Here is a 288358-nt window from a genome sequence, read left to right on the forward strand (position 1 = left end):
CGACGATCAACATGACCGGTGCTGGAGGGAGCAGCGCAGATTGACAGGGTCGGAGGATTGGGCATCGTGTAGGATGACCCCAAAAGAGTTCGCCCGTCAAGGACCCTGGGACAGGAGGATCGAGGAGCACCGGGACGGAGAGGGAGAAGAGGACTCCTGCCTCAGCGGCTGCAACATCCCGGGGATGACTTGCACCCCGGGTGGCGTCGAAGGTCCTGGAGCCAAGCCGAAGGTGGCGGAAGAGCCGCAACAACGGTGAGACACTTCTATCCCATTCCACTGCGGTACTCTTCCCCTGTAGTCACTTCCGCTACAAAACTCTGCATTGGGGCCTATTAAAAAGGGTGTTGGCTCTCCTATGTAACCTGTGCTCTGGTTCACTTTAGCTAATTTAAGGGTGTAGGTTCCCCTCACCGCTGTGCTTCCTGCATACAGTTAGTAAAGGGTGGGCTCCCCTCTGGTTATGCAAGCTCCGCCCTGTCATGTTTCCACTTAAAGTTCATGTACTTGTCTGCTATTTTACTACACATAGGGGGTAATTCCAAGTTGATCGCAGCAGGAATTTAGTTAGCAATTGGGCAAAACCATGTGCACTGCAGGGGAGGCAGATTTAACATGTGCAGAGAGAGTTAGATTTGGATGTGGTGTGTTCAATCTGCAATCTAATTTGCAGTGTAAAAATAAAGCAGCCAATATTTACCCTGCACAGAAATAAAATAACCCACCCAAATCTAACTCTCTCTGCACATGTTAAATCTGCCTCCCCTGCAGTGCACATGGTTTTGCCCAATTGCTAACTAAATTCCTGCTGCGATCAATTTGGAATTACCCCCATAGTGTATCAAAACACTACAGTGAGTGCTATCAGGGTGACCCAACTTGTCTCAAACTGGTGGGTTTGGAATTCATTCCTAAAACTCTCCGTGGGGGGGATAAGTTTCGAACGTTATGAAAGCAGGAAGTCCTCTGGATGTTTAGAATGAATAGTATCTTTCCCGAGGGACTGAATGAGTCAGTAGAACTAAATACAGTTATTTGTGATACCTTGCTACTCAATTTACTCCACTAAAGTTGAGAGATATAGAAGCATACAAGTTGTTGGGGGGTTTTCTTTATCTTCCCTCATCTTCCATAAATTGCAGATGAATTTCAAGTTTGAACTTAGGATGGATACACAACCTAATACATATGGGCTTGTTTGGCACAAAAGAGATACAATTTATCATTAGACATCTTGGGTGTTTGGTTATTGATAGAACTATAGATACTGTGTCTGTTATGGATGTTTTATAAGTATTTCCTATGATGTGCATATATTTAAGGATATTTAAATATGAATTCCATTGGTCTTTGTCTGTAATTTATTATATTTATTATTATTATATTTTTCTATGTGGCTTCGACAATAAAGATTCTATAATTACTAATTATGATTTTATATCAGAATAAGTTGAAATAACTGAAAAGAAGTAGTTTTATTACAAAACCTGTATTTATTATTATTTTTTCTGCTAAATATTGGGAGTAATCTGTGTTTTGTATAAAAACGTATGAAGCTTAATAATATGGCTGGAAGATATCTTTATGACGCTCTGTTGCTAGGCAACATTATGCTGATGAATTCCACTGATGAAGTTGATGCTAAATTTGACCATGTGACTATATGAAGAGGAAGTTCCGGGGAAAGGACCATGTTGCGCTCCAACGGGCTGAAATGAACTGAAGATGCGTGTCATGAAAACCACGTGACCGCGTGTCACGTGACCGCATCTCAGGGAACTGGGCCCTTACTAGTAATGTTACACGAGATGAGGGGAAGAAGCGTATCCGGAAGCGTGTCACGATGTGTCATGTGACCGCATCCGGTTACCTAGCAACGCCGATATGTGTCCTATTTAAATTTAGGACACAGATCATTTCTATATAATGGGAAGGGATCAGCAATGTTATTGAAAGAGAGAAATTATGATTTAGTATCACCTTCCAGTAAATATGTATATATAAAAAATCGGACACTGTGATTCCCCCTTCTGACCCGGAAGCAACTATTCAGTTGCTTAGAAACCCCATATAAACAATGTTCACATGGTCATATTATCCTGTATAACCCGGAAGTAATTTAGAATTGTCAAATAAAACAATTTGTTTTTGAACTTAAGGAAATATTAAAAGGTTGTTTTACCCTACTGAGTCTATAATATATTAAACTAAAGTGTTAAATATATAAAATAGTATGAGTTTTTATGCAAATTAAAGTTAATTGAGATGGATTGAAGGAACAGGTGTGGACTAATGAAGTGCCACTACAGGTATAAATACCCTGTTTGTACACAAGACAGATAACCTTTGAAAAATCTGCAGGACCTGCAGCGAAACGTGTCAGTTGTTACTGCCACCGCCGACCACCATATGAGTGCCCGGACCATACTGGACCACTACAATACCTTTTTGAATGGACTTCACATCAGGCTAATTTGAGCCTTATCCCGCAAAGAAATAGCTCCGCAATCTGGTGAGGACATATGAACATGGCTTCAACCCTTAACTAAAGGACTTTCCAAAGGGACTCTTTCCTCCAGCGGCGCAAGAGCGGTAAAGTAACCATTGGGACTGTGCTATCAGTTTTTCAAAAAAACTTCCATACCATTATTGGTCCAGTTATTATTAACAGGAAACGGACACTACAATTCAAAAACCTTGTCGGTGAAAATGACTTATTAGTTTTATTGGAGTATTTTAATAAATGTTGTCAATTTTTTTCATTCAATCCATCTATGTTTGCTAGTTTGTACATTTAAGCGCTGCTATCTTCTGTTGTTTTTATGTTTCTTGGTGTTTACAGGATTGACTAATCCTGTGGTTTTAGCAGCAGCATTAGAACAGTGACCCCTTTTGCGCCCGAGCACCTATCTTGGTAATATTTCTTATTTTACTAATGTTGGCATAATATTGGCTGGTTATACAAGCTCCGCCCAGCCGTGTTTCTGCACTTGTCTGCTATTCTACTAATGCTGGTACAACATTGACTGTTTACACAAGCTCTGCCCAGCAGCGTTTCTGTTTTAAGCTCATGCACTTGTCTACTACTCTGCTAACACTGGTACATTATTGACTGTTTATGCAAGCTCCGCCCAGCCGTGTACCTGCTTAAAGTAAACACATCTGTCTGTTATTCTGCTACTGCTGGTATATCATTGACTGTGTATACAAGCTCCGTCCAGCCATGTTTCTGCACTTGTCTGTTATTCTATTAATGCTGGTACAACATTGACTGTTTATGCAAGCTCCGCCCAGCCTTGTATCTGCTTAAAGTTCATTCACCTGTCTGCTATTCTGCTACTGCTGGTGCATCATTGACTGCGTTTTCAAGCTTCAAATCATCTGTGTACCTGTTTAAAGTTGAATACACTTGTCTGCTATTCTACCTAATTGAAGTTGCTGGTTGTTCAGGACTGTGTTAAACCAATCCAAAACCAGCCTGCTTACTTGATTCATAATTGAACAAAAGTTAAGGGAATAATTTGTTTGTGTGATTTCTCTGTTCCCATTACTACTGGAATGTCATTCTATTATAACACAATAAAATTATGTCTCTGTCTGCTTTAAAAAGGGGAACAAATTAATTTGCCTCTCTGTCACGGTGTGCTAGTAGCGATAGTATACATGAAGATAGTCAACTACAACTGGAAATACTGTATAAACACACCTATGGACCACACTAGCGTGGAGGCCTCTCAAACTGTACTGAAAAGCAAGTTCCATAGAGCCGGAACCACATGGCTAAAACCTCATCCCCCAGATGAATTACTGGAGATTCTAGGAACTGCTAATAGTCTCTCATCCACAGATTGCAGTAAGCGAGTGGAGCAGTATGGGATCAGAAGCTGCTTCAGGTACCTTGAGCCCTGGTCATGTAGTGCTTTGAAAGTCAGTAAGCCAATCTTGAAGACAATTTGCCATCTTACCGGTAGCCGGTGGAGGGAGTAGAGCATGGGTGATATGTGGCTGGAATGGTTGGTTAACAGTCTGGCAGCTGCATTTTGTACTAGCTGTAAGCGATGCAATTCTACTGTCAATACTGTATTGCCACCATCCAGACAATGCCAAGATATCAGCTGTGTACACCATGGACGGACTGGGGCTGTAATTCATCTCTCGTGCACATGTGTGACCATGCATCAAGAGGGCGTGACCTCGCGGCATGCCATTGTCTCTCTGCATGCTGGCCAAACAGAGCACCGGGAGGTGGAGCTGCTCAGCCAGGCTTTTCAGATCCGGACCATCAGGCCATTGGCATTTCTGGAATTTGCCAGAAGTGTCAGATGACATGTCCATCACTGGTGTACAAGGACACTAACACAGTGGGTGGGATGGGCTTAGCTTATTCAGTCGCACAGACTTCTGGCATGCAATGAGGATTGTTATTATGACCAGGGCCATAGGCAATGCAAGGCAGTTGTCTAGAGTGGCAGTATTTTCAAAGACATCTAAAATGCTGAGTGACTATGCTACTCATTTAGTATTTTTATTTTTACTGGCACCCACACACTGAGAGTTACAGTAGGTAGGCTGGGGATCTAACTTAATCATTATTATTATTCTAATTTCACACCAGGCAAGAGCAGGTAGACCACTGCTTCCCCTGACAGCCATTACACTACGCCTCATATCAGCTAAAATAACATCAAATCATGGAAACAGGTTTGGGTTTGTGGACTGTCTGTGGTGGACGTGCATGTCTGGCCAGATTTATGTTCCTCTTGATGGTCTGTCCTGCAGTTGTCAAAGGGAACAGTATGACTGGTATGAGCAGGGGCGTTGGAACGCGATGGGGGGGGGGCAGCTTGTCCCCCCCAAATAGGACAGAGGCGCAGGGGAGCGCTTACCTCCGGATCCCTACAGGCAGAGCCGGTGCTGCTCGCTCAGCAAGGGTATGCAAAGCAATGAGGCGCTCTCCCTGCTTTTCTACCCTGCTGCTGCCACTACGCCTGTCAAACTGGATGACAGGTAGCGGCGGCACTGGCGGCACTGGCATCGTGTAGCTCCTTTCCCTCCCCCCCTCCTCCAGTGTGCAGGCTCAGCCCACACACTGCTACGCTACTGCCGCCGACTTCCCCTGCTGCCGAGATGTTTGGGGGGGTGGCCTAATCGTGGGAGGCGTGGTCTCGTCCCCTTATGGAAAAAGGGTTTTTTTAGGTGGGGGGGAATATGTGCAGTGTCTGGCCCCTGACTGAGTCCCCAACCCTGGCTCGGCACCTCAGCCAGGGTCAATTCGAGTGGGGGAATGTGATCAGTGTGATCACCCCCCCCCCCCCACACACACACACACACAAACACCTGTACAGGAACAGGCAGAGGCTGAGCAGTAACAGCAGCCTCACTGCAGCACAGCACACTGCACCAGGGCCCCCTCCATCAGTCCCAGTCCCAGGGAAATTAGTACCTGCCCCCCCCCCCCCCCTCTCGGCGTCACTGACATCCTGCGGAGCCGCTGCTGCTGGAGTAGCGGAGCCTGCGAGAAACCGGAGGCAGAGAAGGGAGAGGAGCAGCAATGCCCGAGCCGGAAGCTCCTGCAGGTACCGGGGTCACACTGCGGAGGGAATGAGGGCTATACCTGGCATAGGGGGTTATTCTGAGATGAAAGCAAATTGCTGCATATGCAGCCAGATCTGCGTTCATCCCTGCACATGCTGAGGGCCAAAGGCACAGGGCAAGGTGGCTCAGCATGTGTAAGGCTGCCTCCCGATGCATCCGCAATTAGATTGCGGACACATCTGATCTCAGGTTGTGTTGGCTGGCTGCGCTGTCAGGCGGTCAGCAGACTTTTTTTTCGGAGCGTCTGTGTGTGACGTCAAACAACAAATTAATGAAGCGCTGTATTACCAGAACTGATTAAATATTTTTTATTTATTTATTAATATTCTATCCCACAATTTAAAATGAATAAACAAACAAACAAACAAACAAAATATATATATATATATACACACACGGCCGGTGTTCAATTAAAAATATTATCAATTTAAAAACACCATATAGCAATTCTCAACCAAAAATGCTTATGAATAACATCAAGTGCAGAAACACGGCTGGATGGAGCTTGCATACACAGTCAATGGGCCTAATTCTGAGTTAATCGCAGCAGCAAATATGTTAGCAGTTGGGCAAAACCATGTGCACTGCAGGAGGGGCATATTCAAACTGAAATCTAAATTGCAGTGTAAAAATAAAGCAGTCAGTATTTACCCTGCACAGAAACAAAATAACCCACCCAAATCTAACTCTCTCTGCACATGTTATATCTGCCTCCCCTGCACTGCACATGGGCCCTCATTCCGAGTTGATCGGTCGCAAGGCGAATTTAGCAGAGTTACACACGCTAAGCCGCCGCCTACTGGGAGTGAATCTTAGCTTCTTAAAATTGCGACCGATGTATTCGCAATATTGCGATTACTAACTACTTAGCAGTTTCAGAGTAGCTCCAGACTTACTCTGCCTGTGCGATCAGTTCAGTGCTTGTCGTTCCTGGTTGACGTCACAAACACACCCAGCGTTCACCCAGGCACTCCCACCGTTTCCCCGGCCACTCCTGCGTTTTTTCCGGAAACGGTAGCGTTTTCAGCCACACGCCCCTGAAACGCCGTGTTTCCGCCCAGTAACACCCATTTCCTGTCAATCACATTACGATCGCCGGAGCGAAGAAAAAGCCGTGAGTAAAAATACTTTCTTCATAGTAAAGTTACTTGGCGCAGTCGCAGTGCGAACATTGCGCATGCGTACTAAGCGGATTTTCACTGCGATGCGATGAAAAATACCGAGCGAACAACTCGGAATGAGGGCCATGGTTTTGTCCAATTGCTTACAAACTTGCTGCTGCGATCAACTCAGAATTACCCCCAATGATGTACCAGCAGGCAGTAGCAGAATAGCAGACAGGTGAATGCATAACATCAAACAAGCATTTTCATGACAATAAGTACTGGAGCAGGTGTTAGTTGATTAACATATGGTCAATTCAGATGGTCAATGGGTAATTGGTATAGAATCTCTTAGTAACCCCTTCTTGTTTTATAGACCTCTAATCATCACCTCTCCAAAGAACACAGTCATACCATGCATAGTCCAGCATAAGTTGGTCATTTTATGCACAGTCAATTGCAGTAGCTTTCTATCTTTATTAGGAGCTGTTAGTATAAGCGTGATCCCATGTATCAAACAAGGTAACTTTTTTACCCTTGTTAAATGCTATTGGCATAAGCGTGTTCATATATAGCAAATGAAGTAGATTTTTATCCTTTGTTAGAAGCTGTTGGCATAAGCATGATCACATGTAATAAACAAAGTCACTTTTTCTCCTTGTTATAGGTTGTTAGTATAAACGTGTTCCTATAGGTATACAAGGTAAAAAGTTATACATACACTGATGTCATCAACATGGATCAGCTGTATTCCATGAAAATGCAAACACAGTCTTAAATGAACCCCTCTGATTCAGGGTAGACATAAACAAGCTCTGTCTTGGACACTGGTACTTGCTGGTCGGCTTATTATACTGAAATCTCTAGGCATCACAGCATGGAAATTTCATCCTTAGAGTCCCCCTCGCCACACCACAGGTTAGTTTTTGCAGGTGTCCCCCAGAGCACTTTGAGTCAGGTCTCGGATCCGTGTGCGCTAGCTCAATGCATTTCCCCGCCTTTCGAATCAGCAGCTTCCTCAGGAGTACTTTTGTGACGTCGTGCCCTCGTTTTTCCGGCACCACCCTGCCTTAACACCAGTACACTGTCACTTGTCAATCACATTGTGGTCACATCCATCGGAGAAGCGACCACAATGTGTATGGCCTCACGCCCACTGCACATGCACAGTTTGCTGCCACCGGCAAACTGCGCTGTGGGCCGCTATTGCGGCAGGGTCTGAATGACACCTATAATGTGTATAATGGGCTGTACCTGACATAATGTATATAATGGACTCTACCTGGCAAATGTGTATAATGGGCTCTAGCTGGATAACGTGTATAAGGGACTCTACCTGGCATAATGTGTATATGCTGCTCTTCCTGGCATAAGTGTATAAGCAGCTCTACCTGGCATAACATGTATAAGGTGCTCTACTGTGGCATAACGTGTATAAGAGGCTTTTGCTCTGGCATAACTTGTATAAGCGGCTCTCCTGTGTGGTGTAACGTGTATAAGGGTACTACTGTGCAGTGTAATGTGAATAACGGAAACTACTGTGCGGTGTAATGTGACTAACTGACACTACTGTAAAGGGTAATGTGAATTGGTACTATTCTTTGGCCCTATATTTTTTTTGCACGCCTTCGGCGCACACTGTTCCTGTTTTCAGCATGGTGGGTACCAAAGGAAACTTTCGCCCTGAGCTCCTTAAGGTCTAGAACTAGCCCTGTCATTGATTTTTTCAAACTATCTTTTTCTTTTCAAATGCAAGATGCCCCCAATTCAATACAGAGGAGGTGGCGCTGAAACATACCTTTGCTCAGGGCACCATGGCACCCAGCTACACCTCTGATAAGGGGCACTACTGTGGGAATTGTGTATAAGGGATAGTACTGTGTGGCGTAACGTGTATAAGGGGCACTACTGTGTGGCATAATATGAATAAGGGGCACTATTTTGTGGTGTAATATAAATCAGGGGCACTACATTTGGGGTAATGTGAATAAGATTGTAATACTGTATGGCATAATTTGAATTGTGGTTACCATTGTGGTCATGCCCCTTCCTTGTGTGAGCACACCCCTTTTTGCAATGCGCTCTGTCCCTTTTTTACGGATGGGAGGGCGCAAATGACCATTTGCAGGGGGGTGCCAAACACCCTAGCACTGGCCCTGTCTGCGGGCGGCATCTCCTTTAAAAACAGCCAGGTACCGCAGTGTGCTGTGTCCTCCTATCTTCGTTCGTTGTGCCCTAGCTGCCACCGGCTATCTCTCCTTCACAGTTGCATTACTTGGAGGAGGCGTGGCTATGGCCTTGGGCTGTCCCAGCCTGGCCACGCCTCCTCCCAGTAATGCATCTGTGAAGGAGAGACAGCCTGCGGTGGCTAGGACACAACGAAGATAGGAGGACACAGCAGCCTGCGGTAGCAGGCTGTTATTAAAGGAGATGCCGCCCGCGTGGATCTGCAGGTAAGCGCTCATCCACACAGTGGTGGGGGGCTAAAAAGGTAGAAGACGCCGGCACTATGGGGGCGGCAAAATATTTTTTTTTCTGTGTTACCTGTGTAAGAGATCTTGTTACCTTACTTATTGAACCACACTCACTGAATCATCATTTGGATTCAGAATAAAAAATCTGCCTAACTGATGCAGTGCTAAATAGTACAAACAGCCTGGTCTCCCATAATCTCAAATTCATGAAATGAAAAGGATTAAAAAGAATGGTATACTATTTACCCTTGATAAAGAATCATTCATACATAACACCTATTGGGTACATATGTCTTCCTCAGAATGCCCTATAGCAGTGGTTCCCAAATGTTCTTAAATCACTGCACCCTGCAATATCAGCATTTTTTCCATGGCACCCCTAGGCCAAATATTTCTTAATGAAAAATTCAGCAATCATTATTAAATAAAAAGTAAACTGCTTACCTGTCATTCTTAGGTTTATATGTGGTGATGGACTGGGTTGCGCTTCTGTTTGATCACATATTTTATGATTGGCAGCTATCAGCTTTGGGGTTGCCTATCACATGGACCATAAAATTTTTGATTTGGTCCTTGACCCACCAACCCGTGGCACTCCTGCAAGTGCTACACAGCAAACCCTAAGGTATCTTGTTACCCAGTTTGACAACCACTGCCCTATGGTAAAGGTCCTCCCAGTGAATTATTTTAATGGTTCATAGAAGATCTGTTTGAGGTATTCACTGTACAATAATCACGGTTTCTGACTTAGGGCCGCACCATGGAGCAACACGATATGTACCTCAATAAAGTCCTGTAAAGAATCTGTGAGATCAGTATGAAGCTAAAACCTGACTGTGCTGCTTCAGATTATCAGAGTATCACATCCTGATCTCCCAGAATATCAAGCCAGTCCCAACCAAAACCCTGGCTACCCAACAAACACCTACTCCCACAGACAATCTTAGCCTATGCACTTCCTTGGTGTAACTAGTTACTTCCCAAAATTTCTGCCACACTACTGCGAGACCACTTTTTAACTCCTACAGGTCCTGCATAATTACCCTGAGTGGCACTGGATGGATTGCCACAATGCAGCCTTTTTCCATTTCAAATCCATGTTGACCAGTAACCCTGTACTCCAGTACTTTGATGTTCACCCTCTAGTTCTCATGTCTTTCTCAACATGGCATAGTGCTGTCTGTATGCAGCCAAACAACCCCATAGTTTTTGCATTCAAGTCCCTCCCTGAGACAAAGCCACAGTAAATTGAGTCAGCTAGATCCTGGGTAGAAAGTTTACAACCAGACCCAAGTCCGGTTTTATGAAGTCTGAACTGTACAGAGATCTTCGAACAGGCCCATAGGATTTGTTTGTTGTGGTGGCAAATGGTGCTTTGTATGAGCGTAACAGAAGTCACCTATGTTGTGTGTCTGAACCTTCAGATCCACTTGTCTCAGTGTCTACTATAAATGTCAGTGCACAAATTGTCTTAAACAAAGACTACCCTGAGGAAGCCCCTATTGAAGTCCTAGTTATTTCATTGCCCAATAGTGAGCCTCCTCAGGAAGATCCTTCCTCAGTATCACTAGGTATGTTAATGTTTTCAGTCCTAATCAGAAATTATAATACTTTGCCACCTATTACTTTGGTCTGTTTGCAAAACCACTGCATACTATTATTTTGTACACTGTCATCACATTCAAGGATGCAAGGATGTGGCAGCCACATTGTGTACATACTGTATGTAGATTTTCCCAATGCACTGGTGTGCAGATATCACCCATTCAGTACATCACCACTTGCAAGTTGCCCCTTGTACTGTACATAAATTAATGTCTGCGATCTGCGCTATGTGAAAGGATTGGCTCCATATTTATCTAATCCTTTTAGTTAGAATACCAGCCTTCCTCAGATACTGGGGGTCATTCCGAGTTGATTGCTCGCTAGAAGTTTGCCATGCAAACGCTATGCCGCCACCGACTGGAAGTGTATTTTAGCTTAGCAGAAGTGCAAATAGTTGTATCGCAGAGCGCCTGCAAAAATGTTTTGTGTAGTTTCAGACTATTCAGTTCCGGATTTGATGTCACACACCCGCCCAGTGTTCGCCCAGCCACACCTGCGTTTTCCCTGGCACGCCATGGCCATGTTAAAACAATAGTTATGTACACATACTGAATCCACATTACACTGATTTGCTGCTCATTTAATATTATTTCAATAGATAATCACTTTGATTAATCGATAAAAACAGTCTCTCCAGACTAGTATCTAAACATTAATTGAAAAATAGAATTTGGTATTTCAATATACCAGTTGTATATACTCCTTTCTATTGCCACTATAAGCAGTGTGAGTTTTTTTTATATATATAACTGTTCCAGACTTTCCAACTTTGTGGAATAATAGTATTTACCCTTTATCTTCCTTGCTGCCAGGTACTATCCACGCTGCCGTCCAAACATGGAGGTATGTATTTTGAATGTCCTCCTTGCTGTCAGATTCATTCCTCTGCAGAATAATTTCCAAGCGGAGGTTTTACATTAATGGTGGTTTCATTGGGTCCGCAGTTAATCTCACCATGTAATTTTTCATGCAAAGCAAATTGGTGCTGGTATAATCTCTGTAACGCGTTTCCCCGCCTCTCCAAATGGACACTCGGTGGCTTCCTCACACGATACTAATTGTTATGCTGTTGTTAGTTGTACCTGTCCTTTGAACCAAGTGAGAGAGAAGCCAGGAATGCTTGACAAACTGACGCAGGCAGACTATCAAATTGCAATCCTGCAAATAAAATAAATAAATAATAACTATATATATATATATATATATATATATATATATATATATGCATACTGTGTGTTTAAAATCCAAAAGATGCCTGAGAGCAACGTTCATCTTTTTGAAAGTCCGTGTAGGGACTGACCAAATGGGAATGGATGTTAAGTGGCTGGTCAGCTTAACAAACTATTGCAATATTTTCGAACTAACAGTCCCTGAATTCAGATGAATTACAGCTTGAAGTGTTAATATTAGGTGAGTGCTGAATTTGTTTTTCTATCTATCTATCTATCTATCTATCTATCTATCTATCTATCTATCTATCTATCTATCTACATATATATCTATACAAATAGGTAGGGTCCGGCCCTCACATAACCTGAGGTAACTTGATCCGGTGCCAATATATATATAACAGGGAGTGCTGCTTTTTCTTTCAGACTGTTATATTCATTATTACAGAAGGCGCCCAATTTAATTTATATTGTATCAAGTGAGTGCCAGTCCACACCATATATATATGCAAAAGTCCTCACTCACTCATCACTAATTCTCTTACTTCCCAATATGTTAGGAAGCTGAAATGTAACATAGGTATTCTTCCCTAAGGGGATGAAAAGGGGGTTGACATAATGATGTCATCAGCGATGCGTGGCTTGCGTTGCATGAACGATGACACCCAAATGGACAATCGGATCAAAATTTGGATTGCACCTCCAGTAGGTATAATGTAATAAACTAAAAAAAGGTCCTGTCACTTTTTACTGTATCTGCTATGGGTGCTCCTCGGGTAACTGCAAGAACCATAGATTAATATTTACAGAACTTACATTAAGACATCTCAAATTTACATCTCTATAGATTTACCAAATTCTTAACTCGCATTTACTCATTTATATTTAGAACTGTGAAAATCAGAAACTCCCGTGCGAAGAACGGGTAGAGCAGCTTTTATATATATATATATATATATATATATATATATATATAATGGGGGGATAAGGGTACCGGCGACTATTGTTGGTTAAAAGAACATATACTAAAACTTATAATTTATGAGCCAAAAAATATAAAATTAAACAGACAGTTTTTAATAATAATGCATAAAAAAATGGGATAAAACATAAAAGTTTGCCAAATATTGATAAAAACATAAAGGTCAGATAAGGAGTTATAACTTAACTTAAAATAGGCAAGGGGGTCACTGCAGGGAACCCAACGCGTTTCGTCAAACCAGACTTCTTCAAGGGGTCTATATATATATGTACAGACAAATATAAAACCACAGCACTCACCACCCCAGAAGCGGGGTGCAATGTCTGCACTCACCACTCATAGGGTGGGGTGCATGTAGCCCATGGCCACCTACTTAACTATATACAAACAGAAAATTCAGCACTCCCCAATGCATGGGTAGAAATTGCATGCAGGGGTAAAGGAATAAAGACGTTATTATTGGGGTTATGCTACAGGCCGCCTGGTATTGTCTGATGAGAAATTGTTACTTAATCAAATTGAAAGAGCAGCAGGAGTAGGAGACATAGTAGTGATGGGAGACTTTAACTATCCCGAGATAAACTGGAAAATCAATTCATGTGATACTGCTAGGGGCAATATGTTTTTAAACACGCTAAATGATAATTACTTAGTTCAGTCAATCGTGGAACCAACTAGGTACAATGCAATCTTAGACCTGGTATTAACTAACAATGGGGAATTGGTATCAAATATTGAAGTAGGGGAGCCCATAGGTAACAGCGACCACAATATGGTCACATTCAATATCAGTTTTCGTAAGTAGCCCTATACTGGCTCAACTAGGACTCTAAACCTTAGCAAAGCCAACTTTGACATTATGAAGGCAGCATTAAGAGACATTGAATGGGAAATTCTGTTTCAAGGAAAAAATACTACAGAGAAATGGGATGTATTAAAATCACTGCTAATTAATAATACTCGTAAATTTATTCCCACCAGCAGCAAAAAAAAGGAATAAAAATCCCAAACCAATGTGGTTTAACAAAAACATAAAGGAATTAATGGGGAAAAAAACGAGCATTTAAAAAATACAAATCTGAGAGGGATGCGGAGTCATTCCAGCACTATAAAGACTGTAACAAAATATGCAAAAAAGGAATAAGGGCGGCTAAAGTAGAAACTGAAAAACTAGTAGCAAAGGAAAGCAAAGCGAATCCCAAAATGTTTTTTTAAGTACATCAACAGCAAGAGACTAAAGAAGGAGGGTATAGGCCTGTTAAAGGACAAGAGGGGAGTCTTAATCAAAAATGATAATGACATAGCAAACAAACTAAACAAGTTTTTTTCAACAGTATTTACCAGAGAGGACCAAATGCTGGGTCTAACACAAAATCTCAACAAAGCTAATGTCCCACTGCTAAATGCTTATTTATGTGAGTAGTTAGTCTGTGACTGATTAAAAAAGTTAAAGATTAATAAGTCACCTGGTCCAGATGGAATTCACCCGAGAGTTCTTATGGAGCTGCACGCTGAACTAGCAAGGCCTCTATTTTTGATCTTCATGGATTCGATTAAATCAGATATGGTTCCCAAAGACTGGCATATAGCGGAGGTAGTGCCGATATTCAAAAAGGGGAGCAAAGCTGAACCAGGTAGTTATAGACCAGTTAGTCTTACATCTATAGTGGGGAAAGTATTGGAAGGTATTCTAAGGGACAGTATTCAAACGTTTCTTGAAGCAAATAAGGTCATTAAAAGGAACCAACATGGATTTGTGAAGGACAGATCATGTCAAACCAACTTACTTGGCTTTTATGAAACAGTAAGTGCGAACCTTGATCAGCGTAAGGAGGTGGATGTAATCTTTTTATACTTTGCCAAAGCTTTCGATACTGTACCACACATGCGTCTTATCTATAAGCTACAAGAAATAGGGCTAGGGAGCACAATATGCACTTGGGTTAGAAATTGGTTAGATAATAGGGAGCAGCGCGTTGAGGTCAATGGATCATTTTCAAATTAGACTAAAGTACTAAGTGGTGTGCCACAAGGGTCTGTACTTGGACCACTTTTGTTCAACATTTTCATCAACGACCTAACAGTAGGTCTAGAGTGCATGGTGTCAATTTTCGCAGACGACACCAAATTGTGTAAGGTTACAAAAATGGAGGGGGATGCTCAGAACGACTTTACCAAACTGGAAGCATGGGCGTCAACATGGAGAATGAAATTCAACACAGACAAGTGAAAGGTATTGCACTGTGGGGGCAAGACCAAAAATAACACCTACAAACTAAATGGGGTAATATTAGGGGATTCTGTACTGGAAAAAGACTTAAGGGTTCACATAGATAACAAATTAAGCAGCAGTACCCAAAGTAGGAGTGCAGCAAAGAAGGCAAATAAGATATTAGCATGCATAAAACGGGGAATTGATGCAAGGGACGAGAGTATTATACTCCCATTATATAAATCACTAGTGAGGCCACATCTTGAATACTGTGTGCAGTTTTGGGCACCATATTACAAAAAGGATATCCTGGAGCTAGAAAAGGTTCAGAAACGGGCGACCAAACTAATCAAGAACATGGAGACGCTGGAAAACAAGGAAAGGCTTGCAATGCTAGGCATGTTTACATTGGAAAAGAGGAGACTAAGAGGGGACATGATCAACCTCTACAAATATATAAGGGGTCAGTACACAGAGCTTGGGAGGGACCTGTTTTCTATAACATCAGCACAGAGGACACGTGGTCACTCGCTTAGGTTAGAGGAGAGGAGTTTCCGCACATTGAGGCAAAAAGGTTTTTTCACAGTAAGGACAATAAGTGTTTGGAATTCCCTGCCTGAGAGAGTAGTAACAGTGGACTCAGTCAACACCTTTATGAATGGGTTAGATAAATTCCTATTGGATAAAGATATTCAAGCTTATGGTGCATAGTCACGCATTATAGTTAATATAACTAGTCCTAAGATAAAAATAACTAGTCCTATAATAGGACTGCATACGAGACCACAAATAGTTTGAACTCGATGGACAATTGTCTTTTTTCAAACTTAGTTACTATGTTACTACAGTATTTTACTTATCTTCACAACATCAATAAATAAATGATGGGGGTTTAGTTAGTGAATTGGCCAATGCACGGAAGCCTGCAAACCGCTCGCCAAGCTACCCCACCTTCATGCAGGTCCTACACTATCACAGAGTCTTAAAAATTAAAACCTGGCAACTGTATCACACATAACATAACTGCAAATATGCCTACTTGGTTTAATGTGTACCTACCACACACCTTATGGCTTTTAAAGGTACACTAGTCACCTGACACTGGCTGATAAATTACTAAGGAACAGCTGACAGAGGTTTAGGATAATTGAGTTTACATAGGGGTGCATGAAAAAGCTTGTGGCCACAGTTAATAAGAGTTAACCAAAGATTAACCCTGCAATATACAAACAAATATAAAACCACATCACCTGCATGAAGGTGGGGTACCTTAGCGAGCGGTTTGCAGGCTTCCGTGCATTGGCCAATTAACTAACTAAACCCTCATCATTTATTTATTTATTGATGTTGTGAAGATAAGTGAGCTTGCTTTGGTGAGTGCTGAATTTTCTGTTTGTGTTTGTGTAAATATATATATATATATATTTATATATCTGAATCCTCTAGCAGGCAGGCACTTTCCTTTAATTATAAATTCAGGCAAGTATATTCATCACATATAGTATACTTACAAAATCATGTAGTCAGTGACATTTCGGTCCTATCTGGACCTTTTTCAAGCAGATTAACAGCAGCTTATATAAAAAGTGCAAATGCAGACCACATTTCAAATAAGCATTACCTGTTAGTTCCCACCCTGCAACATATATACCACCAGGTGAGGGCCTGCTTGAGGATTGACAAATATGAGGTTGAAAATTGACCGGTACAGAGCACCCCATGGTTGGATCCTTTGGTGAGAGTGCAGAACTTTGGAAATATATACAGCGTCGTAGTGGGGCGTTATGCGGTGGTATGTCATACCGCCACTTCTCCACAGACCCGGAAGTTTCTTTTTTTTAATTGCAGCAACATGCAGGGGACCTGCATCCCCTACAGACCTCTGCAGCAAACAGCGCTGGGGCAGTGTGTCTGTCCCCAACGCTGGTGGACCGGCAGGACATGGCGGCGGACAGCGCTGGGATCAAGTGTGCTTCCAGCGCTGATGAGGCTACAGCGGCAGAGGCATTTAAAGATTGGCGCCATCTGTGAGCCAATCACGGCTCACGGATCGACGGCCAATCACAGGCGGCCGCGGCGAGCCAATCAGCGCTTGCCGCGTCATAGGCCCCTTCCCCGGCATCTGACGTCAGATGCCGCTGGGACAAGGAGAAGAGAGGAGGCCGCGCGGAAGAGCGTCAAAGAGGTCCGGTGGCTGCGGAAGAGGCCAGAAGATGCGCTCTAGGAGGAAGGACAGGCCAGCGGCAGAAGACAGAAGCTGAGGACTGGAGAGGACACCAGGGATGGAAAGAAAAAGAGCTAACGAAGCTCCCCCCTGGTGCCTCTCCCACCAGGACAGGTAGGCCCTCGGTTAGGGCACCTGTCACCCCCCCCCCTCCCTAGATCATCAGGGTTCTGGCACTAGGCCTGTGGGCACAATCAGGCTATAGGCCTGTGGCGCAGTAGGCGGGCATAAGGCCCTAGTTCAGAGTGGCCCTTTAGGTAAATAAGGTGACCCTGGGCATTAGGCCCAGGTCACCCAACTGGCCCCATGTTAGGCGGGTGCTAGGCCCGTGGGTGAAGTCAGGCCTCTGGCCTGTGCTCAGTTTGGGGGCGCTAGACCAAGTTAATAAGTGCCCCCCCTCAGGTGATTAAGGGTGATCTGGGCGCAAGGCCCAGGTCACTCCAACCTGTCCCTAGGGCAATGTGTCTATAATCATAAGGGGATAGGTAGGGGTCTCACTCTCCCTGTCCCTGCTGTCACTCTCTCTGTCACTGTACTTGCTATCACTCTCCCTCTCCCATAATTGTGGGTCATACCGTGTGTCATAATGTGAATTGTGGATCATACCGTGTTTCATAATGTGAATTGTGGATCATACCATGTGCTATAATGTGAATTTCGGCTCATTCTGCATGCTATAATGTGAATTTTGGATCTTTCAGTGTGCTATAATGTGAATTTTGGCTTTTGGCTTATTTAGTGTGCTATAATGTGAATTTCGGCTCATTCAGTGTGCTATAATGTGAATTTTGGCTTATTCAGTGTGCTATAATGTGAATTTCGGCTCGTACCGTGTGCTATATTGTGAATTTTGGCTAGTACCGTGTGCTGTAATGTGAATTTCAGCTCGTACCATGTGCTATAATGTGAATCTCAGCTCGTACCGTGTGCTATATTGTGAATTTCGGCTTATACCGTGTGCTATAAGGTGAAAGGGGCACCAGTACTAGATAGTATAAGGGGTTCGACTACACTGGACACTTTTGAGTGGCCACGCCCCCTTTTCCGGGGTGCGCATAATTACATCCTTAACTTTTCCATACCCCCACTTCAAAATTTCCACTTCAACCACTGTATATATATATATATATATATATATATATATGCACATACATTATTATTATTACTACCCAAAATGTCTACACCAATCATCCATTATGCTTTCTGTGTGCTCATGTTTTTTCTTTTTAATGTCTGTGTGGTTTATATTTTCATGTATTGCTTAAATCTTCTGTGTTATATGCACTGTTTGAATTCAAGATGGCGCCGCGGATGGCTGCCTCGGTGCTGCTCTGCCAAGCAGCCCTCATTTTTAGTTTTACATGTATAATATGTCGAGTCTATTGTACAGTTGCAATGTGCAGTATCAACTCATACGTATAATGGGGGTAATTCAAAGTTGATCGCAGCAGGAATTTAGTTAGTAATTGGGCAAAACCATGTGCACTGCAGGGGGGCCAGATATAACATGTGCAGAGAGAGTTAGATTTGGGTGGGTTATTTTATTTCTGTGCAGGGTAAATACTGGCTGCTTTATTTTTACACTGCAAATTAGATTGCAGATTGAACACACCCCACCCAAATCTAACTCTCTCTGCACATGTTATATCTGCCCCCCCCTGCACTGCACATGGTTTTGCCCAATTGCTAACAAAGTTCCTGCTGCGATCAACTTGGAATTACCCCCAATGTTTGTAATGTATGCTACGTTTTCCCCCTTCTTATGCTATGTATACCCCATACATGTTGCTGCTTGGCAATGCATTGTACCATAAAAAATTCCTAATGTACGTGAGTACACCTGGCCAATAAAGCTGATTCTGATTCTGATTCTGATATATATATATATATATATATATATATATCTCGAATCCAAACGGCGGCACTCAAACAGGACTTACAACTCCAGCAAAAGAAGAAACCAATGCTCTAACATTAGAGCGTTGGTCTCTTCTTTTCTGGAGTTGTAAGTCCTGTTTGAGTGCCGCCAGTTGGATTCAATATCATTTGTACCTGTAGCTGGGAGGCACCAGGGCGTTATTGTCTGTGTGGAGTGCTGGTAACGTGGTCGATACATATATATATATATATATATATATATATATATATATACAAAAAAAATTTCTTACAGAGGGCGCAAGTAGAATATATGATTATATATTCTTATCGGAATCAAATTTTCAAAATGTCCATATATTGCACCGCAGACACTGAGGTGATAGGATCACTGAGGATATATCCAGCTTTTTGTGCCTCCTGATCTCTTGAGAAGTGTTTGATCAGTGTCTCTAGAAAAAAGCTACGTGTATTTCCACTGTAAAAAATAACTACAAATTTGGGAGTATTTAAATTTGTAAATCCAATTGGACCAGTAAAGGTGCTTTATATTCTGCACCAGTGAAGGTGTTACATCTTTCGCGTCACTACTGGCAACATTATTCTTCACCTCTTTGAAAATTTGGTTAGCAGGTGGCAATCACCATTATCCACCGTAATATATATATTTAGATTTATCTATACTCCTGAGGAAGTTCGAAAGGACGAAATGCGTAAGGTTTTAAACTAACAAGGTGATTAGGACACTGGGTATACATTGGCAAATCCCCACCACTGAGCTCACATCCTGGGGTGGTTGGTGGCACTCATGTTTACATCTACTCTATGTAACCTGGTTGTTCCTTTGAATACACCTTGTATGTAATGTTGAAAATATACATTATATATTTTATGTTGTATGTCGCCAATAAACATCAGAATTTTATTAATCTAAGGTTTTATTTTTGGGAGTCTACACTTTTCTGGTGAGAGATTATCTTCTAGGTGAAATATCTGATTGAGTACTATAGAACATTGGATTTTAAGGAGATCAGGAAACTCCTTCCTGGTCGGAATTCCCAATCAAGTCCAATAGAAATACGGTGAAAAAAAATGGACTTACCAACCTATATGGACTTTTTATATGGACAATTGGCTGTGATATTTTAGCGCCCTCTGGTTCATTCTTTTTTCTACATTGTTTTCGTTCCTGCCAACAGGGGTTCTACTGTGAGGTGCTGCTCTTGTGAAGCGCGTGAGAAGGGTAAAAAAATTTTTCCCTGTGTATATATATATATATATACCTATATATATATATATATATATACAATTTTTTTTACAGAGGGCACTAATAGAATATATGATTATATATTCTAATCGGAATCCAGTTTTCAAAATGTCCATATATAGAAGAATATCTATATATAGAAGAGGATGATTGCTTGAAGGTAATAAAAATTTCACTTATATAAATGACTCTTCAATATAATTGTGTCACGATCCGGGTAACTGGACGCCATTATTTACCTTTTAAGTGTCTCCTGAGGCTGGCTCAGCATTCCAGGGCCGGATCCCAGCTGCGTTGCTGATGTCCTCACTTCACATCTCCTACCTGTGATCCCGCAGTGCGGTCCCAGCAGAGTCATAACTTTAACTAGCTAATTCCAATAATGGCGTCTCCTGCCCTCTGCGGCCTCCGCCGCCATAACTGTGGTTCCTGTATGCATATCTGCAAGTATGGCATCTTCTGCCCTCCGCAGCCTCCGCCGCCATTACTGCCGTTTCTCCACATGGTTTCACAAACTGACTTTCCCTCCAAATGCTAACATGGGCGCAGCCATGTTTTTCCAGTCACATGCTAATGCTTCAACCTATCCGCTGCGCTGCTGGACTCTGCATAATTAGCCAGCCAATGTCTTCCTTCCAGCGGGTATAAATATCCTGTTCCTGGGCTGGAAAGATGTCAGTGCTTTGGTTGTCAAACCCAGTGATACTAGTCTCTCTTCCTTGTAGTTGTCAAACCCAGTGATACTAGTCTCTCCTCCTTGTGGTTGTTCTGCTGTCTCTCCAGGTATTAAAAACTCCTGTGTTCAGCTCCACTAGAGACCCACACCAATCACCACCTTGCGGTGCAGCCTGACTCTGCAGTGTTCTACCATTGCATCCTGCGACTGGCAGTTCTCTAACACCGGCTTCCAGCGACTAGCTTCCAGCGGTGCTCTGTCTCCAGTTACCATTGGTGCTCTGCCATCGATATCCAGTTACCATCGGTGCTCCGCCATCGATCTCCAGTTGCCATCGGTGCTCCGCCATCGATCTCCAGTTGCCATCAGTGCTCCGCCATCGATCTCCAGTTGCCATCGGTGCTCCGCTATCGATCTCCAGTAACCATCGATCTCCAGCATCACTAGTGTTGCTTCTTCTACTCTCCGGCTACATTGGTGTATCAGCATTCTCCCACGGTGCTCCTTTCATCAAATTATCACTCCATCTAGTGAGCTCCGTTACACCTCCATCATCTGCTCCGGTTCCACCCGGCATACCCGGCAGTTCACTTCTACTCATCCAGAACAAGTGCTTCAACAATACCTCCAGCTTCTAGTGTGACATCTGCTGGCCAGATCCTATTTTAATTCCATTACTCAGTGGAAGGGTGCTGGTTAAGGACTTACCACCTCCAGGTCTCTCAAGACTGTATTACCGCACCCAAAGGCATCCTAATCCACTGCTGCAATTTAGGAACTGTTTACTCTGCTTACTTGTTTTTATCATTTACCTGAGCACTGCTGCTTTTCTCAACTGCCGATGTACAACTTTAACTGTGCTTAAATAAAAACTCATTAACTTTTACTTTGTTGTCCTGGTCATGCCTTCGGGCATTGGTACTACAAGCTTCACCGCATGTCAAATAATCCCATAGTGCCTCCCAGGATCACGTACACCTCAGCCGCTACAACTGAGGCCTCTCCTGGTCAGCCCCAGCCCTCAGTTGTGACAAATTGTCAGTATTATCCAATACTTGAGGTAAAAATCCTGTGGAGATACCCTCTCACCAAAAAGAGTCACCCCAAAAAAAGGCTAAATGGACAATTAATAGAAGATACCAGATATTTATAAAAGTGACATTTTTGTTACCTTCAAACAATTATCTCTTCTATATATGGACATTTTGAAAATTGTATTCTGATAAGAAAATATAATCATATATTCTACTAGCGCCCTCTGGAATATTTTTTTGTATATGTATTGTCTTGGTTCCTGCTAACAGGGGTCCCTCTGTGAGGTGCTGGTTAACTTTCCAGCGCAAGATAAAAGTATTTTTTTAGTATTTATGTATATATATATATATATATATATATATATACAGTAATAGTGAAATTGGCGCCTTGGGGCTGTTATAACATGTCCAAATATAATCTTATTTAAAAAAGCAATCAGTAGGTTCCAATATACAAATTTATTAAAATTTATAAAAAAACATCTGAAACTGTAATGGTATAAATGTTCGTAAAATGTTTCATCCACCACTAACTTCCAGTGGTGGCCCACATAAGAGCAAGTGTACAGATATTTCTTTCACAAACTCCTCCTTCTAAGAGTGTAGACTGGAGGTCACATCACAACAAGACTGGTAACCCAATGCATTTCATCTCTCACAGAGGCTTCATCAGTGGTATATCTCATTTGAGTAGTTAACATCAAAAATCAGTAGATACTGATGACACTTACATCGGTTAAAAATGAATCACCCAAAATGAACTCATAGCTGAAAATGCCTGGCCAGTCCTGGAAGATAAGTGTGTGATATTTATGGAATCAGAATCGACAGATGATTCCTAGAATTTCCAACCTGATCAATTTCGAAAATTTGCATGTGATACTCATGGAGTCAGATTCAATAGAGGGACTCTATGGTATTATACCACAAATATTCTGTGCTGTGTGTCCTAGTATCACAAGTATATATATATATATATATATATATATATATAGTGGGGCAAAAAAGTATTTGGACAGCCACTGTTTGTGCAAGTTGACCCACTTAAAAAGATGAGAGACTGTCTCTCACTCTACCTGTGAGAGACAGATTCTGAAAAAAAAAACTAGGAAATTACATTGTATGATTTTTAAACAATTTACTTGTATATTCTTGCGGTAAATAAATATTTGGACAATTAAAAAGTTTAACTCAATAATTTTTAATATAACCTCGGTTGGCAATTATAGAGGTCAAATGTTTCCTGTAGTTCTTGACCAGGTTTGCACACACTGTAGCAGGTATTTTGGCCCATTCTTCCATGCAGATCTTCTCTAGATCTGTCATGTTTTGGGGCTGTCGCCGGGCAGCACGGACTTTCAACTCCCTCCACAGATTTTCTATTGGGTTGAGGTCTGGAGACTGGCTAGGCCACTCCAGGACCTTGAAATGCTTCTTACGGAGCCACTCCTTAGTTGCCCGGGCGGTGTGTTTGGGGTCATTGTCATGCTGGAAGACCCAGCCACGTTCCATCGTCAATGCTCTTACTGAGGGAAGGAGGTTTTTGCCCAAAATCTCACGATACATGGCCCCATTCATCCTCTCCTTACTACGGATCAGTCGTCCTGTCCCCTTTGCAGAAAAGCAGCCCCAAAGCATGATGTTTCCACCCCCATGCTTCACAGTGGGTATGGTGTTCTTGGGATGCCATTCATCTCCCTCCAAACACGGCGAGTGGAGTTTATACCAAAAAGTTTGATTTTGCTCTGATCTGACCACATTACATTCTCCCAATCCTCCTCTGGATCATCCAGATGGTCACTTGCAAACTTTAGATGGGCCTGGACATGTGATGGCTTAAGCAGGGGGACCTTTCGGGTGCTGCAGGTTTTCAATCCATGATGATGTAGTGTGTTACTAATGGTAACCTTTGTAACTGTGGTCCCAGCTCTCTTGAGGTCATTGACCAAGTCCCCCTGTGTAGTTCTGGGCTGATACCTCACCGTTCTCAAGATCATTGATACCCCCCAAGGTGAGATCTTGCATGGAGCCCCAGGTCAAGGGAGACTGTCAGTGATCTTGTATTTCTTCCATTTTTTAATAATTGCACCAACAGTTGATCTCTTTTAACCAAGCTGCTTGCCTATTGTTGAGTAGCTCATCCCAGCCTTGTGCAGCTCTACAATTTTGTCCCTGGTGTCCTTAGACAGCTCTCTGGTCTTGGCCATGGTGGAGAGGTAGCAGTATGACTGTTTGAGGATGTGAACAGTTGTCTTTTATACAGATAACCAGTTCAAACAGGTGCCATTAATATAGGTAATGAGTGGAGCATAGAAGAGCTTCTTACCAAATAAGTAACAGGTCTGTGAGAGCCAGAAATCTTGCTGCTTGGTAGGTGTTCAAATATTTATTTTCCACAAGAATATACAAGTAAATTGTTTAAAATCATACAATATGATTTCCTGTTTATTTTTTTCCTGATTCTGTCTCTCACAGTTGAAGTGTACCTATGATGGAAATTACAGACCTCTCTCATATTTTTAAGTGGGTCAACTTGCACAATTGGTGGCTGTCCAAATACTTTTTTGCCTCACTGTATATATATGTGTGAGTGTGTGTGTGTGTGTGTGTGTGTGTGTGTGTGTGTGTAAGAAAAAAAATATAAAAAATAATAAATGTTTTGCTTGTTCAAACTATTCTTTAAATTCTTTATTCTTCAAGGCTTGTGTGCTCAGGCAAGCCAGTTAGATAACTCTAAGAACCTTTACGCTTTACACCCAATTATTCACCACCCAAAAGACAAGCTTGCTGCATGGAATAGACAGATTACAATAATTTTTTTTATATGAACTTGAATTTCAAAGAACCTTGTGTAACACTGGAGAATCTTCATACTACTCATGAATGAATGGCAAACACATAAAAAAAAACCTTTTAATGATTTTTCACCCATGCGCTGCTGCTCCAGATGAAATAAGCCACAACTACCTTTGGTATGTATAGCTTGTAATGAATACATATAACTATTTTGCAACCCACTTCAAGGTCTTTATATATGAGCTACTTGCTTGTAATAACAGCGCACAAGTCATCTGGATAAGCAAAAAAAAAGAAATTCAAAGGGATTTATGTGGAAATTTATCCTCTGATATTTTTTAAAGCCTGTTTTTTTAATATGGTGTTTGCTACTGTGTGTTCCAGGACGTGAAAATGTTCCACCATGTTCTCCTTTCTCATTTGTATTACATACCATGTTTTTTTTCTAACATGTACAGCTCAAGTCAATAATGCCACACGTCTTCTGAAAATCAGCAAATCTGTAAAATGCTGTGCTGTCTTAGGTTTATTTTTGTGCTTGCTTCACGCCACACAGGAACATCTGCTTGCAGTTAATTGTAAAATGAAGAGCATTGCTAGGACATACAGACTTCTAAAAATGAAGGACAAAACTACATTATGCCAGAAAAAAACAACTGTTAAATATATATGTGAGTGAGTGGTAGCTGAATTCACTTTTTTTTGGGGGGGGGGGGGGGGGATTTCAATTTCAGTGTGCTGATGACAACCAGTGAAATCTTCTGGTTGGATTGTAAAAGACAAATGACTTACTGTTGACTGTAAATGGAATGCATTGTGTGCAGCATTTATGTCATTTAAATTGATAATAAAGGGAAGAAGTTAGCATCCCAGCAGTCATGATGCCGGTGCTTCTGTGACCGACGCATGAATTGCAACATCACTCGGAATCCTGGAGCCGAAACACTGACCGCTGACATTCCGAAGGTAAGTATAAGTTATCGTGGTGACTGTTAGGGTTAGGGCCCAGGGAAGGGATAGGCACTAGAGGGGGGGTTGGCCTTAGCTACGCCCCTGAGTCTTAGCACTAGCCGCCACCCCCAGAATCTTAGCCCTAGCCGTCACCCCAGATGGGTTAGGGGACAGAGGAGGGGTAATATAATTACCCCCTCCCCTGCCGGCATTCTCATTGTTGGGAAGCCGGTGTCGGTCATGTGACCACCGGCATCCCGACCACCAGTAAATTATATCACATCCAATAATAAAGTAGTCCAGAAATAGAGAGGTTTTTTATAGGAACAATATGAAAGTCAGAATGATAGAAGCAGTTCTTTTAAATGGCTGTTAGAATGTGGAATGTAGGATCATATTAATATTATTGTGTGTGTGTGTGTGTGTGTGTGTGTGTGTGTGTGTGTGCGTGCGTGTGTGTGCAGGAAGGTACAGTACAGTGAAGGGGTAGAACAAACATTGGTTTCAGTACAGGAATACAATAAGATAAATGGTAGAATGGACCGCTTTCAAGACCTTACTTTATCCCTGATTGCCTATTTCTTAAAATGTATTTTCTGTAGGCTTTGTGAATTATTAGTTCCTGAGTGGTGAACTGGTCATATGACATTACATTTCTGCATCTTCAGTGAGTTTAACATAATTTAAATCATGAAAAATAAAATAAACTTTTTTTTGATATGTTTAAGTTTTGATATGGGTTGTTTTCTGTAACCTCTCTCATGGCCATAGAAAATAATCGATTTGCTATAACAATAAAACATTTAGTTTTCATTCTTTATCTTCTGTTATTGCCATCTTATACCCAACAGTGCAGTGACGTGTGTATTAATTCTAATTCAAGCTATACTTCAGTAAATCTTGATACTTTATTTTCAGTTACATTGTTTACAAAGTTCTACCCTATACTTAAAAGCCTAAAATTAGATATTTTTTAACATGGTATTGTCTATTTAACTTGTGGATATTTTTGTCTGTCATTGTTGAACTTTCAGATTTAATAATGTTGTTTCAGTGAAATAATTTTAAGCTAATGGTATAAGCTTAGAGAAATTTTATATTTTAACATATAACTTTAAATTGATAGAACTGTGCTCTCCCTTTCTGTCTTCCATCTACTGTTTTTGCAAATTATGCATTGCTGATGATTGTCCTATGGCCTGTGTATTCTCACTATAATCTTATGTTATAATTTAGACTCAGTGATGAGCAACCTGATACACTTCAAGGGTCACACATTATCCTTAATCTCTGTAATAAGTTATAATAATACATTTAACAGCACACACATGCCTATACTTTCTTTCTCTGCCCCATTCTTTCTTTATCTCCCCACTGCACATCTGGCCAGCCCCCACAAAATAAAAATATTTTTGTATGATATGCTAAAAAATTATATATACCATATTATCTCAGACCGTCCATTGACACAGAAACCTCACATACCTTCAGAAGTCACATGTTGTCTAAAACACTTAAACACCCTACAGACTTATACAGACTTATGTCACTCAACTTCCCCAAATGACACATGGCAGAGAATAAAGAATACATGTAGCATATATGATGTGACAGTCCACATTAAAATATTTTCAATTCCCACATGAATACTAGTTGTCATTGGTATGGAAAGAGTGCCCTCACTGCACCAACCATGTAGCTCTCAGTGGTTCCAATTCCCACTGTCTTCCATATAAATAGATGGTTTTTAATTTAGCTCAATTCAAGTCAGTTTTTAACATTACAGCTGCCAACGGGACATTTTTGTCACAGCGTCGGTATTAGGGAGTTCACAAAGTCTGGCAGTTCTAGTGTTAAATGTTTTATAACACAAACTAAAAATAACATAAAAACAGCAGCTAAGTGATCATAATGCAACTGTTGGCTCTCTACCACCATAAACCACTATCTATGTTTCCTTCAAACAAGTCTAGACCTGATAATCATCATCATCATCATCATCATCATCATCATCATCATCATCATCATATATAATATGTGCATGTTTTAACTTAAAAAAATTTAATTTCTAATTATTTTCAGACCATTCTTCATTTGATTGGAAATCTCTTAATAATAATTATTGCAATATGGAACTGGAGAACAACTTAATGGGTGAACTTTAATCTGGGATGAAGAGGTCTATTTACTAAGCCTTGGATGGAGATATAGTACTAGCCAACCAGTTCCTAACTGCCATGTCACAGACTGGGTTTGAAAAATGACAGGAGCCAATTGGCTGGTACTTTATCTTCATCCACTTTATCTCCATCCAAGGCTTAGTAAATAGACCCGTTAGTCTGTAAAATCATTATCTGACTGAAAAACAAAATGTTCTTATCAGTAAAGACATCTTGCTGATCTAGCCCCCTATATAGATGAAATGAAAGCCTATTCAAATGTCAAAGTGGGAAGATATCCTGTATCCCCTATATTATCCTATAGATTGTATGTTACTGTAGGTATAAAATGCAATTTTCTTGAGTAATTTTAGTACATGAAGAGGCTGGCAAATGCAGCTCCTTGCCCAAGGCATGAAAACATTTTAACTAGATTAATGTATTACCAAATAAACATATACATTATCTATCTTGAACCTGTACATAAGATACTTTTGACCACTTAGGATAATAATAATAATAATAATAATAATAAAAATAATAATAATAATAATAATAATAAAAAAGGATAATGAAAGTTGTCCTGTGGATCATGCCTTATTGTATAAACCTAGTGTAAGGGAAAAGGTTAATTAGGGTTACTCTATAACATTGGAATTGGAATAGTGTACTATTAGCACTATATATTATTACTTGTAGATTTATTTAGTTAATTTGAGTTTTTCTTATTTCTTTTTTGGTGATAGTTTCTCATTTTAGTTTTCATTTTAGGACATTGCTATAAAATTAGTCATAACTTGTGAAATATGTCACACACCACATTTACTAATTTGTAAATCATTTGTAGTTTGGAGAGATAAATTGTGAGTTCAAAAAGGGAGAATCTTCACGATCTGAATTAATAACTCATAGCTGACAAATCCTACGCATTTTGTCATTACGACTTCATCAGGGGTAGTTCAACAAATGTCAGGACCAAAAAATACAATTGAAGTTTATGTACACCAATGGTCATACAGCTTCTTTAATGTGTTACTTTTAATAGAAAGCCAATCAGCAATTTCACTCACAGACCCTTGTAGGGAAATGCATCCATAGTGGTCATACAGATATCCTTAAAAACCTGCATAAGCTAGGGGACTTCTGTATCCAACTCACTTAGATGGAAAAAACTTCATATAAAAAGTTTTATCAAAATAGTACAACAGACGTTTGTTTAAAACTATGTTGACAACAGAAACCTCCACAATGGGATTCACAAATAGATCCAAGCTTTCTTGTGTGGCAAACAAGTGGAGATTCCTTAGTAAATACACGCCACATCTGGGTTCCCTGGGGTAACTTTAGCTGTGTACTCCACTTGCTGAGAAACAACCAGGCAGCACTCATCGGACTTTACAACTTTGTGCATATATTCCAACAATGTAAACAGCAAACACAATCAATTAAAGTGCATAGTGCAATTCACTGACGTTCATCACCACTTAGGCATTTTTTTCTAGGTGCTATGTCACCATAACAGGCAGTGCGATAACTCCCATTTAGTTAAGTATCTCACGGGCATTTCAACGTGCTTAATTTGATGTCTCGCAAAAAAAATATATTATAAATCGAAATTAGGTTTCAACAAATCCCACTCATTTGTATCAAACTGAAAAAAAACCTCATACATTTTTGATGTAGGTAAAATTACTAATATATATATATATATATATATATATATACACTGTATATATGTGTATATAATATTTATATATATATATATATATATATATGAATGCTATATATATATCACAAATATAGAACAGTATCCTTATCTTGCGCACAGACAAAAGCAGCACTAAAGGAGAGATCTCTGTTGTAAGACCTCAAATACACATAGTGAAAACAAAAGTTCCCAAGTGCGCTGAAATCAATGGATATTAAATCTTTAAATCTTCCAAAAAATGGACCCAATTGGTGCAGACTGTTGATTGAAGGATTCTTTAACTAGATTATTCACACAGGATCCTAAAACAGATACCTCTCACCAGAAAATCACCCAGACAAAAGGCCACAAGGGACAATTAGTACAAATTTTTAGTTTAATGACAGTTTGTAACATACATATTTAAAATGTTGTACAAAGATAAAATATATATATTAGTGAGAAATATCCAGAACGTGTTTGAATGCAAATTGGATCCTCCCTCACCATATCAAGGTATGAGCTCAAAAAGGGAGAATCTTCACGATCTGGATTAATAACCCATAGCTGACAAACCCTATGCGTTTCGTCATTACGACTTTATCAGGGGTATTTCAACAAATGTCAGGGCCAAAAAATACAATTGAAGTTTATGTACACCAATGGTCATACCTTAATGTGTTACTTTTAATAGAAAACCAATCAGCAGTTTCAATCACAGACCCTTGTAGTGAAATGCATCCATAGCAGTCATATAGACATCCTTAAAAACCTGCATAAGCTAGGGGACTTCTGTATCTAACTCACTTAGATGGGAAAAACTTCATATAAAAAGTTTTACCAAAATAGTATAGCAGACGTTTGTTTAAAAATATGTTGACAACAGAAACCTCCACAATGGGATTCACAAATAGATCCAAACGTGCTTGTGTGGCAAACTAGTGGAGATTTCAGAATTCCATATATATATATATATATATATATATATATATATATATATATATGTTTCATAACAGAGAGCCTGCACATCCAGAAGGTAATGGCAAAAAAGAATTTATGTAGAAAAAGCAGCATAGCATGATACACACGGTGCATAATCTAAAGCCAGGACAACAAAAAATCATATAAGCCTGCCAGGGTGGTTAGTAATAGGTATTGTCCAATTTGCTCCGGTAAACATCAGTATGGTGTCAGCCGCCATTTCGGTGCCCCATGAGCACCTTCCTTTTCCCTATATATATATATATATATATATATATATATATATAGTTTATGGCACTCACTGTTCCAATCAAAATAGCCGGGGTGCCTTCCTTAATAAATACATGCCATATCTGGGTTCCCAGTGTGTTGGGAGCTATCACACTGCCTTTTAGCATTTTGAAAAAAAACACCTAAGTGGTGTTGAAACGTCAGTGAATTGCACTATGCACTTTGATTGTGTTTGCTATTTACATTGTTGGAATGTATGCACCAAGATGTAAAGTCCAACCAGTGCTGCCTGGTTCTTTCTCATCAAGTGGAGTACACAGCTATAGGTAACCCAGGGAACCCAGATGTGGTATATATATATATATATATATATATATATATATTGCATTTATTACATTTCTGTTTTCTTTTTTAGAACTGTTAGATCATTTAATAGTACACCTTAAAGTGGCTCCTTAAATAAACTTCTGTCAATTTTTACTCCCAGACACTGTAACTCAGCCTTCAAATGGTTATTGGAAAGGACTTGTCAATAAGCCAAGGATTTTTGCCTGACAATCTGCCTTTCACACAGTGTGCATACAGATGACTTAACTCTTGTTTGCCATGACATGAGACTGAAATTGCTTTTAAATGAGGAAGAAAGCCATTATTTAATCAATAGAATTACGACAATTTAGGAAATTTGTCTCCAATATAAACAAATGGAATGTCTTTGCGCTGTGTGAAAACAAAATTAAATTACTTGCAGATCTACTTGATATATAAAACGCAAAGAAGGCGAAGGTTGACACGTTTAAGTCCAACATTAAAATTTTTGGTAATTATTGAGAATTAACAATAATTTTTACATGTGGGATATTAAATAAGGGAAAAAGTTCAAACTATTTTGAGGGAGGAAATTTTAAATATTTATTTTCTTAAAAACAGCATCTGACAAAATTTTAGTTATAAACCTTTTTTCTGTTCTTTAAATTGCAAAGTTTAAATGTATTTAATCTTATAAAATTGATCAAAAATGTCTTTTTACTTTTTATGACTTTATTAGCACAGATAAAACTTTATTTCTATCTAATGTGGTTGTTCACTTCTGTTACTTTAGCAAATAGGGCAGGATGGCTGAATTGGAGACCTGCGTCTTACTGCTACAGGATTAATTCTGTCCACAGCACTATAATAGAGCTCTATGTAAGCTTCCTCATAAAGCTCTATTGAATTGCTATGAACAGCTTGCAATACCCATGTTTCACTGAGTAGCTGCAGGGAAAATGAACTGGAATATTATAAGGCAGTCATCTTTTTATATGATATGTGGTGGCAAGATGGATTAATAAGTGGTGATGAAAAGTGAGCCATTTTACTAATGAATGATGGCAGTTTAATGATTTTTTTTCACTTTATTGAAGTATTATCTTGCAGTAAATTATTTATTTCTGAACTTTTATATAGCGAATATATATTAGGAAATACTGTACAGAAAATACAGTGTTAGTCAATAGTCATTTATATCAGTCTCTTCCCTGGCAGAGCTAACAAACTGTATTTCCTACCACATGGGCCCAAACCCTCACTATGCTTAATTGTGCCAAAATGTGATTAACCTAACATCAAATCTTTGGAATGTAGGAAAAAACCAACACAAATGTGGAGAGAACAAACTAATTGAGTCCATGTTTTTACAAAAGTTTTTTAATGAGCAAAACATTTTCATTTGTGTTTCCTGAAACATTAAAATATTTTATGAATTGGAGATTAGGACATGCATTGTAAAGACAACAGATGTTTGTGTTGAGAGCCCCGTTTCAAATATGTATATAATAGCTATATAATAATTGGGTGTGGATCATAGGGTTGACAGTAACTAGGTCGACCACTATTGGTTGACAGTGACTAGGTTGACATCTAAAATAGGTGGACACGGTCATTTGGTCGACATGGAAAAAGGTCGACATTAGTTTTTAATATATTTTATTGTGTCGTTTTCTTCGTAAAGTGACCAGGAACTCCAATTAGTGCACCAAACTTTTGAAAGTTCAAAATATGAAAAAAAAAAAAATGTGAAAAAACTCAATGCATTTCTGTTTCATATACACCTTATACACACAGCCTGAAGGTCATTTAATACAATATTTTTAATTACTTTGTGTATTACACAAAGTTTGTGTACATTAAGCCATCAGATAACAAAGGTATTACTATCTCACTCAAAAAATTCAGTATTTCAGAATATTCCTTATTCCGGAATTTTTAGATACGGGATACTCTATCTGTTTTATTATTATTACTGTAACATATTATGCAGTACTTTACAAAGAAAGTTTCTTTAATTATTCCTGTCAGTTCCTTGTGATATATACAGCGTGTGTATATATATATATATATATATATATATATATATATTTATTATGTGTGTGTATATATATATATATATCTATCTATCCATGTGTATATAATGGCACTCACTGTCCTTTTATCGACCACCGGGGTGCCCTCCTTCCATAGTATAGCAAGTGCTGGCTCTCTGGGATGCAGAGCACCTTGACAAAAACGCCCAGGAGGCATTGAAACGTTGGTGTCCACTATGCTTGTTATTGCTTGATTTATTTTGAATACATTTTTCATTTATTTAAATCCGTGGAGTGCCGCCTGGTTCTTTATGCATAGAGGAGAGGAGCAGTAATCCATCCCAGAGAGCCAGCACTTGCTATATATATATATATATATATATATATATATATATATACATATATATATATACACAAAGCAATTGGATCTCTTCATTCTCCTGATGAAGTCCTAATGATATTCTGTCATAACTAATGTACGAAATGCATTGAGGGGTCCCTCCAAGCTGTATCTCCTGATGGATTTTGGAATTTCCGCTGGTTTTGGACCTTCCTAAAGAAGCTTACCTTTTAAAACTTTACATGTATGTATGGATATGTCTTATATTAATAAATAATTGTTACACTTTTTAATCAAAATTATCATCATTTCACAATACACCGAGGTCACTACTGAAGGGAGTGTGATTAAGGAACTTCACCTAAGCGATTACAGGCAAAAATTGTTGTTTTTGCCTCCATATCTGGTACGTCAATTTATACCAAATACAGAGCACAAATCACTTTAAGAAACTTGCATATTGCACCAGGAGGCGCTATCTTTCTTTTTGTTTCTAAGATTTTCTACTGACGTGAACCATCATGGGAAGTGCACATCCTGCAAAAGGACGTAATTATATTCACTTTTGAATTATTAACTTTTCTAGCGCCTATATCACTATTGCTTAATATATATTAGTGATGACCGGGTTCGGATCCTCGGGATCCGAACCCGCCCGAACTTCACTTTTTTTTTCACGGGTCCGAGCAACTCGGATCCTCCCGCCTTGCTCGGTTAACCCGAGCGCGCCCGAACGTCATCATCCCGCGGTCGGATTCTCACGAGATTCATATTCTATATAAAGAGCCGCGCGTCGCCGCCATTTTTCACTCGTGCATTAGAGATGATCGTGAGAGGACGTTGCTGGCGTCCTCTCAGTTTCTATGTTCAGTGGGCTGCAAATTGTGCTGCAAATATCTGTGCTCAGTGTGCTGCAAATATCTGTGCTCAGTGTGCTGCAAGTGCAAATATCTACGTTCTCTGCCTGAAAAATGCTCCATATCTGACTGTGCTCAGTGTGCTGCAAATATCTGTGCTCAGTGTGCTAATTGCTTTATTGTGGGGACTGGGGACCAGCAGTATTATATAGTAGGAGGACAGTGCAGAGTTTTGCTGACCAGTGACCACCAGTATTATACGTTCTCTGCCTGAAAAACGCTCCATATCTGTGCTGCATTGTAGTATATAGCAGGAGGATAGTGCAGAATTTTGCTGACCACCAGTATATCTATATATATATCAGTACGGTACAGTAGTCCACTGCTCTACCTACCTCTGTGTCGTCAAGTATACTATCCATCCATACCTGTGGTGCATTACAGTTTTGCACAGTTTGCTGACCACCAGTATATACTATATAGCAGTATGGTACAGAAGGCCACTGCTCTACCTACCTCTGTGTCGTCAAGTATACTATCCATCCATACCTGTGGTGCATTTCAGTTTTGCACAGTTTGCTGTCCACCAGTATATACTATATAGCAGCATGGTACAGAAGGCCACTGCTCTACCTACCTCTGTGTCGTCAAGTATACTATCCATCCATACCTGTGGTGCATTTCAGTTTTGCACAGTTTGCTGACCACCAGTATATACTATATAGCAGTATGGTACAGAAGGCCACTGCTCTACCTACCTCTGTGTCTTCAAGTATACTATCCATCCATACCTGTGGCGCATTTCAGTTTTGCACAGTTTGCTGACCACCAGTATATACTATAAAGCAGTATGGTACAGAAGGCCACTGCTCTACCTACCTCTGTGTTGTCAAGTATACTATCCATCCATACTTGTGGTGCATTTCAGTTTTGCACAGTTTGCTGACCACCAGTATATAATATATAGCAGTACGGTACAGTAGGCCACTGCTCTACCTACCTCTGTGTCGTCAAGTATACTATCCATCCATACCTGTGGTGCATTTCAGTTTTGCACAGTTTGCTGTCCACCAGTATATACTATATAGCAGTACGGTACAGTAGGCCACTGCTCTACCTACCTCTGTGTCGTCAAGTATACTATCCATCCATACCTGTGGTGCATTTCAGTTTTGCACAGTTTGCTGACCACCAGTATATAATATATAGCAGTACGGTACAGTAGGCCACTGCTCTACCTACCTCTGTGTCGTCAAGTATACTATCCATCCATACCTGTGGTGCATTTCAGTTTTGCACAGTTTGCTGACTACCAGTATATAATATATAGCAGTACGGTACCGTAGGCCACTGCTCTACCTACCTCTGTGTCATCAAGTATACTATCGATCCATACCTGTGGTGCATTTCAGTTTTGCACAGTTTGCTGACCACCAGTATATACTATATAGCAGTACGGTACAGTAGTCCACTGCTCTACCTACCTCTGTGTCGTCAAGTATACTATCCATCCATACCTGTGGTGCATTTCAGTTTTGCACAGTTTGCTGACCACCAGTATATAATATATAGCAGTACGGTACAGTAGGCCACTGCTCTACCTACCTCTGTGTCGTCAAGTATACTATCCATCCATACCTGTGGTGCATTTCAGTTTTGCACAGTTTGCTGACCACCAGTATATACTATATAGCAGTACGGTACAGTAGGCCACTGCTCTACCTACCTCTGTGTCGTCAAGTATACTATCCATCCATACCTGTGGTGCATTTCAGTTGTGCGCAGTATATATAGTAGTAGGCCATTGCTTTTGATATATTACTGTCATATAATTCCACACATAAAAAAATGGAGAACAAAAATGTGGAGGATAAAATAGGGAAAGATCAAGATCCACTTCCACCTCTTGCTGAAGCTGCTGCCACTAGTCATGGCCGTGACGATGAAATGCCATCAACGTCGTCTGCCAAAGCCGATGCCCAATGTCATAGTAGAGAGCACGTAAAATCCAAAAAAATAAAGCTCAGTAAAATGACCCAAAAATCTAAATGAAAATCGTCTGAGGAGAAGCGTAAACTTGCCAATGTGCCATTTACGACACGGAGTGGCAAGGAACGGCTGAGGCCCTGGCCTATGTTCAAGGCTAGAGGTTCAGCTTCACCTGAGGATGGAAGCACTCATCCTCCTGCTAGAAAACTTAAAAGAGTTAAGATGGCAAAAGCACAGCAAAGAACTGTGCGTTCTTCTAAATCACAAATCCCCAAGGAGAGTCCAATTGTGTCGGTTGCGATGCCTGACCTTCCCAACACTGGACGGGAAGAGCTTGCGCCTTCCACCATTTGCACGCCCCCGGCAAGTGCTGGAAGGAGCACCCGCAGTCCAGTTCCTGATAGTCAAATTGAAGATGTCACTGTTGAAGTACACCAGGATGAGGATATGGGTGATGCTGGCGCTGGGGAGGAAATTGACAAGTAGGATTCTGATGGTGAGGTGGTTTGTTTAAGTCAGGCACCCGAGGAGACACCTGTTGTCCGTGGGACGAATATGGCCATTGACATGCCTGGTCAAAATACAAAAAAATCACCTCTTTGGTGTGGAATTATTTCAACAGAAATGCGGACAACTGGTGTCAAGCCGTGTGTTGCCTTTGTCAAGCTGTAATAAGTAGGGGTAAGGATGTTAACCACCTAGGAACATCCTCCCTTATATGTCACCTGGACCGCATTCATCAGAAGTCAGTGACAAGTTCAAAAACTTTGGATGACAGCGGAAGCGGTCCACTGACCACTAAATCCCTTCCTCTTGTAACCAAGCTCCTGCAAACCACACCACCAACTCCCTCAGTGTCAATTTCCTCCTTACACAGGAAAGCCAATAGTCCTGCAGGCCATGTCACTGTCAAGTCTGACGAGTCCTCTCCTGCCTGGGATTCCTTGAGTGTAACGCCTACTGCTGCTGGTGCTGCTGTTGTTGCTGCTGGGAGTCGATCGTCATCCCAGAGGGGAAATCGGAAGACCACTTGTACTACTTCCAGTAAGCAATTGACTGTCCAACAGTCCTTTGCGAGGAAGATGAAATATCACAGCAGTCATCCTGCTGCAAAGCGGATAACTCAGGCCTTGGCAGCCTGGATGGTGAGAAACGTATTTCCGGTATCCACCGTTAATTCACAGGGAACTAGAGACTTGATTGAGGTACTGTGTCCCCGGTACCAAATACCATCTAGGTTTCATTTCTCTAGGCAGGCGATACCGAAAATGTACACAGACGTCAGAAAAAGAGTCACCAGTGTCCTAAAAAATGCAGTTGTACCCAATGTTCACTTAACCACGGACATGTGGACAAGTGGAGCAGGGCAAACTCAGGACTATATGACTGTGACAGCCAACTGGGTAGATGTATTGCCTCCCGCAGCAAGAACAGCAGCGGCGGCACCAGTAGCAGCATCTCGCAAACGCCAACTCGTTCCTAGGCAGGCTACGCTTTGTATCACCACTTTCCATAAGAGGCACACAGCTGACAACCTCTTACGGCAACTGAGGAACATCATCACAGAATGGCTTACCCCAATTGGACTCTCCTGGGGATTTGTGACATCGGACAACGCCACCAATATTGTGCGTGCATTACATCTGGGCAAATTCCAGCATGTCCCATGTTTTGCACATACATTGAATTTGGTGGTGCAGAATTATTTAAAAAACGACAGGGGCGTGCAAGAGATGCTGTCGGTGGCCTGAAAAATTGCGGGCCACTTTCGGCATTCAGCCACCGCGTGCAGAAGACTGGAGCACCAGCAAACAGTCCTGAACCTGCCCTGCCATCATCTGAAGCAAGAGGTGGTAACGAGGTGGAATTCAACCCTCTATATGCTTCAGAGGATGGAGGAGCAGCAAAAGGCCATTCAAGCCTATACATCTGCCTAAGATATAGGCAAAGGAGGGGGAATGCACCTGACTCAAGCGCAGTGGAGAATGATTTCAACGTTGTGCAATGTTCTGCAACCCTTTGAACTTGCCACACGTGAAGTCAGTTCAGACACTGCCAGCCTGAGTCAGGTCATTCCCCTCATCAGGCTTTTGCAGAAGAAGCTGGACAGATTGAAGGAGGAGCTAAAACAGAGCGATTCCGCTAGGCATGTGGGACTTGTGGATGGAGCCCTTAATTCGCTTAACCAGGATTCATGGGTGGTCAATCTGTTGAAATCAGAGCACTACGTTTTGGCCACCGTGCTCGATCCTAGATTTAAAACCTACGTTGTATCTCTCTTTCCGGCAGACACAAGTCTGCAGAGGTTCAAAGACCTGCTGGTGAGAAAATTGTCAAGTCAAGCGGAACGTGACCCGTCAACAGCTCCTCCTTAACATTCTCCCGCAACTGGGGCTGTGAGGAAAAGGCTAAGAATTCTGAGCCCACCCGCTGGCGGTGATGCAGGGCAGTCTGGAGCGAGTGCTGACATCTGGTCCGGACTGAAGGACCTGCCAACGATTACTGACATGTCATCTACTGTCACTGCATATGATTCTGTCACCATTGAAAGAATGGTGGAGGATTATATGAGTGACCGCATCCAAGTAGGCACGTCAGACAGTCCGTACGTATACTGGCAGGAAAAAGAGGCAATTTGGAGGCCCTTGCACAAACTGGCTTTATTTTACCTAAGTTGCCCCCCCTCCAGTGTGTACTCCGAAAGAGTGTTTAGTGCAGCCACTCACTTTGTCAGCAATCGGCGTACGAGGTTACTTCCAGAAAATGTGGAGAAGATGATGTTCATCAAAATAAATTATAATCAATTCCTCCGTGGAGACATTCACCAGCAATTGCCTCCAGAAAGTACACAGGGACCTGAGATGGTGGATTCCAGTGGGGACAAATTAATAATCTGTGAGGAGGGGGATGTACACAGTGAAAGGGGTGAGGAATCGGACGATGAGGAGGAGGTGGACATCTTGCCTCTGTAGAGCCAGTTTGGGCAAGGAGAGATTGATTGCTTCTTTTTTGGTGGGGGCCCATACAAACCAGTCATTTCAGTCACAGTCGTGTGGCAGACCCTGTCGCTGAAATGATGGGTTTGTTAAAGTGTGCATGTCCTGTTTATACAACATAAGGGTGGGTGGGAGGGCCCAAGGACAATTCCATCTTGCACCTCATTTTTCTTTCATTTTTCTTTGCATCATGTGCTGTTTGGGGACTATTTTTTTGAAGTGCCATCCTGCCTGACACTGCAGTGCCACTCCTAGATTGGCCAGGTGTTTGTGTCGGCCACTTGTGTCGCTTAGCTTAGCCATCCAGCGACCTTGGTGCACCTCTTTTTTTCTTTGCATCATGTGCTGTTTGGGGACTATTTTTTTTAAATCTGCCATCCTGTCTGACACTGCAGTGCCACTCCTAGATGGGCCAGGTGTTTGTGTCGGCCACTTGGGTCGCTTAGCTTAGTCACACAGCGACCTCATTGCGCCTCTTTTTTTCTTTGCATCATGTGCTGTTTGGGGACTATTTTTTAAATCTGCCATCCTGTCTGACACTGCTGTGCCACTCCTAGATGGGCCAGGTGTTTGTGTCGGCCACTTGTGTCGCTTAGCTTAGTCACACAGCTACCTCATTGTGCCTCTTTTTTTCTTTGCATCATGTGCTGTTTGGGGACTATTTTTTTTGAAGTGCCATCCTGTCTGACACTGCAGTGCCACTCCTAGATGGGCCAGGTGTTTGTGTCGGCCACTTGGGTCGCTTAGCTTAGTCATCCAGCGACCTTGGTGCAAATTTTAGGACTAAAAATAATATTGTGAGGTGTTCAGAATAGACTGAAAATGAGTGGAAATTATGGTTAATGAGGTTAATAATACTATGGGATCAAAATGACCCCCAAATTCTATGATTTAAGCTGTTTTTGAGGGGTTTTTGTAAAAAAAAAAAACGAATCCAAAACACACCCGAATCCGACAAAAAAATTTCAGGGAGGTTTTGGCAAAACGCGTCCGAATCCAAAACACGGCCTCGGAACTGAATCCAAAACCAAAACAGAAAACCCAAAAAATTTCCGGTGCACATCACTAATATATATATATATATATATATATTTATATACAAAGCAATTGGATCGGCACTCACCAGTCCCATCTGTTAACTTGCTCAGGTGCCATCTGGAAAAAGTACTGATACTGCAAAATATTCCAACAAGCAGCAGCACTCAGAGATGGTATTATCAAAAAAAGCTGTAAAGTATGTTTAACACATAACACAAAGGCCTTCGTGTGATGTATTAGACACGCTTTACAGCAGGGCTGGCCAAACCGGTCCTCGAGATCTACCAACAGTTCATGTTTTCCAGGTCTCCTGGAGATCTGTAGAATTGTCAGTTAGGAATGAATGCAGCACATCTTAATTAGTAATGACTACACCTGTGCACCATCTAGGTGATCTGGAAAATGTGAACTGTTGGTAGATCTCGAGGACTGGTTTGGCCTGCCCTGCTTTACAGCATTTACTTATAATAATGTCTCTGAGTGCCGCTGCTTGTTGGAATGTATTGCAGTATATATATATATATATATATATATGAGATGGCACTCTGGAACTGTTAAACAAGATGCAGTGTTGTGTTGCAATAATCAATTATACAGTATATATATTGGTGTCAACACGCATATTCAGAACAGTACCAACAAATTATATTACATGGTGCAGCTGCTGCATACTTTGTGCATTTGGGCGGTATTTGCCAACCCATGACTGGACACATGGGCAAAGATATGGCTGTATATGTGAGTGCGTGTGTGTATATATATATATACATATATATATATATATATAAACATACCTTTCAGCATATTATATGGGTTCATAATGAATTTCCACTCTAAATATTATTCAAGTAAAGATATGTAATTTGAAGAGAGCGTACTGTTGATCTTAGTATGTCAGAAATCGTGTCGCCCAGACATCCGTACATTCCAAAACAGAGTCTACACAATGGGTTTTTGATCCATCAATGTGTTATTAAAGTATAAAATAACTATCTAGTCATATTTAAACTTGGAGAAAAGTTCAGAATCATGGACAAATTCATGCTTTGTGTGCGCTCACTTATGAAATCAATGTTTATAGAAGATATAGAAAAATGTTTATAGAAGTTCTGGCTGTAATTCCTTACATGAGGATTAATCCTTCAGTTTGGGATTTTCCAGGCAATGCTATTTTAGTAGCAGGGGCGTGTGAATTTTATTTCTGTTTTAAAAGGGCCTTTAATGCATTAGAAATTTAGTGATTTTTTTTTACTACTTTTTACTTTTCTATAATCTACATGGTCACTGTGTATTGATTCACGATATTTGGTGTGTCTTTGTCTATAAGAAATTATGTAAATAACATGTTTTTACAAGCAATGCTTTTCTTTTGTCAAGTGTGGGTCTTTTTGAGGTGATTACTGTATAATTTTTTTTTACCATTTTTAATCCACAAGACCTTTTGTATGTTTCAATTTGGCTAATTGGTTATGATGAGCTGTCTTCAAGGCTAATTGCAAATGTTACACAATATCATAGAATATTGCTTACATGATGTCCGGTGTCCACCCGATGCAACCTTATCTGACCGGTTACCTTATGTGTACCAACGGCTGTGATTGTATAGGACAGGTAATGCATTGATAATTGACAGGACTTAAGATAGCAATCAGTAGACAACAGCAAATGTTGTGTTCCATTCAATCAGGTAAAATTCCTGCTCTTATGTAATGAGTAATAATAATAATAATAATAATAATAATAATAATAATATTATTATTATTATTTAAGATTACAAGAAACAGGAATAGTGAAAGTTTTGTATGGAAAACTGATTAAAGCCCAATAATTTTTTTAAAGCCCTGAATGTCTTTAGTTATGCCCCACATTTTACTCAACATACCAAGTATTGTAACAGAACATTAGATGTTTGTGTAAATTCCATCTACAGCAGTATTCTTGGCTGTGACTCAGTTCACTTCTTCTAGGTCCTAGTAACATCTGATACTGTATGCTCAAATAAACAAATAGCCCATATCCTTTGTTTTTCTCCTCTCCTAATGTTAATTCTAGAACATTAAGGGTTGCCATGCTGTGAAGCAACACACAGGTCAAGGAAGATCCCCTACTGAGCTGTTGATATGCTTCCCATGGGTTGTGACATCAGGAGTATTTGCTAGTGTCACACCGCGGGGATCTTCATTGAAGCTCATGTTTTTGAGTTCTGTCTTGACCGCTGAACTTTTGCTCTTTAACATACATAGCCGTATTCTTTTCTTGTACATTGATTGACTTATGGACACTTTTCTGTTGACTATAATTTCTGTAGTCATTTGCATTATCCAGGCGACAGCTGTAATTTGCCCTACAAGAACTTTTATTGCATGTTTTAAATTCCATTTCTATGAATATTCTACAAGTATCATCTTAAAAATTAGTTTATGTAACACTGTTATGATGGGAGGGGTGAGAGGTCATACAAAATAAGAATGTTGACAGCATATAGTGGCATATGTATTATTCCAACCATTTATCATGGGCTGGGGGATTATATGTGTGGGCTTTACATGGAGGGAATACATTATTATTATTATTATTATTATTATTATTATTATTGTTTTTATTTAATTTTCTTAATTATTATTTTTTTCAATAAATTAGACCCCTAGATTTATAAATGTATTCAGCTAAAAAAATCATGTATTTCTCATCCTCCAGCTATATTTGTTATTATGTGCTCTGTAATCATTAGATTAGATTAGTGCATAGTCTGAACCCTTTTATATATATTATTTATTATTATTATTATTATTATTATTATTATTATTATTAGCCTTTATTTATATGGTGCCGCAAGGGATCTGCAGCACCCAATTACAGAATACATAAACAAGTAAGCAAAATAATAAAACAGTGACTTACAGTTGAAGGTAATATAGGACAAGTACAGAATATATAAACATTGCTGCGTCAGCAGATGACACTGAATATTATATAGTAAATGCTGCTAGTGCATGCATGATAATGTACCAGATCAATAACAGTAATGTAATGTGGATACACCAAAATATACCATAGTCCTGTTCAGTAAAATGTATAATTCAAGGGAACAGTTTGGAACCTGATCCCTAGAGGAGGAGGAAGGTCCCCAGGTAGTGGGGTCAACACGGGGTCTCCCCTGTTCCCCTGTGGGTCATTCCAACCCTGTACCCTGTGTTCATAGATCCCATTGAAGAATAAGCCCCTCTCCCACAGTGGCTGCAAACTCTGTCAGTCCATAGAATCATCCCCAATGGCAATACACAAATACATACAGTAAACGGGTGGAACCCAATAGTGCAGAATTTTGTGTAGCCAAGGAATCTTAAAATGGAAAAATAAATGTATGTGTCATAGAAAAAGAAACCTAATTAAATGCTTATCTGTTAAGTCATTGTGATAGGTCCAAGCAGGAAGAAATGACCTCCTCTAGTCTTAACACTAATATTTCTTATTAATATAATGTACAAATAAGACCACAATCATGCAATATATTTTTTAAAAGGCTAACACAATTGATTAACAAAAGATGTCTGCATAAATCATAACACAATCATTCAAGCTTATGTGGAGGTAGCTTCAGTGAAGCCAAGGAACCTTCCTTTGTTGTAAATGCCTTGAAAAGCCAGAAAGTACATCTATCTATCTATCTATCTATCTATCTATCTATCTATCTATCTATCTATCTATCTATCAGAAATTGAGAAATGTATTATAATTTTTTTAATTCATATGATATTGAAAACATATTTGGCGCAATGGATATACAATGACATATGTGCATGATAGTGGACATCTAAAGGAGAACAGAAATGGTGATAAACAAAATATTTGAATTTTAAGGATAAATTGTGTCCTAATGTTAGTGTAGTGAAAATTTGGTATTGTTGAATGAACCTGTTCGGAAAGAAGAATCCACATATCAGGTTTGTGAAAGCAGCTACTCAGTTTTAAGAGTGTTACAAGAATGAAAAATGTGTGAGAAAATACATGGATAAAAAACAAAGAAAATAATATAAAATGTGAATATAAGTGTTAAGTGGTGATTCCCTGAATTGGCCCAGCCAGAATAGCTCAGGGGGCCCCACACCCTAACGCTCACCAAAACGACTGACACTATATAAATGTATAGAGGACTTACTTTTGATTATGCCTAATTCAATGTGCAGTCAAATGCCAGTTCCCTGCTTAAAAACCAAATAGAAGAAGGTGGGGAGGGGTTCCAATCAAGACTGAAGTAATCTCAAACTTCAAGTGTACATATATACACATAATATGGAACTAATATAGGGGGAGGGGCTCTCAACTGCACACCCTAACTGCTTGTAATGAGAGGTGCTACCTTACTGAGAGGTATATTACTACACATATAAAAAAAAAGGATGTAGGTGCAATATGCAAACATTACTACTAAAAAATGAATTATATATTACAGTCAAATATCAAATCAGAGGTTGGCATAAATTTTGCCAAAGATATGGGCCTGCCCACCAACATCCTGATCACCTCTTTGTAGGGCAAGTCCCTAACATTGTAGAGGTTCACGTCTGTGGCAGAGAGAAGAATGACAAGAATGGTACTGTAGCGAAGGTGGATAAAATAAATGTACTGAGACCAATTCAATTATAACACTTTAAAAAAAAAATAGTATCTGATATGATAAAGTACAGTATATAATCACAATGCAGTGGGCATGACAATTACTGAAGTTAAGCTACATAGTAATAAAAAATGGATTAGAGTGAGGAAACAGAGTGGAAAACTAAGGAAGTGATAAAGTGAGAACAGATTCCAGTGAGAATGCCTCGTGGAGCTTCACAATTCATGTACAATTTCCCACACTTGCTCGTAAGAACAGGAAGGGGCAGGATGGTCCGGCATTGCAGGGTTCCTCTTACCTTCAGGCCTTGTAGCCACTGCTGCATAACTTGCAACAGTAAAGGCCAGTACTCACTGGCTGATGTGGGAGAGATGTGTGCTGAGCAAACCGCTAAGCACACATCTCTCCCGCCGCTCAGCACAGCGCAATGTGTGCTGAGCGTGCGTGGGGAAACGGGGGGGGGGGGGGGGCGCTCATTTCACCCAGCGGGTGAAATGAGCGACCTGCTAGATTGGCCTGCATGCAGGCCAATCTAGCACCAGCGATAGCGATGCGCGGGGCTGCGCATCGCTATCGCTGTGTGGGCTACACACGGAGTGATCGTGCTTAAAATCTAAGCAATCTTAACAGATTGCTTAGATTTTAAGCAGCGATCGCTCCGTGAGTACCCCCCTTAACTTCCACCATGGATTCAATTGCAAAAAAGTTGACACATTTAAAGGCTGAGAATTAGAAGGTTGCTCTCCTACTACCAATAACTGGTATTAGAAGTTATTTATACAAGAGTAAGGAGATGTACAAAGCAGTGAAAAGAGTTGAGAAGTTGCCCATGGCAACCAATCAGCTGCTTTGTATAATGTTATAGTATGCAAATTATAAATGTTACTTCAATGCTAATTAGTTGCCATGGGCAATTTTTCCACTGGCTCACTTCTCCACTCTTTTCACTGCTTTGTACATTTCCCCAAAATTTAAGGGGTCTATTTACTAAGCCTTGGATAGAGATAAAGTGGGCGGAGATAAAGTACCAGCCAACCAGCTCCTGTCATTTTTAAAACACAGCCTGTAACATGGCAGTTAGGAGCTGATTGGCTGGTACTTTATATCCGTCCGCTTTATCCGCAAACAAGGCTTAGTAAATGGATCCCTAAACACAGTAAATGCACTCTCTTTCTTGCTTTAAGAGGGTAAGAAAATACTGAGATATTGTACTATTATTTATCAGACTGCATTGAAATGTCTGTGATGAGTGTAAGCACACATCCATAGTTTTGTCCATACTTTGTGTATAGATATAACTGATCCTATGGAGCAGGGAACTAACTGGCCCACGGGCACTTTACTGAAGCAGCTGTAGGGGCAGGGGCAGGGTAAAGTACAACATGCAACTTTACAAAGTCTTCTCCAAACAGATGTATTGAATGTGCCAACCAGGGCTGCTCAGTAGACCCATGGCAAAGTGAACAAATGGGCTGCATGCCTCCCATAAAATTTAGATATAGGTGAACATTCTTCTTCTTTCATTTTTAATAAGTTAAGATACAGTATTGGTTGTCCTGTCCGATCAGGTGCTGCATTGCATGAACACCTTTCACCGTATTGTATGTGATATGTGAACCATATTGTACATGTATGGGACGATTCTCTTTTCAGCTGATCCGATCCGCTGCTCAGTGCGCAGTCATCGCATGATCTGCACTGGTGTCTGAAAATGGCCATCCCTTGTAACTCATCATCACAGGCTTCATGACATACTGTAAACAGTGCAATATATAATAAATAATTTCATGTTCCCAGCTGTTTATTCAGTGCTGAAATACGGTCATTTTTTTATACTTGACTTAAGTTATTGGGCCAAAACATATGGATGTAAAAGATATAATTAATGTCTTGTATTGCAGTAGCGCATATTTTTCCTCAGCACTCAGAAGACTGTGCCGCATTGTATGTCATCTTGTAGCCGGCAGATAATTTAGCAGTTGAAATTCACTTTTGATGCACATTAGCCAAATACGTTGTCACATAGTATAAACATTTGCCAATCAACCACATCAAATGTGAATGTGTCAGTAACCTGTTTTCCAGTGCTGGTTAAATGTGACTGTCAGATATACAAAATGGTGCTGTATGTACAATATTTGTGTATATGCTTATATAAATGAGCTACAGTACATAGGAATACTGCTGTATGCTGTATCTACTTTATATAATGTAATACTGAGCTGCACCTACATTGCTGCAATGTATATATATATATATATGTGTGTGTATATATATATATATATATATATATACAGGTTGAGTCTCCCTTATCCAAAATGCTTGGGACCAGAGGTAATTTGGATATGGGATCTTTCCGTATCTTGGAATAATTGCATACCATAATGAGATATCATGGTGATGGGACCTAAATCTGAGCACAGAATGCATATGTGTTACATATACACCTTATACACACAGCCTGAAGGTAATTTTAGCCAATATTTTTTATAACTTTGTGCATTAAACAAAGTGTGTCTACATTCACACAATTCATTTATGTTTCATATACACCTTATACACACAGCCTGAAGGTCATTTAATACAATATTTTTTAATAACTTTGTGTATTAAACAAAGTTTGTGTACACTGAGCCATCAGAAAACAAAGGTTTCACTATCTCAATCTCACTCAAAAAAGTCTGTATTTCGGAATATTCCGTATTTCGGAATATTTGGATATAGGATACTCAACCTGTATATATATAAGTCAAGATCAAAACTGACCAGGATGATCCATTGAGAGTATCATTAATATGTCTCAGTTAGTGATACCAGATATCAAAACTCTTGAAATAAGCACCTAGAATCGGGAGGATTCTAGCAGGATGAGGCCCCCTTGACTAGTGAGTTGTAGTGCGATCATATGATTATTCGGCTGCTTGGAGGTGTTCATGGTAAGTGAGCAGAGTGATTGAGCCTTATTGAGGTAGACCTCTCTCTGCATCCTATGGTTCTCTGGCTAGAATGGTGTTCTCATCCAAGGTTCACAATGAGCTGGGGGGAGCTACTACCTAAATTTACTTTCTCAGTTTTTTAGGAGAATTTACTGTAGAATTCTCAGAATGGTTAAAAAAAACCTAAAAAAACCAAAACCCCAATTGGCTCAATAGAAAAAATATTATTTAACAAATGGGAGATAAATTCATTCAGGTCTAATCTTAGATTTAATCTGTTCCTTTTAGAGGTTTACTAAATCACTGCTATTTAAATATCTTGACTATCTACTAATCTTTAGAGGATTTGAACATTCCGAAATTTAGCAATAAGGATTCTTGAAGAAATATTGCCACCTAAAAGTCATAGAAACATAGAATTTGACGGCAGATAAGAACCACTTGGCCCATCTAGTCTGCCCTTTTTTTTTTCTTTTACCATATTTTTAGCTCAATCCTTATTTGATCATTATTTCTTGTAAGGATATCCTTATGTCTATCCCATGCATGTTTAAATTGCTCTACTGTCTTAGCCTCTACCACTTCTGATGTGAGTCTATTCCACTTGTCCACTACCCTTTCTGTGAAGAAATTTTTCCACAAATTTCCCCTTAAACCCCCCCCCCCCCCCCCCCTCCCTCCAGTCCTTGTGTCCTATTGCTTCTCTTCATTTGGAGAATGTTTCCCTCCTGGACTTTGTTAAAACCCTTGATATATTTGATAGTTTCTATCATCTATTCCCTTCTCTGCCCCAAAGTAGGGAAAGGGGGGCATGATAGAAACTTTCAAATATATCAAGGGTCACAATGTTGCATTCTGCAATCACCGCCAGGAGAGCTTTCTCGGAATTCAGTAGTGCATTTGTATCTTTAATTTGCCACATTAAATATTATAGGTTCACCTCCTGTTTAAACAGCAGAATAAAAATTAGATTATGTTCCACCCATAGACAAGCACATTTTTAGGAGTTCTGGAGCCTTGCATTGGTTATAGCAAATTCAATCCTCTACCCAATTTTTAACACCTTTTGAAACATACTGACTTGATTATAATATAACTTAGAAAAATATACTGTGCAGTATGGAATGTGGAACACTGAATTTCCTAAGATCTCGGTATTAATGTTATTAGATACTGTTTTTTGTTCACAGTGTGATATTCTCCTCTGCAGATATGGATCAGCCACAAATTCCTACTATACAGCTTAACACAAAATATTTTTTTACATTTTTTTTCTCTATATATGTTTATATTCCCAGGAAGGAGTAAAGGATTGCCGTGGGTGAACTAAAGAATGTTATCGATAAACGTTATGGAGAAGAACTTCCCCTTTGTGTTGTTATATGGATACAGAAATTCTGCTGCAATTTAATCTCCTTATACTATATAATATGGTGTATTACCATATACAGTATATTTTTTACATTTATGTAACAATAATAAACTTTACTGACTATAATGTAATATTTTCACTTAATAGTTACTTAAAGGAGTTTTTTTAATACAATGTCTCTCCATATAGTATATTTTGGGATAGTGACCTTCTCCTCTGGAATGCATGCAGCAGCCAATGAACCTCACATCACAAGGAAACTCTGGGGGATGATTCAGACCTGATTGCTGCTGTTTTCGCACAATGGGCTATCAGGTCATAACTGCGCACTCACTACTGAGCTCCTGCTTCCGGCTCAGTGAGCGCTATGAGAGAGATGTCATGACGTCTCTCTCATAGTGCTGGGGAGCGGAGTGAAGCGGACGCCAGGAGGATCACAGCGGGAGCGGGATTGGTAAGTATGTGGGGTTTTTTTAACGTGTGACTACTACTGGGGGTATAACTACAGGGGAGCTAGACTACAGGGGCCAACTACAAGGGGGCAATCTACTGGGGGCATTACAACATGGGTCAAACTACTGGGGGCAAACTACATGGGGCAAATCTACAGGGGCACATTACTACTGAGGGCATAACTACAGGGGCACATTACTAGTGGGGGCATAACTACAGGGGTGCATTACTACTGGGGGTATAACTACAGGGGCATTACTACTGGGGCATTACTACTTGGGGCAAGCTACTGGGGGCATTACTACTGGGGGCAAACTACATTGGGCAAAACTACAGGGGCGCATTACTACTGAGGGCATAACTACAGGGGCACATTACTACTGGGTGTATAACTACAGGGGCATTACTACTGGGAGCTAAACTACTGGGGGCATTACTACTTGGCGCAAACTACTGGGAGCAAACTACATGGGGCTAAACTACAGGGAAGCATTACTATTGGGGGCATAACTACAGGGGTATTACTAGGGGCAAACTACATGGGGCTAAACTACAGGGGCGCATTACTACTGGGGGCATAACTACAGGGGTATTACTAGGGGCAAACTACATGGGGCTAAACTACAGGGGCGCATTACTACTGGGGACATAACTACAGGGGCGCATTACTACTGGGGGCAATACTACTTGGGGCAAACTACATGGGGCTAAACTACATGGGCTAAATGACTGGGGGCATTACTACAGGCGACATTACTACTGGGGGCAATACTACACAGGGACAATACCATTAAGGGCATTACTAATGGGGGCACTACTAATGAGAGCATTGTAAAGGGAGCACTTTATAAGGGGCATCACTCCTGGGGACATAAGGGGCACTACTACTGGGGGCATTGCATAAGGGGCACCACTACTATGGGCTCTATATAAGGGGCACTACCACTGTGGGCACTACCAGTACAGTGAACATTGCATAAGGAGCACTACTACTGTGGGCATTGTATAAGGAGCACTACTACTGTGGGCATTGTAAAAGGGGCGCCACTGCTGTGGACATTGTGTATTGCAGGGTGCTACTACTGTCGGCATTATGTGTATTGGGGGCACGTGCCTAAGGCGTGCGCATTACCTTTATTGCATGGGTGCCAGATGGGGGGGGGGGGTGAGTTCCACCACCTCTCTGCGACCACTTTAAGCACTGCTCGACATACACGTGAGACTGCACACTTGCACAGTGAATTTACACTCCCCCTGGGGGGCGGCAACTATCTGAACGCAGGACAGCAAAGTTAGCAGTCCAGCGATCAGGGGGTATATTTACTAAGATTCGTATTTGTGTCAATTTGGTGGGAGATTAAATACGAATGACATCGAATGTGTGAATTTGCAACTTTTTGAATTTTGTACACCTCATTTACTATGCTGCCGTATTCTGCATTTTCGTGTTTTCCGATGTCGATGTCATTCGTAATTTCAGCCAGTGTTTTACGGGAGTATATAGTAAAACACTGCCGAACTTAACACAATGAATCTCGGCCGGATCTGTGAGATCCGTGCAGGGCTTCATTGTGTACCTTAAAAAAAGTGTTTAAAGTGTTAAAAATCCTGAAAAAAAATTGCGTGGGTTCTCCCCTCCTAAGCATAACCAGCCTCGGGCTCTTTGAGCCGGTCCTGTTTGTAAAAATATGGGGAAAAAATTGACAGGGTTTCCCCCATATTTAAACAACCAGTACCGGGATCTGCGCCTGGTCCTGGTGCAAAAAATATGGGGGACAAAAAACTTAGGGGTCCCCCGTATTTTTAACACCAGCACCGGGCTCCACTAGTCAGAGAGATAATGCCACAGCCAGGGGACACTTTTATATTGGTTCCCGAGGCTCTGGCATTAAATCACCAACTAGTCACCCCTGGCCGGGGTACCCTGGAGGAGTGGGGACCCCTTAAATCAAGGAGTCCCCCCTCTAGCCACCCAAGGACCAGGGGTGATACCCGAGGCTGTCCCCCCCATCCAAGGGCGTAGCAGAACTACAAGTTCCAGCAAGCCTCCCCCGCAAGCTGGTACTTGGAGAACCACAAGTACCAGCATGTGGGGGAAAAACGGGCCCGCTGGTACACAGAACACGGTAAAAAAAAAGCAGGTCTATTTGAAAGCTTTTTTTTACGATTTGTATTTTCCCCCGGCAGTGTTTGGCTATTGCCGGCTGTGATTGTGAATTCGAATTTATAGTAAATTACCGAGTTGTATAAAATAACAGGAGTGTTTGACCGATGGTGTATTCATTCGTATTTTTTTTCTTTGACTTCAAAAAAAATATGAATGCCCTCATTACTGCCGAGATTTGAGTTTAGTAAATTCCCGAGATGACACTTTGATGAAAAAACACCAACTCGGTCAAAATCGGGAGCTTAGTAAATATACCCCTGGTCTGAATCACCCCCTCTGTCCAGTTCTATACAAAAAAACAACAAGAAGATGATTATAGGGAAACAAACCAAACCAAAATAAAAAAAATGCACAAAACAAAATGCATGAACTGCATACACAAAATAAAATGCTAAATAAAATGCAAGCGCAAAATAAAATGCATATGGCTGACAACCATCAGTAAATCTACTGAAAATAGTAGATATATTTTAGCAGTAAGAAACTGAAATGTTTTATTTTTCATTTAAAGCAAAGGAAATATTCAATCACCTTCCTTATAAGCAGCAACAACTGTTAAATTATGGAGTGCGTTACTGCTCTGTCTCCATGAATGCTCCTTTACTGAAACATTCTATTTTACCAAGGTGGCCACCGTTTGGTCTTCTGAGCCATATTGCCACAGCACCACAGTGGGACACCGGCATGTTCCAGTTAGCTCTAGAGACCTTGGTAAATTATCCTGCAAGTATCCTGCTCCATTTAAAGCAAAGGAAATATTCAATCACCTTCCTTATAAACAGCAACAACTGTTAAATTATGGAGTGCGTTACTGCTCTGTCTCCATGAATGCTCCTTTACTGAAACATTCTATTTTACCAAGGTGGCCACCGTTTGGTCTTCTGAGCCATATTGCCACAGCACCACAGTGGGACACCGGCATGTTCCAGTTAGCTCCAGAGACCTTGGTAAATTATCCTGCAAGTATCCTGCTCCATTTTGCAAATACTGCTAGAATGCTGCACCGCTACCCTCATACATCACTGGCTCATGCTCTGTATGATCTGCTCAAGCTCCGCTAAATCCAGAATTCTGATTGTATCACTTTGAGTACGGCTGTACAAACAACTTCTCCTACACTTCAATAAACCCTACTCTTGGTTAAGTACTTGGGCTGTTTAGTGTATCTGGACTCAGCTGCCATTTACTATTATAACCTGCTTTCTATCGCCAATATTACACACATACCAACTACAACCACATCTTATACTCTGTGGTCATAGATGACTTGCATAACAAGAAATATAAAGGGCTATATAGTAGATTGCATTCACGCAGGACCAGACTGGACATCTGACAAATGCCATAAGGGTCAATGGCCAGATGAGAAGGCCTGACCTAGAACCTCCACCTTCTGGCACTGTGGTCAGCCTGCGTGACTAGACTGGGGCATGCCATGAAGCCACATACACTGCTTTAGATGGGCCAAGTTTAGGTGACATCTAGCTGCAGGGTTGTTAGTCCATAACAGCTGGTAATGGGTAATGTTCCTGATAAAGGTGGACATAGACTACAATGCCTGTAGATGCTGTTATTCTGCCTGGTGCGTTTTTAGATGCCACCAACGGTCACAACATTAAAATTTGCACCAGCCCAGATTTTCCATCTGAGTATGGCCTCCAATGTGAGCGAATAAGTATCTGAGTGAGTGTGTATGCAAACACTGCAGCCACACACCCATAACTCTGATAAGGTGGACCATGTCCGTCTGTTTAGCCACCTCCCAATTACCGCCCAGCACTTTTCCAAGACATTGCAGTCACCGGTACACTCTCTAATGCATGCACTGTAGGAGTTATTAGGGACTGTTAGCAAAAATCTGTTACATTTAACATAGCATCTGACTCTAAATCAGTCCCAATATACTATAAAAAGGAATTCATGCACACCTTTAAAATCAATCAATGTAAGCAAGATGTGAACAAAAATATAATTATACTAACTAAAACACGAGTTAATAATGAACACATTTTAATCTCATATTATTTTGGATTTCGGAATGACAGAGTAAATATTTATTTTTCTGGCCATGGCACAGATGCTACTCTGTACAGACATCACAAGACAGCGCATTGAAGCTGAAAAGATAATCTTTTGGTATTCCAGCTGTCATAAGTATATTCTGTTTCAGTCTAGATCAACAGAAGTGTATACCTCTCCTGTCCATATCTAGACTTTGGACAGTTACTCGTGGGAATCAAACTATTATCTTAGGTGCAGCCTACATGTAATTTAGATTTGCAGGCGCTTCCTCCAGTTTCCTGTGACACTTTATCACACAGGACATTCAGTACTGATCTGTCTGTGCACAGTGGATTAGAGGCGATTTAAAAGACACCTGCGTGTCCCTTTGAATTAGATGTGACACCTGCACTGGACCTGACATTCATTAAACATTTTTCTGACCATTCTGCATTGCAGTTTACCCACAAAAAGTGAAAAAAATGTTCATTAGTGAAATTAAGGAAAAAATTAGAGTCTTGCTTATTTTATTTTTTAAAACAATTAGCACAAGTTGTATTCAAGCAAAAACTGGACTGATGTTATTATCACTACGTCCCAGGCAGGGGAGATGTACTAAGCCTTAGAGAGTGATAAAGTGGAAAGAGATAAAGTAACAGCCAATCATCTCCTTACTGCCATATTACATATTGTGTTTGAAAAATGACAGGAGCTGGTTGGTTGGTTGGTTGGTAGGTACTTTATCTTCGGCCACTTTATCTCTCTCCAAGGCTTAGTACATCTGTTGCAATGCAACTTTACAAAATGGGTTCAAGCTCTAGGGTAAATGTTTTAGCGGGAGGGTTGACTGAGAGGATGACCAGGCAGATGGGGGATGTGGACACATTTTTCCTGATGTACAATGCTGGATAAAAGAGATCGACTTACATTTTCTATTTGTGCTTATTGTCCTGCAAATTCAGCACACTCTCTTTCTTTATTATAAATTTCATGACCAGCCTCTGCAATGTAGCACATAGAAAACCTCATGTTTGGTTAGATTTGGTATTCATCAAAATTCTTTAAGAATTCTTGATGTTTTTCTCTTTAACTTTTACACTTTTATGTTGAATTGTTTATTATTTTATGAATGTGCTGTGATGTTTATCATATTATATATGTTTAATATAGTTGGCTAAATGATTCCCTTTCCTTTTTATGCCAAAATTATTTACACGCCCTCATAATGCATTGATGTGGACACATTTATAAAACATTCTGCTTTTCATTTACATGAAACTCTGTGATTTCAGGATTTTCTTCTTGTCCCTGCATCAAGTCTTTCAACCACAACCGAAGAATGTGTTACACACGTCCACACACACTGCTATACATTACCTAATGAACAGTGCATGGAATAGTGTCTACTATCACTATATAGTGCAGATGTCATTTTACTATTTGGAAGAAATAATAAAAACCGCAATGTTTGCTTCCATTTTCAGTATGACTATCATCCATTGGATCAACAAATTTCCTGTGCTCAAAGGACATGTGACTCAAAACACAGTATCATTTCCATTTATAGCATTGTTGTAAATGTTTTTTGTTCTGATTGCAGATTTGTATTTATTATACATAACTGATAAAATTTAGAGATGTGCGCAGACCACCATGTTTTGGTTCTAAATGATCATTTTTTAGTTTTGCAATACCACCCTCAAGCGTTTAGGTTTTGGTTTGGTTTTGGATCTGGGTTTCTTTAAAAATCGATATAAACAGCTGAAACCATGTAACTTTTTTGTTCATACAGTAATGTTAACAGCAAATACCTGTAACATAAATTTCCAGTAATTTTCACTCAGTTTTGCCCACCTCCCCATCAACTCTCCTGAGTGAAATATTACCTGAAATCAAGAGGGAGGACTTACAGTACATGTAATCCAAAACCCGAGATTCGGTTTATAAATCCGAGTTCCGAATTCGAGGGAAGACCCGACTCGGTACTCGGTCCATTTGGATCCCCAAAATTGATCAAAGCTGGTGAAGGGGGTTGGGGTTATTCTATGGCTTGCAAAAACAAAACTCCACATGTCCTATGTTGATGTTTTCTGTAAGGCAATGTGAATTAGTTCCTGATTAAAGGCAGGGGTTCTAAATAATCAACTCAGTTAGCACTAGTAACACTATAAATACTATAAACAGGAATAATACATTATACATATTGCACAGTAACAGAGCCATCTTAACACAATCAGAGTGACCAGTCACCATTCTCTACCTGCCTCACAATGTGCAGCCTGTGAATGGCTGTCAGCATGCTGATTTGTGGTTGGCTGGAGCTGTCCACCAATCAGAGAGAGTAACATAGTAACATAGTAATTGAGGTTGAAAAGAGGCAAAATTCCCATCGTGTTCAACCTGTATTCTGTATCAAGTTGAGTTGATTTTACTGTACCTGCTGAAGAATGTTTTATGACTAGTTAACAACTATCAGTCATAAGAAAAAAATTCTGTACGCAACGGAGGAAAGGGTTCTTTACTGTTAAGGCAATAAGGATTTGGAATTCCTTGCCAGGGAAAGTGGTAATGGTGGACTCTGTAAATGCATTTAAAAAAGGATTGGATGAATTTCTGATTGAAAAGGATATCCAAGGTTACAATTTTTAAAAATCCTGGACCATTTCATGCATGTTCTAAGTGTTTCTTGTACCTTACCTTCTGTTCTGCATGGGTTTCAGGATTTCTTTCAGTCTTGCAAGCTCCATGTAGACTTCTGTGTCTGTATTGCTCTCTCCTGATTAAGCCATCTGTGTAGAATTCCTCTGTGTGAGTAATCAGCAGGATCCTGTGTACAGCTTCTGTTCTCTCTGTTCAGTATGTCCACATGAAGTTCTCAGCAGCTGCCGCTGTCTTCCATTGTCCTCCATGATGTCTTTCTAGTGTTTGGGCCCAGCCCAGAGTTCCCTCCAATACCGGACCTGGGCGCTGCCATCTTGAATTGTCAGCTAACTGGACTGTCTTCCAATGGGATTCCTGGTGTGTCTCAGATGATTCTTTTCACCAATGACAAGCTACCTGAAGGTATGTAAACAGGATTCTGGAAACTGGAAGTGGCCTGAACAACTGTTTCTTCTAGTAAGTGCAAGCTCCTGTTTGCTGTTCTCAGGCTCTGTTCTGTGTCCTCACTAGGATCTCAAGTGCTTTACGTGTTCTCCAGTGCTGATTGTCATTGGATATCTCTATGTGTCCTCAAGTGCCGACTACCATTGGATATCTCTACGTGTACTCCAGTGCCGATTACCATCGGATATTTCTACATGTTTTCCAGTACCGAGTGCTATCGGATATCCATACGTGTCTCAAGTACCGAGTGCTATTGGTTAGCATCAATTGCTTCTTCAGATACCAAGTGCCAATATTTGCCAAAAATTGCTTTTTCAGATACCGAGTGCCATTGGTCACCATCGATTGCTTCTTCAAGTATCTTCTAGTTCTCCACTGTCTCAAGTAATGAGTGCCATCGGTCACCATCGATTGCTTCTTCAAGTATCCTCTAGTTCTCCAGTACCTCAAATACCTAGTGACATCGGTCACCATTGATTCTTTCTTTAAGTATTCTCTAGTTTTCCAGCGTCTCAAGTACAATGTGTCATTATTTACCAATGTTTGTTTCTTCAAGTAACTTCCAGTACTTCAGAGCTTCAAACATCATCAGTCATTCCGTGTATGGTCATTTTCTATTTCTTCTAAACTCTCTGGTCTTCCTAGCAATTAGTAGTCAGCGTCTAGTTCCTGACTTATTCATATATCACAGACTACCTCTAGTTATCTGTTCTCCTACTCCTCAGCTCTTACCGGGTACCTGTCCGGGGCGGCAGCAACCTGCTCGTCGGGAGCCGCAAAACACAAATCTCCATTGGAGGAGGTCACTGGTAAAAACTTTCCAGTGGGTTAGACTCCCTGCCTCTGGTCCGGTCTTGTCAAAATCCAGTATTAGCGGTACATGAGGAGATCTTACATTCGCCCTCTGTGTTTATTGTGACATTCCAACCCATCAACCCTCTCTCACAAACCATCAGCTGAGTACACAGGGACCCAAGACATGACAATGGTTACATGCTTTCTACTGGAGGAGTGACAGAATGCATGTAATATGCCTGGCAGTAATTTAAACACTTGCAAGATAGGGTTATGTTTTCTGTCAGTCCATAGTTTAGTTAGTCATTTGTTACAATTTTCATGGGTGGCATTAGGGGTGTGCTTTTGAGTTAGTTGGAGTTGGTTGGAACATTCTAGTTCCACTTTGTTTGTCTGACATCCCTATTGCCCTCCCAAGTTATCGGCTTTTGGGGTTTTGGGCGAAAGAACGTCTACAGTGATCGTTTCGTCATTAGTTCTTCACCTTCCAGCCCTTTCGCCTTCCAGCCCCTTCGCTCTTCACAAGATCTACGTCTCTTATCCACACTCATTACTTTCTCCCATGCATGATTACAGGACTTTATTCGGGCTGCACCCACTCTGTGAAATGCCCTACCACGTACATTAAGACTCTCCTCTAGTCTTCAAACCTTCAAGCGTTCCCTGAAAACTCACCTATTCAGACAAGCTTATCAAATTCCAGAACCCCTCACATAACTTTCATAGGTTTCCTATCCAATTATATCTCCACAGTACAGTCCACACATGTCTCCCACATATTTATTTCATCACTCTCCCTTCCTCCTGACCCTGGTTCCTCACTGCTGTGATGTGATATTATGCAGCCCACCAATAACCTTTCCAATCTGGTGAACAACTATGCAATAGATAGCACCTATCCATGTGTATCAATGCCTATTTCCCCATAGATTGTAAGCTTGCGAGCAGGGCCCTCCTACCTCTATGACTGTTTGTTTTTACCCAGTTTTGTCTTCTAATTGTGTCCAGTTGTAAAGCGCATATATGAAACTGTGAATAAATAAATAGTTCTTGTTGTGCTCTCCCCCACAGTAAATGGGATAGGCTGAATCTGCCCTCTTTGGGTCAGCCGTACCACCTGTCTAGGTGCGCTGTGTGATTTGTGTCATTAGGAGGGGAGGTGTATACCTCAAGTGGAGTTTGATGAGTGGGCAGAAGGCCCCATCCAGGCCTGGTGTGTTGTTGACAAGTTCTGGTTTATTGCTGATGATGGGTCTGGCTGTTCTTTCTTTCACCACTATTCTGTGCCATTTAATTAGCAGAAATAAGAAATAAGCTAACGCTTTTACCCGCCAATTGTTGTCTGTGTTACAGTATTTTAGATAAGATATGTTTTGGTTATATATCTGGGTAGTATGGCTGACATCCGCTGATAAGTATTTTGTGCATATCCTAGGGAGGACTGTGGATAAGTTAAACATTTATAAACTATATTACTAACCTAAAATGAATGCTTTAATAGGAGGATTACAATGTACCGTCTGGAATATGCTTATTTGTGTGGATATCATTTTTTAACGTACTAAACCTGTTTATTTTTATACAGATGTCAATTCATTTGTTAATCACAGAATCTGATATCTCAATGTTTCTTTTTCAATTACATATGTAGCCTACAATTATTTAATCTTTTTAGCTTTTCCTGTTTTTCCTTTTTTGTTCTTTTGTTAGACGCAAACATACAGTATATACTATAATATTATTATTGGTCACATTTAATGCTTCATTTATGTATTTTCCTCCTTGATTTTTTCATAGCCTGCAGGTATCACTCTGTGTAATTGCTCTACAGTATATGAAATGTTTTAGCCATTGGCTAAATGCTTCCTACAGATATTGGGGTTTGTTCAGTACGGATTGCAAATTCTGCTAAAAAGCAGAATTTGCAATACGTTCTTTCCAGTGGCGGAACTACCGCCAGTGCAAGCTGTGCCTTGCACTGGGGCCCGCCACTGCAAGGGGCCCAAAGCAGCGTGGCATGTAATGAGTCAAACTGACTCATTACATGCTGCTGTGTGCAGCGGGCCACCGCTGCCCACTGAGGAGAGGAGCGCAGCGGCCACGGGGGGAGGGGGGGGAGAAGAAGGAGGTGGAGGAGGGAGCCGCAGCAGTGCTATGTAATAGGTGGAGGCGCTGCTGCAGCTGTCCCTCTCCTTCACCATAGGCTGTTTTCCGCCGCTGTGAATGAAGGAGAGGGACTGCAGCAGCAGCACCTCCATCAATTACATAGCGCTGCTGCAGCTCCCGAGTCCCCCTTCCTCCTTCTTCTTCTCCCCTGCCCGGGATCTGCCAGAACCGAGGAGCCTGACTGCCAGCGGAGACAGTAAGCGTAATCTATTCTTTCTTTCTTTCTTTCTTTCTTTCTTTCTTTCTTTCTTTCTTTCTTTCTTTCTTTCTTTCTTTCTTTCTTTCTTTCTATCTATCTATCTATTCTGTCTGTCTGCCTTAATGTGTAAAAAGGGGACGCTGTCTGCCGTAATGTGTAAAAAGGTGGACGCTGTCTGCCGTAATGTGTAAAAAAGGGGACGCTGCCTGCCGTAATGTGTAAAAAGGGCACGCTGTCTGCTGTTATGTGTAAAAAGGGGACACTGTCTGCTGTAATGTGTAAAAAGGGGACGCTGTCTGCCGTAACGTGTAAAAAGGGATGCTGCCTGCCATAACGTGTAAAAAGGGGACGCTGTCTGCCGTTATGTGTAAAAAGGGGACGATGTCTGCCGTTATGTGTTATAAAGGGGATGCTGTCTGCCGTTATGTGTAAAAAAGGGACGCTGTCTGCTGTTATGTGTAAAAAGGGGACGCTGTCTGCCGTAATGTGTAAAAAAGGGGACGCTGTCTGCCGTAATGTGTAAACAGGGGATGATGTCTGCTGTAATGTGTAAAAATGGGACGCTGTCTGCCGTTATGTGTAAAAAAGGGGGCGCTGTCGGTCATTATGTGTAAAAAAGGGGACGCTGTCTGCCGTTATGTGTAAAAAGGGGACGCTGTCTGCCGTAATGTGTAAAAAAGGGGAGGCTGTCTGCCATAATGTGTAAACAGGGGACGCTGTCTGCCATAATGTGTAAACAGGGGACGCTGTCTGCCGTAATGTGTAAAAAAAAGGGACGCTGTCTGCTGTAATGTGTAAAAATGGGACGCTGTCTGCTGTAATGTGTAAAAAAGGGGACGCTGTCTGCCGTAATGTGTAAAAAGGGGACGCTGTCTGCTGTTATGTGTAAAAAAGGGGACACTGTCTGCTGTTATGTGTAAAAAAGGGGACACTGTCTGCCATAATGTATAAAAAAGGGGACGCTGTCTGCTGTAATGTGTAAAAAGGGGGATGCTGTCTGCTGTTATGTGTAAAAAGGGGGACGCTGTCTGCTATTATGTGTAAAAAAGGGGACACTGTCTGCCGTTATGTGTAAAAAAGGGGACGCTGTCTGCTGTTATGTGTAAAAAGGGGATGCTGTCTGCCATAATGTGTAAAAAGGGGGATGCTGTCTGCTGTTATGTGTTAAAAAAGGGGGACGCTGTCTGCCATAATGTGTAAAAAAGGGGACACTGTCTGTCGTAATGTGTAAAAAAGGGGAGGCTGTCTGCCATAATGTGTAAACAGGGGACGCTGTCTGCCATAATGTGTAAACAGGGGACGCTGTCTGCCGTAATGTGTAAAAAAAAGGGACGCTGTCTGCTGTAATGTGTAAAAATGGGACGCTGTCTGCTGTAATGTGTAAAAAAGGGGACGCTGTCTGCCGTAATGTGTAAAAAGGGGACGCTGTCTGCTGTTATGTGTAAAAAAGGGGACACTGTCTGCTGTTATGTGTAAAAAAGGGGACACTGTCTGCCATAATGTATAAAAAAGGGACGCTGTCTGCTGTAATGTGTAAAAAGGGGGATGCTGTCTGCTGTTATGTGTAAAAAGGGGGACGCTGTCTGCTATTATGTGTAAAAAAGGGGACACTGTCTGCCGTTATGTGTAAAAAAGGGGACGCTGTCTGCTGTTATGTGTAAAAAGGGGATGCTGTCTGCCATAATGTGTAAAAAGGGGGATGCTGTCTGCTGTTATGTGTTAAAAAAGGGGGACGCTGTCTGCCATAATGTGTAAAAAAGGGGACACTGTCTGTCGTAATGTGTAAAAAAGGGGGCGCTGTCTGCCGTTATGTGTAAAGAAGGGGGCGCTGTCTGCCTTTATGTGTAAAAAAGGGGACGCTGTCTGCCGTTATGTGTAAAAAAGGGGACGTTGTCTGCCGTTATGTGTAAAAAAGGGGACGCTGTCTGCCGTAATGTGTAAAAAAGGGGACGTTGTTTGCCGTTATGTGTAAACAGGGGACACTGTCTGCCGTAATGTGTAAAAAAAGGGGACGCTGTCTGCTGTTATGTGTAAAAATGGGATGCTGTCTGCCATAATGTGTAAAAAGGGGGATGCTGTCTGCCATAATGTGTAAAAAAGGGGACGCTGTCTGCCATAATGTGTAAAAAAGGGGACGCTGTCTGTTGTAATGTGTAAAAAGAGGGACGCTGTTTGCTGTTATGTGTAAAAAGGGGGACGCTGTCTGCTGTTATGTGTAAAAAAGGGGACGCTGTCTGCCGTTATGTGTAAAAAAGGGGACGCTGTCTGCCGTAATGTGTAAAAAAGGGGAACTCTGTCTGCCGTAATGTGTAAAAACGGGACACTGTCTGCCGTAATGTGTAAAGAAGGGACGCTGTCTGCCCTAATGTGTAAAAAAGGGACTCTGTCTGCCGTAATGTGTAAAAGGTGGACGCTGTCTGCTGTAATGTGTAAAAAAGGGAATCTGCCCGCTGTAAGGTGTAAAAGGGGTTCTACCTGGTGTAGTGGTGCTAATGTGCATTGTAATATGAAAAATGGAGACTACTGTGCATCGTTATATGAATTGGTATTATTTTGTGGCCACACCCCTTTCCCACGAAGCCACGCCCCTATATTTTTGTGCACTCCTAAGGCGTGCACTGCCCCTGTTTTACATGGGGGGACGACGACTCTGATGCCGTTTCTTGCACACAGCGCTAAAATGTATAGTTACAGCACTGTTGCTAGGTATCCATTTCCCTGGCCCTGAGCAGGTCCCCCTCACCAGATCCTCTCCAGGGGTGAGGGGGTGGACTTGGATGGGATGGGGGGGGCAAAGCATTTTGTCGCACCTGGGCCCACCGCTCGCTAGTTCCACCACTGGTTCTTTCGCATGCTGTGGGCCGCCCATCACAGGGCAAGGCCACCCAGTATGCTAAATGGTGGCCACCAACAATTAACATTGTGGTCGCAGCAATTGTGGACGAACCCCTGCAGCCGCAGCTAGGCTACGTATGCAGGCGGTCAGTTGCCATTTTAACCGTCGGAGCAGCTGTGTGTGACATCACTCAGCCACCCCAAAAAAGCTGCCAACCTGCCCCCATTTTCCCCGTGCCGTCCTCGCAATGCTCCATCTCCGCCTGCTCCACAAACACCTCTGTCAATCAGGCAGAGATGTTCGCACATGCTGCGACCCGAACGTATTTGGTCATGTAACCTGAATAACCCCTATTAATCAGAACAGCGACATCTGCAGGATATAGAAAGTCATTGCCCTTCCTTAAAAAATCAAGAAGCAAAACAGTGCAAATAATAAAATATTCATTTTTACACATCATTTATGATACATATATCAATACAAAATCAAAAAGACTTTCATGAAAGTAATTACTGTGTGTATGAAATAAGCGGGTGTGGTTCAATAGATCTACAGTAAAAAGATAGTCAATAGGTCGACTGCAAATGGTCGACATGCAAAAGGCGACAGGGTCAAAAGGTCGTCAGGGTCAAAAGGTTGACAGAGTCAAAAGGCACACAGTAGAAAAGGTCGACCAGTACAAAAAGTTGCCATGAAATTGGTGAACAAGTGTTTTTTCTTGTGTAGGTGTCATTTTGAGCCAACTTAGTTGAAACGTGTACACTCGCGGGCTTGCTTCATTCGCCATGCTTCAGGCAAAGTTTCTATTTCCAATCATAGTCCACGTCGATGGTAATTAAATGATGGAAAAGTTTACAATTATTTTTTTTAAAGTGTCTCCTATTGTCATGTTGACCTTTTGAACCTGTCGACCGTAAGCACTATCTACCTTTTACCTGTCAACCTTTGGCCTGTAGCCATTTTACAAGTCGACCATTTGGGGTCGACCTATTGACTGTCTTTCTTTTTAACTGTAGATTTATCAACCGTGTACCAAATAAGCAATATACTATAGTCAACATTAATGAGAAAGCCAGCATTTTTACATAATGTTGTACAATAAATAATTGATTGCATGGTACGTCTTTCAATATCTCCTCAGTAAAATAAAGGAAGAAATAACATTATACCTTTGTAACTGTGGAAGGTTATAGTAACTGGTTTAGGGGAAATTTACCAAGTCAGCATGAATTGTCTGTGGCAAGTAAATATTGTAGGGTATTGCCACCATGTTAGAGTTGTATAAAGCCTCCACCAATCAGCTCTCTAGTAGCTAGCATTTATCAAGTACTGCATAAGCTGATTGGTTGCTAGTAGCAGCTTTTCCATTTGTCCGCTACTCTTTAGAAGGCGTGAAACAGTACATTTCCCCCATATTCTCTGGCACATATCTAGCAAAGCCATGTGTAACATTAGTGTGGCTACTGGTTAGTGGATGGGACAGTTTTGGGATGGCAAAGTCTGTGTGCCAACAAGCCTCAGTGATTAATGTCTAGCTGTATTTTAGCTCTGTATTTTCTTGTCAGAAAAAAATCATGTACGTGTCAAATTATTTTCCCTTTTATTATGTTTTCGTTCTGTGTCATGGAGTCGTAGAAGTCTGAATGGAAGGTACAGTAGAAGAATACTGTAATAACATGTAATGTACTTGTGGTTTTAAAGGCTCACTCTAGAACCACACACATAGACAAAGCAAAATAATGATTTTTCTAGTACCATGTTCTAAGATAAATCATAATCACCATGTAAGACTTATTTTCAATCCTAACAAATTACCTTATATTTGAGAATCATTATTCAAAATGCACATTACTGTAACCATAACTGTTTCATTTCCTCAACGAGTTCTATGTAATTTTGGGATAAAAAAAGTTGACTTTGTTGCGTGTCATTAGTAAGTTCTCCCAACTTCATGAGGCCAAAGAAAACATAACATCTTCCAGAGATACACCCCCAGCAGATCAGATGAAAGCAATTTGTAATACCCACCAGCGAATGAGTCTGACAAGCATAACAACGTTTTATATGTACGTAAAGTGAAGATTTAAATAAAACTATGCCATTCAAACCCTTTTCTATAAACAACATTCTTCAGGAAAATAAGGAGCAGGTTCTCGCGTTTGGAAAGAGTGACAAGTCTCCATGTAGGCTAATCTTATACATACAGTTAATCTCTCTCTTTACCTGCCATTTATACAGTTATATAAATATACCCAAATGTTCTTTCTTGCAGTGCCAGGAAAAAGGATTTTAGCTAATTCGAGACTCAATTATGAGTCATCCAAAGCCGTTTTTACAAGAATGGCTAAAACAAACACAATCTTCTTTTTGGTTAATTGGAAGCGAAAATTATTAAACATGTGTAGCGCAAGGTTACAAAATTACCATATTTTAATAGCAAGCAAATGTACCAAGATAGAAACAGCTGGGAAAGAGGTAAGTTGGGGTCAGAAGAGTCCAATGTACCATTAAATAACATTTGCCATGCATTAAAAATGTAAAAGAAACTGATAAATAAACAAACAATGTTAATATGTGTAACCTCCCAAAAATGACTTTAGTACTCATGGCAGCTCTGACCCCTCTGCTATCCATCAGGTGGATCAGAGGTATTAAATCTCAGCTCCTGACATTCTCATTGGTTCATTCCAGTTTATCATTGACCATTCACCAATCAGAAATCTAGAGGGCTTTGGAGGTCTATGTTGTGCAGCCGCCACATTGTATGCGTATGAATTACAAAACTAAATTTTAAAGCAATTAGAGATTTATAATTTATAACATATGAATTATACATTTTGGGGGTCTGCATTGTAAAGCTACCCAATATCTGTTTTCTGCCTCATGGGCTGACTGATAACTTTTATCCCGATAGGAAAGCCCATAAATACATTAATAACTGAACTTACTTTTTTTTTTTAACAAACATTACTCAAAAATTGTTGATTTTTTTAAATTTCTGTAAAAAATTTTTTTGTTTTGTTTTAGAAAATTAATAAAAATTTTTTTAAATATGCCCTGCTGGTGTCTCCCCCTCATGTCCATAGGCCCCATTGGCAATAGACCCCCCCAGTGGCAATAGATCCCCCATAGTGGTAAAAGATACCCTGTTGTATAATTCCCCCAACCCCAGTCTAATAGGTCCCTGATTTCTGGACCCACCCACTTCCCCTGTGACTGTTGTAATATTATTTTACTCTTAATGAAAATTAACCTAAACATTTTTTTTCACTGTGCTCCCCTGCAGAATTGCGCCTTGGGCAGTTGCCCCTGCAAGATAGTCTTGAGAATTCACATACCCCAAAGATCAATTCACAAGCCTCAGTCTAGATAAATTCATTGCTGCTCCCTATCACTTTATGCCCTAAATTTATATTATGAATCCCCTCAGGTCAATTCATGCACCCACCTCCCCTGTTAATTAATGTATTCTTGTCAACTTTTTCCTCCCAGCAGCTAAATTAATTTCTCCCCAACTACCCTCCAACTGAATTAATTTGTTTGAGAATAACGGACTAATGCACAAAGAGAGGGGCATAGACATGGGCACAGAGAAAGGCACAGATAGTTCACACAGAGGAAGGGTGGCTGGACTGCACACCCTCATTTTAAACATAAGAGGTGCTAACATGCTGAAACCTGTAGTACCCTCCATGCAGAGAAAAGAGAACGTGCAGGTGCACTAAGTACTAAGAATATTGATAATCAAAACAATTATAATATACTCTACAATTTAACATGGAATAAAATTGAGGTTCTTAGCATGTTTGGTCAAAAATGCAGGAACACCTACCATGTCACGATGACCTCATCAGGTGGGTCCCTAACATCTTTAATCGTGACATATTATATAAATGTAATCAGGTATTCCCTATCATATTGCCCATTCTAATATGTAGACAGCAAATGCCAGGAACTATACTAATTAAAAACACCTGGGTGGGGTACTTGTCCAAGTAGAGGGGGTCTCGATGCACTAAACACTAAGAATATTGATAATCAAAACAATTATAATAAACCATACAATTTAACATGGAGTAAAATTGAGGTTCTTAGCGTATGTTTGACAATTGTTTATCAGACAATTTTAGTTAAAATCAGTCCACAAAATACATAGGGTCCACTGCATTGAGGGCAATTGGTTTACTTATATCTACATGTATTTCCAGGCCCGAAAACCTATACACTATACATTTCAGTCACTTAGTGGCCCATTCATCATTCCTTATGATGAGTAGGCAAAAAGATTAATGTTCATCTACTTTTGTATTTTAGTATTGGGTCTAGTCATTACATGGGTTGGGTATGATATTTTCAACAGTCATAGTGTCAACATTCATCATGTCAACATCAGAATGCCGACATAGTCATAAAGTTGATGTTGACATTCATCATCTATACAGTGATGAAATGTCAACATCAAAGAATGTCAGCATATAATCCCTGGTAGCCTATGATGATTTACCTTCTCCTGGCAGAAACAGCAGCATTTTGTTTTGGGCCCCGGCGGTCATATGGCCATCAGATCTGGTTCAGACCACCTATCCTCCTGCATTCCAATAAGTATCTCTCTGCTATCCCTAATCCCAATCCCTAATCCTAACCCTCCCTTTAGTGTTTAACCCTAAACTACCCCCACAGCCTAACCCTATTCTCCCCCTGCAGCCTAACAAGACCCCCCCCTCCTGCAGCCTAATCCTAGTCCTCTCCCCGCATCTTAACCCTAGCTTGCAGCCTATGGCCGGGTACACACAAGGTGATTACCTTAATTGTTGTTCCCTGTGTTGTCCCGTCAGGCATGCTGCACGCCCAATGTTATAACCCAGGGAATGATGGCATGCAGGGGCAGATAGGGAACATAAAGTGGCCCTGGAAATATATGAAAAGTGGCCTCATGTAGGTTGGAGTAAGTCAGATAAACACAAATTGGGCTTAAACACAAATTGGGCTTAAGCAAATTGTTAGAATTACCCACAGTGGTAGTAAGCAAGGCTAATGCAGCATGGTAGGCAGTCACAGCACCAGCAGTAGGATCATGTCACAGGAGATGGAGATCACACCGGTGGGTGAGGCATTACACTGGTAGGCAGTCACATCACCTGCGGGAGGATCTTGTCACAGCAGGTGGAGATCACACCAGTAGCTGAGGCATTGCACTGGTAGGCAGTCACAGCCCCAGCAGGAGGATCCTGTCGCAGGAGGTGGAGATCACACCAGTAGGTGAGGCATTACACTGATAGGCATTCACAGCACCAAAAGGAGGATTGTGTCAAATGAGGTGGAGATCACACCGGTAGGTGAGGCATTACACTGGTAGGCAGTCACATCACCAGCAGGAGGATCTTGTCACAGGAGGTGGAGATCACACCGGTGTGTGAGGCATTGCACTGGTAAGCAGTCACAGCACCAGCAGGAGGATCGTGTCACAGGAGGTGGAGATCACACCAGTAGGTGAGGCATTGTACTGGTAGGCAGTCACAGTACCTATGGTAGCTACACCCCTATATATAACACATGTAACTGTGACAGGGAAGGTGTCCTCTCTCAGCTCTGGGCCCCATAGTAGCACATAGCCACCATATTACATACATCGCCACCACATTATTACATGAATAGCACCACATTATACAAATAGCACAGCATTACACGTATAGCACTACATTACACGAATAGCACCGCATTACATGTATAGCACTAAACGTATAGCACTGCATTACACAAATAGCACCACATAACACGAATAGCACAACATTACAGGTATAGCAATGCACTACACGTATAGCACCGCAGTATATGACTAGCACCACATTACATACATAGCCACCGCATTACATACATAGCCACCGCATTACATACATAGACACCGCATTAATAGGCCTATCATCATGGACAGACATTGGGCTTCTATAGGGCTGAAAGACATAGCATTAGAGATTGTCCCAGGGCTGGCTGTGAGTGCTGCCTGGTCAGCTGGCATCCTGAGAACAAAGTACATCCTGCTCCTGTCCAGTCCCCAAACTATACACTGTGACCGGGGAAGCCCTAACCCATACACCATCATGATAATGCAAATAATGTAATTAAAAATAACCTCTCTGCCGTGTCCCCTTCAGTGCTCAGTCGCCGGTCTGGCCAGTTCAGTGAGAGTGTGGGAGCTGGGGTGGCAGCGGGTGTAGTGAACCCGGCTCCGACCATCGCTTTGCTGCTGCTCCTGGGCTGGGCGCGTTGAAGAGACCTTTTGCTGGGGCCAGGGATAGGATGCTGCTGGGCTAGTTAACTTTCTCAAGGTCCCCCATTGGAAGAACAGCATAACCACTTTTCACGTCTAGCGGCACCTGGAAGTGCCCGCTAGCCTAACTTCCGGATTACATTCCAATGAACCACAAGTACTGGAAGCAGTGTGAGCTAGCCCAGCCTGAGTGTGAATTGGCCTGGCTGAGGGGGATATGGGACCGGCCCATCAAAATCTGTCATGGTGTCCTGGTGGGCCAATCTGCCCCTGGTAGCTGCACTCCCTGCACCTATGGTAGCTACACCCTTGTATATAACACATGTAACTGTGGCAGGAAAGGTGTCCCCTCTCAGCTGTGGGTCCCAAAGCAGCTGCACTCCCTGCACCTATGTTAGCTACACCCTGCATATAACACATGTAATTGTGACAGGGAAGGTTGCCCCTCTCAGCTCTGCATAGCAGCTGCACTCCCTGCACCTATGGTAGCTACATCCTTGTATATAACAGATGTAACTGTGACAGGTATCAGGATGCTGACCGCTGGGATCCCAATCGCCGGTTACACGATCCCCACACATGATAGAGCATATGGTACTTGCCTATTCTCCCGTAATGTCTTGGAGACTCCAGGATAGCAGGCACCAAGGTGTAGGCATATCTTCAGTAACCAGATGATACCAAATTGTGTAAAGCTATAAATGCGGAGGGGGATGTTGAGTCGCTTCAGAACAACTTTGTTAAATTAGAAGCTTGGGCAGCGAAATGGAGAATGCGCTTCAATACAGACAAGTGTAAGGTAACAACACTGTGGTAACAAGAACAAAAATAACACCTACCTACTAAATGGGGTAAAATTAGGGGGTTCTGTACTGGAAAGGTCTTAGGTGTCCTCATAGATAGCAAACTAAGCAGTAGTACCCAAAGTAGGACTGCAGCAAAGAAGGCTAATAAGATATTAGCATGCATAAAACGGGGAATTGATGCTAGGGACGAGAGTATTATACTCCCGCTATATAAATCACTTGTGAGGCCACACCTTGAATACTGTGTACAATTCTGGGCACCTTACTACAAAAAGGATATCCTGGAGCTAGAAAAGGTTCAGAGGCGGGCGACCAAACTAATTAAGGGTATGGAGACGCTGGAATACGAGGAAAGGCTTGCAAGACTAGGCATGTTTACACTGGAAAAGAGGAGATTTAGAGGGGACATGATCAACATTTACAAATATATAAGGGGACAATATACAGATCTTGCGCAGGACCTGTTTTTGGTTAGATCAACACAGAGAACTCGTGGACACTCGCTCAGGTTAGAGGAGAGGAGATTCCGCACAATACGGCGTAAAGGCTTTTTTACGGTAAGGACGATACGTGTTTGGAATTCCCTGCCTGAGGGAGTTGTAATGGCCGACTCAGTCAACACCTTTAAGAATGGGTTAGATAAATTCCTAATGGATAATGATATCCAGGGTTACGGGGCATAGTCATGCACTATGGTTATTATAAAAAAGAGGGGTAAAATGTACATCAACTTCAGTCAAAATTTTATACAAAATAATCGTGCATAGGAGACCACAAATAGGTTGAACCCGATGGACAATTGTCTTTTTTCAACCTTAGATACTATGTTACTATGTTACCTCAGTTCCACACGCTGATGCCCACTTCCCGTGTGAAATGACCAGTCCAGGCGAGCTGATGACGCTATTCCTGCTGAATCCCATCATCATGGCCCCTTCCCCACTTTACAATGATGTAATCGTGACTTTATATACTGTGCCTTGATGATGCGATTCTGCTGTCATGCCCCTGCACTGCCCACATGGTTGCGTCATACCCCTCCCAACTGGTAGCCAAGAACTTGGTAAGTGTGTGATATCTGGGCCCTGTAGCTCACCAGCAAAAAAGTATCTATTTTTTAACCATTTCATCACCCCCACATCCACTGCATACAATGGGGTCTATGTACTAAGCCTTGGAGAGAGATACAGTGGATGGAGATAAAGTACCAGCCAATCAGCTCCTGTCATTTTTTAAACCCAGCCTATAATATGACAGTTATCAGCTGATTGGCTGGTACTTATCTCCGTCAACTTTATCTCTCCAAGGCTTAGTAAATAGATTCCAGTATTTGTAACAAGCCCCAGTGCTTTAGCCTACCAAACACCCACCACCACCAACACCAATTTTGCAACTAAACACTGTAAAGCATGAGAGGACATGGGCTGTTATCCGATGTCTCCACTGTACAGCTGGCCACACGCAGGCCCATCCCGCCTCTGGAGCTGCGGCCCAGGATTATTCATCAATTTGACCTCACACTTGGATGGCCAAACCTGACATGGACCAGTAAAACAGCCCCATGGGGTTTCTGGAGGATCTATGGGGCCAATTCAGACCTGATCGCTCGCTAGCTGTATTTTGCAGTCCTGCGTTCACATAGTTGCCGCCCACCGGGGAGTGTATTTTAGCTGTGCAAGTGTGCGATTGCATGTGCAGCCGAGCGGTACAAAAATATTTTGTGCAGTTTCTGAGTAGCCCAGGACTTACTCAGCCGTTGCGATCACTTCAACCTGTCCAGGACCAGAATTCACGACAGACACCCGCCCTGCAAACGCTTGGGAATGCATGCGTTTTTCCAACCACTCCCAGAAAACGGTCAGTTGACACCCACAAATGCCTTCTTCATGTCAATCTCCTTACAATCGCTCATGCGAATGGATTCTTTGCACAAACCCATCGCAGAGCAACGAACCGCTTTGTACCTGTGCGACGTTCCTGCGTATTGCGGTGCATACGCATGCACAGTTCTGATCTGTTGGCAGCGCTGCAAAAAACGCTAGCGAGCGATCAGGTCTGAATTAGGCCCTATAAACACTGCACATTAAATGGTATAAGTGAAAATGTATGGAACATGAGTAATTAACATGAATTAAAAACAAATCATCACATTATAATGAAGTCCTCCAGTAAACATGACACGATGGGAGTTGTAGTGCACCAAGGTCCTCCTAGACAGATCCACACATGACATTCCACCATGCACTGGGCTCAGCCACCAAGCATCCCTGGAACTTGTTATAAAATGTTGGCAAGTATGACAGTCACATATCAAAGTAAACTCTAAGTGTATCTACTATATAAAAGCGAAAATCCATCCTTCTGTCTTTCTATACAAATCCACAGTTTACAAGCGACGATCGTGAAATTTTACATACGAGCGTATTAAAATACGGCGGAGGCAGCTAAAACAATTAGAAATCCCTAGCAGCCCTAGGGGGGCAGACAGCAGCACAGAGTATATCAGAAGACAGCATAACTCCGGAATTGCTGGAGCAATGTACTCAAAACTTGGTACACATATGCCTTACAACCCGGGAGCAAACACTGTGGGAGGTAGACACCCCTTGCACCCCTAGGGGTGAGGCAGCAGTACTGAGTATTTCAGCAGACAGCATAACTCTGGAATGCCTGCAGCAATTTACAACAAACTTGGTACACATATGACTTTGACTGTGGAAACAAACACTGTGGGGGTCAGACACCGCTAGCACCCCTAGGGGTGGGACAGCAGCACAGATTATGTCAGCAGACAGCATAACTGTGGAAGGCCTGGAGCAATTTATACCAAAAAGAACACTAAAAAATCTCCCAGCGCTTATGTTCGTCAAGTGTATCAATGTATTTCCTACTGTGGTAATCAAAGATATGTAAATATGCAAATTAATACAATAAAAATATTTTTATAAAAATTATATTTTCTTTATTCAAGATACAGTGTTTATAACACATAAAAGGGAGATTTTTATCTACCACTATTGTTCAATAAAAATCAATACAATTGTGACCCTAATACCGGTATACTTTCGACAACAGACAAACCAACATATAACATATAATGATGGTGCTTGTTTCAGCTATTCACTTAAAAAATCCACAATTGTAATTTTCCAAGCGTATTGTCATTCTTCGCTGGAAAATGTAATTATCCCTGGGGAATTATATTCTGCGTTTCCAAAAAAAGAGACTGTGCCCAAATGGATCAATAACGAATCAAAATGGCTCTGCTCCTCACAGCAGTTCAATTCACATCAATGTCTTTCTATGATTTAAATCAGCAGTCTTGGCCGGAAGTGTGTCATATATAAACTTACTTAAGTGCCACTGGTCCAGAAAGCCACAAGTCCAGACTGGACTTGTGGCTTTCTGGACCAGTGGCACTTAAGTAAGTTTATATATGACACACTTCCGGCCAAGACTGCTGATTTAAATCATAGAAAGACATTGATGTGAATTGAACTGCTGTGAGGAGCAGAGCCATTTTGATTCGTTATTGATCCATTTGGGCACAGTCTCTTTTTTTGGAAACGCAGAATATAATTCCCCAGGGATAATTACATTTTCCAGCGAAGAATGACAATACGCTTGGAAAATTACAATTGTGGATTTTTTAAGTGAATAGTTGAAACAAGCACCATCATTATATGTTATATGTTGGTTTGTCTGTTGTCGAAAGTATACCGGTATTAGGGTCACAATTGTATTGATTTTTATTGAACAATAGTGGTAGATAAAAATCTCCCTTTTATGTGTTATAAACACTGTATCTTGAATAAAGAAAATATAATTTTTATAAAAATATTTTTATTGTATTAATTTGCATATTTACATATCTTTGATTACCACAGTAGGAAATACATTGATACACTTGACGAACATAAGCGCTGGGAGATTTTTTAGTGTTCTTTTTGGTATAGATATAAAGAGGCTAGTGGAAAGCCTCTCCTCCATAGCAGCTTTTATTGGTCAAGTGAGACAAACAAGCGCAGTCCTCAAATCCCCCTTTTCTTTTTATCTGGAGCAATTTACACCAAACTTGGGACACATCTGACTTACAATCTACAAACAAACTCTGTGGGGGTTAAACACCCCAAAGGGTGGGACAGCAGCACATAGTATGTCAGGAGATAGCATAACTCCCGAATGCCTGGACCAATTTACAACAAACTTGGTTCACATATGACTTGCAAGCTGGGAACAAACACTGTGGGGGTAAGACACCCCTAGCACCCCTAGTGGTGAGGCAGCAGCACAGAGTTTTTCAGCAGTCAGCATAACTCTGGAATGCCTGGAGCAATTTACACCAAACTTGCTACACATATGCTTACACTCTGGGAACAAACACTGTGAGGGTAACACACCATGAGCACCTCTAGGGGTGGGCCAGCAGCACACACTGTATTAGGACATGCATTATATCTCAGTGATGACAGGGCTGCATGTGACAAGGCCAGTGACATGATGTGAGGAGGGGAATGGAGGCAGCAGGAAGCCACAGACTGAGAGTTGTATAGTGGGAAGAGCAGGGTCCCTTGGGGGTCCAAAAAGGGGTGCAGCCACTACACAAAGGGCATCAGGGTAGCAAGATATGCCTATATACTAGCAGACCCTCTAACTGTACCCTATTGGCAGGTACAATACCTTTTTTATGGTCAGTACTGATTTTTGGCTCTCCAAACTTCCATTGAAAGTATAGGAAAAGGGCGTGACCATGCCTTCTTTACACGTGGCCATGCCCCTTTTCCTACTTTGTACTGATTTTGGAGGGTATGTACTAGATCTCCAATCAACGTAAATGAACAAACTATCATTATAATTTACCATCCCCAGCACTGGTATTCAGCTATCTACAATGGTATTTATACTGTGTGTTTAATATTTACATTTATTTTTGTAAACAGACATTCTTAAAATACCGGGCAACGCCGAGTACTCCAGCTAGTATATACTAAATCATCTGTCACAGTAGCAATATTGTGAGCATATTGGAGGTCTCAAAACAGAACATTTATAGATGGAGTTTAAGATCATACATGTTAACATTCAACAATATGCTATGTCGGCATGACCACTTATGGAGTCTATGTAAGTCACTAGCAAAACCAAATGCTCCATCTACATACAATACAGCGCAGGCATGAGGTCGTCATGCAACAAGTGATATGCCGGCCAGACTCTTATATCTAAGTTTCCTTTTGATGCTTGACCCAAATAATGTATCAGTAACAATGACATTACTGTGAAGTGAAGGAAAGATGATTAGGATTGTCACCGGTAACACACATGCAATGTTTCTGTGACATGGAAAAACAATGAAGAGATGTTATGGAGTCACCTTCATTGTTGGCCTAGTTGATAGGATAACCAGAAGAGTAGCTTTGGGTGAAGTGTCATGAGATGAAATGAAAACCAAAAAGTTACTGTATGTACCCCCAGGTTCTGTTCTCAGAAGTCTGGCTGTCGGTACAATGGTGCCACGTGGTGCCACAGGGCACAGCCATGCTCACTGTCCACTCAACCTCTTTCCAACACGTCCAGCAGGTGTGAACAAGTCGAGTGGATGTCATTACCCATTCCCTGTGAATGTCACCTTGTGGGCCCGCCTTACAGTTTTATGTACGCTGGTATTGAATAATACATTTCTAGTGCGCCACAAAAAAGACAACTCTTATTTCTTCTCATCTTTATACGCTCATGGGTTACACAGGTTCTGTGGCTGATTAAACCAGGTGAAATGCAGACTTGAGGTCAGCCAGCCACAGAAACTGTATAATTTATGAGTTTCCTGGTTTAATGGGATAGTATAGTTTCTCTCTCTCTCTCTCTCTCTCTCTCTCTCTCTCTTTATATATATATATATATACACACACACAATATAAGTGGTGATTTAGTCTAGAAATTCCTGTCACTTACATTTTCCCTTTACCTATATATTGAGGCACTCTGTACAACATTGCCTTATACTTCATTTTCTACACTAGTCTCATTTTTTAAAACTAGAAACTCATGTATATCCAGTTGTAATTGATGTAGAAAATGTATATGTAAGATAGCTGTAACATTGTATCTTTGCTGCTGATTACTGTGACATCACACCTAGCATGTGACATCACTAGCCCATGACATCACAATGCTTCTTCCTGTAACATTCTATCTACAGCTGCTGACGTTTCCAGTTTCCATGCAGGAAGACAGGTAGGAGGAGGTGAGTCCTACATAGCAGGGTATGATGGAGAGGGGTAAGGAAGACAGAGTGCATTATAGTCAGCTGAAAGGCAAGACAAGATAGACAGAAAAGGGAATACAGGTACAAGGACACATAAATAGGAGAAACGCAGGAAGGAACGACAAATTTAGGAATAAAAATGTAGTGTAACAGGAATAAAGAGGGTAGTATGGAGGATAAGCACACATACAGGGGATGTTGATAACCTGGGTCTCTATGAGGCAAGATCGTGGCTTTGGGATGAAAAAGTTAATATAATAGATAAATGGGATATTGATAACTTTGAAAGTATCTTGTTTAGTTTAAGGAAAATTGGGAAACTGGTTGACTCATGGACATTTTATTGTACTTAAACTAGTACTATGTTTAATGATAGTCTTTTGTGTTTTTTAGATCATCTGGCAAAGAGATTTGCAGAATGTCGGGTGACCGGCAAAGAGATCTGCAAAGTGTCAGTTGAAGACGACGGGAGGGGTCGCAGAGATGGCAACAACTGGAGTATAACATGCAGGAGGTAAGTTACCACAATCTCTCTGCACATGTTACATCTGCCCCACCTGCAGTGCACATGGTTTTGTCCATTAGAGAACAAGTTTGCTGCTGCGATCAGGTCTGAATTAGGCCCAGTGTATGATACTAACATGGGCCTAGCACAAGGGAAGACCTGGAGCAGATAACTTGGGTTTCTATGAGAAAGGATCTTAGGTTTTGGGCAAAAAGTCAATAAAATAGATAAACTGCAAATGAATAAAATGAAAGTACGTAACAAAATGTAGTAGTATAATTATACACATAATATGTCTGACCAGGAAATTCTGGTTATTTAGATCATCATTTGGCAAAGTTCTAGCAAAGAGATTTGCAGAGTGTCGGGTGACTGGCAAAGAGATCTGCAAAGTGTCAGTTGAAGACGACAGGAGGGGTCACAGAGGAATTAGTGACTGGAGAATAGCATGCAGGAGGTAAGTTACCATACTTGTGTAATTGTGTGTGTGGTGGGGGGTATTGAGAGCACAGTACAAAACATAGGGTCTATAGTGGGGGAGAGCGGACAATACAAAACATGCAGAAGGGGGCAACTTGGCATAGCACATACAGATGGTGTGGGGGCACAATACAAAAACATAGAAATTGTGGCGTACTCTATAGGACATATAGAGGAAGGACATACACTTTTGGGGGTTGCAAGATGTAGAACATACTGTAATACAGAAAAACAGGAAGGGTGGGGAGAGCATGATACAGAACATACAGATCGTGGGAAGAACAATACAGATCGGGGGAGATAGTGAAATGGCTGACATTTACAGTACAGTATATCAATGAACTGGGGGCAGGTGTACAAAGCCTGGGAGAGTGATACAGTGGAGAGAGATAAACTAACAACCAATCAATCAGCTCCTAGTTGTCATTTTTCAAACACAGCCTGTAACATGGCAGTTAGGAGCTGATTGGTTGGTACTTTACCTCTCTCCACTTTATCACTCTGCAGGGCTTAATACATCTCCCCCATAGAATAACCAAATTATGAAATGGTACAGAATGGTATAAATGCTGTGAATTGGAGTTGTAACAAGTGACTGTTTCCTATCTTTACATATAATAAAGGTGGCATAGTCCTTTCCCTAGAGTCCTTCTCCTTACCACTCAGGGGGCCTGATTCAGATGCGGACGCAGAGCTGCTGTTGCACCAAGTGGCTCAATGCTTTTTCAGTGTGCATGCATGTAAGATGAACTGCACATGAAATGAAATCAAGCTCACATAGAGGATCCCATCCCAAAGTGATTGACAGGAAGTCAGCGTTTGAGGTGGTAATGGGGGTGGCTAACTGTTTACAGTAGAGATGTGCACCGGAAATTTTTCGGGTTTTGTGTTTTGGTTTTGGATTCGGTTCCGCGGCCGTGTTTTGGATTCGGACGCGTTTTGGCAAAACCTCCCTGAAAATTTTTTGTCGGATTCGGGTGTGTTTTGGATTCGGGTGTTTTTTTCCCCCAAAACCCCTCAAAAACAGCTTAAATCATAGAATTTAGGGGTAATTTTGATCCTTTAGTATTATTAACCTCAATAACCACAATTTCCACTCCTTTCCAGTCTATTCTGAACACCTCACACCTCACAATACTATTTTTAGTCCTAAAATTTGCACCAAGGTTGCTGGATGACTAAACAAAGCAACCCAAGAGGGTGGCACAAACACCTGGCCCATCTAGGAGTGGCACTGCAGTGTCAGACAGGATGGCACTTAAAAAAATTGGCCCCAAACAGCACATGATGCAAAGAAAAGAGAAAAAGAGGCGCACTGTGGTCGCTGGATGGCTAAGCTAAGCAACACAAACACCTCAATATCACAGGAATTGTTAATTCTAATTAATGGTATTATTGGCCCAAATCACTGGAAGAAAATGACAAAATCACTGGAATTATTCGTTCTAATCAATGGTATTATTGGTCCAAATCACTAGAAGAAAATGACAAAATCACTGGAATTATTTGTTCTAATCAATGGTATTATTGGTCCAAATCACTGGAAGAAAATGACAAAATCACTGGAATTATTCGTTCTAATCAATGGTATTATTGGTCCAAATCACTGGAAGAAAATGACAAAATCACTGGAATTATTCGTTCTAATCAATGGTATTATTGGTCCAAATCACTGGAAGAAAATGACAAAATCACTGGAATTATTTGTTCTAATCAATGGTATTATTGGTCCAAATCACTGGAAGAAAATGACAGAATCACTGGAATTATTTGTTCTAATCAATGGTATTATTGGTCCAAATCACTGGAAGAAAATGACAAAATCACTGGAATTATTCGTTCTAATCAATGGTATTATTGGTCCAAATCACTGGAAGAAAATGGAATTTATTATTATTATCCTTTATTTATATGGCGCCACAAGGGTTCTGCAGCGCCCAATTACAGAGTACATAAACAAATAATCAAACAGGAAAACAGCAACTTACAGTTGACGACAATATAGGACAAGTACAGGGTAAATAAACAAAGCTACATCAGCAGATGACACTGGAATAAGTATCAGGTGGCAGAAGACTGCTGGATTTGGTGCAACTGAAGATTATTAAAGTAAGAAAAGGGTAAGCACATGAGGGAAGAGGGCCCTGCTCGTGAGAGCTTACATTCTAAAGGGGAGGGGTAGACAGACAGGGGTGAGACAGATGGGGTACATAGAGAGCGTGGAACAGAGGTTTAGGATGAGATTTGGCTGGGTTTGGTGAAGAAGTGGGTCTTGAGAGCCCGTTTGAAGTTTTGTAGAGAGGTGGAGAGTCTGAGGGGGAGAGGTAGGGAATTCCAGAGAAGTGGTGCAGCGCATGAAAAATCGTGGAGGTAGGAGTGGGAGGAAGTAATCCGTAGGCAGGAGAGTCGGCGAGCATTAGCAGAGCGAAGAGGACGGGTGGGAGTGTAAAGCGAGATAAGATCAGAGATGTAGATGGGAGAGGAGTGGGTGAGGGCTTTGTAAGCAAGTGTGAGAAGCTTGAAATGGATTCTGAAAGGGAAGGGGAGCCAGTGAAGGTCTAGTAAGAGAGGAGAGGTGGACGTAGTGCGTTTGGTGAGGAAAATGAGCCGGGCAGCAGCATTGAGGATAGATTGGAGTGGAGAGAGGTATTTGTCAGGAATGCCAGTCAGGAGGAGATTACAGTAGTCCAGTCTGGAGATGACCAGTGAGTGGATAAGAGTCTTAGTAGCATCCTGGGTCAGAAAGGGTCTGATCCTGGAAATATTTTTTAGATGAAAACGGCAGGTTTGTGAGAGGTGCTGAATGTGTGGTTTGAAGCGCACTTGGGGGGTAGAGGAGATAGTAGTGCCATCAATAGATAATGAGATTGTAGGAGGTGAGGTTATGCGGGAGGGAGGGAAGATGATCAGCTCGGTCTTAGACATGTTAAGTTTAAGAAAGCGCTGGGACATCCAGGAAGAGATAGCAGAGAGACAGTTGGAGATACGAGTGAGGAGAGTAGGGGAGAGGTCTGGAGAGGAAAGATAGATTTTAGTGTCATCAGCATAGAGATGATATTGGAAGCCAAAAGAACTAATGAGCTTACCTAGTGAGGACGTATAGAGAGAGAAGAGAAGAGGACCAAGGACAGAACCTTGGGGTACCCCTACAGTTAGTGGAAGTGAGGGGGAGGTGGAGTCATGAGAGGAGACAGAGAATGAACGGTCAGAAAGGTAGGACGACAACCAAGAGAGGGCAGTGTCACGCAGACCAATGGAGTGAAGGATTTGCAGTAGGAGAGGATGGTCCACAGTGTCAAAAGCAGCAGAGAGATCAAGTAGAATAAGTAGAGAGTAGTGTCCCTTAGATTTAGCAGCATGGAGGTCATTGCATACTTTTGTAAGGGCAGTTTCAGTGGAGTGGAGAGGACCCAGATTGGAATGGGTCAAGCAGTGAGTGTGAGGAAAGAAAGGAAGTAAGGCGGTTGTAGACAATACGCTCAAGGAGTTTGGAGGCAAAAGGGAGGAGAGAGATGGGTCGGTAGTTGGAGAGAGTGTTTGGATCAAGGGTAGGTTTTTTAAGAATAGGAGAGATGAGTGCGTGCTTGAAGGCAGAGGGGACAGTGCCTGATGATAGGGAGAGATTGAGAAGGTGGGAAAGATAGGAACAAGCAGAAGAAGAGAGGTAGCGGAGGAGGCGGGAGGGGATAGGGTCAAGTGGGGAGGTGGTGAGGGGACAGGAACGAATGAGGGCCATGACTTCCTCTCCAGATGCATGGGAGAAAGATGACAGAGTTGGTGTGAGGGATAGGGAGGGTTGGTAAGGGATGGGAGAAGGCTGGTTACTGATGGTCTGGTGTGATGTGATGTCCTGACGTATGGAGTCAATTTTGGATGTGAAGTAAGTGGCAAAGTCAAGAGCAGAGAGTGAGGAAGAGAGACGAGGTGGAGGTGGGCAGAGGAGTGAGTTGAGAGTGGCAAAGAGGCGCCGGGGGTTGGAAGACTGGGAGGAGATGAGGTTCTTGAAGTATGACTGTTTAGCAAGAGAAAGGGCAGCACTGAAGGATGAAAGCATAAGTTTGAAATGGAGGAAGTCTGCCTTAGAGCGTGATTTCCTCCAGTGTCGCTCAGCAGTACGTGAGCATTTTTGCAGATATCTGGTGCATTTGGTGTGCCAGGGTTGAGGTGTTAATTTGCAAGGGTGAATAGTGGTTGGTGGAGCAACAGAGTCAAGAGCAGAAGTAAGGGAAGCATTGTATGTGGAAGTGGCTTGTTCAGGGCATGAGAGAGAGAATAGGAGAGAGAAGTGAGTCAAACAGGGAGGAAAGGAATGTGGTGTCAATAGCTTCAATGTTACGCTTAGTGATGGTAGCCTTAGGAGGTAGAGATGGGGAAGTCGAGAGAGATAGGTTAAAGGAGAGCAGGTGGTGGTCAGAGAGGGGAAATGGGGAGTTGGAAAAATCAGAAATATCACAGCGGTGAATGAAGACCAGATCCAGTGAGCTCCCATTCACATGGGAGGGTGAGGAGGTCCACTGGGAGAGACCAAGTGAAGAGGTGAGGTTAATGAGTTTAGAGGCAGGGGATTGTGTGGGGATGTCAATAGGGATGTTGAAATCGCCTAGGATAATGGTGGGAATGTCAGAAGAGAGGAAGTGAGGAAGCCAGGAAGCAAAGTTGTCGATGAATTTGGAAGCAGTGCCAGGGGGGCGGTAAATGACAGCTACTCTAAGATGGACTGGTTGGAAGAGGCGTATGGCGTGGACCTCAAATGTAGAGAATATAAGGGATGGTTCTGGTGGTATGAGTTGGTAGGAGTAACTAGAAGGTAAAAGGACCCCAACACCACCCCCATGGCGACCCCCAGGCTATGTGAGGCCCCCAGCAGAGAGAGCAGCAGCAGAAGTAGTGTCAGAGGGCGTAATCCAAGTTTCAGTAATGGCTAGTAGGTGTAGGGAGTTGGAAATGAAAAGGTCATGAGTGGGGACCAGTTTGTTGCAAACAGATCTGGCATTCCAGAGTGCACAGGATAGGGGGTATGAGTTTGTGGGAGAGATGTGAATGAGATTTTCAGGGTTGCTGTAGCGATGAGGTGGGATTAACTTTGAGGACAGGGATGATGAGAGAGTAGTGATGGTACGGGTGCCTGAGCTAGGAGGGGAAACTGCAGGAGGTGGGCAGGGAGGGAGGTCAGTGTGATGTGGATGGGGGTGTGGGGAGGTGACAGGGAAGGGAGAGAGGGAGCAGGGCTGAGTTGTGGGGTAGCAGGACCATGGGGCAGAGGTGAATGAAAGTGGGGTAACAGGAAAGGTGGGGGTAGGAAACAGAGGGATGGAGGGGAGACAGAGGAGGGGAGAGAGGAGGAGGTGTAGGAGACTAGGGGGGAAGGATAAAGATACATTATTAGGTAGACACTGAGTGATGTGGGGAGTATAGGAAAGCCTTGACATAGTGTTAAGTAGGTAAATAGGTTGAGGGAAAGTGGAAGTAGGAGAGGAGACTGCAAGGGAATCCGAGCAGAAGAATTGCAGAAATGCAGGTGAGAAAAGCAGTGTAGGTTCAAGGGGTGTAGATTTAGTATGAAATGAGTCAAAAGCGTAGATAAAGTGGGTGCAGAAATGTATTTGGAGTTTAAGAAATGAAAGGATTGTGAGAGGTTTAAGAAGCAATGGTAATTATGTTAGATTTTTTAAGTGTTTGCAGGTTAAATTGCATTGGTGCAGCTGTGCTTAAAAAACAAAATTACAATACAGATACAAGCATTTGTAGGTGAAATGGACGGTTTTTGAAATGTCCAAGTAAGGTATTTCCGTGCTATTTAATCAGATGCAACAATCAGGAGGTAAGTGATCTGAGAAGTAAGTGACTCACATTTGTTATTAGTTCTTCAGTTTTTTTTTGGGGTTTTGTTTGATTGGTGTGCTTCTGTTTTCCTTCTCTTTCACTTCGATTTAACGCTGCTGTTATGTGTCAATTTTATCACGCTTTGATAAAGTGCACGCTTAGATTCTAAATGCACAGCCTACACCATTGGACTTAAATAGAAGACTATTACAAGTGAAACCAATAATTGAAATCTGTAACCACACCCCACCCCCTCAAATGCAAGGCAATAAATTACCTTAAAAACAACAACCAGGCATTCCACAAAGATTAGACTGGGTCTATAGCATTCAAAACTTAAAAAAGTACTTCAAAATCACATACTATGCAATAATGTTTCAATTTGCATTACCCAGCAGAATTAGCTTTGCATATATAGATCTAATGCAGCAGAATATGTTGGTAGCTGTAGTCAATTGTAATTACCCAGCAGAATTAGGAATGGATGGATACTTGCAGTGACACAGAGCTGCAAGATACAGCAATGGCCTACTGTACACAACTATATACTGTTGGGTCACCAAAATGCTGCACTGTAGTACTACTGTATATACTGCTCACAAAATTCAGCACAGATATGGAATGGATACTTGCAGTGACACAGAGCTGCAAGATACAGCAATGGCCTACTGTACACAACTATATACTGTTGGGTCACCAAAATGCTGCACTGTAATACTATATACTGCTCACAAAAATGCAGCACAGATATGGAATGGATACTTGCAGTGACACAGAGCTGCAAGATACAGCAATGGCCTACTGTACACAACTATATACTGTTGGGTCACCAAAATGCTGTACTGTCTGTAATACTATATATACTGCTCACAAAAATGCTGCACAGATATGGAATGGATACTTGCAGTGACACAGAGCTGCAAGATACAGCAATGGCCTACTGTACACAACTATATACTGTTGAGTCACCAAAATGCTGCACTGTAATACTATATATACTGCTCACAAAAATGCTGCACAGATATGGAATGGATACTTGCAGTGACACATAGCTGTAAGATACAGCAATGGCCTACTGTACTGTACTACTATAAGTATAATTAATTATATACTGGTGGCCCCCAGTCCCCACAATAAAGCACACCGAGCACAGATATTTGCAGCACACTGAGCACAGATATGGAGCGTTTTCAGGCAGAGAACGTAGATATTTTAAGCACACTGAGCACAGGTATTTGCAGCACACTGAGCACAGATTTTGCAGCACACTAAGCACAGATTACGGAGCTTTTCAGGGAGATAACGCAGCCACGTCCTCTCCGTTCAATCTCCAATGCATAGAATACGAATCTCGCGAGAATCCGACAGCGGGATGATGACGTTCGGCCTCGTTCGGGTTAACCAAGCAAGGCGGGAAGATCCGAGGCTGCCTCGGAACCGTGTAAAATGGGTGAAGTTTGCGGGGGTTCGCATCTCGAGGAACCGAACCCGCTCATCTCTAGTATACAGCCATGTCAGGTCCGTTCAAACGCCGTTCCATGTGCGTACATAAATTACCCATTGCGACCTGTGTTGCTGCTGGAGAGCCCCCAGTGTCTAGGAGACTTGCTCAGCCTATGACTGCTCAGACTCACGATGCAATTGTGAACGGCAAGATTGCAGCAGCGATCGCTTCAACAACCACAACTGAATCAGGCCCACAATTACACCATTATATTTTACAATTTTATCACATTTAACAACTAAGGGGTCAGTTTAATTAGGTGCAAGTTTGTCTTACAACAGCCACACTTTCCGGTAGCCCCATTGGCTGAATCTGGCCACGAAGGGTGTGAGTTTGGATGATGCTGAAACGTCGCAGCAATGGTAACTCATACCTAATTGGATTGACCCCTAAATGTTAGCAATTTATAGCTTTTCTTATTTACTGGTCAAATTTCTTTTCTGAAAGTACCCACTAATTACTATAAGAGAGAACTTATCCCCCAATGTGTGTATTGTATAAAAACAATGGGCCCTTTGGTATAATTGTCCTTATTTTAGGTATTTTCCATGTCTTCAGTAGTTAGAGTAACATATTTACATAGAGATATTTTTTCTCTCTACACAACCACATCACTGTTTGCAGTTTGTCTCTCTGCTTGTTCATCCACTAACAATGATTTTTCATCTCTTCCTCTTCGTCTACACGCAGTGGGTGATCCCTGAATAGCTGCCCTGGGAGGAGAGCTGCGGACACATGCTCCAAATGTTGGGACATATGCATTACCTATTAGGAGATGCGGTAAAGATGCTGGCTGTCGGGTTTACGGCAGTAAGAATACTGACACTGGGATACCGACACTCTTCAGAATCCTGACGTTGGAATTCCGAATGGGCAAGGATACCGACGCCCATATCCCCACGATCATAGGTTTAGGGATGGGCAAGGGGGGTTAGGTTTAGGCATCAGGCACGGGGGGTTAGGTTTAGGTGGTTAGGCTGCAGGGGAGGGAGGGTTAGGTTTATGCATCAGGCGGGGGGTTAGGTTTAGGCGTCAGGCGGGGGGTTAGGGTTAGGCTGCAGGTGGGTGGAGGTTAGGCTTAGGCTGCGGATAGGGTGGGATAAGCACCCCCGGGGGTGGTTAGGCTGCGTGGGAGGATTAGGTTTAGGCATCAGGCTGGAGGATTAGGTTTAGGCATTAGTCAGGGGGGTTAAGTTTAGGCTGCGGGTGTGGGGAGCTTAGGGTTAGACACCCCCGGGAGTGGTTAGGCTGCGTGGGAGGGAGGGTTAGGTTTAGGCGGAAGAATTAGGTTTAGGAGTCAGGCAGGGGGGTTAAGTTTAGGCTGTGGGTGGGGGGAGGTTAGGGATAGGCTGCGGGTAGGGTGGGTTAGTCACCCCTGAGGGTGGTTAGGCTGCAGGGGAGAGAGGGTTAGGTTTAGGCATCAGGCAGGAGGTTAGGTTTAGGCGTCAGGCATTGGGTTAGGTTTAGGCTGTGTGTGGGGGGAGGTTAGCATTAGGCTGCGGGTAGGGTGGGTTAGGGTTAGGAACCCCCGGGAGTGGTTAGGCTGTGAGGGAGGGTTATGTTTAGGTAGCAGGTATGGAGGGGGGGTGGGTGGTTAGGCTGCGGCAGAGGGAGGGTTAGGTTTAGGCAGCAGGGACGGAGATTAGGATTAGGCACCTACGCGGGAGGGTTAGGCACAAAGGGGGAGGTTAGGGTTAGACTGCGGACAGGCAGGGTAAGGGAGGTGAGGAGACGGAGGGGGTTAGGCATCAGGCAGAGGGGTTAGGCTGGAGGTGGGGGGAGGATAGGGTTAGGCAGCGGGTAGAGTGGGTTAGGGTTAGGGTCCCCCGGGGGTGGTTAGGCTGCAGGGGAGGGAGGTTTAGGCTTAGGCATCAGGTGGGGAGATTAGGTATAGGCGTCAGGCAGAGGTTAGGTTTAGGCTGTGGATGGGGGGAGGTTAGGGTTAGGCAGCGGGTAGGGTTGGTTAGGGTTAGGCACCCCCGGTGGTGGTTAGGCTGTGGGGAAGGGAGGGTTAGGTTTAGGCATCAAGCGGGGGGTTAGGTTTAGGCATCAGGCGGTGGGTTAGGATTAGGCTGTGGGTGGGGGGAGGATAGGGTTAGGCACCACTGGTGGTGGTTAGGCTGTGGGGAAGGGAGGGTTAGGTTTAGGCATCAGGCGGGAGGTTAGGATTAGGCTGCGGGTGGGGGGAGGCTAGGGTTAGGCTGCAGGTGGGGGTAAGTTAGGACTAGGCTGTGGGTAGTGTGGGTTAGGCACCCCCAAGAGTGGTTAGGCTGCAGGGAGGGGAGGGTTAGGCTTAGGCAGCAGGGACGGAGGTTAGGATTAGGCACCTCCGTGGGAGGGTTAGGCACAAAGGGGGGAGGTTAGTGTTAGATTGCGGATAGGCAGGTTTAGGGGGGGTGGGGAGAGGCGAGAACACCCCTTACTCACCCCTGTCGGTCTTTTCTGTACTGGGATCCAGGCATCGGTATGACAACCACCGGGATCCCATGCGCTGTGATAGCATACTGACCCCTCTATTAGTACACCTCTTAATGCCCAGAGGGAAGGGCGATCCTGAGGCCATGGTTCCCCAGAGGTTTCCCCTGAGGGGGTTTTCCTCTCCTGAGTGCTGAAGGATGACTCTTCATGAGTCCAGAGGTTTAGCTTTTATGCCATAATGAGTACTAATCTCATGCCCGTCCCTGCAATGTATAAGAAGTAAAATAATTGCTAATGCGATCACTTTACTTCTGGGTTTAGACCCCGGCTGCGCTAGTTCACATGTGCAATCGTCAGACTGCGTATGTGAGAGCAGACAGTAATGCAGAGGGATCCCAAGGATCCTTCTCCTGGGAATTATTGCATAATGTAGCCCACAGGCTACAAAAGCCATTTAGATATGGCATTAGCTGCCAGGCCAAGCTCAGAAATGCTTTGCATTCTGGAGCTTGGTGAGTTTCACAGTTTACCATCTGCCGTAGAAACTTTTGGTGGCTGCTTTTGTGTTCAATATAGGAGGAACGCAATAGATATCTCAAATATCCATTGCAGTCCCCAATACATGCATTCAGGGGCTGGTTAATATTTGTGGGCTGCCCCCAAAACTGACTGTTTTTGGAGATGTCTCGCAGATATTATTTATTAAATATTCCACTTAATAAACTTTTTATATTTTAACATAAACTAAAAAATGTTTTATGTATTAATTGACTGAGTTTCCCGTCTTTACTGAATGCTAATTTCACAGGGTCCGCAAATTATTACTGATATGACTGTTACTCTACTGTCCTGCTGGTGCTCCTGGCCTGCTGTATAGCAGCCAGACATATTTTTCATATACAGCACTCTTGGGGAGATGTATCAAGCCTTGGAGAGAGATAAAGTGCAGATGTCCAAACCATAAAACAAAAAGGTGGAGAAAAAAGTGTCAGAGTGCGCTCAGGAACAGCAGCAGATGTGAAAAATTCTGTCTAGGAGGGTGCTCTCAACCTCCCCACATATAGACTAAAACAACAAGAGTGACAGAAAGTGGATCACAATGCGCTAAAAATAGTGTAATAAATATAAAACTGGATACATTCACCAATAATTTTTTTTTCCCTCCTCCACGTTAACGTAGGTGGATCTATTCCTCATGTGCATGTAAGGAAATTGAGAAAAATATATACCATATGGTGAAGTACAGTTTAATAAATTAAAAACATAATTTCCAGTATCAATCAAAGAAAGTGCAAGTGCAATAGCATGATAACAGCAATAGTGGGGAATCCTCTGGAGGCTGCAAAAATGAACAATTACCGGCTGGATGCAAGGTTATTCGCACAGAACAATCTCGACGGCATAAAAGTCTGTTGGATAGCCCGGGTTCCTTAGACCATGTATGCAGATGGTTTTCACTGTCGGGTCTTAGTCCAGTCAGCTGCCTCCGTCACCCCACGTCCACCAACGCGTTTCTACCCGCTCAATCGGGTCTTTTTCAAGGTGTGTGTCCAGAAAGGAATATGTCCATCTGTCCCGGAATCTAGTTTTAAACTAACCCTATCCAATCCCCGGCCGGCGGGCGCAGCTGATTCCTATACATAAATCAGACTACAAGTCCCATGAATCATCGCGGCGCTCGTCCGGCCGGTTTCCTTTTTCTTCCATGGGCCAATACGTCATTCCCGGTTGGTAACCATGGTTTCACCAAGTGAAGTGCCTTGCCACCCACCAAATCCGTTTCAACGATTAAATCGAAAGGTTTTTTCCGATGCGGAACCTGTATAGGGTGCCGCAACATTCAGGGGGATGGGAAAAATAAAACTACAGAGGTGACAATTAATAATCATAAATATGAGATCAGGGATTTCGTGACATGCAATACGAAGAATGTCATCTACGCCATAGAGTGTGGGTGTGGACTATTTTATATAGGTCGGACGTCCAGACCCCTCAAAGTCCGAATAGGAGAACATCTGAGAAATATCAGGGGGGGTCTGGACACCCACGCACTGTCAGATCATTTTAAGAAAATCCATAATAAATGTACGTCACAGATTAAAAGATTTTTAGGACTCCGGGCAGTAAAAGGTCACTGGAGAAGGAAGGATTCAGCAACTCAATTAGCACAGGCTGAGATGAGAGCTATTTTTGACCTAAAAACCTTACAGCCTGGAGGTCTGAATATTGATTTCGAGTTAAAATGGTTTCTTTGATTGCAATGGGAATAATTTTATTTGTTGTCACCCTCTACCTCTATATCTTGCACTTTAAAATGCGGGTATTTTACTTGTCTGCACCAGTCACTTTCATATATGCAATGTGCACTTTAAGAAAAATTGGTGTTTAAGATGGATTATAGAACTGTTTTAAATGTCCGTCTAATGGTACATTTAGATTAATGTTGAATACACACTAACATTATATCCTCTTCCTTCCGGAGGTATTAAATTGTGGAGTTTGGAACTTTCTTGAACTGATGTACGTTATAAGGAGTATCTTCTATATATAATAAACTGAAGAAGCCGTACGGATGTAACCATGGTTACCAACCGGGAATGACGTATCGGCCCATGGAAGAAAAAGGAAACCGGCCGGACGAGCGCCGCGATGATTCATGGGACTTGTAGTCTGATTTATGTATAGGAATCAGCTGCGCCCGCCGGCCGGGGATTGGATAGGGTTAGTTTAAAACTAGATTCCGGGACAGATGGACATATTCCTTTCTGGACACACACCTTGAAAAAGACCCGATTGAGCGGGTAGAAACGCGTTGGTGGACGTGGGGTGACGGAGGCAGCTGACTGGACTAAGACCCGACAGTGAAAACCATCTGCATACATGGTCTAAGGAACCCGGGCTATCCAACAGACTTTTATGCCGTCGAGATTGTTCTGTGCGAATAACCTTGCATCCAGCCGGTAATTGTTCATTTTTGCAGCCTCCAGAGGATTCCCCACTATTGCTGTTATCATGCTATTGCACTTGCACTTTCTTTGATTGATACTGGAAATTATGTTTTTAATTTATTAAACTGTACTTCACCATATGGTATATATTTTTCTCAATTTCCTTACATGCACATGAGGAATAGATCCACCTACGTTAACGTGGAGGAGGGAAAAAAAAATTATTGGTGAATGTATCCAGTTTTATATTTATTACACTATTTTTAGCGCATTGTGATCCACTTTCTGTCACTCTTGTTGTTTTAGTCTAGATGTCCAAACCACCCAATCATCTTCTGTCACTTATCTAGTAGTGATGAGCGGGTTCGGTTTCTCGGAAACCGAACCCCCCCGAACTTCACCCTTTTTACACGGGTCCGAGCCATACTCGGATTCTCCCGTATGGCTCGGCTAACCCGAGCGCGCCCGAACGTCATCATCCCGCTGTCGGATTCTCGCGAGATTCGGATTCTATATAAGCAGCCGCGCGTCGCCGCCATTTTCACACATGCATTGAGATTGATAGGGAGAGGATGTGGCTGGCGTCCTCTCCGTTTATATACGAGACAGTTGATCTGATTGCTTTGCTTGTTTATTTTACTATTGTGGGGAGGATTGGGGAGCAGCTGTTAGGAGGAGTACAGTGCAGAGTTTTGCTGATAGTGACCACCAGTTTTTTATCCGTTCTCTTCTCTGCCTGAAAAAAACGCTCCATACCATATCTGTGCTCAGTGTGCTGCATGATATATCTGTGCTGAGTGCTCACACTGCTTAATTGTGGGGACTGGGGAGCAGCTATAGCAGGAGTACAGTGCAGAGTTTTGCTGACAGTGACCACCAGTATACGTTTGTCTGCCTGAAAAACACTCCTGTGGCTTTTTTTTTTATACTAGTAGTTTAGCAGTTTGCTGACAGTGTCCACCAGGTCCATTATACTATATATAGCAGTACGGTAGGCCACTGCTGTACCTACCTCTGTGTCGTCACTCGTCATCCATATACTATCCATCCATCTACATTGTATACCTGTGGTGTCTTTTTTTTTATACTAGTAGTTTAGCAGTCTGCTGACAGTGTCCACCAGGTCCATTATACTGTATATAGTAGTACGGTAGGCCACTGCTGTACCTACCTCTGTGTCGTCACTCGTTATCCATAAAGTATACTATCCATCCATCTACATTGTATACCTGTGGTGGCTTTTTTTTATACTAGTAGTTTAGCAGTCTGCTGACAGTGTCCACCAGGTCCATTATACTGTATATAGCAGTACGGTAGGCCACTGCTGTACCTACCTCTGTGTCGTCACTCGTCATCCATAAAGTATACTATCCATCCATCTACATTGTATACCTGTGGTGGCTTTTTTTTTATACTAGTAGTTTAGCAGTCTGCTGACAGTGTCCACCAGGTCAATTATACTGTATATAGCAGTACGGTAGGCCACTGCTGTACCTACCTCTGTGTCGTCACTCGTCATCCATAAAGTATACTATCCATCCATCTACATTGTATACCTGTGGTGTCTTTTTTTTATACTAGTAGTTTAGCAGTCTGCTGACAGTGTCCACCAGGTCCATTATACTGTATATAGCAGTACGGTAGGCCACTGCTGTACCTACCTCTGTGTTGTCACTCGTCATCCATATACTATCCATCCATCTACATTGTATACCTGTGGTGTCTTTTTTTTTTATACTAGTAGTTTAGCAGTCTGCTGACAGTGTCCACCAGGTCCATTATACTGTATATAGTAGTACGGTAGGCCACTGCTGTACCTACCTCTGTGTCGTCACTCGTCATCCATAAAGTATACTATCCATCCATCTACATTGTATACCTGTGGTGTCTTTTTTTTATACTAGTAGTTTAGCAGTCTGCTGACAGTGTCCACCAGGTCCATTATACTGTATATAGCAGTACGGTAGGCCACTGCTGTACCTACCTCTGTGTCGTCACTCGTCATCCATAAAGTATACTATCCATCCATCTACATTGTATACCTGTGGTGGCTTTTTTTTATACTAGTAGTTTAGCAGTCTGCTGACAGTGTCCACCAGGTCCATTATACTGTATATAGCAGTACGGTAGGCCACTGCTGTACCTACCTGTGTCGTCACTCGTCATCCATTTAGTATACTATCCATCCATCTACATTGTATACCTGTGGTGGCTTTTTTTTATACTAGTAGTTTAGCAGTCTGCTGACAGTGTCCACAAGGTCCATTATACTGTATATAGTAGTACGGTAGGCCACTGCTGTACCTACCTCTGTGTCGTCACTCGTCATCCATAAAGTATACTATCCATCCATCTACATTGTATACCTGTGGTGTCTTTTTTTTTTATACTAGTAGTTTAGCAGTCTGCTGACAGTGTCCACCAGGTCCATTATACTGTATATAGCAGTACGGTAGGCCACTGCTGTACCTACCTCTGTGTCGTCACTCGTCATCCATAAAGTATACTATCCATCCATCTACATTGTATACCTGTGGTGGCTTTTTTTTTATACTAGTAGTTTAGCAGTCTGCTGACAGTGTCCACCAGGTCCATTATACTGTATATAGCAGTACGGTAGGCCACTGCTGTACCTACCTCTGTGTCGTCACTCGTCATCCATAAAGTATACTATCCATCTACATTGTATACCTGTGGTGTCTTTTTTTATACTAGTAGTTTAGCAGTCTGCTGACAGTGTCCACCAGGTCCATTATACTGTATATAGCAGTACGGTAGGCCACTGCTGTACCTACCTCTGTGTCGTCACTCGTCATCCATAAAGTATACTATCCATCCATCTACATTGTATACCTGTGGTGTCTTTTTTTTATACTAGTAGTTTAGCAGTCTGCTGACAGTGTCCACCAGGTCCATTATACTGTATATAGCAGTACGGTAGGCCACTGCTGTACCTACCTCTGTGTCGTCACTCGTCATCCATAAAGTATACTATCCATCCATCTACATTGTATACCTGTGGTGGCTTTTTTTTTATACTAGTAGTTTAGCAGTCTGCTGAGTGTCCACCCGGTCCTTTATACTGTATATAGCAGTACGGTAGGCCACTGCTGTACCTACCTCTTTGTCGTCACTCGTCATCCATTAAGTATACTATCCATCCATCTACATTGTATACCTGTGGTGTCTTTTTTTTATACTAGTAGTTTAGCAGTCTGCTGACAGTGTCCACCAGGTCCATTAAACTTTATATAGCAGTACGGTAGGCCACTGCTGTACCTACCTCTGTGTCGTCACTCGTCATCCATAAAGTATACTATCCATCCATCTACATTGTATACCTGTGGTGTCTTTTTTTTTATACTAGTAGTTTAGCAGTCTGCTGACAGTGTCCACCAGGTCCATTATACTGTATATAGCAGTACGGTAGGCCACTGCTGTACCTACCTCTGTGTCGTCACTCGTCATCCATAAAGTATACTATCCATCCATCTACATTGTATACCTGTGGTGTCTTTTTTTTTAATACTAGTAGTTTAGCAGTCTGCTGACAGTGTCCACCAGGTCCATTATACTGTATATAGCAGTACGGTAGGCCACTGCTGTACCTACCTCTGTGTCGTCACTTGTCATCCATAAAGTATACTATCCATCCATCTACATTGTATACCTGTGGTGGCTTTTAGTTGTGCGCATTAAAATATGGAGAACAAAAATGTGGAGGTTAAAAAAATAGGGAAAGATCAAGATCCACTTCCACCTCGTGCTGAAGCTGCTGCCACTAGTCATGGCCGAGACGATGAAATGCCATCAACGTCGTCTGCCAAGGCCGATGCCCAATGTTATAGTACAGAGCATGTAAAATCCAAAACACAAAAGATCAGTAAAATGCCTCAAAAATCAAAATTAAAAGCTTCTGAGGAGATGCGTAAACTTGCCAATATGCCATTTACGACACGGAGTGGCAAGGAACGGCTGAGGCCCTGGCCTATGTTCATGGCTAGTGGTTCAGCTTCACATGAGGATGGAAGCACTCATCCTCTCGCTAGAAAAAAGAAAAGACTTAAGCTGGCAAAAGCACAGCAAAGAACTGTGCGTTCTTCGAAATCATAAATCCCCAAGGAGACTCCAATTGTGTCGGTTGCGATGCCTGACCTTCCCAACACTGGACGGGAAGAGCTTGCGCCTTCCACCATTTGCACACCCCCTGCAAGTACTGGAAGGAGCACCCGCAGTCCAGTTCCTGATAGTCAAATTGAAGATGTCAGTGTTGAAGTACACCAGGATGAGGATATGGGTGTTGCTGGCGCTGGGGAGGAAATTGACAAGGAGGATTCTGATGGTGAGGTGATTTGTTTAAGTCAGGCACCCGGGGAGACACCTGTTGTCCGTGGGAGGAATATGGCCATTGACATGCCTGGTCAAAATACAAAAAAAAATCAGCTCTTCGGTGTGGAATTATTTCAACACAAATGCGGACAACAGGTGTCATGCCGTGTGTTGCCTTTGTCAAGCTGTAATAAGTAGGGGTAAGGACGTTAACCACCTCGGAACATCCTCCCTTATACGTCACCTGCAGCGCATTCATCATAAGTCAGTGACAAGTTCAAAAACTTTGGGCGACAGCGGAAGCTGTCCACTGACCAGTAAATCCCTTCCTCTTGTAACCAAGCTCCTGCAAACCACACCACCAACTCCCTCAGTGTCAATTTCCTCCTTACCCAGGAAAGCCAATAGTCCTGCAGGCCATGTCACTGGCAAGTCTGACGAGTCCTCTCCTGCCTGGGATTCCTCCGATGCATCCTTGAGTGTAACGCCTACTGCTGCTGGCGCTGCTGTTGTTGCTGCTGGGAGTCGATCGTCATCCCAGAGGGGAAGTCGGAAGACCACTTGTACTACTTCCAGTAAGCAATTGACTGTCCAACAGTCCTTTGCGAGGAAGATGAAATATCACAGCAGTCATCCTGCTGCAAAGCGGATAACTGAGGCCTTGGCAGCCTGGGCGGTGAGAAACGTGGTTCCGGTATCCATCGTTAATTCAGAGCCAACTAGAGACTTGATTAAGGTACTGTGTCCCCGGTACCAAATACCATCTAGGTTCCATTTCTCTAGGCAGGCAATACCGAAAATGTACACAGACCTCAGAAAAAGACTCACCAGTGTCCTAAAAAATGCAGTTGTACCCAATGTCCACTTAACCACGGACATGTGGACAAGTGGAGCAGGGCAGACTCAGGACTATATGACTGTGACAGCCCACTGGGTAGATGTATTGCCTCTCGCTGCAAGAACAGCAGCGGCGGCACCAGTAGCAGCATCTCGCAAACGCCAACTCGTTCCTAGGCAGGCTACGCTTTGTATCACCGCTTTCCAGAATACGCACACAGCTGAAAACCTCTTACGGCAACTGAGGAAGATCATCGCAGAATGGCTTACCCAATTGGACTCTCCTGGGGATTTGTGACATCGGACAACGCCAGCAATATTGTGCGTGCATTACATCTGGGCAAATTCCAGCACGTCCCATGTTTTGCACATACCTTGAATTTGGTGGTGCAGAATTATTTAAAAAACGACAGGGGCGTGCAAGAGATGCTGTCGGTGGCCCGAAGAATTGCGGGCCACTTTCGGCGTTCAGGCACCGCGTACAGAAGACTGGAGCACCACCAAAAATACCTGAACCTGCCCTGCCATCATCTGAAGCAAGAGGTGGTAACGAGGTGGAATTCAACCCTCTATATGCTTCAGAGGATGGAGGAGCAGCAAAAGGCCATTCAAGCCTATACATCTGGCAACGATATAGGCAAAGGAGGTGGAATGCACCTGTCACAAGCGCAGTGGAGAATGATTTCAACGTTGTGCAAGGTTCTGCAACCCTTTGAACTTGCCACACGTGAAGTCAGTTCAGACACTGCCAGCCTGAGTCAGGTCATTCCCCTCATCAGGCTTTTGCAGAAGAAGCTGGAGACATTGAAGGAGGAGGTAAAACAGAGCGATTCCGCTAGGCATGTGGGACTTGTGGATGGAGCCCTTCATTCGCTTAACCAGGATTCACGGGTGGTCAATCTGTTGAAATCAGAACACTACATTTTGGCCACCGTGCTCGATCCTAGATTTAAAACCTACGTTGTATCTCTCTTTCCGGCAGACACAAGTCTGCAGGGGTTCAAAGACCTGCTGGTGAGAAAATTGTCAAGTCAAGCGGAACGTGACCCGTCAACAGCTCCTCCTTCACCTTCTCCCGCAACTGGGGGTGCGAGGAGAGGCTAAGAATTCCGAGCCCACCCGCTGGCGGTGATGCAGGGCAGTCTGGAGCGAGTGCTGACATCTGGTCCGGACTGAAGGACCTGCCAACGATTACTGACATGTCGTCTACTGTCACTGCATATGATTCTCTCACCATTGAAAGAATGGTGGAGGATTATATGAGTGACCGCATCCAAGTAGGCACGTCAGACAGTCCGTACGTATACTGGCAGGAAAAAGAGGCAATTTGGAGGCCCTTGCAGAAACTGGCTTTATTCTACCTAAGTTGCCCTCCCTCCAGTGTGTACTCCGAAAGAGTGTTTAGTGCAGCCGCTCACCTTGTCAGCAATCGGCGTACGAGGTTACTTCCAGAAAATGTGGAGAAGATGATGTTCATTAAAATGAATTATAATCAATTCCTCCGTGGAGACATTCACCAGGAGCAATTGCCTCCAGAAAGTACACGGGGACCTGAGATGGTGGATTCCAGTGGGGACGCATTAATAATCTGTGAGGAGGGGGATGTACACAGTGAAATGGGTGATGAATCGGACGATGATGATGAGGTGGACATCTTGCCTCTGTAGAGCCAGTTTGTGCAAGGAGAGATTGATTGCTTCTTTTTTGGTGGGGGCCCAAACCAACCAGTCATTTCAGTCACAGTCGTGTGGCAGACCCTGTCGCTGAAATGATGGGTTCGTTAAAGTGTGCATGTCCTGTTTATACAACATAAGGGTGGGTGGGAGGGCCCAAGGACAATTCCATCTTGCACCTCTTTTTTCTTTCATTTTTCTTTGCATCATGTGCTGTTTGGGGAGTATTTTTTTCAAGTGCCATCCTGTCTGACACTGCAGTGGCACTCCTAGATGGGCCAGGTGTTTGTGTCGGCCACTTGGGTCGCTAAGCTTAGTCACACAGCTACCTCATTGCGCCTCTTTTTTTCTTTGCATCATGTGCTGTTTGGGGAGTATTTTTTTCAAGTGCCATCCTGTCTGACACTGCAGTGCCACTCCTAGATGGGCCAGGTGTTTGTGTCAGCCACTAGGGTCGCTTAGCTTAGTCACACAGCTACCTCATTGCGCCTCTTTTTTTCTTTGCATCATGTGCTGTTTGGGGACTATTTTTTTCAAGTGCCATCCTGTCTGACACTGCAGTGCCACTCCTAGATGGGCCAGGTGTTTGTGTCGGCCACTTGGGTTGCTGAGCTTAGTCACACAGCTACCTCATTGCGCCTCTTTTTTTCTTTGCATCATGTGCTGTTTGGGGACTATTTTTTTCAAGTGCCATCCTGTCTGACACTGCAGTGCCACTCCTAGATGGGCCAGGTGTTTGTGTCGGCCACTTGGGTTGCTGAGCTTAGTCACACAGCTACCTCATTGCGCCTCTTTTTTTCTTTGCATCATGTGCTGTTTGGGGACTATTTTTTTCAAGTGCCATCCTGTCTGACACTGCAGTGCCACTCCTAGATGGGCCAGGTGTTTGTGTCGGCCATTAGGGTCGCTGAGCTTAGTCACACAGCTACCTCATTGCGCCTCTTTTTTTCTTTGCATCATGTGCTGTTTGGGGACTATTTTTTTCAAGTGCAATCCTGTCTGACACTGCAGTGCCACTCCTTGATGGGCCAGGTGTTTGTGTCGGCCACTAGGGTCGCTTAGCTTAGTCACACAGCTACCTCATTGCGCCTCTTTTTTTCTTTGCATCATGTGCTGTTTGGGGACTATTTTTTTCAAGTGCCATCCTGTCTGACACTGCAGTGCCACTCCTAGATGGGCCAGGTGTTTGTGTCGGCCACTAGGGTCGCTTAGCTTAGTCACACAGCTACCTCATTGCGCCTCTTTTTTTCTTTGCATCATGTGCTGTTTGGGGACTATTTTTTTAAAGTGCCATCCTGTCTGACACTGCAGTGCCACTCCTAGATGGGCCAGGTGTTTGTGTCGGCCACTTGGGTCGCTGAGCTTAGTCACACAGCGACCTCATTGCGCCTCTTTTTTTCTTTGCATCATGTGCTGTTTGGGGACTATTTTTTTCAAGTGCCATCCTGTCTGACACTGCAGTGCCACTCCTAGATGGGCCAGGTGTTTGTGTCGGCCACTAGGGTCGCTTAGCTTAGTCACACAGCTACCTCATTGCGCCTCTTTTTTTATTGCATCATGTGCTGTTTGGGGACTATTTTTTTCAAGTTTCATCCTGTCTGACACTGCAGTGCCACTCCTAGATGGGCCAGGTGTTTGTGTCGGCCACTAGGGTCGCTTAGCTTAGTCACACAGCTACCTCATTGCGCCTCTTTTTTTCTTTGCATCATGTGCTGTTTGGGGACTATTTTTTTCAAGTGCCATCCTGTCTGACACTGCAGTGCCACTCCTAGATGGGCCAGGTGTTTGTGTCGGCCACTTGTGTCGCTTAGCTTAGCCATCCAGCGACCTCGGTGCAAATTTTAGGACTAAAAATAATATTGTGAGGTGTGAGGTGTTCAGAATAGACTGAAAATGAGTGGAAATTATGGTTATTGAGGTTAATAATACTATGGGATCAAAATGACCCCCAAATTCTATGATTTAAGCTGTTTTTTTTAGTGTTTTTTGAAAAAAACACCCGAATCCAAAACACACCCGAATCCGACAAAAAATTTCCGGTGAGGTTTTGCCAAAACGCGTCCGAACCCAAAACACGGCCGCAGAACCGAACCCAAAACCAAAACACAAAACCCGAAAAATTTCCGGTGCACATCACTATTATCTAGTACAGTACGTGAAATAATACCTGTAGTTAGAAGCTTCATTTGATTTGGGCAAATACTCAACTTTATCTCTCTCCACATCTTGATACATCTCCCGGAAAATTTAATGTCTTCCTTTCACTTAATTAACAAGTTAAATTAATTATTTGTCTTGGAAACAGGGTAAGAAATTCACAGTATAAGATAATGTTATAAAGGCTTGTCAATACCTCCTGGTACATTTACATTGATTTATCATTCACATTTCTTCCATGCCAGACAGGGATAGATTGGGAACATAAAGTGGCCCTGGAAATATATGAAAAGTGGCCTCATGTAGGTTGGAGTAAGTCAGCTATAAGCGGGGCCCAACACAAATTGGGCTTAAACAAATTGTTACCACAGTGGTAGTAAGCAAGGCTAATGCAGCATGGTAGGCAGTCACAGCACCAGCAGGAGGATTTTGTCACAGGAGGTGGAGATCACACCAGTAGCTGAGGCATTGCACTGGTAGGCAGTCACAGCACCAGCAGGAGGATCGTGTCACAGGAGGTGGAGATCACAACAGTAGGTGAGGCATTGTACTGGTAGGCAGTCTCAGCACCAACAGGAGGATTGTGTCAAAGGAGGTGGAGATCACACCTGTAGGTGAGGCATTACACTGGTAGGCAGTCACAGCAGGAGGATCATGTCACAGGAGGTGGAGATCACACCAGTAGGTGAGGCATTGCACTGGTAGGCAGTCACAGTACCTATGTTAGCTACACCCCTATATATAACACATGTAACTGTGACAGGGAAGGTGGCCTCTCTCAGCTCTGGGCCCCATTGTAGCACATAGCCACCATATTACATACATAGCCACCACATTATTACATGAATAGCACCACATTATACAAATAGCCCAGCATTACACGTATAGCACTACATTACACGTGTAGCACCGCATTACATGTATAGCACTACACGTATAGTATGCATTACACAAATAGCACCACATAACACGAATAGCACAACATTACAGGTATAGCACCACACTACACGTATAGCACCGCATTATATGACTAGCACCACATTACATACATAGCCATCGCATTACATACATAGCCACTGCATTACATACATAGACACCGCATAAATAGGCCCATCATCATGGACAGACATTGGGCAGCTATAGGGCTGAAGGATATAGCATTATAGATTGTCCCAGGGCTGGCTGTGAGTGCTGCCTGATCAGCTGGCATCCTGAGAACAAAGTACATCCTGCTCCTGTCCAGTCCCCAAACTATACACTGTGACCGGGGACGCCCTAACCCTTACACCATCATGATAATGCAAATAATGTAATTAAAAATAACCTCTCTGCCGGGTCCCCTTCAGTGCTCAGTCGCCGGTCTGGCCAGTTCAGTGAGAGTGCGGGAGCTGGGGTGGCAGCGGGTGTAGTGAACCCGGCTCCGACCATCGCTTTGCTGCTGCTCCTGGGCCAGGCTCGTTGAAGAGACCTTTGGCCGGGGCCAGGGAGAGGATGCTGCTGGGGTGGTTAACTTTCTCAAGGTCCCCCGTTGGTAGAACAGCATCACCACTTTTTATGGCTAGTGGCACCTGGAAGTGCCCGCTAGCCTAACTTCCGGATTACATTCCAATGAACCACAAGTACTGGAAGCAGTGTGAGCTAGCCCAGCCTGAGTGTGAATCAGCCTGGCTGAGGGGGATATGGGACCGGCCCATCGGAATCTGTCATGGTGTCCTGATGAGCCAATCCGCCCCTGATGGCATGCATTTTAAATGCGGCAGGTAATGATACATTGTACACCACATCATGCAGTGTTTACGATGGTGCAATGTATTGTTACATTGTATTGCCCCTTTGCTGGTTACACACGTCATCCTAGTGTGTACCCAGGGGTAACCCTAATGTCGATATTCTGACCATGTCTACTTCTAATGTGTTGACATTCTGAGAATGTTGACTCATTGCCTGATGACATTTTAGCAATATCAAAGTCATAATCATTGACATTGTGGTGTCGAACATTGTTATTGTCAACCTTTTGACTACATACCCAATGCAGGAGATATCACAAACATCTCCTGATTACCTTGCAGCCTTGATACTGTTGGCAGCCCCATACACTACTAGACTAGTAGGGGCACCTTCCTTCATCAAACATCTGAAAACTGAAAGCTTTCAGAGTTTGGCTGCAGGAACCCCTACTCTCTATGGAATGAAAGTTCATGGTTGCGGGCAGGGTTTGGATCCCCCCACCTCCTCCAGCTCTGTGTATGCATGAACTCAGCCATCCCTGTGCTAGAGCAGTATTGAATGCTTCGGTAATATGGTATACGTCACCGCAATTCACTGCAAGACAGATACCAAAGTCCTAGAAAGCCTTAAAGCAGAGGCTGAAGGCACAACGTGGTCCTCAATGCACTCCAACGGTCCAGATTTTAAGTTTATACATGCTTGGCCACAGGTGACTTAATTAGTACCTCTGTCAATTTGATATAAATATCTGTGTTGAGCAGGGCCGGTGCAAGGTTTTCCGGCACCCTAGGCAAAACTTAAGCCTATCCCCCCCCCCACTCCCCATATTTGCGTTACGTCACAGTAGTGCCTCTTATTGATGTTTCATCACACAGTAGTGTTCCGTATTCACGTTACACTACAGTAGAGCCCATTTACATTAAACCACACAGTAGAGCACATCCATGTTATGCCACACAGTAGTACTCCCTGCAATGTGCTTTGATGGCTCCCAGGGTACACGTTATACATAACAATAAAACTACATTATATATGTATTATATATACATATGTATATGAATCCAACCTTTTTATAATACAATATATCCTTTTCATGAAACCCAGTGAGTGCCTATTATGTTTCCTTCTTTAATTATAGTTGCAAATGCTAGTCACTCCCCTTCGTGTATATATATTTATTGATTCTGTGCCCCATATCCCCTTTCCTGTTTATAAAAAAAAATAATAATAATATATATATATATATATATATATATATATATTGTTGAAGTTCAGAACATGGGACCCCCGGGTTAGCATAACTAAACTGTTTCAGAACAGTAAAACGTACCCTTGCTCTCCACAGGTTACTATTCCTATTACATGTCCACGTGGATCGTGAAACTGATAGCTCAGTGTTAATTTCAGTGTCTTTCTCTATACTCTTGTCTCCAGCCTCCTCTGCACTTCTGCCTGCCTGGCACTGTTGGGCTGAGGTAAATTGTCACTGGCTTGTGGGAGTCGGATACTACTTGGTGGACACTCTGACAGAACGGGGGTTGATCGCTCGCTAGCTGCTTTTAGCAGCCGTGCAAACGCATAGTCACCGCCTATAGGGAGTGTATTTTCGCTTTGCAAGTGTGCGAACCCCTGTGCAGCGGAGCTCTGCAAAAACATTTTGTGCAGTTTGAGTAGGTCTGGACTTACTCAGCCCTTTCGATCACTTCAGTCTTTTTGTTACCGGAATTGACGTCAGACACCCGCCCTGCAAACGCTTGGACACGCCTGCGTTTTTCCAAACACTCCCAGAAAGCGGTCAGTTGACACCCACATACGCCCTCTTCCTGTCAATCTCCTTGCGATCGGCTGTGCGAACGGATTCTTCGTTAAATCCATCGCTCAGCAACGATCCGCTTTGTACCCGTACGACGCGCCTGCACATTGCGGAGCATACGCATGCGCAGTTTTGACGTTTTTTTACCTGCTCGCTGCAGTGCAAAAATCGACAGCGAGCGATCAACTAGGAATGACCCCCAAGATTCTCCTGCTGCTAACAGGGTGGTGACATAAGGAAGGGGGTAATCCAGGTGAGGTGCTGACAATGGGTTGCACTGTGTCACCTCAACAAGAATTGTACCCTCTAATACAGTTCACAAAGTGGTGTGTGAGTAACATGTACCAGCAATGTCCCTGCTTACTTTTGTTGAGCCTTCTCTGGAATGGACACTAGAATCCCATTAGAGCTCCCTCTGGATGCTGACTCTGCAGTGCTTTCTCTTCCAGGCTCACCCCATTTGCAGCTGCTTGCTCTTTCCCTTATTTGGGCGGGCTGAGGTCACTGCAAAGCCCTGTTCTCTGCGGAGCTTTCTCTCCGTTCCCTGTCAGGGATTCCCTCACTGAAGCTGCCCACAAACTCCTTATATGGGCAGGAGGGTCACAGTTCATTTCTGCTCCCGATTCTCTCTCTCTCTCACAGGGGAAATCTCTGCTGTCACTGCCGGGAGCCACACACTGATACACAGGCTTCCAGAGCACTCCGGGGCTGACACACAGGACTTCAGCATCTGCTGTCTGCCTCAGTTGAACGGAGCCGATCAGCGCTCCTCACAGATCCTCCTGTCACAGCACGCTCTCCCCAGAGAGTCCCCTTCCTCCGGGCACACTGCATTTTAACCCCTCGCCTCAGGAGTCCCCGGATGTTTCCGCGCTGACTCTCCCCCCAGTGGCTGTACAACCAGGTAGGAGGGGTGGCCCCTTTTACACCGCTTGTTGCAGTAAGGATTTCAGAAGGAAGGGGGAAGGAGGATAAGGCTGTGGGCTGCGTTTTTTGTGTAGATGGCAGCACAGGGTCACACTGCTGCCATTTAACAGGATTCAGGAGGAACATGCCGCCCTCTAGTGGCTGCCGCCCATAGGCAGCTGCCTAAAGCTGCCTAATGGTAGCGCCGGCCCTGGTGTTGAGCCATGAATATACCTAAAACCTGGACCGTTGGGGTGCCTTGAGGACCGCGTTTGAGAACCTCTCCCTTAGAGGCATATTGATGAATGCAGATAAGTACATATTTTTACACATTTATAAACACTACATTCTGACATCTATATGCACATTGTTGGCTTATTCCTGCACAGACTGCCACGAGACTAATCCTGTATTCCTTTTCTCTTTCTATTTGTCTAATGTAAATATTAAGGGATGAATTAAGCCAAGAATGCCAGAGCACGCTCAAGACACTAAACGCATACAAATCACAACAATTAGAAACATTTGTGCATTAAACTGTGTTATTTTTACTATGTAATATCAGAAATAAGCATGTTTGAAATACTGCATGTTTTGATTAAATTATTTAAACAAGGTGACCTCATTCAGAAGGGAGCAAGCAGTGACTATTCCTCCCTCTATCTGGGTATAGGTAACAATGGTGGTCATTCCGAGTTGTTCGCTCGTTGTCGTTTTTCGCAACGGAGCGATTAGGTGGAAAATGCGCATGCGCATGGTATGCAGCGCGCATGCGTTAAGCAATTTAACACAAAACTTAGTAGATTTACACAAGCTCGAGCAACGTTTTTTCATCGTTCGAGTGATCGTAGTGTGATTGACAGGATGTGGGCAGGGCCGGCCCAAGCCTAAATTTTTTGGTAAGCAAATATAGATTGTGGCGCCCCCCCCATCATGGATGATTTAAAATATTTATAGGGCTGGCCCTGCACTGTGCCTGTCAGCCCAGGAATCAGCCAGGAATGGATAACAGGTCTCTGCATTGCAAGTCTGCACGAGACTGACTTCAGTCTCTACCTCCTCAGTCAGCTGGGCAGCGGCAGTCAGCAGTGCGGCCTGTGTGCGGGAGGAACCCGCTGAAGATGTCTCCGGAGGCGGACGCGGTCAGTCAACTGTGGGAAGCAGGCAGCAGCACGCTCGCGCTCCACTATCATGACAGGCGCGGGCTGGCGGCAATGGCGCGGCAGCTGGCGGCGGCGGGCGTCCTGCCCAAGCGCATGTTGTAATGTGCGGCGTGACGTCATGACATCCCGCCGCTCATTACAGATATGCACACAGGGACTTAGGGAGGAGGAGCCGCGTTCGCCGAGGAGGCAGCCGCAGCAGCACAGACACAGTGAGTAATACTGTGCTGTGCTGAGCGCTGCTAGCACTGCAGATTGAGTGAGCGCCCTCTATGTGCGGCGCCTTACTCGTCTGCGTAATTAGCGTAATTATAGGGCCGGCCCTGGATGTGGGTGTTTCTGGGCGGAAACTGGCCGTTTTCAGGGAGTGTGCTAAAAAACACAGGCATGCCAGGTAAAAAGGCAGGAGTGGCTGGAGAAACGGGGGAGTGGCTGGCCGAACGCAGGGCGTGTTTGTGATGTCAAACCAGGAACTAAACGGAGTGAGGTGATCGCAGTCTAGGAGTAGGTCTGGAGCAACTCAGAAACTGCAAGGAATTATTTAGTAGCAGGACTGCTAATCTATCGTTCGCTATTCTGCTAAACTAAGATACACTCCCAGAGGGCGGCGGCCTAGCGTTTTGCAATGCTGCTAAAAGCAGCTAGCGAGCGAACAACTCGGAATGAGGGCCAATGGTAGCTGAAAGTTTCTCTAATATGATTTAATGAGTGGGGTGTTGGGTCATGGTGAAATACCCATAAAGTAATAAACAGGGAAAAAAGAGGGATTTTATCTACATTTATTACTGAAATATATGAAAAGGTGCAAGTCATGAATCCAGTACTCAACACTAACGAAAATGTCTCACAAATTTCAATCTTCACTTGGAAGTTATTGTAAAGTGGCGCAAATGATTTCAGCCCTCAAGCTTGCACTCACCTATCACTTAGGTTACATATATCTAAATGAATCACTCTCCAATACAAGTCCTAATTCCCATACACGCCTACAGTATGACTCCACATATCTACAATAGAAACCTGTGACTTATTTAGTCAATTTGGGTGATCTGGGGCTGATTCTGATTCACACTCAAAGTTGCTGTACTTATGGGCAGCCGAGGAAGCCTGTTTACCTTATGCTATGTGAATATCCATTCAACTAATGCAGGGTTTGTGCACCTGCAATGTGAAACCAGTACTGCCCATTGATCTTATGGTGGCTGTCGCAACTTTCCTTATTTGCACTTGCACCAGCCACACAGAGATACGTCTGAAACAGGATTCCTTTCTCTATACTGATGACTCCCATGAAGCTTCTGATGCAAGCCCATGGATATACCACTGGAAGTGGCCGATCTCAGATGTTTTTTAAAGTGGCAATCACTTACAAGGCAAAACCATGCCTTGCAAGTGGTTGTCCCTTTTTTCACGTTGTCATTTTGGGGTATTGTGTGTAGAATTTTGAGGGAAAAAATGCATTTATTCCTTTTCGGAATAAGGCTGTAACATAACAAAATGTGGAAACAGTGAAGCGCTGTGAATACTTTCCGGATGCACTGTATATCTGAGTGCTCAATCACTGCACCGGAGAGAGACAGGGCCAGATGTACTAAGCCTTGAAAAATGATAAAATGGAGAGTGATAAAGTACCATCCAATTAGAGATGAGCGGGTTCGGTTCCTCGGAATCCGAACCCCCCCGAACTTCAGCCTTTTTACACGGGTCCGAGGCAGACTCGGATCTTCCCGCCTTGCTCGGTTAACCCGAGCGCGCCCGAACGTCATCATCCCGCTGTCGGATTCTCGCGAGGCTCGTATTCTATCGCGAGACTCGGATTCTATATAAGGAGCCGCGCGTCGCCGCCATTTTCACACGTGCATTGAGATTGATAGGGAGAGGACGTGGCTGGCGTCCTCTCCGTTTAGATAGAGAGTGAGACACTTGATTTACTAGTAATTTAATTTTAGTAATTTTGGGGAGCATTAGGACTGGAGTACTCAGAGAGTGCAGAGTTTTGCTGATAGTTATACTAGTGACCACCAGTTTTATTTATTATTTAAAATCCGTTCTCTGCCTGAAAAAAAACGATACACAGTCACATACCATATCTGTGCTCAGCCTCAGTGTGCTGCATGATTGATAATATCATCTATGTATATCTGACTGTGCTGAGTGCTCACTGCTCACACAGCTTAATTGTGGGGGAGACTGGGGAGCAGTTATAGCAGGAGTACATAACAGTGCACACTTTTGCTGCCAGTGTGACTGACCAGTGACCACCAGTATATTGTCTGCCTGAAAAAGTTAAACACTCGTGTGGTGTTTTTTTTTTTATTCTATAAACGCATTCTGCTGACAGACAGTGTCCAGCACGTCCGTCATTCATTATATTATAATATATACCTGCAGTAGTGATATATATATATTTTTTATATCATTATCATCCAGTCTATACTAGCAGACGCAGTACGGTAGTCCACGGCTGTAGCTACCTCTGTGTCGGCAGTGCTCGTCCATAATTGTATACCTACCTGTGGTGGTTTTTTTTTTTTCTATCTTCTTCATACTAGTAGTTTAGGAGTCTGCTGACAGTGTCCAGCAGATCCGTCATTATATAATATATACCTGTCCTGCAGTAGTGATATATATATATTTTTTATATCATTATCATCCAGTCTATACTAGCAGACGCAGTACGGTAGTCCATGGCTGTAGCTACCTCTGTGTCGGCAGTGCTCGTCCATAATTGTATACCTACCTGTGGTGGTTTTTTTTTTTATCTTCTTCATACTAGTAGTTTAGGAGTCTGCTGACAGTGTCCAGCAGGTCCATCATTATATAATATATACCTGTCCCGCAGTAGTGATATATATATATTTTTTTTATATCATTATCATCCAGTCTATACTAGCAGACGCAGTACGGTAGTCCACGGCTGTAGCTACCTCTGTGTCGGCAGTCGCTCGTCCATAATTGTATACCTAACTGTGGTGGGTTTTTTTTTCTATCTTCTTCATACTAGTAGTTTAGGAGTCTGCTGACAGTGTCCAGCAGGTCCGTCATTATATAATATATACCTGTCCTGCAGTAGTGATATATATATATATTTTTTATATCATTATCATCCAGTCTATACTAGCAGACGCAGTACGGTAGTCCACGGCTGTAGCTACCTCTGTGTCGGCAGTGCTCGTCCATAATTGTATACCTACCTGTGGTGGTTTTTTTTTTTCTATCTTCTTCATACTAGTAGTTTAGGAGTCTGCTGACAGTGTCCAGCAGGTCCGTCATTATATAATATATACCTGTCCTGCAGTAGTGATATATATATATATTTTTTTTATATCATTATCATCCAGTCTATACTAGCAGACGCAGTACGGTAGTCCACGGCTGTAGCTACCTCTGTGTCGGCAGTCGCTCGTCCATAATTGTATACCTACCTGTGGTGGTTTTTTTTTTTCTATCTTCTTCATACTAGTAGTTTAGGAGTCTGCTGACAGTGTCCAGCAGGTCCGTCATTATATAATATATACATGTCCTGCAGTAGTGATATATATATATATATTTTTTATATCATTATCATCCAGTCTATACTAGCAGACGCAGTACGGTAGTCCACGGCTGTAGCTACCTCTGTGTCGGCAGTCACTCGTCATCCATAAGTATACTAGTATCCATCCATCTCCATTGTTTACCTGAGGTGCCTTTTAGTTGTGCCTATTAAAATATGGAGAACAAAAATGTTGAGGTTCCAAAAATAGGGAAAGATCAAGATCGACTTCCACCTCATGCTGAAGCTGCTGCCACTAGTCATGGCCGAGACGATAAAATGCCATCAACGTCGTCTGCCAAGGCCGATGCCCAATGTCATAGTACAGAGCATGTAAAATCCAAAACACCAAATATCAGTAAAAAAAGGACTCAAAAATCTAAAATAAAATTGTCGGAGGAGAAGCGTAAACTTGCCAATATGCCATTTACCACACGGAGTGGCAAGGAACGGCTGAGGCCCTGGCCTATGTTCATGGCTAGTGGTTCAGCTTCACATGAGGATGGAAGCACTCAGCCTCTCGCTAGAAAAATGAAAAGACTTAAGCTGGCAAAAGCACAGCAAAGAACTGTGCGTTCTTCGAAATCACAAATCCACAAGGAGAGTCCAATTGTGTCGGTTGCGATGCCTGACCTTCCCAACACTGGACGTGAAGAGCATGCGCCTTCCACCATTTGCACGCCCCCTGCAAGTGCTGGAAGGAGCACCCGCAGTCCAGTTCCTGATAGTCAGATTGAAGATGTCAGTGTTGAAGTACACCAGGATGAGGAGGATATGGGTGTTGCTGGCGCTGGGGAGGAAATTGACCAGGAGGATTCTGATGGTGAGGTGGTTTGTTTAAGTCAGGCACCCGGGGAGACACCTGTTGTCCGTGGGAGGAATATGGCCATTGACATGCCTGGTGAAAATACCAAAAAAATCAGCTCTTCGGTGTGGAAGTATTTCAACAGAAATGCGGACAACATTTGTCAAGCCGTGTGTTGCCTTTGTCAAGCTGTAATAAGTAGGGGTAAGGACGTTAACCACCTCGGAACATCCTCCCTTATACCTCAGTGTCAATTTCCTCCTTCCCCAGGAATGCCAATAGTCCTGCAGGCCATGTCACTGGCAATTCTGACGAGTCCTCTCCTGCCTGGGATTCCTCCGATGCATCCTTGCGTGTAACGCCTACTGCTGCTGGCGCTGCTGTTGTTGCTGCTGGGAGTCGATGGTCATCCCAGAGGGGAAGTCGTAAGACCACTTTTACTACTTCCACCAAGCAATTGACTGTCCAACAGTCCTTTGCGAGGAAGATGAAATATCACAGCAGTCATCCTGCTGCAAAGCGGATAACTGAGGCCTTGGCATCCTGGGCGGTGAGAAACGTGGTTCCAGTATCCATCATTACTGCAGAGCCAACTATAGACTTGTTTGAGGTACTGTGTCCCCGGTACCAAATACCATCTAGGTTCCATTTCTCTAGGCAGGCGATACCGAAAATGTACACAGACCTCAGAAAAAGACTCACCAGTGTCCTAAAAAATGCAGTTGTACCCAATGTCCACTTAACCACGGACATGTGGACAAGTGGAGCAGGGCAGACTCAGGACTATATGACTGTGACAGCCCACTGGGTAGATGTATGGACTCCCGCCGCAAGAACAGCAGCGGCGGCACCAGTAGCAGCATCTCGCAAATGCCAACTCTTTCCTAGGCAGGCTACGCTTTGTATCACCGCTTTCCAGAATACGCACACAGCTAAAAACCTCTTACGGCAACTGAGGAAGATCATCGCAGAATGGCTTACCCCAATTGGACTCTCCTGTGGATTTGTGGCATCGGACAACGCCAGCAATATTGTGTGTGCATTAAATATGGGCAAATTCCAGCACGTCCCATGTTTTGCACATACCTTGAATTTGGTGGTGCAGAATTATTTAAAAAATGAGAGGGGCGTGCAAGAGATGCTGTCGGTGGCCAGAAGAATTCCGGCACACTTTCGGCGTACAGGCACCACGTACAAAAGACTGGAGCACCACCAAAAACGCCTGAACCTGCCCTGCCATCATCTGAAGCAAGAAGTGGTAACGAGGTGGAATTCAACCCTCTATATGCTTCAGAGGTTGGAGGAGCAGCAAAAGGCCATTCAAGCCTATACAACTGAGCACGATATAGGAGGTGGAATGCACCTGTCTCAAGCGCAGTGGAGAATGATTTCAACGTTGTGCAAGGTTCTGCAACCTTTTGAACTTGCCACACGTGAAGTCAGTTCAGACACTGCCAGCCTGAGTCAGGTCATTCCCCTCATCAGGCTTTTGCAGAAGAAGCTGGAGACATTGAAGGAGGAGCTAACACAGAGCGATTTCGCTAGGCATGTGGGACTTGTGGATGGAGCCCTTAATTCGCTTAACAAGGATTCACAGGTGGTCAATCTGTTGAAATCAGAGCACTACATTTTGGCCACCGTGCTCGATCCTAGATTTAAAACCTACCTTGGATCTCTCTTTCCGGCAGACACAAGTCTGCAGGGGTTCAAAGAACTGCTGGTGAGAAAATTGTCAAGTCAAGCGGAACGCGACCTGTCAACATCTCCTCCTTCACATTCTCCCGCAACTGGGGGTGCGAGGAAAAGGCTCAGAATTCCGAGCCCACCCGCTGGCGGTGATGCAGGGCAGTCTGGAGCGACTGCTGATGCTGACATCTGGTCCGGACTGAAGGACCTCACAACGATTACGGACATGTCGTCTACTGTCACTGCATATGATTCTCTCCCCATTGAAAGAATGGTGGAGGATTATATGAGTGACCGCATCCAAGTAGGCACGTCAGACAGTCCGTACTTATACTGGCAGGAAAAAGAGGCAATTTGGAGGCCCTTGCACAAACTGGCTTTATTCTACCTAAGTTGCCCTCCCACAAGTGTGTACTCCGAAAGAGTGTTTAGTGCCGCCGCTCACCTTGTCAGCAATCGGCGTACGAGGTTACATCCAGAAAATGTGGAGAAGATGATGTTCATTAAAATGAATTATAATCAATTCCTCCGTGGAGACATTCACTAGCAGCAATTGCCTCCACAAAGTACACAGGGAGCTGAGATGGTGGATTCCAGTGGGGACGAATTGATAATCTGTGAGGAGGGGGATGTACACGGTGATATATCGGAGGATGATGATGAGGTGGACATCTTGCCTCTGTAGACCCAGTTTGTGCAAGGAGAGATTAATTGCTTCTTTTTTGGTGGGGGTCCAAACCAACCCGTCATTTCAGTCACAGTCGTGTGGCAGACCCTGTCACTGAAATGATGGGTTGGTTAAAGTGTGCATGTCCTGTTTATACAACATAAGGGTGGGTGGGAGGGCCCAAGGACAATTCCATCTTGCACCTCTTTTTTCTTTCATTTTTCTTTGCATCATTTGCTGTTTGGTGAGTGTTTTTTGGAAGGGCCAGCCTGCGTGACACTGCAGTGCCACTCCTAGATGGGCCAGGTGTTTGTGTCGGCCACTAGGGTCGCTTAGCTTACTCACACAGCTACCTCATTGCGCCTCTTTTTTTCTTTGCGTCATGTGCTGTTTGGGGAGTATTTTTAGGAAGGGCCATCCTGCCTGACACTGCAGTGCCACTCCTAGATGGGCCAGGTGTTTGTGTCGGCCACTTGGGTCGCTGAGCTTAGTCACACAGCTACCTCATTGCGCCTCTTTTTTTCTTTGCGTCATGTGCTGTTTGGGGAGTGTTTTTTGGAAGGGCCATCCTGCGTGACACTGCAGTGCCACTCCTAGATGGGCCAGGTGTTTGTGTCGGCCACTTGGGTCGCTGAGCTTAGTCATCCAGCGACCTCGGTGCAAATTTTAGGACTAAAAATAATATTGTGAGGTGTGAGGTGTTCAGAATAGACTGAAAATGAGTGGAAATTATGGTTATTGAGGTTAATAATACTTTGGGATCAAAATGAACCCCAAATTCTATGATTTAAGCTGTTTTTTAGGGTTTTTTGAAAAAAACACCCGAATCCAAAACACACCCGAATCCGACAAAAAAAATTCGGTGAGGTTTTGCCAAAACGCGTTCGAACCCAAAACACGGCCGCGGAACCGAACCCAAAACCAAAACACAAAACCCGAAAAATTTCCGGTGCACATCACTACATCCAATCAGCTCCTAACTGCCATGTTATAGGCTGTGTTTGAAAAATGACAGTTAGGAGCTAGTTGGTTGGTAGGAATAGGAAGAGAGAGAAAGAGATGGGTGGAAGAGAGTGAGAAAGATGGGAGGAATAGGATAGAGAGAGAGAAATGGTAGGAATAGGGAGAGAAAGAAAGAGTAGAGAGGAAAAGGAAGAGAGAGAGAGATGGGAGGAATAGAAATAGAGAGATAGTAGGAATAGGAAGAGAGAGAATGATGTGAGAAATAGGAAGTGAGAGAGATGGTAGGAATAGGAAGAGAGAGAGATGGGAGTAATGGGAAGAGAGAGAGAGATGGGTGGAAGAAAGTGAGAGATGGGAGGAATAGGAAGAGAGAGAGAGAGAGAGAGAGAGAGAGAGAGAGAAATGGGGAAAGAGAGTGAGAGAGATGGGAGGAATAGGAAGAGAGAGATGGGTGGAAGAGAGTGAGATACGGGAGCAATAGGAAGAAAGAGGGAAATGGGAGGAATAGCGAGAGAGAGAAAAAGAGAGATGGGAGGAATATGAAGTGAGAGAATGATGGGTGGAAGAGAGTGAGAGAGATGAGAGAAATAGGAAGAGAGAGAATGGAAGGAACAAGGAGAGAGATGTGAGATATGGGAAGGGAGAGAGAGAAATGGGAGGAGGAATAAGAAGAGAGAATGAGAAGAGAGAGATGAGAGGAATAGGAAGAGAGGGAGAGAGGTTGGAGGAATAGAAAGAGAGGGAGAGAGATGGGAAAAATGGGAAGAGAGAGAGAGAGAGAGATGGGTGGAAGAGAGTAAGAGAGGTGGGAGGAATAGGAAGAAAGAGACGAATGGGAGAAATAGGTGAAGAGAGAGATGGCGGAAAGAGGGAGAGAGAGAGAGAGAGAGAGAGAGAGATAGAGATGGGAGGAATAGGGAGAGAGTGAGACAGACAGATGGGAGGAATAGGAAAAGAGAGAGAGAATGAGAAGTGAGGAATAGGAATAGAGAGATGGTAAGGATAGATAGAAAGAGAGAGAGAGAAAGAGAGATATAATTGCACACACACATACAGTACTGTAGTCGGTCATACGTATAGGGTGGGCAATAGAGAAAAGTTTTTTGAGTAGTGTAGTGTCCACTTCTTCCACAATGTGCATGTGCTACAGTACCTGTAACATTGGAGAGGCAGTGCACTGCACAGGTCAGGACTGCATGGCTGACGGCATTCCCCCATCTCATAACTGCCACAGATGTGTGCTACCCCGCCACCCGTCCACACACACCCTCCACCAAGCCAAGTAACACAAACACTGTGCACTCCAAACTGATATATATCTCTCTCCTAAGGGACACTTGCACATGAACACAAGGATTGCTTTGCATGCCCAGTGCTAGGTCCAATCACAGAAGTAAAGTGGTTAAAGGACAGGGACAGACTAAAATCAGGGTAGCTGGCACAGGTTTGCAACTGATAAGATGAGCCAAGGTTTGGGCAAGGTCACCTCTACACAAGCAAGCTTAGTTTTATAGAAAGGCCACATATGCCCAGGGCTAAGGTGACAGAATTGCTTTTGGGACAAACTTTACCCTTTGTTAATTATGTTATATGTATCTATACAGCTATTTGCAGTGGGAGACAAATATGTTAGGAGTTAGGACACACATGTCTTCCAGCATTAAAATGGGCAATTACAGTATTTTTTTATTTCAAATGTACTTGTCTAATATCTCTACTAGTTTGATCAATCTCATCCCACAGATGTTTGGATTGAACTGAGATCAGGAGACGGCATAATGGCCTGTACACAATGGGGGTCATTTCGAGTTGTTCGCTCGCTAGCAGATTTTAGCAGCATTGCACATGCTAGGCCGCCGCCCTCTGGGAGTGTATCTTATCTTAGCAGAATTGTGAACGAAAGATTGGCAGAATTGCGAATAGAAAATTCTTAGCAGTTTCTAAGTAGCTCCAGACCTACTCACAGATTGCGATCAGTTCAAGCCGTTTCGTTCCTGGTTTGACGTCACAAGCACGCCCTGCGTTCGGCCAGCCACTCCCCCGTTTCTCCAAACACTCCTACGTTTTATCCTGGCCCACCTGCGTTTTTCCGCACACTCCCAGAAAACGGCCAGTTTCCGCCCAGAAACACCCACTTCCTGTCAATCACTCTCCGATCACTTCAACGATGGAAATTCTTCGGTCTGACGTGAGTAAATCTACTAAGTTTGAGCTAAAATACTTAGCGCATGCGCATTGCGTACCATGCGCATGCGCATTTTCGCCTTAATCGCTCCGTTGCGAAAATTGTCAACGAGTGAACAACTCGGAATGACCCCCAATGGCCGATATATCAGCCGTTCTATTGAATGGCCGACATATCACAGGTCCATCGGCTAGTGTGTATGGGCGATATGTCTGTGAACTCCGTATCATATCGCGTCGGCCCTGCAGCACAGTAGACGGACAATATATCTACCAATATATTGGCGCATCGCTGTGTGTGTACGGACGATCAGCCATCCGCCCATACACATGCTGCGGCAGCCAGCGGTGATTGACAGTTGAACTGGGCGGACATGTGTACACACCCGCCCAGTTCATGACATCAGTCCCCGACGGATCGGGCAGTGTGCATGCACAGCACACTGCCCGATCCGTCTATAGATATATCTGCAGATATATCTATCAGTGTGTACCCACCTTAAGTCACTGCAGTAAGCAGAATTAATTGGGGCAGATTTAACTTGTTGCAGGGTTTACCTGCAGCTAATTGCTCTGCTCTGATCAATTAAATCAGAAGACGTATCCTTGCACGGTAAGCCCCAGAGGGTGCACTTAAAGTAGATTTTACCTTGCAGCTTCTGAAGCTGTGAGGACAAATCCATGCTGAATGCACCCTCTGGGGATTACCACGTGGGGAAACTCATAGATTCCAACAATGAACACAAAATGTATAGGATACTGCAGAAAAATGTGAAAGCTCTGGGTGGTAATTGAATTTGCCCCATTGACCTCTTCCTTACTGGCTTTAACTCACCTGTTTCTCTTCCTGGGGTCTCATTTCCTCATTTATGTTTCATGATAACTTTTCTCCCTATGAATTGAACAGATCCTTTGCCAACTACTTTAAAGAGTATTGTTTGTACAGCTGCTATTGTCACTGAGCAATCACTATATAAGAAGAAATGTACCCAATAAGCTTCCTGATTAGTGCCTCATCTATAGATGTATTAAACCTTCGGGAGAGATACAGGGCCTGGTTAAGAAATGGATGGAAGTTCATTGCCGCATACAAGCAGCATTGAATATCCGTTCAACCAAGGGCAGATTGGGAACTAAAAGTGGCCCTGTAAAATTTAGTAGAAGTGGCCTAACATGGGCAAAACAAGGGACATAACATACCATGTAGCCATGGCAGCATCACTGGATGGCAGAGTTGCTGTACTGCAGGTAGATGGTATAATAGAATTAATGGGGACAATGCAGTGTATCGAGTGCGGTGGGATGCCTGTTATGTAGGGGGTGGGGCCACTTGACAACAGACAAAACAGACCCCACAGGCAAGTCAGCCTACCAGGAATCTTCCTGGTGAGCCCTATGGCCAATCCGCCCCGCGTACAACGTCTAGAAGGGGTATGCATGAGACATCTCAGCAGAACAGATGCCTCCTGCCTTTAGTTGCGATCCAAGCACTGAGACCAATGTCTCAAGTTGGGATCCAACATCACGGCCATCAGTCGCGATGTTCCACAAAGTTGGCCTGCTGAGTAAGCCTTGGCTTGCACAGCTGGCCTATAGATGTGTGGGCTGCAAGATCAGGAAGTCTGTGTGGTGACACAAAGACACGCCGCTGTTTTCAGGAAAGCAGAAAGGGAGTTTCACAATTGCAGAACTCCCGATAATTGGGAATCTGCATGTTTCTCCTCCAACAGTGCTAGCTGTCATTTATCTAGCATAGTCTGTAAAATGATAGAAGCTCATTGATTGATGTGGGCAAATACTCATATTTCCCCCTTAGAGTTAAAAGTTAATATTTGCATATGCAAAAATGCACTTACACGGTTTAATTTTTTGTCTATATACTAAGTTGCACACATCATAAGAATCTTGATACATGCAAATTAAACCTGCGATGCAAAGATGTGATTAAATCAAAGCTAGAACAGTGATCATTAGCAATTTTAAAGTGTAAAAATGAAAGAAAACATTACAGTGTGACCCGAATGTGAATCACACATTTTCTACAGGTAATGAAATGTTCTTTGCCTATACAAGGAACGGTATGGAACTTACAGCCCACTTTAAGCCTCTGTAATGCTAGAGAGTAATGAGATTTTCAAAAGTGTTCCATGGAATAATTTCCTCATTCTGTATTAGAGCATGGAATATTGCACGTTTGTGCAGAAAAATTGGGCATTAAGTGTTCTGTTTGGAATTCCCCATATCATTTTTCTTCTGCCTGGGATTCAGACCAAACTTTAAAGTGGAATGAACACCGTAATCATCATAGCTCTATTTATGGATGTTCCATGGCATGTGGGAATTTCAAGAACTACGGAATGATCATTCTATAATCTAGGGAAATAACAGCAGAACCTGCATAATGTATTATCAGAACTTCACACCTATACAAATCGCCCTGTTCCATTGTGGAATTCAGTTTCTGTGAAATTACATAGACAGTGCTGTGCAACTTCTCATTAATTATTAATATAAATGCAAGGCTAGATGATATGAAGCTTTTTGTATTCAATAATTATTCTTGGATGCATTAATATACAGAATAATACCCCTTTTCAGACATAGCCTTTGAACCTGGGATATTACTGGGGCTTGAGGCTTGACTCGTTCTCGGCTGTGTGTGAACAGACCCGACTTAGTTTGGATGACCTGGGTATTATACCCGATACCGACCCGGGTCACCTGTAGTGTGAACGGTGCGACTCTTTTAGATGTGGGTTGCACTGAAAATACTTGATTAGCGGTTTGGGGTGCTTGCAGATGACCTCATATGCTTGGGCCAGAACACACTGAGCAACGGCACACACTTAATGCCAGGGCCGACAAGGGTTAGCTGCGAACAGGTTAGACCCAGGAATTTCCAGGTCTAAGGTGTAGTGTGAAAGGGGTCCCTAGCTGAGACACAGGGTGAAGCCGTGTTCACATACCTGGGTCGGAGCTATGTCAGAGCCCCAGCTTATGGGTGTACTGTGCTATACCAGCGCTCGGGATCCCGGCGCCCAGCATGCCAGCGCCAGGATCCCGACCGCCGGAATGCTGGCAGCGAGGCGAGCGCAAAAGAGCCCCTTGTGGGCTCACTGTGCTCACCACGCTGCGCTCACCATGGTGCAGGCTATGCACGCCACACTATTTATTCTCCCTCCAGGGGTGTAGTGGACACCCCAAGAGGGAGAATAGTTGTCGGTATCCCGACAGCCGGGATATTGAGTGCCTCCCCCGGCTTATGTCTGAAAGGGGTATAATCAGTAGCACAATCCCTGTTTATATCTAGGCTATTAGAATTAGCACATTTGTGTAAGTGCATCATTGTAAGCAGAGCTGCGAAAATGACATTCATAGTAATAATTTGTTTTCTACGTTTATTGCTTTGCTTGTAATTAATTTGTATCTTCATCAGTGAACGGCAACCTTTTTAATACATTTTTCTTCCAGCTATCCCATGACAGGTGTAGCAGGTCTAAAGTGTGTCTGATGTCTCATTTTCGCTTTGAAGTCGCTTACGGGATTCTAACCTGCGGATGCAAAAGAAATCAATGCTCAAAAAACTCATGTAGCCCAACCCTTAACAAGTTATCACTGACCTGTATTTTAGGAAACCTTGTCCTTAAAAATTTACTTTGCTGGTGCAAAAAAATAATAAAATATCACTACTATATTCACTGTCTTGCCGGGAGCAGCAAGAGACCACCTTGTGGCCACCAATTGGGCGGATCTATTCTAGAATAAATAATTATTTGCCATAAAATAATTAGAATACTGTAAATACATGAATGTTGAGGTCAGAACAGATCTACCTGCTACCTTTGCTGTTAACTAAAATATCAACGTATTCACAGCAGACATTTAATTACTGCAACAATAGATAATCATCTGTTAATCGTTTTAATGATGAATACATTATCATGCATGAAGCAAGACTATTACCTAAAGGAAATTTCTTTCTTATGGTAAGCTAACATTCTTTTTCCCCAGGACATTACCATGCTGACAATGTACGTAAAGTCTTCACATCATCTTAAGCAGTTGCAGAATTATGTTAAGCATTATTAATTGTCCACCTGGAGCAGCTCACTTTGAATATAAGGTCTACTCATGTTCAGAGTAAAGTAACCTTCGTTTTTTTAGCTTTTATCAGTCTGTCTTTGAAGATTGATTAATGGAAAAAAATAATAGTGTTAGATAAGAATGCAACTAGGAGGACAAAGATGTATTACAATATAATTAAACTCCTCTTGGAATGAGTCATTGCTAAGAGGTCTAAATGTAATGAGTGAGTAGTTTATCATTGTCAAAGAATTAGCAAAACTTGGCCATCAAATGGAAATCTTTTTGAGTATGTTTATTATACTTTCAGCTTTGGTGATAATTAAGGTGTGTATGAGCACTGTATTTTATTCATTATTTTTTGTTATTACGTTCTTCCTGTTCTCCAGAAAGTCTCATGCCCTATCCCAAGATGGCCACTGAGATCTCTACTGGGCCATCTTGGTCTTTACTGTGTGAAAGACTGTATTAGAGCATCACAGTGGAAGACACATGTTACCTGCGATTACCTGCAATCCACAGTGATTCCAGTGTTCTTCCACCTGTACCCACTGCCTACATACACCCACCTGCTGAGGAACTGTATGACAACCCACTAAGCTGAAGCCCTGCTCCATGAGAACCAGTGTGTAACAGTGACTACGGCTGTACCTGCTATCTAGCAATAAACCAATTAACCAACACCACTGAACAAGCAACTGGATTGTTCATAGTGTGAGTCATCTACTGATGTGTGCCCATGTAACTCTGCAAATAAAAACACGTGCACACACATAATTTACAACATTATTATCTGCTGCTCTTCCGAGATGTTCTCATCTTATAGCAGAGGGGATAGATCATAGATAGCATAGAGGATTATCTGCAGGTTAATAAGATTATTAGCAAAAGTCAGCATGGGTTTGTAAGGGACAGATCATGTCAAACTAACTTAATTAGCTTCTATGAGGAAGTGAGCGAGAATCTTGACCAGGGAAAAGCAGTGGATGTGGTGTATTTAGATTTTGCAAAAGCCTTCGATACAGTGCCTCACAGGAGACTGATCATCAAATTAAGGGAACTTGGCCTAGGATATACTATTTGTACATGGACAAGTAATTGGCCGGATAACAGAGTACAATGAGTAGTGGTCAACGGGATGTTCTCCAGCTGGGCACCAGTAGTCAGTGGAATACCACAAGGGTCTGTACTTGGCCCGCTACTGTTCAATATATTTATCAATGATCTAGGAATAGGCTTGGAAAGCACAGTGTCAATCTTTGCAGGTGATTCTAAACTGTGTAAGGTAATTAATTCAGAAAGCAATGTGGAGTCTCTACAGAATAACTTATTTAAACTTGAAACCTGGGCGTCTAAATGGGGAATGAGGTTCAATATTGAAAAATGCAAAGTTATGCCTTTTGGGACAAAAAACACACATGCATCCTACACTCTAAATGGGAAAAATACAGGGGTAACTGTGGTGGAAAAAGATTTGGGGGGTGCTCATAGATAATAGGCTTAATACAATTTAAAAATGCAGCAAAAAAGGCAAGTAAAGTGCTTCCGTGCATAAAACGGAGCATAGAGACAAGAGACGAGGATGTAATCCTGCCGCTGTACAAATCATTGGTACGTCCGCACCTGGATATATTGTGTTCAGTTTTGGGCACCATACTATAAATAAGATATCAGGGAACTAGAAAGAGTTCAAAGGTGAGTTACTAAATTGATTAAAGGGTTAGAGACACTGGAGTACGAGGAAAGGCTTACTAGGTTAAATATGTATATTCTAGAAAAGAGGCGTCTAAGAGGAGACATTATTAATATCTTCAAATATGTAAAGGGTCATTACAAGGAATTGCCAGGGGACTTGTTTATTAAAAGAACTCTGTATAGGACACATGGGCACTCGCTGAGGCTAGAGGAGAGAAAATTCTGTACACAATGTAGGAAAGGGTTCTTCACGGTAAGGGCAATAAAGATTTGGAACTCCCTGCCGGAGAAGGTAATAATGGCAGAGTCTGTAAATGCATTTAAAAACATACTGGACAAAACTGGAGAAAGTATCCAGGATTATAGCATTTAACATAGTGACATTAATATCTGGGAGTGGTAAGATTCATAGTTGTCAATTGGTACTTAACCAATACTTCAGCAGGTGCATTATAATATGAACAGCTTAACACAGAATACAGATTCAACCTGATGGACATTTTGCCTCTTTTCAACCTCACTATATAAATATGTAACTATGTAACTATCACATGTAGATAATCAGATTATAAAGGGGCAATTCAATTAAATGCTGTGTGTGCCAGTTACACATGGCTGAGAATTAAATTGCTAATAATGCTTAAAGTAGTACAATATTTCAGAAGATGAGTTAGCTCAAGAGCGTAACTACCATAGGTGCAGGGGGTGCAGCTGCTAAAGGGCCCAGATCTAAGGGGGTACAATTTGCCCTGTCAAAGTTACATGTGTTGTATACATTTTTCACCATTGTGTGGTACAAAGGGGCCCTTACAAACTTTTGCTATGGGGCCTGTAAACATCTAGTTACGCCCCTGAGTGAGCTGATCTTGACCAGCGTTGCATGACAGATATAGACATCTGTGGTGCATGATGAGGAAGACAAGGTAGGGATGGAGGTAAGGGGTGAGTGTGCTTTTTTGGCATTTTTTGCATGCGCAGTAGAGAATTCACTGAGAAAATGGCCATCGTGCCATTTTCCCAGAGATCTGCTCATGCTCATTAGAGTCTGAGCCCTCAAGACTCCACAGCGCTGCTGGCAGAGAAGAGGGGGGCCAAGATGGAGGAGGCTGCACTTGGGCCTCTTCCTCTCTTAAAACACCCATGTAATACATGTCATATTTATTTTGCATTATATGTGTCTGTGTTTATTGGAATGTTCACAGAAAATAAGTAAATCTTTTTCTCCTAGTCCGTAGAGGATGCTGGGGACTCCGTAAGGACCATGGGGTATAGACGGGCTCCGCAGGAGACATGGGCACTATAAAGAACTTTAGAATGGGTGTGCACTGGCTCCTCCCTCTATGCCCCTCCTCCAGACCTCAGTTACAGAAACTGTGCCCAGAGGAGATGGACAATACGAGGAAAGGATTTTGTTAATCTAAGGGCAAGATTCATACCAGACCACACCATCCACACCGTATAACCTGGAATATACGCAACCAGTTAAATGTATGAACAAAAAACAGTATCAGCTAAAGACTGATCTCAACTGTAACATAACCCTTATGTAAGCAACAACTATATACAAGCCTTGCAGATTTTGTCCGCACTGGGACGGGCGCCCAGCATCCTCTACGGACTAGGAAAAAAAGATTTACCGGTAGGTTTAAAATCTTATTTTCTCTTACGTCCTAGAGGATGCTGGGGACTCCGTAAGGACCTTGGGGTTTATACCAAAGCTCCAGACCAGGCGGGAGAGTGCGAACGACTCTGCAGCACCGACTTAGCAAACGCAAGGTTTTCATCAGCCAGGGTATCAAACTTATAGAACTTTGCAAAAGTGTTTGAACCTGACCAGGTAGCTGCTCAGCAAAGCTGTAAAGCCGAGATGCCTCGGGCAGCCGCCCAAGAAGAGGCCACCTTCCTAGTGGAATGGGCCTTTACCGAATTTGTTAACGGCAATCCTGCCGTAGAATGAGCCTGCTGAATCGTGTTACAGATCCAGCGAGCAATAGTCTGCTTCGAAGCAGGAGCACCAACTTTGTTGGCTGCATACAGGACAAACAGTGCTTCTGTTTTCCTAACTCGAGCCGTCCTGGCTACATAGATTTTTAAGGCCCTGACTACATCCAGGGACTTGGAATCCTCCAAGACACTCGTAGCCACAGGCACCACAATAGGTTGGTTCATATGAAATGAAGAAACCACCTTAGGCAAAAATTGAGGACGAGTCCTCAACTCTGCTCTATCCACATGGAAGGTCAAATAGGGGCTCTTGTGAGACAAGGCCGCCAATTCGGACACCCGCCTTGCAGATGCCAAGGCCAACAACATGACCACCTTCCAAGTGATAAATTTCAATTCAACCGTTTGAAGCGGTTCAAACCAGTGAGACTTCAGGAACCGTAACACCACGTTAAGGTCCCAAGGTGCTACTGGGGGCACAAAAGGAGGCTGGATGTGCAGCACTCCCTTTACAAAAGTCTGGACTTCTGGGAGAGAAGCCAATTCCTTCTGAAAGAATATAGACAGGGCCAAAATCTGTACCTAGCCTAATTTTAGGCCCATATCCACTCCTGTCTGTAGAAAGTGGAGAAAACGGCCCAGATGGAAATCTTCCGTAGGGGCATTCTTGGCTTCACACCAAGAAACATACTTCCTCCAGATACGGTGATAATGTTTTGCCGTCACCTCCTTCCTAGCCTTTATCAGAGTAGGGATGACTTGCTCCGGAATACCTTTCCCAGCTAGGATTCGGCGTTCAACCGCCATGCCGTCAAACGTAACCGCGGTAAGTCTTGGAACACACAGGGCCCCTGTTGCAACAAGTCCTCCCTGAGAGGAAGAGGCCATGGTTCTTCTGTGAGCATCTCCTGAAGATCTGAATACCAGGCCCTTCGAGGCCAATCTGGAACAATGAGTATTGTTTTCACCCTCTTTTGTCTTATGATTCTCAATATTTTTGAGATGAGAGGAAGAGGGGGGAACACATAGACCGACTGAAACACCCAAGGTGTCACCAGGGCGTCCACCGCTACTGCCTGAGGGTCCCTTGACCTGGCACAATACCTCCGAAGCTTCTTGTTGAGGTGTGATGCCATCATGTCTATGTGAGGAATTCCCCAAAGACTTGTTATCTCTGTAAAAACTTCTTGATGAAGTCCCCACTCTCCTGGATGGAGATCGTGTCTGCTGAGGAAGTCTGCTTCCCAGTTGTCCACTCCCAGAATGAAGACCGCTGACAGAGCGATTACGTGATTTTCCGCAGAGCGAAGAATCCTGGTGGCTTCCGCCATTGCCACTCTGCTCCTTGTCCCGCCTTGGCGGTTTACATGAGCCACGGCTGTGACGTTGTCTGATTGAATCAGAACCGGTAGGTCGCGAAGAAGATCCTCCGCTTGTCATAGGCCGTTGTATATGGCCCTCAATTCCAGAATGTTGATGTGTAGACAAGCCTCCTGGCTTGACCATAGCCCCTGAAAATGTCTTCCTTGTGCAACTGCTCCCCATCCTCAGAAGCTCGCGTCCGTGGTTACTAGAACCCAGTCCAGAATGCCGAACCTGCGACCCTCTAGAAGGTGAGCACTTTGCAGCCACCACAGGAGAGACACCCTGGCCCGGGGGGACACGCTTATCTTCTTATGTATTAGTAGATGGGACCCGGACCACTTGTCCAGGAGGTCCCACTGAAACGACCTCGCATGAAACCTGCCAAAGGGATGGCCTCGTAGGCTGCCGCCATTTCCCCCAGAACTCGAGTGCATTGATGAACAGACACTCTTTTTGGTTTTAGCAAGTCTCTGACCATGTTCTGGAGGTCCTGGGCTTTTTCCATCGGGAGAAAAACCCTCTTCTGTTCCGTGTCCAGAATCATGCCTAGGAATGATAGTCGAGTCGTTGGAATCAATTGTGACTTTGGCAGATTGAGAATCCAACCGTGTTGTTGTAGCACTCTCAGGGAGAGCGACACGCTCTTCTGCAATTGATCTCTCGATCTTGATTTTATCAGGAGATCGTCCAAGTATGGGAAAATTGTGACTCCCTGCCTGCGCAGGAGCACCATCATCTCCGCCATGGAAAGCCCAAACGGCAACGTCTGAATGACAGTCCTGTACAGCGAATCTCAGGTACGCCTGATGAGGAGGATATATGGGGACATGAAGGTATGCATCCTTTATGTCGAGGGACACCATAAAATCCCCCACTTCCAGACTGGAGATCACAGCCCGGAGCGATTCCATCTTGAATTTGAACTTTCTCAAGTACAGGTTTAGTGATTTTAGATTTAAAATGGGTCTGACCGAACCATCCGGCTTCGGGACCACGAACAGGGTCGAATAGTACTCTTTCCCCTGTTGGACTAGGGGAACCTTGACAATCACTTGCTGTTGATACAGCTTTTGAATTGCAGCGAACACTACTTCCCTCTCTGGGGGAGAAGCTGGCAAGGCCGACTTGAAAAATCGTCAAGGGGGCACCTCTTCGAATTCCAGTTTGTAGCTTTGGGATACAATATCCATCACCCAAGGATCCACGTCTGACAGAACCAAGACCTGGCTGAAGAGTCGAAGACGTGCCCCCACCGGTGCGGACTCCCTCAGTGGAGCCCCAGCGTCATGCGGTGGATTTAGTAGAAGCCGGGAAGGACTTCTGCTCCTGGGAACTAGCCATAGCAGGCATTCTTTTCCCTCTACCCTTACCTCTGGCAAGGAAAGATGAGCCCCGACCTCTTCTGGACTTACGCTATCGAAAGGACTGCATCTGATACTGTGGAGTTTTCTTTTGCTGTGGGGGAACAAAAGGCAAAAAGGTAGATTTACCCGCTGTAGCTGTGGCAACTAGGTCCGCGAGACCTTCCCCAAATAAAACTTCACCTTTGTATGGCAAAACCTCCATATGTTTCTTTGAGTCGGGATCACCTGTCCATTGGCGAGTCCACAGGGCGCGCCTAGCAGAAATCGCCATGGCGTTGGCTCTCGAACCTAGCAGCCCAACATCCCTTTGAGCATCCCTCATATATAAGACTGCGTCTTTAATGGTGCCTAAAGTTAATAAAATGGTATCCCTATCTAGGGTATCAATGTCAGCTGACAAGGTATCTGTCCAAGCTGCAACTGCACTACACACCCATGCTGATGCTATTGCCGGTCTGAGCAAAGCACTTGTATGCGCATAAATAGACTTTAAAGTAGTTTCCTGCCTGCGATCAGCAGGATCCTTGAGGGCTGCCGTGTCCGGAGACGGTAGCGCCACTTTCTTGGACAGGCGTGTGTCAAAGTCAGAAAAATATCACGCTGCACGTTGCCATATATGCACTTCATGTGTGTGTACACGCTGCATATTTAATCAAAATAATGTATTTTATAAGTTAATATTCCCCTGAGTTCAACAGGTATCAGTGGGTCTCAAGATGGCTCTTTGACCTTAGAGATTCTCCAAACAATAGCTTTCATGTTGGGAGGGCTTCACGTGTTCTTATGCATAGTTAAGCACAGGAATAGTAATTGAAGATTAATTGTATTCCGAATAAATTACACCTAAGAATAGTCAGTTTCTGTCCCGCAGACGGAATACAATAGCCTTTAATTACACTGAGCTTTGAGACTCAATGAGGAGGGCCAACACCTGTGTTTACGAAATGGGGCTGGATTTGTCTCCAGAAGAATGATTGCTGAGATGTCATTGTCTCAACTGAAAGTGGACAGTGAGACAGTATTCGCCAAACAATAGCTTCCCACAAGACAGGAATTTGTTAGTCATCACCCAACATTTTTCTGTGAAAGACACACACTTCCTGTGGTTGACACCCCCCCACAGCTGTAATGCAGATATGAGATACCCACTGAAAATCACAGGGCACACTCACTCACTCACACAGCTACCTTGCACCCAGAAGCATGGCTGGATCATCACCAGGACTGACCTCCAAGCGAAAGGCTAAGTATAGAATTCACATGGCTGATTGGCATAGAATAGTTTAGATATGTGTTTGAGGTAAAGTAGTTGTGAAATGATTGGTATTGAATAGTTAGTGGAGATACAAATGGCTTAAGGTTAATGAGGCTTGTGCAGTTGTGTGATTGTTATGTGTTGGTGATAATACTCTATGAAATCTGTAATGAATTGGAACAGTAGACAATCTGTAGCATAGCATTTCCTGGTATACATTTATGGATGGTGATTTATAACAGATTATAGTAGTTTTACATGATACATCTTGCTGAAGGTTTGAAGTCAAAACATACTTCCTTTTGTTACTGTAGTCATGTGCTTGTAGCAATAGCAGGCTGATACTTGTGGGTACCTGGTTATTGAGATACTGTGTTGGCTTGAAATTGTGAAAGGTGAGTTAGGTGGTTTGGAATTGTAAAATCAGCACATATGCATTGTGTTGAGGCTTGGACATTTTGGAATATAGTGGAGTCTTGTGTCTTCTGCTATGTGATTGTGGTGTAGCAGAGAGTGCCATGTGTTTGGACTTGCAAATCTAAAATGGCTGCTAGCATTCCCTTTTAAATCATGTGTTGCAGTCTTTGGAATCATGGGAGGTTTTTCCCAAAATGGAGTCTAGCTTCTGCCCCATGCGGCATTGTAGGGACAAATGTGTTGCTGGGTGTTGTGTATATAGGGACAGGCAGCCTGGGTAAGCTCAAGTATTTTCTCCACAAAGATTCTCAGCATTGACTAACTGCGCAGCGATTGTTCCTCACATGTGTAAGATTCTCTGCAGCCATATAACCATATTGCCTTTATTGTTATTGTAAGCCACATTCTCTCTCCCCCTCTCTCTCCCCTCCCCCTTAAACGTACTTGTGTCTTTATTGTATTTTATGTGTAGTTACTTGGTTAGGTATTTTATGTTATCTTGGTAGTGTATAACTTGTATTGTATTATTCTTTTGCAATTGAACGTTCATTCTCTCACTAAAGGCGTTAGAACCTTAGACCGGTATTTGATTGATTATTATAAATGCATAAAGGTTCTCAGAGCGTCATAGTCGCTCATACAGCTTTTAAGCTAACAAGTTTACACTGCATTACATCTACACATTATCACTGCACAAATGTTTACAGTATAAGTACATTCCTTAAGGTATAGTTAAGGGCGTACCCTTGCGGTACTTTTTGCGCCAATTGCGTACTGTGTTCTTTAACCTTTAACGTGTTTTTAATAGGACAAATATTATAGACATTGTCACGTGTTAAAGCCTTGTCCACCCTGGGTGAGGATTCCCAACGTACCCTGTCCCGTGCAGGGAAAAGATATGCCATAAGAATCCTCTTGGGAATCTGCAGTTTTTTATCAGGAGTTTCCCAAGCCTTTTCAAATAACTCGTTAAGCTCATGGGATGGGGGAAAGTTTACCTCAGGTTTCTTTTCCTTATACATGCGCACCCTCGTGTCAGGGACCGAGGGGTCATCTGTGATATGCAAAACCTCTTTTATTGCAATAATCATATAATGAATACTTTTTGCTACCCTCGGGTGCAACCTCGCTTCATCGTAGTCGACACTGGAGTCAGAGTCCGTGTCGGTATCAGTGTCTGCTATCTGGGATAGGGGACGTTTTTGAGACCCAGAAGGGCCCGGTGACCAAGCCGAAACCGTGGATTGACTCCCTGCTCTTTCCCTGGATTCTGCTTTGTCCAATCTCTTATGTAACAAGGTCACATTTGCATTTAAAACATTCCACATGTCCATCCAATCATGAGTCGGCGTTGCCGACGGCGACACCACAATCATCTGCTCCACCTCCTCCTTAGCTGAGCCTTCCGCATCAGACATGCCGGCACACTCGTACCGACACCCCCACACACACAGGGATATAGTTATAAGGAGATAGTTCCCCAATAAGGCACTTTGGAGAGACAGAGAGAGAGTATGCCAGCACACACCCAGCGCCAACTGACACTGGAAAATAATGTCCCAGATAATAGCGCTTTTATATTAAATTTCTGTGTAATACACTCACTGCACCTTACAAGTGCCCCCCTCCTCTTTTCAGCCCTGTGTCACCGTGTTCAGCAGGGGAGAGACCGGGGAGACAGCTTCTCAGCAGATCTCTGTGGAGAAAATGGCGCTGGTTAGTGCTGAGAGACCAAGCTCCGCCCCCTCCAGCGGCGGGCTTCGGTCCGCTCAAAATATCTCAAACTGGTGGGGGATTGAAAGAAATACTGCCTCCGCAGTATCTATGCCAGATATAGAGGCTTTATTGCTGCCCAGGGCGCTCCCCCTGCGCCCTGCACCCATCTGTGCCCACTAGTGTGTGTGCGTGTGTGTGGGAGCAATGGCGCGCAGCGTTACCGCTGCGCGCGTACCTCAGTGAAGATCTGAAGTCTTCTGCCGCCTTGAAGTCTTCTTTTCTTCTTATACTCACCCGGCTTCTATCTTCCGGCTCTGCAAGGAGGACGGCGGCACGGCTCCGGGATGAACAGCAAGGGGAGACCTGCGTTCCGACTCCCTCTGGAGCTAATGGTGTCCAGTAGCCTAAGAAGCAGAGCCTATCACTTAAGTAGGTCTGCTTCTCTCTCCTCAGTCCCACGATGCAGGGAGCCTGTTGCCAGCAGTGCTCCCTGAAAATAAAAAACCTAACAAAATGTTTTATCAGAGAAACTCAGGAGAGCTCCCCTGTAGTGCACCCAATCTCCTCTGGGCACAAGATCTAACTGAGGTCTGGAGGAGGGGCATAGAGGGAGGAGCCAGTGCACACCCATTCTAAAGTTCTTTATATTGCCCATGTCTCCTGCGGAGCCCGTCTATACCCCATGGTCCTTACGGAGTCCCCAGCATCCTCTAGGACGTAAGAGAAATACAGATTATTTCAGGATACTTATTATACCTTCTAAAGAGCTCAGGCAGAGACGTTGGCCAAATTAACCAATAAGCTTCAAGCTATCATTTATCTAAAAACATTCTATAAAGTCATCAAAAGAGAGAGGAAAAAAATGTTCAATCTGCGGTGCACAGAATAAATATCAATAATTAAAATAAAACCTTTAATTATACTCTGGTAAAAAAAAGTTTCTTTTAAAAAGCAAAAAATTAAGTTTTAAGAATAAAGAAGTGTTAAGAGAAATGAAATGTGTGTATTAAAAATGTGCAACATGTGAAATGGCTCCATTGTGTTCTTCCGTAAATTATTTATAGAAGAGACTCTGTGTCCTGTGTTATTTTGTGTTATTGGTATAAATTCTCTAATATTGAACACATGAGTATCTCAGATTTTAAGTATCAACAGTTTAATGATAAGATTCTATGTTATCTTATTTGTATGTATAACAAGATTGTCCACAGTCTCGTCTATAAATAATTTGCGGAAAAACACAATGGAGCAATTTCACATGTAGCACATTTTACAGGTCAGGGTGGTTCTGCGCAAATACTTTCACACTTCTCAATTTCCACCCCAGAACACCCTATTTCACAGAAAGACAAATTGAGACCAATGGGCATACACAAAAATATATAGACACTTCTCTGCATGCGCTGTATGGTAAAACTTGCCGTCTGCGTCAGTAATGATAGATCCATGCGTCTCTCTCCCTATGGGCCTAATTCAGACCTGATCATAGCAACAAATTTGATTTGTTAGCAGATGGGCAAAACCATGTGAACTGCAGGGGGGGGGGGGGGGGTTGCAGATATAACATTTGCTGAGAGAGATAGATTTGGGTGTGGTGTGTTAAAACTGAAATCTAAATTGCAGTGTAAAAATAAAGCAGCCAGTATTTACCCTGCACAGAAACAAAATAACCCACCCAAATCTAACTCTCTCTGCAAATTTTATATCTGCCCCCCTTGCAAAGCACATAGTTTTGCCCATCTGCTAACAAATTTGCTGCTACTATCAGGTCTGAATTAGGCCCTATGTGTGATTTTGTTTTTGTACAATTTGTTGCTATCCAGCGCCACAGAGTTTTGTGGTATATATATATATATATATATATATATAGGTTTACCATACCATCCCTTTAATCTGGGATACTCATGAATTATACAGGTTCTGTGGCTGTCTGACTTCAAGCCTACGTTTCACCTGGTTTTATTCAGCCACAGAACCTGTGTGATTCATGAGTGTCCCAGATTAAAGGGATAGTAGGAGAAGCCTATAAATAAACAATACGGTGATGCTCCTTTGTAGCTAGCTATAGGTCACAGCACATCCATTACTTTTTTTAAAGTCTTGTTTAATGATATAAGCTGAATTTTTTTTTTTAAGATATAAGTACAAATCCAGTTACCCCTTTAGTAAACACACACATCTCCTATATAATAGCCCAGATCTGTGACTTTGTGCTTCATTTGCTAACGCTGGGCGGAGTTACAACACTGGGCGGAGTTAGTCAAATGAGTCACAGATCTGGGCAAATCTATAGGAGACTAGGAGCAGAAGCAGATGGTATGGGCATGGCACAGGCAGGGGTGCATACCTCCCAGCTTTCTTCAGGCAGAAGGAGGGACACACAGGCGGCGAAAAGAGGGCGTGTCCAACGAAAATGGGCGTGGCTTCATGGAGGGTCCCCGGTTTCGTCAGTGAGGGGGCATGCCCAGCGCTCTGTGAGCTGCTGGCATGCCCCCAGGGGCGGATTATGAGTCGGGGGGCCCAGGGCACTTGAGACAGGGGGGCCCTATCTCATTGCTGTGCCTGCTGTGGGTTTGGGGCGTGGCCTAATCGCGGGACACATGGCCACGCCCCCTTATGCAAATTCTTTTTTTTTAATGGGATTTTGGCCCCTCAGCTAGGGGTCAATCCAGAGGGGGTGGTCGCTCCCCCCTACACACCCGCACAGGCAGAAGAAAGCAGGGAGGCTGCTGCCTCCCTGCAACACCACAGACCTGCCAACACGCAGCAGAATGTGCTGACTGTAGCACAATGCTGCTGCTGGCAGGACGGGGGAGCTTCGGAGCTGGGACAGAGCTACTCCAGCCGGGGGGCCCCTAAAACTGTGGGACACACGTTACATACCCCCTGCCCCCCCACCCCTTAATCCGGCTCTGCTGCCGGAACCCCCCTTAATCCGTATCCCGTAATACCCCCTCTCCTCCTGTCGCCACTAAATAGATGCTGTGTGCATGTTAAACAGAACAGCGAATACAGGAGCTTTCCAACTGCCCCCCCCCCACCGTGGGACACTGCGGCCCGCGGGTGGGAGAGCGGGACAGACCCAAAAAAATGGGACTGTCCCGCGACAATCAGGACAGTTGGGAGGTATGGGGGTGTGTGAGGGGGTATGCCGTACAGACAGACGGGCACCGGCTCACTGTCTGCTTGACCCCCCACATCAGCAAACTCAGTAGGGTCTCTCTGGCGCGGAGGAGCATCACTTTCTGGCACCCTCCACGCTTCTTAGCTGCAGTTTTGTGGGGCACCTGCCGCTGTGCAGGTTCCGTACTGCCTCTGTTATCTCTAGCCCCGGCAACCCCACCGCTAGCTGCAGCGCTGCCACCCGCAGTGAGGTGCGCCCAGCTCCTTCACACACTTTAGCCAGCGGGTAGCGCTGCAGACGTCCGCGTTGCTTGCAGGCTTCGACCCCCTCCTCCCTCCAGCCGCAGCGTCTCCTGGAAGCTAACCAGTCACTCCCAGTCTCCCATTTGCACAGTGCCCGGCAGCCGCGAGGTCCGCACCGCATGCATGCTATGACCCCCTCCTCCCTCCAGCCGCAGCGTCTCCTGGGGGCTAACCAGTCACTCCCAGTCTCCCCTTACCACAGTGCCCGGCAGCTGCGCGAGGTCTGCAGTGTGTGACTGAGGAGGGGGGGAGGGATGCGGACGGGCAGAGGAAGCAAGACTCCAGCCTGAGAGAGTCAGCTATGCCAAGTCTCCACCAGCAGCAGATCCCAACAGGTTGGAGTGGAACAGCAGCAGCCAGCAGCAGTGACTCCGGTAAGACACATCTGTCTGTCACCACTGTTCTGTCCCTAATACCAATCTCTCCCGTGCCCTGTGTTCTGTCATGTCCCTGTCACCCCTGGCCTTGCCCTGTCACCCTTATCCTGGCCCTTTCACCCTTATCCTGGCCCTGTCACCCTTATGCTAGCCATGTCACCCTTATGCTGGCCCTGTTACCCCTATCCTGGCCCTGTCACCCCTGTGCTTGCCCTGTCAACCCTATACTGGCCCTGTCACCCCTGTCCTGGTTCTGCCGCCCCTACCCTGGCCATGTCAACCCTATCCTGCCCCTGTCATTTCTGTCCTGGCCCCGTCGCCCCTGTCCTTGCCCCGTCACCCCTGTCCTGGCCCCGTCACCCCTGTTCTGACCCTGTAACCCCTGTCCTGGCCCTGTCACCCCTGTCCTGGCCCTGTCACCCCTGTTCTGACCCTGTCACCCCTGTCCTGGCCCTGTTACTGCATACCCTCCAACTACCTTTTTGGCAGGTACAGTACCCGCAGCGCCTCCAGACCCCTCCCCAATGCACCACACCTCCGTACCTTCCCCTCCACCACATGCAGCACTCCACCCCTCCCCCACACGCTGTGCCTCCAGACCCCCTACACCACCCACGGCTCCCACTCCCCCGCCCCTCCACCACCCACAGCACCTCCAGGCCCCCTCCACCATCCACCCCCCATATATGTCTCCCCCCACACCGGCCCCCCCTCCACCTGCAGCATCTGCAGACACCCTCCTCAATCCGTGGTACCCTCCTTACCCACCCCTCCCCCACCCACGTCACCCCCACACCTGCCCCTCCACCACCTGCAGTGCCTCGAGACCCCCTTCCCCATCCGCCGTACCACCTGTACCTGCTCCTCCCCCACCCATGGTGCCTCCGGACCCCCTACCCCACCCCCGGCACCCCCGCCCCTTCTCATCCCACAGCACCTCTGGAACCCTTCACCCATCCGCAACAACCCCGCACCTGCCCCTCTCCCACCCGAGGCACCCCTGCCCCTCCCCCACCTGCAGTGTCTCCGGACCCGTCCCCCATCTGCAGCACCTCCCGACCCTTCCCCATCCGGTCCCCTCCCGCTTCCGCCCCCCCTCCACCCGCAGCATCTACAGACACCCTCCCCCATCCCCAGTCCCCCCCGCACCCGCTACATTCTGTACATCATGCCCTGCAGGGGCTGTTCACGCCGTCGCAAGGGGCTGCGCCTCCTTCACCATTGCACGCCCTTTCATTGTGCAATATTTAACCTCTAACAAAGGAATGCAGGTAATACTCCATATAATACAAATATTGAACCCCAGAAAGGCATGCAAGGGTTAAGGGGGCGTAGCCCCTTACGACGGTGTGAAGAGCGCCCGTAGGGCGCGATGAAGCACCTAGTATATATATATATATATACAGTATATATACAGTATATATATATATATATATATACACACACAGTATATATATATATATATATATATATATATATATATATATATATATATATATATAATGGCTTTATAAAAATAATATATCCCTTAAAGGGATTGCATACAGTTATCAATTTAAAAAAGTTTTTAATATACAATATACATTTTAATTAAGATATCAATATAAAAAACATCCCCCTGAGTGAAAATGCAATGCAATTAATGAAAGCATTGAGTTCTCAATAGGAGTTCTTAATATGATTCATTTGGTCCAGGTAAATCCAAATAAGCCCAAATTCAGATTTGCCTTGTGGGAGCAGCATAGACTATAAAAGGAGACCATCAGGTAAATCTTAATAGTATTATATCTATATTTGTGATTGGTCATTTTTTGTGTGCCTGAATCTAATTTTTGGTTTGTTTTAAAATCAGCCATAACTCAGAGGATGGTACTAATTAATTGGCTCTTCCATGTGGTTCTCTTACAAGTGTGAAGGTAAAGATTAAAGAGAGCAGTGACCCGTTTAACTATGTGTGGATGCCACTTGCGCTCTTGTGATTTATTGAAGGGTTTACATTTTGAAGGGAGCGAAAGTAAAACAGTAACTAATAATTTATTATTTATAAAAAAAAACAAATGTAGGATCTTTACTGAGAAAAATTATTTGTTGCTTAGAATAATTTACTTATACCTGTTTCCACTGACATAAAAATCACATGAACGCACAGAACCTGGGATTTTGGTCAATGGAAAAGGACACCCTGGCCAAAATTTACTAATATTCGTGTTTGAGTCGGTTTGTGTAGTGTTTAAACTCGTTTTGTATCGGGTGCATTTTCATGCAACTTTTTGAAACTATATACGCCAAGTTACTAAGCATTCGAGTTTATTGTTTTCGTGTTTTCCGATGTCGATGTCAGTCGTTTTTTTTGGGCACATTTGCGTTTGCGTACGTGTTTTTGTTGTTTTTGCTGGGTTCTTTTCTAAGTTAAACGCGGCAGGGTTTTTTTTTTCCCGCCGCCGCATTTTCACTTTTAGTTTTGATTTTCATCCCCGTTCGTGATTGGTTGTGTTTCAGATGGTAGGAGTGTCTGTGCGCAACCATATAAATACGCCCCAAACCGTCCGCACCTCGTGGGTTTAGTTAGTGGTGAGGAGGGAGGTTGTGCTGTGGAGGTTGGTGAGTAGTTGGTTTGGTGAGGAGTTTTTTGGGCGATTTCTGAGTGTAGTATTGTGTTTGAAAGTAGTCTTGTCATTCTTGTAGTCTTGTTTTTTGTGGTTTTGTCTAATTTTTGGTCCAAGTATTTTTTATTTATAGTCCCTTGTCAGTGTGTGTGTGTGTGTGTGTGTGTGTGTGTGTGTGTGTGTGTGTGTGTGTGATTTGTGCAGTGGTAGTGGAGGAGTGTGTTGTTTGTCTTTTTATTTTTCTGTGTTAAGTGTTTAGACACACAATTATGTGTGACTCAGAGGTGGGTGAGGTGGAGGGTGTGAGTGAGGGGGAGGAGGTCGGTCAGGTGGAGGAGGTGAGTGTGAGTGAGGTAAGTGAGGTGGAGGAGGTGGGTGAGGTTGCTGCAGCAGCCTCAAGTGGCAGTGATAGTGACAGTCAGAGAGCTCCACAGCCACGCACCACTACTAAGACTGGGCGTAATGTAAAGTTTAATTATGCAGAAAATGTGGCATTGGTGCGGGAGCTGATGAAGTATCAGCGGCAGCAATTTGGCCTGAGTCTGCCAAGGTGCCAACACGGAGGAAGATGGTGTTGTGGGCGAAAGTAGTTGCTGCTGTAAATAGTGAGGGGGTGGTGAAGCGGACGGAGGACACGTGCCGCAAACGGTACTATGACATAAAGCGACGTGTCAAGTCCAAAATGGCCAAGGAGGCGAAGTCGGCTCGCAAAACCGGTGATGGTCCGCCCTTTATTGCCACATATCTGGACTATGAGGAGCCCATGCGGACTATAATCCCTCCAGAAGTAGTGTCTGCAACCCATGTCTGGGATTCCGATCGCCCCCGGAAGGATGGTGAGCATGTGTATTTGCCTTAACATTCTATGACATTACTTCTGGCTTACTGTATGTTTTAAATGTGTGTCATGTGACGTTGCATATTACTCCCATCTTCAAGTGTGCGTCATCAAATACATTTTTTTGGGTCATGTTTCATACAAAAGTCAATGTGACGTCTAACTTGCTTGTATGTCATGTGGTTTTTGGACAGTACATTTTCCATGTGTAGTTTGGACTTGGCGTGTCATTGAATTGTCCAGCAATAATGTATTCCTTTTGCACATTGTACATTTTGAAAGTTGGACTATGTTTTTTATTTCAGTTATCCATGTGCAATGTTTCCAAATCAGTGGTTGATATGTTAGAGGCTGGAGTAGTGCAAAGTGTCTTTGAAGGCAGTTACATGTGTAATTTCATTAGTACTCAATGTAATATTGTTTAAGTCAAGGCCACTATTTGCTGGTTCATTTTGAGTCTGTATTTGTACACTGACACAACAACTGCAGACTTAGTTACCTTACTGTTTTTTTTTTTTTAATTATTTATTAATTTTTTTGTTGGCCTCATATTGTGGTAATGTGTGTTTGGAGTGCCACATCACAGACCTATTTCTATATTGCATCTGTAATTTTTTTCCCTTTTATTAGAAAATGAAGCTGTGTGTGTTTTGACTTGTTAGTGTATGTTTTTGGAATTGTGTCCTATGTCTGTGTCCTGTATATGATTCCCTGTGTTGCACTTTCCATAGTGCATATGGCTATTGGACAATGTTTTGGGTTTGATGTTGTGCTTTTTGTGTTTAACGTCCTTATTTTTAAATTCATAATAAAACATCCATTTTTTAAAGATGTAATGTTTATAAGCATAATGGGTGGATGTATTAACAATAGCATGATTTTTTTTTTTTATTAACAGTGTTGAAAAAAAGCAGTACTGGTCGTCCTACAGTCACTCCCATCACATCTGATGATGATGACGCTGCGGAAGTAGGTAAAGTGTCCATTGTAGTTTAGGTTAGGTTTGTAAATGAATGGCCATAACAAAATGTCACTTTCAATACTAGGTCCATCCAAAGAAGTCTTAAGCAGCAGAAGGCGCACTTCTGAAACACACCACAAAAAACATCTGCCAGCAAAGAAAGCAAGGTCTGATGTCCAGGGCCAACCACAGCAGGCTACCCCGCCACGAAGATTATCTACTGTTTGTTCGGTGCCCCCACTTCAAATTTTGGACACACCTTCAAGACGCCAACCACACTCCCCTCATCTTGATTGTGAGTAACAAACTGTGATAACAATTATGATATTGTGATATTGTGACTGGCGCCCAAGATGGCTGCCTCACCTTTTGTATGCTCCTGATCATCTCCATAAAACAGCTTAAATTCACCACAACTGACCTATGAATCATCATAAATATCCAAGGACTTACCTTTAACTTGTACTACTCTACACGGACATTTCATCAAAACCAACAAATTGCATTCCTGCGCTGAGATACACACTGGATTGAATCCTGGACTGAATCCTCTGCATATCTCCACTGAGAAATCCTTCAGTTTAGCAGCTGCTGTACTCTGCATTGGACATTACCCAGATAAGGTACTGTGGATTACAACCTATCTTTGGCTACATCCAGCCCCTCACTTAGACATCATCCACCTCTGTTCTCTGAGCAACAAATAACTGACTTATTGCATTAATCTACTAATATCAGTATATTCAGGCTCTGAATTACTGAAGGCTCACTGTTTAAAATCAGGATCCATTTCCAGGACACGTTATCACTACCCCCACAAAAAAATCTACTTCAAAGGCCTCTCACACTGAGACTTTTCACACCTACACAGTAGGAATTGGCTTCTAACACCTTTCCAAAAGACTGCCTATCCTAGGATAATTGACTAAATCAGTAGGTATTTTATTTATTACTTGCTTCAAATATACCCAATAGGTTATAGCAATAACTTTGTTCATAATCCCATTATAATTTTGGATCACATACCGAATTGGGGGAAAACAAAACACAAAAAGGAAAAAAAAAAAAACACCAAGAACAAAAAAAAAACCCCACTGCTTTCTCTCCCTCTCTCATCATCAGATGCAGCTCAAATTTATAGTAATCTGTCATTGATGACCAAATTATACGTATTGCTCCAGCTTTATTCTTTCACTCCGCCCACCACGTTCAGCAGTTCCTATCACACCATCACAGGCTTCTATTCTCCAATCCCTTGGATTTTAAAAAGAAAACACAGGCGCATTCGTGGGATGCGAGCAGGCCGGAAATGTATTTCCCCCGGTAACCATCTAAGTCCTTTGCCCACCTGCTCACCCCCATACTCAAAGAACAATCAAATAGAAGTGATACCCAAAAGACGGCCCTGTGTTTGGAAGGACAGAACTGTCAACTCTCACTTTGTGACCCCCATACCCAGAGCTCCTGCACTTAACATAAAGAAAACTGAAGGCCCTCTGGTATGCCCAATCAGGTCAGTCCTTTGTAATGCCAGATCTATTAGAAACAAGACTGCAACAACTGCTGACCTTATTGAATCTGCAGATGTAGCCTGTATTACAGAGACCTGGCTAGATGAAAATGCAGCACCTATATTGGAGGCTGCAGTACCAACAAACTACTCTGTCATCCACAACCCAAGACTGGACCGCAGGGGTGGCGGGGTGGCTATCTGCTTCAAAAAAGAACTTAAACTTAGGGTCCACCCTATTGAAACTACTCGCTCATTCGAGTGCATTGCTGCCCGGAGTTCCACAGGATCAGGTTTCAGAGTACTTCTCATTTACCGGCCACTTGGAGATGGAAAGATATTTCTACAAGAAATTGCAGACACTGTTGCTGGCCTGGTTCTGAAACATCAAAGATGGCTCGGGGATCCTCGGGGATTTCAATGCATGGGTGGATGATGAGCTCTCACGCCTTGGCCAAGACCTCCTGTGCACAATGAATGGTCTGGGCTTCACACAGGTCATTCCCTCTACCACACATAAAAGTGGTCACACTCTCGACCTTGTATTTCAGATTGGATTAGAAGTCACTGACCTAAAAATAAACCCAGTCATCTGGTCAGACCACTACTCCCTCTGGTTCTCAGTTGCAACCCCTCAAATAAGATCTCAGCCCGTGGAGTTGACCAGGTATCGTCTAAGGAGGGGTATGACTCCCCAGGCTCTTGCAGCAAATCTGGATCTCTCTGCTATACTGGGTGCCTGTGAAGATCCCTGTTCCCTAGTCCGTTATTATAATAGGGATGTAATGGCTGCAATTGATATTATCGCCCCTGTGCGTTTAAGTCCTCGTAAACCACAACGTCAAGCTCCATGGTTCGACAACAGTGTTAGTAAGCTCAAGAAAAGGGGGCGTAGACTGGAAAGACGATGGAGGAAGACTAACCTAGTGGATGACAAAATAAAACTAATAAAGCATAACGAAGAATATCAATCGACAATCACTCGTAAGAAAGCACAGTTCCTGTCAAATGAGATCACAGCAGCAAACAATAGGCCAGCTCAACTATTCCGCACAGTGGAGATGCTTTGCAAGCCAGCATGCCTGCAGTCTGATGAGACCCTCTCCCAGGCAAGATGCAACGAGTTTGCAAACTTCTTTGCAGATAAAATATCCACCATCCGGGCTGGAATCTCCACAGTGCCATCAAAGGAGTGCCAAACTACAAAGCCTGCCAATATAAGCTACCTGCCTTCATGGACCAGCTTTGACCCAGTGGATGTAAAGGACACTGCTGAAATTGCTCGGATTTTGCGTCCCACCACCTGTGATCTGGACCCAGCCTCAACCAAGCTTCTAATAGGTTGTATGGATATAATTGGTCCTGTCTTTACAAAAATTGTTCAATACTCTTTGCAGACAGGCATTTTTCCTGGACCCCTAAAGGAAGCAATTGTAAGACCGCTTCTTAAAAAACCTAATTTAGATCCCGACTGCATGACCAACTACAGACCGGTATCAAACCTTCCTTTCCTAGGAAACCACAAAGAACACAGGGGATGAGACCAACCCCCGTGAAAAAATAGTGCGCTGTCTGCACCAATCAAAGAGACAGATATTAATCACTATTGAATCATTCTCAAAATAACATTATTTATTTGTTCAAATAATTCCTTGGATAGCTATCACATGTATATACTTCATCAATACATATTAGATGTAGCAATTGCATAACACATAATAACAAAACAAAAAAATCTAAAAAGGACTAATAAAAATACAATCAGTACTGAGAATTAGCGAGGCTAATACTTGCATCCAATGAAAAACAGCTGTTTAATTAAAATGTCCACTGGGCTATAATCGCCAGTAATTTATAGTGTCCTCTGGACTAGTTTAAAACCAGACTGGTTAATCTTCAAACTCCATACATATTCATGAGTTTCAACTTTATGTGATGGTTTAGATAATGTGTGCACACACTGATATATTGAAATAAGTGATTACCATATGGATTTAATCCGTTGCGTCACCTCCACCTCAGAGTAAATTCCACTGATCCCTTAGATTGCCTCCCTCTGCTGGTGCTTATCCATTAATGCAGATTCTCTGGAGATGGATCATAACACTGGGAACTCCTGCAGCACTCAGACACACTCTGATGATTTTTGAGTGGTCTTGTCGGCCCCAGTGATGACTCTGTGACAGATGTAACTAGCGTACCGTCACTGGTTGGAGGTGATCGTTCCCTGGCTCAGTCACAGTGAAAGGAAAGGTTATTGAGAAAGTCGTTGCAAATCAACTGGAAACCCGCCTGACAACCCATGATATTTATGATCCATTTCAATCAGGATTCAGGAGAAGACATAGCACTGAAACAGCCCTGGTGTGTGTGTTAAATGATCTTCTGATGGCAAAAGACAGAGGTGACTGTTCAATATTAATCCTTTTGGATCTCTCGGCAGCATTTGATACCGTGGACCATGGGCTTCTGATTGAGCGACTGATACATTTCTGTGGTCTGGATGGCACAGTCCTAAGCTGGTTCAAATCATTTCTCACAGGCAGGTCACAGAGAGTATCATCTGGATTATACTCATCACCACCAGTGCCATTACCATGTGGTGTCCCACAAGGTTCTATACTATCCCCATGCTTTTTGCAGTATACATGCTCCCATTGGGCGAAATAATCAGGCGCCATGGCCTGGTCTACCACTGCTATGCAGATGATACACAACTGTACTTGTCCTTTGCTCCGGGCACTGATAACCCAATAGCAACCCTAAATGGCTGTCTAGCTGAACTACAGGAGTGGATGAGTGCCAGTTGGCTGCGACTGAACCCGGATAAAACAGAGGTCCTTATGATACGACCGCAACATCAAAGGATAAGACTGCAGCATAGCCAACCAACTGGACTTACACTCGGGGATTCAGAATTACAGACCAGTGATCGTGTGGGGAATCTTGGCGTTGTCCTGGATGGTGGCTTGACACTTAAACATCAGATATCAGCCACAATCAAATCCTCATTCTTTCACCTGAGGAATATAGCCAGAATTAAGCACTTAATTCCCTCAGATGATATGCCAAAAGTCATACATGCATTTGTATCATCTCGTTTAGACTACTGTAATGCCCTCTACCTTGGTCTACCAGCAAAAGAATTGCAACGCTTACAGCTGGTGCAAAACACAGCCACCAGGCTATTAACCAACCAGCCCCGTTCTAGCCACATAACACCCATCCTCTACTCCCTTCACTGGCTGCCTTTAAGATGGCGAATCATCTTCAAGATTGGCTTACTGAGTTTCAAAGCTTTACATGACCAAGGCCCAAGGTACCTGAAACAGCTTCTGACCCCATACTGCCCCACTCGATTACTGCGATCTGTAGATGAAGGACTTTTAGCAGTACCTAGAATCTACCATAATTCATCTGGGGGTCGAGCTTTTAGTCATGCGGCTCCGACTCTATGGAACTCACTTCCCCGCACAGTGCGAGAGGCCCCAACTATAGAATCCTTCAAAAGTAGACTCAAGACTTTTCTGTTTACTCAAGCATTTCCATAATGTCCCTTATAGTATCTTCATGCTTCTGTATTTTATGAAAATGTACTTCATTATTTTCTGTACTATATTATGCTATGTATCTGTTAAGCGCCTTGAGTCCTATTGGAGAAAGAGCACTATATAAATAAAATTATTATTATTATTATAATTAAAAATGTCAGATCTTTAAAAAAACATTTACTTAAACTCATTAAGTAAATACCCATCAAAATCTGCTATACTTACCCAAGTCAGTAAAACATGAAATGGAAACCTAACAAAATGGCCTTCACAACATCCAGTAAAGATATGTATGTCCACATCAGCCATACAGAAGCACAATGTGTGGAAGATGCTGCAACAGAAATTCATGTGTAAGCTTTGCAAATAGTAAGGTTGTTAGAATCATTTACACATGTGTGTTTGTCCTAACATTGCCAACTGCATACAAAAACATGACTATGTTTTGGTTGGAGACACTATAAGGCAACACATTATGGATTACAATGTGTTTTTAGGCAGGAGTATGTCTGATGTACCATACAACTCATGTGTTTGCTTTCAGAATGAAGTAACCAGACACATTTGCCACAAACAGGCATACAGATGTGTCCACATACATCTTTGCTATATCCGGCCATGTATGGCTTGGTTTAACATACTATAGACTCAGAGATTTAGCCATGCCTTGTGATTTTTCTTAACTTGCTTCTTTAATATGTTACTTTATACATATTCTATTATGGCAAACAAAAATTTTAAAATCCATCCACTCGTTACTCATGCAAAACACCTTAGCCATGTTTTGCATGTTGTGCCAAATTTAGCAAATTAGCAAAGATGTAAGTGGACACATCAGTAGGTATGTATTTAAGTAATGAGTGATGATGTTGCTAGGCCGGATATCTGAAAGCACGAGTCCATTACATGTGTTCCATGTTTAGTGCTTTGTACCAATGTATTAAACATATGGATAAGTAACGGATAAATGTTTTTAATTTCAGCTTCTAGTCCTGGTACCAGCATCCCTCCGCAACAACAGCAACACAGTGACATGGATGACACAATCATGTTAGAAATGCATCCAGTAATCGAAGGAATCAGCCCCCCAGCACCTGTGAGTACTCCACCACAGCAAAGCACACCACCACCCCAACACAGCCCAACAACACCAGTAACACAAGGCCCTGATCAAGTGTTCTGGACCATTTGGGCTAGACAGCAGGCCACTAATGAAGATTGCCTGCGTAGGCAGACCCAAATGTTTGCAAGCCTACCATCTCACCTCAGACGAATCAGCAGAAATCTGAGTAGACAAAATGAAACAAACACAAGAATTGCAAATACCATGGAAATCATGCGTGCAGACATTATACATGTCATGGGCAACTTACAGTGCATAATGGAAGAACAGCACAGACAACAGCAAAGCTATATCAACATTTTAGAAAGCAATCAAATGATCAATGAATCCATGTCCAGAATTGTAGACAATCAAAATGCTGCAACACATGAACTCAATGCCACTCTCACTAACTTCAATGAAACACTCAGTTCCCTGCAGCAACAGCAAACAAGCAGCAGTTCTGGTACGACTACTTCAAATGTAACGCAAGTGTCATCACCACCAAGGCGCTCCACCAGAGCACGCCAACACGACAGTGGTAAAGGCAAAGGCCAGGACAAGCAACCACCCAAATAAACATTAAAAAAAACCACACCCATTTCTTTAAAGAGAAGAGAAACAAAACACTTACCAAGTGTATGATTAACAGAATATATATAACACTTAGCTCCTTGACAATTTGTACAACATCATTAATTATAACTGGTACAAACAACAACAGGAATTTTGTATGCACATTTCTTCTTTATCATCTTTGTATTTTTTGTTAGCAGGAAACTGTTGTTTGAGCTGCACATAGATGTTAGCATGCAGAAAGCAGACCACTTGATTTTTTTCTAATCATTACTCTTTCTAGATTCTAATCATTCTTTGAGCCAGCAGACAGACTAATTGGCAGCCAGGCAGATTGTCTTAAGCAGGCAGAAAGCAGACCACTTGATTTTTTTCTAATCATTACTCTTTCTAGATTCTAATCATTCTTTGAGCCAGAAGACAGACTAATTGGCAGCCAGGCAGATTCATCCATGACCAATACAATTTACAATGTGAATTGTAACTGTTTAACATTTCTTCTCTAGATGAATTGACAATAAAAACACAATTGAGTTGGCTAAAAGTGTCCTAATATGTTGGGGATAATATTTAGATAATTCAGTCCGAAAATGACTGACATTATTGTTGTGCCATGTTTGTGTGTGTTAAAAATAAGTAATCAGATTTAAAAACATGATGCAGAAACAACAACATTTGAAATATTTGAAAGTTGAACACAACTGTGTGTAATAATGGATATATGTTGAAAAATGTGTATTGCCTTACAAATCTACAAGTTTTGGGCAGCAAACATAAGGAAATAAATTATTTTGCATGAGAGAAGTTTGTGTCCCTTTTATAGGCATCCTAATTCAGGTTAGAATGATTTGTAAGTGTCAACACATGTAAACACGGCTGAAAAAAGTAGGTCTATTTTTTTGCCACTTTTTTTACCGATTCGCAAAAAAATACGACCGCAATTGAGCACTCAGAAACTAACACCCAAATACGAATGAATAGTGAATTCCCATATTGTATGAAATATCAGCCGCGTTTGACCGATGGTCTATTCATTCGTATTTCGGAACTTTGCAAATCAAACCATTACGAATAGTCCAAACACTGCCGAGATTGGTGCTTAGTGAATTCCCGGATTGGGACTTTGAAAAAAAAAAACACAAATCGGACAAACTCGAATTCTTAGTAAATATTGACCCCTAAGTCTGCACACGGGTCACCTCCTCTCTTAAAACGCCTATGACGGTCACAAAACTGGGATCCAGGAATTTACCCAATTGATAGTGTCAATGTCCCGGGTTCCAGTGGATAAGGGGTATGGGGCCTGATTCAGATCTGTTCGCTCGCTAGCTATTTTTTACAGCGTTGTGAACAGATAGACGCCGCCTATAGGGGAGTGTATTTTACATACCTTCCAACATGACCCTCTCCAGGAGGTACAAAATTTTCTGCTCCTGGACTTCCCTCTAATTTGTGATTGTCATTACCTGTGCTGAAACACTTTCCTTATCCATTAACCTGTTCAATACAGGTGCAGACAATCATAAATTAAGAAAAAAATCCAGAAGCAGAGCATTCTGTCCCTCCTGGAAAGGGTCATGTTGGGAGGTATGATTTTAGCTTTGCAAGTGTGCAAACGCATCTGCAGCCGAGCAGTACAAAAACAGTTTGTGCAGTTTCTGAGTAGCTCTGACCTTACTCAGCCGATGCGATCACTTCAGCCTATTCGAGCCCGGAATTGACGTCAGACACCCGCCCTGCAAACGCCTCGACACGCCTGCGTTTTTCCAAACACTCCCAGAAAACGGTCAGTTGCCACCCACAAATGCCGTCTTTCTGTCAATCACCTTGCGTTCGGCTGTGCGAATGGATTCTTCGGTAGAACCAGTGCACAGCAACGATCCGCTTTGTACAAGAACGATGCACCTGCGCATTGCGGTGCATACGCATGCGCAGTAGTTACATGATCGCAAAAAAATGCTAGCGAGCAAAGAGATCTGAATTAGGCCCATTGTGTGATGACTTTGATAACATTGCAGTGTTGTAAATACATGCTCATGGGCTCCAGTGCAATTACACAATACTCACATCACATAACACACACATCACTCAAACATCATACATAGAACACAGTCTGATGTTTTGAGTTATAGTCAAAATATGTCCCTTTTGTCTTTTGTTTTTCCCCCTGTTTGTACACCTACTGTATATCTCTTACCGGGTATGGGTCGTTGGGTCGACTCACCTTAGGTCAACAGTCATTAGGTCGATGACTGAAGGTTGACATGCATTAGGTCGACAGGGGCAATAGGTCGACATGGTCATTAGGTTGACATGTACTAGGTCGACAGGTCAAAAAGTCGACATGGGTTTTTTGGACTTTTTTTGGTGTCATCTTCTTCATAAAGTGACGGGAAACTCCAGTTAGTGCACCGTGTCCCCTTGCATGTTTCGCTTTGCTCGCCAAGCTTCGGGCAAGGCAGATTACCGTTCCAATCGTAGTCCACGTGGATCGTTAATAATGAAAAAGTTGAAAATTTTTAACAAAATGTGAAAAACTCACATCGACATTTTGACCTGTCGACCTAGTACATGTCTACCTAATGACCATGTCGACCTTGTGTCCCTGTCGAACTAATGCATGTCGACCTTCAGTGGTTGACCTTATGACTGTCGACCTAAGTTGTGTCAACCTAATGACCGTATCCCATCTTACCAGACTACCACACTGTCTATTTGGTTTTACCACTATTGCAAAATGTACTAAATGGATGTGTTTCCCACTTTCTTGAAACCACTGGATGTCTGGAGTAGTTTCTTCTATTCAGTAGTTTTGAAGATGTTTTGTAAACTGTCATCAATGTCCATCAGTTTCAATACGTACAGAAGTAGGGTAGAAGTAGGGATCTCGCAGTGCTGCCCTGTGATTTTGCCAGACTGAGCTGGCGTTAATATCACAGGGCACACTGCAGTGTTTTTTAACATTTTTGTTTTGTAAATTCGCTCATATCGCATTTCCCATTATAAGTATGGGGAAGGCGATATGGGTTACTAAATAAAATGACAATGAATGGGTTTGGAGCAGGTTTTCACGAAAACTGCTCCAAAAGCCCTTTAATACTTTGCAGTGATACTAAAATAATGTGGAGAGTGCATTTATGGGTCGAAAAGACGTCAGTTTTCGAATTTTTAAGGTCGAATCAAACCCCAAATTTTTTGACAAGTCGAGGAATTCGACTTGTCGAAAAGCACGTGGGTCGGCGGAATAGCTGCTGATCCGCGTGCTTGTGTCGAAAACGGGGCCAAAACCGACAGGTTTTGGCCCCCTTTTCGACCATCCCACTTCGACTTTAAAAAAAGTCGAAGTGAGATGGAGAGAGCCCAACGGTGATGGGCAGAGCCAAGGCGGGGACGGGGAGAGCCGAGGCGGGGAGCGGGTGAGCAGCGCTGGAGGATGTCACAGCCGCCACTCACAGCAGCATCCACCCGGCTTCAGCAAGCGTGACCTCACTTGCTGGAGGCGGGCGGACGCTGCCGTGAGTGGCGGCTGTGATGCAGGGACTTCAGAGAGGAGGGACGGGGAGAGGCAGAGAGACTGGGGGGGGAGACGGGTGAGAGCCGTGGATAGACGGGAGAGAGAAGCGCTACAGCAGCGGCTATATAGCCCCTGCTGTATCGCTGCTCTCTCCTGTCTGCCCGCGGCTCTACCCCATCTCCTCCCCTACCCGCATCTCAATTCGACTTTTTTAAAAGTCGAATTGAGATGTCATTTGAATAGCCCAGGTCGGATCCATTCCGACAAATGAATGTCGGAATGGATCCGACTTCAATTGAATATACCCCTTAGTTTGTAAAAATAATGTTAAGAAATAGGCCTCTTAGTACTACAGTAGTTTTTGTTTTTTTGTGCTGTGTTTTGTGTGAGTCATATTTATTAACATGGCGGGGAAAAGGAGGGACAGTGTCCCAGCGCCGCCCCCTGAACATGTGACTTCTGAAGCAGCATAAGTGTGCCAGTACGTTGCGGACAGTAGTGGTATACTGTACATTACATTTAAAGCTGTAGCTATTACCTGTTGTGACTATGGCATAGTAACGAGTTAGCAAAATAAAATATATAAATGAGATTATAATTGCTCCCAATGATATGAGTTCTGCTAAAGTGGAGTAAACTGTGGTTTAATGAATTCTGACTCTAACAGGCCTGTGTCCCATAACATAGAATAGTGATCCCCAAACTTTATTGCATCACGGCTCACTAGAGTATCAGTTTTTTTTTACGGCACCCCTAGTCCACAAATTATTGATAAATTCAGCAAAAATATTTCAATTACGTAAATTGTGCTTACATGTCACCCTTAGGTTCAATAATGTGGTGGTAGGCGTGGCTACACTTCTGTTTGTCCACATATTTTATGATTGGCGGTCAACAGCACTGATTATGTCAATCACATTGACTACAAATAATTTGATTTAGTGCTGGACCACCAACCCATGGCATCCCTGCAGCTGCTCCACACAGTTTGGAAGTCACTGGCATAGAGGAATGTTTATATGCAGAAAGACCAGGGATTCATCTACAATATAAGATCATGATATCATCTGTGGTTTATGGCCAGTCCAGATACTGTGTTTACAGTGTACATGGAACAATGCATGAGATCTCTCAAGGACTTTACACTATCTCTTTCGTAGAGAGTACAGTACATACCTTTTATAATTCATGTATGAGAAGACCACTGTATACATTTGTAATCAGGTGCACTAGCTACATGGCATCTATCAACTATGGATACCATGAAAACAGAGAGATCAAGTATCTTCTCAAATAATTGATTTCATTATGTGCAGAAATCCATAACTTGCTATTTGAGTGTAATATTATATCTCTGTGTTTCTAAGGATAGATATCTCAGCTATAGGCTTCATCAATAAAATGTGTGTGAACAACTAGGCTGTGAAAGACGGAAAATAGATTATTATACCCACTACCTTCTCTTACGGCCCATCATACACACTAGTCGATTTTGAGCTCAAAGTACTTCACTTTTGGCATTTTGAGCTACTTTGACCTCAAAATCTCCTAGTATGTATGAGCTGGCGATGAGCGGTGAGCGCTGACGCGCGCTCCCGCATAATCGATGGCTGCCGCCATCCATTGGATTTTTTGACAAGCAGAGTGAAACACTTTCCACAGTCTCCTACTGTGGAAAGTTGTTTATCTCTGTGAACATCGCTGGGCCGGGGTGAAAATCGCTCAGTGTGTATGCAATGTATTGTTCCTTAAGCTGCACTGTAGACCAGGGGCGGATTTAGTGGTGAGGGCGCCCCTAGGCACAACAGTAATGGCCGCCCTCCCTCCCTCCCTCCCTCCCCCCGCCTGCCTAATTTTAATATTTTTATTGAATGGTTATAAGCCCTCATTTGATTATAGCCAATTTAATAGAATAATAAAGCCACTAATTATTACTTTAAATAAAAAAATAAAAAATACTGTATATGTACATATTAATTAAGTAGGATAGTTTACAGGGGCAGCATGTGCATGGTATAGCCATTTACACTCCATTCAGGATGACATATAGGGCCTTATTCAGGTTTGTTTCGCCATGTGCCATTACAAACTATTCTGCTATAGATTATTCAGAATGAATTTTGAGGGCAATTGAACATAATGGAAAGTGGAAATGCTCCTTCTTACGTACTATGGGGATAATTCAGGTTTGTTAGCAACCCAAAAAAGCCCACTAATGGGCAAAACCATGTTGCATTGCAGGCGGGGGAGATGTAACATGTGCAGAGAGAGTTAGATTTGAGTGGGGTGTGTTCAAATTGAAATCTAAATTGCAGTGTAAAAATAAAGCAGCCAGTATTTACCCTGCACAGAAACAATATAACCCATACAAATCTAACTCTCTCTGCACATGTTACATCTGCCACACCTGCAGTGCAGCATGGTTTTGCTCATTAATGTCCTCTTTTTTGGTTTGCTAACAAACCTGAATAACTCCCATAGTACAGTACAGTACAGTGGACATATTTTGCAGTTACTGGTACTTTTTGGGCTGACAGTACTAACACAAGCATCCAAGTGCCGCCCCCAAACAAGTGCCGCCCCGAGGCATGTGCCTCACGTACTCAATGGGAAATTTGCCACTGCATAAATTATTCCCTACTATGACTTTCTCAAATACTCAGACCTACTATGTCTTACCCTGAAACATGTTGTACCACCCATATTGATACAGACCATAACACTTTGTTGTTAAAAGAACACAAAATAAGAGACAAAAATATGTTATATTCACCATACATGAGTGAATTTCAAGTTTTCTTTTGGGCGTTGCTATGGCTTACTATGGCATCCTACCAAACAGTCCGTTTGTTAAGAACCACTATTTCCTTCAAGTGAACAAAGTATCTGTTGTAGGCTGTGCAGCACATGTCACTTAGGAATGATGGTGCATTTGCGCAGAATATACACACAGCAGTGGTCAAAGCCTCACTCATTTGCTGATCCGCCACATCTCTTTGCTCAGTCACACTTTTTTTTTTCTCTAATCCACAACTCTTGATGTCCTGCGAAAAAACACCCAAGTTGTATTTTTCTACTCAGAGGGCAATGAATGGAAAAAAGTATCCAGGCCAACCTTAACACACTTAATTCAGAATGCCAGTATTCCTTTTAATAGTAGCATTTTAAGATGGCAACCAGCAGAATAAGCTCTTTTTAAGTCATATATGAGACTCCGCCATGCAATCCTCCCTCTCTGTGTAGATATTTTCATAACCAAAGTGGATAATAATAAGTCTGTCAGGCACCTCGTACACATCAAACGGCCATTCAAAAAGTGGAAACAACTACAGTGATTAAATTCACTGCACATTAAGGACTTTTATAACGCTTGCATAGGAAGATATAACTGTTAGTACTGTACATGTCTATGGTTTACCACATATTAAATATTACTACATATCTCTGGTTGTATACGCAATACGGACATTCTAGACGTTTCCTGTGTAACATTAACAAGTCTATAAAATTTTCTGGTCAAATATCACAAGTAAATAGGCTACTCTCTTGTGAGCTGGCACACATAGAGGCTCTATAGTGTATTAGGCCCTGGTAAAGGCTTAATGAAACCTCAATCTCTGTTTAACTGAAACAAGCAAGAATGATCTGACTTGTTCGCAAAAGTCCCTGCTAAGGTACAGGCTCTGATGACTGACCAGGCAAGCAAAATAAAAATAGAGAGAATGGAGGCAACAATGAAACGCTTGGGATTCGGAATTAGGTTTAGGACATTTGCAACTAATCAGGAATGCGGGTCCCGGACAATGGGTAACCAGCAGATGTAAGTGACTTGGGTGCAGTTAGCGTTGGAGGCAAAGGCCATACTATGGGCCAGATGTACTAAGCCTTAAAAAGTGATAGAGTGTGATAAAGTACCAGCAATCAGCTCCTAACTGCCATATCACAGGCCCTGTTTGAAAAATGACAGTTAGGAGCTGGTTGGCTGATAGTTTTGTCACTCTCCACCAGGGACGTGCAGAAAAGGTAAATGGCACCAGAGCCAGATTTACACACAATATATAAGCCAGAGGGTACACGTGGCCATTAAACACAGGTACAGCAGTATATACTGCTGGAAATTTGGTGAGTTTTGATCAGGGATAAGGCATTAGAGATGTGCGGAAAAGATTGGTGCCTCACCTGCCATAGACGTTTTACTACAGAGATTTGTCTATAAAAAGCATTGGAATAATAAAAAGAAGATATTTATTTTATATTCTTCTACAGTCAAAACTCTGGTTTAAACGTTAGTATGACAGGAAAGGCTCTACGCCAATGCAGTTATCATCATTGTTTATCAAATCCTTTGTCAATTATTATTATTATTATGTACAGTATGATTATTTTGTAGCAGAAAATTAAGTAAATAAGTCTATAGGACATAAGCATCAATGGAAGTAAAGCTGGGTATACACCATGTGATAGTGCAACCCCGTGACGCAGGCAATGTAACATTAATTGCATTCATTGCATTGGCTGCACACACTGCACAATCCGCTGTGTGATGGCACAATGTATATGATGCATGTAATTACAAGCCAGTTGACCATGGAATCTTCCAATTGGATGTGTAGTGCATTCAATGGGACAAATCAATGAACGATGGGCGGGTACAACGGATCAGGGGTACACACTATACAATAAATCGCTCTGATCTGCATTGGAACAATATATCGTACAATACATTTTATTTTGTGAACCTCGTTTAACATCTACCATCCTAAAATCCAGTATTAGAAAAATGCAAAAGTATCTTTTACAACCGCATTGAACAATTTAAAAAACAAAACTAAATAAGCATATATAAAAAAGAGAAAAATCACCTTTTCACCCCATTCCCGCTGTCAAGGGTATTAAAAAATTACAAACTAGACTTAATAATTTAATTAACAAAAAAAAAAAAAAAAATGCACAAAATATATCCATAATAGCCAGTATACACAGACATATTATTTTGGTTTTTCATACCCCCAGTTCAAATGTGTCATACCTCCAGGGGTAAAAGTGCCCCTGGTTAACAATTACAACAGATATGAGAGAATAAGGTACTTTATATTCTTGACGTTGTTAGATTAATGCATGGAAAAACACACAGAAGGACACTTGTAGTGCAACAATTGTGCACTACAAGTGTTTGCCTAGTACATAAATACAGGAATAGTACTGCCCTATTCATAAGTGTCAAAATAATGCTACCAGTACTCTAACAGTCTGCCTATTCATAGAAATAATAAATGAATACCGTGCCTCATCTGCATACTAGAGATGAGCGCCTGAAATTTTTCGGGTTTTGTGTTTTGGTTTTGGGTTCGGTTCCGCGGCCGTGTTTTGGGTTCGAACGCGTTTTGGCAAAACCTCACCGAATTTTTTTTGTCGGATTCGGGTGTGTTTTGGATTCGGGTGTTTTTTTCAAAAAACCCTAAAAAACAGCTTAAATCATAGAATTTGGGGGTAATTTTGATCCCAAAGTATTATTAACCTCAAAAAACATAATTTCCACTCATTTTCAGCCTATTCTGAACACATCACACCTCACAATATTATTTTTAGTCCTAAAATTTGCACCGAGGTCGCTGTGTGAGTAAGATAAGCGACCCTAGTGGCCGACACAAACACCGGGCCCATCTAGGAGTGGCACTGCAGTGTCACGCAGGATGTCCCTTCCAAAAAACCCTCCCCAAACAGCACATGACGCAAAGAAAAAAAGAGGCGCAATGAGGTAGCTGTGTGAGTAAGATTAGCGACCCTAGTGGCCGACACAAACACCGGGCCCATCTAGGAGTGGCACTGCAGTGTCACGCAGGATGGCCCTTCCAAAAAACCCTCCCCAAACAGCACATGACGCAAAGAAAAAAAGAGGCGCAATGAGGTAGCTGACTGTGTGAGTAAGATTAGCGACCCTAGTGGCCGACACAAACACCGGGCACATCTAGGAGTGGCACTGCAGTGTCACGCAGGATGTCCCTTCCAAAAAACCCTCCCCAAACAGCACATGACGCAAAGAAAAAAAGAGGCGCAATGAGGTAGCTGACTGTGTGAGAAAGATAAGCGACCCTAGTGGCCGACACAAACACCGGGCCCATCTAGGAGTGGCACTGCAGTGTCACGCAGGATGTCCCTTCCAAAAAACCCTCCCCAATCAGCACATGATGCAAAGAAAAAGAAAAGAAAAAAGAGGTGCAAGATGGAATTATCCTTGGGCCCTCCCACCCACCCTTATGTTGTATAAACAAAACAGGACATGCACACTTTAACCAACCCATCATTTCAGTGACAGGGTCTGCCACACGACTGTGACTGATATGACGGGTTGGTTTGGACCCCCCCCAAAAAAGAAGCAATTAATCTCTCCTTGCACAAACTGGCTCTACAGAGGCAAGATGTCCACCTCATCTTCACCCTCCGATATATCACCGTGTACATCCCCCTCCTCACAGATTATCAATTCGTCCCCACTGGAATCCACCATCTCAGCTCCCTGTGTACTTTGTGGAGGCAATTGCTGCTGGTCAATGTCTCCGCGGAGGAATTGATTATAATTCATTTTAATGAACATCATCTTCTCCACATTTTCTGGATGTAACCTCGTACGCCGATTGCTGACAAGGTGAGCGGCGGCACTAAACACTCTTTCGGAGTACACACTTGTGGGAGGGCAACTTAGGTAGAATAAAGCCAGTTTGTGCAAGGGCCTCCAAATTGCCTCTTTTTCCTGCCAGTATAAGTACGGACTGTGTGACGTGCCTACTTGGATCTTGGATGCGGTCACTCATATAATCCTCCACCATTCTATCAATGTTGAGAGAATCATATGCAGTGACAGTAGACGACATGTCCGTAATCGTTGTCAGGTCCTTCAGTCCGGACCAGATGTCAGCATCAGCAGTCGCTCCAGACTGCCCTGCATCACCGCCAGCGGGTGGGCTCGGAATTCTGAGCCTTTTCCTCGCACCCCCAGTTGCGGGAGAATGTGAAGGAGGAGATGTTGACAGGTCGCGTTCCGCTTGACTTGACAATTTTGTCACCAGCAGGTCTTTCAACCCCAGCAGACCTGTGTCTGCCGGAAAGAGAGATCCAAGGTAGGCTTTAAATCTAGGATCGAGCACGGTGGCCAAAATGTAGTGCTCTGATTTCAACAGATTGACCACCCGTGAATCCTTGTTAAGCGAATTAAGGGCTGCATCCACAAGTCCCACATGCCTAGCGGAATCGCTCCGTGTTAGCTCCTTCTTCAATGCCTCCAGCTTCTTCTGCAAAAGCCTGATGAGGGGAATGACCTGACTCAGGCTGGCAGTGTCTGAACTGACTTCACGTGTGGCAAGTTCAAAGGGCATCAGAACCTTGCACAACGTTGAAATCATTCTCCACTGCACTTGAGACAGGTGCATTCCATCTCCTATATCGTGCTCAATTGTATAGGCTTGAATGGCCTTTTGCTGCTCCTCCAACCTCTGAAGCATATAGAGGGTTGAATTCCACCTCGTTACCACTTCTTGCTTCAGATGATGGCAGGGCAGGTTCAGTAGTTTTTGGTGGTGCTCCAGTCTTCTGTACGTGGTGCCTGTACGCCGAAAGTGTCCCGCAATTCTTCTGGCCACCGACAGCATCTCTTGCACGCCCCTGTCGTTTTTTAAAAAATTCTGCACCACCAAATTCAAGGTATGTGCAAAACATGGGACGTGCTGGAATTTGCCCATATTTAATGCACACACAATATTGCTGGCGTTGTCCGATGCCACAAATCCACAGGAGAGTCCAATTGGGGTAAGCCATTCCGCGATGATCTTCCTCAGTTGCCGTAAGAGGTTTTCAGCTGTGTGCGTATTCTGGAAAGCGGTGATACAAAGCGTAGCCTGCCTAGGAAAGAGTTGGCGTTTGCGAGATGCTGCTACTGGTGCCGCCGCTGCTGTTCTTGCGGCGGGAGTCCATACATCTACCCAGTGGGCTGTCACAGTCATATAGTCCTGACCCTGCCCTGCTCCACTTGTCCACATGTCCGTGGTTAAGTGGACATTGGGTACAACTGCATTTTTTAGGACACTGGTGAGTCTTTTTCTGACGTCCGTGTACATTCTCGGTATCGCCTGCCTAGAGAAGTGGAACCTAGATGGTATTTGGTAACGGGGGCACACTGCCTCAATAAATTGTCTAGTTCCCTGTGAACTAACGGCGGATACCGGACGCACGTCTAACACCAACATAGTTGTCAAGGACTCAGTTATCCGCTTTGCAGTAGGATGACTGCTGTGATATTTCATCTTCCTCGCAAAGGACTGTTGAACAGTCAATTGCTTACTGGAAGTAGTACAAGTGGGCTTACGACTTCCCCTCTGGGATGACCATCGACTCCCAGCGGCAACAACAGCAGCGCCAGCAGCAGTAGGCGTTACACGCAAGGATGCATCGGAGGAATCCCAGGCAGGAGAGGACTCGTCAGACTTGCCAGTGACATGGCCTGCAGGACTATTGGCATTCCTGGGGAAGGAGGAAATTGACACTGAGGGAGTTGGTGGGGTGGTTTGCGTGAGCTTGGTTACAAGAGGAAGGGATTTACTGGTCAGTGGACTGCTTCCGCTGTCACCCAAAGTTTTTGAACTTGTCACTGACTTATTATGAATGCGCTGCAGGTGACGTATAAGGGAGGATGTTCCGAGGTGGTTAACGTCCTTACCCCTACTTATTACAGCTTGACAAAGGGAACACACGGCTTGACACCTGTTGTCCGCATTTCTGGTGAAATACCTCCACACCGAAGAGCTGATTTTTTTGGTATTTTCACCTGGCATGTCAACGGCCATATTCCTCCCACGGACAACAGGTGTCTCCCCGGGTGCCTGACTTAAACAAACCACCTCACCATCAGAATCCTCCTGGTCAATTTCCTCCCCAGCGCCAGCAACACCCATATCCTCCTCATCCTGGTGTACTTCAACACTGACATCTTCAATCTGACTATCAGGAACTGGACTGCGGGTGCTCCTTCCAGCACTTGCAGGGGGCATGCAAATAGTGGAAGGCGCATGCTCTTCACGTCCAGTGTTGGGAAGGTCAGGCATCGCAAACGACACAATTGGACTCTCCTTGTGGATTTGGGATTTCAAAGAACGCACAGTTCTTTGCGGTGCTTTTGCCAGCTTGAGTCTTTTCAGTTTTCTAGCGAGAGGCTGAGTGCTTCCATCCTCATGTGAAGCTGAACCACTAGCCATGAACATAGGCCAGGGCCTCAGCCGTTCCTTGCCACTCCGTGTGGTAAATGGCATATTGGCAAGTTTACGCTTCTCCTCCGACAATTTTATTTTAGGTTTTGGAGTCCTTTTTTTTCTGATATTTGGTGTTTTGGATTTGACATGCTCTGTACTATGACATTGGGCATCGGCCTTGGCAGACGACGTTGCTGGCATTTCATCGTCTCGGCCATGACTAGTGGCAGCAGCTTCAGCACGAGGTGGAAGTGGATCTTGATCTTTCCCTAATTTTGGAACCTCAACTTTTTTGTTCTCCATATTTTATAGGCAGAACTAAAAGGCACCTCAGGTAAACAATGGAGATGGATGGATTGGATACTAGTATACAATTATGGACGGACTGCCACGGTTAGGTGGTATAAAAAAACCACGGTTAGGTGGTATATATTATAATAATAATACAATTATGGATGGACGGACTGCCTGCCGACTGCCGACACAGAGGTAGCCACAGCCGTGAACTACCGCACTGTACACTGGTTGATAAAGAGATAGTAGTATACTCGTAACAACTAGTATGACACTATGACGACGGTATAAAGAAAGAAAAAAAAATACCACAGTTAGGTGGTATATATTATAATAATAATACAATTATGGATGGACGGACTGCCTGCCGACTGCCGACACAGAGGTAGCCACAGCCGTGAACTACCGCACTGTACACTGGTTGATAAAGAGATAGTAGTATACTCGTAACAACTAGTATGACACTATGACGACGGTATAAAGAAAGAAAAAAAAATACCACAGTTAGGTGGTATATATTATAATAATAATACAATTATGGATGGACGGACTGCCTGCCGACTGCCGACACAGAGGTAGCCACAGCCGTGAACTACCGCACTGTACACTGGTTGATAAAGAGATAGTAGTATACTCGTAACAACTAGTATGACACTATGACGACGGTATAAAGAAAGAAAAAAATACCACAGTTAGGTGGTATATATTATAATAATAATACAATTATGGATGGACGGACTGCCTGCCGACTGCCGACACAGAGGTAGCCACAGCCGTGAACTACCGCACTGTACACTGGTTGATAAAGAGATAGTAGTATACTCGTAACAACTAGTATGACACTATGACGACGGTATAAAGAATGAAAAAAAAACCACGGTTAGGTGGTATATATTATAATAATAATACAATTATGGATGGACGGACTGCCTGCCGACTGCCGACACAGAGGTAGCCACAGCCGTGAACTACCGCACTGTACACTGGTTGATAAAGAGATAGTAGTATACTCGTAACAACTAGTATGACACTATGACGACGGTATAAAGAATGAAAAAAAAACCACGGTTAGGTGGTATATATTATAATAATAATACAATTATGGATGGACGGACTGCCTGCCGACTGCCGACACAGAGGTAGCCACAGCCGTGAACTACCGCACTGTACACTGGTTGATAAAGAGATAGTAGTATACTCGTAACAACTAGTATGACACTATGACGACGGTATAAAGAATGAAAAAAAAACCACGGTTAGGTGGTATATATTATAATAATAATACAATTATGGATGGACGGACTGCCTGCCGACTGCCGACACAGAGGTAGCCACAGCCGTGAACTACCGCACTGTACACTGGTTGATAAAGAGATAGTAGTATACTCGTAACAACTAGTATGACACTATGACGACGGTATAAAGAATGAAAAAAAAACCACGGTTAGGTGGTATATATTATAATAATAATACAATTATGGATGGACGGACTGCCTGCCGACTGCCGACACAGAGGTAGCCACAGCCGTGAACTACCGCACTGTACACTGGTTGATAAAGAGATAGTAGTATACTCGTAACAACTAGTATGACACTATGACGGTATAAAGAATGAAAAAAAAACCACGGTTAGGTGGTATATATTATAATAATAATACAATTATGGATGGACGGACTGCCTGCCGACTGCCGACACAGAGGTAGCCACAGCCGTGAACTACCGCACTGTACACTGGTTGATAAAGAGATAGTAGTATACTCGTAACAACTAGTATGACACTATGACGACGGTATAAAGAAAGAAAAAAAAATACCACGGTTAGGTGGTATATATTGTAATACAATTATGGATGGACGGACTGCCTGCCGAGTTCCGACTGCCGACACAGAGGTAGCCACAGCCGTGAACTACCGCACTGTACTGTGTCTGCTGCTAATATAGACTGGTTGATAAAGAGATAGTATACAATACATACAACAATATACTACTATACTGGTGGTCAGGCACTGGTCACCACTAGTCACACTGGCAGTGGCACTCCTGCAGCAAAAGTGTGCACTGTTTAATTTTAAATTAATATAATATTATGTACTCCTGGGGGCTCCTGCTATAACAACCTGCAGTGCTCCCCAGTCTCCCCCACAATTATTATAAGCTTTGCCTTTTATACATTGATGTGCAGCACACTGGGCTGAGCTGAGTGCACACAGACTGAGTCACACTGTGTGACTGGCTGCTGCTGTGTATCGTTTTTTTTCAGGCAGAGAACGGATATAGCAGAGAACGGATATATTATATTAAAATAAATAAAAGTTAACTAACAACAACTGCACTGGTCACTGTGGTAAACTCTGTCTGACTCTGCACAATCTCTCTCTCTCTTCTAATCTAATTTCTAATGGAGAGGACGCCAGCCACGTCCTCTCCCTATCAATCTCAATGCACGTGTGAAAATGGCGGCGACGCGCGGCTCCTTATATAGAATCCGAGTCTCGCGAGAATCCGACAGCGTCATGATGACGTTCGGGCGCGCTCGGGTTAACCGAGCAAGGCGGGAGGATCCGAGTCTGCTCGGACCCGTAAAAAAAACATGAAGTTCGTGCGGGTTCGGTTTCAGAGAAACCGAACCCGCTCATCTCTACTGCATACACTACTTTTTGACATAATTATCCGGGTCCCCCGCTGCCAGGGGTACCAAGAGGGGCCTAGTACTAGTCAGCATTTGATTAGTCCTCTTGTAGCTGTAGGGACCTTATCATTTGTTTGGGTGCCCGTCTATTAGAATGGGCCAGTGTTGAGAGGTACTGGGCTCTAACACATTGGAAGGTAAAATCAGATGTCTGCACAAGGTTTTTACCAGGCGGTTTGTACTAAACTTCCACATACTCAGGGCAGTACGGATGGTGTAATGTATGAATGTGTGTGCATGTACATGTGGTAGGGAATATAGATTGTAAGCTCCACTGGGGCAGGGACCGATGTGAATGGCCAAATATTCTCTGTAAAGTGCTGTGGAATATGTGTGCGCTATATAAATAACTGGTAATAAATAAATAATAAATAATAATACTGCTGGATTTGTAAACTGGCTTATATTGCAGGTGGCACTGGCACAGGGGGAGTGTCACAGGGGTGTGCTGAGAGTTACAAGGGCATGGACTTGCATTATGCCCTGTCTTTGAGCGGCTTCCCCAGTATACAGCAGTGACGTGACATCATGACATCATTCCAGTGAAATAGAGAAATCCTGACTGCCAAGCAGAGGGCCAAGCAGAGGCCATTGGTAATTCTGGCATCTCCCAGAACTGGCAGATAACTAGATGCCTATTTATCAACAAGCGATAAAAGTTGTTGGGGATGATAAAACTCATTGTGTATGATAAATGGTGCTCCAGCCAATCAGCTCCAAACTGTCATTTATCAAACACATGAAAGTTAGGAACTGAACACATGACAGTTATGAGCTGATTGGCTGGAGCACCATTTATCATATGAAACAAGTTTTATCTTTAGCAACACGTTTTATCACTTGTTGATAAATGAGCCCCCTAGTCTGTGCTAGGATATGTGACTATGCTACACTTTAGTCCCATTTACATGTTAATGATATTTTAACTGTGCATATTTTCTACTTTTTTCTTGTTATTCCAGTCTCACCCTCAATTAAACCAATTAAAGAAATTCACTATTTTGCAAGACCGCTTTCAATACTGCAATAAGCTTTGGGTGTAATTATAACTTCACCTTTATGACAGGTGTAGCCCTTACACTTTTGTCTTTGGCAGTGGCGCAGAGGTGGTGGTGGGGGGAGCGTGGAATAATTATATGGGGTCCGGACCTGTTGGAGAGGCCACAAGGGAGCCTGGGTCCATACGCCCTTTCTTCTTAGCTGTTAGACTACAGCATTGCAGCCTCTCTTCCCAGCGTGCTGGGCTGCATCACGCTGATCGCGCCCCCTCCTTAATCTATTTCTGGTTTCCACACTTTTCTGCTCCGCATATCTCTGGGAAAATGGCAGCCATTCCATTTTCCTAATTATTTCTGCAGCGCCACTGCAGGACCCCGGGGAGGTAGTAGATATAATACATAACAGAAAGACTATTGCTTGCTCTTCGCACTAACAATAATATACTGCAAATGTTTATGAGTCTTTCAAATAAAAGCATGGAGATTTTGTTCATATAATGATAAAAATATTTAAGCTTGCAGCCATCGTCAAGGGACCCCAATTCTCTGCAATTCCCTTCACTAGCATATACTGTATGCTTAGCACAGGCACACCATTATATAAATACAATCCATGGGTGCAGGGTGTTTGGAGTGGACCCCCCTGCACCCATAATAGATGTTCCACTGGCCAAGGATTATGCTATCTCATACTGTATTTAGCCTAATCTTCTCAACCATGTGCTTTAGATAGTCCTTTGTCTATCATTAAACTAAATCCTAGTTAAGTCAAAATTCTGATTGTAAACCTAGCTTACCTTTTAATATAAGAATTCAGCTACTTACCCGTGATGGGATGTAGTTATGATCCCAGCGGTCAGGATCCCGGTGGTTAGCATAGAATGCCGGCAGGGGGCCAAGGAACTATTCCCACTCGTGGGTGTCCACGACACCCAAAAAGAGTGGGAATAGAACCTGGTACATCCATCACTTACTGTTTTTTTCTGTCACAAACTGATTACCAGTATCTAAGTGACAAGTTTTGCAATGCTCTCAAATTTGTGATATTGCACCGTTTCAGGTACACCAATGATCTATGTGATCTATCCCATAGACAATCTCTACCTTGTGGCTGAATTTAGCATTGTTTCTTTTTTTACCTACATTAGTTGATCTTCTCTTTCGCCTTTTGGCCTCTGCTCTTTCTGTTTTGGGGTAGTTCTCTGGAGCTCCTGTCTATGTGACCCCTCTCCTTGGTACCACAAACTTCCTTTATAGTATCTTTCATAAGTGTTAGTTTGTTTTAGTAACTAATTGGACACTAGACTACCTTATATAATAATACATTGATTCATGCCTTCAGATATCAGTAAATTTCTAATTTTACCCTTACACAACTTTTTGATCAAAACATTTTCCTGGTCCACTCCATGATTACTAAGAAAGATTATTACATATCATAAACTGAATGCCTTAGCATAAACTATAGCAAAAACAGAAGGTTCACAAAATCCAGATGGATTTTGAAAACACAGTCCCTAAATTTCAGCTGTTTTTGTGACCAACAGTAACATTCACATTTTAAACCAAAAATTCATATTAAATTCACCAAAAATTCATATTAAATTCGATAGCTAATACTTTATTTTATTTTTTTCCCTTATTCATTTAATTGGATATTTTTTAGTACTTTAGGATAAAATAATATTTATTGCAAAAGTAAAAGTAAAAAATAAAATGTACAGAAAGAGTGAAGACAAGTTTGACATCCAAATCCAAGTGAAATTAAAGAGTACGGAAAAATTTATCCCGGCTGCACATTAGGACTTGTCAGACAAACGTTAACAGCCGTAGAAAGCTATATTTTGGCATTTGGAAGGCAAGTTGTTGCCAGTTTCATCCCTCACTGCATGGTAAATCTATCCAAAAAAGACCACTAAGAGGAATGTGAAGATGAGAACTGCCAGTTGTGTGGAGTTTGGGTATCCGCACTCAGTTATCTGTCTCATTTGACGCCCCAGATACTTATAGAAAGAAATTTTGTGAGTGAAGAATCAACATTGACTAACAGCATGACTCCTGCCAATAACATCAGACATCTTTTATTGAGACTCACCAGTTGTTTAAGGCAATAGAATGTTGGGAGGTTGAGCTTTGCTGTTTTAAACATTAGGCAGAACCTGGAGAATTAAAAAAAACAGTATTATTACCTAGGTCACTTGGTGCATGAGTATTTTTGTTCTTATATTCTCAGAAGATTCTACACTTTCTGTGGCTGATGCTGAGTGTTAATGCAAAAAATAATTTCACACAAAATGTACACATTTTCACACATATGCAGAATGGGATGAAGTTAATTTACCGACTGTCGGGATCCCGGGGGTCAGGAGACTGACAACGGAATCCCAACAGCCGACGAAATGCCGTCGGTCGGAATCCCGACCAAAGCCCCTATTTCCTGCTTGGGTGGTGATCCACGCTCCCCTTCCCCCCGATGGGGAATATAATAGTGTGGCAAGCAAATCTCGCATCCGGGCCCAAAGCGTGGCGAGCACAGCAAGCCTGTGAGGGAACTCTCTGCGCTCGCCACCGGGTTTCTGGCTGTCGGTATTCTGGCATCAGTCTCCTGACCGATTGGATCCCGACCGCTGGTATTACATACTGGATCCTGCAGAACTGTGTATCTCCAGATGCGTCTCTCTTTACATTGTTACCATATGCACCAGCTTATATTAATACCTGCCCTGCAGCAGGTGCAAAATATACTGTACATTTTATAAAAGGTGTTTATGTGCATAATTGGTGGTCTGAATGAGATGCATTTGTGTGAACACACCCTTACTGTACGGTGCCTACGAGATATTGGGGGAAATGTATTATACCTGCACTTATCGTGTGGGTATAACGCTTCCTGCTTCACCTCTTTACCAAGGCGAAGCAGGAAGTAACAACACCAAGAGATTAAAGAAGGAGAGTATAGGCCCTTTAAAAGACAAGTTGGGAGTCTTAAGCAAAAATGATAATGACATAGCGGACACACTAAATGAGTTTTTTTCAACAGTATTTACTAGAGAGGACCCAATTCAGGGACTAACACATAATCTCAATAATGAGAATATCCCACTGATAGGTACTTATTTATGCGAGGAAGTAGTCTGTGACCGATTAAAACATTTAAAGATTAATAAGTCACCAGGTCCCGATGGTATTCACCCAAGGGTTCTAATGGAGCTTCACTCCGAACTTGCAAAACCGCTATTTTTGATCTTTAAGGATTCAGTAATATCAGGTATGGTTCCCAAAGACTGGCGTATAGCGAAAGTAGTGCCTATATTCAAAAAGGGAAGTAAAGCTGAACCAGGTAATTATAGACCAGTTAGTCTTACATTTATAGTGGGGAAAGTATTGGAAGGTATTCTAAGAGATAGTATTCAGAAGTTCCTTGAAGTCAATAAGGTCATTAAAAGGAATCAACATGGGTTTATGAAGGACAGATCCTCTCAAACCAACTTACTTGGCTTTTATGAAACAGTAAGCGCAAACCTAGATCAGGGTAAAGAGGTGAATGTAATCTTTTTAGATTTTGCCAAAGCAGTCGACACTGTACCACACATGAGACTTATCTACAAGCTACAAGAATCAGGGCTAGGAAGCACAATATGCACTTGGGTCAAAAACTGGTTAGATAATAGGGAGCAGCGCGTTGTGGTTAATGGATCTTTTTCAACTTGGACTGAAGTGCTAAGTGGTGTGCCGCAAGGCTCAGTATTAGGTCCGCTATTGTTCAATATTTTCATTAACGACCTAACAGAAGGTCTAGAGAGCATGGTGTCAATTTTTGCAGATGATACCAAATTGTGTAAAGTTATAAATGCGGAGGGGGATGCTGAGTCTGTTATGCACACCAGTGCCAGCAGGAATGTACTGGTGTCTGAACGGAGAGGGATGCAAAACAAATGAACTCACAGACAGACTGGGGAATATGACATTACATACACAGAAGGTGATAGGGTAACAAAATAAACACAAAGTGAACAGAGAAGCCCAAAGGCTAAGAAACTGGGTGTCTCCCTAGTATTAGGAATGCTCAGATGGAAAGAAGCGAGATGTTGTGATTTAATACGTAGAGAACCCGAAATGCTGTTGCTACGGACAACAGCAAAACCCTAAATGGTTACCAACGGGTGTGGCAGTAAACTCCTTGGTCAGAGATGGAATAATAGACACAAGGAGAGTCTCCACAATCCTAGTCTTCTCTTGCAGTGCACTGTTTCAGCTTACTGCCACTAAACTGACACCTGAACACCTTGCACAGTGAGAAAGGATTTGGGCAGGCAAGTCTGAGAATACAGCCGCAAACCTGCTAGGTTCACAGAGTAGCAAAAGAACCCCAGCAGGTTAAACGACTGACTCCAGTCTTACTGCTAGGTCTGGATTGGCAGAGTGTAATACCAAATTCCAAGGCCTATTTGCAGTAAGCAACAAACAAATACAAAGTTTACACAGTACTAGCTAGCTTTCAGGAACTGACTAACCAACAAAGATTCAGCAGCATCTGCCTAACCTGAGAAGAGGGTTTATATAGCAGGTGCTGTTCATGCCCCACTCAGACCTCACAGACTGTAAGCACAAAAACCAGCACCGGATCCCCTGCCGTGCATAGAGCCTGTAACCACTGCACAGCAAAAGACCCGAACCGGAGTATCAGCTACGCTCAGGTTACTCCGCTAGCACTTGTCTCCCGGTTGCCATGACGACGTGGCAGCACAGAGCAGGAGACCCTAACAGTACCCCCCCTCTGACGAGGGGTCAAGGAACCCCTACCACCGGGTTTATCGGGGAACTGCGAGAAGAAAGAGCGTAACAGTCTGGGGGCATGAAGATCACAACTGCGCACCCACGACCGCTCCTCCGGGCCATACCCCTTCCAGTGCACCAAAAATGACAGCCGACCCCGAACCATCTTGGAGTCAAGAATCCTTTCAACAACAAACTCCCTCTGGCCACGTATCAGAAGAGGGGAAGGTCTTCCACTGGAAGAAGGATTACTAATCGCCCGTTTTAAAAGGGAACAATGAAATGTTTTATTGGTACCCAAAGAACGGGGTAGATCTAACTGAAATGCCACCAGATTGATAACCCTAGTGATCTTATAAGGACCGATGAACCGGGGGCCTAACTTATGAGATGGCTGTCTCAACTTCTTGGTAGACAACCAGACGAAGTCTCCTAATTTGAAGCTGCAGGGTCTCTTCTGCTTATCAAAAACCCTTTTGGTCACTAATGACACAGACACAAGGGCTTTCTTCACTTTCCTCCAAATACCTCTAAGGACCGAAACCACAGAGGAACCACCAGGCGTGGAGTCCAGGGGGTCAAAAGAATTGGCCTTAGGATGATGCCCATACACACAAAGGAAGGGAGAGATCCCTGTAGCAGAGTGAGCCGCGTTGTTATAGGCAAACTCCGCCATGGACAGATGAGCAACCCAGTCAGTCTGACACTTGGAGACATAACACCTGAGGAACTGCTCCAAGGACTGGTTCACCCTTTCAGTCTGCCATTAGACTGCGGATGGTAGCCTGACGACAAGCTGACAGAAATCTGGAGATCGGAACAAAATGCCCTCCAGAATTTGGCCACAAACTGGGATCCGCGGTCAGAGACCACATCAAGTGGCAACCCGTGGAGGCGCACAACATGCAGCATAAATAATTCAGACAGGCGTCTGGCCGATGGCAGCCCAACCAATGGAACGAAGTGCGCCATCTTCGAAAACCTGTCAACGACAACCCAGATGGCTGTCATCCCCGAGGATTTGGGCAAGTCCACCACAAAATCCATTGAAATGTGGGTCCATGGCTTAGATGGAATAGAGAGTGGATGTAATGGGCCAACAGGAACCCCTCTAGGAGTCTTATTTCGGGCACAGATGTCACATACCCGAACCCACTGATCCACATCCCTAGCAACCGAGGGCCACCACACCGCCCTAGATAGCAACTCCCGAGTTCTGGCAATACCCGGGTGACCTGCCGACTTCTTGGCATGGAATTCCAAGAACACTCGCTGTCTTAACCTAGGAGGCACAAACAAAAGACCTACCGGAAGGTCTGGAGGAGCCTGCTCCTGTGCTCTAAGGACTAATGACAAGAGGTCCTGGGTAATGCCCACTTTAATACATGATGGGGACACAATGGGCAATGGCTCCTCGGTGGTCTCCTGAATTGGAGCAAAACTCCGCGAGAGCGCGTCAGCCTTGATGTTTTTTGACCCAGGGCGATATGTTATCAAAAAATTAAAGCGAGCAAAAAACAAAGCCCATCGTGCCTGCCTGGCATTGAGGCGCTTCGTTGACTCTAAATATGCCAAATTCTTATGGTCGGTGAGAATTGAGACCACAAACTTAGCCCCCTCAAGCCAGTGTCTCCACTCCTTGAGTTCATCCTTAATAGCCAACAATTCCCGGTTACCCACGTCATAATTCATCTCGGCAGGCGAAAATTTACGGGAAAAGTAAGCACAGGGATGAAGGCGGTTATCAGACACCCCCATCTGAGAGAGCACTGCCCCAATACCCATCTCAGAGGCATCCACCTCCACCACAAAAGGACGCTCTGGATCTGGGCGTCGCAGCACCTTGGCCGAGACAAATGCCCTTTTGAGACGGGCAAAAGCCGCTTTGGCCTCACAAGACCAGTGAGCAACATCCGCCCCTTTCTTAGTGAGTGCCACCAAGGGCGCCACTATAGACGAAAATCCAGCGATAAATCGTCTATAAAAATTCGCAAAGCCCAGAAAACGCTGAAGCGCCTTCAAACTAGTGGGCTGCACCCAATCCAGGACTGCCTGTACCTTGGAACCCTCCATTTGGAAACCTTCTGGAGAGATAATATATCCTAGAAATGCAATTTGCTGAACTTCAAATTCGCACTTCTCCAGCTTCGCCCCAAGCCGGTGGTCTCTGAGTTTCCGATGTTCCTCCAGGGAATGGGAGAAGATTAGGATGTCATCTAAGTATACAACTAAGAATCTATCCAAATATTCCCTGAGCACATCGTTCATGAAGTCCTGGAAGACTGCCGGGGCATTACAGAGCCCAAAAGGCATCACCAAATATTCATAATGCCCCGAGTGGGTATTAAAGGCAGTCTTCCATTCATCCCCCTCTCTTATTCGGATTAGATTGTACGCACCGCGTAGGTCAATCTTAGAAAAAATGGTGGCCGTACGAAGCTGGTCAAACAAGACCGAAATGAGAGGCAGTGGGTATGAGTTTTTAATCGTGATACGATTCAATTCCCTGAAGTCGATGCAGGGTCGCAACGAACCGTCCTTTTTACCCACGAAGAAGAACCCCGACCCAACTGGAGACTGTGAGGGTCTGATAAATCCCTTAGCCAAGTTCTCCTGAATGTACTCTGCCATAGCCTGAGTCTCAGGACGTGACAGGGAGTACAACCTGCTCTTGGGAAGCTTAGCATTCGGCAATAAATTAATGGCACAGTCATAGGGGCGATGGGGAGGTAGTACCTCTGCAACTCTTTTGGAGAACACGTCCGCAAAATCTGCATAACATCCTGGCAATCCTGGCAAACTTAGCTGCGAAAGCCTGACTGGAAGGCTCAAGCAACTCCTGAAACAATCAGTACCCCATCTAAGAATCTCCCCAGAGACCCAGTCAAATTGAGGATTGTGGGCCTTTAACCAGGGTAACCCCAACACCAATGGGGCAAAAGTACAGACAGTCACATAAAAGGACAATTTTTCAGAGTGTGTGGCTCCAATAAACAAAGAAATCTGGCTAGTGCAAGAGGTAATTTTACCCTGGGATAATGGTTCCCCGTTTAACCCACAAATCTCAATTTCCGATGCCAAGGGTACTAAGGGAACAGAGTGTTTCAGGGCGAATTGGCGGTCCATAAAAACCCCGTCGGCCCCACTGTCCACAAAGGCCTCAGTCTTGACAGTTTGACCGAGGATCTTCAAGGTCACCGGAATGATAAAAGTCTTCTTGGGAAATTCTGACTTCTGGCCTGACAGGATATTTCCCATCACCCTCAGGCCCTGAAGTTTTCCGGCTTTTCTGGGCATGATACCACCACATGACCTTTATTCCCACAGTACAAACATAACCCCTGCTGTCTCCTCCGCGTCTTCTCACGCGAGGAGAGGCGGGTAGCCCCAATCTGCATAGGCTCCTCGGAAAATTCCTCAGAGTCTGAGGTTCCCTTGGGAAAGAAGGAAACCTCTGTCTCCCTTTCAAGCCTGCGCTCTCTCAGCCGTCTATCCACCCGAATGGATAACTGCATGAGCTGATCCAAGCTATCAGGCAAGGGATATTGTACCAGTTGGTCTTTTAACTGGTTAGAAAGACCTCTTTGGTACTGGTGTCTCAGGGCTGGGTCATTCCACTGGGTATCATGGGCCAACCTCCGAAACTCCGTACAATAAACCTCAACTGGCCTTCGCCCTTGCTTAAGGATCGAAATCTGAGCCTCGGCTGAGGCCGTCTTGTCAGGGTCATCATACAACATGCCCAGTGCCGTAAAAAAAGCATCAACACTTTTAAGCGACGGACAGTCAGGCTGCAACCCATATGCCCAGACCTGTGGGTCTCCTTGTAGCAAGGAAATCACTATGCCCACCCGCTGAATCTCCGACCCAGAAGACTGAGGCCTAAGCTGGAAATATAGCTTGCAGCTCTCCTTGAAACAAAAGAACTGCGAGCGATCTCCAGAAAAACGATCCGGGAGATTAACTTTCGGCTCCTTAACCCCTGAAGTTACTGCTGCTGCGGGAGCTCCGCCAGCGGCCTGCGAGGTGTGCATTTTAATGGACAAATCATTAAATTGTCGAGTCAGGACCTGCACCTGATCGACCACCTGTTGCAAAGTATTTTGAGGGGTATGCTCCATATTCCCACAAAATTTCAACAGGAGTATTAGGCTGCTGAATATGTTATGCACACCAGTGCCAGCAGGAATGTACTGGTGTCTGAACGGAGAGGGATGCAAAACAAATGAACTCACAGACAGACTGGGGAATATGACATTACATACACAGAAGGTGATAGGGTAACAAAATAAACACAAAGTGAACAGAGAAGCCCAAAGGCTAAGAAACTGGGTGTCTCCCTAGTATTAGGAATGCTCAGATGGAAAGAAGCGAGATGTTGTGATTTAATACGTAGAGAACCCGAAATGCTGTTGCTACGGGCAACAGCAAAACCCTAAAGGGTTACCAACGGGTGTGGCAGTAAACTCCTTGGTCAGAGATGGAATAATAGACACAAGGAGAGTCTCCACAATCCGAGTCTTCACTTGCAGTGCACTGGTTCAGCTTACTGCCACTAAACTGACACCTGAACACCTTGCACAGTGAGAAAGGATTTGGGCAGGCAAGTCTGAGAATACAGCCGCAAACCTGCTAGGTTCACAGAGTAGCAAAAGAACCCCAGCAGGTTAAACGACTGACTCCAGTCTTACTGCTAGGTCTGGATTGGCAGAGTGTAATACCAAATTCCAAGGCCTATTTGCAGTAAGCAACAAACAAATACAAAGTTTACACAGTACTAGCTAGCTTTCAGGAACTGACTAATCAACAAAGATTCAGCAGCATCTGCCTAACCTGAGAAGAGGGTTTATATAGCAGGTGCTGTCCACGCCCCACTCAGACCTCACAGACTGTGAGCACAAAAACCAGCACCGGATCCCCTGCCGTGCACAGAGCCTGTAACCACTGCACAGCAAAAGACCCGAACCGGAGTATCAGCTACGCTCAGGTTACTCCACTAGCACTTGTCTCCCGGTTGCCATGACGACGTGGCAGCACAGAGCAGGAGACCCTAACAGAGTCGCTTCAGAACGACTTAGTTAAATTAGAAGCTTGGGCAGCGAAATGGAGAATGCGCTTCAATACAGACAAGTGTAAGGTAATGCACTGTGGTAACAAGAACAAAAATAACACCTACCTACTAAATGGGGTAAAATTAGGGGATTCTGTACTAGAAAAGGACTTAGGTGTCCTCATAGATAGCAAACTAAGCAGTAGTACCCAAAGTAGGACTGCAGCAAAAAAGGCTAATAAGATATTAGCATGCATAAAATGGGGAATTGATGCTAGGGACGTGAGTATTATACTCCCATTATATAAATCACTTGTGAGGCCACACCTTGAATACTGTGTACAATTCTGGGCACCTTACTACAAAAAGGATATCCTGGAGCTAGAAAAGGTTCAAAGGCGGGCGACCAAACTAATTAAGGGTATGGAGACGCTTGAATATGAGGAAAGGCTTGCAAGACTAGGCATGTTTACACTGGAAAAGAGGAGATTAAGAGGGGACATGATCAACATTTACAAATATATAAGGGGACATTATACAGATCTTGCGCAGGACCTGTTTTTGGTTAGATCAACACAGAGAACTCGTGGACACTCGCTCAGGTTAGAGGAGAGGAGATTCCGCACAATACGGCGTAAAGGCTTTTTTACGGTAAGGACGATACGTGTTTGGAATTCCCTGCCTGAGGCAGTTGTAATGGCAGACTCAGTCAACACCTTTAAGAATGGGTTAGATAAATTCCTAATGGATAAGGATATCCAGGGTCACGGGGCATAGTCACGCACTATGGTTATTATAAAAAAGAGGGGTAAACGTAACGGCAGCCATCAACTTCAGTCAAAATTTTCTACAAATTAATCTTGCATAGGAGACCACAAATACAGTAGGTTGAACTCGATGGACAATTGTCTTTTTTCAACCTTAGATACTATGTTACTAAGATGTATGAACATCTCGGATGCTGAAGTGGGGGAGTGAAATCTCCCTCCTCCGGTGATCACTGCCTGTGCCCAACAGCGCATCAGCCTAGTGCTGATGCCCTGTGTCTCTCCCTGGCTCGCTTCAGTGCACATGCGCATGATCCTGCTACTCATGCGAGATCTCACATGCAACCTGGAGCCGGCACTTGCCACAGCCAGAGACAGCCTGCTGTGGTGTATAGGCAACAACACCTGCAGCTGTTGAAATTAGTAGCAGGTGTTGGAATAATCAGTGCATATGACCGTTCATACATTGCCCTGCATATTGGCCCTGTCATTCTGCATGCACCGCCGCTGTAATGTATTACAGTGGCCCCCTTTGATTGTGATATGGTTAAATTGAATAACCATTTCTCATTGTAACTGAAATGCCTTGTTGTACCTGAATCAATGTATCAAAAATCTTTTCTGTGGCTATCTGTGACACTCAGGGCTAACTCATCTTTGCGATTGCATTTCTTGAACTGCACAGTATTAACATTCTTTTGTGTACACTCAATTGCTTTGTGATCTATCATGTGACATTTGTCAAACTTGAACTTGAATTTTATGAATATTTCACCTTTTGTATGCTATGCAGTAATCTCAGCATTTGTCTCATAGGGAACACATTCTTGAAAATGTAATAAGTTTGCTCTAACTTGACATAAGGAAGTCAAACTCAGGTATCAAGTTCTGTAACATCACTGTAGTAATCCCTGATATTAGTTGCTGAGAAACAGATATAATTTTCTATATGTAATCACCAGAGGCGGAACTACCGGCAGTGCAGGCAGTGCACTGCACTGGGGCCCGCCTCTGTCCAGGGGCCCAAGCATGTAATGAGTCAAACTGACTCATTACATGCCGCTGTGCGCTGCAGGCAACCGCTGCCCGCAGCGCATAGCCGCCCTGAGAGGAGAGGAGCAGCGGGCCAGCGGCACGGACGGGGGAAGGAGGAGGGAGCCGGAGGAGGGAGCCGCAGCAGCGCTTTGTTACTGGTGGAGGCGCTGCTGCTGCTGCTGCCCCTCTGCTTCCCTATAGGCTGTCTTCCGAGAACAGCCTATAGGGAAGCAGAGGAGCAGCAGCAGCAGCGCCTCCACCAGTAACAAAGCGCTGCTGCGGCTCCCTCCACCACCTCCCTCCTCCTTCTTCTCTACAGCCCGGGAATCGTCAGATGCTGCACCGAGGAGCCTGAGCCGGCGGAGAGGGTAAGTATAATTCTTCTTTCTTTCTTTTTCTCTTTTTCTTTCTTTCTTTTTTTTACTTTCTTTCTTTCTTGGGCCTGCCTGCCGCAATGTATAAAAAGGGGGGAATGCCTGCCGCAATGTATACAAAGGGGGGAATGCCTGCCGCAATGTATAAAAAGGGGGGAATGCCTGCCGCTATGTGTAAAAAGGGGGGAATGCCTGCCGCTATGTGTAAAAAGGGGGGAATGCCTGCCGCTATGTGTAAAAAGGGGGGAATGCCTGCCGCATGTGTAAAAAGGGGGGAATGCCTGCCGCAATGTATAAAAAGGGGGGAATGCCTGCCGCAATGTATAAAAAGGGGGGAATGCCTGCCGCAATGTATACAAAGGGGGGAATGCCTGCCGCAATGTATGAAAAGGGGGGAATGCCTGCCGCAATGTATAAAAAGGGGGGAATGCCTGCCGCAATGTATAAAAAGGGGAATGCCTGCCGCAATGTATAAAAAGGGGGAAATGCCTGCCGCAATGTGTAAAAAGGGGGGAATGCCTGCCGCTATGTGTAAAAAGGGGGGAATGCCTGCCGCTATGTGTAAAAAGGGGGGAATGCCTGCCGCTATGTGTAAAAGTGGGGGACTGCCTGCCGCTATGTGTAAAAAGGGGGAATCAGCCTGCCGCAATGTGTAAAAAGGGGTAATCTGGCTGCCGCAATGTGTAAAAAGGGGGGACTGCCTGACGTAATGTGTAAAAAGGGGACTCAGCCTGCCGCAATGTGTACAAAGGGGTAATCTGCCTGCCGCTATGTGTACAAAGGGGTAATCTGCCTGCCGCAATGTGTAAAAATGGGGATGCTGTCTGCCGTTATGTGTAAAAAGGGGACGCTGTCTTCCGCTATGTGTAACAAGGGCACGCGGTCTGCCGTTATGTGTAAAAAGTGTACGCTGTCTGCCGTTATGTGTAACAAGGGCACGCTGTCTGCCGTTATGTGTAAAAAGCGTACGCTGTCTGCCGCTATGTGTAACAAGGGCACGCGGTCTGCCGTTATGTGTAAAAGGGCACGCTCTCTGCCGTTATGTGTAAAAAGGGGGACGCTTTCTGCCGTTATGTGTAAAAAGGGCACGCTGTCTGCCGTTATGTGTAAAAAGTGCACGCTGTCTGCTGTAATGTGTAAAAAGAGGAATCTGTCCGCTGTAAGGTGTAAAAGGGTCTCTACCTGGTGTAGTGGTGCTACTGTGCGACGTAATTTGAATAATGGAGACTACTGTGTACCTTTTTATGAAATGGTATTATTTTGTGGCCACACCCCTTCCTCACGAAGCCACGCCACTATGTATTTTTGCGCGCGCCTACGGCGCGCACTGCCCCTGTTTTACATGCAGGGGTGGGGCTCCGATGCCGTTTCTTGCACACAGTGCTAAAATGTCTAGTTACGGCACTGTTGCTAGGTATCCATTTCTCTGGCCCTGAGCAGGTCCCCCTCACCAGATCCTCTCCAGGGGTGAGGGGGTGGACTTGGATGGGATGTGTGTGTGTGGGGATATGTTGGGGGGGGGGGGCCCAAAGCATTTTCTCGCACCTGGGCCCACCGCTCGCTTGTTCCGCCACTGGTAATCACTCATACCGCTGCAATCACTTAGGTAAGGTGAATGGGAAACCTTTGTTCAGTTGGCGTTGTGGAGACTTAGTTTAAAGTGCTCTCATTGATATAGATTCCCAGATACCAGGGGAGCTTTAAGAGAGGAGAGGGCCCATGTGCAGGTTTGATAGTCCCTCCCCCCCTGCTCTGGCAGCGAGTAGATCCTGGATTTATGCTAGAGTCTACTGTGCATGTACAGGTCTCCGGAAACATGGTGCCCGTGCCTTTTTCCTGGGGACATCTCTATTACACATTCGTAAATCACTGGGAAATGGCCATGGTGGCCATTTTCCCAGTGATTTATGTTAGCAGTGCCAGTCGCATGGTACTCTGGAGAGGTAAGTATAATTATTTGGCTGCAGGGTGTGCAGTGTATTGGATCCCCTGGACTCAGGGGCCCATGTGCAATGCACACCTTGCACCCATTATAGGTATGCTTATGCCATATACACTGTGAAAGATGCATATTGTGGTACCCAGTGTCTACTGAAGATGTTCCACAGGTCCTTGTGCACATTTGTTGAGAATGTTTAAAACTACTGTATGTCCCTTTTAGGATTCTGTTATACAACTTTCCACTGAGATCCTCTGAGATGTCACGATACAATAAGTCTCTATAGAAACACCAGAAATATGTCACCAAGGCAGTAATCTCCACCTGCTGGAGACCCTCAGCTCTTCTCCAATTGTGTGTGTGACAGTTTTATAAAATGTACTTCTATATGGACATGAAGCACATAATCTCCTCTGCAGGAGATAGTTTAAAAAGTTTTTGAAGATACCTGGTTTTGCTAGCTAGACTGTAAAGACTCTAATATTACCTTGCTTCACAGCAGCAATAAGCAATGGGCTCTTCTCTTGGGTATAGATTTTGAACCCTTTAAAAAAATCAGTTCTTCTCCTGGGTGTAGTACGGCTGACCGGCGGTCTCCTGACCGCCGGTCAGCTTACCGATGCCGGGATCCCGGCAGCATACCGACGCCGGGATCCCGGCGGGGAGGGGCGAGTGCAGCAAGCTCCTTGCGGGCTCGCTGCGCTCGCCACGCTGCGGGCTCGGTGGCGACCTGCGGTCGCCACAGGTTCTATTCCCACTCTATGGGTGTCGTGGACACCCACGAGTGGAAATAGTCCCTGTTGGTCGGCATGCCGACCATCGGGATAGTGAGCGCTCGGCATGGTGGAGGAGGTCATGTGACTGTCGGTCACCCGACCGCCGGTCACATGAATACCACCCCTTCTCCTGCCCTATGATTTGGGATTTGACTATTCCCACTTTCCTTACCCAATCTCTTAAATGTTTGGCTTCAACAGTGTAATTTATTTGAAATGGAAAGCTACTGCATCCCCCGTCCTCCCTCTTCTGCTTTAGATAGACCATTAAGGTAATTTCCTGTAATTATGTTTGCTAGGCTGTGGGCCCACACTTTATATACTGATTTCACCTGGTTACTTTCCCTGTTGAATGCCTTCCTCTATTATTACTGTTATTATTCTGGGTGGCCCTCTTTTAGGCTAAATGCCCAACTGGTTATCTTTGCCAAGCTTCAAGTTTTATTATTTTTCCCTTGTCTCTCTGGCAGAAGACCTTACATATCATTTAACAATGTTGTGGATTTACTACTATATAGAGTATTTATAATTCTTTCAATACATTTTATCTTTGCCTCCGTTTTTCATATTAAAAAAGGGGGACCTTTTAGTTTATATCCGGCTTTATTGTGCTCTTATGACTTTGAATCATATTTTCCAAAGTGTATATTACAGTAACTGCGTTCTTACTTACCTACATTTACAAAGTACTAACTAGATGTAAGAGCTTTGTTTCATATAAATATGCATTTGACACCATTAGTGGGATGGTGCCACTGATACTTTATATATACTGCATACATGTATATACGGTGTACTGTTGGATCTTGGTTTGGTTGATACATTTGCTCTATGGAAAACAGACTGTTACTATATTATGCTGATGCGTGGAACCATGAACATAAACCATGAAGTTTGCCTAAAATTCATCCACTGTATTTTTCCCAATAACAACCTGAAACAAGTCTACTGATGAGTATGTTTCTCTTGAAAAACTGTCATAACTGTCAGATGTAAATGTAATTTTCTTTCTTTCTTTCTTTCTTTCTTTCTTTCTTTCTTTCTTTCTTTCTTTCTTTCTTTCTTTCTTTTTCTTTCTTTCTCCTTGGAATTGGATTCTAAGATGGTTGAATGAATAAGATCTTGGTTGCAGGATACAATACAGAGAGTTGTAGTAAATAAAGGAGGGAAAGGTTACCAGTGGAGTACCCAAAAGAACTGTACTTGGACCAGTGCTTTTTAGTATCTTTATTGGTGACATTGTAAATGGTATTAAAGGTAAAGTATGCCTTTCTGCAGTTGACACAAAGGTTTGCAACAGGGCAGACATACTGTAACAGGAAGGGTAAAACAAATGTTTGATGATCTAGGTAGACTAAAGGAAAGGTCTAGAGCAGAGGTTCTCAAACTCGGTCCTCGGGGGCCCACACAGTGCATGTTTTGCAGGTCTCCTCACAGAATCGCAAGTGAAATAATTAGCTCCACCTGTGGACCTTTTAAAATGTGTCAGTGAGTAATTAATACACCTGTGCACCTGCTGGGTTACCTGCAAAACATGCACTGTGTGGGCTCCCGAGGACCGAGTTTGAGAACCTCTGGTCTAGAGTGTGGCAACTGTAGTTTAATCCCCCAAAAAAGGCAAAATCATGCACTTGGGTCTCAAAAATCCAAATGCTCAATATAGTATTGAATGCACTTTAGTAGAAATTACTGTGAAGGAAAGGGGTCACTAATTCACGAAACTTAAAGACATGTAAGCAATGTAACAAAGCAATGAGGAAGGCTAGTCAGATGCTTTGGTTGCATAGGGAGAGGAATCAGCAGCAGAAAGAAAGAAGTAATAATGCCACTGTATAGGTCATTGGTATGGCCTCATCTAGAATACTGTGTTAAGTTCTAGAGGCCATATCTTCAAAAGGATATTAATACATTAGAGACCATACAAAAAAGGGCAACTAAAATGTGCAAGGCCTACATCCCAAAACTTACCCAGAAAGACTAAAAGATCTTAATATGTATAGTTTGGAGCAGAGAAAGGAAAGGGGGACATGAAATTTTCAATATATCAAGGGTTTTAACAAAGTCCAGGAGGGAAACTTCCTTCAAAAGAAGAGAATTATTAGAACACAAGGAAATGCACTGAAACTGGAGGGAGGTAGGTTCAGGGGAAATTTGAGGAAAAATTACTTCTCAGAAAGGGTAGTGGTCAAGTGGAATAGCCTCCAGTCAGAGGTAGTATATATGCTAATACAGTAGACCAATTTAAACATGCTTGGGATAGACATAAGAGTATCCTTACAAATAAATAAGGAACAAATAGGGTTTGAGGTAACAATATGGTCAAAAAAAGGGCAGACTAGATGGGACAAGTGGTTCTTATCTGCTGACAAATTCTATGTTTCCCTTCTGAATCGATGATTCTGGTTCCACATCTGAGAATATTCAGCAGCGTAAATTAGCAATGCAGTATGTGTAAAATATGTACCTATAGCCTCTCCCAGGAATTTACCAAAGTACCAAAAATATTCCTAGTGGACTAAAGCACAGATGTGAAATAGATCATGGTTTTTAATTGAATTATCTTGGTCACATCTATATAGAAGGTATCAAATCACAGACCATTATGTACACACTACATTACACACTACGCGGTGCTCATTATACCTCTGCCTTCACACAGTTTTATCATATGCGGTTATAGTATATCTGTCATGTAGTTTTTACAAATATAAACCTCACTAGCACAGTCCGGGAAATGTTTATTTATTAACAAAAAAAGGATGGTTGAAAAAAAATCAGCTATAAAACTATGTCCTCTCTGTGTCATAAATGATTGCAGTTTGCTGTTGGTGTGTTGGTGTGTCTGGAGCTTCTATGACAATCAGCTCATGTGACCACTCATGGCCAATCTACTGATAGCTGGCAGTGTGATGTGTCACTGGATGTTTCTCCGGAGCACAAGGAATGTATTCCTTCCAGTTCATGCAGTGTTCACACTTTCATTATTTCTCAAAAATATATAATTGTCTAGATAACAAAATCATGCAAGCTGGCTTAAAACATCATTTATAGCCAAAAATTTCCATAAATAAGTCAGTGAACGTATTTGCGTAAAATGAGGTCATATCTGACTTCATATTGTCTTTATCATAGTTGCCAATTTTGTGTGTGGGAAAAGGAAAATGCAGTCCGCAGCCATAGTGCTAGGTGGAGGACTCACTACCATTAAAGGTGATGTATAGGATGTACAAATCAGTGACGTGTGCTGGGGTGAGGCAGGTGAGGCAGAGCCTTTCCTGTCATACTAACGTATAAGCCAGAGTTTTGAATATATAAAGTACATGAAAAATACAAAGAATATATTAGAAATATCTTCTCTGTATCATTCTAAAAAAAAATTATAGTCAAAACTGGAGTAAAAAGTCTATGACAGGTGAGGCAGTGCCTCCCCTGCCTGCCTTGTCTGCACATGGCTGATCAAAACTTACCAAATTTCCAGAATTATATACTGGTGCATCTTTGTATGGGTTGAGTATGGGTGACTGATGGTTGGGATACCGCCGGTCACCATAGTGACGCCGGGATACCAATGTTAAGATTGCGCTCGCCACAGGTTCTATTCCCACTCTACGGGTTTTGTGGACACCCATGAGTGGGAATAGTTCCTGTCAGTCGGCATGCTGACTGTCGGGTTTTCCACTGGGCAGGATTCCGGCGTCGGTATTTTGTATAGTACCCACATGACCCTTTTGGCTCATTTTGTGTGTAAATCTGGCCTTGGAACTAGCCAGTGCCTCCTGAGCAATTTGCCTCGCCGCATGTCTCTGGTATGAATGGAAATGGCCATGCATTCCTCCCACTGCAAGGGACACTACTAAAAATGTGATCTCTTCACCAATTTATCTCATTTCAAAAATCTTGATCTACAGACTGAATTCTTTCTCATATTTCACTATTCCTAAAATGAGAGACTCTGATGCGCCTACTTCACTCTATGCTAGGACGCCACTTTGGCCAAACTATCCTTTATTCTCTGGCAAAATGCAGCCAACTTGCTCCATTACACCTTTGCATGTAGGTATTGTAGGATTTCCATTCTCTACTTCATAAATATATTTCTGCTGCGGGTTCACTGGGCTCCACAAGTAATTACATCGGGGTGTAGAGTAGTATCTTGATCCGAGGCAACCCCAGCGGCACTGTATACTCCCGCGCCGGGGTTGCTGGGTCACTGCAGCGGAGACGAAGGCTTCTTCCTAACTGTGAGTCACACACACGCCGCCGTCTCCGGGATCGCGGCCCGCAGAAAAGGGGGAGGTAAGGGGCTCCTGTGCTGCACTTTAGCGCGATCCAGCACAGTCGTAGGAGGTGGGCCGCGCACGCTGGCATGGGCACTGATTACTGGGCAGCTTGCTCCACTAGCCACCAGGGTATTATTTAGGGCACAGGTCAGGGGGATTTAGTACAATTTACCCATTTTATGTTCTGCCTGCACACCCGGTGGGGCTGCCAGCAGGGGGAGCAGACCGGACCTGAGGCCCCTCCCCCCAGACCCAGGGCGCCATTTCTACAATGTTCCCGCCCTGGAGCTGTCTCCTTCTCCTTCACTCCTGGTCAGCGGCCATTACAGCTTGAGCCTTGCTGTTCCTGGGACTGCTGTGGCAAATCCTCCTCTGTGGAACCACCTGACTGCCAGTGCTGTGCTTCCTACAGGACACTTGAGTATTCTACCTGTCACTGGGACTGTGTCAGTTAAGAAAGAGTGCATACCTTCAGGGTTGTGTGGTACAAACACCCTGTGATATACATCCAGTGCTTACTGTGTTTGTTATATCTATAGCTATCACATATAGCCATACTGAGTATTACTTTGTATTGCTAGTCCAGTGCAGTTTATGGTACATAATTTCTGCATGGTACACTTGTGACTATATATCTGTGTGTGTGCATGTAGCTGCTGCGTGGTTGCCTTATTGCAGGGTATTTCACTCAGCATGCTATTCCTATATTGCTATACCTGAGGGGGCCAAGTGTTTCAGGTTTTTCTATTTTCAATGTAGGATTATATCACAAGATATACTGTCGGGGTATTTTTGCTTGTGATTTATAGTCACCATAGAGCCTATATCTATTGAACCTCCAGTCTGTGCCGTCTGAGAGTTCTTGCTAGGTATAGTGCTGCTACACCTTATACCGGGTTGCCCATTATTGTGCACATAGTTATGTCTGCTACACGTGGCAACGATGTTGGGGCCTCTCCCACACTGCGTGGTTGTGAGGCCACTGACGCAACGGAGGATAATTTAGCTGCTGAGAGTTCAGGTTCAGGGGGTTCATTACCCCCCAGTGGGTCCGTAGCGCTTGGGGCATCACAGGATCCGCCTTGAGCTACATTCTCCACATTGCTAAGCATGCTTGTGACTAAATAGATGCCCCCTCTGGGATCACCTGTGCCACTACAGCAGTTTATGGTCCCTGCTGTGAACCCGCCATTGGCGGATCAGCTTTCCACTCAGCTGCAGCATTTGAACCGATCTATGACTAAATCTAAGTCTCACTCTCACCATCCTAAGACTAAGTCATCTTCTAAATGGGCCATTACCTCCTCCCAATCCACGGCTTTAACCGACAAGTCCTCTGAGGAGGACGGTGCATATACTGACCCCGCTGACACTGATGCTGATGTTTCAGATGGGGAAGGGAAGTCATCCGTGGATGTCCCGGTTTTGATTGAGGCGATTCGGCTCATTCTTCAAGTGTCTGATGATTCTGAGCCTGAAACTGTCTCCAAGAAACCGGATAGGTTTAAGCGTAAGAAGGTGGTTAAACAGGTTTTACCCTACTCTAAACACCTGGTTGACATACGTCAGGAATCCTGGGAAAATCCAGGGACAAAGATTACACCGAATAAGAGACTGTTGGGTCGCTATCCTCTCTCTGCGGAGGTGTGTAAAAATTGGGAAACCCCACCGCCTGTTGATTCTCATGTGGCGCGTATGGTTGTTTCCTCTGCTCTGCCAGTAACTACCATCACCTCTCTGAAGGAACCGACGGATAGACATGTGGAGGATTGTTTAAAAGTGATTTATACCCTAAATGGGGCTGTGCATAGGCCAACAATTGCAGCGACTTGGGCTGCTGAAGCTGTTGAGGCGTGGGCTCAGGAACTCGAGGCGGAACTGTCTGCCGATGCGTCTGAGCATGCTCGACAATGTCTCTCATATATTGCCACTGCTTCTCTGTACCTTAAGGAGGTGGCCTCCGATGCCGGGGTGCTCGCGGCCAAGGCTGCTACAGCATCCGTCTTGGCCAGACGTATCCTTTGGTTGAGATCCTGGTCGGTGGATTTGGATTCCAAGAAAACTCTGGAGGTGCTTCCTTTCAAAGGAGACATTCGCTTTGGAGAAGACCTAAATAAGATTGTGGCTGATCTGGCTACGGCTAAAACAGCTTGCCTACCTAGTACGGCTCCTTCTGCACAGAAGGCTAAAAGTACTTTCCCTCTGCCCTTTCATACTCCAGGTAAAGCAAAAGGTCAGGTATACCCAAAGCAAGCTTGTGCTTCCAGACCAAACAAGCCCAGACCAAAGCGTACCTGGGCTGCCCGTCAGCCAGCTTCCAAAACTGACAAGCCTGCCGCATGATGGGGCGGGCCTCCCTCTGGGGGATCCCAAGGTGGGGGGCTGACTTCTAGGATTTGCCCAGGAATGGTTGAAGACCACTTCAGATGCCTGGGCGAGGGAAGTCGTCGCTCGAGGTTACGCCATACCCTTCAAGAATCGTCCCCCGCAGTGGTTTTGCCTGACAGATGTGCCTCTGGATCCGGCAAAAGCAAACACTTTGCACTCAGTGGTACATTCCCTCCTGGTCACAGGAGTGGTGGTACAGGTGCCTCTGGCTCAGAGAGGCAAGGGGTACTATTCCACGCTGTTTCTAGTTCCGAAACCGAACGGGTCCTCGTGGCTCATTCTCAATTTTAAGTCCTTGAACAAGCATGTGCGGGTCTCCAAGTTTCATATAGAAAACTCTGCACTCTATTGTTCTGGCCATGGAGCCTGGTGACTATATGGTCTCCCTGGACATACAGGATGCCTACCTGCATATTCCTGTTGCGGATTCTCATCAACAGTACCTGCGGTTTGCGGTGGGCAACCTTCATTACCAATTTCGGGCGTTACCCTTTGGTTTGACAACAGCTCCCCGAGTTTTCACCAAAGTAATGGCGGTCATGACGGCTACACTCCGCCGTCAAGGGGTCAGGATCCTACCATACTTGGATGATCCTGGCAAATTCCCCAGAACTTCTCAATCTGATGGTCCAGTGCATGACAGCCCACGGGTGGCTGATCAACTGGAAGAAATCATCCCTGGTTCCTGCTCGGAGCATGTTACATCTGGGAGCGTTATTGGACACTCACAGCCAACGGTTGTTCCTGTCTCAGGAGAAAGTCCTGAAGCTTCAGGACAGGATTCGATGCTTCCTATCTCATCCGCAAGTGTCGATTCATTCGGCAATGCAAGTGATGGGTCTCATGGTGTCGGCTTTCGGCATGGTGGAGTATGCTCAGTTTCACTCTCGCCCTCTGCAGAAGTTAATTCTGACCAAGTGGGACGGCCTGCCACACCGGATAAGATCTCACATAATCTCATTATCTCCGGAGGTCCGCCTGTCACTGAGCTGGTGGCTGCAGGACCATCAATTGAGCAGGGGCTGTCCGTTCTGGATATCTGACTGGGTCCTCCTGACAACGGATGCCATTCTGAGGGGTTGGGGTGCGGTGTTGGAACAACACTCTCTTCAGGGTCGGTGGACCAAAGAGGAGTCTCTACTCCCGATAAATATTCTGGAACTGTGGGCAGTGTTCAATGCGTTGACACTGGCCCAGCATCTCATTCAGAACAGACCTGTTCAGGTGCAATCGGACAACGTTACCACAGTGGCGTACATAAATCATCAGGGCGGAACACGAAGCAGCATGGCAATGAGGGAAGTATCAAGGATTCTTCAGTGGGTAGAACGCCATCTGCCGGCCACATCAGCAGTGTTCATTCCGGGCGTTCTGAACTGGGAGGCGGACTGTCTCAGTCGTCAGGACGTGCACGCCGGAGAATGGAGCCTACATCCAGAGGTGTTTCAACTTCTCGTGGACAAGTGGGGCCTCCCAGATGTGGACCTGATGGCGTCTTGACACAATCACAAGGTTCCGGTCTTCGGAGCAAGAACAAGGGATACTCAAGCAGCGTTCGTGGATGCTCTGTCAATCCCATGGAACTTTCGGCTGCCGTACGTGTTTCCTCCGGTGTCACTCCTACCCAGAGTAATACGGAAGTTCAAGCAAGAAGGAGGAAACCTACTTCTGCTAGCTCCAGCATGGCCCAGATGGCACTGGTTCTCCGATCTACAGGGCCTCTCGCTAGATTGTCCCCTTCTACTTCCACAACGACCAGACCTCCTCGTTCAGGGCCCTTGTGTTTACCAGGACTTGGCCTGTCTGGCTTTGACGGCATGGCTCTTGAAGCTTCTGTCCTGAGGGCCAAGGGTTTTTCTGAGGCAGTCGTTCAAACTATGTTGAAGGCATGTAAGCAGGCTTCTGCTCAGAATTACCATAGGGTCTTGAATGCTTACTTTAATTGGTGTGCGTCTCACAATTATGACGTTTTCCAGTTTAGCACAGCAAAACTGTTGGCCTTCCTACAACAGGGCCTGGACTTAGGCCTGCGTATGGCTTCCCTCAAGGTTCACATTTCTGCCTTGTTGGTTTGGTTTCAGAGAAAGATTGCCACCTTACCTGATGTCCATACATTCACTCAGGGTGTGTTGAGGATTCAGCCTCCTTATGTGCCGCCTGAGGCCCCTTGGGACTTGTCAGTGGTTTTGGAGGCCTTGCAAGTGTCTCCGTTTGAGCCTCTTGCCCCTGCTGACCTTAAGTGGCTTTCCCTTAAGGTCCTATTCTTGCTGGCTATTGCTTCAGCTAGAAGGGTCTTGGACTTGGGTGCCTTGTCCTGCAAGTCTACCTATATGATTTTTCACCGTGACCGGGCGGTTCTTCGAACGCAGCCAGGTTATTTGCCTAAGGTGGTGTCTTCTCTCCACCTTAATCAGGAGATTGTGGTTTCGACCTTTAATTCTCCTGAGTTGTCTCCCAAAGAACGGTCTTTGGATGTGGTACGGGCTCTCTGCATCTATGTGAAGAGAACTTCCTCCATAAGGAAATCTGATTCTCTTTTTGTATTGTTTGGTTTTCACAAACGTGGCTGGCCTGCTTCCAAGTAGACTTTGGCTAGATGGATTAGAATGGTGATTGCACATGCTTATGTACAGGCTGGTCGTCCAGCTCCTGCTACCATTAAGGCCCATTCTACTCGGTCGGTTGGACCTTCTTGGGTGGCCCACCGTGGTGCGACCCTTGAACAATTGTGCAAGGCGGCTACGTGGTCCTCAGGGAACACGTTTATAAGGTTCTATGCCTTCGATACCGCCGCTTCCCAGGATGCTTCTTTTGGACGCCGGGTTCTTGTGCCCGCTACAGTGCATCCCCTCCCGTGAGGAACTGCTTTGGGACATCCCCGATGTAATTCCTTGTGGAGCCCAGTGTACCCCATAGCAGAAAATGAGATTTATGGTAAGAACTTACCGTTGTTAAATCTCTTTCTGTGAGGTACACTGGGCTCCACAAGGCGCCCACCCTGACGCACTTAGCATTTTGGGGTTGGTATTGGCATAGCCGCTGACACCCTCGCCTGCGGTGAGTTTGTGGTGTAATTGGCTACAATCAGTTGTTGTCTCTGGTACCTGCTACTGCATTGGGCTGGTTAACAAAACTGAGCTCACTGGCATGGAGGCGGGGTTATAGAGGAGGCGGCGCTGTGCATCTTGGGAACAGTCAAAAGCTTTGAGCCTGGTGGTGCCTCGGATCAAGATTCTATTCTACACCCCGATGTAATTCCTTGTGGAGCCCAGTGTACCTCGCAGAAAGAGATTTAACAACGGTAAATTCTTACCATAAATCTCGTTTTAGTTTTAAGAACAGTTATACTTTAACAGAACCTTATGCTTTTTTATTTCCCACTGAGTTTGTCTAAGTCAAATGTTAACAGATATGATCATAATCATAATCATGAAGGGAGAACATGGCTCACAGGGGCAAGGGGGCAGATTATCACAGCGGCTATGGTTAGAATAAAAGGAAATTGTCTTGAGTCAATTAATTTACCATTATTATTTTTAGATTGAAGGAGGAAACCAGAGTGCCCAGAGGTAACACATGCAAGCATGGGGAGAATATACAAACTCCACACAGTTAGGCATACTTGCCTACCTGACCCTCTCCATGAGGGAGGAAATGCTCTGTTCCTGGACTTTCCTGGTAATGTATGATTGCCATCACCTGTGGTGAAACACCTTTCTTATCAATTAACTAGCTCACCACAGGTGATGGCAATCATACATTACCAGGAAAGTCCAGGAACAGAGCATTTTCTCCCTCATGGAGAGGGTCAGGTAGGCAAGTATGAGTTAGGGCCATGGTGGGAATTGAACCCATGACCTCAGTGGTGTGAGGCAGAAATGCTAACCATTATACCATCCACACACCACCTTGTTTTTTGCATAACTGTAAGTCATTTGATTTACAAAGTTCAAGAGTCGGCATGGAGGGGAGGTGGGGGGGGGGGCGCAACATTTATCTTTCCTCTGGGCAACTGGGATGAAGTTACGCCACAGGTTTTCAGGTTTCTAATTGATTATAGTTGAGAAGAGACAGGGAGATGTCAGGTTTGGGGTATGCTTGCAGTTGAGGGAGTGGTGTTGTCAGGTTTTGGGGGTATGATTATATTTGAGGAAGAAAGGGGACTGACAAATCTGGGTCTGATTTTAAACAAGAGGGAAGGAGGATGTCTGATATGGGAACTAATAATGCTGAATATAGAGGGTCTAGGGTCTACCTTTAATGTAAAATAAAAAAACAATAGGATTTTTTTTTTTTATATTTTACCAATGTAACGTGGGCACTGTTTTTCTGTGAAATTGTTGGTTTATAAATGTCAGATTGTTTTAATGCCAAGGAAGTTAGTAATATTCTATTTGTTTTAACCTGTAGAGTGGGACTTTATCAACTAGAAGAATTAATCACACTTTTTATAAAGTGTCTTAGTGTGTGATCAGGGCCTGTGCTCACATTTGCACGTAGCTTTTAGGTAGTATTGTTTGTAAGAGATGGCAGTTAGCCCAGTTAGCTTTTTTCAGCCATAAGTGGATATATCCTTGAAATGCGTGCCACTCTTGTACTTACAAATGCTCAGTTCATGCCCATTTTTCCATTGCCACGTGTTTGTGGAAAGCAGGGCCACTTGCTTGCATTTGCACCCAGGCTAAAAATTGCCAGCCAGCCCCAGTACTGGATTGAGATTCAACCTGGAGGAGCTTATCATGCATGAATGTGTTCAGAGGAAAATACAGCCTAATTGCCTCTGCTTGATGCCAACCAACAGCAGGCTTGGACTGGCACATAGGGGTACAGGGGAAACCATTGGTGGGCCCCACTGCCTGGGGGACCACCCTCTCAGTTATACATTAAGCATATGTTACATTATACTGCACAGGACTACGGTGTATTTTCTACAGTGCATTGCTGTTATTAATCTGGTACATTATCATGCATGCACTAGCAGTATTTACTATATATATTATTTATCAAGGGGCCCAGACCATGCACTAATGGTTAGCCAAGCCTCTAAGAATGGTCCCCTACCACTGCATTTCCCCGGTAGGCCCTTCATGCCCCAATCCGACATTGACCAACAGTCCCAATCTGCCAGAGCTCTTCTTTTTGTCTCTAAAAGAGAAAGTGGGCGTGGCATTGTGGGAGAACGTGAACAGGCATAAACAGGCAGATGATAGAGGAATTTAGGTAGATGGCTGGTGTTAAAAAAAAGCGGAGAGTCTGTTGCACTGAGCATTGACCAAAATAGTGAATGGAACTTGTTTCCGGTGGAGTAGAAAAAGAGCTGAGTGGGGAAATGAGATTCCAGGTTAAGTGGATTCCTCTATCTGGTCAAGATTCCATAAGGGAAAGTGCTGATATCTGGGGAGTCAGCAGGTTGGTGGTGGTGGAATTCAAACGCAGCCCAGGTACAGTCGGAGTGCATTAATATGCTTACATTAACCTCGTCCCCTAAATAATTGCTATCACCTTGTAAATGAATTTAAGATCATTTTGCAACAAATATTTCCCAACCTCCCAGATGTGTTGAATAACAGATGGTGTCTCTGTGTAAAATGTGTTCAAACTAATTTGTGACTAATATGATGGTAAGAGAAAAGAATTGCTGACAACTGACCTTATGGCCTCATATTTATACTGCATGGATATTATATACAAGTTAATTCATTTAGAAATGGCAGCAAGCGTAAAAGTCATGTAAAAAATGTCCGTCAGGCATTCATCCATTATCCGACCAGATCTGGACAAAATCTCCAGCCATTAAATAACCATTGGTTAGATAATAAATGAGGACGGGGCTGTTATGTTTATTCTAAACTCACTATTTGTCTGGATTATCTGTGTTTAACAATCATTGTCCTGAGCGCAACATTTATCCCAGAAAGTTTTGCGTAACCTAACAACCTAACAAAATAGGGAGCAAATTGAACTTTAATGTTCTAGTGTGTGTTAGTAAATAAATTGTTAGCTCAATGAAAACAATGTTAATTGCATTTGTGCACACACATGTTCAGCCTTGCCCTTCATGCTCTCCTTCTATGCACACGCATGTTCAGCCTTGCCCTTCATGCTCTCCTTCTATGCACACGCATGTTCAGGCATGTAACATTAATTAATAATTAATACAGGCACTCGCATTTTGGTGCAGTTTCTGTTATGTTAATTCAGGACTGCAAAGACAATGGGGTACATTTACTAAGGTGGGAGTTTTTTAGAACTGGTGATGTTGCCCATAGCAACCAATCAGATTCTATCTATTATCTCCTAGAAGCAGCTAGATAAATGTTAAGTAGAATCTGATTGGTTGCTATGAGCAATATCACCAGAGCTAAAAAAAACTCCCACCTTAGTAAATTTACCCCAATATTTTTTCGTGCTTGCTTATACTGGAACTAGTGATGTGCACCGGACATTTTTCAGGTTTTGTATTTTGGTTTTGGATTTGGATTTAGTTCCGCAGCCGTGTTTTGGATTCGGACGCGATTCGGCAAAACCTCCCTAAAATTTTTTTGGCGGATTTGGGTGTGTTTTGGATTCGGGTGTTTTTTTACAAAAAACCCTCAAAAACAGCTTAAATCATAGAATTTGGGGGTCATTTTGATCCCATAGTACACTAGGAGAGAACTAGACATGTGCACCAGAATTTTTTTGTGTTTTGGTTTTGGATTCGGTTCCGAGGCCGTGTTCTGGATTTGGACGCGTTTTGGCAAAACCTCCCTTAAAATTTTTTGGCGGATTCGGGTGTTTTCTTTTTTCAAAAAAACCTCAAAAACAGATTAAATCATAGAATTTGGGAGTAATTTTGATCCTATAGTATTATTAACCTCAATAACCATAATTTCCACTCATTTCCAGTCTATTCTGAACACCTCACACCTCACAATATTATTTTTAGTCCTAAAATTTGCACCAAGGTCGCTGGATGACTAAGCTAAGCGACCCAAGTGGCCGACACAAACACCTGGCCCATCTAGGAGTGGCACTGCAGTGTCAGACAGGATGGCAGATTTAAAAAATAGTCCCCAAACAGCACATGATGCAAAGAAAAAAAGAGGTGCAATGAGGTAGCTGTGTGACTAAGCTAAGCGACCCAAGTGGCCGACACAAACACCTGGCACATCTAGGAGTGGCACTGCAGTGTCAGACAGGATGGCACTTCAAAAAATAGTCCCCAAACAGCACATGCTGCAAAGAAAAAAAGAGGTGCAATGAGGTAGCTGTGTGACTAAGCTAAGCGACCCAAGTGGCCGACACAAACACCTGGCCCATCTAGGAGTGGCACTGCAGTGTCAGACAGGATAGCACTTCAAAAAATAGTCCCCAAACAGCACATGATGCAAAGATAAATTAAAGAAAAAAGAGGTGCAAGATGGAATTGTCCTTGGGCCCTCCCTCCCACCCTTATGTTGTATAAACAGGACATGCACACTTTAACAAACCCATCATTTCAGCGACAGGGTCTGCCACACCTCCTCCTCATCCTCCGATTCCTCACCCCTTTCACTGTGTACATCCCCCTCCTCACAGATTATTAATTCGTCCCCACTGGAATCCACCATCTCAGGTCACTGTGTACTTTCTGGAGGCAATTGCTGGTGAATGTCTCCACGGAGGAATTGATTATAATTCATTTTGATGAACATCATCTTCTCCACATTTTCTGGAAGTAACCTCGTATGCCGATTGCTGACAAGGTGAGCGGCTGCACTAAACACTCTTTTGGAGTACACACTGGAGGGGGGGGGGGGGGGGGGGGGGCAACTTAGGTAAAATAAAGCCAGTTTCTGCAAGGGCCTCCAAATTGCCTCTTTTTCCTCCCAGTATACGTACGGACTGTCTGACGTGCCTACTTGGATGCGGTCACTCATATAATCCTCCACCATTCTTTCAATGGTGACAGAATCATATGCAGTGACAGTAGACGACATGTCAGTAATCGTTGGCAGGTCCTTCAGTCCGGACCAGATGTCAGCACTCGCTCCAGACTGCTCTGCCTCACCGTCAGCGGGTGGGCTCGGAATTCTTAGCCTTTTCCTCGCGCCCCAGTTGTGGGAGAATTTGAAGGAGGAGTTGTTGACGGGTCACGTTCCGCTTGACTTGACAATTTTCTCACCAGCAGGTCTTTGAACCTCTGCAGACTTGTGTCTGCCGGAAAGAGAGATCCAACATACGTTTTAAATCTAGGATCGAGCACGGTGGCCAAAATGTAGTGCTCTGATTTCAACAGATTGACCACCCGTGAATCCTGGTTAAGCAAATTAAAGGCTCCATCCACAAGTCCCACATGCCTAGCGGAATCGCTCTGTTTTAGCTCCTCTTTCAATCTCTCCAGCTTCTTCTGCAAAAGCCTGATGAGGGGAATAACCTGACTCAGGCTGGCAGTGTCTGAACTGACTTCACGTGTGGCAAGTTCAAAGGGTTGCAGAACCTTGCACAACGTTGAAATCATTCTCCATTTGGTACCGGGTACACAGTACCTCAAGCAATTCTCTAGTCTCCTGTGAATTAACGGTGGATACAGGAAACACGTTTAACACCGCCCAGGCTGCCAAGTCCTGAGTTATCCGCTTTGCAGCAGGATGACTGCTGTGATATTTCATCTTCCTCGCAAAGGACTGTTGGACAGTCAATTGCTTACTGGAAGTAGTACAAGTGGTCTTCCGACTTCCCCTCTGGGATGACGATCGACTCCCAGCAGCAACAACAGCAGCGCCAGCAGCAGTAGGCGTTACACTCAAGGATGCATCGGAGGAATCCCAGGCAGGAGAGGACTCGTCAGACTTGACAGTGACATGGCCTGCAGGACTATTGGCTTTCCTGTCTAAGGAGGAAATTTACACTGATGGAGTTGGTGGTGTGGTTTGCAGGAGCTTGGTTACAAGAGGAAGGGATTTAGTTGTCAGTGGACTGCTTCCGCTGTCACCCAAAGTTTTTGAACTTGTCAATGACTTCTGATGAATGCGCTACAGGTGACGTATAAGGGAGGATGTTCCGAGGTGGTTAACGTCCTTACCCCTACTTATTACAGCTTGACAAAGGCGACACACAGCTTGACACCTGTTGTCAGCATTTCTGTTAAAAAAATTCCACACCGAAGAGGTAATTTTTTTTGTAATTTGACCAGGCATGTCAATGGCCATTTTCGTCCCACGGACAACAGGTGTCTCCCCGAGTGCCTGACTTAAACAAACCAACTCACGATCAGAATCCTCCTTGTCAATTTCCTCCTCAGCGCCAGCAACACCCATATCCTCATCCTGGTATACTTCAACAGTGACATCTTCAATTTGACTATCAGGAACTGGACTGCGGGTGCTCCTTCCAGCACTTGCAGGGGGCGTGCAAATGGTGGAAGGTGCCACCTCTTCCCGTCCAGTGTTGGGAAGGTCAGGCATCGCAACCGACACAATTGGACTCTCCTTGGGGATTTGTGATTTAGAAGAACGCACAGTTCTTTGCTGTGCTTTTGCCAGCTTAACTCTTTTCATTTTTCTAGCGAGAGGATGAGTGCTTCCATCCTCATGTGAAGCTGACCCACTAGTCATGAGGAACATAGGAGAGGGCCTCAGCCGTTCCTTGCCACTCCGTGTCGTAAATGGCATATTGGCAAGTTTACGCTTCTCCTCAGATGATTTTAATTTTGATTTTTGGGTCATTTTACTGAACTTTTGTTTTTTGGATTTTATATGCTCTCTACTATGACATTGGGCATCGGCCTTGGCAGACGACGTTGATGGCATTTCATCGTCTTGGCCATGACTAGTGGCAGCAGCTTCAGCATGAGGTGGAAGTGGATCTTGATCTTTCCCTATTTTACCCTCCACATTTTTGTTCTCCATCTTTTAATGTGTGGAATTATATGCCAGTAATATATCAATAGCAATGGCCTACTGTACCGTACTGCTATATATTATATACTGGTGGTCAGCAAAATTATGCACTGTCCTCCTACTATATATATACTGTGCAAAACTTAAATGCACCACAGGTATGGATGGATAGTATACTTGACGACACAGAGGTAGGTAGAGCAGTGGACTACTGTACCGTACTGCTATATATTATATACTGGTGGTCAGCAAAATTATGCACTGTCCTATTACTATATATACTGCGCAAAACTTAAATGCACCACAGGTATGGATGGATAGTATACTTGACGACACAGAGGTAGGTAGAGCAGTGGACTACTGTACCGTACTGCTATATATTATATACTGGTGGTCAGCAAAATTATGCACTGTCCTCCACCTATATATATACTGCGCAAAACTTAAATGCACCACAGGTATGGATGGATAGTATACTTGATGACACAGAGGTAGGTAGAGCAGTGGACTACTGTACCGTACTGCTATATATTATATACTGGTGGTCAGCAAAATTATGCACTGTCCTCCTACTATATATATACTGCGCAAAACTTAAATGCACCACAGGTATGAATGGATAGTATACTTGACGACACAGAGGTAGGTAGAGCAGTGGACTACTGTACCGTACTGCTATATATTATATACTGGTGGTCAGCAAAATTATGCACTGTCCTCCTACTATATATACTGCACAAAACTTAAATGCACCACAGGTATGGATGGATAGTATACTTGACGACACAGAGGTAGGTAGAGCAGTGGACTACTGTACCGTACTGCTATATATTATATACTCGTGGTCAGCAAAATTATGCACTGTCCTCCTACTATATATATACTGCGCAAAACTTAAATGCACCACAGGTATGGATGGATAGTATACTTGACGACACAGAGGTAGGTAGAGCAGTGGACTACTGTACCGTACTGATATAATACTGGTGGTCACTGGTCAGCAAAATTCTGCACTGTCCTCCTACTATATACTACAATGCAGCACAGATATGGAGCGTTTTTAAGACAGAGAATGTAGATATTTTCAGCACACTGAGCACAGATATTTGCAAGCACACTGAGCACAGATATTTGCAGCACACTGAGCACAGATATTTGCAGCACACTGAACACAACTGAGAGAACGCTCCACACGCCCTCTCCCTATCATCTCCAATGCACGAGTGAAAATGGCGGCGACCCGCGGCTCCTTATATAGAATACGAATCTCGCGAGAATCCGACAGTGGGATGAAGACGTTCGGGCGCGCTCGAGTTAACCGAGCAAGGTGGGAGGATCCGAGTCTGCCTCGGAACCGTGTAAAATGGGTGAAGTTCGTGGGGGTTCGGATTCCGAGGAACCGAACCCGCTCATCACTAACTGGAACAAAAGTATAATGGTACAATTCGTGGAGCCACAAATTGCATCCTTGCGGTGCCCACCTGCTACACCATGGTACAAATCATGGGGTCAAAATTATGTGATTCGCAATGCCACATGACCTACCCTGGACCTCCCCTCCGGTAAGTGTGAACTATGGTTTATTAATACACATACACACTAGTGTTCATTTGTTTTCTTCTGCAAACAGCCAATTAACCTACCAAAGAGGAAACCCAGCAAACGTGAGGAGAACATACAAACTACACACATATATACAATGACTTGGAATTGAGGTCGTGAGCTCAGTGCTGTGATATTATGCTGATGTTATTCTAACTACTATGCAAATTATGCTACTCAGCTACGCATATGCAATTTTCATACATTGCTGTCAGACTTTGTAGGGTTCTTCCCCATATGGGTCTGATTCCATATGCTGTAATATTCTGCATGGGGCATTTCTAGAGAGGAGGAGGCCCATGTGCAGGCTCCGTCTGGGCCTCCTCCTCTCTAGCCAGGAGCACTGTAGCTCTGGGCACTAGGGTCCTAGGGGCGAGTCTAGAGCGCATGCACAGATCTCCAGGAAAATGGCGCAGTGTCCATTTTCCCACTGATTTTCCTTACTGGCTATGCATGAAACACCGAGAAAATAGTGCAGCCCCATTTTCCCAGTGATTTCTACAGCTCTACTGCTGCACCGCGGGACCCTGGAGGGTAAGTATTAAAAATAATGGGTGTGCGATGTGGGCCTCCTGGGGGCCTGCGTGCACCGTACACACTGCACCCATTATAAATATGCCAGTGTATCCTGCATTTTGATTACATTATTTTTCTTACTGTAAACTTTTTTCTGCTTTTCTTGCTTTGTATAAATAAAATTAAATATTAATTTAAAAAAGGTTATGTACAATGAAAAGAGACATTTATTTGTTGAAGGAAGTCATGTTTTGTGTGTTATTATCTGTATAGTTTAATCCCTTTTACACAAGTATCCTCCCTACTAGCTGACTAAGCACATGCTGGTTGAAGATGGATTAATCTTCTGCTGAATAACATCTGGTTTTTACATTTTTCCCTTTTGTAACATTTTCTTTCTTTAAGTTTTTTATCTTCTTCTAGAAAATCCCAGAATCACATCATGGTTTGTGTAAAACCTTCCATCGCAATAAGTGGAGGACGTGCTTGGCTTGCATTCTGTTGAAGAACTCCAGGTAAAGTAATTAATGAGACTAAAATAGTTGTTTTCCCTAATGCCCTGAGTGATGATGGCTAACAGAATGTCAGGCAATGCACCTAATATCCAACAAATTGCCAAGACATTTCCCTGTGTGTGGCCTGAAGATATCAATAATACTGATCAGAAATCAGAATATGTTTGGAAAAACACTTGGACCTGTGTGGTCCTATTGCACAGTGTAGCTTCATCCTAATAGAGTGTATCAGTACAATCTGGCCACATGTGTGATCCCAAATTGGCAAAGATAAGACTTTTGGTGCCTTTGTATGGGCAGATGGTATCTATATCCCAGCAGACACCATCCCGACAGCAGAAAGCCAGCAGCGGCATCCCAACAGATCCCGCTGAGTATTTTAGCCCTATCCCTAATCCTAACCCTAACCCCCTCCCGCAGCCTAACCCTACTTCTCCACACCCACAGTCTAAACCTCACCCACCCTTCACACAGCCTAACCCTTACTTCCACCCTTGCAGCCTAACCCTAACATCCCCACTTGCAGCCTAACCCAAACCCCCACCCTGCAACCTAACCCTACTTCTCTCCACCCGCAGTCTAACCCACATCCACCATTCCCACAGTTTAACCCTTGCAGCCTAACCCTAACATTCCCACCTGCAGCCTATTCCTAACCCCCCGCCCTGAAGCCTAACCCTACCTCTCCCACCCGCAGTCTAACCCTCACCCACCCTTCCCACAGTCTAACCATTGCAGCATAACCCTAGCATCCCCACCTGCAGCCTAACCCTAACCCCCCCCCCACCCTGCAGCCTAACCCTAACCCCCCCCCCCCCCCGCCCTGCAGCCTAACCCTAACCCCCCCGCCCCACGGCCTAACCCTGCTTCTCCCCGCCCGCAGTCTAAACCTCACCCACCCTTCCCACAGCCTAACCCTTACTCCCACCCTTGCAGCCTAACCCTAACATCCCCACCTGCAGCCTAACCCTAACTCCCCCCCCCCCCCCGCCCTGCAGCCTAACCCTAACTCTCCCCCTAGTGCCTAACCCTAACCCCAGTACTTTCTATTGGGATCTGTTGGGATTCTGACCATCAGGATTGTATCTATCGGGATATTAACTATATCCCCAGTAGACAGCTGTCAGTGAAATGATAACCATATGATCCTGAAAGATATTACCATGGTTAAAATAGAAATGAAAAGTATTCTTACTAAGCTTAGTCAAATCTAATTTATCGGTCCTCCATAATTGAGCATCTATGCCATTAGGGTTAGGAAGACCACTGACTTTCCTAATGCAACTTTCTCAGTATGGCATCATATAAACCATTGCTGTGAAAGCTCACATGAACTCTCCCTACAGGGCAGTTTGCCAGAAAATGCAAACTTGACTTTCATATCAAGTGGAGGAAGATTCCATGGTCTGATGAGACGTAGGGGTCTATTTACTAAGCCTTGAATGGAGATAAAGTGGACGGAGAAAAAGTACAAGCCAACCAGCTCCTAACTGTAATTTTTTACACAAAGCCTGTGACATGGCAGTTAGGAGCTGATTGGCTGGTACTTTATCTCTATCCACTTTATATGCCTGGGTTATGCCAAGAGAGAACAGTAGTATATGCGCCCAAGGGTGGATTGGCCATAGGGGTCACCAGGAACATTCCTTGTAGGCTGATGTGTATGTGGGGCCAGTTTTGTGTGTTGTCATGTGGCCCCAACCCCTACATGACAGGTAGCCCACTGCACTCAGTACACTGCATTGTCCCCATTTAGTCTGTTATGCCATCTCTGCCATGGCTACATGATATGTTATAGTTCTTGTCCTGTCCATGTCGGGCAACTTCAACAACATATTGCAGGGTCACTTTTAGACCCTGGTCTCAGACACAACTGCAGCAAAATACGCAAGGAAGGCCGCAATTGCGTACAATCAGGAGGGATCCTGCCCCCTCAACAGACCCCACTCCCTCATCAGACCACACCCGCATTAGGGCTGCTTCCATAAATTTCCCAGGGCTGGTTTTCCATCCTAATATGCCCCTGTATCCGCCAGGGTTACATCAATAGAGAATAGTAGTCTATGCACCTGGGTTACACCAGGAGAGAACAGTAGTATATGTGCCTGGGTTACACCAGGAGAGAACAGTAGTATATGCACCTGGGTTACACCAGGAGAGAACAGTAGTATAGGGATGCAGTCATGTGACCGTCGCTCGGGATCCTGGTGGTCACCATGCCAATGCTGGGATGCCGAGCAATCAACGCCCGACAGTCGGCATGCCGACTAACAGGGACTATTCCCATTCATGAGTGTCCACGACACCCATAGAAAGGGAATAGAACCTGTGGCGAGCGCAAGGGGCTCTGTTGCGCTCACCCCCCTGCCGGCATTCTGCGGTCGGATCCCAGGGTCGTTATGTTGACCTCCGGGACCCCCACCGCCGGTCTCACAGCCCCAACCCAGTAGTATATGAGACTGGGTTACACCAGGAGAGAACAGTAGTACATCCGCGTGGGTTACACCAGGAGAGATGAGTAGTACAGTATATGCACCTGGGTTACACTAGGTGAGAACAGTAGTATATGCACCTGGATTACACCAGGAGAGAACAGTAGTATATGTGGCTGTGTTACACTAGGAGAGAACTAGACATGTGCACCAGAAATTTTTTGGGTTTTGTGTTTTGGTTTTGGATTCGGTTCCGCGGCCGTGTTTTGGATTCAGACGCGTTTTGGCAAAACCTCCCTTAAATTTTTTTGGCGGATTCGGGTGTTTTTTTTCCAAAAACCCCTCAAAAACAGATTAAATTATAGAATTTGGGAGTAATTTTGATCCTATAGTATTATTAACCTCAATAACCATAATTTCCACTCATTTCCAGTCTATTCTGAACACCTCACACCTCACAATATTATTTTTAGTCCTAAAATTTGCACCAAGTTCGTTGGATGACTAAGCTAAGTGACCCAAGTGGGCAGCACAAACACCTGGCCCATCTAGGAGTGGCACTGCAGTGTCAGACAGGATGGCACTTATAAAAATTGGCCCCAAACATCACATGATGCAAAGATTTAAAAAATAAAAAAAAAAGATGTGCAAGATGGAATTTTCCTTCGGCCCTCCCACCCACCCTTATGTTGCATAAACAGGACATGCACACTTTAACAAACCCATCATTTCAGCGACAGGGTCTGCCACACGACTGTGGCTGAAATTACAGGTTGGTTTTGGCCCCCACCAAAAAAAGTAGCAATCAATCTCTCCTTGCACAAACTGGCTCTACAGAGGCAAGATGTCCACCTCATCATCATCCTCCGATTCCTCACCCCTTTCACTGTGTACATCCCCCTCCTCACAGAGTATTAATTTGTCCCCACTGGAATCCACCATCTCAGGTCTCTGTGTACTTTCTGGAGGCAATTGCTGGTGAATGTCTCCACGGAGGAATTGATTATAATTCATTTTGATGAACATCATCTTCTCCACATTTTGTGGAAGTAACATTGTACGCCGATCGCTGACAAGGTGACCGGCTGCACTAAACATTCTTTCGGAGTACACACTGGAGGGGGGGGGCAACTTAGGTAAAATAAAGCCAGTTTGTGCAAGGGCCTCCAAATTGCCTCTTTTTCCTGCCAGTATACGTACGGACTGTCTGACGTGCCTACTTGGATGCTGTCACTCATATAATCCTCCACCATTCTTTCAATGGTGACAGAATCATATGCAGTGACAGTAGACGACATGTCAGTAATTGTTGGCAGGTCCTTCAGTCCGGGCCAGATGTCAGTTTTCGCTCCTGACTGCCCTGCATCACCGCCAGCGGGAGGTTTTGGAAATCTGATCCTTTTCCTGGCAGCTCCAGTGGTGGGAGAAAATGAAGGAGGAGCTGTTGGCGGGTCACGTTCCGCTTGACTTGACAAGTGTCTCACCAGCAGGTCTTTGAACCTCTGCAGACTTGTGTCTGCCGGAAAGAGAGAAACAATATAGGCTTTAAACCTAGGATCGAGCACGGTGGCCAAAATGTAGTGCTCTGATTTCAACAGATTGACCACCCGTGAATCCTGGTTAAGCGAATGAAGCACTCCATCCCGTTTTAGCTCCTCCTTCAATCTCTCCAGCTGCTTCTGCAAAAGCCTGATGAGGGGAATGACCTGACTCAGGCTGGGAGTGTCTGAACTGACTTCACATGTCGCAAGTTCAAAGGGTTGCAGAACCTTGCACAACGTTGAAATCATTCTCCACTGCGCTTGAGTCAGGTGCATTCCCCCTCCTTTGCCTATATGGTAGGCAGATGTATAGGCTTGAATAGCCTTTTGCTGCTCCTCCATCCTCTGAAGCATATGGAGGGTTGAATTCCACCTCATTACCACCTCTTGCTTCAGCTGATGGCGGGGCAGGTTCAGGAGTGTTTGCTGGTGCTCCAGTCTTCGGCACGCGGTGGCTGAATGCCGAAAGTGGTCCACAATTCTTCGGGCCACCGACAGCATCTCTTGCACGCCCCTGTCATTTTTAAAAAAAATTCTGCACTACCAAATTCAATGTATGTGCAAAACATGGGACTTGCTGGTATTTGCCCACATGTAATGCACGCACAATATTGGTGGCTTTGTCCAATGTCACAAATCCCCAGGAGAGTCCAACTGGGGTAAGCCATTCTGCGATGATGTTCCTCAGTTTCCGTAAGAGGTTGTCAGCTGTGTGCCTCTTATGGAAAGCGGTGATACAAAGCGTAGCCTGCCTAGGAACGAGTTGGGGTTTGCGAGATGCTGCTACTGGTGACGCCACTGCTGTTCTTGCTGCGAGAGGCAATACATCTACCCAATCGCATGCCTAGAGAAGTGGAACATAGATGGGATTTGGTACCGGGGACACACAACCTCAATAAATTCTCTAAGTCCCTGTGAACTAACACCGGATACCGGACGGACGTCTAACACCAACACAGCTGCCAAGGCCTGAGTTATCTGCTTTGCAGCAGGATGACTGCTGTGATATTTCATCTTCCTCGCAAAGGACTGTTGGACAGTCAATTGCTTACTGGAAGTAGTACAAGTGGTCTTCCGACTTCCCCTCTGGGATGATGATCGACTCCCAGCAGCAACAACAGCAGCAGTAGACGTTACACTCAAGGATCCATCGGAGGAATCCCAGTCAGGAGAGGACTCGTCAGACTTGCCAGTGACATGGCCTGCAAGACTATTGGCTTTCCTGTCTAAAGAGGAAATTGACACAGAGGGAGTTGGTGGTGTGGTCTGCAGGAGCTTGGGTACAAGAGGAAGAAGGTATTTAGTTGTCAGTGGACTGCTTCCGCTGTCACCCAAAGTTTTTGAACTTGTCAATGACTTCTGATGAATGCGCTACAGGTGACGTATAAGGGAGGATGTTCCTAGGTGGTTAACGTCCTTACCCCTACTTATTACTAGTGATGTGCACCTGAAATTTTTCGGGTTTTGTGTTTTTGTTTTGGGTTCGGTTCCGCGGCCGTGTTTTGGGTTCGAACGCGTTTTGGCAAAACCTCACCGAATTTTTTTTGTCGGATTCGGGTGTGTTTTGGATTCTGGTGTTTTTTTCAAAAAACCCTAAAAAACAGCTTAAATCATTGAATTTGGGGGTCATTTTGATCCCATAGTATTATTCACCTCAGTTACCATAATTTCCACTCATTTCCAGTCTATTCTGAACACCTCACACCTCACAATATTATTTTTAGTCCTAAAATTTGCACCGAGGTCGCTGGATGGCTAAGCTAAGCGACACAAGTGGCCGACACAAACACCTGGCCCATCTAGGAGTGGCACTGCAGTGTCAGGCAGGATGGCCCTTCCAAAAAATACTCCCCAAACAGCACATGACGCAAAGAAAAAAAGAGGCGCAATGAGGTAGCTGTGTGAGTAAGCTAAGCGACCCTAGTGGCCGACACAAACACCTGGCCCATCTAGGAGTGGCACTGCAGTGTCAGGCAGGATGGCCCTTCCAAAAAATACTCCCCAAACAGCACATGACGCAAAGAAAAAAAGAGGCACAATGAGGTAGCTGTGTGAGTAAGCTAAGCGACCCTAGTGGCCGACACAAACACCTGGCCCATCTAGGAGTGGCACTGCAGTGTCACGCAGGATGGCCCTTCCAAAAAATACTCCAAAAACAGCACATGACGCAAAGAAAAATGAAAGAAAAAAGAGGTGCAAGATGGAATTGTCCTTGGGCCCTCCCACCCACCCTTATGTTGTATAAACAGGACATGCACACTTTAACCAATCCATCATTTCAGCGACAGGGTCTGCCACATGACTGTGACTGAAATGACTGGTTGGTTTGGGCCCCCACCAAAAAAGAAGCAATCTCTCCTTGCACAAACTGGCTCTACAGAGGCAAGATGTCCACCTCATCATCATCGTCCGATTCATCACCCCTTTCACTGTGTACATCCCCCTCCTCACAGATTATTAATTCGTCCCCACTGGAATCCACCATCTCAGGTCCCCGTGTACTTTCTGGAGGCAATTGCTGCTGGTGAATGTCTCCATGGAGGAATTGATTATAATTAATTTTAATGAACATCATCTTCTCCACATTTTCTGGAAGTAACCTCGTACGCCGATTGCTGACAAGGTGAGCGGCGGCACTAAACACTCTTTCGGAGTACACACTGGAGGGAGGACAACTTAGGTAGAATAAAGCCAGTTTGTGCAAGGGCCTCCAAATTGCCTCTTTTTCCTGCCAGTATACGTACGGAATGTCTGGCGTGCCTACTTGGATGCGGTCACTCATATAATCCTCCACCATTCTTTCAATGGTGAGAGAATCATATGCAGTGACAGTAGACGACATGTCAGTAATCGTTGGCAGGTCCTTCAGTCCGGACCAGATGTCAGCATCAGCAGTCGCTCCAGACTGCCCTGCATCACCGCCAGCGGGTGGGCTCGGAATTCGTAGCCTTTTCCTCGCACCCCCAGTTGCGGGAGAATGTGAAGGAGGAGATGTTGACGGGTCGCGTTCCGCTTGACTTGACAATTTTCTCACCAGCAGTTCTTTGAACCTCTGCAGACTTGTGTGTGCCGGAAAGAGAGATCCAACGTAGGTTTTAAATCTAGGATCGAGCACGGTGGCCAAAATGTAGTGCTCTGATTTCAACAGATTGACCACACGTGAATCCTGGTTAAGCGAATGAAGGGCTCCATCCACAAGTCCCACATGCCTAGCGGAATCACTCTGTTTTAGCTCCTCCTTCAATGCCTCCAGCTTCTTCTGCAAAAGCCTGATGAGGGGAATGACCTGACTCAGGCTGGCAGTGTCTGAACTGACTTCACGTGTGGCAAGTTCAAAAGGTTGCAGAACCTTGCACAACGTTGAAATCATTCTCCACTGCGCTTGAGACAGGTGCATTCCACCTCCTTTGCCTATATCGTGGCCAGATGTATAGGCTTGAATGGCCTTTTGCTGCTCCTCCATCCTCTGATGTAAATAGAGGGTTGAATTCCACCTCGTTACCACCTCTTGCTTCAGATGATGGCAGGGCAGGTTCAGGTGTTTTTGGTGGTGCTCCAGTCTTCTGTACGCGGTGCCTGTATGCCGAAAGTGGCCCGCAATTCTTCTGGCCACCGACAGCATCTCTTGCACGCCCCTGTCATTTTTTAAATAATTCTGCACCACCAAATTCAAGGTATGTGCAAAACATGGGACGTGCTGGAATTTGCCCAGATGTAATGCACGCACAATATTGCTGGCGTTGTCCGATGCCACAAATCCCCAGGAGAGTCCAATTGGGGTAAGCCATTCTGCGATGATCTTCCTCAGTTGCCGTAAGAGGTTTTCAGCTGTGTGCGTATTCTGGAAAGCGGTGATACAAAGCGTAGCCTGCCTAGGAACGAGTTGGCATTTGCGAGATGCTGCTACTGGTGCCGCCGCTGCTGTTCTTGCAGCGGGAGGCAATACATCTACCCAGTGGGCTGTCACAGTCATGTAGTCCTGAGTCTGCCCTGCTCCACTTGTCCACATGTCCGTGGTTAAGTGGACATTCGGTACAACTGCAATTTTTAGGACACTGGTGAGTCTTTTTCTGACGTCCGTGTACATTCTCGGTATCGCCTGCCTAGAGAAGTGGAACCTAGATGGTATTTGGTAACGGGGGGCACACTACCTCAAGCAATTGTCTAGTTCCCTGTGAACTAACGGCGGATACTGGACGCACGTCTAATACCAACATAGTTGTCAAGGCCTCAGTTATCCGCTTTGCAACAGGATGACTGCTGTGATATTTCATCTTCCTCGCAAAGGACTGTTGGACAGTCAATTGCTTACTGGAAGTAGTACAAGTGGTCTTCCGACTTCCCCTCTGGGATGACGATCGACTCCCAGCAGCAACAACAGCAGCGCCAGCAGCAGTAGGCGTTACACTCAAGGATGCATCGGAGGAATCCCAGGCAGGAGAGGACTCGTCAGACTTGCCAGTGACATGGCCTGCAGGACTATTGGCTTTCCTGGGTAAGGAGGAAATTGACACTGAGGGAGTTGGTGGTGTGGTTTGCGCGAGCTTGGTTACAAGAGGAAGGGATTTACTGGTCAGTGGACTGGTTCCGCTGTCGCCCAAAGTTTTTGAACTTGTCACTGATTTATTATGAATGCGCTGCAGGTGACGTATAAGGGAGGATGTTCCGAGGTGGTTAACGTCCTTACCCCTACTTATTACAGCTTGACAAAGGCAACACACGGCTTGACACCTGTTGTCCGCATTTCTGTTGAAATACTTCCACACTGAAGAGCTGATTTTTTTGGTATTTTCACCAGGCATGTCAATGGCCATATTCCTCCCACGGACAACAGGTGTCTCCCCGGGTGCCTGACTTAAACAAACCACCTCACCATCAGAATCCTCCTTGTCAATTTCCTCCCCAGCGCCAGCAACACCCATATCCTCATCCTGGTGTACTTCAACACTGACATCTTCAATTTCACTATCAGGAACTGGACTGCGGGTGCTCCTTTCAACACTTGCAGGGGGCGTGCAAATGGTGGAAGGCGCAAGCTCTTCCCGTCCAGTGTTGGGAAGGTCAGGCATCGCAACCGACACAATTGGACTCTCCTTTGGGATTTGTGATTTCGAAGAACGCACAGTTCTTTGCTGTGCTTTTGCCGCAAGTTTTTTCTTTTTTCTAGCGAGAGGATGAGTGCTTCCATCCTCATGTGAAGCTGAACCACTAGCCATGAACATAGGCCAGGGCCTCAGCCGTTCCTTGCCACTCCGTGTCGTAAATGGCATATTGGCAAGTTTACGCTTCTCCTCAGACGCTTTTAATTTTGATTTTTGGGTAATTTTTTTACTGATCTTTTGTGATTTGGATTTTACATGCTCTGTACTATGACATTGGGCATCGGCCTTGGCAGACGACGTTGATGGCATTACATCGTCTCGGCCATGACTAGTGGCAGCAGCTTCAGCACGAGGTGGAAGTGGATCTTGATCTTTCCCTATTTTTTTAACCTCCACATTTTTGTTCTCCATATTTTACGCACAACTAAAAGCCACCACAGGTATACAATGTAGATGGATGGATAGTATAGTATTACTTATGGACGACGAGTGCACTGACGACACAGAGGTAGGTACAGCCGTGGCCTACCGTACTGCTGCTTATATATATATAATATACTGTATAACGGACCTGGTGGACACTGTCAGCAGACTGCTAAACTAGTATGAAGAAAGAAAAAACACCACAGGTATACAATGTAGATGGATGGATAGTATAGTATTACTTATACTTATGGATGACGAGTGCACTGACGACACAGAGGTAGGTACAGCCGTGGCCTACCGTACTGCTGCTTATATATATATAATATACTGTATAACGGACCTGGTGGACACTGTCAGCAGACTGCTAAACTAGTATGAAGAAAGAAAAAACACCACAGGTATACAATGTAGATGGATGGATAGTATAGTATTACTTATACTTATGGACGACGAGTGCACTGACGACACAGAGGTAGGTACAGCCGTGGCCTACCGTACTGCTGCTTATATATATATATAATATACTGTATAACGGACCTGGTGGACACTGTCAGCAGACTGCTAAACTAGTATGAAGAAAGAAAAAACACCACAGGTATACAATGTAGATGGATGGATAGTATAGTATTACTTATACTTATGGATGACGAGTGCACTGACGACACAGAGGTAGGTACAGCCGTGGCCTACCGTACTGCTGCTTATATATATATAATATACTGTATAACGGACCTGGTGGACACTGTCAGCAGACTGCTAAACTAGTATGAAGAAAGAAAAAACGCCACAGGTATACAATGTAGATGGATGGATAGTATAGTATTACTTATACTTATGGACGACGAGTGCACTGACGACACAGAGATAGGTACAGCCGTGGCCTACCGTACTGCTGCTTATATATATATAATATACTGTATAACGGACCTGGTGGACACTGTCAGCAGACTGCTAAACAAACTAGTATGAAGAAAGAAAAAAAAAAACACCACAGGTATACAATGTAGATGGATGGATAGTATAGTATTACTTATACTTATGGACGACGAGTGCACTGACGACACAGAGGTAGGTACAGCCGTGGCCTACCATACTGCTGCTTATATATATATATAATATACTGTATAACGGACCTGGTGAACACTGTCAGCAGACTGCTAAACAAACTAGTATGAAGAAAGAAAAAAAAAACACCACAGGTATACAATGTAGATGGATGGATAGTATAGTATTACTTATGGATGACGAGTGCACTGACGACACAGAGGTAGGTACAGCCGTGGCCTACCGTACTGCTGCTTATATATATATAATATACTGTATAACGGACCTGGTGGACACTGTCAGCAGACTGCTAAACTAGTATGAAGAAAGAAAAAAAAAAACACCACAGGTATACAATGTAGATGGGTGGATAGTATACTATTATTACTTATACTTATGGACGACGAGTGACGACACAGAGGTAGGTACAGCCGTGGCCTACCGTACTGCTGCTTATATATATATATAATATACTGTATAACGGACCTGGTGGACACTGTCAGCAGACTGCTAAACTAGTATGAAGAAAGAAAAAACACCACAGGTATACAATGTAGATGGATGGATAGTATTGTATTACTTATACTTATGGACGACGAGTGCACTGACGACACAGAGGTAGGTACAGCCGTGGCCTACCTTACTGCTGCTTATATATATATAATATACTGTATAACGGACCTGGTGGACACTGTCAGCAGACTGCTAAACAAACTAGTATGAAGAAAGAAAAAAAAAACACCACAGGTATACAATGTAGATGGATGGATAGTATAGTATTACTTATACTTATGGATGACGAGTGCACTGACGACACAGAGGTAGGTACAGCCGTGGCCTACCATACTGCTGCTTATATATATATATATATAATATACTGTATAACGGACCTGGTGGACACTGTCAGCAGACTGCTAAACAAACTAGCATGAAGAAAGAAAAAAAAAAACACCACAGTGTTTTTCAGGCAGACAAACGTATACTGGACTGGTGGTCACTGTCAGCAAAACTGTGCACTGTACTCCTGCTATAACTGCTCCCCAGTCCCCACAATTAGGCAGTGTGAGCAGAGCAGTGCACTCAGCACAGATATATCATGCAGCAGTGCAGCACACTGAGTGAGCACAGCCACAGATATGGTGGATCGTTTTTTTCAGGCAGCGAAACAAAGGATTAAAATCACTGGTGGTATAATCAAAACCCTGCACTGTACTCCCTAACAGCTGCTCCCTGTCCCCAATCCTCCCCACAATTACAACAATGTCACTCTTAGACTTAGTCTTTTCTATTACGGAGAGGACGCCAGCCACGTCCTCTCCCTATCAATCTCAATGCACGTGTGAAAATGGCGGCGACGCGCGGCTCCTTATATAGAATCCGAGTCTCGCGAGAATCCGACAGCGGGATGATGACGTTCGGGCGCGCTCGGGTTAACCGAGCAAGGCGGGAGGATCTGAGTCGCTCGGACCCATGTAAAAAAAAGGTGAAGTTCGGGCGGGTTCGGATTCCGAGGAACCGAACCCGCTCATCACTACTTATTACAGCTTGACAAAGGCAACACATGGCTTGACACCAGTTGTCCGCATTTCTATTGAAATAATTCCACACCGAAGAGGTGATTTTTGTTAGTATTCTGACCAGGCATGTCAATGGCCTTATTCATCCCACGGACAACAGGTGTCTCCACAGGCCTGACTTAAACAAACCACCTCACCATCAGAATCTTCCTTGTCAATTTCCTCCTCAGCGCCAGCAACACCCATATCCTCATCCTGGTGTACTTCAACAGTGACATCTTCAAGTTGACTATCAGGAACTGGACTGTGGGTGCTCCTTCCAGCACTTGCAGGGGGCGTGCAAATGGTGGAAGGAGCCACCTCTTCCTGTCCAGTGTTGGGAAGGTCAGGCATCGCAACCGACACAATTGGACTCTCCTTGGGGATTTGTGATTTAGAAGAACGAAAAGGAAGGGGGGAATGTTCCTGCACAACCTATTAAGGAATAGTGATAATTGTTACAAAACAGCAATCTGGGAGATAATTAGGGAGAATGCTCCAAAAACAAATTATCCTGCTGGTGGTGCTCAAGTAACAAATAAATCACAAAGGGAAGTTGTTCCTTGAAAGGAATCAAGGAACCAAGAAGTAAGCCTCTTTGTGGGGGCACTCTTATTCAACTGTTTAAATTTAAAACATACTGTAACTTTTATTTAGTCAAGTAAAATAAATATAGTTTTCAACCTTTCCCAAACAGGGTTTTTTTTTTATATAAATTTAAATATATTTGAGACAATTAGGCTCAAGAACACAATAGATACACTCCAGAATGAGAGTTCTTTGTCCTAATTAGTCAGACCTCTAAATGTGGGTCACCCACGGGTGAAAATATATAATGTGTTGTATACAAATGATGAAAATTAAGCAATTTTCCCCAAAAAAATTAAATTATGAAAAAAAGGTCAGAAAATAGTAATCTAACCACTATGGCACGTCAGTATTCCTAGCGGGACGATCTGCCTACAGCTTGCTGCTAATTGAAAAGAATATAGAGATTGTGTAGTGTATAGTGGTTTGTATCTATGCTAGAAAAAAGGCTGAATGCTCTATATAGTGTTAGTGCTAATGGTTAGGGTATTTTTCACGATACAGTGTCCAGGATTCTACTGTAGCGTCAGGTGTCGAAGTATGCATTAATCATCAACACTAATTGGGTTAAACACATGAACCGCTAATAATAATAATAGTGTATCTCCCAAAATAACATAACAATTGTACATATCACTCCTGTTGAGAAAAAAATCCCACAGGAATTAGTAATGGTTTTGTAGCGAAGAAATGTTCCCAGGTACCTGTAAATAAATAAAGCATGCATCCACTTAATTTGTAGCTGATCACTGTCCCTGCTGAGAGCAAAAAACACCAAAGCAGGCCTTGTGGATCAGAGCCTTCTTGTAATGAAATCCTAAAATATAAACATATTTACAAATAGCAAAAAGGCTTTCTCTGTGAATAACTGTTTTCCTGTATGGAAAAAAGGGGGGGGGGAAGAAGTGAAGTGATTGCGACAATTTGCTTATGGCCACAATTGTAGCCTGGTGGCAGATGGTGATCAAGCCCGTTTTGAGGGTGAAACGTACGTCCAGCACCTGTTCTTGAGTGTCACATGACGCTACTTCCGGAATCCCGAGACACGTCACTGCGATCAACTCTGAATTACCCCCATAGTACTCTGTGATAGGGAAGCTCTGACTTTGCGACTTGCAGCATACAGTCAAGCTCTGTCCCTGCATGCGATAATTGATACATCCGTGTGATGTAATCAATTATCGCAGTGCGGATTCGGGCAATTTTATCACACCACATTCTCATCCTTGGATGCGGATGGTGATAAATAGGCCCCGTAGTCACAAGAGGCTCCCCCTTTTTCCTCTGATAAGATGGCCAGCTACGCCAGCCCTTGTGGTATCTGGTCTTTAGGTCGACAACACTAATTAGGTCGACCATTATTGGTCAACATGCATTAGGTCGACATGGTCTTTAGGCCGACATGGTCTTTAGGTCAACGTGACAAATGGCGACACATGAAAAGGTCGTCATGAGGTTTTTAAAAAATTTTAAAAATTGTTGAACTTTTTCAAACTTCGCCATCCACGTGGACTACGTTTGGGAATAGTAACCTGTGCCGAGCGCAGCGGTAGTGGAGCAAGGCACATTGCCCGAAGCATGGTGAGCGAAGCGAGCCATGCACAAGGGGAGATGGTGCACTAATTGGGGTTTTCCGGTCACTTTACAAAGAAAATGACACCCCAAAAAAAAAACAAAAAAAAAAGCATGTTGACCTTTTCCCATGTCGACCTTATCCATGTTGACCTAATGACCATGTTGACCTATTTCATGTGTCGACCTAGTCACTGTCGACAAATAGTGGTCGACCTAATGCCTGTCGACCCAACGATCCACACCCGCCCTTTTTAGGAGTACCAAATTTGTGGCTATATACAGTGGAGCTGCTGATTGGCTAGAGTGCATCCTGTGGGACCATATTTTTTTTTTTATTGTGTCCTCAGTGGCATTTTTAGTTAAAAGACACATTATAGCAGAGTTCCGAACAGTAGATGGTGGCCCCTAGAGCCAGCTGCATAAGTATCATTATTAAGTCTTTTTCAGTAGGAAGAGCAGTCGCTCCCCCTTCCATTTTCCTGGCTACTTTCCTAGGCCTGGCCCAGTGATGAATAGCACTGGGCCACCTGGCTGGTGGGTACCATTGGCAATATTTGTCTACTATATAATAATATGGCTAACTATTCTAGTTCCTTTTTGTAAGTGAGTAATTAGCACATGCTGAACAGTTCTAGAAATTATATCAAATATGTTATATTAAATCTAGTTTTAGTTCCCCTATAACACTATATACACTGTCAGACTGGGTCGGGATCCCAGCAATCAAAATACTAATGCTGAAATCCAGACACTGCTTGGAATACCGGCCACGGCATCCTGACTAGGATGAAAATCCTGGCCCTGGAATCCTGACCACCGGGATCCCAAACAACTGTGTGCCGGGCCGCCAGAGAGGTAAGCTGCAAGGGGGTGGGGGAGTGAGGTTTAGGCTGTGGGTGAAGGGTTAGGCTGCGGGGAGGGTGGGGTTAGGTTTAAGCACCCACAGGGAGGGTTAGGGTTAGGCTGTGGCGTGGGGAGGGTTAGGGTTAGGCTGCAGGGTGGGGAGGGTTAGGTTTAGGTTGTGGAAGGGGGGGGGGTTTAGGGTTTTACCCAACACCTGCCAGGATTATAACCATCAGGATGCCTTGGTTGGTTCCAAATGCCGACATATCAACCCCAACTCATCGTGAAGGGCCCACTGTGGTATGCAGTGGTAAGGGCCCAAGCTTAAGGGGTCTAACCAGCTACCAGAGGGGGCCAATAATTATAAAGGACATAGCATACAACAGGGCTATTTTATAAGAGAGAGGACAGGGGTGTTTCAAGGCCACAAACTTTGTTTGGCAGAAGAACAAATCTTGTACAGTTTCCATAGAAACAAAACCAAGCACCCATGTTTATCCATGGTCCTGTTTCACCAAGTTTAGATCATACAGTTAAGTAACAACAATGTATAATATGAGTGCACAGTCTGGAATCTGACCCCTAGAGGTGGATGTGGGGCCATCAGACAGTGGGAGACCACCAGAAATTGTCCCTGTACACCTGTGGTTCAGTCTGACCATGGGTATATACTGGTAGGTTAATTGGTCTCTGATGACATTAACCCCAGTCTGTGTGTATCCTTGTGTAGGGAATAGATTGGAAGCTGGGGCAGGAACAAATGTGAAAAATGAATTATTCTGTGTAAAGCACTGCATAATGTGTATATATAAATATTAATAAATTAATTGATTACAATAATACTTTTTATTTTTAATACCAGTAAATGGGTTTCCAAACAAAGACATTATTATTGCTTGGGACTAAATTTGTACCTGACCAGAGAAAGAGAAGCGCAGACTCTGCTAGTAAGACTTTTACCATCACAGGGCCTGATTAACTACCGTTTGCAAATGTGAGATTGCATTGCGCGTGCGCGAAGGGCAAAATATGATCTCCTTGCATATACAGCCTGATTGTAAAGAGAACACATTTTGATTGACAGGAAGTGTCCATTTGTGGATGGTAACATGGCATTTGTGGGGAGTAATTGGGAAAACGCAGGGGTGTCATGGCCGTTTTCGGGGAGTGTATCTGACGTCATCTGCGAATGCCGCGTTCGAAAACATGGCGCCCGATGCGACTGCATTCTCATTGATTTGAGTATGCTGGGGTCAGTCACAAATGTTGATGGTGTTCTTTTTTTGCGTATGCATTGTGAATCAGCTAATGCATACGCAGATTTGTGAATGCATCGGTGGGTGTCATCTTTCTGCGCAGCTCTGCACATGCAAATAGCAGATATACAAACATCGCTTTCTCAGCCTTCATTGCGACCCATAATGAATCAGGCCCACAGTCACTAGTGAGCAATGTGTAAATGTAATACCCAACAATAAGGCTGGAAGACTTTCTGGTGAAGCTGGGAAGTGTTACATTAGAGAAACGGAGGAAAGCAAAATGCTTGGGGCGTGGAAGAGGAATGATAAAACTATATTAAAGCGAAACAGGAAACTTTGTTAATGTTAATGTGACCCACCATGACCCAGGAAAAAAGACAAGAGGAATGAGTTTTTAATGTCTTTGCACACTTAAACATGATCCATGCAATGTCTGCCATATTTTCTCCATGGAGTTATGAGTGAGGCCAGCAAGCTCTGTTCTCACATCAAACCAGCCGGGGAGCAGGGGGCTCTGGGCAAAATGAATATTGGGAATGTCAATCTGGTTGACTTTCTTTCCTAGTCAGAAGGCCAAAGATCAGCACTTCAATAATGTACTCAGGAAGAGAGGGAGGGGAAAGGAGAGCGGTATTTGTTTTTGTTTGACAGTCCAGGATATTCACCATTGTTTTCTTTCAGTTTTCTCCTAAGCTCTCTGCTAAACTGGAAAGAAAAGGTCAGCACAGTGAGTGATTTTAATTGACAGCTTTTCATTAACTTGTTCCTTAAATTGTGATAAATTACTAAACTGCATATTTAATGTACGTTTCACAATGATGTTTTCTTTGTATCGAAAATACATTTTTACATTGTGATATTTAAAATGTATGAACTATCTACTTATATAGAGTCTTTTGTGGCCTGGAGAATAAGGGTCTTAAGGGGACATGTACTAAGCAGTGATAAAAAAAAAAAGAGAAGTGAGCCAGTGGAGAAGTTGCCTGTAGCAACCAATCAATCAGCATTGACGTAACATAATTTGCATAATATAAAAGTATACAGAGCAGCTGATTGGTTGCCATGGGCAACTTCTCCACTCCACATACATGTCCCTCTTATTTAGCACTGTGCATGCTCCTCAGCCAAACATATACAGCTTTGAGCAATAATGGGCAACTCAGAGCTGTGTTCATCTCAGTCGCAATGCCACCTGTGGCTGAGTGCGTGTAACTGGGCAGCAAATCTGCGTTTGTTGATCTGATGAGCGTTCTGAGAGCATGTCATGTTGTGTAGATAGAACGGCAGGATACTCAGAGACATTGTGCACTAGACATGATGTGATATACATATCAGTGGTGTGGCCAGTATTTGACATGAGGCGGTGCAGAGATGGATAAATGGGTGCCCTAGGTCCAGGTGTTTTGAATTTCAAATATCAAATCTGAATGTATGCATCCAAATTGTATCAATAATTACACCGGACATTACAATAATGTGACACACACACACACACACACACACACACACACACACACACACACACACACATGCACGCAAAAAACACAGATACAGTGTAAAGCAACACAGACCCCCACATTCCCTAAAATGTCAGTATATTTGTATTAACAGTGCACATTATGCTGCAATTGTACATCAAGTGTACTGTATATTTTTGGCCACACTGTGGCACTAACATAATAGTATAGATATATTATACAGCACACTGACCCTTCTCCCATGCTCTTCCATTTCTGCAGCAGCACACACACTTACCTGATGCTCTCCATTAGTCTGCTGACACTCTCCTCTCGTCCAGGAGACCTGTATAATCAGGATGAGGTGGCTGCCACAGAATCATAGGGGTCAATTTACTAAGAATCACATATGACTTCTAAACAAACATGCTGGACATCGCCAGAACGTTTTACACTCAAAATCTCAAATTTACTAAGCAGTGTATTCGAGTGTCTTACTTTCTTTCTTCTAATAGTGATAGTATACTCACTGGCTTCTGGTGTGTCCGATTTCAGTCCAATTCCATTTACACATGGGTTTTTTTTTGAGTATCCAGAAACCCTTCCCTGATGGGGGGAGTTTTTGTTATTTGTGAACAGAGGCAGCTCTTCACACATACTATAAGTCACAGTGACAGAGAATGCTAAAGCCAGGATCAGGCAGAGAGCTCTGCTCATCAGAGCTCTTTATGCATTGCAAAGCACAGCAGATGGCTGAGGGTAGCAGCGAGTAATTGGCAGCGACGGGATAGGTGGCACTCGGCACAGAAATGGCAGCAGTGAGCATTTGGCTGCACTGAGCTCTGGAGCGGTAGCCAGAGGAGAGCTTCCAGCTCTAGGTGCAGTTGCTTGTTTATGTGTATATATATATATATATATATATATATATATATACTGTGCATATACTGTGACCCCTAATTAGGAAGGGAAGCAACTGAGTGTCTTAGTAAACCTGCAGCAGCAATAATCATAATTCTGTGTCATCTGCATGTTACCTAATTCCGAGGGGTATATTTACTAAAGTGCAAGTTTGCATAACTTACCATTTGTCTGGCATCTTCTAAAGTATAATAGCTATACTCTGATTGGTTGCCATGGGCAACTTTTGTAAACATGAACTTTAGTAAATATACCCCCATGAGTTTATATTTATAAGCCTTGTAAACCACTAACTTGTGTCTAAGGATCAAGTCTGGGATTTAATTTGCTGATCGGTTTATGTCTCCTATAAGTTTCAAGGAAATTAAAAATTAAATGTAGAAATATAGCAATAGTAGAAGTTGTTGTCAATAGCCACCAAATAGCTTAAATATTAAGCAGTGAAGAACAAAGTTTGTTTTTCGGTCATTCAATCACGGCAAATTGTTCAGAGAAAGTACTGCAATATCATTGCAAACTACAAAAATGGATCTAGGTTAACCACAAAAATGTCTAAGACAAATGTAATGGATGTTTTTATTGACCTTAGTAAAAAGAAATTCAATAATATGTCAGTCCCAATTCAGTTTACCAAGCGTATTCTTACAATTACATGTAAATGTGAAGTTTTGTTTTGAGTTTATGTTCTTTGCTTTTGCTTAATGTGGTTTTCCATTCCCTTGTCACAAACTAGCACATTGGTGGGGCTCCCCTCCCAAGAACTTTATCCTTACACAGTACAGGAATCTCCAGGACCACTATACATTATAAACACGCACATAACTGTCATATAAAGTTTGGCTGAATAAAATTTTCCCCAATACCCTCATTCACCATTTTATAAAATCTATATAATAATATCACTGCTGATAAAAATGATGCCATCACATTGGAATGTTTGTATGAACTCTGACCCCTCCCACCAGTGTCAGAGATGCACAGGAGAGATTTAGGCAGCAATTATAGAGCAGGATATAAATAGATAAGAGCATTACAACTAATATAAAATCAAATCTTCTTAATTCTTGATCTTTCATAGTTCAAATGAAAAATGTAATTATTTTCCTTTGCTCAATCCATAGTAATACAAGGTGGAAAGAAAGTGAAAAATCCTCATAAACTAGATCTCCATATTCTTGCTTTATACAACTGCACACAATTTTTATTTTCTTAAAAGTTGAGATTTCCCCAAGATTACCCTTACTGCCAGCCAATCACAAATGATAATAATAATAATAATAATAATTATTATTATTATTTTATTTACATATATAGCGCTCTTTCTCCTTTACAGGTATCAAAGGCATAGCATATGGTACTACAGCAAACAGAAAGCCCACACAGGAGTAAAATAAAAAAAAAGAACCCAAGGGAGCTCAATAGGCATAATACAGGGTTGGTGATTTTGAGGTCATTTTGGGTGTAAAATGCCTACCTCCCAACATCACATGAAAGTAAAGAGGGACTCCCTCTCGCGGCGAAGCTGTGAGTGACCAATGAGGAGGCAGGATCTATGGAAAAGGGGGGGTGACTTCCATGGAGTGCCGCTATTGTGAGACACCCCCTCATTTTCATCCAGATGGGGCATGCCCAGTACTCTGTGAGCTTCTGCCATGCTCCCAGTCCCTCTGTTTCCTGTGAATAGACGCTGTGTATATGCACAGGCATCTATTCACCGCAGACCAGCAAGTGACAGGGAGCCTCCCTACTGCCCCCCCCCCCCCCCTATCACGGGATATTGCAGCCCACGGGTGGGACAGCAGGATAGTCCTAAAAACAGGACAGTCCAAAAAACGTGACTGTCCCATGAAAATCGGGACAATTGGGTCGAATGAAAATGACCAAAGTGTAAAATACTTGTGACTGACAAGTGTTGAAGTGATTGCCAATGAATCCTGGCTATAATTATTAATTATTTAGTGGTGATTGCTTTTAATGTGCATATAGGTTGATTGTAATGGAGTATTTTATTCTCTCCCACTTGTATAATCAGGTATGAAGGTTTTGTGGAGTTATTTATCCATGTGCAAAGACAAAGGAAAACTTTTCTTGCAGCTCTGCAAAAATGACAGTGCTTGGATAAGAGGCTACTATGCTTCAAACACAAATAATGTAAACATACTGTATAATATAATAAATATACAAATTCAAATCCGAATCCACTCAGATTTTGTGGATCTGGACCGGACCAAAACCAGGTGCGGATCTCCCGAGGAGATCCGATACGAACTGAGTCCCAGTTCCAATCTTCCCGTGGTTCAGGATTCGGATTTTATATTTACATTTTGTGTTTTGAATTGTAAAAATTACATGATTATTTTTAACGAATTTTATTGATTTCTATCAATGATTATCTTTTTTAGCAATTTTTAACTAAACTATAAACCGAATACAAACCAAAACACTTGAGGGTTTTTTTGGCAAAACCAAAACATGATGCCTGATTAGAACCAAAACTAAAACATGAGGGGTCCATGCACATCTCAAGTTTGGGATAATTTCCAAACATGAAATCTAATCTATTATTTTTATTTTGTTTTAAGTTTAGCAGGTGGAGAATTGGAATTTAATGGAGTTCCCTGCTTTGTGCCATTGTGGATGCATATATTGTTTTTTACCACCAAAGTACTCGATTTTCAGGTGCCTTGGCATGGAGATTGGATCTTATGCCTTTAATTTCACTGGGTGACATTTTGATCTTTCCTATGCCCCTACTGTGAGAACATTTCTAGGTAAATTTTGACCAATGTAATAAAAAGGGTGACATATGCAAAAATGACACATGTTCAGATGTTTTGTACAACTTAAGTAGCCCATCGCTGCCATATGCATCAATGACATCACTGCTCCACGCCTCAATCATGTCACTAATTGCTACTGTATTTAGTTGATCGATCACATTTACTTATTTGACTTTCAAATGAAAGATGTAGAAATTGGCTACAAACAGAAGATATAGATTTGACCTGAAACTTAAGTTTGATTTACAGTAGTAATTTGTACACACATTAAACTTTTATACAAGACCATTTGTTGAGAATGACCTTTAATAAATTAAAGTGTATTTTACGTGACATTGTGGACCTATGTGGTTGGATACATTTAACCAACGTTAGATTGGGTTATCTTTAATGATCAGAAAATACACTTAAGGCTCCAGAGTTAATTATAATAGCCATTCTGAGGGGGAATGCAACATTATATTATTTTTGTAAAACTTTGTTTTTTTATTTGACTGCGTTCGAAAGCAGCTAAGAGTTCCCAGAAAATGGCGCCATTATCTACATTACAGCATACTGTTATCATTAAATGTTGTCACTTTCAAAGCTCTTAAAGATCTCCATCAACGGGTTGCTGTACATGATACACAACTAACCGTTCACAGGGAAACAGTTGAATTATTTTGTGCATACTTTCCAAAGGCTTAAGACGGCCCTTTTCAATGTTAAACTAATCTCTGAGACTTAAAACAAACCACCTCCTTTTTTAAGTTAATAAACCTTTACAAAACCCTTAATTTTAACTAGAGATGAGCGGGTTCGGTTCCTCGGAATCCGAACCCGCCCGAACTTCATGTTTTTTTTCACGGGTCCGAGCGACTCGGATCTTCCCGCCTTGCTCGGTTAACCCGAGCGCGCCCGAACGTCATCATGACGCTGTCGGATTCTCGCGAGGCTCGGATTCTATCGCGAGACTCGGATTCTATATAAGGAGCCGCGCGTCGCCGCCATTTTCACACGTGCATTGAGATTCATAGGGAGAGGACGTGGCTGGCGTCCTCTCCATTTAGATTAGAAGAGAGAGAGTGAGATTGATTTTAAACAGAGACACTTGATTTACTGGAGCTTAGGAGTACTGTAGAGAGTGCAGAGTTTAGTAGTGACTGACCACAGTGACCACCAGACAGTGCAGTTTTATTTAATATAATCCGTTCTCTGCCTGAAAAAAACGATACACAGTGACTCAGTCACATACCATATCTGTGTGCACTGCTCAGCCCAGTGTGCTGCATCATCTATGTATATATCTGACTGTGCTCACACAGCTTATAATTGTGGGGGAGACTGGGGAGCAGTGCCAGTTATAGGTTATAGCAGGAGCCAGGAGTACATATTATTAAAATTAAACAGTGCACACTTTTGCTGCAGGAGTGCCACTGCCAGTGTGACTGACCAGTGACCTGACCACACTGACCACCAGTATAGTTAGTAGTATACTATATTGTGATTGCCTGAAAAAGTTAAACACTCGTCGTGTGACTTGTGTGGTGTTTTTTTTTTTATTCTATAAAAAACTCATTCTGCTGACAGACAGTGTCCAGCAGGTCCGTCATTATATAATATATACCTGTCCGGCTGCAGTAGTGATATATATATATTTTTTATATCATTATTTATCATCCAGTCGCAGCAGACACAGTACGGTAGTTCACGGCTGTAGCTACCTCTGTGTCGGCACTCGGCAGTCCATCCATAATTGTATACCACCTACCCGTGGTTTTTTTTTCTTTCTTCTTTATACATACATACTACATCTCATTATCAACCAGTCTATATTAGCAGCAGACGCAGTACAGTAGTCCACGGCTGTAGCTACCTCTGTGTCGGCACTCGGCAGTCCGTCCATAATTGTATACCACCTACCCGTGGTTTTTTTTTCTTTCTTCTTTATACATACATACTACATCTCTTTATCAACCAGTCTATATTAGCAGCAGACACAGTACAGTAGTCCACGGCTGTAGCTACCTCTGTGTCGGCACTCGGCAGTCCATCCATAATTGTATACCACCTACCCGTGGTTTTTTTTTCTTTCTTCTTTATACATACATACTACATCTCATTATCAACCAGTCTATATTAGCAGCAGACACAGTACAGTACGGTAGTCCACGGCTGTAGCTACCTCTGTGTCGGCACTCGGCAGTCCGTCCATAATTGTATACCACCTACCCGTGGTTTTTTTTTCTTTCTTCTTTATACATACATACTACATCTCTTTATCAACCAGTCTATATTAGCAGCAGACACAGTACAGTAGTCCACGGCTGTAGCTACCTCTGTGTCGGCACTCGGCAGTCCATCCATAATTGTATACCACCTACCCGTGGTTTTTTTTTTCTTCTTTATACATACATACTACATCTCTTTATCAACCAGTCTATATTAGCAGCAGACACAGTACAGTAGTCCACGGCTGTAGCTACCTCTGTGTCGGCACTCGGCAGTCCGTCCATAATTGTATACCACCTACCCGTGGTTTTTTTTTCTTTCTTCTTTATACATACATACTACATCTCTTTATCAACCAGTCTATATTAGCAGCAGACACAGTACAGTAGTCCACGGCTGTAGCTACCTCTGTGTCGGCACTCGGCAGTCCATCCATAATTGTATACCACCTACCCGTGGTTTTTTTTTCTTTCTTCTTTATACATACATACTACATCTCTTTATCAACCAGTCTATATTAGCAGCAGACACAGTACAGTAGTCCACGGCTGTAGCTACCTCTGTGTCGGCACTCGGCAGTCCATCCATAATTGTATACCACCTACCCGTGTTTTTTTTTTCTTTCTTCTTTATACATACATACTACATCTCTTTATCAACCAGTCTATATTAGCAGCAGACACAGTACAGTAGTCCACGGCTGTAGCTACCTCTGTGTCGGCACTCGGCAGTCCGTCCATAATTGTATACCACCTACCCGTGGTTTTTTTTTCTTTCTTCTTTATACATACATACTACATCTCTTTATCAACCAGTCTATATTAGCAGCAGACACAGTACAGTAGTCCACGGCTGTAGCTACCTCTGTGTCGGCACTCGGCAGTCCATCCATAATTGTATACCACCTACCCGTGGTTTTTTTTTCTTTCTTCTTTATACATACATACTACATCTCATTATCAACCAGTCTATATTAGCAGCAGACACAGTACAGTACGGTAGTCCACGGCTGTAGCTACCTCTGTGTCGGCACTCCGTCCATAATTGTATACCACCTACCCGTGGTTTTTTTTTCTTTCTTCTTTATACATACATACTACATCTCTTTATCAACCAGTCTATATTAGCAGCAGACACAGTACAGTAGTCCACGGCTGTAGCTACCTCTGTGTCGGCACTCGGCAGTCCATCCATAATTGTATACCACCTACCCGTGTTTTTTTTTTTCTTCTTTATACATACATACTACATCTCTTTATCAACCAGTCTATATTAGCAGCAGACACAGTACAGTAGTCCACGGCTGTAGCTACCTCTGTGTCGGCACTCGGCAGTCCGTCCATAATTGTATACCACCTACCCGTGGTTTTTTTTCTTTCTTCTTTATACATACATACTACATCTCTTTATCAACCAGTCTATATTAGCAGCAGACACAGTACAGTAGTCCACGGCTGTAGCTACCTCTGTGTCGGCACTCGGCAGTCCATCCATAATTGTATACCACCTACCCGTGGTTTTTTTTTCTTTCTTCTTTATACATACATACTACATCTCTTTATCAACCAGTCTATATTAGCAGCAGACACAGTACAGTAGTCCACGGCTGTAGCTACCTCTGTGTCGGCACTCGGCAGTCCGTCCATAATTGTATACCACCTACCCGTGGTTTTTTTTCTTTCTTCTTTATACATACATACTACATCTCATTATCAACCAGTCTATATTAGCAGCAGACACAGTACAGTACGGTAGTCCACGGCTGTAGCTACCTCTGTGTCGGCACTCGGCAGTCCGTCCATAATTGTATACCACCTACCCGTGGTTTTTTTTTCTTTCTTCTTTATACATACATACTACATCTCTTTATCAACCAGTCTATATTAGCAGCAGACACAGTACAGTAGTCCACGGCTGTAGCTACCTCTGTGTCGGCACTCGGCAGTCCATCCATAATTGTATACCACCTACCCGTGGTTTTTTTTTTTCTTCTTTATACATACATACTACATCTCTTTATCAACCAGTCTATATTAGCAGCAGACACAGTACAGTAGTCCACGGCTGTAGCTACCTCAGTGTCGGCACTCGGCAGTCCGTCCATAATTGTATACCACCTACCCGTGTTTTTTTTTTCTTTCTTCTTTATACATACATACTACATCTCTTTATCAACCAGTCTATATTAGCAGCAGACACAGTACAGTAGTCCACGGCTGTAGCTACCTCTGTGTCGGCACTCGGCAGTCCATCCATAATTGTATACCACCTACCCGTGGTTTTTTTTTCTTTCTTCTTTATACATACATACTACATCTCTTTATCAACCAGTCTATATTAGCAGCAGACACAGTACAGTAGTCCACGGCTGTAGCTACCTCTGTGTCGGCACTCGGCAGTCCATCCATAATTGTATACCACCTACCCGTGGTTTTTTTTTCTTTCTTCTTTATACATACATACTACATCTCTTTATCAACCAGTCTATATTAGCAGCAGACACAGTACAGTAGTCCACGGCTGTAGCTACCTCTGTGTCGGCACTCGGCAGTCCGTCCATAATTGTATACCACCTACCCGTGGTTTTTTTTTTCTTTCTTCTTTATACATACATACTACATCTCTTTATCAACCAGTCTATATTAGCAGCAGACACAGTACAGTAGTCCACGGCTGTAGCTACCTCTGTGTCGGCACTCGGCAGTCCATCCATAATTGTATACCACCTACCCGTGGTTTTTTTTTCTTTCTTCTTTATACATACATACTACATCTCATTATCAACCAGTCTATATTAGCAGCAGACACAGTACAGTACGGTAGTCCACGGCTGTAGCTACCTCTGTGTCGGCACTCGGCAGTCCGTCCATAATTGTATACCACCTACCCGTGGTTTTTTTTTCTTTCTTCTTTATACATACATACTACATCTCTTTATCAACCAGTCTATATTAGCAGCAGACACAGTACAGTAGTCCACGGCTGTAGCTACCTCTGTGTCGGCACTCGGCAGTCCATCCATAATTGTATACCACCTACCCGTGGTTTTTTTTTCTTCTTTATACATACATACTACATCTCTTTATCAACCAGTCTATATTAGCAGCAGACACAGTACAGTAGTCCACGGCTGTAGCTACCTCTGTGTCGGCACTCGGCAGTCCGTCCATAATTGTATACCACCTACCCGTGGTTTTTTTTTCTTTCTTCTTTATACATACATACTACATCTCTTTATCAACCAGTCTATATTAGCAGCAGACACAGTACAGTAGTCCACGGCTGTAGCTACCTCTGTGTCGGCACTCGGCAGTCCATCCATAATTGTATACCACCTACCCGTGGTTTTTTTTTCTTTCTTCTTTATACATACATACTACATCTCTTTATCAACCAGTCTATATTAGCAGCAGACACAGTACAGTAGTCCACGGCTGTAGCTACCTCTGTGTCGGCACTCGGCAGTCCATCCATAATTGTATACCACCTACCCGTGGTTTTTTTTTCTTTCTTCTTTATACATACATACTACATCTCTTTATCAACCAGTCTATATTAGCAGCAGACACAGTACAGTAGTCCACGGCTGTAGCTACCTCTGTGTCGGCACTCGGCAGTCCGTCCATAATTGTATACCACCTACCCGTGGTTTTTTTTTTCTTTCTTCTTTATACATACATACTACATCTCTTTATCAACCAGTCTATATTAGCAGCAGACACAGTACAGTAGTCCACGGCTGTAGCTACCTCTGTGTCGGCACTCGGCAGTCCATCCATAATTGTATACCACCTACCCGTGGTTTTTCTTTCTTTCTTCTTTATACATACATACTACATCTCTTTATCAACCAGTCTATATTAGCAGCAGACACAGTACAGTAGTCCACGGCTGTAGCTACCTCTGTGTCGGCACTCGGCAGTCCATCCATAATTGTATACCACCTACCCGTGGTTTTTTTTTCTTTCTTCTTTATACATACATACTACATCTCTTTATCAACCAGTCTATATTAGCAGCAGACACAGTACAGTAGTCCACGGCTGTAGCTACCTCTGTGTCGGCACTCGGCAGTCCGTCCATAATTGTATACCACCTACCCGTGGTTTTTTTTTCTTTCTTCTTTATACATACATACTACATCTCTTTATTAACCAGTCTATATTAGCAGCAGACACAGTACAGTAGTCCACGGCTGTAGCTACCTCTGTGTCGGCACTCGGCAGTCCATCCATAATTGTATACTAGTATCCATCCATCCATCTCCATTGTTTACCTGAGGTGCCTTTTAGTTGTGCCTATTAAAATATGGAGAACAAAAATGTTGAGGTTCCAAAATTAGGGAAAGATCAAGATCCACTTCCACCTCGTGCTGAAGCTGCTGCCACTAGTCATGGCCGAGACGATGAAATGCCAGCAACGTCGTCTGCCAAGGCCGATGCCCAATGTCATAGTACAGAGCATGTCAAATCCAAAACACCAAATATCAGTAAAAAAAGGACTCCAAAACCTAAAATAAAATTGTCGGAGGAGAAGCGTAAACTTGCCAATATGCCATTTACCACACGGAGTGGCAAGGAACGGCTGAGGCCCTGGCCTATGTTCATGGCTAGTGGTTCAGCTTCACATGAGGATGGAAGCACTCAGCCTCTCGCTAGAAAAATGAAAAGACTCAAGCTGGCAAAAGCAGTAGCACCGCAAAGAACTGTGCGTTCTTCGAAATCCCAAATCCACAAGGAGAGTCCGACTCCAATTGTGTCGGTTGCGATGCTTGACCTTCCCAACACTGGACGTGAAGAGCATGCGCCTTCCACCATTTGCACGCCCCCTGCAAGTGATGGAAGGAGCACCCGCAGTCCAGTTCCTGATAGTCAGATTGAAGATGTCAGTGTTGAAGTACACCAGGATGAGGAGGATATGGGTGTTGCTGGCGCTGGGGAGGAAATTGACCAGGAGGATTCTGATGGTGAGGTGGTTTGTTTAAGTCAGGCACCCGGGGAGACACCTGTTGTCCGTGGGAGGAATATGGCCGTTGACATGCCTGGTGAAAATACCAAAAAAATCAGCTCTTCGGTGTGGAAGTATTTCACCAGAAATGCGGACAACAGGTGTCAAGCCGTGTGTTCCCTTTGTCAAGCTGTAATAAGTAGGGGTAAGGACGTTAACCACCTCGGAACATCCTCCCTTATACGTCACCTGCAGCGCATTCATAATAAGTCAGTGACAAGTTCAAAAACTTGGGCCGACAGCGGAAGCAGTCCACTGACCAGTAAATCCCTTCCTCTTGTAACCAAGCTCACGCAAACCACCCCACCAACTCCCTCAGTGTCAATTTCCTCCTTCCCAGGAATGCCAATAGTCCTGCAGGCCATGTCACTGGCAATTCTGATGATTCCTCTCCTGCCTGGGATTCCTCCGATGCATCCTTGCGTGTAACGCCTACTGCTGCTGGCGCTGCTGTTGTTGCTGCTGGGAGTCGATGGTCATCCCAGAGGGGAAGTCGTAAGACCACTTGTACTACTTCCACCAAGCAATTGACTGTCCAACAGTCCTTTGCGAGGAAGATGAAATATCACAGCAGTCATCCTACTGCAAAGCGGATAACTGAGGCCTTGACATCCTGGGTGGTGAGAAACGTGGTTCCGGTATCCATCATTACTGCAGAGCCAACTAGAGACTTGTTGGAGGTACTGTGTCCCCGGTACCAAATACCATCTAGGTTCCATTTCTCTAGGCAGGCGATACCGAAAATGTACACAGACCTCAGAAAAAGAGTCACCAGTGTCCTAAAAAATGCAGCTGTACCCAATGTCCACTTAACCACGGACATGTGGACAAGTGGAGCAGGGCAGGGTCAGGACTATATGACTGTGACAGCCCACTGGGTAGATGTATGGACTCCCGCCGCAAGAACAGCAGCGGCGGCACCAGTAGCAGCATCTCGCAAACGCCAACTCTTTCCTAGGCAGGCTACGCTTTGTATCACCGCTTTCCAGAATACGCACACAGCTGAAAACCTCTTACGGCAACTGAGGCAGATCATCGCGGAATGGCTTACCCCAATTGGACTCTCCTGTGGATTTGTGGCATCGGACAACGCCAGCAATATTGTGTGTGCATTAAATCTGGGCAAATTCCAGCACGTCCCATGTTTTGCACATACCTTGAATTTGGTGGTGCAGAATTTTTTAAAAAACGACAGGGGCGTGCAAGAGATGCTGTCGGTGGCCAGAAGAATTGCGGGACACTTTCGGCGTACAGGCACCACGTACAGAAAACTGGAGCACCACCAAAAACTACTGAACCTGCCCTGCCATCATCTGAAGCAAGAAGTGGTAACCAGGTGGAATTCAACCCTCTATATGCTTCAGAGGTTGGAGGAGCAGCAAAAGGCCATTCAAGCCTATACAATTGAGCACGATATAGGAGGTGGAATGCACCTGTCTCAAGCGCAGTGGAGAATGATTTCAACGTTGTGCAAGGTTCTGATGCCCTTTGAACTTGCCACACGTGAAGTCAGTTCAGACACTGCCAGCCTGAGTCAGGTCATTCCCCTCATCAGGCTTTTGCAGAAGAAGCTGGAGACATTGAAGGAGGAGCTAACACGGAGCGATTCCGCTAGGCATGTGGGACTTGTGGATGGAGCCCTTAATTCGCTTAACAAGGATTCACGGGTGGTCAATCTGTTGAAATCAGAGCACTACATTTTGGCCACCGTGCTCGATCCTAGATTTAAAGCCTACCTTGGATCTCTCTTTCCGGCAGACACAAGTCTGCTGGGGTTGAAAGACCTGTTGGTGAGAAAATTGTCAAGTCAAGCGGAACGCGACCTGTCAACAACATCTCCTCCTTCACATTCTCCCGCAACTGAGGGTGCGAGGAAAAGGCTCAGAATTCCGAGCCCACCCGCTGGCGGTGATGCAGGGCAGTCTGGAGCGACTGCTGATGCTGACATCTGGTCCGGACTGAAGGACCTGACAACGATTACGGACATGTCGTCTACTGTCACTGCATATGATTCTCTCACCATTGAAAGAATGGTGGAGGATTATATGAGTGACCGCATCCAAGTAGGCACGTCACACAGTCCGTACTTATACTGGCAGGAAAAAGAGGAAATTTGGAGGCCCTTGCACAAACTGGCTTTATTCTACCTAAGTTGCCCTCCCACAAGTGTGTACCCCGAAAGAGTGTTTAGTGCCGCCGCTCACCTTGTCAGCAATCGGCGTACGAGGTTACATCCAGAAAATGTGGAGAAGATGATGTTCATTAAAATGAATTATAATCAATTCCTCCGTGGAGACATTCACCAGCAGCAATTGCCTCCACAAAGTACACAGGGTGCTGAGATGGTGGATTCCAGTGGGGACGAATTGATAATCTGTGAGGAGGGGGATGTACACGGTGATATATCGGAGGATGATGATGAGGTGGACATCTTGCCTCTGTAGAGCCAGTTTGTGCAAGGAGAGATTAATTGCTTCTTTTTTTGGGGGGGTCCAAACCAACCCGTCATATCAGTCACAGTCGTGTGGCAGACCCTGTCACTGAAATGATGGGTTGGTTAAAGTGTGCATGTCCTGTTTATACAACATAAGGGTGGGTGGGAGGGCCCAAGGACAATTCCATCTTGCACCTCTTTTTTCTTTTCTTTTTCTTTGCGTCATGTGCTGTTTGGGGAGGGTTTTTTGGAAGGGCCATCCTGCGTGACACTGCAGTGACACTCCTAGATGGGCCCGGTGTTTGTGTCGGCCACTAGGGTCGCTTATCTTACTCACACAGTCAGCTACCTCATTGCGCCTCTTTTTTTCTTTGCGTCATGTGCTGTTTGGGGAGGGTTTTTTGGAAGGGACATCCTGCGTGACACTGCAGTGCCACTCCTAGATGGGCCCGGTGTTTGTGTCGGCCACTAGGGTCGCTTATCTTACTCACACAGTCAGCTACCTCATTGCGCCTCTTTTTTTCTTTGCGTCATGTGCTGTTTGGGGAGGGTTTTTTGGAAGGGACATCCTGCGTGACACTGCAGTGCCACTCCTAGATGGGCCCGGTGTTTGTGTCGGCCACTAGGGTCGCTTATCTTACTCACACAGTCAGCTACCTCATTGCGCCTCTTTTTTTCTTTGCGTCATGTGCTGTTTGGGGAGGGTTTTTTGGAAGGGACATCCTGCGTGACACTGCAGTGCCACTCCTAGATGGGCCCGGTGTTTGTGTCGGCCACTAGGGTCGCTTATCTTACTCACACAGTCAGCTACCTCATTGCGCCTCTTTTTTTCATTGCGTCATTTGCTGTTTGGGGAGGGTTTTTTGGAAGGGACATCCTGCGTGACACTGCAGTGCCACTCCTAGATGGGCCCGGTGTTTGTGTTGGCCACTAGGGTCGCTTATCTTACTCACACAGCTACCTCATTGCGCCTCTTTTTTTCTTTGCGTCATGTGCTGTTTGGGGAGGGTTTTTTGGAAGGGCCATCCTGCGTGACACTGCAGTGCCACTCCTAGATGGGCACGGTGTTTGTGTCGGCCACTAGGGTCGCTTATCTTACTCACACAGCTACCTCATTGCGCCTCTTTTTTTCTTTGCGTCATGTGCTGTTTGGGGAGGGTTTTTTGGAAGGGCCATCCTGCGTGACACTGCAGTGCCACTCCTAGATGGGCACGGTGTTTGTGTCGGCCACTAGGGTCGCTTAGCTTAGTCATCCAGCGACCTAGGTGCAAATTTTAGGACTAAAAATAATATTGTGAGGTGTGAGGTATTCAGAATAGACTGAAAATGAGTGGAAATTATGGTTTTTGAGGTTAATAATACTTTGGGATCAAAATGACCCCCAAATTCTATGATTTAAGCTGTTTTTTAGGGTTTTTTGAAAAAAAACACCCGAATCCAAAACACACCCGAATCCGACAAAAAAAATTCGGTGAGGTTTTGCTAAAACGCGGTCGAACCCAAAACACGGCCGCGGAACCGAACCCAAAACCAAAACACAAAACCCGAAAAATTTCAGGCGCTCATCTCTAATTTTAACCATGATTTTGGCTCCCTGAATCCCCCATTTCACACCTGTTAAAACATTGCAGCTGTATAGGCTTTTTCAGTGGGGTATTGATAGTTTCCAATGACTCAATAGGTTAAGCTGGGAAGCATATCCTTTGGCGTCAGCAATGTCTGGTACTGAAAGTCCATTGTCTTATAATATGTTTTTTTATTTTATTTCAATTCTTATCCCTAGATCCTGATTGTAAGAAGGAGACAGAACAAGCTTGTTGTTAGCATAGAAATGTAAATAATCAGCACGATAAGGTTGCTTAGTTTACTCACCTTGTACCGTATTTTATTAAAGAGAAAATAAAATGTTCTGTAAGAATCTGTTTAAAACTTCATGGAAAAAACATTTAAACACCCATGTGACTGTGGTAATTGGTTAATATATAAGTACTAATTCATATTTTTAACTGAGAGCACCATGATGGAGGATCTCTGGTCTCCCTTTCTCATTCATGAGTGTGACGATGAAAGCAATAAGTTACATATATTATTTTCTAAAAACTACCATGTTAACATTGTACAAAAAAAGAGATTTGGTTTGTAGGACTAGGATCCATTAACTGTTTCACAGAATTTCACAAAGCGTGTGGAGGAGTGGAAAATATGGTATGCTTGACCATAATCTAACCCTCACCCAAATTTCAGCAAAACCCTAACTCTAATTTCAGCGTAACCCTAATATTATCCTAATCCTAATTGCAGCCTAACCTTAATCCTAACACCAGTCTAACCCTAAGCCTAATAATGGTTTTACCTTGTAAGTGATTGCCCCTTAAAAAAAAAAGTCCAAGTTTGTCTGGCATCCCGCACGGTCGCTGAACTCGGGCATCATTACAGTCAGCCCTTTAGCTTGATTTTGTCACGATCCGGGTATCTGGACGCCATTTCTTACCCATCAGATGCCTCCTAAGGCTGGCTCAGCGCTCCAGGACCGGATTCCATCTGTTATCCTGATGTGTACATTCCTGTATCCTCTCCTGTCACTCTGGGACGCTGTCACAGTAAACGCCATATTACACCTGGCATGGCGTCTCCCGCGGCCTCCGCCGCCGTCCCTGAACTTCTGCATGCAGAGTGTCTGAGTGGCGATTACGTCAGCCGCGGCCTCCGCTGTGTCCGCGTGGTTGGATGTGCATCTGTCAGCCTGGCGCCTCCTGTCTCCGGTGGCCGGCGCCGCCATTACTGTTTTCATTACCACATGGATTACAAACCAAACTTCCCTCCAAGTGTCTGCATGGGCGCAGCCATCTTGGATTCTGTCAGCTGATCATTTCCACCAATCTGTTCTCAGTATTGATAATCTGCATAATTGCCTAGCCAATCCCTTCCTTGCTGCAGGTATAAATACACTGTGCCTGAGCAAGGAAGGCGTCAGTGCTTTGGTTGTCAAACCTAGTTCCTGTTTGTCTCTCTCCTGTGATTGTCTTCCAGGTTCCAGCTCCTGTCTCAAGACTTCCACCATAGAGACCCGCACCAGCATTCCACCTGCGGTGTAGCCTGACTCTCCAATCCATTGTGGATTCATCTGTTTCCAGCTACAACATTACCTGCTTCCAGCTCAGCTTCCAGCAGAGTACAGCTTCCCTTAAAGGGCCGGTGTCCTTTCTACACTTTACCACTCTCCACCGGTATTATTATTTCTCCGCTCTCAAGTTCTACATTTCAGTTCATATTTCATCGTTCCCAAGTTCATTTATTATTTAACTGGTTCCAGCCAGTATCCACTCCGTGCTAACAACAGTCTGGTTCCAGCCAGTATCCACAGCAGCTGTTTTATCTTCAGCAACCCAGCTTTTCCTGGAACACCAGCTGGCACAATCCTGGGTTATCTCCATTGCTACAGTCGGGCCTGGTAAGGACTTTCCATCTAGAAGATCATAAGAACTATCTCACACTACCAGTGCCCTGTGGCTCCTGCCATCCTGTAGTACCCAGGAACTGTATTTATTCTTTGCTGACTTTTACGTTTTCTTTTACTGCTGCTGTGTTGCGGAGTTGTCATAATAAACATCATTGACTTTTATCCAAGTTGTCGTGGTCACGCCTTCGGGCAGTTATTATTCATGTTACTTACATGTCCAGGGGTCTGATACAACCTCCCAGGTTCCGGTACATCTCAGCCCCTACAACTGAGGCTGCCTCCCGTCAGCTCAGGCCCTCAGTTGTGACAGTAAGCACTGACCTAATGAATCCAGCCGGAGACCAGGATCAAGCGGCCAGGCCGATGCAAGAACTGGCAGCCCGACTAGAACATCAGGAGGCTGCACAGGGCCACATCATCCGCTGTCTCCAGGATCTCTCTACTCGGCTGGATGGGATTCAGACAACTCTCCGTGGATCAGGCGCGTCTGGTGCGTCAACCACAGTGACTCCAGCTATAACCCCACCCACCTTACCCATTTCTGCTCCACGTCTTCATCTTCCAACGCCAGCAAAATTTGACGGATCTCCAAGATTCTGCAGGGGATTTCTCAACCAGTGTGAGATTCAGTTTGAGCTACAACCTGGCAATTTTCCCAGTGACCGTACAAAAATTGCCTACATTATTTCTCTTCTCAGTGGCTCAGCCCTTGATTGGGCATCACCGTTATGGGAGAGGTCCGACACCCTGCTATCTTCCTACACTGCCTTCGTGTCAACATTCAGGCGCATCTTCGACGAGCCAGGCCGGGTAACCTCAGCTTCATCCGAGATTCTCCGTTTACGCCAGGGGTCACGTACTGTAGGACAATATCTGATACAGTTCCAGATCCTGGCATCCGAACTGGCATGGAACGACGAGGCCCTGTATGCTGCATTCTGGCATGGCTTATCTGAGCGTATTAAAGATGAGTTAGCTACCAGAGACTTACCTTCTAAGTTAGATGAGCTAATCTCACTCTGCACGAAAGTTGATTTACGTTTCAGAGAGAGAGCAACTGAGCGTGGAAGATCATCTGCTCCAAAATCTTCTGCTCCTCCTCCTCGTCAACTGTCACCATCTAAAGATGAGCCCATGCAACTTGGCCGTTCCCGTTTAACTCCTGCTGAGCGCCGAAGACGTCTCTCTGAGTCTCTATGCCTTTACTGTGCAGCTCCGTCTCACACCATCAATGCCTGTCCCGAACGTCCGGGAAAACTCCAAACCCTAGCTCGCCCAGGAGAGGGCCGGCTAGGAATAATGATCTCCTCTCCATCTCCTCATGATTGTAATCTCCCAGTGTCGCTCCAAATTGCTCAACGTTATCGGAACGTCATTGCCCTCCTTGATTCCGGAGCAGCTGGGAACTTTATTACCGAAGCCTATGTTAAACGGTGGTCCCTACCCACCGAGAGACTTCCTTCGTCCATCTCCTTAACTGCCGTGGATGGCAGTAAAATTTTTTATACAGTTATTGCTCTAAGGACTCTACCAGTTCGTCTGAGAGTGGGAGTTCTTCATTCCGAACTTATTTCACTTTTAGTGATTCCAAGAGCCACACATCCTGTGGTCCTGGGCCTTCCATGGCTCCGTCTTCACAATCCTACAATTGATTGGACGACTACGCAAATCCTGGCATGGGGTTCCTCCTGTGCTGAGACATGTTTGTTTAAAGTATTGCCTGTCTGTTCTTCCTCCCCCAGGTCGTCTGATGTTCCACCTCCTCCATATCAAGATTTCACGGATGTGTTCAGTAAAGCTTCTGCTGATATCCTTCCTCCTCATAGAGAATGGGACTGTCCGATTGATCTCGTTCCAGGGAAGGTTCCACCTCGAGGCCGAACTTATCCGTTGTCTCTGCCTGAGACGCATTCTATGGAGGAATATATTAAAGAGAACCTAGCAAAGGGGTTCATTCGACCTTCTTCTTCTCCAGCCGGCGCAGGCTTCTTTTTTGTAAAAAAGAAAGATGGTGGTCTGCGGCCGTGCATCGACTACAGAGGTTTGAACGACATTACCATCAAGAACCGTTATCCTTTACCCCTGATTACTGAGCTCTTTGACAGAGTTAGCGGAGCTACCATCTTTACAAAGCTGGACTTGCGAGGTGCATACAATCTCATCCGGATCCGTGAGGGTGACGAGTGGAAGACCGCCTTTAACACCCGTGATGGACATTATGAGTACCTCGTCATGCCCTTCGGATTGAGCAATGCTCCAGCTGTCTTCCAGCATTTTGTCAATGAGATCTTCAGAGACATTCTATACCGTCATGTCGTGGTCTATCTAGACGATATCCTCATTTTTGCCAACGATTTAGAGGAACATCGTTTTTGGGTTAAAGAGGTTCTGTCCCGTCTCCGTGTCAATCATCTCTATTGCAAATTAGAAAAATGCGTCTTTGAAGTCAAGTCCATTCCGTTTCTAGGGTACATTGTGTCCGGTTCCGGACTAGAGATGGATCCTGAGAAACTACAAGCAATCCAAAATTGGCCGGTACCCTTAACCCTCAAAGGGGTCCAGAGGTTCTTAGGGTTCGCCAACTATTACCGAAAGTTTATACGAGACTTTTCCACCATTGTGGCGCCTATTACTGCTTTCACTAAGAAGGGTGCTAACCCGTCCAAGTGGTCTGAAGAAGCCATGCAAGCATTTCATCTTTTAAAACAAAGGTTCATCTCTGCGCCTGTTCTGAAACAGCCTGACATCGACTCTCCTTTCATCTTAGAGGTGGATGCCTCCTCCGTTGGAGTAGGAGCGGTGTTATCTCAGAGGGCTAAAGATGGCCATTTACACCCTTGCAGTTTCTTCTCCCGGAAGTTCTCCCCAGCTGAGCGCAACTATGCCATTGGCGACCAGGAGTTGCTAGCCATCAAGCTCGCTCTAGAAGAGTGGAGGTATCTGTTGGAGGGAGCTTCTCATTCAATCACCATACTTACAGACCACAAGAACCTTTTATACCTGAAGGGCGCACAATGTCTCAACCCTCGTCAGGCCAGATGGGCACTTTTCTTTTCCAGGTTCGACTTTAAACTCCAGTTCTGTCCGGGCTCTCAGAATCGCAAGGCCGATGCCCTTTCCCGCTCATGGGAGCAAGAAAATGAGTCAGAGTCTTCAGACAAGCATCCTATTATAAATCCGTTGGCATTCTCCACGGTAGGGATGGACTCTACGCCCCCATCAGGGAAAAGTTTTGTGAAGCCGATGCTAAGAAAGAAGCTCATGCTTTGGGCCCATGCTTCCCGTTTTGCCGGACATACAGGTATCCAAAAAACCCTGGAGTTTATCTCTAGGTCCTATTGGTGGCCAACTCTGAAAAAGGACGTCTTGGAGTTTATTGCATCTTGCCCAAAGTGTGCCCAACATAAAGTATCCCGCCAGTCGCCTGCGGGGCAACTGGTTCCACTATCCGTTCCCCGTCGACCATGGACCCACTTGTCGATGGATTTCATTACAGACTTACCCATGTGCAACAAGTTCAATACCATCTGGGTGGTAGTTGACCGGTTCACCAAGATGGCACACTTCATTCCTCTCACCGGTCTTCCGTCAGCTTCCAAGTTGGCTCAAGTATTCATACAAGAGATCTTCCGACTCCACGGTCTTCCTGAAGAAATTATCTCAGATCGAGGAGTTCAATTCACAGCCAAATTCTGGCGAAGTTTATGTCAAGTCCTCCAAGTCAAGCTAAAGTTTTCCACGGCTTACCATCCTCAGACCAATGGTCAAACCGAGAGGGTGAATCAGGACTTGGAGGCCTTCCTCCGCATCTATGTGTCCTCCTCTCAAGATGACTGGGTTCAATTACTTCCCTGGGCCGAGTTCTGTCATAACAACCAGTATCATTCTTCATCTGCTTCAACACCATTCTTCACTAACTTTGGATTCCACCCTAAAGTCCCTGAGTTCCAACCGCTTCCAGCAACTTCTGTTCCCGCAGTGGATATCACCTTGCATCAGTTTGCCAATATCTGGAAGAGCGTACGATCAGCTCTGCTCAAGGCATCGTTCAGGTACAAGAAGTTTGCGGATAAGAAGCGTCGAGCAGTTCCTGCTCTCAAGGTGGGTGATCGGGTATGGTTAGCCACGAAGAATTTGAGGTTAAGAGTTCCCAGTATGAAGTTTGCACCTCGCTATATCGGTCCTTTCAAGATTGAACAAGTCATCAATCCTGTTGCTTACAGACTCCAGTTGCCTCCCTTCTTAAAAATACCCAGGACATTCCATGTTTCCCTGTTGAAACCGCTGATCTTGAATCGGTTTCATTCCTCACTTCCTCCAACTCCGAAAGTCCAAACTCAACGAGGCGTTGAGTATGAAGTGGCCAAGATCCTGGACTCACGTCACCGTTACGGTCAACTACAATATCTTATTGACTGGAAGGGTTATGGTCCTGAGGAACGTTCATGGACCAATGCTTCTGATGTCCATGCTCCTGCCTTGGTCCGGAGATTCCATTCCAAGTTTCCTCAAAAGCCAAAGAAGTGTCCTGGGGCCACTCCTAAAGGGGGGGGTGCTGTCACGATCCGGGTATCTGGACGCCATTTCTTACCCATCAGATGCCTCCTAAGGCTGGCTCAGCGCGCCAGGACCGGATTCCATCTGTTATCCTGATGTGTACATTCCTGTATCCTCTCCTGTCACTCTGGGACGCTGTCACAGTAAACGCCATATTACACCTGGCATGGCGTCTCCCGCGGCCTCCGCCGCCGTCCCTGAACTTCTGCATGCAGAGTGTCTGAGTGGCGATTACGTCAGCCGCGGCCTCCGCTGTGTCCGCGTGGTTGGATGTGCATCTGTCAGCCTGGCGCCTCCTGTCTCCGGTGGCCGGCGCCGCCATTACTGTTTTCATTACCACATGGATTACAAACCAAACTTCCCTCCAAGTGTCTGCATGGGCGCAGCCATCTTGGATTCTGTCAGCTGATCATTTCCACCAATCTGTTCTCAGTATTGATAATCTGCATAATTGCCTAGCCAATCCCTTCCTTGCTGCAGGTATAAATACACTGTGCCTGAGCAAGGAAGGCGTCAGTGCTTTGGTTGTCAAACCTAGTTCCTGTTTGTCTCTCTCCTGTGATTGTCTTCCAGGTTCCAGCTCCTGTCTCAAGACTTCCACCATAGAGACCCGCACCAGCATTCCACCTGCGGTGTAGCCTGACTCTCCAATCCATTGTGGATTCATCTGTTTCCAGCTACAACATTACCTGCTTCCAGCTCAGCTTCCACCAGAGTACAGCTTCCCTTAAAGGGCCGGTGTCCTTTCTACACTTTACCACTCTCCACCGGTATTATTATTTCTCCGCTCTCAAGTTCTACATTTCAGTTCATATTTCATCGTTCCCAAGTTCATTTATTATTTAACTGGTTCCAGCCAGTATCCACTCCGTGCTAACAACAGTCTGGTTCCAGCCAGTATCCACAGCAGCTGTTTTATCTTCAGCAACCCAGCTTTTCCTGGAACACCAGCTGGCACAATCCTGGGTTATCTCCATTGCTACAGTCGGGCCTGGTAAGGACTTTCCATCTAGAAGATCATAAGAACTATCTCACACTACCAGTGCCCTGTGGCTCCTGCCATCCTGTAGTACCCAGGAACTGTATTTATTCTTTGCTGACTTTTACGTTTTCTTTTACTGCTGCTGTGTTGCGGAGTTGTCATAATAAACATCATTGACTTTTATCCAAGTTGTCGTGGTCACGCCTTCGGGCAGTTATTATTCATGTTACTTACATGTCCAGGGGTCTGATACAACCTCCCAGGTTCCGGTACATCTCAGCCCCTACAACTGAGGCTGCCTCCCGTCAGCTCAGGCCCTCAGTTGTGACAGATTTATTGTAGAGGGTGAACAGCAGAGTCTTACATATAACCCTTTTCCACCAGCCAGCATACAACACGGGTTATTGCACATGAACGCGCATAACCCGTGTTGCTGGCTGGTGTAAAAGGGCTGAGTTGGAATAATCCGGGTCGATTGACCCGGTATTCCAACTCGGGTAGCTTGCAGGGTTGAACACGGGTTCAACCCGGTAAGCTGTGCAGTGTAAACAGAAGCGGCACGGCTCCCGTTCACTCTGTATGGGAGGGCAGCGTAGGGAGATCATGAAATCTCCCAGCGCCGCCCCCGCTGCGTCACTGGCAACGTCACCAACCCGGCAATATGCCGGGTTGGAAACGGCAGATGGAAAGGGGGCTGACGCAGGTCGCAGCCGGGTAGCACTCGTGTCAGGCTCCCAGCTGCGACCCGCGTAATTAGATGGAAAAGGGGTATTAGTATCAACAACTGTTTTCTCAAGTAATACAGAAACATATAATTTGATGGCAGATAAGAACCATTTGGCCCACCTTGTCCACTCATATACATGCACACAGTTACACACTCTGCTTAATTTTTGTCAGGACCAACTACCCCGACAGTATATTTTTTGGATTGAGAGAGGAAACCGGAGTACCTGGAGCAAACCCATGCTATCATGGTGAGTATATACAAACTCCACACAGTTAGGACCATGGTTTGAATTAAACATATGACCTCAGTGCTGTGAGGCAGTAATGCTAACCATTACACCATCCGTACTGCCCTATAGTAATTATTCCATTTGTGAAACTTCTGTGCATAACTATAATGATTTGGCAATTTAATTGTGAATTATGGAACAAACTGCAAAGGAGAAATGTTTGACTGCATTTTCCCCTTTATATAGGATTTCAATGATTAAGAAAAGTGAACCCAGGCACTGATTTTTTTTGTCAAAAAATGTTGAAGGGGATGAGTGTTTTGTATAAAGTGATTGATATCCAAGTCCCGTTATCTAGATAACATATTGGTTCTTTAAAATGTTTCACTATTTTTCATTTTGGGTTTGCATTTTCAATCTGATTTGCGTCATGTGAATGACAAACTCCAAGAAACTTACATGTGTCAACTTGATTCCCTCATGTCTGTATGTTATGTATACTATTAAACCCCTTTAATTGTTTAACTTTATATTCACTATGGTACTGTCAGAAAACATTACATCAAGTTATCTCTATTATCATAGAATATTATGTTGCTTTCAACAAATATAAAATATCATCAGCACTTTGATGGCATCATTATTGCATTCACTATTATGCAAAACCTATAACACCAGTACAAATCTCTAAATGTTGCTTATTTACCACTCTGACCTCTATTAGCAAAAATCGCTTCCATGCAGTGTTTCTGGTTAAATTTAACTTTATGGTTTAAATATAGTAAACCCAATTCAGTCCAATCTAATTTCTTTTTGAGTTAATATTTTTTATTTGCAATCTAGATAGTGCTAAATCAGAAAAAGAATCATTCTTAATAGGAAAAAATAAGATTTTTTTTAAGCATATGTACTGTTTTCATAAAAGAAGTGTTGGAATGATGTGTGCGCATGTGTTAGTATTACAGAGTTACAATATATAGGCACACACCAGTAGATGACTCAAACTATGAACAGTACAGTTACTTAACCAATGTTGTTGGTTTATTAAAAGATAGCAGGTGTGCTCACTGTTATATACATGTTATGGAGCGGAGCTCCAGCTGAACTGGCTGTCATGCAACTAACTAGCTGGTGAGTGTACTGTATGTAGGCACTGGGTAGTGTCAGAGTCAAAAATATTACATAAACACAACATACAAACTCCAAACAGAGTGGCCTCTGTTCGTGCACGTTACCGCCGTGCATACGCATACACGCAAGTTACGTACACAGGTTCACGCGCCTTGCGTATTAACGCATGGCAAGAGTATATACAGTAGCGTACGCATTCGCACAGAAAAGCCACAAAGACATATACTGTATAATATCTTATTCATATATTGCATAATTTACACATAGTCTCCATATACATAGTCAGCGACTTGCATACACTTTAAAAGGTAAAGCAATGAAGCTAGTCAGCTCTACATGGTGTGAGGGGACGGAGCAGTATTAGGACTTAGTGTTTGTTACTCAGATGTGCAGTATTTTATGATCTACATTCCGGTGACTATTTCCAGTATATCGCATGTTTCTGCATATAGATATACGCAGAATTGTAATATTCACAAACTGCTATTGTATTGTACTTATGGTATTCGGCGGGAACCCAGTGGCGAACATCTGCAAGTGCACCCTGGACCAAGCATTGCCAATTTATTCAAACCAACCTATGACCCCTCATGTACTGTAAATGACTGGACCCTTGACCTATGAAAGAAGAGCTTACATTCCCCATTGTACTGTATTTGGACAAACTGTATAAAAGAGAGGTCTCCTTATCCAGGCTTCAGTCCCTATTCTCTGAGGTCATCTTGCCAAGACTGACTGAGGCCTGGATCCAGGAGCGCTCGCGTCTAAACGTATGTATTATTGGTTGTAGCTTTTCTCTGTATATTGTTGTACCTTTTTATCTGTATATTCTCAATTAAATACTGTTGATGCGTTGGACCACAACATTACATTTAACTACTGATGTTGCATTCCATTCCTGTTTGAGCTAAAGGGTATTCAGCCACACGTATCGCTATATTGTGCGCATAATGTGTCAGCGTGTATACACAACGTATATACACAACTTAGCGGTTATATGTATATGATTAGCGGCTGTAACGGCTCAGACCACAGTGTGCGTATGTATTGCTTTTCCTTGAAAGGTAAACAAACTTAACAGTAGTGATGCAGGAACACTGGAATAGTTGTGAATTACAGCTGATCTTAGGCCTCTCTGGAGCTACAAGTGGAAGACGTGTCTTTCACTGTGATGCTCTAACAGTCTCTCACACAATAAAGAACAAACTAGCCCCTGCACATGCTCAAGAGATCTTGTTGCCAACAATGGTTAACCCTTTTTGGCTTGCTGAAATTTGGTTTACAACATTTAAGGGCAGATGTACAGTACTAAGCAGTGAAAAGAGTGGAGAAGTGAGCCAGTGGAGAGGTTGCCCATGTCAACCAATCAACTGCTTTGTATAATATTATAATATGCAAGTTACAAATGTTACCTCAATGCTGATTGGCTGCCATGGTCACTTCTCCACTGGCTCCTATCTCCACGCTTTTTACTGCCTAGTACATGTCCCCCTTTGTCTTCTGAAAGTTAAAGAATATATGTTGACGCTTTGAACTGAGAACTACTTTGCAACAATTTTGAGCATCAGAGTCCAAGGAGGAACACCATAAAAACAAAATTCACAGAGATCTTTATCACAAATTTCCTGCACACCGCTACTCAGATGAACTTTGAAATGTATTTTTAGGAAGAAAGCACTAAAAAAGAACTCCATTTACTAAATTCATACAATAGAACTGAGCGTGACACTTACTCTTCCATACAGAACGCACACATTAAAGAATGTTAAAAAATGTTCTATCAAATTGCGGAGATGCATGACAACTTACATGGATAATTATGCTTTGCTGACTTGCCAAACTAAATAAATCAGAAGCATGAAATGCACAAGGACTAGTAATTAAATGAATATCTGTTTAATCAAGCCTCAGGCACAAAGAAGCATGGTTGTATGGTAGCCAGCAAAAATAGCTGAAAAGAGATGAACTTTACACAAAGACATAAGCTTTGTAATGACTTCAGTTTAGCTCATTTAAGATCTCAGTTGCATATAATTAGGACTTTCCTTAGATGCTGTTTGGTCACTGGAGTATTACATTACTTAAAGATTACATATTTCATTTTTTAATTGTATAATTCAATCTGCTATATTTTAACTTATTCACTTGTTTCTGCTTTTATTCTCTCTAATTTTCCTGTTTACATTTTTTCAAACAAAGTTAAATTTTGTGAGTTACTGAGAATTAATTTTCAAATTTCACATATGGTTCCAATGTGTCTAAGCACATTTTCATTGTCAACTTTTAAAAGAAAAGCATACTCTTAATATCAAGAGCTAAAGGACTCAAGCAAAATTTTCAAAGGATTCAGAGGCATTCGTACCAGATTACTGGGAGTGGCAACACGGTTCTCACCTCACTTTCTGGCCACCAACCTGTATGTCCATTCCCACTCTAGCAACAACACTGTCTATGCTCCACACAAATGGCGTGATGCAGAGTCAGTCTGAAAGGTAACTTTTAACTTTTTTTTTCTTCAAAAAGTTGCATCTCTGTGACCTATTTGCATTGCAATGCTTCTGCAAAACTAAAGCTGTGACTGCCTCTACTTATTATCGTACCTGGCTGAGATGAGACTGGATTATGACTGGAGGTGTTGCTTCACATACAGTACAGAAAATGCTACAAAGCTCAGCACACAATAGAAATACAGGGCTCGATGGCGTCATCACTTGGAGAGTGATACAATGGAAAGAGAAAAAGTACCAGCCAACCAGCTCCTAACTGTTTTTTTTTCAAACTCATCCTGTAACATGGCACTTAGGAGCTGATTGGCTGATACTGTTTCTCTTTCCAGTTTATCACTCTCCAAGCGCTGATGCATCTAGCCCATAGTATATTGAAGTTATTGGACAGATAGTGCAGCTAATAAATACCCGAGTGGCAGGGAATCAGATGCAAAATAGGGTAGGGGATGATCACACCCTGAAGCAGGGTGACATAGCTGATTCCAGGTGGGAATGTGGCATAGATGGAGCCAGCAGGGCTGACGGGGAGTTGGGATCACAGTCGCATGTGATGAGGCTCCTCCATTCAGGACCCACAGCTGGCCGTGCTCTACAGACCAGAAAGTGGGATTCCACATGACCTGTGCTGTACTCCTCCTCCTCCGTTCTGTGATCAGTTACTATCTGAGAACCTCTGCCTTTACCTCGCTCCCTTTAATTCACACTGTATGTCTGTCTGACTCCATGTGCACCCTCAAACCCTGCCCCCCTCAATCACCAGTGTGTATGCCTCCATGTCCCCTGATGGACTTATGTGTATGGGAGATATGTACTACACATCACACTGTTGATGCGATACACGCAGTCACTTATTGGGTACATGGTGGCATTAATAACGCTGATAGGTACATATTTGAGCTTACAATTACAAAGGACATCTCTCCCGATAAGAGCTGTCCTTTGTGATACAAAGACATACGGGTTTCTGATGCAAGGGTCCTCCTGCGCATGAGCAGAATGATGTGTGCACTGCAGGGGGCACTGGGAGGGATCCGATTGGATCCCTCTCAGGAAGAATGCGAAGAGAAGCCCATACCCTTCTATTAGGTAACGCAATCTACAGATGACATTGCCTACATATGGGAAATGTGCCCAAAACACAGAAATTAGCTGTTTTAAATCATGTCTTCCCAAAAATATCTCAAATTACCCCCCCCTTCCCCCTCACACGCACTGTGTAGGCAGAAGTAACATAGTAAAGTCCAATGAGTGAGTAATTTAGGCCATTCCAGATTTATCATAGCTAACTAGAATTGCAAATGTATCTTCTATGCTTAGATATAAATTACTTCAATAAATGTAATTACAGGGATTTAGCTGTAAACGTCTGCTGGATAAAGATCTAAAGATCATGTCACAGAAACTTTAAATCTGGATTATCTCTGAAGATTCCTTTCACTGCCTGTAAGGAAGTAAATTGGTCTGTAATAATTAAGGAGTAAGTGCTATCATACTAAGCAATTTCATGAAGTGTTCCTCATTGCTTTAGACAGCATTGCTTTAGTCAGGCCTAACTAGATTTAAAGCGGACCTGTCACCAGGATTGTTGCTTTTATTTTTTTCTGTTTACTCAATAGTGACTTGTGCAGTGTAATGAGCAAAACTATGAGGTTCTTTATTGTTTGCTTGCTACATAACCCACAAGGCACTACAGAGTGAAGTACAATGATAATGTTAGAGGACCACATAACAGGTACACTCTAACTACTTGCCTGGCATCAGATGCAACCTTGTCAAGCAGGGCTTTCCCTTATTCACATTATACCACACAGTAGTGCCCCTTATTCATGTTATACCACACAGTAGTATTCCTTATTCACATTACACCACACAGTAGTATTCCTTATTCATGTTATACCACACAGTAGTGCGCCTTATTCATGTTACACCACATAGTAGTAGCTTTTATACACAATATGCTACACAGTAGAGCCCCTTGTACACATTATGCCACACAGTGGTAGCCCTTACACACATTATGTCACACAGTAGTGCCACCTATTCACATTACACCATACAGTAGCTTTCCTTATAACACATTATGCCACACAGTAGTATACCCGCTTATAACACATTGTGCCACATAGTAGTAGTGACTCTTATGACATATCATGCCACACAGTAGTAATGCCCCTTATAACTGATTATAAAACACAATAGTAGTGCTCCTTATAACATTATGCCACACAGCAAAAGAGCCCCTTATACACAGAATGTCACATAGTAGTAATACCCCTTATATACATAATGCCACACAATAGTAGTGCCCTTATACACATAATGTCACACAGTAGTGTATATAATGCCCATTACAATTTATGCTACTTAGTAATTCCCCTTACACATTCAGCCAAACATTAGTACCGACTTTATAGAAGAATGGAAGGAAAGCAGCGGGTAAGGGGAAGTGACTGTGAGGGCTGGCAGACACAGGCAGGGCAGCTCCTCACCTAAGGCCATGTTTGGAGTTTTCAAACCAGGGACATCAGAGCAGTTGGCAACTGCAGTAGAACAGCCACAGAGAGGAGATGCTGGAGGGGGTGGCATGAGGGGAGGATCCCCTCCACCTATACCCAACCCAGCTGTAGTAGCTGCCTGTCAGCCCAGAAGGTATTGTAGGAGCAGCTGCCACTCTCCCCTCACTAACTGCCGACTGTTCTCCCTGGTCCAAATATATTAAGCCTTAACAAGAGATAAAGTGGAGATGGATAAAGAGTGATAAACGAGTGTACCATTCAATTGTGTACTGAATGTGCTTCTTAGTCACATTCAAAAGTACAATGGACGATGACCCTGGACATTGCCACAAGTTAGCGTCCAACCTGTTTCACCAGGTTGGACACTAACCAGGGGGAAAAGGCAGAGGTCCAATAGAAGTGATCCGCACCACACACCTCACCACGCAGTGTTATCGTTAGTCTGCAACTTTATACCACTGCAACATAACTACTAATCCTTAGCATCTAGTACACTGTGAGTGACTCTCGATGCAGCTAAATTAAGAATTAGGCTTAAAAAAACCTGGAATCTCTACCTGTGGTGGAGCGAAATGGATGGATGAATAAGTATACGGTACATCTGTATCTTTTATTAAAAAAAATTTAATTAATTAATTATCATAAGGTAGAAACCCTCTTTATCTATTTGGGAGCAATGAAGATGGCAGCCCCCTCTTGTCTGGTAAAGTCTCTGTATTTTTATCTTATGTCTATGTGTTAATAGTAAAGTTTCAAACATTCTAATTATAAATAGTATATTGTTTTCCCTCTAAGGTCAATGCAAAATGCGCGGAGGCTAAGAAGACTACACAGTACAGTTTATATAAGTATTGCTAGTAATTGCGTAATGTTTTTTTAGCATCATTAGTAAAAATGGAAATTCTAGATCTACAGTACCAGTAATGATTTGTGTGTTATTTATTTTTGTAAACTATCGGCCACTAAACCTCTGGGGAGCTTCAAGATTAACTATGAATTACGTGAAATATGTTCCACTAATAGTTCATCTTTGCTCATTTAACATGGGACAATTTACAAATGTTTACCTGCAATGTTTTTTCTACGATTTAAAACGAGAACTTTTTGCCAAGTCTACAGAAACTCCATAAATATTCTGCATGTTGTTCCCATGAACAAGTCTGAAATTTCTCACAGAAGCAGAGTTTTCACTGTTCAGCTTGAGATATTCCCACTGAGATTACGAAGCCCTTTCTGATAAACCATTTGTATGTGAAATTTGTTTTCCCTGATGCCTGGCACTTTCCAGCTTGGTGAGGGATAAATACCAATGATTCATTTCTTTGGGAATTCTGGGCTTATTTATTTTGCTGTGGCCACACACGTTATTCTCTGCATAATGGGATCAAAGATCAATCTTGAAAAAAAATTTTTTTTGTCATTTTCTAGCAAAGAAAAATGTAATGGGTATTGAAAGTTTGTACCATTTATTTCTTACATGCCCTACAGCTCATGGGAGTTAACTGTTCACTATGGCTTCCACGTCTTTATGTTGGAAAATGGGTAATTTTCATCCCTAGTTTCTATGTTTAATCTGTATAAAATAATTCATAAAACATGTCAGTCAAAGATGTGGTTTCATATTGTTCCTGTAGAATATGTTAGTCTGGTTAATGTTGACCACTTAGCTTGATATCTGTTGTTTCACTAGCCGCTAACACTACGCAGGTTATCTGGGCAGAAAAATTTCTTTTTTTTTTTTGGACCACTTTAACACTGAAACCCCGACTCCTACCTGTGCCTTATTCCGGGATACTGAACACAGGTCACAGGGGCTTCAGAAATAATTACCCCTTTCAGACCGCTGCCGGGACCGGGGTCATCGCTGCTCACACAGGCTGTAACCTCTAAGCTCTCCTGAGCCAGTCAATTGACTTCTCCCAGGTCATCAATGACCCGAGTCTGCCTTTCACATTGCAGCTAACTGGAGTCGGGAATAACCCTGGTTGCAACCCAGGCAATGGACCATGCAGATTTGCCCCTGCGAACCTTGACCATGAAGTTCTACATCAGGGCCGGACCCCTACCAATAAAACAGATCAAGTTATATTAGAGATAACAGTCACTAGTTAGCTGGTCACAGTGGCTGTCCGCCAGAAGGTGACTGACACCTGCTGTACCAGGTGGGTGAGCAGGCAGAGGTGGGTAACATTTGTAGGGGTGGCTCTTTGATGAGTGGCTCACTCATAATCTGACATAAATATGTGGATTTGTAGATGCCGAGATAGTGTCCTTCCAGGAGGCAGCCTTGAAAATATTGCTACTTACATGTGCAACCATATGAAGCAGTTTGTCTAAACTGTTTTCATATCCACATTTTGACTGTGTGTAAAGTCTTAACTATTTTAAATCAGCATTTTAACATAGAAGTATTTTTCAGTAAAGTGCAGCTGTCACTTATACAAAGATATCCATTTTTGGAAGGGAGCCTAAAATTTCTGAAGGAACCAGTGACATAATTGAGCCAATGCATACTCATCAGTATCGATACAGAAAACAAACTGGATGCCTGAATTGTGTGTAGGTGCTAGCCTCACTTGGTTCTAATATGGGTCTAATATACTTTTATCTTGTACATCAAAATTATTTATTGTGTACAGAGTATAATCAGCTAATCAACTTTTTTTTTAAATGAATGGAAATGCTCAAAGCCCCCCAGCCCCATAGAGCATATTTTCCCTTTGAACCTCCTGCTTTGCTACTCTAATGCAATGTCAAAGAGTGATCACATTATACCATATAATCCTATGTGGTTATTAGTCATTGATCAGTTAGATTAGTCATTGATTATCAGTTTCGATACCCGATTATACAATATTTTAAGCTAATATTTGCACTGCATTAACACTTTATGCTGGGGCTCTGTGGTCTGACAGCTATCCATCCACATATACCTCTTCATTATGATACCAAGGACCACTTTTGATTCCTCTATAAAATATATTACTCCTTACTTCTCTATGTAATTATATAAAGTTTGGCCTTATTTAACATTTCTTCTCCTCTTTCAGTCCATAGTCCATATTTTAGATTTCCTTCCCATAAATTCACATCTTATCTGCACCAGAGTTTTTCTACAAGACAGTTCACTTTTTAGTCTTAAGTTAAGAAGCATGTCTTTTGCTTATAACAGACTCAGGAGGAGAGGTATTAACGTAACATTATCGGAACAGACCCGCTTCACCCCTGGATCGCTGTGAAGCGAATTCAGATAATGATGGCATGTATGAAGCCCTGCACTGTCGAAGAGGGAGAGTGTTAACTCAGCTGCCCGGTGAATTCCACTGGGTGTGGTATTGAAAGTCGACAGTAACTAGGTCGACAATGTCTAGGTCGACCACTATTGGTTGACAGTAACTAGGTCGACAGGGTCTTTAGGTCGACATGTTCTAGGTCGACAGGTGAAAAGGTCGACATGAGTTTTTAATGTTATTTTTGGTGTCATTTTCCACATAGAGTGACCGGGAACCCCAATTAGTGCACTGCGTCCCCTCGCATGGCTCACTTTGCTCCGCTCCGCTACCGCTTCGCTCGGCACAGATTATCGTTCCAATCGTAGTCCACGTGGATCGTTAAGTATGAAAAGGTTCAAAAAAGAAAAAAAATTGTGAAAAACTCAAGTCGACCTTTTGACCTGTCGACCTAGAACATGTCGACCTAAAGACCCTGTCGACCTAGACACCCTGTCGACAAATAGTGGTCGACCTAGACATTGTCTACCTAGTTACTGTCGACTTAGAGACCGGATCCCATTCCACTCTCCCCCTCTATTGGTTTGTGACTGGTGCTTGCGGAACCGTTGCACATGCGCTGGTTATCCTTACCCAGCAGTCACAGCAGATTTTGAAATAAAAAAACACCTTTATTGTTTTTTTGTATGAACAGTCCCCGGCTGTTGGAGCTGACAGCCACGGACAGTGTGTGGTGTATGGGCAATGACACCTGCAGCTGTTGAAATCGATAGCTGCAGGTGTTGGAACAGTCAGTGGCCATTCATACGTTTCCCTGCATATCGGCACGCTATCTTACAGATAGCAGCACCGATATAGATGGGGGAGCATAGCTGCACATTCATACATGGGGAGAAGCGGTATCAGCACACATAACGTGCACTGATACCACTTCTCCACTATAATGACAAATAATACATCTACCCCATTGTTCTCTCCTCTGTAGTACTAATTGTACTCCTTTTTCCTTTCAAACTTATTTGCTTGTTGTAAAAACGTGTGACAAACATTCTATGAGAAGCAGGGATGGATTTAGGGGTGAGGGCGCCCATAGGCACAAGGCACAATAGTAACAGCCCATCCTTACCGCCTGCCTAATTTTATTTATTGATTGGCTATATGCCCTCATTTGATGATAGCCAATTTAATAGAATTGCCACTAACTATGAAATTATTTTATTTTTAATCATTTATACATATTTACTAAGTAGGACAGCTTATAGGGGCAATATGTGCATGTCCTACCCATTTGCACTCCATTCAAGATGGCATATGGTACAGTACAGTGGAAATATTTTGCAGTTATTGGTACTTTTTGGCTGACGGTACCAACACAAGCATCCAAGTGCCGCCCCCAAACAAGTGCCACCCCTAGGCACGTGCCTCACGTGCCTAATGGGAAATTCTCCACTGCTGAGAAGGCCATAATGTACAGTGCAAAGACTATGGCAGTGTTTTACTAATAAAAGATTACAATGTAAAGGGAAGATTGAGGCTTTTAGTTAAAATGCTGAATTTAAAATAGCCAAAGGGGACAATGTAAGAAATTTCTGATTTCTTCTCAAATGTCATTGGAATGACTTGTAAGTGCTAGCAAAATACTGAATAAGAAATGATTTTAGTGAGTCACTAGATGCCGCAATTGTAGCTTGTTGGATCAATATTATCTGTATTATTACTTATGGAACTGAAGCCAGACCCAAAACTCCAGTCGTATTAAGCTATTCGGTGACTGGATACATCATGGCGCTTTTATTTACAGAAAAAGAACCCTTTGAATTGTCTTCCCAGTGGTGCTTATTGGTTTATTTTACAGTAAGGGAGCTGTTTAATATCAATCCCTGTTTCTCATTTAATACTTCATACTTTAACAGAGCATGGTGTCAGGATATCAGCACTATAATGAAATGCAGACTCGGCTTTACAGAAAGCCTTACCTTAGAAAGAGTCACTATTCAACATGGATCAGTTATGTTTTTTTTATATATATTAATGATGTATCTGCCAAAGGATGTTTGTACTATTCACTCAGCTGGAGTCACCCCAGGCTCAGATCCCTTCTTTACGTAGAAACTGGGAGTTTTCATTACAGTTGAAAAGTTTGATGTCGAGCACATTTTTTTCCATATTAGACAGAAAAGTTATTCTTCCCCTATGGGATGCACCAATCTGTACTAATCAGGAATGCAAAAGTTTCATTTCATTTATATTCATTGTAGACAATACAATAACAGAATTTTATCATATGACAAATGCACAGTCTGCGTTTTTAGCTGAAAAGAAGACCATTGGGGGGGATTCAATCTGTCGGAAAACTGGCACTAACTCGACAGTTGACTATTCAATCGCGGGCCTTTTCGCCAGGTTTTTGCTACATTTTCACCATGCCTTTTCGTTTTTTTTTTGTCGAATTGGCATGGGCAAAAACGAACCAAAAAATTGTCGAAAACGCCTGCAAATTTGACAAATCACGTGGATTGGCGGCGAATTCGCCAATACACGTGGTTTTTGTCTGGCCAGATTTTTCAACAAGTCAAAAAATCAGGCCAGGCTTTGAATAGGTCGAATGTGATTTCAACCTTCAAACTGGTGAAAAAAAGTGCAATTTTTTCGACAAGTCGAAAAAACACCACAAGTTGAATACTTCCCCATGTAGTTTACCAGATAGCATATTGGGCCACAGTTAATGAACAAATAAAATAATACATATTTATTAAAATATCAGTCAAGAATAAAACAAGGATATTGCTCCATGTCTTTTCAGAGAAAATGAAACAGAACTTACAAGCAGTATTGACATTCAGGGGTTTATGTACGAAGCACTGAGATGTTAAACCCGGCACTTTTCTGATCTTGTTTCTACTCAATATTTAAAAGGGAAATTCTTTCAGTAGCTGTGTCTTGCTCAGGGGTTACTCCAGAGGTGGGGCTGCAGCTCTGGTCAAAATTCAAATAGGAGAGCCACACCAACTGCCTGTGAGTCAGTTTGAAATGGCAGATGGTGACAGTTGGTGTGGTTCCCCTATTTGAAATCTGAACTGACCTGCATTCCCTCCTCTGGAGCTGCCACTGGTCTTGCTAATACAATCATTGCCCTTTTAAATATTGGGCATAAACATGATAAGAAGTGCCAGATTTTACAACCCGACACTTTGTAAATACTAGAGATGAGCGGGTTCGGTTTCTCTGAATCCGAACCCGCACGAACTTCATGTTTTTTTTCACGGGTCCGAGCGACTCGGATCTTCCCGCCTTGCTCGGTTAACCCGAGCGCGCCCGAACGTCATCATGACGCTGTCGGATTCTCGCGAGGCTCGGATTCTATCGCGAGACTCGGATTCTATATAAGGAGCCGCGCGTCGCCGCCATTTTCACACGTGCATTGAGATTGATAGGGAGAGGACGTGGCTGGCGTCCTCTCCGTTTAGAATAGATTAGAGAGACACTTGATTTACTAATTTTGGGGAGCATTAGGAGTACTCAGTACAGTGCAGAGTTTTGCTGATAGTGACCACCAGTTTTATTTATAATCCGTTCTCTGCCTGAAAAAAGCGATACACAGCACACAGTGACTCAGTCACATACCATATCTGTGTGCACTGCTCAGGCTCAGGCCAGTGTGCTGCATCATCTATTATCTATATATAATATTATATATATCTGATTATCTGTCTGACTGCTCAGCTCACACAGCTTATAATTGTGGGGGAGACTGGGGAGCACTACTGCAGTGCCAGTTAAAGGTTATAGCAGGAGCCAGGAGTACATAATATATTATATAGTGAGTGACCACCAGACACAAAGTGCAGTTTATTTAATATATCCGTTCTCTGCCTGAAAAAAGCGATACACACAGTGACTCAGTCAGTCACATACCATATCTGTGTGCACTGCTCAGGCTCAGGCCAGTGTGCTGCATCATCTATATATATATTATATATCTGTCTGACTGCTCAGCTCACACAGCTTATAATTGTGGGGGAGACTGGGGAGCACTACTGCAGTGCCAGTTATAGGTTATAGCAGGAGCCAGGAGTACATAATATTATATTAAAACAGTGCACACTTTTGCTGCAGGAGTGCCACTGCCAGTGTGACTAGTGACCAGTGACCTGACCACCAGTATATATAATATTAGTAGTATACTATCTCTTTATCAACCAGTCTATATTAGCAGCAGACACAGTACAGTGCGGTAGTTCACGGCTGTGGCTACCTCTGTGTCGGCACTCGGCAGCCCGTCCATAATTGTATATACCACCTAACCGTGGTTTTTTTTTCTTTCTTTATACATACATACTAGTTACGAGTATACTATCTCTTTATCAACCAGTCTATATTAGCAGCAGACACAGTACAGTGCGGTAGTTCACGGCTGTGGCTACCTCTGTGTCGGCACTCGGCAGCCCGTCCATAATTGTATATACCACCTAACCGTGGTTTTTTTTTCTTTCTTTATACATACATACTAGTTACGAGTATACTATCTCTTTATCAACCAGTCTATATATTAGCAGCAGACACAGTACAGTGCGGTAGTTCACGGCTGTGGCTACCTCTGTGTCGGCACTCGGCAGCCCGTCCATAATTGTATATACCACCTAACCGTGGTTTTTTTTTCTTTCTTTATACATACATACTAGTTACGAGTATACTATCTCTTTATCAACCAGTCTATATATTAGCAGCAGACACAGTACAGTGCGGTAGTTCACGGCTGTGGCTACCTCTGTGTCGGCACTCGGCAGCCCGTCCATAATTGTATATACCACCTAACCGTGGTTTTTTTTTCTTTCTTTATACATACATACTAGTTACGAGTATACTATCTCTTTATCAACCAGTCTATATATTAGCAGCAGACACAGTACAGTGCGGTAGTTCACGGCTGTGGCTACCTCTGTGTCGGCACTCGGCAGCCCGTCCATAATTGTATATACCACCTAACCGTGGTTTTTCTTTCTTTCTTTATACATACATACTAGTTACGAGTATACTATCTCTTTATCAACCAGTCTATATATTAGCAGCAGACACAGTACAGTGCGGTAGTTCACGGCTGTGGCTACCTCTGTGTCGGCACTCGGCAGCCCGTCCATAATTGTATATACCACCTAACCGTGGTTTTTTTTTCTTTCTTTATACATACATTCTAGTTACGAGTATACTATCTCTTTATCAACCAGTCTATATATTAGCAGCAGACACAGTACAGTGCGGTAGTTCACGGCTGTGGCTACCTCTGTGTCGGCACTCGGCAGCCCGTCCATAATTGTATACTAGTATCCAATCCATCCATCTCCATTGTTTACCTGAGGTGCCTTTTAGTTGTGCCTATTAAAATATGGAGAACAAAAATGTTGAGGTTCCAAAATTAGGGAAAGATCAAGATCCACTTCCACCTCGTGCTGAAGCTGCTGCCACTAGTCATGGCCGAGACGATGAAATGCCAGCAACGTCGTCTGCCAAGGCCGATGCCCAATGTCATAGTACAGAGCATGTCAAATCCAAAACACCAAATATCAGTAAAAAAAGGACTCCAAAACCTAAAATAAAATTGTCGGAGGAGAAGCGTAAACTTGCCAATATGCCATTTACCACACGGAGTGGCAAGGAACGGCTGAGGCCCTGGCCTATGTTCATGGCTAGTGGTTCAGCTTCACATGAGGATGGAAGCACTCAGCCTCTCGCTAGAAAAATGAAAAGACTCAAGCTGGCAAAAGCAGCACAGCAAAGAACTGTGCATTCTTCGAAATCCCAAATCCACAAGGAGAGTCCAATTGTGTCGGTTGCGATGCCTGACCTTCCCAACACTGGACGTGAAGAGCATGCGCCTTCCACCATTTGCACGCCCCCTGCAAGTGCTGGAAGGAGCACCCGCAGTCCAGTTCCTGATAGTCAGATTGAAGATGTCAGTGTTGAAGTACACCAGGATGAGGAGGATATGGGTGTTGCTGGCGCTGGGGAGGAAATTGACCAGGAGGATTCTGATGGTGAGGTGGTTTGTTTAAGTCAGGCACCCGGGGAGACGCCTGTTGTCCGTGGGAGGAATATGGCCGTTGACATGCCAGGTGAAAATACCAAAAAAATCAGCTCTTCGGTGTGGAGGTATTTCACCAGAAATGCGGACAACAGGTGTCAATCCGTGTGTTCCCTTTGTCAAGCTGTAATAAGTAGGGGTAAGGACGTTAACCACCTCGGAACATCCTCCCTTATACGTCACCTGCAGCGCATTCATAATAAGTCAGTGACAAGTTCAAAAACTTTGGGTGACAGCGGAAGCAGTCCACTGACCAGTAAATCCCTTCCTCTTGTAACCAAGCTCACGCAAACCACCCCACCAACTCCCTCAGTGTCAATTTCCTCCTTCCCCAGGAATGCCAATAGTCCTGCAGGCCATGTCACTGGCAATTCTGACGAGTCCTCTCCTGCCTGGGATTCCTCCGATGCATCCTTGCGTGTAACGCCTACTGCTGCTGGCGCTGCTGTTGTTGCCGCTGGGAGTCGATGGTCATCCCAGAGGGGAAGTCGTAAGCCCACTTGTACTACTTCCAGTAAGCAATTGACTGTTCAACAGTCCTTTGCGAGGAAGATGAAATATCACAGCAGTCATCCTACTGCAAAGCGGATAACTGAGGCCTTGGCATCCTGGGTGGTGAGAAACGTGGTTCCGGTATCCATCATTACTGCAGAGCCAACTAGAGACTTGTTGGAGGTACTGTGTCCCCGGTACCAAATACCATCTAGGTTCCATTTCTCTAGGCAGGCGATACCGAAAATGTACACAGACCTCAGAAAAAGAGTCACCAGTGTCCTAAAAAATGCAGCTGTACCCAATGTCCACTTAACCACGGACATGTGGACAAGTGGAGCAGGGCAGGGTCAGGACTATATGACTGTGACAGCCCACTGGGTAGATGTATGGACTCCCGCCGCAAGAACAGCAGCGGCGGCACCAGTAGCAGCATCTCGCAAACGCCAACTCTTTCCTAGGCAGGCTACGCTTTGTATCACCGCTTTCCAGAATACGCACACAGCTGAAAACCTCTTACGGCAACTGAGGAAGATCATCGCGGAATGGCTTACCCCAATTGGACTCTCCTGTGGATTTGTGGCATCGGACAACGCCAGCAATATTGTGTGTGCATTAAATATGGGCAAATTCCAGCACGTCCCATGTTTTGCACATACCTTGAATTTGGTGGTGCAGAATTTTTTAAAAAACGACAGGGGCGTGCAAGAGATGCTGTCGGTGGCCAGAAAAATTGCGGGACACTTTCGGCGTACAGGCACCACGTACAGAAGACTGGAGCACCACCAAAAACTACTGAACCTGCCCTGCCATCATCTGAAGCAAGAAGTGGTAACGAGGTGGAATTCAACCCTCTATATGCTTCAGAGGTTGGAGGAGCAGCAAAAGGCCATTCAAGCCTATACAATTGAGCACGATATAGTAGGTGGAATGCACCTGTCTCAAGTGCAGTGGAGAATGATTTCAACGTTGTGCAAGGTTCTGATGCCCTTTGAACTTGCCACACGTGAAGTCAGTTCAGACACTGCCAGCCTGAGTCAGGTCATTCCCCTCATCAGGCTTTTGCAGAAGAAGCTGGAGGCATTGAAGAAGGAGCTAAAAGGGAGCGATTCCGCTAGGCATGTGGGACTTGTGGATGCAGCCCTTAATTCGCTTAACAAGGATTCACGGGTGGTCAATCTGTTGAAATCAGAGCACTACATTTTGGCCACCGTGCTCGATCCTAGATTTAAAGCCTACCTTGGATCTCTCTTTCCGGCAGACACAGGTCTGCTGGGGTTGAAAGACCTGCTGGTGACAAAATTGTCAAGTCAAGCGGAACGCGACCTGTCAACATCTCCTCCTTCACATTCTCCCGCAACTGGGGGTGCGAGGAAAAGGCTCAGAATTCCGAGCCCACCCGCTGGCGGTGATGCAGGGCAGTCTGGAGCGACTGCTGATGCTGACATCTGGTCCGGACTGAAGGACCTGACAACGATTACGGACATGTCGTCTACTGTCACTGCATATGATTCTCTCAACATTGATAGAATGGTGGAGGATTATATGAGTGACCGCATCCAAGTAGGCACGTCACACAGTCCGTACTTATACTGGCAGGAAAAAGAGGCAATTTGGAGGCCCTTGCACAAACTGGCTTTATTCTACCTAAGTTGCCCTCCCACAAGTGTGTACTCCGAAAGAGTGTTTAGTGCCGCCGCTCACCTTGTCAGCAATCGGTGTACGAGGTTACATCCAGAAAATGTGGAGAAGATGATGTTCATTAAAATGAATTATAATCAATTCCTCCGCGGAGACATTGACCAGCAGCAATTGCCTCCACAAAGTACACAGGGAGCTGAGATGGTGGATTCCAGTGGGGACGAATTGATAATCTGTGAGGAGGGGGATGTACACGGTGATATATCGGAGGGTGAAGATGAGGTGGACATCTTGCCTCTGTAGAGCCAGTTTGTGCAAGGAGAGATTAATTGCTTCTTTTTTGGGGGGGGTCCAAACCAACCCGTCATATCAGTCACAGTCGTGTGGCAGACCCTGTCACTGAAATGATGGGTTGGTTAAAGTGTGCATGTCCTGTTTTGTTTATACAACATAAGGGTGGGTGGGAGGGCCCAAGGACAATTCCATCTTGCACCTCTTTTTTCTTTTCTTTTTCTTTGCATCATGTGCTGATTGGGGAGGGTTTTTTGGAAGGGACATCCTGCGTGACACTGCAGTGCCACTCCTAGATGGGCCCGGTGTTTGTGTCGGCCACTAGGGTCGCTAATCTTACTCACACAGTCAGCTACCTCATTGCGCCTCTTTTTTTCTTTGCGTCATGTGCTGTTTGGGGAGGGTTTTTTGGAAGGGACATCCTGCGTGACACTGCAGTGCCACTCCTAGATGGGCCCGGTGTTTGTGTCGGCCACTAGGGTCGCTAATCTTACTCACACAGCTACCTCATTGCGCCTCTTTTTTTCTTTGCGTCATGTGCTGTTTGGGGATGGTTTTTTGGAAGGGACATCCTGCGTGACACTGCAGTGCCACTCCTAGATGGGCCCGGTGTTTGTGTCGGCCACTAGGGTCGCTAATCTTACTCACACAGCTACCTCATTGCGCCTCTTTTTTTCTTTGCGTCATGTGCTGTTTGGGGAGGGTTTTTTGGAAGGGCCATCCTGCGTGACACTGCAGTGCCACTCCTAGATGGGCCCGGTGTTTGTGTCGGCCACTAGGGTCGCTAATCTTACTCACACAGCTACCTCATTGCGCCTCTTTTTTTCTTTGCGTCATGTGCTGTTTGGGGAGGGTTTTTTGGAAGGGACATCCTGCGTGACACTGCAGTGCCACTCCTAGATGGGCCCGGTGTTTGTGTCGGCCACTAGGGTCGCTTATCTTACTCACACAGCGACCTCGGTGCAAATTTTAGGACTAAAAATAATATTGTGAGGTGTGAGGTATTCAGAATAGACTGAAAATGAGTGTAAATTATGGTTTTTGAGGTTAATAATACTTTGGGATCAAAATGACCCCCAAATTCTATGATTTAAGCTGTTTTTTAGTGTTTTTTGAAAAAAACACCCGAATCCAAAACACACCCGAATCCGACAAAAAAAATTTGGTGAGGTTTTGCCAAAACGCGTTCGAACCCAAAACACGGCCGCGGAACCGAACCCAAAACCAAAACACAAAACCCGAAAAATTTCAGGCGCTCATCTCTAGTAAATACACCCCTCAGAGTTTCCAAGCCTTGAAAGAACTTCAGACACAAAGGCTGCATGCAATGTTCTTCAGTATTCTTACAGGCAGGAAGTCTAAAGTATATCTGACAGACATTACAGTTTTATTTAAAATATCTTCATGTTTTTTAGGATCCTGGCACTTTTACATGGCTGTCAATCATCAGTGGTTAGAAAATATTGATGGTCTGCCACCGATTGTTAATGGTTTTGTTATCAATGGTTGAATGATTTTCCACCTTTGATGGTAGATATGCCAATTTTTTCCCCCAGGACAGGAAGCTTATTCCCAACCTCTGTCTTACTGCTTAGCCCCACCAATTCCCTAATTGGAGTGCTGACTTCCCATGACCAACAGCAGGGATGCTCATTGATGGTTTAAACCCTCGATGGTTATCCCTCGATGGTTTCCTGCCATTGATGGAAACCACTAATGCCATCATTGATGGAGACAATTGATGTAATCCTTTAATGACCATTCCTACAGTATTTCATATATGTATGAATATAACCATTAGCCATGTTACCTATATGTAAGGTTTAGGAGTCTTTTAATAGCAAGCTGTTGAGAAATGTTCCCCACCCCCACATTATTCATGCCTTTAAGGGACTCTAACACAGTGTGGGCCTGATTATGATTTCAAACCTTACTGTGGGTGAAACATACATTTGTCACGAGTAATGTCATTCCGACATCACATCCAGGTTTCCGTGCAGCGCATACGGACCCAGAATTAGGCACTGAGTTAGAAGCTCCCAGCTCGGAGATCACTTGAGAGAGGCACACCGCTATACACAAAGGTATTCCTGGAGTTCTCTCATTGGGAATGACGGTGGCGGCTGCCCTGCTATGACCGCATGGTTATTAGAGCGGCCAGCCCCGACTGACCCCAACAGCAGAAACACTGCCTTTCTCCTTCAACTAGTGCCATCCAATTAACTCTCTTACCTTCCATTCACTGTGTAAACACATAGGAAGGCCGTAGAAGTTATTAGATATACGGCTCTAGCATTACTCTGTACTAAATGCAAATTTCTTGTTTATTATCCACTTACTGTGCCACATTCTAACACTCAATAATTACAGTGTGGAGATGTAAGTGACAAGAACCATATATGAGCTTAGGCATTGTCTTCTAAATGGATATTTAGACACACCACAATAAGAGGAACTTAGAGAATCCCTCACCTATCCTAATACAATAATTTATTGTGCAAACACACAAATCTAATGTGTTTATGTATATGTGTCTCTGTTGCCTTTACATATAGAAGTGTTATATTATATATGTTCTTCTCTCTCTGAAAATTTCCTGGTAACATTATAAAAACTGAGAAAATATGTAAGAATCACAATCAAACATTCAGGAAACAATATGATAATTATATCTGATATATAAACCTTTATATCAAAGTAACCTTTACTTCACCCGATTGGCTACTTAATTATATAGCTAGTTATATCCTCATCCTAGAATAATGGTATGAAGAAAATTTCTATTTAATTCTTTTTCAAATGTATACTTATGAATTAAAAGTTAAGTTTTAATTATAAACACAATAAAGAGTGCCCCCACAAACAAATATTTCTCTCTTTCCCTGTCCTTTATGGGAAAACCCATCTTTTTGATATAACTCAATTTCCTCAGGGAAGCACCACCAACACCGAAATTCTTGTGGGTTTACCACACAATACATACGCTAACAGTTAGTACATTAAATGCATCAACAACAATTATACCTGGCAGTGCAGGATCACCCCAATCTTCCCTGATTATGATTTGCAAGCACTGCGATGTTCACAGATTTGAGAGCTCTTTTGCAACTGCGTATGCATGAAAATCTCTTAAAACTCCTATGTCTCATGTGTTAAGCTGTGTGTACACACAGGAGCTGATCGGAGAGAGAGGCTTAAGGGGGGTACTCACGGGAGAGATGTGTGCTGAGCGATCTTAACACATCTGCTCAGCACACATCTCTCACCCCGCTCAGCACAGCTCGATGTGCTGAGCGAGGGGGAAAGCCGACGGGGGGGCCGCTCACTTCACACAACGGTGAAGTGAGCGACCCGCTAGATTGAGCCTGCATGCAGCTCAATCTAGCATCGGCGATAGCGATGCGCGGGGCCGCGCATCGCTATCACTGGAGGGCATACACACGCAGATCCGTGCTTAAAATCTAAGCAATCTAGCAAGATTGCTTAGATTTTAAGCACGGATCTCTCCGTGTGTACCCCCCTTTACTTGTCTCCCCGACTGCCACTAGATGGTGCCCAAAGGAACAAGCAGCCAGGGGAACACATTTGAGCTTGCAGCCTCCTGAGTTGAAATGGGTATAAACACTGCATTTTGGGCACTCAAATGGGAGTGTGAGAGCCCAAACCTGTACTTATACTGTATTTTTGCCCTGCTATACCCGGTACTAATGTGCACGCATATGGGGCATGTGCACACGTGGATTAAAATTGAATAGCCCCAGTGGGCACTCAATACATTTGTACACTCACGAAACAATTGAATCACCCCCACATAGATGCAGTAGTGATTGAGACACATAATATCAGAAATGTACTGAAAATTTGCTGGATGGTGATTGAGAGGTGGCTATTCAGACACACGAAAATGGTCAATGTTATTGGAGTATTATGGGAGTGTTGCGGGTGTGTCACTGAAGTGTTTGCCTACAGAGATGCTCAATCGTTCACACTGGAGAATACCATATGGCTGGTGCAAGTTTTGATGGTGCGACCAATGATGGCTTCTAAAGATGCACCAAGCTGTATTAGAACATCTATAGATATTCTAAGATGTCTTAGATGTCTAAGTACTTGCAAATTCACACACACACACACACACACACACACACACACACACACACACACACACACACGTACACCAGGAGTTGCCTCTGGCACAGTGTCATAGAGTGTGTGACTCAGAATCAGTCCCTGTATGTTTGCAATGTCAATTTGTACTTTGCTATTTTAAAACGTAAGAATTATGGACCAGAAATGTGACAAGAGTAGGCAATACAGAACAAGATAAAAACCAAGAGGCCTATTCATGCACTATTTAGGATGATTTGACTAAGCAGCGCTGAGAAAGCAGCAAGCCTGGCGGTGAAATGCGTCAGTTGTTCACCGCTGCCCACAACATAAAGATTGCGGTATCTTTTTCTAAAAGCGTGGATCAACTTCTGGATTTAAACCAGCAGGACATTTCACTGTAGACTTTCCTGAGACATCTATTGTCATTTGGACTGAGCCAACCACAGATACCGTACTCAACTTGATTACTCGAACATTTGCTGCAAATACATCCTCAAGGGATTACCCCTGTATCAGTGCATGGATGTGGTTATTTTTCACAGTCCTATCCATTTAATATAATCTTCAACTGCACCAAATCCAGTAGTCTTCTGCCACCTGATACTTATTCCAGTGTCATCTGCTGATTTAGCTATGTTTATTTACCCTGTACTTGTCCTATATTTTTGTCAACTGTAAGTTGCTGTTTTCCTGTTTGATTATTTGTTTATGTACTCTGTAATTGGGCGCTGCGGAACCCTTGTGGCGCCATATAAATAAAGGATAATAATAATAATAATAATAATGAATGCACTTTATCAGTGACTAGTTGAACAACTGGTCCTGGTTGTAAATTGTTTAGGAACAGACTTACATAAACTATGACTGAACTTCTGCATGCAGCACATATGAACTAAAAACGTGGGTTTGAGTTATTAAGGTATCTGGCTTTATGTATTTTTATTTGATTTTTATACATTATTGATATTTATTACATTTATGAATTCCTTTTACATCCCATCTGAAGTATATACGTGATTCATGTACAGTACAGAGGTGGGAAAGGTAGCACTCTCCAGACTTACAGCTAGATTAAAAATAATGGATATTTATTAAAAAAAACAAGTGTCAACATACTGGTTCCACAAAGAACTTCAGACACAAAGGCTGCATGCAATGTTCTTCAGTATTCTTACAGGCATGAAGTCTAGTAAGTATATCTGACAGACATTACAGTTTTATTTAAAATATCTTCATGTTTTTTAGGATCCTGGCACTTTTACATGGCTGTCAATCATCAGTGGTTAGAAAATATTGATGGTCTGCCACCGATTGTTAATGGTTTTGTTATCAATGGTTGAATGATTTTCCACCTTTGATGGTAGATATGCCAATTTTTTTCCCCAGGACAGGAAGCTTATTCCCAACATCTGTCTTACTGCTTAGCCCCACCAATTCCCTAATTGGAGTGCTGACTTCCCATGACCAACAGCAGGGATGCTCATTGATGGTTTAAACCCTCGATGGTTATCCCTCGATGGTTTCCTGCCATTGATGGAAACCACTAATGCCATCATTGATGGAGACAATTGATGTAATCCTTTAATGACCATTCCTACAGTATTTCATATATGTATGAATATAACCATTAGCCATGTTACCTATATGTAAGGTTTAGGAGTCTTTTAATAGCAAGCTGTTGAGAAATTTTCCCAACCACCACATTATTTATGCCTTTAAGGGACTCTAACACAGTGTGGGCCTGATTATGATTTCAAACCTTACTGTGGGTGAAACATACATTTGTCACGAGTAATGTCATTCCGACATCACATCCAGGTTTCCGTGCAGCGCATACGGATCCAGAATCAGGCACTGAGTTAGAATCTCCCAGCTCGGAGATCACTTGAGAGAGGCACACCGCTATACACAAAAGTATTTCTGGCGTTCTCTCATTGGGAATGACGGTGGCGGCTGCCCTGCTATGACCGCATGGTTATCAGAGCGGCCAGCCCCGACTGCCCCCAACAGCAGAAACACCGCCTTTCTCCTTCAACTAGTGCCATCCAATTAACTCTCTCACCTTCCATTCACTGTGTAAACACATAGGAAGGCCGTAGAAGTTATTAGATATACGGCTCTAGCATTACTCTGTACTGAAAGCAAATTTCTTGTTTATTATCCACTTACTGTGCCACATTCTAACACTCAATAATTACAGTGTGGAGATGTAAGTGACAAGAACCATATATGAGCTTAGGCATTGTCTTCTAAAAGGATATTTAGACACACCACAATAAGAGGAACTTAGAGAATCCCTCACCTATCCTAATATAAGAATTTATTGTGCAAACACACAAATCTAATATGTTTATGTATATGTGTCTCTGTTGCCTTTACATATAGAAGTGTTATATTATATATGTTCTTCTCTCTCTGAAAATTTCCTGGTAACATTATAAAGACTGAGAAAATATGTAAGAATCACAATCAAACATTCAGGAAACAATATGATAATTATCTCTGATATATAAACCTTTATATCAAAGTAACCTTTACTTCACCCGATTGGCTACTTAATTATATAGCTAGTTAAATCCTCATCCTAGAATAATGGTATGAAGAAAAATTCTATTTAATTCTATTTTAAACGTATTTTTACGTAATTTTAAACGTATACTTATTAATTAAAAGTTAAGTTTTAATTATAAACACAATAAAGAGTGCCCCCACAAACAAATATTTCTCTCTTTCCCTGTCCTTTATGGGAAAACCCATCTTTTTGATATAACTCAATTTCCTCAGGGAAGCACCACCAACACCGAAATTCTTGTGGTTTTCCCACACAACACATATGCTAACAGTAAGCACATTAAATTGGTCAACAACAATTATACCTGGCAGTGCAGGATCACCCCAATCTTGCCTGATTATTATTTGCAAGCACTGCCGATGTTCACAGATTTTAGAGCTCTTTTGCAACTGCATATGCACGAAAATCTCTTAAAACTCCTATGTCTCATGTGTTAAGCTGTGTGTACACACAGGGGCTGATTGGAAAGAGAGGCTTACTTGTCTCCCCGACTGCCACTAGATGGTGCCCAAAGGAAAAAGCAGCCCGGGGAACACATTTCAGCTTGCAGCCTCCTGAGTTGAAATGGGTATAAACACTGCATTTTGGGCACTCAAATGGGAGTGTGAGAGCCCAAACCTCTACTTTATACTGTGTTTTTGCCCTGCTATACCCGGTACTAATATGCACGCATACGGGGCATGTGCACACGTGGATTAAAATTGAATAGCCCCAGTGGGCACTCAATACATTTGTACGCTCACAAAACAATTGAATCAGCCCCACAGAGATGCAGTAGTGATTGAGACACATAATATCAGAAATGTACTGAAAATTTGCTGGATGGTGATTGAGAGGTGGCTATTCAGACACACGAAAATGGTCAATGTTATTGGAGTATTATGGGAGTGTTGTGGGTGTGTCACTGAAGTGTTTGCCTACAGAGATGCTCAATCGTTCACACTGTAGAATATCATATGGCTGGTGCAAGTTTTGATGGTGCGACCAATGATGGCTTCTAAAGATGCACCAAGCTGTATTAGAACATCTATAGATATTCTAAGATGTCTTAGATGTCTAAGTCACATTCACACACACACACACACACACACACACACGCGCGCGCGTGCACACACACACACACACACACACACACACACACACACACACACGTACACCAGGAGTTGCCTCTGGCACAGTGTCATAGAGTGTGTGACTCAGAATCAGTCCCTGTATGTTTGCAATGTCAATTTGTACTTTGCTATTTTAAAACGTAAGCATTATGGACCAGAAATGTGACAAGAGTAGGCAATACAGAACAAGATAAAAACCAAGAGGCCTATTCATGCACTGTTTAGGATGATTTGACTAAGCAGCGCTGAGAAAGCAGCAAGCCTGGCGGTGAAATGCGTCAGTTGTTCACCGCTGCCCACAACATAAAGATTGCGGTATCTTTTTATAAAAGCAAGGATCAACTTCTGGATTTAAACCAGCAGGACATTTCGCTGTAGACTTTCCTGAGACATCTATTGTCATTGGACTGAGCCAACCACAGATACCGTACTCAACTTGATTACTCCAACATTTGCTGCAAATACATCCTCAAGGGATTACCCCTGTATCAGTGCTTGGATGTGGTTATTTTTCACAGTCCTATCCATTTAATATAATCTTCAACTGCACCAAATCCAGTAGTCTTCTGCCACCTGATACTTATTCCAGTGTCATCTGCTGATTTAGCTATGTTTATTTACCCTGTACTTGTCCTATATTTTTGTCAACTGTAAGTTGCTGTTTACCTGTTTGATTATTTGTTTATGTACTCTGTAATTGGGCGCTGCGGAACCCTTGTGGCTCCATATAAATAAAGGATAATAATAAAAATAATAATAATGAATGCACTTTATCAGTGACTAGTTGAACAACTGGTCCTGGTTGTGAATTGTTTAGGAACAGACTTACATAAACTATGACTGAACTTCTGCATGCAGCACATATGAACTAAAAACGTGGGTTTGAGTTATTAAGGTATCTGGCTTTATGTATTTTTATTTGATTTTTTGTATATTATTGATATTTATTACATTTATGATTTCCTTTTACATCCCATCTGAAGTATATATGTGATTCATGTACAGTACAGAGGTGGGAAAGGTAGCACTCTCCAGACTTACAGCTAGATTAAAAATAATGGATATTTATAAAAACAAACAAGTATCAACATACTGGTTCCACAAAGTACCACCGACATTTCGGTCTCCATCTGGGTCCTTTCACAAGGTGGACAGCAAGGTCAATAGAACGTCACAACAAAAAGTAAAAAAGCCAAGGTGTGGAAACGATGAGTTAATGGGCGCTGGCTCCCAAGTCCCTGTTTTATACCTATATCTAATGGTGAAAATGGTGCCAAATTCTGCCCTTTGAGGTCATGTGATCCAAACGCTGGAACACATGATATCACATCTGGTTGAAACGCATGACCGCGAGGGGCGGCGTTTGGCACCGGTTTCACCATTAGATACATTTGCCATTATCTTCCATTTATTAATGATGTTTCTATCAATGGAAATGCTGAAAGTCTTTAGATATCTTTCTACAGCCTTCACTAGTTTGTACCAGTCAATCATCAATTCATTAGTCTTTTGTCAGTTACATAGAGGAGCTAGTAGTTACTCAGTGTCTTTTGAGATAGGGCAGGATATCCCCAGAAGTTACAGTAAATGGTACACAGGGGCACAGCAATTAATCCCTTAACAGCCTGCTACACTTGTGAAAACACGATTTGGGGACTGATCAAACCCCCCCCCCCCACTCCACTCAACATTCACCAAACTCCAAAAACGTTATTTTTTTTTAAGTGGGTTTATGAGAACTGATGCCATCTACAGGTGGCACTGGTCCCTGGAGATCCGATCCTTCATATTGGAAGGAATTACAGAGCGCGAACAGATTGTTTTTGTCACCATTTTTCGAACTTATTGGTGCCTATATACAGTTATAATATCAGTTTTTATGGAAACTTGAGAAAGGGCATACACTGTAGCTGACCAAAATGGTGTTTAATCATGCTTATGCTCAATAACGCTTTGGTGTCCCCACACCATGTTTCTCAGTCAGTACTTGCTATCCTTCATTGTATCTTTGATTTTTAGGGCTTTGTACATACTTTATTCAGTCAGAGGACACCCGATTAAATTTGTTCCCTTAGCTCCATAATATCTTGGACCAAACAGCTGCCATTCAGTTGCGCGGCTCCATGGAAATAGCAACCCTTTATCTCTTATTCTTGCTACTGATGAAGGGCTTCTTGCCCGGACAATATGAAAACGATTCCAAATATCGGCAATCTGAAGCTAGATGCTAATTTCACGTGCAATCCTTGATGACTACAGCCCTGCCTTATAGATTGAATGATAGCCTCCCTCACATTGGTCAAGTATTCTTTGCTGCCTGTTCTCACCAAACCTGTCAAGGAATGCAATAACACAGTCTGTGATAAATGTAAACATTGTTCAGTAGAGAATTAACTTACAAAATCTAAATGTCAACAGAATTTTGACCCATCACCCCTAGATATTCTTTGATAAAAACATTCTTACCAATATCTATGTCGTGAAGTCTCTGTGCTGAGATTAAATGTGTGTGCTTCATACCACTGTTGACAACTCTAAGAGCAAAAACTAATCTGTCAAAAGACTTATGACCTGTTTTATAATATATAATTGTAATCACTAGAGATAACACCTCCAAAACGGCAGGTCTTGTGGGGTGTTAGCAGTATGCATTGGTTAGTACCTACCAAAAGTGGTCCAAGGAAGGTCAACTAGAGAACTGATTACAGGGTCTTGGGAGCCCAAGGCACATTGATGCATGTAGGCAGTGTTGGCTGGTCCAATCCCATTGTAGAGCTACTACTGTAGCACAAATTGCTGAAAAGTTAGTGCTGGCTATGACAATCAGGTGTCAGAACACACAGTACATCTCAGCTTGCTGCGTAGCCACAGACTGGTCAGAGGGCCTATGTTGACTCCTGTCCACTCCCGAAAGTGCCTAAAATGGGCACATGAATGTAAGATCTGGGCCATAAAGCAATGGAAGAAGGTGGCCTGGTCTAATGAATCACATTTACATCATGTGGATGACTGGATACGTGTCATCCATATGTGGTACAACATAATGCCCATTGCACAGTATGCACCACACCATAATTATCTATCTATCTATCTATCTATCTATCTATCTATCTATCTATCTATCTATCTATCTATCTATCTTGTTTATGAGCAAGAATTCAACAGCACAGAATAAGATACATTTTTATTAGGCTGTAAACACTAAAAGTGAACTTTAGCCAACAATTGTTGTTTCGATCCTGCACACAGTATCTTTGTCAATACACAACATGCATATACAAATGTGTCCTCATGCATCTGGCCTCAATATGCCATGCAGCGAGAGATGCCTGTTGCGAGTGAGCTGACAGGTTCCGTGCAACTCCTCTAGTGTTGGGTGTCCTTTTTGATGGCGAAAATTAGATGCAATACGATGTAGCTAAGACACACGAAAAGGCTGTGCTGATTAATTTGATATGTGACACTTGTGCTACTGAGTCTCTATATGAAGCCCAACAGAATCTGGTATGGAAAAAAGCCATGGCCGCTGCATTGTAGCAGTTTGCATGCAGATTCAGAGACTCAGTTGCTCACAGATATACAAGTGTTGCATATCAAATGAATGAGCACAGTCTCCTGGTGTGTCCTAGCTGCATATCATCTAAGATGCATTTTTGTCAAAAAGGCATAAAAAAGATGCCTGAAACTAGCAGAGTCTCAGGGGACCTGGCAGGCCAAGTTAGGCGGGACTGCAGCAAAGATGCTTGAGGATACATCTGTACACACACATAGCATCTATGAACCACTTGACAAAAACAGTACAGAAAAACACCTCGCCTACCTTGTGCAGTCCACTATACTTCAGTGGGCACTTGTAGTTAGAAGATGTGACTTGCGGGTAGTGCATGAGGCACTACATTATGTCACTTGTCTAATTTTTACATGATTCATCATATAAGTATACAAATCTAGAGTCCACCGCTATAGTTGTTTTTACTTTAATAAAATCAGCATTTTGGTGCATTAGATTTATAGAGGAATCTTTAATAAAAAACAGATGCACATAGTCTATAGAAGTGATGATGTAATCAGAATTATTGTCTCACATCATTTTTATTGGAATTGGAATTTATAGGAATGGTATTAACTGCAATTAATCTTGTTCATATTTATGTGGATGCAATAAGAAGATCTATTACCGTCCACCAAGAAAGTCTTTCTCTTGAAGTATTTTGTAGTTTTATTACAGAGTGAAAGCCCTTATGTTGCTCAGAATAATGTTCCTTCATATTCAATATTCCCTGCATGGAAAAGAAAACACACATCTGAAATCATATTTTGTTGGCAATGGTGCAAAACACTAATGTGGAGGAAGGGAGGAGTTCCCTCGAGTTTTAAACATTTACATTCAAAAGTAATAAAAGGAGTTGTATAGAAGGAATTGTTATACATCTTGAGTTTAAAAAATTCAGAGAAAGCCACGTGAAATATGTCATATTGGTTTTAGTTCACTTTGTTGCTGAAATAGTAATTTTTTCTATACTGAACATACATCGTTACACCAAAATATTGCAATTGGGAAGGACATACAACAAAGCCTGCAATGAGATAGTGGAACTGAAAATGCATCCAGTTCACCACAAAACATATTAGTCTACTCAAGATAATTAGTAAAAATTTTCTATATGATCATGGGGCATATTTATCATGAAAAAAATTGTGAACTGATTATTTTTAGTTTTCAATTCTCAGCCTTCTCAGTCACAATTTTTTCAGAATTCATCATTCCTGCCGAACAAATTTATCACTTCAGAAAAACTGCTCATTTTGCGAAACAGTTTTTCGGAAAAGTGATACATTTCTCCTGATTGCCGGGTCTCCTAGGGTCTGTCACCTACCTCCTCCCTGCCTGCATCTTATTGGGTCTGGCAACAGACGTCCCCCCCACCGCCCCCTGTTACTTTACTACCATATAATACTTATAACACTTACACCTTACAGCTGCTCGCACCCCCGCCTCCTGCGGCGTGTTATTGCCGGGACCCCGTGCCAGATCACTGCAGCAGCTGACACCCCATCCACCCCCCACCAGCATCTTAGTGTGCATCCGCAAACCCCACCGCACATTACTGTGTATCCGTGGCTGCCTCCCCAGCCGGCAGCTTGCTGTGTGTCCGAAAGCCCCCCCCTCCTCCGCCAACATCTCGTCCGCAGACACAGAGGGAGGATAGCATGCGGCAGCAGGAGCAGTCACCGGAGGCTGGAGGCACAGAGGTGAGGGTAAGCAGCACAGAACATTGCACAGAGCGGCATACCTTCCAACTGTCCTGATTTTCGCGTGACAGTCCTGTTTTTTTGGGACTGTCCTGCTGTCCCACACGCGGGCCACAGTGTCCCACTGTGTTGGGGGACAGTTGGGAGGCTCCGTAACTCGTTGCTCTGCTTAGCAGAGCAGCGGTGAATAGACGCTGTGCGCATGCGCACAGCGTCTATTCAGTGGAGACAGGTGGAGAGGGGGCATGCCAGCAGCTCACAGAGTGCTGGGCATGACCCCTCATTGATGAAAATGGGGGCGTGGCTCACAATTGTGGGCCCTCCCACGAGGCCATGCCCCCTTTTCCATAGACCATGTCCCCTTTTTGGGTGGGTACGCGCTACGCGCGTGCAGATGTCCCTCCTTACAATGGACAAAAGATGGGAAGTATGCAGCGGTGAGGGATCTGAATAGATCCCGCCACTACACATGCTGTTACGCAAGCTACCAGCAGCTTGTGCACACATTAGGGAAGCTGTGCGCCAACCCTGGATGGCGAACAGTTTCCTTTTCAAACTCTGAAAAAAATGCTTTTTCATAGTTTGATGAATGTCACAATTTTTATATTCCCCGGGGAATGTAGAAATTGTGAAATTTGAAGGATGATGAATATGCCCCCATGTCACAAAATCATTGAGGCCTGAGGCACATGTTGCAGAATATGCTACCTTGTTGAGGCATCAAACACAAGATAAACTTTATTGTTAACAGTGCAGATACAATTTATAAATGTAGAGGATTAATACTGAGAAAGTACAAGATGTTGTCAATGAAGTACCTGGAGAGGAGAAAAGATCTTCTGAAAATAATGTGATGAGGGACATTGTTGAAGAAGTGCTTGCAACTGATTTCCTATTGTGCGGGAGGAAAAGGAATGCTGGTAATAAATCTTTTGCTTTCTGTTTACCAGGAGAAGGTCTGTTACCTAACATGGTCTGAAGAAGTTTATTTAAGAGTGTGATGGCTAATATTGGAATGCTGGTCTGACTTTGTGGAGAAGGTTGACTATTTATTAGAGATGAGCGGGTTGGGTTCTCCGAGAACCGAACCCCCCCGAACTCCACGTGTCTTACACGGGTCCGAGCCAGGCAAAACGAGGCAAAACGTCATCATCCCACTGTCGGATTCTCGCGAGATTCGGATTCCATATAAAGAACCGCGCGTCACCGCCATTTTCACTCGTGCGTTGTAGAGGGCACAGAGAGGACGTGGCTACATTCTCTCAGTGGCAAATCTCAATATCAGTGCTCAGTATCAGTGCTTATTGCTGCTCCGTAATACTAGTACAGTGTCTCTCTTGTGCTGCATCTTGCTGCTGTAGGGTGCTGTGGTAGTAGTGTCCTGTGACTGTGTATCGTTCAACATCATTCCAGTCACAGTGGTATCTGGGGGGGTGACAATTCCAGAGTACTTTTGTGCTGCTCAGTAATACTAGTACAGTGTCTTGTGCTGCATCTTGCTGCCGTAGGGTGCTATGGTAGTAGTGTCCTGTGACTGTGTATCGTTCAACATCATTCCAGTCACAGTGGTATCTGGGGGGGTGACAATTCCAGAGTACTTTTGTGCTGCTCAGTAATACTAGTACAGTGTCTTGTGCTGCATCTTGCTGCCGTAGGGTGCTATGGTAGTAGTGTCCTGTGACTGTGTATCGTTCAACATCATTCCAGTCACAGTGGTATCTGGGGGGGTGACAATTCCAGAGTACTTTTGTGCTGCTCAGTAATACTAGTACAGTGTCTTGTACTGCATCGTGCTGCTCAGTGTAAGTTCTCCGTAGTATTATAAGTGCTCAGTATCATCAGTGCTCAGTATCATTGCTCAGTATCATCAGTGCTAAGTATCAGTGCTCAGTATCATCAGTGGTCAGTATCATCAGTGGTCAGTATCATCAGTGCTCAGTATCATCAGTGCTCAGTATCAGTGCTCTGTATCATCAGTACTCAGTATCATCAGTGCTCAGTATAATCAGTGCACAATATCATCAGTGCTCAGTATCAGTGCTCAGTATCATCAGTGCTCAGTATCATCAGTGCTCACTATCATCAGTGCTCAGTATAATCAGTTCTCAGTGTCTTGTGGTGCTCAGTAATACTACATTACTAATACTAGTACAGTGTCTTGTGCTGCATCTTGCTGCTGTAGGGTGCTGTGGTAGTGTCCTGTCACTGTGCATAGGTCATCATCATTCCAGTCACAGTTGCGGAAGAGTGGTCCGGCGTGGTGTCACACGCAGTCGCTCCAATAAAGACAATGGCGGCGGTGTGGCTGCATATGTAGCCATGCTGCGTATATAGGGGAGCATATGAAATTCCCTGGTCAGCGATGTGATCATCAAGTGCATATTTCCATTGTGGAGCACTGGTAGTAAAGCCCCGGGCACTAGCTTGTGTTGCCAGTCCTTCCTTGCTAGTCGTCTAGTCCACTCCACTCTCATTTAATAGTACTGGCCAGAGATAAATGGTAGTAACCATTGGCTGGAGTCACAACCAATCAAGTATAAGGAAAACTGTTTAAATAATTTCTGGTAATTTACATGTAACTGAAAGGTGGGAAATTCTCTCCAATCAGATACGTAAAAATGGTCGAAACATATTTGTACCATTGAATATGTATTTGAGTGGTTCCAACAAACAATTAGTTTCCCCTCTGATATTTAACAATGTCTGTGGCCAATTTAACCCTTTCACTTTTATCAGTACCAAAATTTAAATACAGTTTATTTACTGTTGTGTTTTTCCATGTTGGTTATAGCAAAACAGACTATTGGGTCTGTAAATAACGGGAGAGGACTCATTTCCAGTATCCAGTGATTTTTCAAAAAGAAAAACTAATTTTTTGCTGTATGTGTATGCTAAAATGATTTATAGTATGCCTTTTTTGACATACGTTTTTCGTAGTATTTGTTCTTTGAGTGGCAAGCCAAGACATCTTTTCTTTTTTTTTTTTATCTGTTTATTTGTAACAGCAATAGGTAGGCAGAGTATAAGACACAGATAATGAACAGAACAGATCATATGAGGTATGCATATGTTTTAAGCAAACAAATCGGTAAATGTGTAATTAGACACAGAAAAAAAGAAACTCCTAAGTTCATTTGCCAAGAAATAACAAATTCAAAACTATCTACATAGCATTGTAAATCTGTATACTTAAAGAGCCTAATGGTACAGAAAGACATACTGTAAGACTCAATTTACCATCTTTCTTTTTATTATTTTCATGGCAAAAATAAGGGTATGAGAGGGTTAGCTGGTATCAGAGCACCACTGGTAAAATTATCGAACACTTTGGGTATGGAAAAATAATTGAGCAAGGGGTATAAGAGGGTGAGTGGGCGGGGATGGAGTAAGGATAGAAAAGATCTCAGTCACAAAGAATAAGGAAAAATAAAAATAAAACAAGTTATCATGTGAAGAACCAAAGCTACAGGAGGAACTCAGATAGAAACTCACACTGAACCGGGAGGGGTACTGCCATTATGTGTATATCAGAGGTCCCAAACCTCATGAAATTGTTCTACTGTGTCATGCAAAAGGTCAGCTATGTATTCCATGAATGTGCAATGCCAAATACAGGGGGGTTGGGGAGGCTCTTTCCAGTCACAACAATTTTCTACTTAGCGCCATTACATATGTGCTGGATAAGTCTATTTAAAGATGTATTGATTGACCTGATTAGGCGGGATAGGACATAAAGCAAAGGGCCTTTAGAAATCTGTAAACCGCTAATTTGAGCAATCATATATGTAAAAAGCTTCTAATTGACACATTTTCTTCAGCACAAATTTGAGATTTGGGGATATATGGAATTTTAATTTAGATGGAACCATGTACCATTTGATATACACCTTGTAGGCATTCTCTCTCACCGCAGTATGAATGGATGATTTAGTTGTGCTTTTGTCAATCAGCAGCCATCTCTCTCTGTCCAACAGGACCCCCAGATCCTGTGCCCAGGCTTGCAGAAATGATTCCATCATTGGTGAGGGGGGAGAGACAAGAGTGGTATACAAAGAGATAGTTCAACATTCAACAGGGTTATATGTGCCTAAGTTTAGATGATTTAATTGAGCTTAAATTAAACATTTATAAATATAAGAAAACTGTTATGTAGAAAGGAGCTTATATCTTTTTGCATGAATGAATTTGGACCAAACAACCTATAGTATGTATGAATTTGTCAAAGGAGCTGCTAGGAGGGGCAGGTGGGCATCTGCCCTGGGTGACAGAAGGTGTGTGTGTGTGTGTGTGTGTGTGTGTGTGTGTGTGTGTGTGTGTGTGTGTGCCAGCAAGGGGAGCAATAATTCCTAGAGAGCAGGGTGAGCAGGGAGGGAAGGCAGCAGCACACAGTTTTCATCTAACATGATCCTTGCTCTGCAGCAAAAGGCTGCTCGGCCCCTGTCTCCATTGTCTCTCTCTGCATGGCCAGCCTCCTACTCCCTGAAAGCAGCTGTCTCAGTTGTACCTGCCTGATGGGCAACTGCTTGATGATACTTCCTGATACTGTGTGGCTGCAACAATAAAGGAAGTTAAGATATCTACAAAAGGTAAGTTAGGATATAGGTGTGGGAGGAGGTGTATAGATTCACATTAGGTAATAGTAAGAATAGGAGGATGGGATGTATCAACTGAAAAAAAATGTGGCAAAAAAATTACTTTTTCTGTTGCTTACCGTAATAAAAATGGATCGCCATATGTATTACAAATGTCTGGAGAAGACAAGGGAAATATTTGCTCCAGGCTAGCAGAACAGCAAGTCCCATTGAATTCTGTGGAGTTGCAATGTGCCCATATGCCACAAGCTCTGTATGACATTGCCTATGGAAGACTATAGGCTTCTTATTGCAAAAAAACTCCTCAGTGCTATTTCCTTTCGCACATTTATTTATTAAGTTTCTTATTTATTAACAGTTTCTTATATAGCGCAGCAAATTCCGTTGCGCTTTACAATTGGACACAATGATACAACAAAGCTAGGTAATAAACAAACAGTCAGGGGTAGGAAGGCCCTGCTCGCAAGCTTACAATCTATAGGAGCACAGGACTCCTGGAAGTCAATTCTTCACCGGCATAGCTCTATATTGGAAGACCTGTCCTGGTAAGTATTCCTACATATCTGTGCTGGTACGCATTTGAATAAAAACAGGATGTATCTCAAAGTATTTTTGATACATTATATCTCCTGCCCTTCTTTAGGTAATTAGTGGGATACTGTGGTTGAGTTTGATAGGCCAGCGGTCAAAATACAGACAACAGAATCCTGACGGTGAGAATCCCTTACCTCAGAACACTTACCTTTCCGCAATCCCCCCTGACCCTTCCTTCCTGCAACCTAACCCTAACCCTCCCTGGTGGATCCTAAACCTACCCCATCCCCCTCCCGCAGCCTAAACCTAACCCTCCCCCCCTTTTCCCTGCAGCCTAACCCTCCCCAGGGTTGCCTAATCCTACTCCCCTTCCCGCAGCCTAATCCTAACCCTCCCCCTGCATCATGAACCTATCCTCCTTCCTCCCCATGGCTTAACTCTCCTGTGAACCGGCACACACTTGTTCGGGATCCTGGCAGTTGGGATTCTGGTGCTGGGATTGTGCTCCTAGTCAGAATGCTGGCGCTGGCTTTCCGATCAGTGTCGGGATTCTGGCGTCATCCAGTATTCAGACTGCTTGGATCCCGACCGCTGGGATCCTGACCGGATCCCGGTTACTGTACATAAATTGAATTATTTGAGGACATTGGGGATAATTAATGGTGGAAATGATGGAAATAAGTATTGTAAAGAGGTTAATTATATTAATTACATTGAATTGGTTTATTACAATGATGCTGAAGTAATTAATACTTTTTAGGAAGAGTTAATTATTGATGAAGGAATGACATTGCAAGGCTCCGAGCTGAGTCTTTGCCTCGGGTGACAGAAAGCCTAGCTTTACCCCTGGAATCTGTCCAAGGCCATGCATACCGTAGCATATTACCTACAGTAAGTGGAAGAGTAAATGGTTCCACAGTGGTGTAAGTGAGGAAGGTGCAAGCCAAGACATCTTTAAAGAATATTTTTGTTATTCCTCATATGGTATAATCCTCCCATGTTTCAATTTGCAATCTGATTTGAGAATCCCAAAATTGCTAACATTAAATGAAATCCAAAATGTTTCACTCGTGTCTATACAACAGCAATAAAGAAAAATATGCAAAACATACACAATGATGAAATGATTATAAAAGCCATATGATTACACACAATGTAAAAAAATTGTGTTTACCTATGATGAAATGATAGAACATTTTACGGGACGGCTAGGAATCTTAGTAATCTAATGGAAACCACATTTAACCTAAAAGAATAAAGATGTGCAGAAATGTACAGTAGCTTTCATCACCCTATTTAATCATGCAGCAACATAAATTCAGCGGTCTTCACTCAAGTTCTTTTCCTGATAAAGTCCCTTTAAGATTATATACAGATTCATAAACGCATAAAAAAAATTAGGTGAAGTCTATTAACAAACTTTCATAAAGATACTAAAGAAATTGTTGATTTTCTGTGCAAGAGTTTTACTTGTATGCTGCAAATACTGTATTTATGGGTATCCGGACTCCAGGTCGACAACAAAAAGGGCGACACACCTTAGGTCACCGCCAATTGATCGACACACCTTAGGTCGACATGGACAAAATGTCGACATGGACAAAAGGTCGACAGGAACAAGGTCGACGTGGAAAAAGGTCGACATGACTTTTTCACAATTTTTTTCTTTTTTGGAACTTTTTCATACTTAACGATCCATGTGGACTACGATTGGAATGGTAATCTGTGCCAAGCGAAGCGAAGGCACCATGCCCGAAGCATGGCGAGCGAAGCGAGCCATGCGAGGGGACGCGGTGCACTAATTGGGGTTCCCGGTCACTCTACGAAGAAAACGACACCAAAAAAACATAAAAAACTCATGTCGACCTTTTTCCATGTCGACCTTGTTCCTGTCGACCTTTTGTCCATGTTGACATTTTGTCCATGTCGACCTAAGGTGTGTCGACCAATTGGCGTCGACCTAAGGTGTGTCGACCTTTTTGTTGTCGACCTGGAGTCCCAGACCAGTATTTATGTCATGGTTCTGATATACAGTGTGGTTTAGTTATGTAAAGTACCTGCTCTGGTGTTCAAGTGGTGGCCCACCAATTCCTAACCTGTAGCCTTTCATACATGGATGCTGTAGCTTTGCTATCCATCACAAAAAAAGTGTCTTTAAAAGGTCCAAATATTATTTTCCACTAAAATGAATTAATTACATTGTTCTGTCTAACTAAAGAGAAATAAGAAACTGAATTTAAGGTTTAACAATGAAAATGTTTTGCATATTGGAATTTAACATTCATTTAACTCCTTACATAGAGGAAGGTTTTTACTTTTGTTCCATGTTAAGAATGGCTTACCGATGATAAATCCACTGCAGGCAAGCACACATATGTGACTACAGAAAAAAGAATGTGCCACTTTGTTTGGCAGAGACATCTTTTAGAGCCAAAACTTTATTGCAAATTTCTAATTATTTACTTCAGATACAGTATTTGGGGCTGGATTTAAGGCCGCCGAGCTCGGATGACATTACATCCGGCACTTGGTCTCATATATTTCCATGTTGGCCGCATAAAGGTGGACTGCCTATGGCCAAGTTAAGTGATTCTTCCAGCCTTTACTATACATCACTTCAGTATACTGTATTATCTAGATATGCTTTAATTGTGTAATTGTGCTGTGGATGGAATACTTCATCTGTGAGGCACTAGAAGGAAACAGAAATGTCATAAAGGCCAAAAATGTTTTGAACTGGAATAGCCCCAAAAGCATCCCAAACACACTTTTATGCTTTGACTTCTTGATTGTCTGGATTTAAAAATACCCTGTCATAAGATCTAGGATGGAAATATATGGGTAGACCCACAAGAGGAAAAAAATTTGGAAGCTCATACTAGAGATGAGCGGGTTCGGTTCTCAGAGAACCGAACCCTACCGGACTTTGCCTTCCGAGCCCGGATTCAAGTCAGGCTCGGGTTTTCCCGCCTGACTCAGAAACCCGAACGTGGCAAAACGTCATCATCCCGCTGTCGGATTCTCGCGGGATTTGGATTCCATATAAGGAGCCGCGCGTCGCGGCCATTTTCACTCCAGTCTCGGAGAGTGTATTGAGAGGACGTGTTCTCAGTGTTCAGTGTCTGTGTGGCGGCGGGAAAGTGGGGTGGCGAGTCTTGTGCTGTGTTGTGCTGTCCAGTCCAGTGTAGTCAGAGTATTGTGGTGCATCAGTCCAGCCAGTCACAGTGTTGGTGTCCTCTGCTGCCATATATCCAGTGTAGCTGTATAAGTCCCTTTCAGTGGTGCTGTGTTGTCCTGCATTAGACCAGGGAAGTCTCTTGTGCATCAGTCCAGTGACCAGTCACAGTGGTGGTGTCCTCTGCTGCCATATATCCAGTGTAGCTGTATAAGTCCCTTTCAGTGGTGCTGTGTTGTCCTGCATTAGACCAGGGGAAGCTTCTTGTGCATCAGTCCAGTGACCAGTCACAGTGGTTGTGTCCTCTGCTGCCATATATCCAGTGTAGCTGTATAAGTCCCTTACAGTGTTGTTGTGTTGTGCTGCATCAGGCCAGTGGTAGTGTCCTGTCCATCAGTCATTCCAGTGATGAGGCAGTCACAGTGGTATATGCTGCTTCTATATGTCCACTGCTACAGTATTATTATAATAATAATAATAATAATAATAATAATAACAACAACCACTAGTCCCTTACAGTGTTGTTGTCTTGTGTTGCATCAGACCAGTGGTAGTGTCCTGGCCATCAGCCATCAGTCATCCTGTGCCGCATATTTTGTTATATAACTCCAGAAACATAATGGAGAACAAAAATTTGGAGGATAAAAAAGGGAAAGTTCAAGAACCACTTCCTCCTAGTGCTGAAGCTGCTGCCACTAGCCATGACATAGACGATGAAATGCCATCAACGTCATCTGCCTAGGTCGATGCCCAATGTGATAGTAGAGGGCATGTGAAATCCAAAAAAACAAAGTTCAGTAAAAAGAAATTTAAATCGTCTGAGGAGAAACGTAAACTTGCCAATATGCCATTTACGACACGTAGTGGCAAGGAACGGCTGAGGCCCTGGCCTATGTTCATGGCTAGTGGTTCACCTTCACATGACGATGGAAGCCCTCATCCTCCCGCTAGAAAAATTAAAAGAGTTAAGCTGGAAAAGCACAGAAAAGAACTGTGCGTTCTGAGATGGTATCACAAATCCCCAAGGAGAATACAAGTGTGTCCACGGTTGCGATGCCTGACCTTCCCAACACTGGACGGGAAGAGGCGGCTCCTTCCACCATTTGCACACCCCCTGCAAGTGCTGGAAGGAGCACCCACAGTCCAGTTCCTGATATTGAAATTGAAGATGTCACTGTTGAAGTACACTAGGATGAGGATATAGGTGTTGCTGGCGCTGAGGAGGAAGTTGACGATGAGGATTCTGATGGTGATGTGGTTTGTTTAAGGCAGGTACCGGGGAGACACCTGTTGTCCATGGGATGAAGAAGCCCATTGTGGTGCCTGGGCAAACTTCCAAAAAAGCCACCTCTTCAGTGTGGAATTATTTCTCCACAAATCCGGACAACAGATGTCATACCATGTGTTGCCTTTGTCAATCCATAATAAGTACGGGTAAGGACGTTAACCACCTAGGAACATTCTCCCTTATACGTCACCTGCAGCGCATTCATCATAAGTCATAGTCAAGTTCAGAAACTTTAGGTAATAGCATAAGCAGTCCACTGACACCTAAACCCCCTTCTTCCTGTTGTATCCAAGCTCCTGCAATCCACACCACCAACTCCCTCAATGTTCCTCAGTCAGGAACATCAGTAGTCCTGCAGGCAATGTTACTGGCATGACTGATGAGTCCTCTCCTATCCAGGATTCCTCTGGAGGATCCTTGAGTGCTCTGCCTACTGCTGTCACTGCTGTTTCTGCTGCTGGGAGTCGATCGTCATCCCAGAAAGAAAGTCGGAAGACCACTTGTACTACTTTAACTAAGCAATTGACTGTCCAACAGTCCTTTGCGAGGAAGATAAAATATGACAGCAGCAATCACCCTGTTGCAAAGCGAATTACTGAGGCCATAACAACTATGCTGGTGTTAGACGTGCGTCTGGTATCCGCCATTAGTACAGTGGGATTTAGACAGTTGATGGACATACTGTGTCCCCGGAACCAAATCCCATCTAGATTCCACTTCACTAGACAAGCGATTCCTGGACTGTACAGGGATATTAAGAAAATTGTCCTCAGTGTCCTGAAAAATTTGGTTGTACACACTGTCCACTTAACCACGGACATGTGGAGAAGTGGAGCAGGGCAAACTAAGGACTACATGACTGTGACAGCCCACTGGGTAGATGTATTGCCTTCCGCAGCAACAACAGCAGCGGCACCAGCAGCAGCATCTCACAAACCCCAACTCGTTCCTAGGCAGTCTACGCTGTGTATCAGCGGTTTCCATAAGAGGCACACCGCTGACAACCTCTTACAGAAACTGAAGGACATCATCGCACAACGGCTTACCCCACTTAGACTCTCCTGGGGATTTGTGATATCTGACAATGCCACCAATATTGTGCATTACATCTGGGCAAATTCCAGCATGTCCCATGTTTTGCACATACAATTAATTTGGTGGTGCAGAATTTTTTGAAAAACGACAGGGGTGTGCAGGAGATGCTGTCAGTGGCACGAAAAATTGCGGGCCAGTTTCAACATTCAGCGATTGCGTGCCAAAGACTGGAGTGCCAGCAAACACTCTTGAATCTGCCCTGCCATCACCTGAAGCAAGAGGTAGTAATGAGATGGAATTCAACCCTTTATATGCTTCATAGGATGGAGGAGCAACAAAAGGCCATTCAAGTCTATAAATCCACCTATGATATAGGCAAAGGAGGTGGAATGCACCTGGCTCAAGCGCAGTGGAGAATGATTTCCATCTTGTGCAAGGTTCTCCAACCCTTTGAACTTGCCAACACATGATTTCCATTTGTTCAAGGTTCTCCAACCCTTCGAACTTGCCACCCGTGAAGACAGTTCAGGCACTGCCAGGTCATTCCCCTCATTCAGACACTGCCAGGTCATTCCCCTCATCAGGCTTTTGTAGAAGCAGCTGGTGATATTGAAGGAGGAGCTAAAATGGAGTGAATCCGGTAAGTATGTGGGACTTGTGGATGTAGCATTTAATTTGCTTTGCCAGGATTCAAGGGTGGTCAATCTGTTGAAATCAGAGCACTACATTTTGGCTACCATGCTCGATCCTAGGTTTAAAGCCTACGTTGTATCTCTCTTTCCAGTGGATACAAGTGTGCAGAGGTACAAAGACCTGCTGGTGAGAAAATAGCTCGAGCGGAACGTGACCCGTCAACAGCTCCTCCTTCATTTTCTCCCGCAACTGGGGCTTCAAGGAAAAGAACAACATTTTCTAGCCAACCCGCTGGCAGTGATGCAGGGCAGTCAGGAGCAAGTGTTGACATCTGGTCTAGACTGAAGGAGCTGCCAACAATTACTGACATGTCAACTGTCACTGCATATGATGCTGTCACCATTGAAAGAATGGTGGAGGATTATATTGGTGGCAGCATCCAAGTAGGCATGTATGTATACTGGGAGGAAAAGAGGCAATTTGGAGGCCCTTGCACAAACTGGCTTAATTTTACCTCCAGTGTGCACTCCGAAAGAGTGTTTAGTGCAGTCGGTAACCTTGTCAGCGATCGATGTAGGAGGTTACTGCCACAAAATATGGAGAAGGTGATGTTCATCAAAATGAATTATAAATTCCTCCAGGAAGACCTTTATCAGTAATTGCCTCCAGAAAGTACACAGGGACCTGTGGTGGTGGATTCCAGTGGGGATGAATTAATACTCTGCAAGGATGAGAATGTAAACACTGAAAGGAGTGAGGAATCGGAGGATGAAGACGACATCTTGCCTCTGTAGAGTCAGTTTGTGCAAGGGGAGATTAATTGCTTCTTTTTTGGTGGGGGCCCAAACAAACCAATCATTTCATCCACAGTCGTGTGGCAGACCCTGTCGCTGAAATGACTGGTTTGTTAAAGTGTGCATGTCCTGTTTATATATACAACCTAAGGTGGAACGGCCCAAGGACAATTCCATCATGCACCTCTTTTTTTTCTTTGCATTATCTGCTCTTTGGGCCTAATTTTTAAAATTGCCATCCTATCTGCCACTGCAGTGCCACTCCTAGATGGGTCATGCGTTTGTGCCGCCCACTTTTATCGCTTAGCTTAGTCATCCAGCTACCTCAATGCAACCTTTTGGCCTAAAACAATATTGTGAGGTGTTCAGTTTTCAGAATAGACTGGAAATGAGTGGAAATGAATGTCATTGAGGTTAATAATACTGTAGGATCAAAAATACCCCAAAAATCTGTAATTTTAGCCATTTTTATGTTTTAAAAAAATAAATCCAGATACAAAACCCGAAAGGGTGGTTTTGGCAAAACCAATACAGATCCAAAACATTAATAGAGATTCAGATCCAAAACCAAAACACAAAACCCAAAAAGTGTCCAGCGCATATCTCTAATAAATAATTTTAATTGGTCCTGAAGCATCAATACAAGGCACCCCGCCAAAGTGCACTGAAGCACCCCAGGGAGCCTAGGCACACAGTATGAGAACCAGTGCTTTAGGCTCATCAATTTACTTTACAAAAAATATTATTTATACCTCTAATAGTGTGGTATTGTTGCATCAAATGTGTAAGATGTGATTAATTACCACCTCTGTTATTTATAAAGTGAGGAATATATATAAACTTCAGAGCGATCCTCATGCCATCTTAGTTTTGCAGTTATAAGATTCAAAAGAAAAGCATGCGTATCAGAATATAACTTGCTTGTGTTATATCCCCCTTTCTGTCATGGCCTCAGTCTCATGATTGTAAGATAAATCAGTTCACCATGTTGTTATTTGAGGAGAGAAGAAAATTAGCGTAGTGGAACTCTAGCAAAATGGCCTCCTACTGGAGATAAGATGTAAAAACAGCTACAAAAGGTTATTGTGTCCAAACTGAAAGTCCTTCTGTTCTTCTCCTAAATATTCTCCAAAGTTATATTAATATTTGTATGGCTTTATGAGATTCATTATTTGTCTGGAACCACAAAACCCATTTGGGGCGAACCTAGTGTTATGGTCTAGCTTTATAGATATTTTTTTCATCTGGCAGGGACAGGTTCCCTGGAAAATTTGAAAAAGTTTAAAAAAAAATATTGTAATTTTAATTTCAAATTTGCAAACAATTAAAAAATCGGTAAAATTCCTAGATCCTACAATATATATTGAAAATGTAAACATTTTAACAATTTTTTTTACCAAACACACAGATTCAAAGACTTTTATTCAATCTACTAGCTGCCTCCATTTCAAGTGGACAACTGAAAAGAGTAACGGTGGAATCCTATTAGCCCCGAACATATTGCAGGGTGTGTAAGCTGCCATTGTGACAGTGTGCAAACGCCAACCATGGCACCCGAACTAGCAACCCTCATGGCCCCTTCTGATGCCGGACTTTCACATTTTTGCTAATAGCCCCATAGTACTGTTGTATCGTAAGTGTGGCATGCACTTGCTGATACTGGAAGCTGTTCGTGGCTATTTGGATTCCCCCTTTTGATGTAACTGCACCGATAATAATATCTTTTCTGAACAAGTCCTAGAATTAACACCTACCTCTTTATTAAAAAGTGGTTACAATAAACGACTCCTGAAACTAATGGAAATGGAAAGTGAAAATAAGAACAATGGCTATGATTTATCTTTTGCTAGCTGAACACCCGTGTTTCGCTACGGAATTTAAAGAATAATGCCAATCTTTGTCAGGCTTCACCTCTGGGCTTCCCTGGTTTGATGCTGTCAAAATGCTGGTGCTGAGGAGAATAATCCGCCTCCTTCTCTGCCCTGTCCTGCCTCTGATACTGCCCTGCTAATTGCTGTAAATGCTGGGACGACAGGCCAAGCTCCGCCCGCTGTATGTTAAAGATGTAAGCTTTGCAGGCTGACTCTATGTCAAAGGGCCCTAGGTCTCCTTGCTTAGCTTCAAAACGAAAGTATGCATCTGCCCCCACCCATGTGTGCCCCTACCCGTGTGTGCATATGCCCTTACCCATAGGTGCCTGTGCTCCTACCCATATGCCTATGCCCCTACCCATGTGTGCCTCTGCCCCTACCAGTGGGTGCCTCTATCCTTACCTGTGGGTGCCACTGCCCCTACCCATGTGTGCCTTTGCCCCTATCCGTGAGTGCTTCTGTCCTTATACCAGGGTGCCTCTGCCCTTAGCCGTGTGTGCCTCTACCCCTACCCGATGGTTCCTCTGCCCTTACACATGGGTGCCTCTGCCCCTTCCAATGTGTGCCTCTGTGTAAATTGCTCCAGGCATTCCAGAGTTATGCCGAAAACTATGGATTTTTACATGTCACCCCCTTCCCACCCCCACTCCTAGGGGTACTAGGGGGGTAATACCCTTACAAAAAAATAGCAACACTAGCTTACGTCAAACTCATGGAACAGTGAGATAATTCTCACTCTATGAGCATTTGTGTCCATATTGTTTGAAATCATTATCATAACTTTTCTCTAAGTTTTAGAAGTTTTCATTTATAGCATTGTGGGGTCCAGGAGCAGACACCATTCAGAATTCCAAAATTTCACTAATGATTAATAGCCACCGCTGCCGCTGTTATTCTGGCTTGTACTGTCCTTTGCATCATTTACATTATATACGTTCTCTATTTTTATATTACAGTTATGGCTGTATCTCCAACTATACTGGAAGTTCTTAAATTCCACTTTTGCGGATTTATTATAAGATTTATGTGTAAAAGGGAGAGGATGGTAAATAACAACAACCTTTAGATTACAAACTATTTTAAATAAGATTCTCATTCTTTCTATTTCTTCATATGATTGCTACAGTATAATTGGCCTTACTCAGGTCGCATTGCATCCATGATGCAACCGCATTTCATGGCAATTTCTGCCAGAGCACATGGTCTGGTCCTGTTCAGTGCGTACGCCGGCCAGGAAATGTGGGGGTAATTCAGACCTGATCACAGCAGCAAATTTATTAGCAGTTGGGTAAAACCATGGGGGTAATTCAGAGATGATCGCAGCAGCAAATTTGTTAGCAGTTGGGCAAAACCATGTGCACTGCAGGGGGGGCAGATATAACATTTGCAGAGAGAGTTAGATTTGGGTGGGTTATTTTGTTTCTGTGCAGGATAAATACTGGCTGCTTTATTTTTTACAGTGCAGTTTAGATTTCAGTTTGAACGCACTACACTCAAATCTACAGCCACTCTCTCTGCACTCGTTTTATCTGTCCCCCCCCCCCCCCCCCCCCGCAGTGCACATGGTTTTGCCCAACTGCTAACATATTTGCTGCTGCAATCAACTGTGAATTAGGCCACAAGGGGGTAATTCCAAGTTGATCGCAGCAGGATATTTTTTTTAGCAGTTGGGCAAAACCATGTGCACTGCAGGGGGGGCAGATATAACATGTGCAGAGAGAGTTAGATTTGGGTGGGTTATTTTATTTCTGTGCAGGGTAAATACTGGCTGCTTTATTTTTACACTGCAAATTAGATTGCAGATTGAACACACCACACCCAAATCTAACTCTCTCTGCACATGTTATATCTGCCTCCCCTGCAGTGCACATGGTTTTGCCCAACTGCTAAAAAAATTCCTGCTGCGATCAACTTGGAATTACCACCCATGTGAACTGCAGGAGAGGCAGATATACCATGTGCAGAGAGAGTTAGATTTGGGTGGAGTGTGTTCAAACTGAAATCTAAATTGCAGTGTAAAAATAAAGCAGCCAGTATTTACCCTGCACAGAAACAATATAACCCACCTAAATCTAACTCTCTCTGCACATGTTATATCTGCCTCCCCTGCAGTGCACATGGTTTTGCCAAACTGCTAAAAAAAATCCTGCTGCGATCAACTAGGAATTACCCCCCATGTGCACTGCAGGAGGGGCAGATATACCATGTGCAGAGAGAGTTAGATTTGGGTGGAGTGTGTTCAAACTGAAATCTAAATTGCAGTGTAAAAATAAAGCAGCCAGTATTTACCCTGCACAGTAACAATATAACCCACCTAAATCTAACTCTCTCTGCAAATGTTATATCTGCCACACATGCAGTGCACATGGTTTTGCCCAAATGCAACCAAATTTGCTGCTGCGATCAGGTCGGAATTACCCCCCGTGTTTGCATCGTAGTGATTGACAGGCAGAGGCGTTTGGGGGTGGGGACATGGTGTTGCGTGGGCGGGGCGGTGGAAATGGGGACAGGCCTGGGCCGCTTTCAGGGCGGCCGTGTGACATCACACGCGGCTGCTGTGACCCAAAAAATGGCTGCTCTGCACCTGCCTTCACAGCCAGGCTGCGCAGGCAGGGGGGCATCCTCAATTCAGTGATGCCATTGCAGTTGACTTGTAATCGCATTGCTGGCAGGCATTTGCATGCTGGGCGGCCTTGCCCTGTGTTGGGCGGCCCCCAGCATGCGATTGCAAACAGTTGCAGTTTTGCTATTTTAGCTTTTATTTATGCTGAATGACCCTTATTCAGCATCAGTTGCGGAGCCTGGCTGCGAAGGAAAGTGCAGCACGGCCATCTTACCTGTCACAGCCGCTGCGTATGATACCACCTGAAAATGGCCCAGACCGCCTGTGTTCCCATCACCACACCCCTCAATGCCACATCTCCACCCCCAACCACCCCGCAAACACCTCTGCCTGTCAATCAGTGCGAAGTTAACGCATTTGCCAGCCCGCGCATGTGCAGTACGGCCCTGCGTGTGTGTAGTGACCCTGTATTAGGCATAGTGTGATCGCATTGCATTAGCTAATGATACTGAATAAGGCCAATGTCCTGTATCCATGAACTGCCTACACCAGAGGTTCTCAAACTCGGTCCTCGGGGGCACACACAGTGCATGTTTTGCAGGTAACCCAGCAAGTGCACAGGTGTATTAATTACTCACTGACACATTTTAAAAGGTCCACAGGTGGAGCTAATTATTTCACTTGCGATTCTGTGAGGAGACCTGCAAAACATGCACTGTGTGTGCCCCCGAGGACCGAGTTTGAGAACCTCTGGCCTACACGGTGCAATTATACAAGAATGTTATGGTGTTTTCTAAATAAATAAATAAATAAATAGAATCCTTTTAAATCCTAATAATGAATCCATATAAATACAATCTAGAATCCATATTAAAACTTTTGACATGTTCATCAAAATAAATTAAAAGTAAAACAAGTGCCTTATTAAAAAAAAAAAAAATGAAACATGCCCACATCTGCTTGGATCCTTTTACACTGGTTTAAAGGGAATAAAAACTTCTGTAAACAAAACATTCCAGGTTTCATGTTTTAATTGTTCAATTTTATGCAACTCCTAACAGTTCGTCCAGAGGTCTTTCTATCACTTGGGAGAATATGAAATACATTTTGGCCTTACTTTACTTTGCTCTCAACAATAAATGAATTGTTCCAATTAATGATACAAATATTCCGTTTTATGTGGACTAACAAAAAGAATGTTTTTCTTCATACTTATGCTTATGAGGTTTTTTTATCAATGTTAATGTTCTTGATACAGCAAAAGTAAATATTACTTTGTAGATTTTTAACAGTTAAGTATTTACTAATACCGAAGACAGTTTATGTGTTATACAAAAGTTATTGAATAAGCCAGTGATTCCCAAACTCGGTCCTCAAGGCACCCTAACAGTCCAGGTTTTATGGATATCCATGCTTCAGCAGAGATGGTTAAATAACACTGACTGAGGTACTAATTAAGCCACCTGTGCACAAGTATGGATATCTTTAAAACCTGGGGGTATATTTACTTTCGTTCGATTTTCAGTTTTAAGGGATTTGTCCTTCGATTTCTATTCAACTTTGATTGAAGAGATTTACTAAAGGCAAAATTGAAGGTCAAATTGATTCCAAAACTGAATTCAACTCAAATTCCAATCAAAAGTGAATTTCTGAAAAACATCTATGTTTTCCCATAGTCGCATATAGGATCACCTCATTTTCTAAAATTTGATTTGCAAATCACTTTGAAATCGAACACTATATCGAACTTCAAATCTCCAAATGAATTGAATCGTGTTAGACATTCGATTTGTAGTTATAAACACCAATCTATTGGTTGGAAATTGATTGTGATGACTTTTAAAGTACCCAAAAGAATGTGTAGCAGTGTGTCTGTAGGAATATTGGCTGTCCAAAGTTGTGGTTGTTGTGCATGTACCTGCAGTATGCAAATCACCTCGGCACGGACGGAGACGCCTGCCGCAGCCGCTGCATACGGGGACACTCTCTCCCCGCTAGGTATTCTGTGTGCTCTCATCATCTGCACGGCGGTACCTGTCAGCTTTGCTATGACCTCGGTTAACAGAGCTACAGGGTGCTGTAGCGGATGACAGTAGAAACACCTCTTTCTTTCTTCAGCCCGTTGCCGTCTGGTTAACCCTCTCACCTCCCATTCACTGTGTGCTCGCACACACATGGGAAGGCAGCAGAAGTTGGCCAGACACACGGGACGGGCTTCTAAACTGTATATAGAAAGAGATAAAAACGTCAGATATATATCTCCCCCTTTGTATTTAATTACTATGTTTTTCCAGTGTGAAAAATCTTAGGTTATTTACTCAATGCCTGCACCCTAAGATATTTATTCACAGGAAGATTGACATCACCCTGCTACTTTTTGTTTCTGCTGAAACATCATACTGGTATACCCCCAATGATTATTCATTTCTAGGAGATTGAGAAAACACCCTTTGCTACAACTGTGGCTACAAGCAATTTGCCACAAGTACTGTGAAGTATTTCATTCTCTTTCTTTCCAAACAGCAAGACAGATATTTACAGAAAAAGCCTTTGCTATTTGCTAATATGTTCACATGCTAAGACTTCACATTTTTTCAAGAAGGTCTCAATCCACCAGGTCTACTTTGTGTGTTTTTCTGTTTTCAGCAGGAACAACGATTAGCTACAAATTATTTGGAGGCTTGCTCTATTTATTCACAGGTACCTGGAAACATTTTTTCTGTTGCAATACTGTTACTAATTCTTGTAGGATTGTTTTCTTAACAGGAGTTATATGTACATTTGTTATTTTGTTCCAGGGGATATATAATTACCGTAAGCGGCTTGTGTTTTCTACCTAATAAGTGCTGATAATTTATGCACACCTAGATATCTGAGTGCCACACTAAAATCTTGGCAGTAGGCAGATTGCTCCGTTAGGAATACTGACGTGCCATAGTGGTCAGATTATTATTTTCTGACCATTTTTGTCTCATAAATATAATTGTTTTTTTGAGAATTGTCTATTTTCACTATTTTGTTATAGAGTATACCAATATTTCCACCCGTGGGTGATCACATATAGAGGCCTGATTGATTAGGTTAAAGAACTCTTATTTTGGAATTTCATATATGTATTGTGTTCTCAAGCCTAATTCTTAAAAAAAAAAAAATATATATATGAATTCTTTGGTAAAAAAAACCCTGTTAGTGAAAGGTTAAAAACTGTATATTTTATTTGACTTAATAAAAGTTATGTTTTAAATACCAATAACATTGAAAAAAGAGTGCCCCCACAAAGAGGTTTACTTCTAGGTTCCTTGACTCCTTCTAGGAACAATTTCTTTTGTAGTATGTAAATCATCACTGAGAACCCAGGAGCATTAATCAGAGCAACATCAGCAGCTTCATAAGTTGAGTACTGTCTATACAAATAGGTATCAAACCTAGTCCATGAATGTGCAATAGATAGCAGCATAGCACAATATCTGACACTTTTGTTTGATGATATAATAAAACTTAAATTGATGAGTGTTGTAACTGACTATCCTGGTTTGTGACGATATCCTCAGCAAATCATCTCGGTCTGCAAATTTTGAGGTGAGTCAAATGCCAGAGGGATGGTTACTGGGTAAGTTACCTGTATGTGTTAATGAAGCAGCTAATAGTACTTTTTATTAAATTGTTCTAATTCTCCTCCACTACCCTCCCCTCCTCAAAAAAACAGGTGATTTAGGCTATGGCTGTTGCTCCTGGCTTCTGACTCCATTGTCAAATCATCAAACTCCTGCTGAGCATAAGTATAAAGAGTAACATGTAGCCACCCAATCCATGACAGAATGCACCATTGGACTGTTAAAAACAAGGTTGATAATAGTGTTCACTCTAGGATTTTTTTAGGGCAGGGTGCAGAGCATTGAAGAGGGCACATTTTTATTTTGATGGGCACATTTTTATTTTGAAGGGCACATTTTTAATGGGACGCTTTGCGCACAAAGCATAGCGCATATGTTTATAGTTTTTGTACATACATTTTGCCCTTAGTAAATCATATACCCATGCATACAGGGCCGGCGCCACCACTAGGCAGCTTTAGGCATTTGCCTATGGGCGCTGGCCACTGGGGGGCGGCGGTGCACACTGCTGATGAAAGTGCGTCTTTCATATCCTTAGCTCAGCTGAGCTCTTCGTTTAGAGAGTGACTGAGGAGAAGGGATGCCGTGGCCACCCAGCTGTTATCAGCCGCCACGGCACTGATGTCAGTCAGTGTAACACCTAACATGGGTAAGTGTAACATGGGTAGCACTGTCTGACTGCTCTTGTCTGCAATCCCCTCTCCCCTCCCTCTGCAATAGAACACAGCATTTTCCCACCCCGCATCACAACAGCACCCTGTTAATGTGGAAATCCTCATGTCACCTGGCGTCACTCCTCCCGCGATTGCATCTAGCATTTTACCCGCCCCTGCCTCCCGTGATTGCATGCCTGAATATTACCAGCGCCCCCTCCCCATCCCTCCCGTGAGTGTCTGCCGCATATTAATCACACACAATCCCCCCGATTGTCTCCTGCATGTTATGCGACCCCCCCCCCCCCCGGAATTCCCTCCGGCATAGTACGCCCCACCCCCGATTGTCTCCTGAGTCTCGCATGACCCGCTCCCTCTCTCGCAGTTGCCTCCTGCATATTACCCGCCCCCCCTCCTGCAAATGCCTCCCCCAAATGCCTCCCCCTCCCGCAAATGCCTCCCCTCCCGCAAATGCATCCCCCAAATGCCTCCCCCTCCCGCAAATGCCTCCCCTCCCGCAAATGCCTCCCACGAATGCCTCTCACGATTGGCTTCGGCATATTACCCACACCCCCTCCAATGCATCCCGTATATATAAAACCCCCATGATTGCCATATCATCCTGCATTTTAGACCGCCTCCCCTCGCGATTACACCCCCACCCTGCGATCACATACCCCACATATATTCTCCCCCCCCCCATGCTACATTCAAAAAACGTCTCCTTTCAAATGTCTTCATATTCCAGTCACACCAACTATCATTAGAATTGGGCAAAAAGTTAACTGTATTTAGATGCAGGATACATAACTGTAACAACTGACAGTACTATTAAGCCACATGGGAGGTACTTTAACCCCCAAAAAATGTCCGCATGCACATTTCCTAAAACAGTTTGACAATATTGATTTTTTTTTATTTTTTATAAAAAATAGCTCCAAACAAATATTACTGGATAAGTATGCTACCCCTAATCCCTTACCTCCCTAACCCTCCTTACCTGCAGCCTGACCCTACACAGCCTAAGCCTAACCCACCCTCCCTACAGCTTAGCCCTGTCTATCCCCCGCTCCCTAACTCTCCCCAGTGGTGCCTAACCCTCCCTCCCCGAAGTCTAACCCTAACACTCCCCAGTGGTGCCTAACCCCCCCTCCGCACAGCCTAAACCTAACCCTCTTTCTCCTGCAGCCTATCCCTAACCCTCCCCCTGCACCCCCTCCCTATCCCTAATCCTTCCCAGAAACCTTTAAGCACAAAAATAGGTCTATTTTTTTAGCATCACCAATCTTATAGTACAGACATAGGGGGTAATTCAGACCTGATTGCTAGGCTGCGTTTTCTCACAGCCTGCGATCAGGTCTAAACTGCGCATCCGTATGCACCACAATGCGCAGGCACGTCGCATGGGTACAAAGCGGATCGCCGCTCAGTGATGTGTT

At 43.6% G+C, this 288358-nt stretch overlaps 1 long non-coding RNA gene across 1 annotated transcript; it reads right to left on the minus strand.

The window, feature by feature from the left end:
- Positions 1–118123: 118123 nt before the first annotated feature.
- Positions 118124–237861, minus strand: LOC134911766 (uncharacterized). The gene is made up of 3 exons (XR_010176828.1): positions 237777–237861; positions 162317–162380; positions 118124–118251 (listed from the first exon to the last, which is right to left on the minus strand). It is a non-coding gene; the product is annotated as an uncharacterized LOC134911766 (long non-coding RNA).
- Positions 237862–288358: the final 50497 nt, after the last annotated feature.

Source organism: Pseudophryne corroboree, chromosome 4 (assembly GCF_028390025.1).
Source record: "Pseudophryne corroboree isolate aPseCor3 chromosome 4, aPseCor3.hap2, whole genome shotgun sequence".
Classification (NCBI taxonomy): domain Eukaryota; kingdom Metazoa; phylum Chordata; class Amphibia; order Anura; family Myobatrachidae; genus Pseudophryne; species Pseudophryne corroboree.